We start from the raw sequence: 288,358 nt of genomic DNA, 5'->3' as shown, positions 1-288,358 counted from the left end.
AAATCTGCCAGTGACTTAGTTTTAATCTTGGGAACTTTTACACTATGAAAGATAGAATCACTGAAAGTCCACAAAATGGGTTTAAACTTGCAAAAAATAAGTTCTATAATCTTGAAGTTAATGCTTTGCAACAGGTTTTTGTATCAGAGGCCCTTATGTGCATTGGTGCTAATGTGAAAAGAAAAATGCTAATTGTGCTGTGATGATGATGCTACATATACAGTAGTTATTTCTAATTTGTTTTATGCCATATATTTAGATGTAAAAGTCAAATGTCCCAAAATCAACATTCCAAGGCCAAATTAGGAATTTTTAAACATTAAAACAACTCTATTTCACATGTCAGCATGTATTTTAAAAAGCTGAAGTGTTGTAATCTTTGGGGCCATTAATAGCAATATAAATTATACAATGATAAATAAATCCCCATGACGTTGGATTTTTGAAGCAAGGAAGTCATTGCTCTGATTGCAGAAAAGACAAGTAAGGGAGCATGCATAACACTACCAAGAAGAGTTGTTTAGGATGTTTAAAAATTGATATGTAAGCCCTGACATGCCAACAAGGTATAGGCACAAAAGGCTTTTGACACACCTTTGGGCTCTCTATACAGTATAGCACACTTTTATAGGTAAAAGTAGAACACAATTGAGAACTGTCAGATGTTGACTGCATCCTGATCAGAACGACAACATGAAAGAGCAACAAAAGCTACGCAGATGATGATAATGCCAATTATCACATCTCGCTCAGGGGTCAGAGGAAGCAGCATTGAACCAAGTCACCATTACCCGATAAATGGCCGAACAAAACTCTTTTCTCTCCTGTGAAATTGTTTGGCAGCCATTAGCAATGCAGTGTAATGCCAATGATTGACGTTGCCGTCTACTTAGCAGTGACATGGGATGTGTGTGTACTGGGAGGGGTCGGCAGCCTGCAGAGGGGGGCAGTGCAGGGGATTGATCGGGGTCTGCGTTGTTGCCAAACGGGGGGTGAGGGTGTATTGGCGCGTAGACAATGAGCCTCGGCCAGTGCTGAAAGGCCCATTCTGCGTATCCCTGTTAGCTGTCTATTATCCGCAGTCTCCAGGGGGCTACTAAATAGAGGGCATGTGTTAGGCAGACATTTATCATGTAATTACAGCACTAGGATCCGTTTCTGATGGTGTGTGATGATTACTAATAATTACTGTGCATTTCACGCCTCCAAAGGGCCCAGATGGGGTCCCAGGGCGTCAATACAAAGAAAGGGGAGGGGGGGGAGGGGGGCAGGGGAAAAAAACAGGATTGAGGGAGGTAAATGTGAAGAAATGGAAAGACAGATGAAGAGAAAGTGAGGAGGGATAGTGTCTAGCCTTAACCATTTATAGGTGCTCATTAGCTAAATGAATTGAACCATATGTGTCCAATTCCTAATTAACTGGAGGAAAGGAAAGGAAAGGGAAGGGGGGGGAAGGAAAGGAAAGGAAAGGAAAGGAAAAAGAAAAACAGAGGAAACAAAAAACAGGACACATTTTAAGTATCCATGTTTGTTTGCACAGGAATCTCAGTCTACAATCATCTACAATCCAAAGGCTTTTTTTTTAGTTTCTTTTGAGTTCACAGGGGCATTTATATTTGTTTCATTAAGCAATGATAACACCAAAAATCTAAATATACAACACTTACAATCATCATTAATAATAATAGAGGGACCCTGGTTAATACATGATTTTCTGTAGGCACCTAGCATACACATTTACACTATAAAAACTAGTTGCAAGGTATACTGTAGCTTGATTTGTGATAGCTTGACTGATATACAGTCATCCTCAAAAGGTTTCATATCTTTAAACGAATGGGCTGAGACTAAGGTTTAAATAAAAACGAGAGACAGTCTCTTATGAAAGCAGCCATCTTGGCTCTGTCAAGGCAGGGGAAAGGGGTCTGTGTGGTACGGGAACCAATGTGGGTGAAATACAGTGATTCACAGTTGTAATTCTGCCCTCTACAGGAATCTGGATAAATCAAAGAGGTCAAGCTGCCACTGATATGATGTAGTAAGGAAGCATTAGAGATGGGTTATGCTGCAGAGTGTATGTGTGTGCGCTAGTATGTGTGTTACTGAGACCTGCAGCTATGAAATGGAAAGGACAGCTCAACAGCAGTGCAACCATTCTCTGAATATTACAGGCAAGTTTTCATTGTCCCTCAACCTTTAGCATTCAGTGAACCTGAAGCCCCCCCATGTGTCCCCTATAAATACTCACATTAACCTGCACAGGAAATGTAGTGGGGGCCTCTTTTTGCAGCTTTAAGGGGTCCCGTAGTAAAGACTACAAGGTCTCCACCTGGTCAAGGTGAGCTTGAATGAAACCAACCAATTGTCAGCACAAAAGCCACCCAGATCAATATGGTTGGAGGAGGAGGGGGTTCGTTGGGAAAGATGAGGACCGTCCTGTTTAATAGAAACAAATTGCTCTCCACTTCCCGGTGACACAGATAGCGGACCATTTGTACCTGCTGGCCTTTGTTGGGAACAACAGAAAGGAAATGTACTCATCCTGGCCAGGGATAAAGTTCGGGGGCTTTTTGTTACACGCCAGTCACCTTAGCCTCCATGCCCACCCCCTCGAACAAGCACAGCGGTTAAGTAGTTCAGGTGCCTGCTACATTCTGTTAGATTAAAGGTCCCTGCTTCTGGTCTGAGTTGAATTGCCTCAGCTGCAGTTGAAGGGAGAGGAGGGGGAGGGGGTAGGTGGGGAGGGGCGAAGTTGTAGGACCATGGGGCATGAATGGACGTCTTGTGCATGCTCACAGAGGCGAATCGCTTTTGGACAGCGGAGCGGCATCTCTCTACACCGAGAACCTGAAAGAAAGTCTGTCTGGTGGGTTAGTGAGTTGGAGTGTGTGCAGGGAGAGGGGGGGGGTTACCCCATCCCCTATTCAACCTGTCTTCTTTTGCTCCCTCTATATGTTCGCCGACATTTCCCCCAGGTTAGTGGAAAGCTGTACATTTGTCTGCACCAAGGACTTGTGCAGGTGGGTAGTGGGTAGGATCTCAAAGGCCCTTTTGAAACACGCTGTTGCCCCAATGGAACATAGCCCTAAAGAAAATGGACACAATGCACATACAGGACATGAGGGAGGGGGTCTATGTAACTGTGCGCCAATGTGCACCTGTGCAACCCTTTCACTTAGACAGAGCAGCAGTGGGTGCAGGGGTCTTAGAGGAGAGGGTAAAAAACCCTGAGGACAAAGAACAAAGGGTGATTGACATCTGACACATAGCAAGTGTAACTTACTCGCCAATTATTGATTGACAGTTGTGTGTTTGATTACTTTAAATTCAGCTGTGTTTAGAGACTGTGTTTGGAGATGAATGTTCCACTATCAATTGCAGAATCATATCTGCTGTGGACTGACTCAATCATATAATGTGTGCTGTTAGGGTGTGTTCCCTATTGTCAGTTATTAAATCTATATCACTCCATCACGCACTTCTACTACCATCTCTCTCCAGCCAGGTCCAACAGATCAACCTGAGACCGGTCAAGCAGAGAGGCATAACAGAGGTTGAGCATGTCTGACTTCGACAAGCTCATTCCCAAGGTATGGGGTCAAGTACAAGAGTCAAAGGTGAAGGATTGGGTTACAGTCTGTTGAGAAGTACATCGGCAGAAGAAGGATTAATCCCACCGGTCCGAGGTTCTATGTCGAGATGTAGAGTACAAGCTTACAAGTTGGTAAACTAGTAAATTGTTTGATTTATAGACATTGTCATAGTCATTGATAAATATGTAATGCTTTCTCAACTAATTGGTGAAGCGCTGCACCAAGAAATTCTGCATCCAATACAGATCTAAAAAGACAATAACATCCCAATCAAAAGAATGACAAGTGCATCCCTTCCCTTTGGAGAGTTCTATCGTGTGTCTGGGCTAAAAGAAGATCAGGGTGCTGTATCACTTAATAGAACAAACCACATGCCTCCATCTGTGTGACATGAAGTAAATGTTCAGTAATCCACATCGTAATCTTGTGCCGTGCTCAGCGCAGCTTAAAGAAACCGATACTCCTGTGACTACTTTAGCGGCTGATTGTGTTACCTTTACAATTCGGCTTCTTCTCCTTCCTGTTTTGTACCCTTGGAATGCCCGATAAAAGTATCCCCACTGTGGCTTTCCACCTGCACAAGAGAGGATATGCCAATGGTCTGGGGTCAGAATTAATATGCAGCCCCATGGGGAATCTGCACAGTTTTACCCTCAAACGAGGATTGGAGTACTTGTCATTGAAGCTTTGGGTAGACTGTAACATTAAATAGGTTGGACAGATATAATTCAAACTAAAATATATGTGACTGGCATAAACAAGTATGATGAAAAATAATGCTCCATTATAAGTGGTCCTATGTATATGTGGACTTCAGATTTATAAATATATCATTTTAAATAAATCAAACAAAACAAGTGTTGTGGCATCTGACACATTTTGTACACAATTCTAGAAAACATAAATCGAGGAAACATTAAAAACAAATCACTTTTTTGTTGTGATGTGCAGTACATGTCTTGTGTTACTTTCTATACAATGACAAGTATTCATATGCAAAGACTGTGGTTGTGGTTGTCAGCAGACGGTAACATATTTCTTTTCTTCCTCTAAATTCTGTTTCATTCTGTGCAGGGGGGAGGCAATTTATCTGTCATGGCTTCCAAAAGAGGCAGATCACTTAGCCCCCCTCCTCCCATTTATACTGACAGCAGTCTTATTAGCCACAAGGGAAACCGGCCGCCACATGAATTCAGCCACTGTTCACCTCAGGGGCCAGGGCAAGCCTCTTTTTACAATAGTGCCAATGACGCTGAGATTTTCTTTTCAGTTATTAATTTGATAAATATATTAATTATGACCTGGGGATGACAGTCCAATCAGATCGTCGGGCGCCCAGTGGTGACCCCCACCCCCCACTTTGGTGATAAGTTCTCTCAGGTTTCTAGAGCTGTCATCCACTGGGCTTGGACTTCTTATCAGCACTGGGCCCATTCTAGGGATAATTTCCTGTGTCATAATTAAATGGTGGGTCTTTGATGGCCAGGGGCGCCACTTTTAAAGAAGGAAACCTCTTAACTTTTGTTTCTGTGGGGATGAGTAAGGATCGGGCAAACCTTTGATGGGGTCAACATGATGAAAGTTTTATGTGTGAACAAACCCCTAAAAGATTGAGAATCAGTCCTTTGTGAGATATGTGCCTTTGAAATCTGTTTGGTAGTATTTTATTGGTATTATTATTATTATTGGTTTAGAATTGTTCTTCCAAATAAGACTACTGTTGTATCTATTGATAAAGAAGCTGTTTGTCTACTGTTGGACATTGACAGGCGGTAATGCAATTGTAACTTTTCAAAGGGAGTTTGCAAACATGTCCTCACACAGAATAACATAAAAGCAACAGAGTATTGGCATCACTAATAGGAAAAATCCCTGCAGAGAGGTGTGCAAGTCAGTGTGACTAAACATTAACAGGCAGAAAAACCTAGGAGAGTGTTTAAGAAGGCTGAACATATTTATTGAGGGCTCCAAAAATGGGTGGGACATTTACCCTTTAAGATGATAACCCAAAGTGACTTGGTGACAAGCCATTAAAGCTTTCCCAACAGATTCACTGGGGGTGTGGAGGTCAAGTCATTGTTTAGATACCAAGGAATAGGAATCAAGAATCTAAATTGAATCTGGATGCAAGACTGCATGCAACTCTGGTTAGCGGTCCAGAGAGAAGCTTGAGGGGATGCTACTAATAAGCTCTAGTAGGAGCATGACAGCAAGAAATGAAGAGGGATCCGACAAAGCCAATGTTTGAAAAGAGACATCTTATTGCAGGATACAGTCTCTGTAAGGTCTATCATTGTACTATCAGTTACCAAGAACAGAGAGCAGGACCCAAATGCAGACTCACAATGGTAATAACTAAATCCCTTTTCACACAGGCAAAACAACTGGAAAATGTCCCTAACATTTTTGGGATTGGGATTCATACAATATATACTAAAATTACCACATTTTTATCACAACGTATTCAGAATTTTTCCCCCAACCCCAATGTAAAATGCTGCAAGTAGTTGGGGGAAGTCGATGACGACCGGTGTAATTGTGGTGAAACTGCTGCATTCTCTGCTATTCTGCAGGCCAGTATGTTCTTTTCCACTCATTTCTTGATACTAGGTCCAATTACATGTAGTATTAATATAAAGGCAAAAACTGTCATGATAGCGTCGGGCTCTGTTGCTTCATCCCCCCCCCTCCCGTCCAATCAGACAGGGAATATGGCTGGCCCGCTGCAAGGAGGAACGTGTGTAAAAAAGCAACTAAGGAAGATTTCAGGATGAGGCTCCATGAAACTGAGTCCTTTTTTTACTTTTTCAGTACATGTATAAAAAAGGCTAAACAGAGAAACACTTGACAAGGGTGACAAGAAGGCAGTTCAGAAACACTCCAAAGTACACTAGAAAAAAAGAAAGGAAAGTGAAAATGATGTGTTGTAGGCATAACCATGCCATAAACCAGACTTTGAATTGCCTTTTTGCTTAAATGTGCTTTATAAATAAACTCGACTTGCCGTGCCTGGTGACCAGATATTCTGGTTGTCCAAAAAATTAGTTAGGTTAATGCAAAGCATCAGTCAAATATAAAACATTCCTGATGCAGGTAGCAGGTTTGTGATGCTGTGCAGTACTGGGGAAGATGTGAGACTGAGCTTTTCATATTTAGTAGCCCCTTGCTGGAACCATCACATCTTCCCTGTGCTACTGGACCTTGTCTGACAGCCGTCTGGACTTTAAAAAGGGGTGATAACTTAATTTCTACTCATGTCAACACTACCTCAGGGGCCAAGGGGAAACTGTGGGCCTATTGTGTGTCAGTCATATCATCCTGCATTTTGTGGCCCCAAGAATGAAAAATATTTAAGTGGCTTTGATGTTCTGTACGTATCTTGTTGAACTGCTCTGATGGTTTGAAAGCATTGGGGTCCTGTTTTCCTTGGTGCTCGTCTCCCTTGTATCTTATCATTTATTCACAAAATTATCAAAAATGTTTGTGGTCACTCTTTGCATGTTGTTTATGCAACTTCAGCTGAGTGTGGAGATATTCGCACACAGCCAGCAATACTTCCATGTAGCCTCGCTGAGGCTAACACAAGTGCAGGGCTTATACTGGAACAACCCTGAGCTTAAGGGCGTTGACAGCAGTGTCTATCTGCCAATCTCCCTGTGGATATTGTTGCAGTACTGGCAGACAGACAGCCAGGGCTTGTGGGCAGACAGATCCCCTCTGTCAGCAGGTTATCATTTCCAATTAAACCCTTTCATCTAAACGTACAGTCAACTCCTTGGCAAGCCAAAAAATGACCCGAATAAGACATTATTAGTCTATTTCATCAGGTACTCTTTTTTTTTTCAACCTCCGCCCTGTAACAGGAGGGGGTTGGGCAATCTTTTAAAGCATTACGGTTCTAGATTCTTCAGCTATCTTGATCCAAATAGCTCTGAACTTCAGCCGTCTGCGGTGGTCACTTTGTGTTAAGAGATAAACTTTCAAAATTGCATTGGATTGACACACCGGCATGTCCTCTCTAACATGTGTACCAGCACAAGGGCCTTTTTGTTTAGCTTTGCTCTGTGGGGACCCACTGTGGACAGCGCTGTCCACCATGCAGGATACACAAAGGAATGCATGCAGAGCTCAGTGACTGTCTGTTGAAAAAGGCCTCACAACGTCTCATTTCCTTTAATAAGATGGCCTCTAAGGCATCCGGATGGGCCGACTAAATACAGATTAACCTTCAGCATCATCAGCAGTTACTCAATCAACATGACCGACTCACTCATGCCTGTGTGTGTAAAACATGCACACAACATACACTCATATATACATTCAATAAGAGATTTCCTATTTGGTGTACTTTAAAACACACCCTATGCTTTTTCAGAGTGTCCCAAAGTACACATTATGTTAATTACTCAACAGTAAGTTGGATGTTTTATAAAAACTCTTGAGACATCTAATATTCTTCACCTGAAGAGTGTAGTTTAGGTGAGATGCATGTTTCACCCATTATTTGCAAGTCTTTTAAGTATTCCTACCGCCCAATAAAGCCACACTGTGAAAAAGAAGATTCTCAACATCGAGAGTTCAACGAACAAATAACATGATGATTTTTTTTAAAACCAATGCCACTGTTTATAAAGTTCTAGCTTTGTACAATGAGGGTGTATAAGGTTAGAGGCAGATCATGGTTAATGCTAATAATCATCATACCTGTCTGTACAAGTCTTGAGGTCTCACACTCTACAAGGGAAGTGTGTAAATAGCAGACTAAATGATTAAACATAATCAACCTTGCTAGTCGGCACCAGAATTAATAGTTGGATAAACTAATGATTTATAATTGTATCAATTCAGACCCGCAATCAAGGTTAAATGTTGTGTGTAAGCAGCTGCCAGCCCGGGGCAGTAGTTCCTGTTAATGGCTCACACAAGACTGCCGTAATGCTCTACTACCTGGATGTAAACCAGCACAGTGGATGGATGGCATATCGCAGAGCAGTTTGGTATTATTTTGATTTTTTTTGTAAAACTGAGATAAAAATGCATGTAGGCTGTGTCAGGTTAAACTAGTGTATAACCACTCGATGGGAGCATGACCTAGTCAGCACAGGCATGTTGACGTCAATTTGCAAGGAGGACCGAATACTGGCTGTGCTAGCACTGCTAACGTTAGCCACACTCGACAAACCAATTTGTCATTGTTTACCCACAGTCGCTGTGATCCGCTGTTTTGAATAAATTGTTTTTAATTTTGAGTGTTTTCTTACCTTTAGATCAGTTCACTAGTCATAATTTGAATTTGTGTTTAATCAGCAGTGAAATTAGTCTTTAGGAACATCCCTACGCTCTACACTTGCATTCCCTCACTCCAACCTCCTGCTTATTAATTCCTGCTACTATATATCATAGCTTTGCCATGTGTTGTATTCTAGTGTGATGCAAATACAACAAATATGGATGTTATTCCTAGAGCAATAAAAAGGCTGTTTATATATACACAGTACCGTTACCATTCACACCCCCTTGTGAAAAATGTAAATATCCATTAACACAATTTCAACCGATTCTCACAAGCAGAATTGGCTGATTTTGACCTTTAAGATTTGACCCCTTTTGGTTTGCTGATTTAAGCAAGTAAAAAATGTGCCATCCTAAAGCTTCAGGGCAAAACAAGCTTCAGTACAGCTTTGTTGTAACCCCTACACCTACCTGTAGATCCTAGCCAAGTCTGCTGGCATGAGGGTCTGCTTTGCGCTTCGTCTAGTTTTACAAAGAGGGGTTTTAAGTGCAATTCAATTCACAATTTCCTCTTTTTAGCTCTATAGTAAGGTACACTTACAATGCGAAATGTAGCCCCTCTAACCCACACCAACTTCCTGCTCAGAGACACAGAAGTGTACACTTTGACCGCAGTCAAGAATTCAGATAAGTGCCGAATTAAACTCAATTTCAGATTGACTCCCTTTCCATCTGCTTAAGCTGCTTTAATCGGACAATAATACTTTATTTATCCAGAGTGGGAGATAGAGTTGTCCATTTGAGAGGTGGAGTGGTTTCAATTTTAAGAATTAAGATAACATAGAAAGTAATCCTTGAAGAGACACAAGGTTGAGGAAGGGGAATATACTGTTGAGAAAATAGGATAAAGAAAGTGAAAAAGCCAATGGGGAAAGACAGAGAAGAGAAGAAGGGGGAGAGAAAGAGAGCGGGGAAAAGAGGTAGAGTGTTATCAGGGCACCTGTATCTGAGGTAAAGAAACACTCTCAGAAATACTAGGATAATCCTCTTGGTTTTAATGGTTTTGAAATGCTATGAAAGATTAGGTAAACAGTGCATTTCATTAATGGGAAAAGAAGTCAATTGGCCATGGAGCGTGAAGCTGCACACAAAGCTCCTTTTATATCCCCGGTGCTTCAGAGAGCAGAGATGGTCACAGGGCTGTCTTGGCATGGACATGATTTTGTAAATACCTTTCCTGGAAAGACTACAGTCTCACACGTTTTCAAGTTTTGGAAACTTGAGTGAGCATGAGGAAGGAGTGATGTTTAACACACACAAACGGAGAAGTTTAAGTGGATAAGGAAATGAACCTGGAGTGATTAGGGATGATACCATTCCGGTTCTGATGACAGGATTTCATGCAATGCTAAATGATTCACTTACTGATCCCTGAAGTTTTGAAACAGACTCCTGACAAACTGGATCTCTGTGCCCCCCCCCCCCCCCCCCCCCCCCCCCCCAAAAAAAAAAACCTCACCCCCACCGCCCCTGATCCCTCTCCGTTTCCTCTCTCCAGGTAAAGGTCAGCTACCCCAGGTGCTTGCCCTCCACTTGACTCCTTTCCAGCAGACTGTGGCTAAAGCAGATTCTGCAGTGACCCATTCCAACTCAATGTCATCTATGCATGATCAAATCCCCCCAAAACAGCTTAGCTGGGCCCAGCCTACGCCTCGGGTCGGGGGCATTAGTCATATGGTAGTTCAAACTGATCAGGAGGGGAAGATAGAGGAACATGTAAGTGTAGTTATATAAAAGACTTTGTTTAAATCTTAAAATGAATACAAAGAAACAGATATTTTTGTACGGAAGCCTTAAGCAGACGTGCATCAAAACATTTTATTTTCTCTTTTTTCCACGTGATAACATGAAATAAATTACTCGTTATCACAGGAAAATGGAGTGAATTAAAGGTATGGATGTATTTTTGCCTATGGGCTTCCGTATTCTGCAAGTAAGGGGTGGGATGAAAATTAACAAGCACAGTTATCAAAGTCAGCCAGACACCAGAAAAAGACAAAATAATTTATTTTCTTCACCAACACTTTTGTCCGCTGTTGCTGTTTTTAAATGTGCTTACAGAGAAGCTAAGTGACCTGTTGGTCTTTGTATTATTTCATCTTTACCCTCTTCTCTCTTTCCTTTTGTCTGTGTTACCTTCTTCATAATTTCTATATCACATTCACTCACTTCCTAAATTCCCTTTAGTGAAGCTTAGGGACGCCACGCTTTAATGTCACTTAAAGTGCCTGTTTAAAATGTTTTAGAGATAATTGCTGCAAACAGTAAACAGTTAGACTTGTTTGGTTTGTTAGGACTCTTGACCTTAACCTGGGGCACATTCTTCACTGATGAGCTCTGAAGGAGGAAAAAGCTGCTGATGCATTAACCATTAAATGACCTTGACCACTTGTTTTTTTAAGTTTGTACATTTAGAAGACAGGAGGGCTCCATATTATGGGACAAACAACCTCATCATAGCTCATTTTAGAGGCTAAGTTTGTTTTTTTTAACACATATTTTGATATGAAAAGAGTTAAACAGCTATGACACAACATGCTTTTGGATACCAGAGAGGCCAATAGCCACTAATCCTCTCATCCATAGCCAGAGGCAGCACAAGGCAGCATAAGCTCTCCTGTCTTCCCTGCTATCACCTGCCTATTTTACTGCCATGCCATCCCTACGGCGCTTTCAGCCACTCTCCTTCTCTTTCTCCTTTCCTCTATTTCCACACGCTAATCCTCTTTAAGGACATTACCTGCTAATATATCCAGTCACAAGGTATAAAAGCCCCGGCTATCTCTTTACTGCCATCGGCGGTACGCTAAATAGGCCATTAATGGAGGGAGGCAAATGGGGGATATTGTGGTTTTGACCCCAAATACCATTCAGATCCTGGTCTATCTGAGTGGCTGTCTGTGGTGCAGCATGTGTTGGGTCATAAGGAGCTCAGGGAGAGGAAGGGACAGTGGTATAAAAGCTAAAGTGATGTTGGCCTTCAGTATTTGAGACATTTCAGACATTTAAAGGTTTTCTGTGTCAAACATGGGGGTTATTTAAAAGCACTCGGAATCTATAATAACTAGCCATAACAGCATTTTGTGTTATATATATATATAGATGTATTTTTTTTTTTACCAATGCTTACATATTATATGTTTGAGCCACATCTTGCGTCATTACACACTTGTGCCCCCAGATGGCAGACAGAGGTAACTGCTTGAGATAGATTTCATGTAAACTAACTAATGTGAGTAAGTTGCACACAGCACCAATTCATTTGTAGTTCATCCTTGTCCTAACTAAAAAGGGGCTTATTCAGTTCAAATATTTGTGATATCATCGCTTTCCTAATCAAATACTGTATATTTTGTGTTCTTTGCCCAAATAATACCATTCATAAAAGTAATTAAAACTTGCAACATGGAATCAAATTGATCTTTAATCTTTTTTGTCTTTTTAATCTTACCTTTGCCTGGTTTGATACTTTAATTGCTGTCTTGTATCCGTCTGTATAATACATCATCCTGCTTGAACACTTGAAACAAGAACACAAAAGGTGTTTTACTGTTTGCTGTGATATTCGAGCAAAAGTAGAGGGACAGCATGAGTCTCAAAAGTCTAACTTTACTAAATCTTTGATCTTGGTGCCCCCTGTGGACAAAGTGGGGCCTCTTTGCTGATCCTGTCTTGTACATGCATAAGTAGTGATTTCTAATTATAATGTTACTCTGTTGTCTGTTCTTTACATTTTGCAACACGTTTCTCCTGAATCCTGAATAACTAAACTAAATTGGCACCAATTAATTTGAGGGTAGCTGATAGACAGCTTCAGCTTCACCTGACTGCATCAACATGCTGTGAAAACACGGCCATTGTACCCAGCCCTCCTTCCTGCTGATGAAATGAATGCATGCTGATGGAAAAAGCATTGCTCGTTTATGTGAAATATGTTGTTGTTTTTTTATCGGGATGAATTACAGATGGTAGCCAATGCTCATATTTCAATGACAATGGAATTGTGATTTTTCTTTTGGTCAGAAGTATTCTGAGTCTTAGTCAGGGTAAATGTAAACAAAGGTTGTTTTGTGAGTCACTGATAATCATCCTGGCCTATGGCCCAAACCTGGTGGAGCATGCACAATTATTTAATAGAAATAGTCTTGTAGCTGATGGTCTGATTTTTAAAGGTTGTTGTACAGAAACATCAGTATCATTTTTAGTCTGTTTCATAAACTCCTCACATGGCCTTGAAGTAAAATGACCTAAATTTGAGTTTATTCCTTATTAAAGTCATGATTTAAGAGTTTGATTTGACCTACAGTTAAACAGCTTTGCAGACCATTTGATAGAAAATAAAAATTAAGAGTATTCTTATTTTTCTGACAGCAGTCTAACCTGCACACCTCCCTCACTAACAAACTAACAAAGTTCACTTGTTGACTCGGCCTCCGGGCACAGCAGCTGCTGATTTTACTGCTAATGCCTCGCCACTGACATCTCTTTAATGAAACGGCACTAATGAGTGTTGACAGCTCTCACCACACCGCACCAGCTCACCTCCTCCAGGTTCAGCAGGGAGAGTGATCAGAGAGCACAGAGCGCCCTCTTTTGGCCAGATCAGGAAATGACAACCACGAAGGCCAGAGGTGCTCTAACAAATAGGTCCCCTTGTCATTTCCCGTCTCTGTCACCTGTTGATGTGAAAACCAGAAAATGTGTTACTCGATGTATGTAGCCTAGTCCGTAATATTAAGAACTATCGAACATGGAAACCGATCTGTTTAATGACTAAAACAAAAACCAATCAAGTGACTATAACCTTACAGATAAATACAATCATTAGCTCACATCTACAATAACAAATAACCCTAAAGAATTGTATGAATTAAATGATTATAATGAAAGGTCTCAAATAATAACAACAGCAAGGCCCCTTTAGAAACAATATGTTTTTTTTATGATTTAATGATTTCCTGACCACTAGAGGGAGGCACTGTATCAGTGTTCATAAAGGAGGCGAAATACTTTGCAAGGTCATTTTTTTCAGTAACTATCTAATATTCAAATTAAATCAATTACTTCAGTTTATGATCTTGTCATTTTTCTTCTGAAAAGTGACTCCTAAATTACCTTATTATATTTACAAACATGTCAAAAACCCAGCTGTGTGCTCAAACAGCTGTACTGTATGTGAGTGTAGTGATTTGTAGCAGAAGCAGTCAGGGAGGAGCAGTGGACAAACACATGAGCAACATCCATCCACCCACCCGTCCAACCACCCACACCACAGACAGGACGGTGGTAATGATCGCTGCCACTGCTTCATGACAACAGAGGCTTCTTATCAAAGCGAGAACGCAAAGAAACACGACAGATCCCACTTTCATCTTTACCCACAAAGGATCTCAGTATCTTCCTCTGAACACCACACTGAGGCTTTTTTAACTTTTTTGTTACTGAGCTGATGCATAGCAGCATCATTCAGACAGCCTTATCATGTTCAGTGTTACGCTCCCTTTACTCCTCTTCACTAAAGCTTTTAAGGTCAGACGAAAAGATAATGAATTATATATCAATGTATCAATGTTTCCACAGCCTGCAAAAGAAACGTAACCAAGGTTCAGATTTGTATTCCTTGATTTTTTTTATTTGTCAATCTACCTGTATACAGCTAAATTAACATTCTGTATATAAATAATTTTCTTTCCCATTTTCATCAATTACTTCTAATGCTGTGTACACTGCATATATTAAGTAGAGAACATATATTATTATTTAGCATCAGCTCAAACAAAGATCTAACTCAGAATATATGCCTCTCAAAAGACTTGCCCTGTCATGTGAGAAAGAGAAATATCCTTTCACTTTAGGGCTAAAAACTAACATTTTATCTCATCTTCCTCAAATTTGTTGGTTGTTTTATTGATTAACCGATAAGTTCCTTTGTGTATAAATTGTACAAATGTCTTACTTGGTCAGTTTTTTTCAGTGTGGAATGAAAAAAAAACAGGAGAATATTAACTTGATAAAGGCTAGAACAGACACATTTTTACTTAAAGGCTTTATATGCGATTTTTTGATCCAGCAGATGTCGCCCTTGAGCACCAGCATGAAACCAAAACAACTCGCGCTGCATTGTTGTGTTAGCATGCTAATGCTAGCGATCTTTATTATGCTCGTATCTTCACACTTCATGTAAATTTACCCGAAATTACCGTGATTTAGAAACGCTTACATGACATTCAATTAAGCAGTGAGTACAGTATGTTATTCTTCTTTGTTCTAGTCCCTCAATTAAACAACTTTTATATGCGAGGGGATGAGCCGGCTGGCAGTCCCGACGATGTAAACAAACTGAAGATAGGACTCGGAAAACTCGGAAAACATCAGAGACAGTGGGACTCGGGTGTTACACCCATTGTAGACAGTCATACTGTCAGAGGATATACTTGTTTCTATTACATTTAAGTGTGAAAAATTGAAAATAAAAAGCCTTTAAATTGACATTTAAAAAAAAGTTCTAGATATTTGTGCAGTTCTTGCATGTAAGATACTACATAACAGACCCTGCATATAGCCCTTCATTTTTTTTTTTTTTTTTAATTACTCAGCACATCCAATTAATCAAAATATTTGCGACCGGTTATTAGAAATACTTTGCTTGCTAACTCAAGTTTTTGACCTTCATGGATTGTGCATGTACAACCGAAGCATCCCCTCCAGAGAACACACATTCACAAACATACTTGCACACTTATGATTTAGCTGTTGCTCTTCTGAGTCACCAAACCGGCGTATGATTATGATAGTATGAATCATGACAGGGACAAGCAGTCTGGCCGTGCATGTGGATGTGAATCGCACTCCACAGAAGTGAGACAGCTGTCCAAGCACAAACAAACAGAATAATATGAAAAGACAGCTTCGGATATTTCTGCACGAGCCAGTTGGGGCTGCAGCCAGGCGTGTGTTTATTCTGCCACAGGCATTGTCATCTACTGCTCTGCATCATGCATACTGTAAGGTGTTTTTCTGCTTATGCTTATGAGGACATTTCAATATCTAACTTGTTAGCCGATGGGCATCTTTGAAGAAATTATTAATATGTCTATCCTGGAAACTTGTAATTCCCACAATAATTGAAGGTGAGGCGCACTCACACATTTACACAGATCTGTAGCTAGCAGCAGCGGACAGAAAAGACTGGAATACAGCGCAAAGAAAAATGTCTCACACACACAATTAAAGATGAACCACGCACCTAGTGCATGATTTTTTTTTTTTAACTGGGTGCTGAATCCTGTCATGCTCGCATGCAGCAATGTCACACTCATTACCAGAGAAAAGACATCAAAGCAGATGGGCGAGCACGATTAACTGAGCCTGGAAAGGCTGTGAGAATGTATGTACAGCCAAGATACAACCCGCCAACTGAGGTTCAGTTAGAAGAAAAAAACAGAACACAGCTTTCAGAGCGACAGGAAATTCAAAATAAACATGGTTTTAGATCCAATAGGAGGAGAGCACTGAGTGTATACAGGAAGCTCTGTTTACAGTGACTCTCTTAAATGCCAATGAGAGATACAAACTGTAGACTCGAGCACCTTTCACATGTGAACTTCACTCCTGAAGTTTTGCCGAGATTGTCTGGCTGGGGTGCATGTCAGAAACCATTGGACTAAATCTGCTCACCCAACTAAATGCAAACTTTTTCCCTTCCTGGCCGCCAGTGTAATGTCAGCACAAAGTCAGGATGAGCTGGTGTGTGAATGCAGCAGGTAATGGTCTAAAACATTCACAACAAGTGAGTGAAATGGGTGATTCATTCATGTTGAGTGGAGTTTAACTGCTTTATATTTGTTACTGCTCACGTCAGTTGTCCATATTATGTTTTCTATTATTATGTTTGTATTGCGGAAATTGACTTTAACTTGTTGTAGTCCTATTAACCCAGAAACAGTTCCCATTATGGAAGACTGCTCCAACTTCTGCCTGAGTTTCACAGGCATGTTAGTCAGCCAGAGTATTTTGTGATGTGGGAGAGAATCTGAGAAATCCCTTGCTGTGAGGAACATGTGTGAAAGTTGGTTCCAGAAAATCTAGAAAATATTAAGAGTTGAGTTTTCCCCACAGAATGACTGTATACCTGTTGCAGGGATGGTTGTGTTAGGCGACATAGGACATACCATCAGGCATCTCTCTGCGCCTTTGATACCTGTAGAGCATGTGTCACTCGAGCAGCTTCTGAAACGTCTATAAAAGAGGAGAGATCATTTGCTAGTTTACAGATGGTGATCATATATGGATAAAAATAGGAAAAATGCTAAGACAGTCAGCAGATATACCTGGACAGCCTGCTCTGGTAAAGTCTATCTGAGGAAAACACTGTAGTGCATGTATGAAATACATCATACATACAGTATAAAATACATACTGGGCTCAGTTGGTAGAGTTGTCGTCTCTCAACCGGAAGGTCGAGGGTCAATCCCCGGCTCCTGCAGCCACATGACCGATGTGTCCTTGGGCAAGACACTTAACCCTAAGTTGCTCCCGCTGCTTTGCTGGCGGTGTATGAATACCTATGAATGGATTAGTTACTTCTGATGGTCTCACTACACAGCAACCTCTATCATCAGTGTGTGAATGTTTGTGAATGGGTAGGTGTGACATGTGGTGTAAAAGCGCTTTGAGTAGTCAACGACAATGGCGAAGGAGACACTAGTCTGACTCGTCTTTTCAAAACGAACAGTTTCAAGGTCTTGAGGTGCTGCTCAAGACACATGACACATTTTCACATGACTCCTTTACATTGTTTTCATTTTTGCTTGGCGATATTCCCTTTAATTAAATCGGACATTAAGCACACAGAGCCTCCTGAAACCCACCTAACTGACATTACAGAGGAAGTGTACTTTCATAACCTATCAACAATAAGCGCTGGTGAGAAGTGTTCTGTAACGGAGGTTGTGTGCGCTGTCAGTGTAAAAAGTGCTGTCTGTGGACACAGGCCCTAATACTGCTTTATTTTTATTTTTTAACAATTGCATCTTTCAAATTACATTTTGATTGTAAATCAAATTTATTTATTTAGTAAATTTGTGAAATTCAAGTGTTACTTTGAGACCATTAGTTGGTGTTAACTAGGCTCATCACTTGTGCTACAGACAGAGTCTTTCTGATCTGTATGTTGTACATGATATAACTTTAAGATCACACACACAGACTTTAACAGCAACAACAAAAAAATGAAATGAAAACAAGAATGGAAATTACTTTTGCCTTGCAGAAGCAATGTTCTTCTTTAGTTATGATACTGATGTGCCATGAAGAAGAGTTTTGAGAAATAGGATGTTGGATATTCATTTTCAGTTACTGCTGGGTTTGATCATTTCAAATATATGATATATTTGTAAAATGTGGAGAAAAAAAATACAACGGTCTGCAGAAATGTATCGAGAATTCTGTTAATGGCCTGGTGTAGCAGTTACCTTTCACCTCATTTACTCATACACTGAGGAAAGTGAGAATGACTTTAGGGGAGCACTGCAGAGACTTGATTCAGTGACAAACCAGCCAATGTAGTTTCACCATCTGTTCCTTCACTAGGTGGAAATTGCAGGAGTGAAAAACTTCTCTCTCCGTGGAATTAATTAGAAACTCTGCACAGACACTTTTGTCAATTTGTCATTACAGATTATTTATGGGATGGCTGGACAGCTGCACGTGTGTGTGAGCTGTTATAATACATAGACGAGATTCTCTTATCCTTGTATCCAGATACAAGAGAAATCTCTTTCAATTAAACACTATAGATCACTTTCATGCTTTAAATTCTGCTCCTGGAACTAATATGTGGAAATAATTTTCTGTTAATGAGTAATTTGAACTTTCATCATTACTAAGGCTGCCTCAGTGAGCTTGTTAATTTAGATTTTCAACAGGCTCAGATGTATGGTGGTCTGTGACAGATGTAAATGAAGAAGAGTTGAAAAGTATAAACTGCTGTATGATTCATTTAATATTATATAATTTATCATTATCATTTATCATCTCATTCTATTGGTTCTGTTTAGTTTACATTGTATATCCCAGAATGAACTACCATAAAACTTAACAGTGACAACAGAATGACGGGGGTCAGTACAACCCTTGTTGTCTCGCCTTTCTGCTACTAAATCAAAGTTTGTCCTGATCTAGTTGTGGTTCAATACAGTTAAAATATTCAGATTACGGCATTGAAATAAAATCCTACTACAGCATCAAATGCTTTCTTTACAATGTAGAAACTTTCTGGCAGAATCTGTAAGTCTCACACTGCTTGCATACTTGTTTACAGGCTATTAAATTCCCTTGAGAAACTTTGGCTTGAGACTGCTTGTACACACCCCTAAATCTGTCTGGTCCCTCGTGGAATGAGACTGAAATCCATTATCTGGAGGACAATTGGCAAAAGGAGGGGACAACAAATCTCCTCCAAAACACACTTTGGGGGAAAAAGTTGAAAAACTCTATGGAACAATGCTCTTGTTCTGTTGTTAAAAGAATTTCCCCCCAAACGTGTTATTTACAGAAGCCCTATACAGATAAGTAACCATCAACATCTTCCCTTACATATCTTGTTTCCCCAGAGCTGCAAACACAAATGTAGAATTAGGCTTATCTTACCTCATCAGTGTGGGCAATGTCAGCATGGCATGTCGGGGTCTGGCCGTGTTTTGTTTTCTAGATCCCCAGAAAATGATCCTGTCATCAAAAACTTGTGAAATGGAGATAATGACATACATTAATCCTTCATAATGAGAGAATCCCTCTGCACCTTTAAGAAAAAGCTAAAGACCCATCTCTTTCATGAATACCTACTAACTTAATGATGATGGTCTCGATGTTATTGATGATGATGATGGTAATGACGATGGTTTTTGTTTGATAGCGACAACTTATAAGATGGTTTCTATACTGATTAGAGCTCTCAAGAACTGCCGTCAATGTTGTGCTTTGCCTCTGTGCAATGCCTGTCAGCACCTGTGTGTCCAATCGAACTCAAAGCTGATCATTTGCTCTTACTGACATTGTTCCCTTTTTTCTAGATCCTTGCTTGTGTTGTACTTACTCTCTGATGTACGTCGCTTTGGATAAAAGCGTCTGCTAAGTGAATTGTAGATTGTAGAATAAGCTAAGTCAAGATAATGAGGAAATAACTTAAATGAACAGACTATCACAGGAAAACAAGCGTTGTTATTTCGAGACATTAAGATAAGTATGCGGAGGTCTCCAGAAAAGAACTGGAAATGACTCGTTATCGCAGGACAGTATAGTCAATCAAATGTTTGGGCACATATCAACTCAGTTCTTCTATAGTTATTAATAATATGTTGAGAAAAGTATTTTCTACAGGTATTCACTGCTAGGGTTAGCAATAGCATTGTCTATTACAAGATGTAGAGACTCCAGCTGAACATCACCTCTGGCTGTTTGCACTTTTGTAATTTGTACTAAACAGAATTTTCTCATTACAGGACACAATTAAAAAATCTTTCATCTTAAAGCTCCTGTGAGGAGTTTAAAACTGGTTATGGAAAAGACTGAAAATCATTCTGATAACACTTTATGTCCTACAAAAGCAAGAGCTCATCAGGGACAAAAGTGATTATTGCTATTTAGCTTCTTTAAATATCATTAACTGCTGCCATGGGGTAGGTGCGGGCAAAATGCTACAGCTTTTATTTACACTATTCACAGAAAGTATGCACAATGTAAGAAATATTTTAATGGTAAAAGGAATGAAGGCAAGATGTTTCTTCAGGAATCATATCTTTAACAATTGCACAGAGCTGAGTTCTCTTTGTAAAGCAGATCAGTATGAAGTGTGTTAAAAGCATCCTGTACCACATCTGACTTATCAGCAAAATTACACTGAAGGGTATGAAACACTGAAGTTCAATTAAAGCCACTCTTGTTGATGGATGTAAAATTTAAAAAACTTAAAAAAGGATATATTTCCTCTTTTCCTCCTACCTGCGTTTTCAACCCTGATTTAAAAAAAAAAGGCACAACTCTCAAACCGGCATGTTTACATTAAACTCCAAGTTTGTTCCCTCAAAAGGTGTGGGTGTAAACCAGGTATAGAGTCTCATCAGGTAAAGAGATCCAGTGGACAGGCAGAGAATCATCAGTCTGTGGTTCAGGCAGAGGGTCAGCCAGGCAGAATGAAAGCTTGAGAGCCCAATGGATGCACACATTGTAGCACGAAGGGCGAGTCATCACTAGATTTTGTGATTTTTGATTTTATTCACCTATCCTTAAACAGTACTCAGCATCACCTGTTGAATGATGGTAAATCGTTTTAAGTGCACTTTGTGTTCTCCAGGTGAAGTACATAAATCGGGCCGGACAGGAGACGCATCGCCTGAGGTTGATTTTTAAGGTCATCCACGACAACACTGCCTTCCTGATATTCTCTGCTTTTAATCAGTTCACATAAGGAGAAGTCAAGTTTTAGGCATTATCCTCCTGAAGGAAAAGGACTCCAACGTCCTTACTGATGTTGATAGACAAACAAATACAATTCACACTAATGTCAACCTCACATTTGTAAGTAGTGATACTTTCATTTTAATAGTGAGTCATGATTTGTCTGTAAATGCATCAGGATTGTCTGCATGCTGATAATCTGCTTTGTGTAGCTGATGGTATGTTTTTGTCCCTGCCTGATCTGAGTGAATTTTACAATATAGAATACAATAGATGACAGGATGATCAAATATTTTCCTCAACTTCATTGACGTTAACAATTTGCACTTATCCGTTTATTGATACTATTCTAGTTTGTTGAGTGCAGATATTCATGCAGTCCAGTCCAGACAACTTAGAAATGATGCCACGTCAAGTGTAATCAATATTTCTAAGTATTGTTGAAGTAAAAACTAATTCCTGGCTAAATCACATAATAATCTCTCTGCAAAGTTGGAGACTTTGGAGGCTCATCATGTCCCAAAAAATGTGCTACTGCTGTACTATGGAATAATTCTCTGTACATATTATGTAGTTATAAACTGCATATAAATAGACATAAAGCGCCATACGTTAAGCATTGAACTGATGATCTGGGTTTTCATCTATGTTGATGATGTCTGGAGATGTGCTAAACTGTTTGCTGCTGAGAAATCTTTAATGAGTTACTATGGTGATGTGATTCAATTTTGCCAGACACTGACTTAGAATAAAAACGTATAACATAATTTCTATTTTGATATTCACGAACTGGATCGACGTCTGTTTGCACAGCACATCTCATTAGCGGGACTGCTGTGGTCAACGTGATGCTCATGACATCAGCCTCACCAACAGCCACGCAATCGTGCGTCGTGCTTCTATTTTTACACCTGAAAGCTATTTATGAACAGGGGGTGTACACGTGCTTTCGAGATGGATGAGAATTCAATATAAGAAGCTGCAGAGATCGACAACTTGAATTATTTTAATGTCCTTCTCAACGCTGACAGCATGTCAGCGCGCAATTGCGCAGCCAGGAAAGCCTGAGCGGAGACCTACTGGGCTGCTTGAAAACTACCGCAGCGCGTCACCAGAAGAAACCTCCTGTTGTCACTACATTCCCATGAAACGGAATCCCAAATGTACGCATGCTTATCTGGGGAAGGTTCTCTCTATGATTTCGCTTTGACCTAATCGAGGACGCCGTTTGGAGCTAGGTTCACGGAAAACATTTGATTCTCGGAGAAAGTGTGCGTTGCAGTATATGGGAATGTACTGGCTGCAACTCACGATGACAGTTTGCATCAGGACTGCGGATGCACTCGTCAAAAGTGTGGATATTTAAGAGGGGGCACCATGGACGCAGCAGACGTAGCCGCTTCCGTATTGGTTTTGGGAATTATAATCGTGTCGCTGCTGTCCAACGTTGTGGTGCTGATCTGCTTTCTGTACAACCCGGAGATCCGCAAACAGGTACCCGGTCTTTTCATCCTCAACTTGACATTTTGCAACTTGTTGCTAAGCGTGTCCAACATGCCTCTAACTCTTGTCGGGCTCATCACCACGGGCCACCCTGGAGGCAGCGTCTTTTGTCAGATAGTGGGATTCCTCGACACTTTTCTCACCACAAACTCAATGCTCAGCATGGCAGCTCTCAGCATCGATAGGTGGGTGGCGGTGGTGTTCCCGCTGAGCTACCACTCCAGGATCCGGCACCGGGATGCAGTGATCGCGCTCGGATACACGTGGCTGCACTCTCTTTGCTTCTCAGTGGTGGCCACCTGCCGCTCCTGGGTCGGGTACCACCACCTTTACGCATCGTGCACCCTCTGCAATGTGAGGGCGAAGGGAGCAGGGATGCAGTTTATCCTTTTCACCGTGGCTCTGCACTCTCTCACTTTCCTCCTCACGCTCATCGTGTTGTGTGTAACCTATCTAAAAGTGTTGAAAGTTGCGAGGTTTCACTGTAAACGCATCGACGTGATCACGATGCAGACGTTGGTGCTGCTTGTGGATATTCACCCCAGGTAAACAACCATTACAGATAGCTTACGTTTATTTCGAGCCATTTGTCCTTAATTGCAATTTTCGTGTCTGTTCCGTTTGTTTTTTTCTCTTAAAGTAGTTTAGTGGGAGCATTTTGATCATTTGCATTTGATCAAAGCATTGAAGGTTAAAACGTTCTGTGTGGAAAAATGATATAATACCTGCTCATCATATCTCATTTATAGAGGATCAACAGGAGATTATGGGGGATTTTCTGTTCTTTGCATTGCCCAAACAGTGCTGAATCAATGAGATGATGTCAAACCATTTTCTGGCATTTGCTGCTGTTATTTGTTTTGTGTCATTTAACATTTACTATTTGAGGATAGGATTGAACAAGTACAACAATATAAAACATTTGAAAACACTTTAAAAAACTTGGATAATGGCCTATGATTCATATTTTTTACAATTCATTTTCAAGTTATTTAGTCAATTGAGGAAAAAGGGATTTTAAGATCAAATGGAAGTTGTTAGAAGCATGTTAAACTTTAATTTAAAAACATACAAAACACAAAGTTTTGGGGCATCCCTCTAAATGATTACAGGTGACTGGGAAGTAATAATGTTTGATCTCGCATCAGGGCAAGAGAGGCCTTTTAAAAATGCTTCTTTAAATTAGTTTTCTGTCTTCATTGAGCCAAATAATAAGCCCTAACTTTCAATTTCTGTCAATTTACAATACTAACATTTGTTCACGAAAAAACCTGCATATTAATCCTCAGAGTTTTGGCGCACAGTTCACTGCTTCCTCTACATCCAATCCACATGTTTTCTCTGTGGACCACTCCATATTGTCTGCGTGCCTGTGATGCTGCCTCCAGGGTAGATAACGCTACCTGTGTGCTTTGGCAGTGTGCGGCAGAAATGCTTGGATGAACAGAAGCGGAGGAGGCTGAGGGCCACCAAGAAGATCAGCACGTTCATCGGCACATTTGTGGTGTGCTTCAGCCCTTATGTCATTACAAGGTGAGAAGACGATAATGGTAATGTATATAGTTTTGTTTGTGTGGGTGGGGGTGGGGGGGGATATTTGTGAAATATTTAACAACATATATTATCAAAACGTGAAAAATGGGTGCTTTTTTTGAATCCTACAGCGATATTTCAGTTTAATTCTGCACATCTTGTCTCTGCCATGCACAAAAAAGGTGACATCTTCCTCGTTCAAATGAACAGAGCTGCTCTGCCAACACTATTTGACAGAGTTATTCTGGGCTTTCACTTACCTTCCTGTGGCTGCTCATGCGGTTTGTCTTAGCTTATCGCCCTCATATCGATGATGATCTTTTTTTTCTCTAATGCTGCTTTGGCAGGCTACACATTCATACTGTAGATGTTTAACTGCTCCCTTCTCCTGTGTCATAACTAATTGTTTCTACACACAGCTGTAATCCTTGTCACTGAGCCTCAACGACGCGGGTGAAGAGAGTGAGAGGGACAGAGACGGAGGGAGATAACAAATGAGTCAGTGATGCTATCACTGGCTCTCATTAGTATAAGCCCCAGTATTAATGGTGGCATCCTGTCAGAAGCTGTTAGAATAGGGGGTTTGGAAATGGAAAGAAAGCACAGTAGGAGCTGTGTGGTGTGGAGACCTGTTGGAATTAAGGATTTCACATTCATTATATCATGAGATTAACAGCAAAAGAATGCTGTCTCTTTGTCTTTGATTCAATTTGATGTAAAGAAAAATGATTTGTCTTAAAACTAAAAAAAGGCCTGAAGCAAAAAAAAATGCCACCCATCAGTTCACATTCAGCAGCACAGTGGTGACATTTCAGTGAAGTGAAATGATGACATTTTTACAGTATAACAGCACTGGGGGAGGGCCGTTTGCTTTACATTTCTTCTACTCTAATTACAACGATCTAAGAATTGGCTCTTTTTCTTTTTTTTTCATGCAATGTGTGTGACTTTTTGTTCTCCTTTTTGCTTTATTTGAGGTAGAATCGTCGAGCTCTTTGCTCCAGGGCCCATAAGCCCTCACTGGTGCGTGCTGTCCAAATGCTTGGCCTACAGCAAGGCAGCAAGCGACCCATTTGTCTACTCGCTGCTCCGTCACCAGTACAGGAAGACGTGCAGCCTGCTGGCTAACAAAGTCCTCAAGAGGAGTCAGCTCAACTCATCCTCCCTCAGGATTGAGAGCAACGCAGGGAGGAGCAGCAACAACGCAAACACAACCAACAACATCCAACCGCCCACCAACAAGCCAGCCGGACAGTGAAGGATGCTTTAAGAGACAAACAGGGTAATTTCTCTGCTGAAAGTTCTGATTTTACATCTGACACTCATGAGAAAAGGGGTGTGCTATACGTAAACTCTGTTTGATGGCGTAACATCAGGGTGAACAAGCCTAATTGTTGAAGGACAAGACTGGCAATATCCTGTATTTTTTTACTGTAAAAAAAAAAAAATCCATGAAAGACCAAAACCAAAATCCTAATATATTCCCTTCCTGCCCGTGGTACTCATGCCCAAGATTAGCTGATCCTACTGTGGGGACATAGGGAACAAGAAGAACAAATATCAACACTCATTAAAAATAGGTTAAAAAAATGTTATAACAGCTGGGTCCTGTAGTTTATTTCCAAATGTTTCTTACAAAGTAGAAAAGGTGAATTTTTCAGCTGCAGATCTGGTACATCAGGGTTCATGGGATTAGCTTAAAAAAAACATGGCCATGTTCATAGTGATAAAGGAACATGTCACCCAGTCAAACAGTGTGTGACTTATAGATGTCATTTTCATCTTTTACGATGAACACTGAGGAATATCATACATTCAGTTGGATACATTCATTGAGAGATAGACTATCAACAGCCTTATTTTAAATAGAATTGTATAGGTTTTGTGTGTATTTTGAAGTGTGCTACAGTTTTTTTTATCTGTAAAGACAGATATGCTCTAATGAAGGTTTTTGTAGCAGACTGGTTTGGTTCAATTTGGTTCAATTGGGTTCAATTGTTTCACCAGTGTCTGAAATTCCAATGAAGACTAAAACAATGTATTAAAACAATGTAATAAAACAAACCCCTGCTCCAAAAATGAGAACCCAGGATCCTTTTATGACGGCACTCTCTGCACCGAATATGCGACCACACAGCTCGGCTGTGCATTGATTTATTATGACCCCTAATTTAGAGTTACGTGCCATCTTATGTGGGCCATAATAGTTAAGACGTGAGAAAAATCCAAAGTAAATGGGTTTAGCTTGTATAGCGCTTTTCTAGTCTACTACTAGACTACTCCAGCCCTTTTTACACCACAGATCACACTTAGCCACAGATCACACTTACCCATTAACACCACATTCACACACTGAAGGCAGAGGCTGCTGTGGAAGTCAGGTGACATTTAGAAGTGATACAAGTCCATCAGATTCAGCGGCCAGAGGAATGGAAGTGTAATCAAACACAAGACTTACACCCAAGGGTCCAGTTACATATCTTTTTTCTGTGTGACAGTTTGCCCAAAACTTGCCTAACAAAATGTAAGGTAGACTGGACTCTCTTTATATTTGTACAGTGCATCCCGATAGACAGACACACTACTTTGTTTTCACTGAGACTCTGCAGGGTTATTTTTAAATAACTGCCAAGAATTTAAATTGTGCCACTAAACCATTCACTGAAATGTCCCACCAGAACCAAACAATTATAATTCTATATCAACATTCAATCATAACTTCTGACCTCAATATTAATGTGTTGGCCTTTAAAAAACAGTATAAGTGTTATGTAGGGAAATAAATGATTTGGATAGTCATATTGTATCAAGAGAAGTGCACTGCACTGATGGTCTAATTTACATTACTGTATGTTGTAGCTATGAGGCCAGAGTTCTTAAGTGCCTTTTTACACTTTGAGCTCTCTGATTCAATCAACACTCATCAGAGGAAACGACTGACATCGTGTTCATTTCTTGGTAATCTGTGTTGTGGTTGAGCGTGACGATAGAGCCTTTTCATGCAGTGAGGTAAAACTTAGGAGTAGTGTTTATTGTGTGATATTACAGAGTATTGTTGCATAGGGAAAAACAGGTTGAACTATAATTTGAATGTGGTAGCAACTGTTCTATGATGTGTTGTTAACACTCCAGCTCAGGCCATGTGAGCACGGCTGTGTGTTTTATGAGTTGTACAACTTATTCATTTGGGAATCTTTTCTATTTACTTTATTGTGAAAGTATGCAGCCTTTAAAAGGCATACAAAGTATTTATTTTTGTCAGAACTGTATTTGATTTTTGCTAACAACGTTTGTGATTTTATTGCAATAAATGCTGTGCATTTTGACATTTTAAGAACTTACAAGGTATCTTCTCAAACACTTTTTAATGTCTGCATGCATTGTTATATCACTTTAAAGGATACATGGATAGCAAATTTATGCCTGAACAATCTTCTACCAAAAGACAAGCCTGCCAAATCTTAACACCTTTATTCTCCCACGCTAATTAAGTCAAAGAGAAGGAATAATTAATTTGAGAAATCATTTTAGATGTGATCCACCCACCACTGCTGCTGTTGTTGTGGCAGCAGAACAAAGAATTTTTACAAAAGCATCAGGGCTGAGAGTTAAAGGCTTACTTAATTGCAGAGCTTCTAGAAGGAGTGGGAAAAGAAGAAGAGGAGGTAAGAAACAGAGAAGGAAGTAGGCACTAAGTCACCAAGTTGAGGTAGCTGTGGCAGTGCAGGAGATTCTGCAAAACTGCACCCTCCATCCTCCTAACCCTATCAAACCTGGCAAACTCTGTGTGCTAAAAACAATACCATTCTGTCTCTGATAAAAATAATTGTGCCTTCAATGGGTTTTATTTCTCCAATCATCACAATGCCAAAATCTCCTTTTATTGGATCCATGCATTCACAGCTCACCAACCAATTAGTTAAATCTATTCTGAAAGTTTGGAAGAATCCCCAGTCTTGAGGTGTGTGTAATCTCCCTGGGAGACTCAGTGAGTGGGTGAGAGGCAGACACAATTCTGCCATAAACGAAACCCTATGTGCAGACCTTGTGATTATGCCTCAGCATGTAGGAAGTACAAGAGAATGAAGCAGGAAGGCAGGGGAGATGAGCGCGGTGGCTGACCTCAAACAAACCTGAAGACAAGAGTTGTTCTCCCAGTCTTACAAAGCAGAAGTCGTCTGCATAAAATATGATCAAACACCGTTTAAGGTAAAATTTCTCATTGGAAATGCATTTTTTGACGCCTCAAAATAAAATAAAGATACACAAGGTACCCTTGAGCGTCCTTCTGGGAAACACCGGGCTCTATACAAACTGTAATGTAACCATTTCATGAAAATATTAGACACTCAAACTGCTAATAGAAATGAAGTAGAAATACAGGAAAAACCATCTCACTGCAGAGGAGATGGACAATGGACGGGCCAAACAATACTGAGCTTCTGACCAGAAATAGAGATCAAGTCCTGTCTGAAATGTTGTTTTTTTAAACACATTTCAAAATGTTTGCCCTAACCTTAACTGTGTTTTTTTTTTTTTAAACGTTACCAAACAGAACATTTGTTGTTGACCTACTGATGGGAGACATCAGATGCACTTTGGTTATGTATGGAAATTGACAGACCCTTCCTTCAGAGTCCGTAGGTGCTGCAAAACGATACATGGTACATCTGCTACACCAAAGGCTTTGATATTTGACGACCTGGCAATCGAGCGTATTTGACCAATGAATAGACAGTGGTGAATTTTCCCTTGTTTTAAACAAATTTTTTAAAGCATGTGCCTAATAAATCAGGACCAATCATTTATGAAGCAAAGAGAAATGGAGAGCTAGCTGTGTATATGTGTGTTTTTAATTGGCAATTTACTGAAGTAAAGAAACAACTGCCATATTGTCCTGATAGTCAACAATTTCTGATGTCACCCATCCATAATTGCTTCATATGGTCAGCAGCAGAAACACTAAGCTACATAAGAAATGAATGATTTATCACACTGAGAAAGCTTAACTGAGTGTCTAATTTTCCATTTGCCATCAAGAGAGCAAAAAGTGTTTACTGAATCACCCTTGTTAGCTCATTAATCATAATTATGGATAGTAGGTGAATCTTGATCACAGGCAAAAACATGACAGACCTCAATACTCATGTACTGCATAGTAGGCTTAATATTGTTTTTTTATCGTCTCATTTAATCTCAACCCGTTTCTTTAACAGCAGCCAGACAGGCTTGTTCCAGCTTTTCAACACAGGGAGCACAGTAAAGAACTGTCTACTGGTATTGATGTTCTGTGAATCATGGGAAAGTTTGGACTACATGTCATGGTATTCCCCATGCCCTCAAGCAAACAGCCTACACTGGGCAGGGGGGGGGGGGGGGGGGATGAAAAAAGACCATCTATTTCTGTCCAGGAATGCTGTGTTTTTTAAACTCTGAACTAAAAATTGTTTTACAGCACAGTCTTAAGAAAGGAAATCTTGTCCCTCTAATAGAGAGGTTAGAGGACCTTTAAGGACTTGAGTCTGGACTAAAGTATTTTAAATGCATACAATGGTTTCAAGGGCAAAAATACTAATGAAGATTACAGTCAGCAGTCCAATTCTCACCGAATGTCCAGACAGTCAGGTCCTGTTATTTTTTAGACTTCCCATTTAACTTTATGTCCCCCTAGAGATTGGTGTTGGACATGTAACTATTGGAAATACTCAGTTTAGGCTGGGAGAGGCTTGGAGGAGCTTAAAGGAGGAGGAGGAGGAGTCTCTCATGATGGTCGCTCTTTCTGGGTCAATATCAATGTGATATGTGAAAGGACAGCAATACAAACCCACAGCAGTAAACATTACACAGACAGTAAACAGTATAAAGCCGAGAAACTACACTTTTTGTGAACAACATTATCAACACACCGAGCTTGATGTGAAAGAAGTACCTGCTGAGTTCTCACACCCGCTAACCCAGACTTAATGTGAACTTGTACTAGTGTGCTGGCAGGAAAAGTCCAGAGAAACAATTTGTCGTTTTGTTTTGTGACATGCAGCCCGCCATCGCAATGTCAGAAGATATTCAAGAATGCATTGTGTATGAGAAAGTAGCTTCTGACCTTTTTCACTACCAATATCTTGGGGAGGAAAAACAACGTGTAACCATAAAAACTTATGAAAAGCTCAATGTCTATAAAGAAGGAGTCAGTAGCTTTCTCCTCAAAGATAAAATATAGACTTCTACAAAATGAAAGCCGCTCAATCATCACTTATGAGCCTCCATACTTTTGTGCTGTTGACTTGGTCTGCACAGACCCTTTCCTCTGCCTGTATCATTATTGATTTTTTGGGGGGCATTTTGGGCCTTTATTAGAGAGATAGGACAGTGGATATAGTCGGAAATCAGGGAGAAAGCGAGTAGGGAATGACATGCGGGAAGGGGGGCCACAGGTCGGATTCGAACCCCGCTTGGAGGACTTCATCCTCCATACATGGGACGTGCGCCCTAACCAATGCGCCACCAGCGCCCCTGTCTCATTATTGATTTAGATTTTTTGTTTGACTCCGCTACTCAAGCTGACAAATATAATGTATGTGGACCTAGCGGCAAAGAAGAGAAAATATCATCATAGTGAGGCAAAACGCCATGCAGATAAAGCACGTTCCAAAAAAGGGTGGACCTTGGGTTGGCTTTCACCCAAGGAGCTGGCCTTCCTTCTGTTGGACAGGCAGGTGCTAAACACCAGCAGATAGCTTGCTAAACTATCAGCATTTCCATTACAACAAATGTAACAACCTCAGGTAGCTTGCAGTGTAGGTACAGTCAATGTACATGCTAAGAGGGCGATTAAACAAACGTTAAGGCTGGGCTGCACATTTCGGATTATCGCATGTTCTATTGTGTTGCAGATGAGTAAAGCAGGTGTCAATCCAAATGTGATCAGCCATGCCTCCACAGTCTTGAGAAAAGGTTTAAGAAGCAAAAGTAGCTCTTTTTGGACCGGTTATTCTCCTTGTTATAAATGACTTGGATCATCTTTTTGTAAATGTTTGATAGGACTTTCAGCTTGGACATCATATAAGCCTCTGCATTTTACATATCCTTAAAGTCTGCAGTTAAAAAATGTACCTTTTGTAATATGTTGCATTTTATGTATGGTACTATGCGAAGGTTGTTTTTTTCAATTCCACTTTTGGCAATCCATTAATTTGAATCTATTCATATGCCATTTAGAGACGAAATGATGATACTCTTGGGAGACTCATGCATTTAATAATACACTAATGATCAGATTCCTCCCATTCTCCATCCACGCACCAATCATCACGTGCTGGTTTTCACCTCGGCAAAAATAGATAATCACCTGGCTGCACCTCTGCGCATGTCATTGTTCACCGCTCAAAGCAATAAAAGGTACTTATTACTTAACCCAATCTGACCTTTACCTGAATAGATTACACAGATGTCCAGCTATACGATCTGAAGAGACACCACTCCAGCATTAGCTGCAGAATAATAAGCAGATGGGTTTAAATATATGTATGTGAAATGACATGTTCTGTCATGATGACACCTTTCACACATTTCACATTGTGCCTCCATGTTAAAGATTGTCTTCTTCATATTTAGGCACTTTTCTGTACATGTCTGATATATTATGCATGAATGCGGTATAAAGAGAAAAAAAGACAGATATTTTAATAGTAAAGAAAAGATCAGGCTTGTTTGGGAGATATAAAAAAATGAATCTTGCATTACTCCTGCAGCTGCATCATATCTTTCAGTAAGCAGAAACCCAGGCTTCTCCTTGCTGCGTGTGTGAGTCACATCCACAGCTGAGTAATGCTGCCCTGAATCAAACAACAGCATAACTTCAGGGCAGGGAATGCTGCTTCACTTTGTGGTTAAAAATAGATCAGAGGATCATCAAAATTCAGGAAAAGAAAGCAGGCACATTAAGGTGTAACCGCAAGGCTTTTATTAGCATTTGAATACAAAGTAAATGGTTTTGCACTTAAAGGCGTTTTAGCATCAGGAATCAGAGGAGTATTTTCAAAAGTGTTGTCAATAGTATCCTCCATTGCCTCACTTACTATGCCTGGTGTGGATGCAGCAATGTTTTGGTGACTTGGCTCCTGAAGCTGCTCTGCATGCTGACAGTGAGTGTGACACGTGAGTGGCTTCAGTCTTCAGAGTGCGTCATTCAACCTGCAGCTGTGCAATGATCAGATTACTACAGCTGGAGATAGTGTGGAATTTAAGGTGAGATGGTTCAAAGGGAAACTCTTAGTTGATTTTTAAATGATTAAAACACCATGAGAGAAAGTCAGAATTTTTTAAAAGAAATATTTATTCCACTGTGTTTTTCAGTGACTATGATGGGTTTCAAGAACAGAGTAAACAATAGACTGCTGAAGTGAAATTTAGATCCCATGTAGAAAATAGGCCGTAGGATTTGATTTATCGAAGTTGATTTTGCTGGGCTTGTGTGGGAGGCAGTGAGATGAATATTCTGCTGCAGCATATCATATACAGGGAGACAAATAACTGTACTTTAGATTCAAATATGGTTTGGTAAAGTGTGAGAAATGCCTGTTCAAACAAGATCTGTTTGTGTAAGACCAGTTCTTAAAAAAACAACTAAAACCAAACAGGAAATGCAGCCCAGAAATCTAATGAGAACTGGGCTAAAGAGTCCTGATATATCACCAATAAGGCCAAACAGATATTTGCAATTGAAGTGCACCAAATGATGTCTGGTCTTGTCAGAGTCTTTTTCTACCTCCTTGTCTCCAGTTAGCATGCAGTCCATGTTTAAGAGTGCTGCACGGTATACAAGGCACATATTCACACAGCTGCCTCCCACTTCATTGATGGAGCCATGCACGCAGAATACCAACTTAAAGAAAAAAATCGATGAGCTGGACTCGACAGTGTTTCAATTGAAATGAATCACTGCTGAGTCATTTCTTTCGCCTTGTTTGAGCATACAAATGTGTTTGTTCTATAAGAATTGTTTTTTGATCTCCAATCCATTTACAGCTACTTTGCTTAGTTCCCCAATATCAAGCGAACACTGTGCGCCTTTGCCTTGGGTCATTTTGCAATCAAACCCTGAGATGAACCTCAGGCTATAGTGCTGATGCTTTGAAATACATCTGACAGGTGATTCCACCTTTTTCATTACCCTGCTGTCAGCCACAGTGAAGGCCATGTGTGATAAAGAAAAAGTGTGCCAAAAAGATCCACTCTGACATGAGATACCATTAGAAATCCCATCTGACAATAATTGAGAACGGTCACATCTAAACTGACACTTTCTTTTTAAAGGTGTGTTTGAGTTTAGAGAAGAGGAAAGGTAAAGACTCCTCTCAGGGTTGTGTTTTATTCTAAAGGATATCGTGCAGAGTTTAGTGACCAGGGAGAAAAACACAGAATATCTGCTAATGCTGAGCGGCACAATGTGTCGAGGAAAGGATGCACCAGGATGTGACAGATTATGTTCAACTCATTCAATACTTTCAGCCACAGAGGAAATCTAACAGAGAAATGCAGGGTGATTGTCATTATAGAACAGGGAGAAAATCCAATGGGAGGGATTGGGAATCTATCAAAAGGATAGAGAACACAAATGATCCTCGCAATTATTGTTTCAGCCAGATAAGAGCCTGTGGCTTAGGCAAAAAAAAAAAATCCATCAAGTTATTTCATTGGAAGAGAAAAGAGTTGCAGACAAAGGAGCCACTTTTCTGGAGAACGGTGGTTACACGTGAATAAGTCGCTCTTACAGAGGTCAAATGAGCAAGACAGCTCCTGTCCTGTGAAAATAATTACTGTCAAAAGAAAACACAGATAACAATTACAAAGAGGGACCTATTATTGCAGATTCCTCTCTTGTAATATCACTGATGTAAGAGCTTTAAGAAAAATATCAAACCAAAAAGAGAGAGGACCTGAATTTTAGACAACTCAGTTTAAAAGACACTATTTTAGAATACATTATAGTCATGTTTTTATTGCTTAAGAAATGATGCAAAGAGCCTGTTGATGTAGCTGCTGAGTGCAACTTTTAAAGTTGTCAACACTGGTGGAGTGTTGCAGTAATAAGCAATGTCACTGCCCCCTGAGTGTCTGCATGCTTCTGTCTGAGTGCCCCGGCTTCACAGCTCAAACACGTGTGGGTCAGAAGAACTGAAAACGGCGGGTGATTGCGTTGTCTATGTGTCACACTTATTAGACTGCTGACAAGTTAAGAGTAAACGCTGCCTCGACCCTGACCAGGGTAAGTGGGCACAGATAATAGGAAAATGGAACCACTTCAGAGTTTGAAAATGTCACCCTTTGCCAAACAAAACGGGTATTTTTGAAAACATCGCTTTATCTGTGTGTTCTGGCCTTTCATACACACCCAAAACTGCATTTGAGGTCACGATGCTGTCACTTTTTGTTTACTTGAGATTAAGGTATTTGCAGACGCAACCTAATGTGACCATTGCTAACTGGACTTTTTACAAGCCTATGAATACATGACACAGATGCTCTCCAGCTGTGTTGACAAGCAGAGGCGCCTGAATGGACTACTTTGTAAAAAAAAAAAAAGGTCATCGCAGAGGAACAGTGAGAAAATGTTTGCGTGTCATCGTTTTTGACTTGGCATTTTTATGACTGCTGTAACAGTGGGTTTTGTGTTTTCATGTGGGCAAAGATGTTTTTGAGATCTTTTTAAACGGAGGAAAAATACCTGCCTTCATGTGGACTAGGTGTAAGAGAAGGAGGATAACCTTAATTCTTCTGGAGTTCCATACAAAATTGTACATATTTAGAAAATGACATTGGCATCTATTGTATTTGGTAACAAATATTCATCGTCATCAGAGGAGCAATTTGGACAGCATTGATGGTCAGTTTTACTTTAGTGCCACGGGTAGATAAAATCATCCTGCATGGTTTCTAGACTGTTTATCCCCTCACGTTGTCTCCAGTATCACTACAAGGCTGACACTGGTTTTGAAAATAATGTTTCAACAACTTTGGGATGACTTGTCATAAAATATCATATGTATATGATTTTCGGAAATTCAGAGTTGCCAGTCAGATACGTCATCACAAACAAACCCCTGATTCGGAATTCTGGCTCCAAAACTCAGAGGAACTTCAGTTCAAATTCAACATGGCTGCTACGTGTATCCACAGTAAAGTTTGGGATAGTCTACACTAGTGTTAATTGGCAACTTAGTCTTACTTTAGTGTAATTAAATTGATCACACCGTTGTGAAAGTTTTATCTGTGGACATGTTTTAATGTGACTTTCGACCACCAACTATCATATGTGTGATGTTAAAACAGATACTCCTGGAGGCGCTCATGGATTCAATTTATTAAGTAAAACACAAAATACTGCATGTATGTCTTCACAAGATTTTTTTGGAGTACTAGATCTTTAAAGTCCTGCAGCATTTTAATCCACATTGTTTTAAAGTCAGAAGTCAGGTAGCTTTGCAAGAACAAAATGTAAAAATCTGAATGAAACAGTGACTTAATAAAAACATCTATTAAAAAATGAATTATTTCACACAACTTTTACAAAAAATGATCAATATTATTGCAGCTTACATAATCCACTTTTATTGCATTATAAGTTTGATTTAATTATAATTTGGGACAATTTAAATGATTGAGTCAGAGATGATAAAAGCAGATACGATCCTTACACACACACAGTGCTATGGTGAAAAGGCTGACTGTGGCTCAGGAGGTAGAGCGAGTCTTCCTCTGCTCTCACAGAAAGTAGTTTGATCCGGTTTCCTCATGTGCACGAGAGAAAGTGCAAAACAAAGAACCCCAATAGCTGCTCACCGTTGATACCAATGTCTGTTTGCAAAATGTGTAACAAATACGTATTTGGCCTTTTACACGAAGGTAAAGTGTGCTGTCCTGCACAACCTAAGAATAAAACATAACCTGAGTTGCCATGGTTACCCATGGTGACATGTAGGTGTACCAAAGGAGAGGTGTAAATTTGAATAACTACTGTTGTATTAGAAATCAGAGTAAAAAAAAAAAAAACGAAGCCAAATCTTTAAAGAAAATGTGAGAAGCAGCCAGGCAACTGTATGAGTTTGAGATATGATTCATATTGTTCGGTATTTTTTAACCGAGAAATCATTTTTAGAAAGGACAGCAAGGATTCAGAGCTTGTTACCTGGTGTACTTCTTATGCGTAGCACATTGATGAACAAGAGTGACTATGAGGAAAGTGAAAGTGACAAATCAAAAGTTAATCACACTGACATTAAAACTCAAACACCCAGACACATATTACAAAACTTAATTCCACATAGTTGTGATTTTAGGATTTCTTAATGAAAATGTTCCATTCCCTTAGTGTGCAACATTGTGGATATTGTGTTGCTCACTATATGGTGGACACATGTAGCTTTTAGCACATCAGTATTTACATAGAGGAGGAGGTATTTCTTTATAACACTGAAAGGGAAAATGTTCCTACACAAGAAGTAGAACAGTGTTTCTCTCGATTGTGCATTCAAATTAGGGCAGCAGGATGAGTTTCCTCTTGGTAAAATTGAAGCACATTTGAACCATGACTGATTGTGTTTGCTCATGCCCAGTTGTACACCGACATCACATTATCTCCATCACACTTTAACTCTGTGTGTCCCTGCTGGTTTAGAACCAGACATGTCACCTCTTGGTGTTGCTAATTGTTGCTGCTGAGAGGAGGAGATGTGGAAAGACATCCAAGTAGAGTCAGGCCTCTGCAAAACAAAAAGAAAAAAGGCTGCTTCAACCGAGCACTAGATGTTTGTGTTTTTTTCGGAGTCAAAAAAAACAAACAAATTGACATGTTATAAGTATAGCATGATTTTTAATTTTCAAACTCATGATAATCTCTTATTATGAAGAACAGAGAGAAACGATGTATGAATCATTTTTCTGAATCAGGTTTAATCACTCCTTCACACTTTGACAGCACCATTATGGGATTTTCACTTAATCAACTGTAAATGTTAAATGTAATACTGGAATTAGTGTAAATTATATGTATCTCTTTACAGACAGTCCTTTCCTTTACTCCCCTTTTATGTGGACTAAGATGTTAAAATCATCTATTTCTTCACTCAGACATTTCAGATACATTATGCATCAATGTTTTCAAATTCAAGACGTGTGTATTTGATGTTCTGGCTATACAATCAAAATTAAATATATAGAAGTTCAATCTGGCTGGATGGCTTTAATGAGTATTCACTAGCAGGCTGCTGCTTGTTCAGTCAAAGAAAATAAAATGGATTTTAGTTAGCCTCTGGAGTCAGTTTTTAATGAAGAATTAACTAACAAAGGCTAAAATACATGCAGCATGAACATCATCATTTTATGTCTTATAGGAATAACTAAAAGTATTAGATAAGTATAATGATAAGATTAAATCTCCACAAAACTTTCAATCAATCCTGTAACAAACAAAGAGGTGCAGTTTCTGCAAGCCCTTAGCCTCCTGGCAACCAGCTCACCTGTCAGTTAACTCAGCCACGCCCCCCTTGTTATTTAAATGTATGTGTAAATCCTAGCATTATTATAATCAAAACATGTGAGTAATAAAAGTGTACAGTTAAACCAATAAAGAAGTTAGCTATATGGACTAAAACAGTTGTTGTACCAGACTGTGAACAGCTTCCTTTTTTTTTTTTTTTGTAAAAATTTTGATATGGCTCTATAATTAGAGATCCCTTGAGTGGAGGTACAGAAGCATTTGGCACTCATGCTTCTTTTTTCAATACAAGAGGTTTCTGCTTTTCTCTACATATGTTATTCTGAAAAACATTTTTTTTTGAGAGTTATGTCAGTTGAGCTAACCTGTCAAATAGATGAAGGACCAATCTATGACACAATTAGGCAGAACATGAACTTGAAACAAACTTTACTTCAAATTTAAATTGAATAAATAACCCTTCAAAACTCTCTCTTGAGAATTATATACTATTGTGTGAACCATGGACCCATCCTTTCAAAAAAAAACTCAGAGTGTTTGTGGCATAAAAATAATGAGAGTGATTCAGAATCAGGGCTAATTCTGTCTGGTTAGAGTACAGGTGAATAGTCATATAATTGATTAATTGGCATGAGCACTGAATCATAATTCCAGATGTCTGCAATTTACTTTTCCCAGTAGAGCTTCTGTTGTTGTGAAATTGCAGATGCTGCATGCGGGACATAAAGTGCTTGCTAAAATATGACCTTATTGCACATCATAATTGTGGTTAGAAACGTCTTAATTACTTTCTATTTTTATCATAATCCACATCGTTATTGTTCCCTTGCTGAAACAAGACTTGTTTTTCTTGGTATTTTGTGCACGCCAACAGCTGCTGCAGTAAACTTGTAAAAATGGCGTAACAATTTTTCAGTGAAGAGCAAACAACATTGTAGCTTGCAGCAGCAACACATCACATAAAAACATAACAGAGTAAGACATGACAATAGTTAGGATGGTTTCCTGTGTGCGTGCGTGTGTGTGTGTGTGTGTGTGTGTGTGTGTGTGTGTGTGTGTGTGTGTGTGTGTGTGTGTGTGTGTGTGTGAAATTTTTCCCTTTTCATTTCTATTACAGTTTGCTCTTGTCATACCCTCAAGGCCAGCCAGTTTTAATTAATCTTTGCTCTTATTTTGACCATGTGTCGTCGGTGTACTTCCGAGGAGAATCCTTGGAAATAACGTTAATTGGCATTAAATTAATATCAACACTGAAGCTCACTGAAGTAATTCAAAACTGCTTTAATGTCCGGGCATTGAAACTTTCAAATCACTCGTCTAGCTGAACCTTGTGACAGTGCAACCCCTTGCTTCAAGAATTTACATTTATAGCCAACACTTTTTCACAACACTTAAGTCTGGAAGGGAACTAATTGTGAATTATGTTTACAATGAATACAGTGATTTAATTTTCTAGATATGTGTCTGGCAAGTTCAAAAAATGTCAGGCCAGTTCAAAAAACGACTTATTTGTGAAGTGTTAAATCCTTGTTTAATAATAAACAAACATCATGCTGGGAAATCTGTGCGCCTCAAGTTGTTGCATGAAGACAATGTTCAACATGACTGTGAGAGAAAGCATCAACTTTTCCTATAATATCTTCAAGGATGCTCCTTCTCCCTCGTCTTCCATTATGTCTTTGTCTCTGTCTGTAGCTTTAAGCTTCTGGGGGCCAAAGTTAACGATTTTGACTCATTGTGTTCTGTATTGATTCACTAATCAGTGAGCTTAAGATGCTCCGAAGCTTCAATTGCTTTTTATTTTCCAACAATTTCACAAAGATAATCTCATGAGCCACACAGAATGCTAAACACAATCCAGTAGGGAAATTCTCAAATAGTCACATAATTCCCGGGAAATGTCAATTTCCACCTTTCAAAGTTCCTATAAATTTCCCCCCAAAAAACCCTAATTTAAAAATTCAAACAATTTTAAAAGACTTTCCCTAAAAGAGTGATAAAAGCTACTTAAAACGCTTTGAGAAACACTAAAAGAGTTTAGCCTCCGAATCAAATGAATTCTCTGTTGACACCTTTTCAGTATTTACTCAGTGTTTTCAGAAAATTTGAGTTCAGAATCGAACACTGTTCCCATGTATTTATATGAGATGATGATGATGATGATGATGATGGTGATGGTGAAGTTGATGATGCTGATTGCAAAGATTATGATGATAGTTCCCAGGTGTTAGTTAAAACTGTGAGACAGTGTGTGAAGAGGAATGATGCTGCTCAAAGGAATGTGTGGGTGCTCAGTTAACTGATCAGTCAAGCTTCTTTTACCCATCCCCACACACATGCACATTCACACACTCTTATACACGCACAATATGACCTTGCCAATCAGAGGAATGTCAACCTGTAAAACCTGCACAAGATTACAGGATTACCATTGATATCACATGAAGAGGGCAATCAGCTCATCCTCACTACCTTTCTATTACAGCCTGCTGCTCATGGAGCTTTGTCAAGAGACCGATCACATTGTAAATGAATATAATCAAAACAGCTAAACGAGGAGATATCTGTCACAAGCCCTCTATGATCTCCTGTCTCTGATTGTTTGTTGACAATAAATCTGTGCATGTGTAATGGCAAAGGAAAAATGTCACCTGTTTGAACTGGATCAAAAAGAATCAGTAGCCATGAAATCGTGCACGGTGAGCACTTTATTTGATTTAAAATAAATACATGATTGAAGAAAATATTTTCTGTGCGAAACACACCATGTAAGGTTTCAGTTTAGGCACAACGTCTGATGAGGTTTCCTACGCTTAGTGGAACAAAATGAAATATCACCTTTGTTACAAATTAAAGGCAAAGAAGTCCCTGAATCAATTTAATGTAGATTAATATAAACCATTATATTTTATTTTTCTGATTTAAACTGATGGGGATCACAAAAAGATTAACCTAAACGTTTCCATTTCTCCCCTTTTTTCAACACTTCTTTGTATCTTCTTTGCAACTCTCTAACTCTTTGTGACATTTTCAACCCAGTCTGTAGATATTTGAATCAACGTGTTTTTTTATGCAGGGCCTGGGGCCGGTACTCAGAGAAGATATAAAAGTCCCAGAATTCACTCCTCCTCTTCTCAGCCTGCAACGGCGACCTCTCTTTATCTTTGTTAAGCTTTTCCTTTACACTTCACACATCCACACTTACTGTATTGATGCTACTTAGAACATAGTTCTGCAAACTTATTCATTAGTTTATTTTTCTTTGTTTTAAGAAACTATTAGAGATTTTGAGCTTTTGTAGTTCCTGATATTTTTACCAAAGGGTACGTTTTAGTTTCTATTTATTACAAATCTCAGTTTAATGTGATTCATCTTATATAATACAAACATATATCATCACATCATGTTTGATAAAAAAAAATGTTTTTTTATATTTCACCAGTTAGTTAAAACACTTAAACATATCCACAAGGGAAATCCCTTAACAAGAGAAAATCAGCTTAATTCAAGGGATCCCACACATACAAATAACAAATGGTTATTCAGTGCACATTTATACCCTCATCTGATACAGGCTCATGTTGTAGTGGACATACTGTTGTTTTACTGTTCAACCTCATCCAGAAGGATTTTTAATTTCTCAGTTTGGTGAATTGAAAATGTAGACAGTAGACATCATTTTATTCAAAGATATGAAGGGAGCGCTGATTACTCAGAGGTTAGTTTGTAATTTATATTTGTGTTATTTTCCATGTTAATACTTGCGACTGATTAGAGAAACATATCTCGATCACTGAGAGGAATGTGATTGTGGGGGTTAGAGACAGGTCAGCAGGGATTTCATCATCTGGTCTGATTGTAACCTTTTAGAGTTATGATGTCACCATTAGGGTTTGGTTTTACAGTTCTTGTTATGTTGAACCATAAATGCATTCTAAGTTTTATTTTTGCAATGATTGAGAATTTTAAAGACAGTATGTGTCCCAATCAGCCTTTAATCACAGCCATATGATTCAGTACAGGATGCTTTAAAATACAATGCTAATCTATCTAATCTATCTGTGACCGCACTGTATCCCTTTAATATTAATGTTAATTTATCACAGAAACAGCAGCTGGAGTGGGTGGTTAGATGCTGAGTTAGTTAGGATGGGTTCTGGTGCCCTCTTGTGGTTTACTCTCCACATGAGCATGGCGTCACTCAAACTCCTGAGACTTTTACAAAATCCTCTTTTATGTCTTAGTTTTATTTATTTTGTATTCATCTCCTGATCATCCAGTTTCTTCTACAGTTTCCACTCATGTATCTTTAACTATTTTGTCATCTTGATTCCACGGCAAAGCAAAATCATGAACTTTGTATTCTTTATATTTCCAGAATCAGTTGAAGCTATTAGTAAATATTTACTCTTTTCACTAAAAGCATGGCTATACTTTAAATCTACGTGTAACTGTGGCCCCTTAACCTTCTAACTGTGCATGACATTACTGGGATCATTTAGAACCTTTGACGCAGAACTTTTTTTAACTAACAATAATTTGGATTGCTTTTATTTTGAGGTGTTTTACTTTTCCTGCAAACATTTTGATTTTAATTTAATTTTACATAATGTTTTAATCCCTGAGGGATATTCTGGTTTACACTATTCTGGTTATTGAGAGACATGCTTCTCACAGGCCCGAAATACACACATGCACAAACGGGACCTGTGGACATGTTGAGAGATTTCAGAACGGGGCTGCTTCACAGGGAGCGCACCAGAGCTGTTGGGGGTTCAGTGCCTTGCTCAAGGGCACCTCGACAGTACCGAGGGAGTGCCCTGGCATCTCTCCAGCTACCAGGCCAACTTCCATATTTTGGTCCGCAACCGGACTTAAACCAGAGACTCTCCAATTCCCAGCTACTGCCACTTTTGTGGACAAAGTAAGATTTTCATAACTCAAAAATTGGCATAAATATATATGAAATATTTTACTGTACAAATGGGATGTTTGTGCTTACAAACCAAGTTCATATTGTATTACTACCACAAGAAATTCAAGCCAGCCGTGTGAGACATGAAGCAAATGAAAATGTATGAAGAAATGTAGTTCTGAAGTTGTGTGGTCCATAATACAGCAGCACAGGAATCACTTTAGAACACTGGAGAAGCATCAGAAACATAAACTCAGTATATTTTAATATCATCTCAACTTGATCATTCTTCCACATCACTGTAAAAGCAAATAAATATCACAGTCGAACCCAAAAATGTCCTCAGAGCTTCATATAATGCCACAGTTTATATACATCTGGAAATAAGTTCTCCCACTGTAAATGAATGATATCAGTAGGCATTCCTGCTTTAGCTTCCTGCTCTGGTTGTTCATCCACATTGTGTCCATGCTCATGTCCCATCAGGAGCTGCTCCAGAGAAAGGCCTTGTTGTCCAGCACACTGGCCAGTTTCTGGTTTAAAGGCTGGTGAAATTCCCTGAGGAGGTCTCTGGTTGCTGGACGCATCGGGCCCAGGTTTCTGTCGGCCGCCCGCCGGGTGTTAGACATGGCCCGTTTGGTCAGTGCTGCCTCCAGCTGCTCCGACAGAGGACCTGCAGGAGGGGGAGGGGTTGATTTTACCTTTAATACTGACGTGAAGGCCGAAGAAAGAAATAACCACACAAAGACACAGCCAAACAGATATCAATAGCGTTTTTAGATACGTACCTAAACTGAGAAAATCAAAGACTTGCTTTATTGTCACTTTCAGGTTAGCTGCGTAGTCCTCAAGTCGGAGAACAAGAATCTGCTCCCTTTGGAAAACTGTCAGCCAGTCCAGTAAGAAGATGATGTACATCCCCAAGTTTAGCCTTACCTGTGTGGAAAAATAATTAAACACGCACAAGACGTCCTGATAGTGAGTGAGTGAATATATTTTTTAAAAGGATAATAATGGCCTCACAAACATATTAACCAAAAGAAAGGAAGGTATTGCACAATAATTGTCTGTAAATGCAAATCCTGCTGACCCACATTGTTGCCCAGGGTGATACTTGAGTTCATTTGCAGTCAACACTCTAATGTTGAGGTATAAGAGATGCTAAAAAAAAACATGTGTGTGCTCTCCTTCAGTGTACTGGCAGAGGTGTGGGAAGCCCAAAACAAATATTTATAGAAGCTCACAAAAAAAGTTGTGCTTGTTTGTTTAAGCAAGTGCACGGTCTAAAGTGTTAAAAAAAAACATAACTAATAAAATTAATAGAATAATTGCTTAGATTTATATGGCGCCTTTCAAGGGAACCCTGTACACTTTACATGAGAACAAAACGATGAACATACAAAGAGAAGATACAACAATGGTAAATAGATCGAAGAAATAAAGAGTGGTAGTGATGTTTGCTGGGGACAACTGTCAGCCATACTGGGTGTTTTTTTTTCAATAACGTAAATCATAAGTTAAGACAAAACAACAAGAAACATTTGTGTGAAGAAAAAGTTATGTAACCGTGATTCTATAGCCATTTGGGGACGTTTGTGTTTGAATCCATCATGAGCAAAGTGTTTCAATTGCCGTTTCCTTAATGGTGAAATAATTATCAGTTTTAATCCTGATGCACTGGCATGTTATGTCCTCAGGGGGGCAGCAATGTCTAACACCACCAGTTAACACTAATCTATTGAACCTGTGCTCACAAGCTCCTCAAACTTCAACAGACTTCAAAGTGAAAACCTTCATCACATCTATAATCACACATCACATCTGTTATTTGATGAGATTAAGATGGGTTGTGTTCAATCAATCAATCAATCAATCCATTTTTATTTGTATAGCGTCAACTCATAACAAGTGTTATCTCGAGACACTTTACAAAAAGCAGGTAAAAGACCTTTCTCTTTGTCTTTTAACATTACAAAAGAGCAGGTAAAAAGACCTGTTCCTGTTCCAGTTGCTCATTACTTTTGACACTTGAGGTTTTGCTGTTGTACTGAATATCAGCACAGCTGTGATTATATTCAGCACTCTAAGACCGAATCAAAGCCGTGCTCATATTAAAGTACAACAGTGAATACAACAGCACTGCCACCTCCTATGTGTTATTGCTTTGACAACCCCTTCAAAGGTAGGAGGAAGTTCTAAAAGAAGAAATTAGATATCTGTTGTTACATTTACTCATTTGAACTAATAATCCTTCAAATGTAAGACGACCATGTCAGCCTACCGGCATTGCGTTGGACAGGCTGGTGTTGTAGACGCAGGACCGAAGCGTCCCCTCAGACAGACAGGACTGAAATAAGTGAACAGAGTCGATGACCTTCTGATGGAAGTCTTCTGCTGATTTGTTGGCCATTTTAAAGTACAGGTAGTCAGAATAGAGCCTGGGAAGAGACAGAAACAGTCAGTTGGAACTATTACAAGGTATGTTGCTGGATGTTATATCAAGTCAATCCATGATTTAATTTACTACCGTACCTCTCTACTGGATCTCTCAGCATGATGATGATTTTGGCACCAGGCTGAACTGTGTGGATGAAATCCTGGACCAAGAACGGAGGCTCTGCCACCTCCTTCTCTCCGTCAAGATAGCTCCACGCTTGGTTGTCCCACATGGTCGATGCACTGGCTTCACCTGTCAAGACATTCACAATCACAGCGACACCATTGAATTTGAATTTATTTATTTAATAGGGACAATGCAATTTAACATAATTTCAATACAAAGCATGAAACTGATGTGCTGCATAAAGAGTATATAGCTATTGCTAATTTCCAACTCGTGTCCCCAGTTGGGCCTTTGTGTAAACAAACAGATTAAAATGTACAACATTCAGTTACATAAAACCCCATAACACGATATGAGGATACATTAAAATACATGTACAACAATACAAATGTTATAAACCAGTTTAAAATGAAGTTTGAAGATATTAATTAAAAGTGGGTACAGCTCTGGCTTGCTTTGAGCATTTCACCTGTTTTGTAAAAGATTTTAAGTCCGACATTAATTTTATTTCAGGTGGTAATGTGTTTCAGAGTTTACAGCCTTTGATGGAGAAGGCTGATTGACCAAACGTAGATCTACGATGTTGTACGCCACAGTCTCCATTCACAGTGCTTCTCGTTACCCTGTTTCCGTCCTGTTTTCGAACATATCTGGAGAGAGGTTCAGGGGCCAGATTGTTGATACATTTAAAAACAAGTTTGAGGAAACATAAGTGCATGAAGCTCTCAAAACTGAGTAGATTGTGTTTTTTCAGTATGTGACAGTGATGCCACCGGACAGGTTTTTTGTCCATTATTTTCAGGGCCTGGTTGTATAGTGATGAGAGGTTTCTGATTGTAGAGGGTGAAGCTTGTGACCAAACTGTCATACAGTATGAGAAATGAGAGAAAATCATTGAATGCATGAACACCTGTGCTGCTTGAGTTGGTATGTAGTGTCTTATTAATTTAAAGCAGTTCAGGTTGTTCTTGATTGTTTTTGTGATTTTATTTACCTGTTTATCAAACTTGAGTTGTGGATCTAAAATGATTCCTAAGAACTTAAACTCACTAACTTCCTCTATTTCTCTATTCTGTATCTTAACGTTAAAACTTCCAGGGGAGCACTTTTTCCTAATGGAGAAACACATTGAAACTGTTTTACTCTGATTCAATACAAGATGGTTGCATTCCAGCCACCATGGGTGACTACTTTAATGGAGGGAGTCGTGCAGAAAGTTAGGAAAAATTAGCCACAATACGAACACCTTTATGAACTTTATACATAATGCCTCTCCGGAAATTGTTTGCCTGCACAGCTGCAAAATATTTTGATTAGAAAATGAACTTTTACATTTTATTGGTGACCATGCAAAATTCAAATACGTGAGGTTACTTTTGTCTCCATAAAAGCAGCAAAGTAAGCTTCATCGTCCTGTCCAGACATTAAAGCTAACTTACAAGACCAGGATACTTTTAATACATAAGATTCATACACAAATGTTTCTTTAATTCATCATTTATTGCAGGATGATTTGCTTTCATAGGGCGGCAAGGTTTCGGTCAACTTTGTTTTTAACCTCAGAGATACACACACAGAACAAGAAAAGTCAGATGTGATGGCAAACAGAGGCATTTGAGGTTCCTTGTTTACTTTTAAATGCCGCTGTAGTTGTCCTGAGGTCAGAGCCACTTGACTAACAGCATAACAATAAAGGATAAAAGAGAGCTGGATTTTGAATCATAGTCAGGATTCCATTGTCCAGCTGTTCACAGGAACCTCACAAAACACTACGCATAAAAGCAAAAGGAAGAGAGATTCTTCCACGTGACGCACAATGGACGCTAACAATACCAAATCCTTTACGCAGCCACATCACACAAACACTTTCACATGTGCTCACCTGTTATGAGCTGGAGTGCTCGGTGGTCTCCAGATGAATTTCCACTGATTACTTCTTGGAGTTTGTGGGCTGCCAAGTCAAACAGATCCAGGTAATCTTCCACAGGAAAATTTTCCTGGAAGCCATCTTTGAAACGTATATAACCTGCACCCGGAGGAACACCCAAAGACAACTCATTATTAACTCTTCTATCGACTTCTGCACCATTAAAGTCATTTGTTGGGTTTCTAAGCATGAATCTGGATGAGCTGTTACACAAAAAAAATATTGCAGTCTTTTGCAGGCAAACATGCGGACAACAAACACATGGTACAAGATAGCACAATACATCATTTTTCTTTTTGGACAACAACTACTGGTGCTGTTGATTAAAGCACTTCCTGCAAGAGGATGAGAATTAATAAAGCATTTGATTATCATGTACTGCTGTAGTTTGTCTCCAGATTTGGACATTCCCATAAAATGTGCTAAAAATTGAAAGAGAAGTCTAGCAGGGGAAAAAACTGACCCAGAGACAAATGAAATATGGACATATCAATATAAGACTTTTCACTGTCTGGAGATTTCACATCCCCAAAACCCTAAAGATCCCTGTTAACAGACACTTGAATTCTTTCAATTAAATTGTCCAGGATTGTTTTAGCTTGAAGTAAAACTTAAAAAAATGATGAGAAACAGAGATGCTGAGATTAGTTTTCCTTTGTTTGAGTAATTAGTTAATAAATAAATAGAAGGGGCTCTTTTCAATATCAGAGTATGTTCAGCCACCTGTTCATTTTCTTTGGATTGAGAAACTCATTTATATCTGTCAATCATCAAGTTTCCCCAGACTTTTTCCTCAACCATTACAAACGTTTAGAAACACCATCCAACTCCTGGTGACTCACCAAAGCGTTTCCTGGTCCACCAGTGAGGCTCCTTCATGGTGTTGAACTTGACCTCTGGATGCAGCAGCAGCCTGTGGAACAAGTCGGTCGTTCCGCACTTTGGTTGGCCGATGATGTAGAAGAACGGCAGGCAACGTAGACGAAACATTTTGCCGTCTCTGCGGTGTAAGTGCTGTTGAAAGTTTGTCCCCAGGTGGTCGCAGATGGTTTTGAAGCTCTTTGAGCGCAGGGTGAAGAGGTTCCTCCTGTATGGATCAGAGCTGAGTTCACCCGAAAACTCCTCGTACCAGCAAGGGCTTTTCATGTTGGGAAGGAAATGGCGAGGAATCACAGAGAACAGCTGCAACAAAAAAAAAGAACACAGACAACATGAAGCAATATAGAGGGGGGACAGAATGACAGAAAAAGCTATATAGGGCAGCACAGGCCTCTGGAACGTTGTGATGACAATGACAAATTATCTTTTTTTTTGTTAGTTTGTGATGTGAGTACAGCGGAAGTCCTTCTGCAATGTGCACTGTGAACATACAGCATCTGGAGCTGGAAATAGAGTGAAAGAATATGCAAGGTTCTACTTTCACAGAGAACAGCTGCAACTTTGACCTTGAATTTATGTTATTTACATGATACATACTAGATGGTCGCAAATTCTAATGCCATAAAAATGATCTCAAGATCTATTTTTGGGGCTTCTTATGCCTTTTATTTTAGAGATAGGACAGTGGATTGAGTCAGAAACAGGGGAGAAAGAGAGAGTGGGGAATACGTGCTGGACAGGAGATACAGGTGAGATTCGAACCCGGGATGCCCGCCCTTGAGGACTTGAGCCTCTGTACATGGGGGGCGCGCACAGTTAAGCTACTGACCCGGTGCCCCAACATGAAAAGTATTAAAACATCTATGCTGGGGCACATGACATTATTTTTTAGCTTAGCAACTAATACATCCCCACATACAATTTGTCAGTGGAATGATGTTGCTTAACAACCTGCATGTCTGCAGCTCAGAGAAAGAAATGGTTATCTATTAGAAGAGATTGGTGGTGTAGCTTCTGTGTATGCATCTGCATGAATTTTAACTGAAATATGACCCTTATTTTTTTTTGCTGGAGCCTGACTGATTAATCGGCCAGCTGATAATGTCTTTGGTGCAGCAGTGTAGGAATGTGTGAAAGGCTGAATGCTTTCTGGAACCCATCACCTAAAGTCTGACAACAGTTTGACCTCTGGGACCCACGGCAAACTTCTTAGGGCTTCCGTAGTATCGAACAGTTAGATAAATGACTTCCTACCAAGACTTCCTTTTCTCAGAATTTGTAAATCCAGATAAGCGTGAGTGTGACATGTAGTGTACAGCTCTTTGAATGGTTTTGAAGACTACATCTGTCCAAATGTTCAATACAAATGCATCCTTTTTACCATTCATATTTTTAACACACACCACTAATGGATATTCACCTTACTGAGCTCATGATGCTGCTTCTGTAATTATAGGATTTAAAGTAAAACTGTCAGAACCATCGGGTGTGTAACTCTTCAAAATGACATTGGGTAAGGTAAAGATGACAACAAACACCAACCACAAGAATATTTAGTACATTATCAAATTGTAAGAGCAGTCAGTAGGGCCTTAACAACATTTAGCAAGACATGTAACCTGCTATTAACTGAACAGCCTTATTAACATGGTGTTGAATCATCACCTCTGTCTGCCTCTATACAAACACCAGTTATTATGAGCTCCAGTGAACAGGCATTTACGGTAGCTATGCCAGTAATGTGTTTGTTGTTTGTCAGCTTCTACAAAGCCCTTTTGTCATAAAAAAAATATATAGGAACCATAGTGGTCATTTGCAACTCTGTTTTTCTTATTGCTGGGTCAAAACATTGCATTATTGCAGCCTGAAAGTGTAACAGCAACAACCTATATCTTTGCTGGTCTATTGATGTACATAAAAAACGAGTCAGACTGTCTTTGTTTTTTTCAAAGACTTACATGGGAGTCTCTTTCAATGACATCCTTTTCATCCGGCACCTTCCTGGGTGTGTATTCCAGTTTGGAGCGGATGCTCTTCACCAGCAGTTTTATGTCCTTTGAGGTCTTTTCAGAGGAAACGTCAGCGACTGCCGTGCATGTCGGAACAAACACAGGTCTCATCTGATCGGGTGAGGGGGTCAACAGAAGTCCTTTCTTGTCCCATGTCAGGGTGTAGGAAGCCATGATGAGGAACATCAGCGTCAGGCCCATCAGGAAGCTCACCACTTTGACTTTTGAGATGCTCCGCAGGTTAGTCAGCAACACCAGAGGAGACCACTTTGTATCCAGATTTTCAGGCGGGTTAGTGTGCCGAAAGTCAAAAAAAGTTCTGACAGGTCTTTTCCCATAGTTCTCACCGATGAGCAAGGTGTGAATGTAATTATAGTCCGTTTGTGTGATGTTCCTATATTTGTAGTCTGATAGTGACATACTGGAGGCATGTAGAAAAAGGACGCAGGAAACTATTTTTCTTTCAAAGCAGCACCCATAGGAGTGTGTGTGTCCTGATGTGTCCATCCATCATAGTTTTTCAAACTGCAAGTCATCATTTGTCTTCAGGTGGTTGCCTTGTCTTCAGCAGGGCCTCCTGTGAATGAGAAACAGTTGTTAAAACACGTTACATGTTTTTCTTGTCACCAAAAAAAGAAGTTTTTCTCGCCTCTTTGAAGTATTTCAGCCCCATGATTCCAAGAGAGGTGCTGAGAACACTTTTAATACCAGGGTCTTTTAGGAAGCTTTATTCCCCATCTGGGGCTTCACTACATGAATTTTAACTCTACAACCCTTAATAGCACATTTCACCTCTAAAATGTCTGAGGTCAGCTGCAGAGTGTGTGTGGCCTGCTCGGTGGAGATCCTTACTTTATGATGAGGGCCTTAAAGCACACGCAAAGACAAGCTCCCCCAAGAGACTCTCAAGGTCAGAATAATAGTTACTCTGTAATTCAAAACCAAAAACACACCATTAACCCCCGTTTGAGAAAAGTCCGCTGAGAGCTCTGTTTTGTTAACCTGGAAATAGTATTTTCAAGTTCAAGTTTTCACTGAGAGAACCAAGTTAGGTATTGATACAGGTGGACACTCAGTGTGGCGAGAGCACGCATTTTGTTTTCTTTCTCCGCCACATGTATAATAGAAGTCATTATTATTTCAGGTCCAGTGATCAGAATTTCCAGCTTTGTAACTGTGAAATGTTCTATAAACACTCTGACACTTCCTCAGCCAGTAGTGTATTTCTTACCGTTTGTTGCAGAGTGTTTGATTTAAAGTCCCACTGGAGCAGGAAATGAAATCCTGCACCAGTCTTTTAGGGAACTACATGAAGCACTCTCTTATTTTACAGCGTTTAATGCACAACAGGGGCCTGTTAGAGAACAAGCACAAAACAAGATGTGTCTCCACATGCGCCCACTTAAATCTTTAGAGGTGCAATTTACAGAATATGATATCAATTAATTCCTCTTAAGCTCAGATATGTTAGGCTGCATTACTTGATTTTGTTCCATGAAAAAAAATAAACAAATTCTTCAAAAGACATAAAAAAAACAGATTTCAAAAACCATGCAGCCACCCACAGAAGTAATTGGCAGGATGCCATCATAACTCAAAGACAAACCTATCCTACTGCAGCTTTAACTGAGAGCACATTCTTATTTTATTGGACAATGCTGTGAACTAGAGAGGTTTTTTTAAGAATACTGGATGAGTTGATGGAGAGCATCTCTTGGATAGCGTGGCCCAAACTCAAATTTATTATGGTACCTAACTGTCTCTTTTTTTAAAGTACAAGAAGAGTAATTAAATGTGTGCAATAGAGCACAAGAAGAAAACAATGAAATGTTGTCCAGTCAGATTAAAGGGGCCCTGCAGAGATTTTATACATCAAGTTTTGTTATTATAAGGATTGAACCTGGCTTCAAAAATTAAAACATTTTACCAAAAATCGAGCGTTTACACAGAGTTTGAAACACATGTTCCTTCGATAAGGTGTCAAATAAAAAAAAAGACTCCACTATAGTTGAATTATGGGAAATGTTGGAAGGTTTCTTTTAAGCTCTACACAAAGGACTTCCAGTCTGAGATATCTGAGATTCTGCTGCTTCAGTTTTAGTTACTGTGCTTTAATCCCATCTCTTGTAAGTGAAGAGCGCTTGTGTGTTATTTTCCCTCACGCTTCACGCATCTGTTGTTTCGTTTGTAGACTACACCTAATCTCTGCAGTAATGTTGTAACAGGTGTGTACATTTTGGGTTATTCAAACAAAGTTTTCATCAGTATGGACTTGCTGAATGTATCAGGCTGGCCTCAGCAAGTCCAAGAAAAAAACACTCAAACAAACGTATAAAGATTGCATTTATTGACACTGTCTCCTTTTAGAGGAGTTACTGGCCTCATATAGTAAATATCAGTATACATACTTTGTTTTTTAAATGCTAATGATGCATATTGTTAAATGAAATCCATCCACAGAAGTTGAAGTTGATAGAAGTTTGGGTTAAAGGGATTTGTTTTTCCTGCTTCTGCAAGAAATCCTTCTCCTCGCCTCACCTCTAAATGTCTTAAACGTCTGTGTTTATAACCCTTTTAATGATGTGAATCTTTGAATCCCTTTCAAGCTCTGTTTTGGAAAAAGCATATCAATGAACCCTACTGTTATCCAGTCTTATTTTATTCATGCCTCTGCATATCTATATTTCGACAAATCTCTGTAATTGCTATCCCCTCTGATCTCTGTAACTTGCCATTTTTTTCTCCCCTTTAAAGATTCATGTGTGGTTCGTGCAAAATTCAAAATGTGGCAGAAAAGAGATCCAGAATGTGACAGAGTACAAAGAGGACAGTGAGAGAGTCAAGGGTAAAGTACAGAGTGGAGAGGTAAAGCAGCAAAGATGAGCAACAGCAGCGTGAGGAAGAGCAGGAGAGACAGCCTTTAGACCCCTTCGGTGTAAAAATCGATCCGTGGCAGAAAGCAAACAGCAGGTGGGTTCGACTGAGGTGAAAACACATCATCGAAATCCTGCTGACTCAAAAGAAAAGGCAGAATCAATCTTAACATCAGATGCTTTTGTTGTGAAAAGAGCACAAATGTCAAGTCTGATCTGTTATGAAAGCCCAAATAGTGCAGGGTTGTTTACACCATGAATCTGTGTATTTAAAATCGGGTAGACTTAAGATTGCATTCTGACGTCATTTTCACCCAAGAGAGCTTACACAGTACAGTAAATACAAGCAACATATATCTGATATATTACAGGTTCTGCATATGATTATCTGTGCAGCTGTTCAGGAGACAGTAATCATATGGTATCGTGGGACAGCCCACGAGTCCCAGCCCTAATTGAGACGCTTAACCCAGATACCAAAATGTTCATTCTTTTAGGGATCTAGAGAGTAAAGGTCAGGGGATTGTGGTGTTATTAATATTTATACAAAAGATCATAAAAATAATATTTGCCATTCATAATACAGCTGTTGTGATACTTCAGTTTGGACCCACTGACAGACTGGTAATACCATCAGTGCAACCAACAAGTCTTAAACCCCACAAAGTTATCCTCATATGCACGCACATTTGTTTTTCTTTTCTGCAGTAACATGAGATCCAGCTGATAGTGGGGTGTAATGATGCTGATGTTGTTGAGACAGTTGTTCAGTCCGTCAACACAGATCGATATCTGCAAGCTGGATTTTAGATGAATTGGTCTCCAGAGAATAAGTTCTGATCTCTTTGCTAAGCCCCTGACCTTTGCATTAGTGTGCCATGATCAGGCCAAGATTCCCTATTTGTAGAGAAATGTAGAAATTAAATGGCAGACAGCCATGGAATTCAGAGAGCATAGCTATGCTCTCACGGGATTTTCAACAGAGTATTCCTCTTTCCTCATCTGCAAGGTCAAAATATCAACTTGAAATAATTTGCAGCCTACCATGAGATGTGGTGAATCGAACCAGGCTGTGTGAGTAAAACCATTTGGTTAAAACCAACTATCGGGTCAAGAATGCAAGCGAGCTGCAATTATTTTAAACTAACGTCTCAACTCTCTAAAAAACAACAACTAATATGCTATTTCATCCCAATCTGCTTTTGTTTACATAAACTGTCGAGCCCTGATTTTCTTTTAACCAAAGAACTCCAACTGAACATCAAACCCAGTCTCTCTGGACACCTCTACAGACTAAACCTCTGAGCTCCAGATAAATGGATAAAATACAAGTTTAAGTAAGATGTTATCGAAACGTTATACTCTTCAGGGAGTAAAATACTTTTCAAAAATCAGTGATAAGAACAAAAAAATACAACAACTATGAGAACGTCATAAGTTTTGCAGTTCCGGCACCTGATGAAGGCACTAAGTGAAAGACAAGGCAGTTGAAGAGACGATGATGTTTCTCCTCAAGTCAACCAATAGTTGTCACGATATTTTACAGTATAAATGTAAATGTATGTGAATGTATGTGTGTGGAAATCACTTTGATCAACCACTATTCATTGCGTTAGGGACTCTGTATATATGAAAGTGTTAAAAATAGATTCTCGAGGGACTTTCATTATCTCAAAGCAACAATATGTAACTTTTCAACCTTAAAATATTTGCTTGTAAGTCCGTCTAACAGCGTAATCACGTTCAACAGGAATAATGATGTCTCTCCGACGTCCGCACAGCGGCTCGCTGCCTCAATACTCCACGATGTAACTTTCTGACCGAGGCTCGCGCTCATCTCACGAGAGGTACGTACTGCTTTACAGAACTAGTTTACAAGTCCTCGGAGTTAGCCGAGACTTTAAATATTAGGAGTAAGCCCCTCTCTGTACTGTAAAGACAGAGTGACCGAACAAGAGACCGGACTACAGTAAATATTGAAGAGGCTTTTACACGTTGGAGAGAGCTTCGGGGAACGGTGGGCTGTAAGTCCGATACCGAGCTGGCACTGCTGCTGTTGAACTGGTGAGTACTATGGTCATTAATTATAAAAGTTGTGTCTTATTTCTTTGCATCATAGTTATCAGTTGCTTCAACACAAACCCATTCAGTCTATATCATATAACGACCAGAATGTCAGAATAACGTTACTGTCCCCTGATGATGAGTTAGCGACGCATGCTAACCTTATATGTCAGACTTCGACTGATGCACGGCGAGAAAAGTTGTCGACACATTAGCGGGTGGTTGAAAGCCAAGTCAGCGCATTTCTGCAGAAGTTTAGCCCGTAGCATGATAATATAGACAGCATATTGTCCCGGGTTCAGGTTGCGATAGCTCCGGCTGCTAATTATCTGAGCAGCGCGTATGCAAAGTTTCTCATGTGTTGAAACTAACGTTACTGTACATACTCTGCACAGTTGTATCAAGCAGCATAATGACTTCAAACTTTATTCCAGCTTTCTAAAAAGGCGATCAGTATCATCTCCAGCAACAAATGCAGCCTACAACCCTGCCAGAGTCTAGCAGTCAGGGAGTAACGTTATCTAAAAAAATACTGTCATTGAATGGTAAGATGTAATATTCTACTTGTCTTTTGATTCGGGAATGATGTGTTTGCTGTCAAAGGTGTTAAGCTACTGAATGAGGAAGAGGAGGAGGCTGATGTCTTGTAATCCAGGTAAATTTGACTTACATCTCAAACACACACATATATTTCGCAGATCACCTTCCAGTAATGCCTTCCCAACTTGTATCTAAGAAAGGCTGAGCCCCCCCCCTCCCAAGGACCCACACAATAATATCAATACATATAATCACAACAATCAAACTATTGGCCCGTGTGCTTAACCTTCCAGTCCTACCTGATTCAGACAAAAGACATGGTGAGAATATATTAAAACTTGATTGCATTTCAGTGTTCAAATTAGCATGTATTCATCTCCTTGATTCGTTCACTGACATTCCTTTTAGGGTTTTAAAGACTTGATCCTTACACACCATCTTCCTGTCTAACACCCTCTATTTTTTCCCTCACTACTTATTTGTGAGATAATGATGCCAATCAGCCTCAACCAAATCTGTGCCTCGTGTGCGAGGATATCAACTAAACAGCGAATGAACATCTGCCTCCCTGCAAAGCTCTTCCAGAAAGGGAATAATACATGTTGTATGCACAGCTCTGTTCAGTGCCAAAATTATAAAATATTAGCATGAAATAGCTAAGATCACCTTGAAATTAGTCAGTTCAGTTCTAAGAACCAGTACTTGGTACACACACATGTTCTTGCCTCTCCTGTAACATTTTTAATCATGTCTTCATGTTTAGTACTGTGTAAACACATCCTGACCTTGTACAGAGCACTTTGTGACTGGGACTTGGCTTAATCCCAGTGCTGAGAAATGGGAGGCACAAAACAAACCAACACCACAAAAGGAAATAGGAAAGCCTCCCTGTTGATGGGAGAGTCAAGCAAAGACAGATGAGATACCAAACTGAAGAAATAATGACACTTTCTCTACCTAAATGAAAAAGAAATCAGAAGTCGGAGCAATTTGAAGGACAGAAAACGACAAATACGCCCTACTAGGAGAAACTAAGAGATATATATTTTTTTTTCCCCTGGCTATTTTCACAGTCAGATAAAACCCTGGCAGGAAATCCAACAGCTCCCAGAGTGCACAAATGTCTCAGGAAGGGGACTTCATCGCTCTCTTAATCATGAATTAGTCTTCCCTTTTCTTTTCACTTTCCGCTAAGAGAAGAGATGAACTGGCTGATTTGCTGTCACTGAAGAACGATGTTTGCCTTCACAGGAATCTGAATCCTTAATCTGTTAAACAAGCAGGCTGCTGAAGAAATAGTACAGTCTAAACAAAGCAAGCGCCTGAAGAAAAGCACGTCAAATGTTAAACCTCTTGTTTAACAGTGTCTGACTTGATCAGCCAGTTCACCACAGTCCACCTTGACATCTGGAGTGCAGATGTGGTCCTCAGCTAAACTAAGTGTTTGCCCATGCATGCAAGTGTATATATTAGCATGCATATGTTTTTTTTTCTAAAAGCAGCAGGCTGTTTTCTTAAGCAGCACATTCAAACCAATGTGACGTTAATAAGCAGAGAACACCTGAAACATCTGTCCTACTGTTTATTGAGTTTTGAGGAAGGAGTGGGGAGACCCAAAGACAAAAGGTAGATCTAAGGTCAACCTATACGTAGATGGGCAGTGCAGCCTTTGTCACTTGGAAGGTTATTTATTGTGAGATTTGGGACTTATTTTCAGAGCTACGCCCACTGTTTTTTCCTGTGTGCTTAATTAGAACGATTGATTGGATCAGGAGTCCTTGAAAGTGGACAGGTCAAGAAACAGATTTTCTGACCATTGAACAACGCTTTTGTAATCTCACTTAAAGCATTTCTCTATTTGGTTGGGATTGAACCCAAAATGCTGTAATGTATACTTGAACAGGACATCTGACATAGCAATATTAAGAGAACTTGACATAACCATCCATTTCAATGAATGTGCCCAGGCAAAAAATGTAACCTGTAACCTGTATAAAACTATAACCTGTATATAAATATGGACAACTTGTCTCCATCTCCTTCTTTTGTACATAATTGAAGCCAAAATACCCACCCGCGCGATGGTTACTGACACAATGCGCTGGAGATGTCTTTTGAGATAAGACATGCACAGAAAGGATCTCGCAGGGGAGGAAGTGACGGCAAAGATCCCTGAGATCAGCACACGCTAACAGCAGAACATTTTCTTGTGTCTGTTTGAAGCACACACTCATGGCTATAGAAAGTTCAATGACTCTTGGGTTGTGGGATTACATTTCCTCTCATTCTTTCTTTTCTCCGCTAATTTGGTAGAGAACGCTGCAGGATTGGCGTTTGGCAACAGAGTTGTAAGTCATGTCATTACAGCCACTGTTTTTCACATCAAATAACTCATTCAAACTAAACTTCTCAGACAAGTGAAAACTTGGACATTTATTAGCATGTTAAGAACTATTATGACACCATGTCAAAGAAAAAATTATTGGACATGTGTTTTAATTTTAAAATACACGTCAAATGTGTTGACATGGACAAGGTGGGGTTTATGACCTATACTGCAGCCAGACAGCAGGTGGTGCTCCAATGTTTTTTGGCTTCACTTCTGCCCTGCTGTTATGCTGTCCATTCTTTATACAGTCTATGTTTTTAACTCACAGAGTTTGCACATCAAAGATCTGAGCTGAGTCACTTCACTGTACGTACACATATTAATCCCACTTTGGAATAATTGACGTGTATCGGTATTCAAGACTTGGAACTAATTGTGATAAAATAAGGAATCCCTTCCAACTTTCTGATGAATAGTCTTTTTTTAGACAGATGGGTTGTGCTTGGCAATAAAACAATCTCCATCCAAGATTGTGATCAAATGAATGTCTTTAACGATGAAAAACTCTGGAGTTTTGTAATGTAGTGTAGCAGTAGGCCTACTAACATACAATACATATATTTCTGGTTCCATATAACATGCCATGACCCATAGCAGATATTCAGAAGCAAACACTTAACCTTTGTTGGCAAGTTAAACTACCAATGACTTTATTTTATACTGATGCAATAGCTGAAACAGAAGATTCAACTTCTGCAATAATCTTGGTTGTTACTCAATATTCCAACATGACGTCCCTCTGTCAATTTTTAGTAGACTTTCCCAAATGAGATTTAAAGTTGTACTTGGCCTGATCAGGTCATATTGAACTGAGTCTGACTGTAAGAGGGGCTGAGATGTATCTGCCAAAGAAAATAAAAGATAACAGATTTGTTCCAATACAACAAGAAACCAAGTCCAAAATACTAAACAATAACTCCTACCTGACACTTGTATCTTCTTTTATTGGAACCAGGAGTGCTTTGGGCTGCCAATTACACTGATGGAAAACGCTTTAAGACAGATCCTGTCAGTACTGTTCAACTGCCGCAGCTTTTGATTTTGTGTGCGACTACCCAGTATAGTAAATCCTATTTGCACATACAAAACATTGCCACACGACATGTAGCAGCTTGATCGTGCTCATTATAGCTCTTGCGAGCCCAAAGCTTCTCACACTTTCAATGTGCATTTCAAAGGTTGGGAGTGGTGAAACTAGACTTGCACCTGTGAAATAAATCATTCCAGATCCAACTTATGAAACTCTTCTTGATTTTGCATGTACATATTCATTAACTTAATAATCACTAATTACTTCTATACCTTTCACTTTGAGTACTGCCCAGATTATAATGCTTTATTCATTCAGGGAAAATATTTGTCTTGGCTGGTGACCAAGGCTGGATCTGATTCAGGGCTACAGCATGTAAGCAGCTTAATAAAGCCATTTCTGGTCTGTTGCATTTCATGAACTTTTACTGTTGATTTTAGCTATTTGAAGATGGAAGGCGGTTGGTGGGTTTAAAATTAAATACATTATGGGTTTATGTATTTTTATATTGTATGGCCTTAGATTTTGACATTGAACATAAAACAGTGCATGTTATAGCTTGAAGAAAAGAACCAGTAAGGAGTCTTGAAGTCTGCCAGGAAGTGACCAGTCAACACTATTTAATGCCCTCCCAATTAAAGCAGTGAACCGTGCCTGATGTACAATATGACCATGGACATCGGAATGGATCCATTTATTCATTATTTCATGCTGAAAGAAAGTTTCTGTTGCTGTGTGAATGTAAATTCAATCAAAATCTTTATCGTCAAAGAGAAAGCTTTCTGGCACAACTGTGAAAAGGGGATGTTGAAACAACACTTTATCGGAAAGGAAAGAGAAACAAAAGAAGAAAAGTTCCAGTGAATAACGTCATTTATCTTGAAAATTACTCAGCAGCAGGACAGCTCAAGCAGAAAAACAAGGGAGTGACAGATGCAGATCAGAGTTTGACTACATTGACTCATCCTTTCTCCTCCAACTGAATTCATGTTTGATATAATACAAAACCAATCGTGCATTACTGAGAATTGTTGTCATCTCGAGCTTAAAACTACCAGCGCCTGAAATAGAAAGTGGGAGCTGTTGCCAGAGCACTTAAGGATCATGCAATCCTCCCACATTCCTAATGTGATCTGTTACAGAATCGTTTTCTTCCATTTGTGTTGGACCCCCAGAGTCCAGTCTAAACAATCTGATACAGTGCAACTCTCTCCCTCTCCCCTCTCATACTTGTAGCATTACCTAAGACGTTCAACGTTAGTCCTTGCCAAAAGAGACATGGCTCTGACATCTTGGAGGCTACACACATTTGTTCCACAAACTCGGGGGGGCAACCTAAAACCTTCCTGTGCAGTTGACCTGACAGACAGCAGGGCTGGGAGCAGCAACCAGTGAGGTTTAGTTTGAGTGTGTGCAGAATTATGGGGCGTGAAGAGGTGCTTCAACCAACTTTATCCTCCTTCGGTCACACTCAACTCCCACTTCTTCAGCCTAATTAACAACAAAATACAACTGCAGTGATTTAGAACTGCTCTGTCCACTGAGGCGGGTTTGTCCAAAGGTCATCTGCCTACCTGTCAGGACCTCCGCTCTGCACTCTGAGCAGAGCAGCAGCCCTTTCAATACACCAGAATGGAGAAAATGTCAAGCAGCTGGAAGTAGTTTATATATTTTACATTTCATTTTAATAGAGATATTTTTCTAGCCTGCTGCCAAATCTGATACTTATAGAGTTGATTATAGCCTATATCCCTATAATACCACGTGATAGCCTAAATACCTTTTTTAAATGTAGGACTATATTACTTTTTAACAGCTTTGTCAAACTTACTCTGTTTAAATGATGGAATTGCTATCAATTTTGTTTTGCCTGGCCCAGTATATTGAAGGAATAATAGTCTAAAAACAATGTGGCAATCTACAAACCAGCTTGTGGCCACTCGGCTAGCAGCATCTAATGACTTCATGTGTCTGATAAAGAGTGTCAAAGTAACCCCATTTTAAAAGCTAAAACTGTTGTCTTTTGTTTTTAAAATCGAATAATTTTCGTACTTTTAATTTAAAAAAAAAAAAAAACTTAAAATGCATTCGTGGGAAACATTGCTAATAAATTTCTAGCTAACGCAAAATTTCACAAAATACAGCTAATACTTTCAATGTTGTATAATGTTAGGCTAACATTTTATGTATCGTATTTAAGCGGCAACCTCCGGTGTTGAAAATGAAGCCGGTGCGGAAGTGCAAAAGCCTGAGCAACGGAAGTCATGAAGTAGAGATGAACAAGTGTAGGTTACAGCCTGGTTTGAAAATTTTCGGGAGCTGGTTTCCTTGAATGTTTTTAAAGGTCGTCTTAATGATCTGGAGGCAGAAATATCTGACTGTAGATGTTTTAGCTAACTCGTATTGCCCTTTTTGATCGCTTTGTTGCTGATGACTTATGACAGATTCTGATGAATGGTTCTTTTTGTGATTCCTGTATTTATGTTCATTGTTGTTAAGTGTCTTTATGTCTGAAACCCTGTAATTGTGCTGCTGCCTGTCTTGGCCAGGACGCTCTTGTAAAAGAGATTTTTAATCTCAATGAGACTTTTTCCTGGTTAAATAAAGGTTAAATAAATGTTTTTTTAAAAAACGAAACAGGTCTGATTAGCTCATGTCTCGATCGGCACACACTGTACGAGGGTGAATTTTTTGATAACATCTGTTTTGATTTTATGAAGCATAAGCGTTATTCAGAATAAGATGCGTAGCTGACCCGATTTTGAAGAGGGCTTAAAATCCGCAAACATTTCCTGCATGGAGACCGCCATCGATGGGACTCCATAGACCCCTGCAGTAACAGATGGTTGACGCATCTCAGGCTTCTTCCATTATTATTTACAGTCTATGATTGTATTTTATGTTATAATGCTGCATTGAGTGGAGTATACTACTTGCCAAAAGTTTTTTTATTTTATTTTTTATTTTTTGCGGGGGGGGGCTGCATTCTTTACTCATGTCAGAAAAAAATCTTTCCAACACATCACCACCTAGCACTATAATCAAAGACAATAATGAACTTGAGTCATGTCATAGTTTGTTTGTCATGATGCGTGAGAGAAACCATTGAAGCATGATGAAAGGAATTAATCAGGAGAAAACTGACAAACAACTTGATGCAGGCAGAACGCTCCAGTTTGTTATGTTACAGTAAACACAGACAAATAATTACAAGGCAAGTGAACATCGTGGGGAGCATGTGTACAAATGTTTTACTGCAGTTTATCTTTGCCTCATAACGCTTTTCTGTCTGTGGTTCAGACTCAAAAAAAAAAAAAGGACCAGTCTATAACCCCCCAGTGACATGACACTGAGATGTTCTGCAGCTGTTCAGCAAAGGAGAAAATAGAACCAGGAGGATAATAGTTTGAAGTTTAACAAAGCCTGTGGGGGACTTTTTTTTAATTTAAGTTCATTTTGGGATATTTTTTTGTTTTAAAGTAGCTTTTATTTCCCAGCCCCATATTTAAGATACATTTCGTCTCCTACTAATGTTACTTCCGTCCATTTAAAGACACATCTATAGTACTGTGAGCTACTCGGCTCTAAAATAACCAAAACGTTTCCTTTAACATTGATAGGTCATGCTGAGGGGAACTTTTGCAACATTTGTAGTATCAGGAGATTGAAGTAAACATGGGCCTATTTTAAATGAAGAAAAATCTCTATTTTGCCCTTCCCCTTTCCTAAATCAGAATCTGATCATCCAATATACTCACACTGGAGTTGAGTCGTTTTAATCCACGCGCCTCTCGTGAAGCCGCTCACGAGCCATGACGACCACCAATCAAGCTGATGAATCGAACGAGTTGACAGGTGTCTGTGGGGGTCTTTTGGTGAAATAAGTGCGTGTGTATCCTCAGCATCTCTCGTGCTCATGTTGACAGACACCGGCTGGGTTTTGTCGAGGAAATGAGCGACTTTCCGGAGTCTCCATCTGACTGAGCTCCCCCGCGCGCAACAGCGAGTGAAGAGGAGGGAGAGGAGAGGAGGGGAGGGAGTGAAGAGGAGGGAGAGGAGAGGGGAGGGGAGGGGAGGGGAGGGGAGAGGAGAGGAGAAGAGAAGAGAGGAGAGGAGGGGAGGGGAGGGGAGAGGACGGAGGGGATGGGAGGGGAGGGGAGGGAGAGGAGGGAGTGAAGAGGAGAGGAGGGGAGGGGAGACGAGGGAGAGGAGGGAGTGAAGAGGAGAGGAGGGGAACTGCGCGCAGGAAGCAGCAGCAGAACCAATCAAATCTATATTTTCAATCTGCAATTTCTTTCATCGATTAACTTTTACATTACATTGTGATGAATGAATTACAATTTAAAAAGCAGATCACAGTAAGTTTCTCCTGCAAATGTACCCGATTGTTGATGCGCCGAGGGGAAAAGAGTTCACCTGTTACCTTATTAAAAGTTATTCTTATCAGAGAACAGGCTTACACACTCATCTGTAAAATGAGCCGTATTAACTAAGCTATTATTTCACGCACTGATTTATTGTTAAAGGACATTAGCTCAATACATTGTTTTCGATTGGGCCTGATTTTAATTAAAATAACTAATTATATGATCATGTTTTATATCCACGTAATGACGTTCCAGTGACGTAACGGTAATAATCCAGAAGTTTAACTCGTGCAGCTTGATTAGTTGGTTGAACTCTTTCAAGTAGGCTCGCCTATTGATGAATGTTTGGGACAACAGGCTAACTGTAGTGACTTTCTAGTGTCACGTTTATTACACAAGTGGAATCTAATCATTTTAATACAATCGATTTGGGCTAATCAGCTAATTGTGGATTCTCTTATGTTTGTTAATGATTTTAAAAATACTTATTCCAGCAATGAGGATTTTGGGGGTAGCCTGGAGCCACCGTTTTGCCACAAATGAAGGATACTTCTGAAACACTTCTGTTGTTTTATGTTGTGCTGGCTATAGTTAGCTTTAGCTGGCTGCCAGCTGTTAGCTAGCAGGAGTTTGCTCTTTTCCCGTAGCAATGTAAAATGATTTTGCTTTACCGTACAGTTTTTGCTTTTAGTCCAAGTGTTTTGTGCATCAGCAGGTGATTTTGGTTGTCCTTAGCATTTTGAATGTTACTTTCTTGGCGCCTTTGTTTTGTTCAGTATTAATGTGTTGAGGTAGGCCTACTTGTGCCTGCTTTGTATGTTATGTAAAGAACATGTTAGTTTTAAACACAAGATAATTGAAGTACCTGCTACAAACAATTCCCAATCCTCATTTCTCCCCAAGAAACATTTTAAGCACCTCATTGCCCCTGGCTGAAGTTTTCTGCTTTTTTAAAATTGTAAAGCCCTTTCAGCTACATTTTATGTAAGAATGTGCTATGAAGGACATTAATAGAGTCAAAATTCTGTTCACAATGCCCCAGTGAGCTCATGAAATCGGTAGCATACAATAAGATGTGCACAATCTTCTTCAAACGGTGCCTTTTATTTATTTTGGCTAAAATATAAAAGGTTCATTTCTATGAACAAACCAGACTGTTTGAATGCAGCGTAGCACTTCAAGCCTTGAAATAATCCCCACTTCATTATTTAATCTCTGTGTGGATGTTCAGCCTTTGTCCACCTGTAAAAAGAGATGAAAAGGTATTGAAGCAAAGCACAGTATGGCCTTGGGCTAAATAGTGAATAGGTGTCTTTGAAGCTAACTCTCTATATTCCTTATGATACTTTAATTCTTTAAAGGTCCCATATTATGCTTTTTCTGGTTTTATATGCCCTGTAGTGTGTTTTCCAAGTGTCCTGTGCATGTTTAGGCACATCTATGTGCAAAAATTCAAAGTCTGCGGAAACGCGGCTTCTCCTACGTCCTCCTGTTAGCTGTAGCATTAGCTGCATGTAACGCTCGGTTCTAGCCCCCCCTCGATAAAAATGTGTCAGTGCGGCGTCATTGTCAGTGTGAGATCACTGATCTAAGCCCGTTGGCTCGTTGTGGCAAGCCCTGCAGCTCATGTTGAAATTTCCGAGAAGTGAGCTGAGCAACTGACCAATAACGACAGAGCGGATCGGCAGACCAATCAGAGCAGACTTGGCCCACGTGGGGCTAACAGTGTGGGCTCAACAGAGCGTAGCTGACGGACTCAGAGCGGAGAGGGGGCAAGGAGGAGCTGTACATGAAAACAGACACTTTTTTATAACTTTAGCTATTGTGAACGTACAAAAGTAGGTACATAGATTAAATATACGAACCCCAAAAAGGGCATAATATGGGCTCTTTAAAACATTGTGTTTGGTAGCTGACAAATGCAGGTGTTTTTTTAAACAATATAATGTAATCAAGGTTATGCAATGTTTACAGTTAGTATGACTGTAATAGCTGTGCACGCACATGCAGGTGAATATCACTAACTTTTGATTGAGGTTGTGTTGTTTCAAACTAATGGAGAATGTTTTCATCATTAGTTGTTATGACTCATTCAGTGAGTGGGAGTCAGCAGGGGTGTTTCACAACCTCATGCTAAGAGTAACGATAACAAACTACAAGCTCTGCTGAGCAAAGACTTTTTTTTTTTCAACTAAATTAATTATGCACACCTGTGACAGTTAATGTTTTTCTATCTCAGGAAGAGGACTCAGAGCAAATGTATGTGGTGCTCAGAATAACCTGGAAGTTATCAGGTTATTCTTGACCATCTATTATCAGTTAAGATGTGCAAGCAGCAAGCTAACCAACCATATTCTACACTGGATGGTGTCAGTCTGGAATCACCTCATTGTGCATAAACATAATATACATGTCTCATATGTTATTATCATTTGAAACACTTTTTGTTAAAAGGACCAATATCGACACTGGCAACAGGTTTATTTTTCCTCTCCAGTTGATGCCTGTGACTCACGCCAGGTTCACAGTGTCTTGTCTTGTCAGCAGTCAGACATTTATTGAATGATTTTTATATACTTGAAATGTTTTTACTCATTTAAACTGCATGGAAAAAGCTCTGTAAATTTGAAATGTGACATCACATATATATACCTATTTCGCAAACGCTGCTGTATAGGATTGCTGCAAACAAAGTTTTGTTGTGTTCTTTTTACAGTGACGATAATGAGTCTGTCTATCTATCACTTTGGGAAAATTGTTATTAAATTCAAACAAAACAAGACAGCCCAACACCATGTCCAAAAACGTAAAGTTTATTGACAGTAACAGTCCAAATTGACATGGATGGGTTCACCATGATGAATCATGAAGTAATAATATACAGTACTTAGAGCATATACAGTAAATAATAGAGCATTCTCTATAAACCCTGCCCCCCGACACATTTCCTCCTCCTTACAAGAAGGACTTTAACTATGTTGTTGAGAGCGATCTCCCTCGACATTCGTCATGACATCTGTTTCTTGCAGGAAATAAACACACAAAGAGTAAGAGAAATGAAATAAAATGTTGAGGGCTGCCATGATGTTCATCTTTGGGGCTCCCACCGGTAGCAACTTATACAACGTGAGATGGTTCATTTCTGACAAGTGAAAGAGGCAGCCTGTGGAAACTGACGCTGCTCTATAAAGATAAAGTCTCATTTGGAATAAACTGCCTTCCCTTCAGAGCATTTCCATATGCATGAGACTCTGAGTCTAATTGCGTATAATTCCTGTTAAATTGTTTGTGATTTATTCACATCTCTCAGAGAAGCACGAGCTGTGTGTATGAAGAGAGTCTAACAGAATGATTTCCCCACTGAGTCACCTGAACCAGTTCTCATCAGTTCAAGTATAACAACTGTGGTGCATGTTAATCAATGTACTCGCGTTCATAAAACTAACTTTTAAAAACTTTAGGTCATTTTCTCATGCCTGCATAATTACCAACCAAATACCTGCATAAGATATCCACTACATCCTCAGCTTTACTTGTTGAGTGCTGACTGACACTAACGGGTCACTTCCAGCAGTGAACAAGGGGAATATTACAGTACACCATCACAGTACAGTAATGTTGTTATTTTGACCATGTTAGCATAATCATGTTTGACAATAGTTTTGTTAAATGCACAAAATATCACTTGTTTTAGAGAATTCACACAATATTTCCTCTACTGCACTAACACTGGTTTAGCAGAGGAAAGTTTCCTTTTAGTTTCTTTATTTAGATTATTCACAATGACACTGTTTCGACTTAAATGTCAACGTGAAAGGAGTAGTATTCTCTAATATGAAGCTCATCATAGCCAAGGAGAGCTTAATTAAGGTGATAATATTTCCAGCTCAACCTGTTTTTTAACAGATTTGTCTGCCAGGCCACTGCAGCTAGTGTCTGCCCCCCCCCCCCCCCCCCCCCCCCCAGCACCTCTCTTCACACCCCCACCTCCCCTGACAACACCACCCATACTGCCACCAGGACAAAGACAACACCTCCCCCTCCCTCCACACTCATGGACTGTTCACCCCGTTTAACCCCCCCCCCCCCTCTCCACAGACAATTCAACCCCCCTCCCTCCCACCATTACCAAGGAGCAGGTGAGCAGAGAGCTGAAAAGACTCCGTCCCAGGAAGGCAGCAGGCCCGGACAGGGTGTGTCCAAGGATGCTCAAGGCTTGTTCTGCCGAACTGGGGGAGCCGCTTCAGCATGTCTTCAACATGAGCTTGAGGCTTGGGAAGGTCCCTGTGCTCTGGAAGACTTTGTGCCTCACCCGGGTCCCCAAGAAAAAAAAACCCAGTGAGCCAGGTGACTTCAGGCCAATTGCACTGACATCCCACGTCATGAAGACCTTTGAGCGGCTGCTGCTCCATCTCCCCAGACCCCAGGTCCACCATGCCCAGGATCCACTGCAGTTTGCTTACCAGGCGAAGGTAGGCGTGGACGATGCCATCCTCTATCTACTACACAGGGCTTACTCTCATCTGGACAAAGGGAGCAGCGTGATGAGAATCATGTTCTTTGATTTCTCAAGCGACTTTAACACCATACACCCCCTCCTACTGAGAGACAAGCTGACCGAGATGAGGGTGGACTCGCACCTGGTGAGATGGATCACGGACTACCTCACAGAGAGACCACAGTACGTCAGACTGAAGGACTGCACATCTGACACTGTGGTCAGCAGCATCGGAGCACCACAGGGGACTGTACTCTCTCCTGTCTTGTTCACCCTGTATACCTCTGACTTCCAGTATAACTCCAGGATGACACTGTGATAGTTGGTTGTGTCAGGGATGGACAGGAGGAGGAGTACAGGAGCCTGGTAGGGGACTTTGTGACGTGGTGCAGTTCAAACCATCTGCAGCTGAACACCTCCAAGACCAAGGAGATGGCGGTGGACTTCCGAAGGTACAAGCCACATCCCCTACCTGTTTCCATCGGGGGGGGGGGGGGGGTTGACGTGGAGGTGGTCAAGACCTACAGGTACCTGGGGCTGCAGTTGGACGACAGGCTGGACTGGTCATCAAACATGGACACTATCTGCAGGAAGGGACAGAGCCGTCTGTACTTCGTGAGAAGGCTGGGGTCCTTCAACATCTGTAAAAAGCTGCTGCAGATGTTTTACTAATTACAGATTTTTCCTCAACCGTTTATAGGTTCTTGTTTAAATTGCACATATATTTTTATCCCTGCACAGGTTATGTACATTTCTTGTATAATCTATTTTTAATTGCACAGTTTAAGTTTGTTTCATCTAGGGGGATTCTTTAAATCTTTTTTCAGGTTAATATATATGTATGGGAGGGGGGCATCGGTTTTGCGGTTTAATTTGTAACAAATGTTCATGTACGTCTTTGTAACCTGCTACTGGATGCTTTGAAATTCCCTCGGGATCAATAAAGTATCTATCTATCTCTATCTATTTGGTAGGTTTATCAATACACTCTAAAAGTTTAGTGGGACTGGAAGAAAGCTTCTGCCAAGATGTCCCCCAAAAAAGAAAATGAAATGTTATTGGCTTTCTGCCTGCTCAGTTGGGACCTCAATTCACTTTAACCTTTTTAAAAGTTGTTAATAAACATGAAACTATAGTACATGGTACCTAACTTAAATTATACCTCTTTAAATGATCTCTCTTAAAAGGCCATGTTTGACTACAGGAAGTTTTTTCTTACCACTTTAACTTTGCTAAATGTTACCAAGTGCTATGATGGATTGATGTTGGGTCTTTGTAATATAACAATGAGTAAGGTCTTTTACCTGTTCTTTGGTAAACTGTCTTGAAATAACACTTGAATTGGCGCTATACAAATACAGATTGATTGGTTGATTGATTGATTGATTGATTGATTGATTGATTGATTGATTGATTGATTGATTGATTGATTGATTGATTGATTGATTGATTGATTGATTGATTGACTACAGTCAACACATTAGAAAAAACTGGACACATCACTGCACAGGTCTTTAGCAACAACAAAAAAAGAGCTCTAAAATGCCCCCTGTACACGTCTTGTTAAGCACCAAACAGCTAAACTAGCTGGAACACAGTGGAGTATTTATTGTGTCTGTTAAAAAGCCAGATATGATATTCTGGGGTTGGTAGCAAAAAAGAGCTAATAAAGTAAATATTTGATGAAATGTTCACAGAGTGAACACAAACAGGACTCCAAATGAACTCCAAATTCTTATTTATCTTTCTCTGTAACTGCTGTTTGTGTAAATGTACTGTTCAACCATTTCTCCATCTTACCTCAAAAAGAGACATGTCAGTGAGATATGTCAAACTTGTTTCTCTAAAGGAACACAGCATTCAGTTATTGAAGCATCAACTTTCACATTTTAAACTATAAATCATGACTTGAAACCTTTTTGTTGTTGCTTTAAGTGTTTTACATGTGGCTGTTTTTACAGTCTATGGTTTAAACTAAGACTCATTCTGTGCTTGTTCTTAGGCCCACTTGAGGACAAATACTCCTCAGCTGTTTATGAAGCACATGCAAAGACATGCATTTCCTTATCTTGTGGACTACAACCAAACAACAAAGGCCCGGAAGCCTCCTCTGTCATCCCTGGAAAATGACACTCTCCTGAAAAGCCTAAAGAAGTAATCCACAAGGTAAAATATTGTTTCTAATACTGTAATTGTCATTGGAGATGCTTGAGGGAAACATGGCTCGTTAAGAAATCAGATGTTTTGCTCTCTGCACACTCCACCTCCACTTCTCAAGCATTACGTTTCGGATGTCAGCTCACCGAGATATCCAGGTCTCAACACTTAACCTCTGGTAAGAAGTTGTGCTTTTCAGTATGAGTGCATGCATGAGAGGTATAAGAGGCGGACAATCTGTTGGAACTCTTTTCAAAATCTAACAGCAACAACATAGTGCAGTCGGTAGTTCACTCTGCAGCCATACAGAGATAATACCTTCTAATGAGCTGTGTTTGTGTGTGTGTTTGTTTGTGTGTGTCTGTGTGTTTTGTGTGAGGGAGGATGAGCTCTCTTGCAGCACTGCGGTCTTTGACTTTGAGACAGACTGTAATTAACAGCGCGCTTCACTCCTCTGTGTTATTAGCACTGCTGACCTTTGAATGCATCAGATGAGTGAAACCACACATCTGGTAAAGCCGCAGTGTTTGGGGAGCAGAGAGGTGAAGAGAATTTTAAACAGAGATCTTCAATGAAAACAAGTTTTAGAAATGATTTCAGCACAAAATATTGTTACTCCTTCTTTTCAGGTCTCATCAGTACCCAGAGTTTGCTCGAGCATCATTTTTTTTTTTAGAATCTTCATCATTAATCCTCATTGAAATCCATTATATAAGACCTCATACACAATTTATCACAGAACTTTTTTTATACAGCGCGGATTCACCAGAGGATTTACTTAATGATGTCTCTGTCACAGGCCCAAGCTGATCACACAGTAGGATGGTTTTGTACTAAAAGGCAATCGTTATGAAGAGCAGCCTGTTTTAGGAGTGACAATTGGAAACACACTCCTGTCCGAACTGCTTGGGATCAGCCCAGAGTTCGAGTTGATTCAAGGGTCTGGAATCCCCCCTCATTTTGACTCGTGATTAAATCACATTACACTCATTTCCCAAGCCACAAATCCTTGTCCTTGGAAAATCTTTTTTCCTCCAGCCCTTGGCTTCCGTGCCAATGGTCTTGTAATCACATCAGCGGCCCAGTGTTAGCTGCATGTGCGCAAAGATTAGAACTTGTAGTGAGAAGATTTTTTTAAGGGGGGAGGAAAAGATGGTCCAGATGAGATTCATCGACGTACCCCTGCCAGAGATTTAGCCAAGACATCGCTCACACACTGGCATGCCATTTCCGGACTGTCTCGAGCAAAAATCCAAACTGGGAAGTTCTCCAGAAGTCAGGTCTGAAGTCTTGCTCTAAATCATGATTGCTGTTGTTTTAGCTCAGTGGGGTTGCGTTCATTGTTTCGCCACACACAGCTTTTTCTGTTTTCCGAAGTCCTCCTGTATAGAAATTCCTTTATCAAAACCAGCGTCTTCATCATAGCAAGGACAAATCAATGAGCATGAGGGGAAAAACAATCTGCAGGAGACAAAATACTGACTTTCTCTGAAAATCTGAACACACCATACTTCCTCCGACTATCCCAAAGACAACAAAAGGAAACTCTGATTTAATGTCGAATATGGAAAAGAGACTACTTACTGGCTCTAAACACTTGGAAATTTCTTTTCATCACAATATTTCCTTCTGGTGGTTAACAGCTGGAGAAAGCAGCATTAATGACCTCAGACTTGAAGCAGACAGAAGGAAGTGTTTGGATTGTCAAGCATTTGGCTGTTTCTCTTTCAAACAGAAGCTGTCTGACGTCTGGGTATTTTGTGTCGAGGATTTAGACAGACATACAGCTGGTGTGACAAACAGAATGTAAATATTCTGGCATGTGGTGTAAAATCGTTTTGCAAAGAAGTTTTAACGGGATTTATTCTTGGTAATGGTGCTGTTTAAGTTTTTATGACTTTCAAGGTTAGGTATTGAAATCCAAAGAAGGTAGCAAGCCCTCAACCCCCCCCCCCCCCCCCCCCCCCCCCCCCCCTTATTTAAACCTTCACCTGACTTTCACTTGCTACAGCTGATTAAAAGACCATTATTAAAAGTTGGCTGCTTTTGCCACCCGACTGCCGCTCGGTGCTGAAGAAATCAGTTTTTATCTCTTTCTGCCTTTGCCCGTGTCCCTGCTGTGCTGAATGATGCAGCTGAAATACAAAATAATATCTCTGAGAGATGTCGAGCAGAACTCTTCCAACTCAAGCACAACTCTCCAGGACCGGCTTATTTTTCTGCTTATCCTCATTATTTCTTGGCCTGCATAATACGCACTGCTAAGCAGTAATGCTCCCATCAGGTTGAGAGATAGTTACAGTTTGTAAAGGTACTTGATTCTACTCTATGACACCCCTCGATACATAATGTTGGTGAAGTTGTTTTTTAAATTAATTTGACAAAAGCCAGAGCTCAGAGAGACAGTTAAATATTGATCGTTAAATAGCATAACAAAAAACAAGGGCAGTGTTCAAAAGTTGATTCTAACTCTGATTCTTGAAAGTTTATTTTTTTACAGGCACACTCCTCAGATTTTACAGAAATGAGCTCGGATCAGGTTTGATCAGATTTTCTATCTGTTGAATTGACTTCCCTACTTTATTCTGAGGCACATTGAGGAAAATACTTTAAAAAATATATTCTCAGAGCAGTATACGGCCCACATGCTTTCCTCAGAACACCCCGCTGTAATAAAAATGTAAGATGTTCAGAGAAGAAGAAGCAGAGTTTTGAAAATGTGGTGTTTTTATGTGTAGGTTGCAAATTTGATCTGCTGCCATATTGGCTTATAAATAAACCAGCTTTCTCACTACCACTGAAGAAGCTGCTCTGCATATTGACAGAAAGATAGCCTACAAGAATACACTGTTGTGTTGCTTAAATGATGCCAAGCATTTGTAATGCTCTGAATGTACAGCGTAGGTTTGTCATACTATTTTGATTTTGTTTTACTTTCTTTGTTAAACAGTAAACCATCTTCAATGTTAAAAAAAAATGTACTAAGAGGGATGTAAGTCGTTTCTATGACAACCTAGTAAAAATGAATCTGCTCCATTAAAACACCAGAAAAAAGCTGGTCAGAGGACAAGGAGGTTTATCTTTAAGTGGGTTTGTGTGTGTGTGTGTGTGTGTGCTTGGTGGGGGGGGGGGGGGGTAGTTAATCCTACATCTTTTGATGTCTAGTTTTTGAGTATTTTAATGTTTTTCAGCATATTTTGTTTTGGTTTCACTGCCAGGGACTTAAATATACTGTAAGATTTAGTCTCACTGCTATTATGAGGATTGTTTTTTTGTAAGAAGTTTTCAGTGAAAAACTCTAATAAAACCTCTAAACCTACCCAGCTAGTGGACAAAGTTGAGCATTTAACTATCATGCACTACTTTGTGGAGGCCAAAAACACAAAACTCAAACTTTAACCAAGATCTTGCTCTTTGTTTGGTGGATGGATAAATAGGCAGCTCTTTGCGCAATAGTTCACCATATTGACTTTTAATCTAGATAAGCTTGTGTTAATGCTGATTTAAGATTTGAAATGCAAATAAGCAATCAAGGCATATTGCTAATGAACATCTAATATAAGTAAGCAATTATTAATAAATGTAACTTTAAAAAAGTTCCTACTTGAATCCTCTTCTTTCTGTGTCGCTGTATCTCTTTTTACCACTCAGCCCACAGCCTGCTCATCCCATCTGACCTGTGAACCTCAGTGGGAACGATACTAGTCCCTGTGGGCCACCATACCTGAAGATAACACACACACACACTTTCTCTCTCTCTCACACACACACACACACACACACACACACACACACACACACACATACCAGGAAATCCTCAGCAGCGTTTTATTTATTCAAGCCTCCTACTCCTTTCTCTGCAAAAGATAAGTAGAGCGAACAGGGGCTGTAGATGGAATTTTCTCCCCATATCACACCTCACGCGCACACACACACACTTGCACACACGTGCACACACATGCACACACATGCACACATGCATACAGACATGAAAGCAATGCTGTTACTATTAACATCTGACCTTGCCCCAAAGCATTTCCTAACATGAATTTTAAACATGCGTCCTCTTTCCCTGGACATAAATGACCCGCTCAGATACCTTGCAAAATTATTCATCACATTGTCATATAACTTTTGCCTCGAGCCAAAATACGGAATGAGCTCCTTATGCCGGATTTTCCTGAGTATTGATCAAAACTGTCAAATTCTTCAGCTGCATGCTAGGCCTTGTTGGAATGAAAAATATCTCTGAACCAAAGTGCGGGACATTCATATACGCCAGTCAGAACAAACAAATCCAAAAGCACATATTCCAGCATGTGCATAGGTGGGGGGTAAAAGGGGGTAGAATGCTAAAAACAACAGTTGCAGCTACACAAGCACTGCAGCGACAGGTTGGCATTAGCTGGGTTTTGACAGCAGCAAGAAAATTCCATCTAATTGAAGGATGCTTGTCAGCCCTCGAGCCGTCAAACTTATGTCAGGAGAAAATTGCCAACCAGTCATTCTCAGTCTGCTCCTCTCCTGTCTCTTCCTACAGCTGCACACTGTCTGCAGATATACAGACGGAAGTTGCTTATATACCTGGATATTGTACGACAAAGTAAAACATAACACGCTCCTGTGAGATGTCAATTAATGACATTGGCTTAACAGTGTTTGAATGACTTCAATTCCAGTATTCTGGTGTTGTACCAAATCTCTATTTTGTCTTCTTCTTTCTGCTGGCTGGTTACTACTTTGGCTTTGATTAGCTAGCGTAGCATGACACTTCTAATCAGTCATGCACACCTGATGCACATGGAGGCAGAAATTGATGTTAATGAAGAAGAATGGAAGAATGTATTCTCCATCCTACAGTAGTCACGACAATGGTGCATTGATTTGACAGCAGGACTGCAATGAACTGTGACTGTACTTTCATGTTGGTATAAGTTCTCTCTGTACGTTTTGTCTCTGCACAAAATGTCTAACTAATTTTAATATATTTGCCATTTCTTCTTCATATAATTAGCTTACTTTACATGCAGAAATTAAAGAATATTTTATATTTTACCCCATTTTGGACAGGCCTCACCAATCAAATATTTGGAGAATTATTTTAATAAAGCAAAAACAGTTGAGTCAGTTTTAAAACAGGTGACATTATTATGTGCCTCAGACAGTAAGTGTGCAATACAAATCCTCGAAGATCTTTCTGCATGTAAACTTAGAGTATGTCGAAATAAAGGAAACAGTGACACTTAGTGGATGTCTTGTGTAAGTGAAGATAAAGACAGAATAACCATGCTGGAGGAAGCACTGCTTATTGAGTGTTGAGCACTCCATTTAAGTCTTTTATTTAAACGTTTACTCAAGTTTAGAAAATACATTTAAAGTGAATTTTCATGAAGACTCTTTATACTAATACATTGATTTGTTCCATTTTGAATACGATACTTAAATACCTTACTTAACCTTGTAAAATATTCATGAATTGATGACTAATGCCTAATACAACTATTATTAACCATCAGTTGGTCAAACTTTTGGCTGCCAGCTTGTGAATCATCCTGCAGCCAGAAACGTTTTGTGAACTTTTGATTTTCACTTTTTCTTAAGTTCAGTTACAAAAGTTTTTAAGTCATTAGTACATGTTGTCTCAATTTCTCAGACACAAGTGGAAGTTAGTAGGTGCCCTACAATCAAGTCTACATTTTTAAATATGTTAATAAATCACTGGTTTACTTCTTCTCCATGCAAAATGTTGTTGAACGGGTTGTCCTTGGGTCACCCCTCCAGCCCCACCCACACCCCAAGACAAAGTAATAAACTAGCTGTGAATATGTGTGCTACTTAAGTAACTAGGAGATAGCAGAGACAAAAAGAGAATGTGTATTGGACTCATCCGATGTACACAGTCACAACCGGTAATGAAGTGAATGTTCTTTGTCTGCTTGATAAATTCATCAGCGGCTCATAACTGATCTATTAACTTTGGGTAATTGCTTTATTACCCATTGTCAGATGTATTTTTTTTAAAGCTTACAAACCTTAAAAACAGTGTATGTATTATAAAGTGCCATGGTTAGTGTAACACAGTGCATTGTACAAAATCAAAGTGTAAAGTAACTTCAGTTGGAAATACTTTTCAAGCTGCTCAAACTTCAAATTTCAATCGCTAACTGAATGTGTTGCTGTGCAAAAGCTGAATAATATATACTTGTTGTCTTGTGTCTCTTTGCGCTATAAGCTCAGCTTTGTTGCCAGAAGTTAATGGCACTTGAGTCTCATTTACTGGTCCCATTAACAGGAAGGTGATCTATCACGATTACAAACCTATTACTGATGTCACCATTAGCCACGTTAATGTTAAGAGGAATGCAAAGTGTCTCGCAATCCATCCTCATTGAAGTGCTTTTGCTTTATAATACAGGAGCCACACACAGATGTTTTATGTTTTTTTAATTAACTTACACTGGTAATATTGTATAAATGGCAACAGACATAAGCTGTGCAGAAGCACAGTTGGCTGCTGGATGGTTGCACACAGTTTGAGGTGTAGAATCCATACACAGAGGCAGATAATGATACAGTATGAGCTGTCAAACACACAATGTGAGCAGGTGTTTCAACCAACATGATGATCAGTGCATAGGGGTGCAGTCTTTGACAAATTGTAAATAGTTATTTGGCTCGGTCACATTTGGCCTTTAGTTACGGGGTTCAAGTTTTGGATGATTTGGTTCCATGACAAAACATTGAACACTGACAACCTCCAACCTGGAAGTTTTAAACTCCTTTATTGTACTGCCATCTTTTCTTCTCAGTTTGAAGAACATGATGTATCGTTAAAGCAACAGTTACAATAAATCTGGATCGTAAAGTTTTAATTGTTTGTTTGCCGTAAAGTACTGTCCAGATGTATCACCAGCTGCACAATTCAGTCTTGGCTTCTTTCATAGATGTGGATTAAAATAAGATGGCTGGATGAAACCACTGGATATAAAGGGATGCAGGAGCCCTCCGGTGGATGAAAGTGGAACTGCACCGGCTGTGTGGAAGATCACATTCCCAGAACTGAAGTTGGGGAAAGTTTGATGATAGCTGGATGAGCTTGACACACATGTGGGCGGGTTTGGACTGAGGTTGACCAGAGGGTTGGATCCGCCGGGCTGCAAGGTGCTGTCCGCCCCGGGGTTCTGTTTTTTCCATTTTGTTCTCCTGTTCTGAAACCAAATTTTCACCTGCGTCTCGGTCAGACTCAGAGACAGCGCCAGGTTGAGTCTCTCGCACACGGACAGGTACCGAGTTGTGCGGAATTTGTTTTCCAGGGCAACAAGTTGCTCGTAGGTGAAGGCGGTTCTGGCGCGCCTGGGTTTGGCACAGGCCTGGTCCTGTCGCCGTCGTTTGTGTGCGGGAGGGTCCTGCAGGGTGACCACTGACTCCTCATCGTCCTGATCCCCCGGGAGACAGGACTCTGGTTCAGCTTGTGTTGAGAGCAGAAGGGGGTTGGTGACAACAGCATGATGCCTGGAGGCTGGAGAGGGTTCATCTCCTTGTTCTTCCCCTGTGAAGAAAAAATAAGAATTAGGTCAGATCCTGCAAAACTCTTCAGCAAACCCAGCTCCAAGGGGAAATTTTAGGGAATCTCTAGGTTTGGATAAAATTAATGTTTCATTCGAGCACTGACTATTAAGTTGCTAAGACACTTATGAGCTATTTAGAGTGAGATTCAAAGCAACATCAACACGATCCTTCTTGGATCTCAAATTGTAAATGAAAAATTAACTGAATATCCAATAGACTGAAGTGTAAATACAGGCTACATAACAACTACTGTATACAATGGAAGGGGGAGCTTTTGACATTGATGTGTCTGTGTTTTCACTATTAAGCAAAAGGCCTCAAAACTCCTGACTGAGTTTCTGTGGTGCTGAAAAGACAGCTCCTGACAAGACAAGTCAATATCATCTTTCAAATCTGAAAGCGCACACCTGTCTAAGAAATGCATCTTCATTGTTCAGGGTTGTTTCTCTTTGTCCTGTTGTGGCTGCAGTTTAAATAGCAAACACAGGAGGCCTGAAGTTGACATCTGTAAAGTGTTTGATTAGGATCCTGAGGTCGCTCGAGCGGATCGGAGCGTAGATTCAGAGCAGAGAGGGGAGACTCGGTCACTAAGCCTTAAATAATTTATAAAGCACACAGCGCCTCAAATGTCATGTTGCGGAAAAGAAATCCCGTTTAAATCCAGCTCCGCCACCTCAGCCGTGACGTGCTAATGGAGTTTCATATTTGCGGGCGGGTCGATAAATGTCATCTATTTAAAGGGAAGTTTTAATCGAACGATATTTAGGATCAGACATGGATGGGGTGTGAAGTTTGTACCTGCAAGGTGCTGGAGGGAGATATGCAGGATGCAGTAATGGGATATCGATCAAAGCGCGCGGAGGCATCCTCAATGGGACGATTTAAACAATTATCTGGCCTGCCTGTCCCAGTGCCAATCACACACCGGGGCTCTGGGAGCACAAGCCTTTGTGGCTTTCTTGAAAGGAAACGCAGCCTTGGAAATTAAAGGAAGGTCATACAGAGATGACAATAACTATGATAGGAAATCGCGTCCTACTTGCTTTTTTTTTTTTTTTTTTCAACTAAAAGAAGAAAGTTGCATTTAATATTATAATAAATACTTTTACTCTTGATTCATGTTCTATGTTTACAACATTTTGATGTGGCAGCAGACTAGGATATATGGGTACACATTTGTTAATGACTCCGCATGTTTAAAAAAAAAAAAACATTGCAGGATATATTTTACGTAAATGTTTCATCCATTGTCTGAATAATACACAAACATTGTCTGATTTCTTTACCTGCTTTCGTGCGCTCAGCTCTGAAGTCTCCGCCTGCTCCGCTGTTGTCCGACTCCACACTCGCTCCCTCTATATTTTGCGCAGGAAACTTCTCCTCCACGAGGGAAAGTTCGTTTACTCGTCTGCTGTTGAATTTGTTCGGATCCAATATATCGATAATAGAAAAGGAAATCTTATGAGTGGACGTCATTGTCACTCCACAGTCCTTGGGGTCCAGCATCCTTTTACAGAGCTTTAGAGATGAAACAGGGACGTGCGTAATTACGCGCGTGGAGAGGAACTTCTCATCGTTAAACCTACTTCTTGTTTTCAAGCCTCATCTAACCGGATAAGCGGTGCAGATCCCTCCGAGTGTAGACTCTGCTCCTCTGCTCCTCTGCTTCAGTCTGTTTGTCGGCGTGAATGAGATGACCAGCGCGCGCTCTTTAAATCGTCTGTCCGCCCCGTCTCTCAACCCAGACACGTGACACAAACACTATTAGTGTTTCACACGACCACCTAATGGGCTCAAAGCATTCGTCGATAATCACCCATATCATTAAATTCAATAATCCAAAGAGCTGAAAGGAAATTGGGCACAGATGGCACTTGGTCTGTATCAGAGATCACCCTGTCTCCCCAAATCGGACTCTTTTAAAAGAGTTACAGTGGAGAGCTGCAGGAAAACTTTTTCTTTGTCTCAACCAAACTAACTTAGTGTTTAAACTGCCGCCTTTTCATAAATGTTTGCATTCCAACTCATTATGGTGCATTAATCAGAAGAAAAAGTGCCTTTTGTAATAAATTGTTAAAATATGAACACACCTAAATTTGACTTTCTCTTTCACTAACGAAGGCAACAGTGATCATTGGGCCGATATTAGCAGTACAAATCTGATATTTACTTGTTTTCTTAAATATTTAAGAGCACACATATTGTCATTACTTCAGGTATTTTTGATATCTAGCATTTGATTAATCTTTAGACTTAGTGACAACTCAAACTTTAATCAAATAAAGACTAAACTGCTAATGCAACTCCTAGAATCACTCGTATTTATAGGACAGAGGACTCCATTCTTTTATTGAAGAGAATTATTGTATATTCATAATTTCAGGCACCTTGTGTTATGATTTTATATGGTAGCAAACCACTAAAAACAGGCTTAAATTCTTAAAAGCATGTCAAGCAGCCTTTGTTTTACCTCCCTTTACTCTGCAGGGATGAGCATGCACTTTAATGACAGAAAATACTCCTTGAATAAAACGCTTTGTTTTGTAGAAAATGGCTTATGCCCTATTCGCTTGTATTTGTATGTTAAGAATCTATACCAAATGACACACTCTAAAATAACACTAAATGAGAATGTGTGTTTAGTACAGACTCTAAGAATCCATTTAGAATCACTATTTCTCCTCTTTAAAGCTTTTAAAACTAAATTGCAGTCCTACAATGAACACGGCTGATTGTTTTCTCACCTAAGCTGATAGATTTATATTCACAATCAGTCGTCTCCCTGGTCTTGGCTATTAGTATTCAATATATAGTGACATGAGGTTGTTTAAAGCTTGATGCCGGCTGATGGCTAAAATGGTGAAACCAGCACCGGATCAATATTCTCAGCAGGTGTCCAATACAGATAAAACCTGATGGCTACAGACAGTCGGTTTGGATACTGGAAGGCCAAACCAGTAACTGAAGCAGCTCACGGGGGCTTCTTTGAGTTTCTTTTAAGCCTTCAGTCCTTGAATGACCTAAATGTTTCCTCTTAAAGTTACTTCTCCCGTTTTATTTCTTCAAATGAATCTTTTTACAGAATCAGAATTTGCGTTAAAAGCGGCATTTTCTCCTTCACCTTTGCTGAAGTATCTGTTTTTATGTTTTCTTCTTGTTTGCTCCATACGTTTTTTTGCATTAACATATTTTCACATGTAAGCCTGTGAGGTCTGCATTGTGTGCAGATGAGACAGAAGGCACAAGGGCCGGACCTCTGTCTGTACTTCAGTCTGGTGTGAGTGACGTGGGGGATCTGGTCATGTTTACACACTGTTTCCTCTCTACACAATTTCCTGTGTTACTCCTGCAGTTCAGGGTGATTACTTGGCTACATGGAGGTTTCATTGCTGCCTCTGTCATAGTCTGGCAGACTGACATGGTCCACAGAAGTTACATAGTCAAACATTTGTTAAAGCCGCCCCTACAGGGTGTCTGCGTGTCTGCATTTGCATGTGTATAGCACTTGCACGGCCATTACTGTAGTCCCTCCATATGAATGGAGCCCGCTGCACACTGGAGGTTTACAACTTCCTACGAGAAGGCCCAGTGGCCGCACATCTGTTTGTGTGTGACAGCAGGACAAAAGGGACAAGCCCTGAGGACAAAGACGGCCTCAGGTGGATCTTAGAGAGCGGGAAGAGTCTGTACGGAACCAGAGCAAGGACTCAGAGAGGAGGAGAGTTCCCTGTTAGACACAGCAGGGGGGCCAGAGAGACACACTTCCATCCAAGACCCCCCTCCAGGGTCAATAAAGTCATCACTTCACGGGGAGGCTGCCCCCAGTCTGCTAAGCGTCAGATAATTTGTCTAATGGCAGGAGCAGCATTATGAGCTGCAGCTCCACTCAAAGACTGTAGTGTCTATTGTTTTCTCTAAAGTCCTCCACTGCCTCCCAAACGCTCCTGTAAAGACACACTCATACAAAAGAACAGCAAGTGTCCGGTGAACCATTAAGTGAGGCCGTTAGATCCTCTGTGACAGATTCCTCAACTGTTTAGTTCGCTTGGTTTCTAAGATACAGAAAAACTAAGTCACAAAGCAGCAGCAGTGAAACAGTCTGAAAATTTGACCCACACAAACAGATTGTGTACAAACACGAGTTCTCCATTTTTGTTCCTGGAAGTTGCACGAATCCTTCAGGGTGTTTTTTTTTCAGAAGGTTCTCCCTTTCTCACATTAGACCATTTTTTTTGTCTTCCGTGAACCAGAAGTCAACTTTGAAACATTATTTTGGCTCAAACTAGATTGTTTCCCCACAAACTGAACCGAGGAGTTTTTGGGCCTGTTACGTTTTCTTTTCACGACTTTGACTTCACATATGCACTTCTGAAAATGTCTAGAGGATTTCAGGAGCACCAGAAAATATATATTTATTAAGAGATCCCAAAAGTCCCATGCATACAGTTTATGACTAAACTCATTGTTTAGGTTTAGAGAAAGATCAGGGTTTCAGTTGAAATAAGCTACTGTAAAGTGAAGTCAAGCTCTGTTTAAGTGGTTATTGCTGATTTTAAAAAGTCTACTTTGACTTATGTTGTCACACAGGACACGGGTACTGGTCACCTGGTTTCTGTCTGCCTTTATGGTTTGACTTTCAGAAGGAAAACTTGATGCAGGCACGGAATAAACTCTTAATGAAACTACTACCTACCTTATGACTATTTTACAAATTTGTGAGACTTCGTTTTACAGATACATCTAGATCTCTGAAGGACACACTGATGGTTCTCCTGTTTTAGCCCTTTTCTGTTTGTTGGTTCATAATAGAACTCTCGACTTAACCAGACTTATTGTTTGCCTCTATTCATTTCAGTGTGTGATGAGTATCACACTACAGTATTGTAAAAAATAACCCATCTCCAGTTTGAATATTTATTGATTCCTGTTTCTGACACCTCACCCTCCATGTTTTTATTGTAGTAGTTTTGTACTCTTTATAACCTGCCGTTGATTAGGATGCTGCGCATGATTGACAGCTGATTTGCGATTCCTGGGCATTGCACTTTGCAACTAATCAATGTTCTTTACCAAAACAGAGACCACTAAATGAAGTTAATATGATTCCTACAAAGTTTTGGTCCCTGGTTGATTTCCTGTGTTGATATGTAATCAATCGTTTTAAACTACAGTTTATGTTTGTTTTCAGAATTTGTCAGCAGTAACACGTATGAAACTTGTACTCAATGGTTTCATCACCTCCAGTTTAGACATCTGTATGCTGTGTTTAACAAGTAAGGCTATTTTTTTTGTATACTAAGCAGAACTATATGCCTTCTAATTTTGCGCTCAGATGCAATTTGAATTGATGTTTGCTGGTTTAGATTAATACAGAACGATCTTACTTCAAGATTCCCTCGTTTTGCCAAGACTCCGGTCTACAATGCACGGCTGTGGGTTCAGCTTCCAGGCCGCTTTTCAGTCAGACCTGTGTGTTTGTTTGACTCTCTCTAACAACAAGGTCAGTGGCATTGCCCAGTAATTGTCCTAACGGCCTGTATACCTGTTGGGTGGAGGCGAGTAATGAGAGTTTTTCATTATGGGCGGGACGGGTGAGTGCGCCTGGCAGATGCTGACAGGCAGCAGATGTGTAAAGTTGGGGGGTGATTTGTAAAGGGGTCAACTGCAGCACAGAGGAGATGCGGGGCGATGTGGTGCGGATGTGGGGGGGGGGGGTAAATTATGCTGAGGGACGTTGTCTGTCATACTGAGCCCCTGTCACAACAAGGTAAAGGTCAGTTCATACGTTGATGTCGTCAACTCACAGCAAAGTGTGGTCATGTCTGCAAACTTTCTACCACCGTTCTGACCAGGGATGTTTCACTTGGTTGTTGAATTTTTAAAGCCTTTGTTTTGCAATTTCTGTGAATAATAATCCTCCTTTTAGCATGATGAACGTGTTAAAAACTTTAGCGTTCAATTTTATTTATACATTAAAAAGTAAAAGCAAGTTACTTTTGCAGCCCCTGTGGACAAAACAGCACATCCTATCTCTGTGTGATCATTTCCTTTACATGCATGTATACAATTATCTGGCTAAAAATATCCTCCTACTCTCTCTAAAGCTAATGTATTATTCACTGTGTAATCGTGACAAATATAAAGACAATTGATTTGACGGACCACAACATGGACAACAAAAGTCTTGATCCCCGGGTGTGGGTGACGGAGCGAGAATCAGAAATTGTAAATTTCCTTTCTAAAAGGCCCTCTCTTTTGAATGTATACCAGCACAGATCAACGATTCAAAGCAAGTCAAACCATAAATAGTAATAGTTCAGATCACTCTTTCCTACACAGTCACGTGACGCAGCATCATTTTGTCTTCCAGGAGAAGCAAGCTAAGCTACCTTGGCCAAGCACCCTGGTTAAGCCTTCCAGATTTACAATCTGTAATTTCAGCTACACAGACGTCTTGGCTGGCTTTTTCCTCTCCACACAAAACTGCAATAGCAGCCAGAGTGTTGTGGTGTCTTAAGGAGAGTGTACAAATTGCGAAACACCAAGAGAAAACAGACTGAAGTGCTGTAGATTTCCATTTTCTGCTGCCACGAGGCCTGATGGTAATGGCTCGGTGGTCCCTGGCATGTGCACGGAGCGCACTGTCACTCAACGTGAGCATTGATTAGCTATTGTTCTGAGAAGGTCACATCATAATTCATTAACAATAATTAGTCCCGCAATGCCACCTGCACTCCTTCTCCGGATTGGCCTGTTAAATTACGAGCGGCCATCACTGTTCACACGTGGAACAATGAAGATGTATCCACAACGTAAAGGCAAGAGCTATTAGTTACATTATTTAAATGGACCCGTTTAAACCTGGGAGCTGTCTTTATGAAGGGCAATTAGGCTCTAACCGTAATTGATAATTCGTGCTAATTACGATTAGGAAATATAAATAGTGGGTGTGGGATTTATCATCATTGGCGTCGCGGTGCAGGCGGCAGGGTAGGTGTGATGGAAGGCAATGGATTATGCCCCATTCATCTCCATCTAGTGCAGAAACAGCTTGTGTTTGTCCCTTTATATTTCTCCATTGACCATTATCTCCTTTTTGTTTCTGTGCCCTTGCCAAATAGTCCATGAGGCAGTGAGAGTGCGAGGCTGTAGTTAGTGGGAAGCAGAGTGAGAGCGCAGTGGGTCTGGAACAGTAGATGTTACTGGGAGTGCTGGTGTCTTTTCATGCATCCCCAGCCTGAAAATAATGACAGTAAAGGCAAACACAGGAGCTCGGCTAGATAATGAGAAAGAGCCTTGCAGAATTGTTTTTCCAAATTTGAAATATGGTATATTCTTTATTTTCGTCCTATGTTTTTTCGTCATGTTTATAAGTTCAGTATGCATTTGGCTGTTTTGATTGAACACAAATTCTATTTTTTTCTTTTGTACTTCACACATTTGATTAAGGAATAGATTCTGATAACATTTTGTATAATTGACCCTAAATATCCCAAATTGGAAATGTTGTTGTAAATATGATAGTGGCTCTTGAGTTGCTCTCCGTTTGGACGGGAGTGAGTGGTGATCATACAAGGCACAAACGTACCGAGAGAAAAGAGCCAGAATGTCTTCTCCCAATTATTTGATATTTGAAAAGTAGAAATAAGAAGAATTAACTTTTTTCACTTTTTTTTTTTTTTTTTTTTGCCTTTATTAATTAGGACAACTGAAGAGAGACAGAAAATATTTGGAGGAGAGAGAGTGGGGAATGACATGCAGCAAAGGGCCGAGGTCACTGTGACAAGGACTATAGCCTCTGTACATGGGATGTGTGACATAACCACTATAGGCTGTCTGGCGCTCCAATTTTTTTATATATATATATATGTGTATATATATATATATATATATATATATATGACTCTTTATTTTTAATTGTTTTGATTCCGTAATGATTTGTGTTTTATCTATTTCAACTCATTGCAATGAAATAATGTGCATCTTTGTTTTTGTTGAGTTCCTTGTTTTCGGCGCAGTCTAATAACAGATTCAGACAATACTTCTCAGATGAAATCTCTGACCTTCACCTCTTAGATGAAGGTTTTCCCAAGGTCACCTCATACGACCTTTCCCTTTGATATTTCAACCACAGGGATGAAAATGTACTCTAATCCAGAGTATTCACTCCCAATGCCTGACGTGATGAGAGGTTACCATTTATCTCTCCTTAAGACTTTCAGGTTACATTTTGTATTTTTGGTATGCAGCTGTTACATTTAAACCACATACAATGTATCACCATAGAGCATGTAAAGGCATCCACGCATGTGACAGTCTACTGCATTGATCAATCAACCTACATATCAGTTGCCTTACAGCGTCTTTGGTCTGAGCAGAGACAGCAGTGTGATTTAAATATAAATACTGAGCTGTCTTAGCTGAGCAAACAGACCAATGGAACAATCAAACCAGCCTCTGTGGTAGGTGTGTGTGTGGGCATGTTGACTCAGATGTGCCCCCATTAGACTTTATTGCTTTATTCACCAGGGATTTGAATTAATCATTGTCATGTGTGTGTGTGTGTGTGTGTGTGTGTGTGTGTGTGTGTGTGTGTGTGTGTGTGTGTGTGTGTGTGTGTGTGTTTGCCATTGACAAAAAGAGAAAGATTTCTTTTTATCCTACACAGTCACATGCGGATCCCAGGGTGCTTTGCTGCATGTTTAGCTGTGAGGCCAGAAGTTTTCTAGTGAAACAAATGAAATAGATGTATACGAGCAAATCCAACCCAAATTAGTGATGTTCTTATGCTTCATTTTAATATAAAAATAGCCAAAGGCTAACACTCTTGCTTGTTCATTTGTCAAATAAAGTGCTGAAATGTTTCCCGAGCTCCCGTCTTTCACACTGAGGTCTTCAAACCGAGAAGCCCCCACCGGCTGGAGGTAATTGCTACAGTGAGGGTTTGATCGCTGGAGCTGCTCTAATCAATAAAGTCTTCATCAGCCATTTCCCCTGATGATTCTCCCTCATTTCTCCCTTAATTGTTCTTTTTCATCAAACAACGTCTGTGCCGTGACTGTGTGTGTTTGTGTGTGTGTGTCTTTGTATGTTTGTCTGCTCCCGGGAGCTAGAGCTATCTCTCGATGGACTGCAGCTAACAGATTGCTAATGGAAGTTTTGCTGAAAACATGCAGGGGGGAACCTTTGCCTTCTTTAACTAGACTGTGACCTCCATGGGAGGAGGATTACTGTTGATCCAGGCTCAGGCTTCCCCAGAGCAGCTCCAGGCCTGACACTGAGCAGGACCACTGACTGAAATAAAGATCTCAGTATGCTGAGGCTACAGCTCAGCTTGATTGTCACCACATATAGATTTGAACTTCTTTCTGAACAACACAGAGCCTCTCACGTGTTATTTCTTGATTTTTAAAATAGAATTTCATTTTTTTTTTTTAACTTTATTCTATTATTATAAAAGAAAAACTCTGAGTTTATGTCCTGTCTTTTATTTGGCTCCCTTTATGATGCACTGTGAAAGTCAGACTTTAAAAGGTTAATGTTTTAATCATATTATATTTATAAATATACACTGGCATAAGTGTTATCTGATGTTGATTACTATTAACCTCAAAATGTAAAGGGCCTGTTCATTTTTCTTTTCTTTTTTTTGCAAACAAAAAGTGATTTCTTTGTTTTATTTTGTGGTAAATTCAGTAAAATTAATCCCTTAAAGAAGCACATTTAAGAATGGGGTTGTACTTAAAAACTGCAACAAAGAACTAAAAAAGAGATTAAAATTAACAAGACATGTGATTAGCCGTTTTCACATATGCACTCCGGATAATATCTAGATAATTACAGGGGGACCGCTCCGGAGATTCTCCCGAACTAGCCGTTCACATATGCTCCTCACAGTGGGGGACCTTCCCTGTCAGAGGGGAGGGGGGGTCGGGGGAATTTCCCGACACAAGACGGGAAAAAACGGGAAAAAGACGTAAAAAAACAACGCGGAAGTAGCGGCGGAAGCAACAGAGTCCGCTACACGACGCTCTAATGAGAATATTTGCCTTTATATCAATGCTATGTGTAATCCAATGGAATGTCAACATCCACAAAAGAGAGGAGAACAACATACTGACAAACAGAAAACATAATGCAGACGTTTAATTACGTGCACGGAGATCGTAGTGGTCGCGTGCAGACACTTTAGACAGTCACTGTATATAAACGTCATTCTCTTTCCATTGGCTCAAACTGAAAATCTCCGGAGTATATTCGGCCGCGTTCAGACATCAGCTCCTCCGGATTATCTGCGGAAAAAATACTAGGGGTCTGGCCGGATAAACTCCGGGTAATATCGGAGTAAAAAATTCGGCTGTTGCGTTCACACATACAGCTCCTCCTGGAAATCTCCGGAGTTTTTCAGGAGATTTCCGTATGTGTGAAAAGGGTTTATGAAACGTCCTCAATGCGTCTGCTGCCCTGTAACCTTCATCCTTCTCTCTTTTTCTCCCCCCATGACTGCCAAAGAATCAGGGAAAGATTGGGGTATAATTGTTGTCCTTTAGCATTTATTGCCCTTCTGTGCCATAACCATGCAGGTCCTCTCCAACCCCGGGGGGAGGAGTCGGTGTCTTTCATTAGGCGTCCTTCCATCCCGAATATCAGGCTGTGCAGGCTTTGCTGCCCATGTGGTGCATCGAGCCGTTAAAGCACTGACCCTGGTTCAGAAGAGAGGGGGGGGGGGGGTTCTCAGTTGAAATGGCACTTGTGTGTCTTTCAGGTAAATGAAGATAATTGCAGTGACACTGACTTCTTACATTATGAAACCTTTTTTTTTTTTTTTTTTTGCTGTATTGTAAAAACTTTAATCCAGATTCCAACAGTACAATTTGTCCTTTATGTTATTACTAAATTGAACCGAGAAGCTGATGAGCTACTAGAAGAGAGTAAGGAGTTTTAAAGTCAATTCTCATTAAGAATTCCTCACTAAATATTCAAATTAGCTGTCACAGATAAACAAGTCTTGCGAGTTGAAATGGGAATCAGCATCTGCAGGGGAGAGGGGGAGGGGGAGGCTGCAGGTCATTAAGTGCTCATTATAAGATCAAATCAGACATTTTCTCAAAATTAAATCCAACTGCCATCTCTTTAACCTTATTGATTTCACATTTTCAGCAAAGAAAATAGAATAAAGCTTCAAGTTCACAAGTCTCTTTTTGTGTGTCATTTTATGCAATAGATTCTGAATCATTATTAATTCCACATATTTACCCTCAAAGATCAGTCCCTGAGTTGTTTTTTTTTAATATTGTGTTATTGTTGCAGTTCTTATAAATCTGACACGTATCCACTCAACACATCAGCTAATTAAGGGATCAGGTTTTTTTTTTTTAAAAACACTTTAAATACAAATGGATTCCCTATATTTTTTAACATCAATTATTTTCCTGTCAGTTTTTTTTATCAGTTTTCTCTTTTACAGTAAAAAAACAACAATTTTAAGTAAAACTACCCAAGCCTTCATTAATCATAATTTATTGGACTTTAAATTAACTGTGACACTGTTTTCAAATTAAAAATGTGAATAGAAATGGACATCTTGGGGTGCCCGATAGCCTAGTGGTTATGTCATGCGCCAAATGTACGGAGGTTGTGGTCCTTGTTGCAGTGGTTGTGGGTTCAAATCCAACCTTGTCTCTTTGCTGCATGTCATCCCCCACTTTCTCTTCCCAACTATTCATCGCTTCAGCTGTCCTATCTAATAAAGGCAAAAGGATCAAAAATATAACTTTAAAAAAAAGAAACTTGAGGTCTTAATTAAGTGCAGAGTTAGAATATCTTAATATGTGATTGAGATGATGTACATGACTTGAGGAAACAGCTTATTTGCTCATTAGAACAAACATAGTGAAAGAATTAGTGCTCTCTTGGCGCTCTGCCGTAGCAATAAATACAGTCCTGATGAATCTGTCTGTATTATGACTTATGGAGCCTTTAGGGTCGTTGACTTACAGGCCTTTATGTAGAAAATTAGATTTGAGTTGTCTAACAGCCGGGCCACTCATCTCCTCAGTAAACTGCTGTAGATTGTGCCGCCGAGGGTTTTATCGACATTTCCCATTACTGAACTCTTCACGTTTTATCACCATTTCCATAAATCCAGCCTGGGACAATCTCCGCTCTCGGTGGGGCTGATGGAAAGACCATCTCAGGGGCTGTCGTTTGACGCTTCAGCACCCTCGCATACACACACTCACACACTGGTTTATATGTAATATGAGCTGTGGGTCTCTATCTCAAGATCAGAGATGCCCCTCTCGCTCTGTGATGGAAATCATTCAGACTCTCCCAGACATCAGGGCAGAGGACGCACCGAGTGTTGAATGAGTTTACAGATGATGAGAGTCTAAGTTCAGGTCAATCTGTATTTACAGCTCAATCACTTAACAGAGCGGGCCTCTCTATTAGACCTCTATCTATCTGCCAGGGTGACACTCAGCAGTGAACAGGGCAGTAAAAGGACCAGGAGGGCAACTGATAAGACCTCAGGGAGTCAGAGAGCACTCTCAGGGGGGTTTCACTCCGCTCTCCTCCCATCCCCACTCCACTGTTAATCCATTTATGGCCAACATTAGGTTGATGATCAATTATAGGCAATGCCTTTAATTAAAAAGGATGGCTTGGTATGGCTCAATTGTCCTTTTAGCCAAAAAAGTTTAGAAAAAACGGCCAAATTATATCCCGGCTGGGTCCAGTAATCTCTGTTAATTCAACACAATAAAATATTGACTCATACATATGGACTTTTATGGTATAATGTTTGTTCACTTGAAAGAAACCTTGTAAATCAGTACAGCGTTTTTTTAAAGAGAAAATTAAAAACATGTCTAAAATATACACATGGAAACTACAAAAAATAAATCGGTCCAGATCCTTTGTTAGGGTTTGAATCAGCCCCCTGATCCGAACATCAAACATTTTATTTCCTTCTTGTTCTCTGTTTCTAATGGTTTCTATGCAGATTGTTGGCTCCACCGTGGAGGTCCCGTTTGCTATGACATTTGTTTGTTTGGATAGCAGAACAACTACATGCCTGAATTTCATAAAAATGTGTTGGAGAATGTATCATGGGAAGAATAGGCAAGCTCTAAACAGACTTATACTGTGAATTGAAATACAGTTTTTTTTGTATTTCCTACACAAGAATAGAAACTACTTCTAATTTGGAATTCCTTGATAGATTGATAGAAAAGATGCTGATGCCTCAGAAAGAGATATAAATATTCATATAATCTTAAGGTGCATGACAGGTAACTAGAAGCTTCTTCTAATTTGGTCATTATTATTGTGGTAAATCATTAATTTAGTTGCTTTGCAATGAAAATAATTGTTAAAAATGACGCCATATTGAGCTACGGTTATCTCCAAGAAAACAGATCTTAGACCCTGAGTAAAAAAAAAAAAACAGTTTCAAAACTATCTGGGAGGCTAGATACATCGAGATGTCATTGGGAAGAGGTATCAGTGGATGAAAAATTGAACTCTTAAGGTCATATATCTCCTTTCTTCAGATGATCGATTTGTTTGAATCCTGAAGTGTTGAGGCTCCACTGCAGAAAATAACAGAATGTAAAGACACTAGTTATGCTAATGCTAATGCTTCACTGTCCTGCACAGTCCTAGTATTGATAAATGTGAGCATATTGTTTGGTTAAAATCTGAATTGCTCTGCTTTTGTTAAAGGCATACAGCAGAGTAAAATCACACTCATATCAAATATTTTATTTCTGACCCTACTCTCAACATTGCTCTTATTGACTTGAATTCTCAACTTTTATTTTTATCCCAGCCAATTTGATATATATTTCTTACAAAAAAGGCACATCCTCCGTGTCACATTACTAACTTCTGCATCAGTGCGAGTGAACTGCAATATGTTCTGTGTCAGAAGAGGGAGCAGTGAACTCAGAGAACGGCACCATGAGCTTTCGTCACAGGATGTTTCTCTGGAAGTCTGCATGCATGTGTTTAATGAGGAATAAGGAACAGGATTGATTCATTAATACATTATGGTGACATTATGTTTATGATTGTAACATTAAGCAAGCCAAGATTAAATTCTATTCAAAACAACAACAAAACTCTCACTTTTAAGATAGCTGTATAAAGTCACTAATTTCAGACACAGTCACTCTGCTAAATAATCTTACTAGGAATCTGTTTTTCCATGAAACTGCAGAATCGAATTGTTTATTTAATTTAAATTCTTTGGACTGAACCATGAATCCAATATCTCTGCACATGTTATAGTGAAATGGTGCCACCTGCTGGCTATGCACTATAATGACATGCAGGTGTGTTGGCTGATGTTTGTTCCAGCCAACAGGTTCACGTGATTTTTGTGATTGCCTTTAATTATTCTGGTCATTGGATTTAGTCTGAACATGTTCTGTGTTACTCACTCTCTTTAAACTATCCAAGCCCTAAAAATGCCAGAACACGAAGTGGTTTGTACACTCATGTTTGCGTGTGTCTGTGTGTGTGTGTGTGTGTGTGTGTGTGTGTGTGTGTGTGCGTGCGTGCGTGCGTGCGTGCGTGTGTGTGTGTGTGTGTGTGTGTGTGTGTGTGTGTGTGTGTGTGCGTTTGTGTGTGTGTGTGTGTGCGTTTGTGTGTGTGCATCTTTCTAGCCCTTGATAACCTCATCCTGACCTTTCTATCAGAGGCTCATCTTCTAATAGTCCTTGTCAGGGGCCGGTAATCATTTCACACATTGTTACTTTCACACACACACACACACACACACACACACACATACACACACACACACACACACACACACACACACACACACACACACACACACACACACACACACACAGACACATACACACATACACACCCTATCAACTGTGTTTGTTTACATCTGCAGCATTATTCTGGGTCATTTAGAATTCACACACATACCTTCCTACATCACCAACAGAGGACAATCACTTGACCAGGGAGCTGTATTGAAGGCCATTTTGTTTAAACAAAAGGAGAATAGAAACATTTCTTGTCTTTTTTCATCATTCTACTGCAAGACTTCATTGTTTATCCCATAAAAAGGATCATTTAGCATTAACGATATAAACATATAATCACATTGAATGATAAATATTAATACACTTCACTTTTTCTGTAAATCAGCAGGAGCATTTATTTCATATTTCCTTTAGTTGTACCACAATATATTTTTCTTTCTTCTGTGTTGTTGGTGGTAACTTTAAGGATAACACACACACACACACACACACACACACACACACACACACACACACACACACACACACACAGCTGCCATGATGAAGTCGGAGCCATGTTGCTCCATCTATTTGCTCCCACGAAGGCCCCGCTCAGGTTCAAAGCCACAAGGATCGTTCCACTGCATATCCCTGACAGCTGCCTCTCGCCCGGCGTGTTGAATAATCATCTCTGGGCTTATTGGTTTGGTTATGGCTTCTCAAATTTCCTGTCCTTCTGCTTGATAGGCATCTAGTCTAGATGGCTTTCCCTGGAGCACAGTGTAATAGAGTGACATTCCAGGTAGGGCTTTTATATTAGCTGTGAATATGGTGTGCCTCTCTATTGCATTAACATTGTACTAGGGGTGAGTTTTTTTTGTTGGTTAAAGGCCAGATTCAAAAGCTTTGGTGTACAGCATGATTAGTTTTGTGCTGCCTAACCCAAACCTGTTTTTGCCCCGTTGTAGTTTTCCAGCTGTGAACTGCTCTCTCAATTACCATCAGTGTGTGTGTGTACCAAACCTGCAGGGTCAGAGCCATTCATTAGTGTGCAGTATTTCACTAAATCAGGAATTTAAAAGCAACTTCAGTTTTCTCCCTATTTGCAGAATGTATTTGCTTGTTTTAGGGTATCAAATGGTGTAACCACTTTCAAAAGGGAAAGCAAATCTTGGGGGATTATGAGGGAGGTCTTAAGGTGGACAAATTTGCTGAACCATCTCTGTATTTGATTACCTGATGATCGGGGGGCTTTGGGATGGACTGACCTCAATCTTTTAGTTGTTCTGAGTTAAAGCCTTGTCCATATGTGAATTTCAGGGGCAAACAGTTCATTTTGGGGGTGTTGCTGCTCCAGTATTGTTTGACATGTGTGACCTGTTAACTCTCTCGCTCTCAATATTTTTCTTATTTGTGCTTGAACATCAGCCATACTGGGACCTTGTGATTTGTAACTCTTTGGCTCAGTAAGTGAAACTGGAAATATAAGGAATTGTTGGATTGACAGTTGTACACAGAGATGAAATCCAAAAGTTAAAAGAGAATACAACTTCCAAAATATGTCACAAGGATCATCAGCATGACTGTTTTTCCCATTGGAGTGACTTCAAGTTTATCCATCTGTCGCTGGATGTTTACCAGAGTTTTTTTTTTTTTTGAAAGTTGCAAAAGACGAATCAAATTTAACAGATTGTATTATCCCAGAGGAGCTCAGATGGAGTTCAGATTTATTCAAGATTTCCTAAGGAGGTTTTCTGAGCAAGATAAACAGCATGAAACATTTTTGTTTTCACTTCAATTTCTCAGTTTTTATTTGACAGCATTAAAAATGTTGTTTCTTATACCCAAACTTGAGTTTCATACAAATTGCTTTAACAATCAAGCATAATATCTGTCTGATGTGTGCCCTAATTTATCATTGCAGTATGATTCTACAATTCTAAAATTCACTTAGTAGACGCTTTTATCCAAAGCGACGTACATCAGAGAGTAAATGCAACACAAGCAAGAATCTAGAAAGGAGACAACAACGTTAGTAAATGCAAAGGAAAAGCTTTAAGTCTGATCGGACACACAGGTGCTGAGAGGCAGTGCACAGAGGCAAAGCACAACTGTTCTTGAGATTTCCAATCAAATTATCAAACAAAACCATCATCAAAATCATCACCATCAATATCATTAAGTGCGTAGGTGTTCATAAAAGAGTTGGGTCTTCAGCTTTTTCTTAAAGGCGCGAAGGGACTGCAGATCGGGACTGTTTGGTAGTTTGTGTCACCACCAGGGGGCGACAGAGGAGAAGAGTCCAGTTAGAGACTTTGGGCCCTGTTGTGAAGGTTGGATCAGACTCCTTTTGCAGTAATGATTGTTATAGTCTAGCTTAATCCTCTTCACATAACTTCATCAGCATTACATTACCAGAATTATTAACGACAGAGGAGTTACACTTATTTTAACAAACCAGCAGACTTCAAGTTTTTATTTTTGCGACTGTCTCTCTGTCGGGAAAATGTAATCTGTTATAAAACTTCATATTTAGATGCAATCCATAAACAGTGGAAAACTACTGCTACTGCTTAAATGTGTTACTTTCACAATATGTGGATGTTTATGTGTAACCTCAGGGTTAATTTAACATGAAAAATTCTGTGGTGAAGCATTTGTGTGTTTTGTTACAGGAAAGGCAGATACTGAAGCACGAATTACAGTAAACTTGTGTTGTGGTTTTTTTTTCCAGTTGTCTCATTAGATTTAGCTGTACTCTGGATGATACTCATCAGCAACCCCTCTTGCATGTCATCATCAGGAAAACACACAAGTCAGCCAACCAACGGTCAGTATAAACGCCAACATCCTCTGGACCTTGACACCCTCACCCTGCAGACTGCATCCATCACAGTTTCCCACACGTCCTGCACCAAGACTGTTTTCAGTTCTTTTGATTTGTAATTGCACAATGATGACATTTATTTGAAAAGTTTTATGAAAAAAACCTGCATGGTTCTGAACTCTGTGCCCTTGTCCTCCTCCTCAGATACATGCTGGCTTCCTATATTGTTTTGCCTGCCTTCCAGGGTCACTCCGTCAATTAGACCGCACACAAGGAACCACATGAACACAGAAACACAGAGTGAGGGATGTTGAGAAGAGCCACACAGTAAAAATATGAAAGTATGTTTTTGTATTCTTCCAACAACATCATCACCAAAAAAAAAGATTTAAACCTTTGCCTTAGGTGTGGGACAAAATATCACTGTAACAACATATCGTCATCCTTAATCTTTTGATACAATTATTGAGTTGCTTTTTGATTTTTGATATTATCATTAAAAAAAACAAAAAACACTGTGCTCAACAGATTTCTCTGCCAATTTAACTCACCACGTCATCACATGATGACTCCTCACAGAGGAACTTATGAAATTAATGAGGCAAATGTGAATGGAAGTTAACTGCCCACAGAAGAACTTGATAGCAGGATAAAAGAAGAAGAAGACAGCGGGATAATGTCAGATGGCAGTAAAAATAACTTAAAGGAAGAAGAGTGATAAGAGGTGAAACTGACACCGACTGACCAGGGATTTTTTTTTTTATTATTTAGTAAGTCAGATATCATGATGCATCATGATATGATTTTCATACAATATAAATATCATCGCAGATCTACTGTAATATCATTACGGGGGGGGGCAGTAATTTCATATATTGTACTGGCTGCGTTTCAGGTATCGTATGGTATTGTAGCGCCACTTCAGCCCGCTCCCTAAGATCCTCCTCCTCCATCCACCTCACCGTGCCCTCTGCCCGCCTCAGCACCATGGGGGGCAGAGCTTTCAGCTGCTCTGCTCCCCAGCTCTGGAACTCTCTGCCACCTGACATTCGCAACATTGACTCTCTCCCCATCTTCAAATCCAGACTCAAAACCCATCTGTTCAAGATCTCCTACTCACTCTAACATTTTAAACTGCAATTACACTGTCCTATATTTCATTTCTTTATTGTATGCTGTTTTTTGGGGGGGGTTTTGGGTTTCTTTATCCATCGCTGTTTTTAAAATGTTGATTGTTGTACAGTGTCCTTGTGTGTCTTGAAAGGCGCTTATAAATAAAATGTATTATTATTATTATTATTATTATTATTATTATTATTATTATTATTATTATTATTATTATTATTATTATTATATCGTATCAAGTTCTTTGTATAGTATTGTAATGTATCGTATTGTAGCCGTTTTATCGTATTCTCAGCTTGATCCAAAGGCAACCGGACTGGTTGAAGATCTTAAAGACGTTTCACCTCTCCTCAGAAAGGCTTCTTCAGTTCTAAACTATGGAACCTACAAATATAAGCCTCTGTGTATCATTAGCATGCTAATGATTAAGGATAACTCACATCATTCAAGATCTTCAACCAGTCCAGTTGCCTTTGGATCAAACTTCAAATTTACCATGACCTGGATGACTGAGAACCTACACAGACATTTGTATCGTGTTGTATTGTTTGCATGGTATCATATCGCATTGCGTTGCATCACATCGCTTCCCATCACAATGCATCACATCGCAACGCAACGTATCATTTCTTAAGCTGCAATCACCAGCCTTACTTTGCATGCCATGAATTATTTCAATACACATAATCAGGGAAGATTATACACACAGTGTGTCTACAACAGTAACTCTGAAGGTAAGCTTGAGAGTGAAAATGTTGTTTTGTATCCATTTAGATGGAAACTTTCTGTGCCATTCTTTTATTCATTCTCTATCTGAACTGTTTTTTTTTATGTTTTCATATATGTGTCAATCTGCCTCATTATGCACCCATCAGCTCACAATCAGTCTATGAAAAGAAAAGTTGCCTGCATACACATGCTGTCATCAGTCGCCTATTATGACAGGGGTTTGTCTGGTTGATAATGACAGCCCTGTGGCTGCAGGGAACACAGACAGCCAGACAAACAGTGGCAGAACTAGATTCTGTGGCGTTGTTTCTCAATGGCCGTTATGGGCGCCTGCCAAAAGTGGAGCATGTGAACACAAAGTGATGGAAAAAACACAATCTCAGGCTAACACGACCTTAGCTGTGTGTAATATCACAGCACATGATATACACACAGTAAACATTCTCAGGCGAAGGTCATACATATGCACACACGCACGTATACGCACACATCTACTGTACACAAAGATGTGCAGTGAACATGATGTTACCACAGGGATTTACATGTCATGTGTCGTCTCTGTCAGTCTTTGTTTTGTTAGCAGAGGCCAAGATATTCCCTTCAGGGAACAGGACGTGAGTTCAGTTTGTCAAAGCATGAAAACCTGACTTTAGGAAGCTTCACCTTTGAACACAACTTACATCAGTGCCGAGCTAGACTTTCTTCATTCCTTAAAACTCCCTTATGTTCAGCAGAATTATACCGAGGTTTCATCCTTTGTATCGACTCGTTCTCATGGCGTAACTCATCCCTGTGACCCCTTCAAGTCTCGCCTATAACCCCTTTTCCCCTTTCTTCACCCCTCCTCCCACAGTCAGACCTTGACTCATGCATCCCAGGGGCCACCCAATGCCAAAAGGCAGACGGCCCATCCCCACATCTACTCGCTCATGACCCCCTAAGACCACAACAGGAACCACATTCTTTCCTTTGTGGCTGGTCTTTCATCCTTCTCCACCACCGGAGCACCAGAAATAAACTGCAAGGAGCATTGTATGGTCAAAAAACGGGAACCTTTTGTTCAGGCCGCGCCACAACATGCTGATAGAGTAAACACACCACGCTCCTGCTTTCTTTGTGTGTCTCTAAATACATAAGTGTGTTTGCTAAAATGCCTTTTATTGCTCATGTGTGGGAGTGACAGCTGAAGCTGGAATACTTTAGCCAAGGATATGTCCTTTAAGAAATGTTATACTGATTTATAGGTATGTGTGCGTAGGGAGTGTCAGTGTGTCTTTCTGTTACCTTGAAACGAAGATAATTGTGTGTATTAAGCACACATAGTCTCATAGTTTCTCTGCAGTTTGCATGTGGCTCAAACATGAAAGAGTGCTGCAACAGATTGGATTCTTTCAAGACAATTAAAGCTGATCCTGTTAGCGATTTAAAAAGTCAGGTATGCCTCTCCTGTTGATCCAGAGGCAGCAGCAGCAGCAGTCAGGCAGAGTGAGACAGGATCTGACAGGAGAAGACAGTACGAGGTGTGGTGTGTTTATCTTTTAGTTAGGCTTCCTTCATTACGCACGCACTTCCTGCATTACAGATAATGGAAGTGTGGTAAACAGAGTCCTATTTTTGCACTGTGGTTTGTATCACGATGTACCCTTTAAAGTTGCCATTTGAACAGATACAAAGTTTGACATTTAGAAAAATTATTCTTTGCTTTCCGGCAAATTGATAGATGAAAAGATCAATGCCACACTCATATTGGTCTATTGAGTATGGCTACATCCCAATCTCCACTCTAACGACTTTAATGACGTCATGCATGCAGTCAGTGAGGAATTGGGATGGGGTTAAATGGGACACACTATCAATACATCGTACATGCCCACGTCCAGCATTTATGTTTCTTCCAAATTTGTTGAAAACCATCAAAGGTCAGAAAATCATCAACCACAAAAGTGATCCATTACATGCCACCATCATTTGAACTTATTTTCAGTTTTCCCTTCATATCCATGCCTTTTCTGGTTGTATGTATTTTTTTTAATAGTACTGCAATACACAAAACTCTGTTTACATTTATTGGGGAAGCTGAACAATGATATCATTCACTTCATAGAGCTCACAATTAATTCTGAATTAGTCTCAAAGGAAAGTGGAAAGTCTACAAAAATGCAGACTCATGAAAAGTGGGCAATTTGGTGATGTGAAGTCTGCATCAGCACCCTCACACACTTGATGATTTGACAATTGGATAGCCCTAAATACTCGCAAAATTACCTGGAACCTGAGTCCCTGAGTCCTTCAGATCTGACTTTTGGATTGGGCCTGTGAGGCTACAGCTAGAGGGCAGTTAGCTTAGCTTAGCAGAAAGACTTGACACAGTGAAACGGCTTGCTAGAGATCACAAAATCCCTCAGCCTCCTGCGCTTTATAGAGCACATTCTTTTGGTTAAATCTATACAAAACATACTTATTTATTTATTCAAAAATGACCTTTTGCCAATTTATAATGTTGTATATGCTAACATATGTCATGTAGTTACGATACATACTTAACCTATTTGTGCAATTTTTGAAGTATTTGTTTAAAACGCACAATATATGAACTGACCAGAACAGAGCAGGCCACCAGAAACAAAGATTATTCAATTATTTCTAATATATTCCAAACAGTACATCTCAGAATTGGAAAGTCAGACGTAATTGTGCTTGTCATTATAACGTTTGGGCTTTATTCTAACAGAATTATGACCTTTTGCATTTACATTACATTAAATAACTGAGACTCCTCTAAAAATCTTGTATTTAATGCAAATCATCATTTAAAATAATAGGAGATTAGAGTCATGCATTCCAGCAGAGGGATGGCAGAAACTTAACTCCAGTCTGAAAACAAGTACAAGAAGAGTAGAATTCATCCGACCAATTTGATCCAGCATGTTACTTTTAATCTGTCCTCATCAGCTCTGAATTCATGAGGAAGATGATTGCCTTGCTGCAATCTTTCACCGACACATGACGGTTGAAAGTTATGCAGAGGGAACCCTCCCCTCAGGATTTCACAAATGAAGGAAGACTGATGTTTGTTTTGCATGTCAGATCACTCCCTCTTTCATAAACCCACAATTTCCATGTAAGCCCTGAGTGTCTTTCTCTGTCTGACACTCTCTGTTGGACAAACACTTTGAGTAATCCAGCAGGCTTGGTGCCAGTACTAAACAGTGTTCAGGTTATTCCAAGTAAAACATACAGCACAGGGTTAGCAGCAGGCCTACAAGGAAAGTATCCATGTAGTAACAAAAAACTGTGTCACAAGCCTGGTGTCCATCTAGTCCGGGAATCATTGACAAAATCCGACAAATCCAATCATAAAAACAGATTTTTTTTTTTCAATAATTTAATCAAGATGAAATTCAGCTCTGGATTTATTTTGTTAGCTTTAAAGCAGAGAGTAGTGTGCGCCATACAAACCTTCATTAAATATCCCCCGACACAACAGTGTGAGGCGTCACTAAGTGGTGACACAGTGAGTCAAACTGGTAGGAAAATCTGTTAACAGCGCACTACTTTTAATTTATGGAAATACTGGTACTTGGCACCAGCAATATGAATATTCTATCATACGAGTCAGGACAATAATTTATATAACATTATTGATATTTTGTCCTTTTACCTACTCATAAACTAACCAGCCTGATGAATTTGAAATAAAAGTCATATTGGAGCATTTGGCAGCAAGAGTGGAGACATTTGATTGAAAAATATTACAAAACATCCATGAGATGTATAGACTTGGATCCTTAAACTAATGCTAATGCTGCTACTTGTCTGCTGGGCGTGTAAGTAAGAAACTGTATGCTAACATGTTCTCTAAAACAACCTAAAAAGTTAATAACATATTAACATTGAGTACAGTTTTTTGTCAGCTAATGGCCAAAAAATAAAAATTGCAAATTTAAAGGTCATGTGTTATACTCCTTTTCAACAAGTTTAAATGAGTCTCAGAGCTCCCCAAAACATGTCTGAGAAGTTTATTATTAGAAATCCACTCTGATCCTGTATTTGATCATGCCTATAAACCCCCTTATTTTAAAGAACAGGCTGTTTCTGTGTCTGTAGCTTTAAATGCAAATGAGCTGTGTTTGACCACGCCCTCTCTGGAAGGGGATGTGGCTTGGGCTCTCTCGCTCCATGCCCTATCGTTTTACTGTGGAAAAGAAGACTCAGAGGATAGAACGAACGCCTAGCTGTGGGAGTGTCACTTACATAGTGGAGGGAAATTTGGAAATTTCCAAATGGCCCGTTTGAGAACACGTTTTCTAAAAAGGGGAGCAAGCAAAAGACTGACAGGCTACGAACACAAATTAGTTTTTCGAAAACCATGGTTGAGCGTTTCTAGCATGATGTGTGACCTTTAAAGTTTTTTTCATTCCTTCATAAAAGCTACTGTAAGGAACTTTTATCATTTGCTGATATTGGCATCCCCTGTGGACAAACAGTTTCTTTGATCTCTTTGCTGATCCCATCCTGTACTACATTTTTAAAACAGAAAATGAAATTGTTTCCTCTACAGTCAAAGGTCAGTCATTGTAATTCTTTGCTGTGGAACACATTATATACAACGGTTGTTTCGACAGCACTGTAAATCCCCTCTTCTGTAAAAGCCATTAAAAATTGTTTTATTAGAAATATTCAAGCTTGTCACTTATGGTCTGGTTTACTTTTTAGGTCATATAAGTCGTTTTCACAGAAGCACGCTTGAAAATATCTAGATCATTTCAGGAGGACTGTTCCGGATATTCTTCTGCAAGTTGTTGTGTCCAAAAAACGGTGCAGAAGTAGCAGACGAAGCAACAGAGTCCACTATACGATGCTTTAATGAGAATATTTGCCTTCAGCTCACTCGGAGTTGCTGCAGAAAAAATTAATACTAAGGGTCTGGCAGGAGAATCTCCGGGTGAAGTCCGAGCGATAAATTTCCACTTACAGTTCCTCATTAGAAAACTATAAAACACTATAAAACTCCACACTAGAACTTTAAATAAAATACACAGAATGGTGAACAATAGCATCAACAGCTTGTATCTTAACATCGGCCTAGATGCAGCTTGATGGCTCACATCCTCACAGGATTACCTGCCACAATAATCGTTTCAATGATTGGCCGCCCTCCAAAATATGATGCATGGCCTTCTGTTCTGCCCATGATATCGTCTGAATTGGAGGAAGCTTTTAGTAAATATTTAGACACGGCTAAGTTACAGATATGTTAAGATCAGAAACAGATTAACAGTGTTTATATGTTCATCTGTCAAAAAAAAAAAAAAAGTGCATGCTGTTGAGCATCCAGTGTCATTCTGCCTTCATGTTACTGTGGTCGTAGTTTTTTAAGTGGTGAGACGGACCATATGACACAGATTTTAAAGCACTTTGTGGCCGCTTTGGCAGCTGGAAATGCCACTATAGCTTCCATGGTATGCACCAGGGGAAAGATAAAATGGAAGAAAGACGGAAATTGCTTTAAATGAAACCTCCCTTTTTTTCTGCAGGGAGTCTTTGAGTCCACACAGAGCTGTAGATGACTCCATGCTGGCTTAGATTGGTGAATTTATGTTTGCAATTCTTCCCAAGCGGAGTTAATTAGAGACCTGGAAAACAGAACCAGATAATCTCACTCTACAAAGATAAAGCAGGATCTCTGGGTTGGTGGAGAAGGATGTAAAAACCCAAAATTCTAATGTTGACTAATTTGAGCGCCTTATGAATCTTCAAACAATGTATTTTTCTCTCACTGCTGCACAGATATTACTTATACTCAATCAACACGTGAGGTTTTCCTTTTTTTCTCTCTTAGATTTATAACAAGCGGAAGAAGAGAGGTTAGTGGGAAACAAAAAGAAGTAATAGTGACTAATGCTGAAAAAAGAAAGTGGGGCTCAAAGCTCATAAAGCTCCTTCCTCCCACCCTCCTGACACCCAATCAATTTGCTCCTGACGTCCTGCACTCTGCACAGGTCCACCCATGAATACAAGCCTTTGCACATGGTAACCATTTTGTTCTGTCCAGGTTACGTAACAGTTTGCTATAACACAGGGACTGGATGTCACAAGAACTTTGATGGTTAACATTGTGCACATATAGCAACGTCAGTGTGATTTGACGTCAGTGTAATTAGCTAGTATGGAAGTTTTATCCGAGGCCGTATGACTACTATAATTTAACTGTCAGCATTGGAAAGCTGTTACCCTTTCTTTTATTCCCATTTATGAATATGAGTGGAAAACTCAACGTGAAAAGGCCTTCAGGCTGTAGTTTTATGCCATGTACTACATCAAAAAACATCATGCCAGTGCTTTAAAGTATGTATACTTTACATTCAACAGATATTTACAACAGGACACCTAGAAATTGTAAATTGATTTCCTACCTTACACACAAATGTGACCTATGCTGTATGCCGAAAAATGCACATGAATTGTCTCACATATATTTAGCCTTACACTGAGGTTGGTTAATGATCACAAAAAATGTCTTCTTTGTGTTTATTGTTGTGTTTTCATTGGCTTAAAGTGCGAATTGAAGCAGGGACCACTTTAGGATGTCATCCTTTTTGATGCAAGATACATTATATCCAGGATGTCAGGGAAAGCAAAGTTTGATGCTAAGATGTTAGTTTTTGCCTATTACATGAACGCTACATGTTATTGGAAGTATCAACAGTTAAAACTAAAAAGTGGAGCAGAGTCGAGTATGAAGATGCTGCATTATGTGTACACTGCTTGCACAGGTCACTCGCTGGTTGCATGATGTAAACATCGTCACCCCTCATGCGGTGACATTTCCTGACTTTTACATGCTGCCTTCACACATTGACACAACCTGTCTTCACACGGAAACTGAACCTGGGGGTTGGCAGGAAAAAGTCGAGGTGAAAAGTTTGGTTTGAGTTAACACATGCAGCTCATCCTCAAATGTTTTTGATTTTTTTGACTGACTTCAATAAACCTTCAAAACCATTTTTTTAAGTCAGTCCTAATAAATCACTTAAAATGTCCTTATTTACAAATGAAAGGGTCATAGGTTACTGTAACTGTTCTTCCTGCCCACTCATACAACAAAATGATCCTTTTTTTAGTTCTCATAGTTTTGATGAGATAAACACCAAAGTGTCCACAGTCTTTTTAAAGTTCAATCTGAGTTATTGGCTTCCTGCTCTGTGTAGCTAGTTCTCTGCAGTGGCCCTGCATCGTTTGATCAAAAGTTCAATAATAACAGATAAAAATATCAGAAATAATAAGGCATTTTCTCTTTTTACAGTAGGAAACTGAACAGTACAGTAGTGTTTGTCATGGGATATTAAAATTCAGGTAGAAATCTGTTAAAAGCAGTCATCTTTTTAATACTGAGCATGTTATGATAACCTAATGGGCAGAATAATGCAACTGCATCATTTCCTAAAGTCCTCCTTAACTTGTCTGCTTGCAAGCCCATAAAACAAATGTCCTCCTACTTGTGACATGTCACGACACATACAGGGGCCAATTCAACATAACCCATTTTTCCTTTCAGAGTCGTTTGAATCCTTCTATTTATTTTATTTTTTTTGAGTAAGGTTTTTTGGCACAACTTCATAAACTAGGGTGAATGGAGCGTGAAAGGCTTGAAGAGTTCCAGTAACACTTGTAGCATGGAAATCAACTTTATTATCTTCATTAGACCGACAAGTTTTGGCTTGTGGCCTTCACCGGGGTCTTTCAAATTGTACCTGAACTGGTTAAAATACACATTCACAAGAAAACGTGAAGACTACTGAAGCTGTATTTTGTGCAGCAGAAACTATTTTTGCACGATTTTCTTGGACTGTGACACTGAAGTTTATCTTGTGACTTTTTTTTATTGGGGTCTGACTTACAGGCTTCAAACTCACTGACCTCTAAATTAATCAATTCAGAAATGTCTTCTCTGCAGCTGTCGTGCAGTTTAAATGAATGTGTGCTTAAAGTCAGTCAAAGTCTTAATGCGTGCCCATGTGTCTGGAAACCAGCTTTTGTCGCCTGCATGTGTTTTCTGTCTGCATGTCTGGCAGCAGCACCAATAATCGAGCCCGTGACTTGTCTCTCACGCCTCGTGCCAAGATGTGTTTTGCCTGCTGACTGTTTTCTTCTTCCCTCCTTCGCCTCCTCTATTGCGCCTGTGTTTTTCTTCTTTCATGTCTCTGTTTGTTTACATTTTCAGTGGATGGAAATCACAGACACAGGAAGATGCAGCCAGGAACAAGGCCGCTCTCTCCCTTTCTATGTCCTTTCCTTCCTCTTTTCTTCCTCGCTGAAAACGCAGGCGATTTCAAAACAAGCGTCTGCGTTTGAGGGGGATCCCTGGAGAGGAGCCCCGCTATAATAGCCGGGTGGAGTGGCCTGGTGAGGGCACGGGGAGGGAAAATTAGTGCTACGGGGCTTTCCAAACCCTAAACTCCCTACAAGGCCTTTGTGAATGACACTGTGCTGAATGTATCCGTATTTCACAAACCATGTGATGAAGGAAAAAGGTTGAAAAATGTTTTGTGGCCAGTTTGGCTTTCTCACACTCATGCTTAGAAGAAAAAAGCTGCAGTCAGGCTCGTAACACTGTGAATTTGCAGAAGAGAGCTTGTTTAAATCTGTGCTGTTTGTGCCTCTTCACTATATTTCACAACTCATCCCTGTTTCCTCTTTTCTCACTTTCTGTAAGAACATAAATGCTGACATGATTTGAGCGCCTGTAGTATGTGTGCATGTCATTGCTTATGCGTTTCTGCACGTATGTGTGTGCATCACTCTTCGGAGCAGCCTGTGGATTCGCATGCAGAGGAGTCGACCATGCTGCGGCTGAAAATCTTAAAAGGAAGCAGATAAATTGGAGCCACAGTGACAGCTCTGACTTCCTCCCCTCAGAACCGACTTCGCTCCTTAACCTAGAAGAAGGAACTGCCACGTGCTCCACAGAGGAGGGATCAGACAACTCTGTGATGGAGCACAGTGAAGAAGAAAAAGGAAACGGAGGAAGAAGAAGACCCCCCTGGCTTTTCTCCCTCCTTTGACACTCCTCCCTCCTCTTCATCTCCCTGATTATGAGCGTGTATCAAAGGAAGGGAGGAGTGATAAAAAAAAAGAGCCAAAACAGGAGGAAACTTCCAGATCTCATTCACTGACTCATCCTGTACGGTACACACTAAAACACAGACTGACTTCTATGCAGACAACCGCATTGTTTGATCGCCCAAAGACATACACAGACATGTACACAAACAGGGCAGAAGTAGGGTACACACTGTGCAAACATGGGAAGGCCTTCCTCTTTTGTCACGGACATGCAAGCCTCCAGGGAGACAGAACAACAGACATCAGCCCTGCCTTTGCTTGGAGCATTGTCTCTCTGTCTTTCCCATTTACTCATATCTCTAGAAGTATAAAGACACCAACCGTTTGCACTTGGTCACCCTGCAGGGCTTTTTACACAATGGCTGCTCTAAGACCGGGATTGTAAGGGGAAGTGAAATCACAGGGATGCAGACACAACGGTCGAGTTTCTACAAAGAAAGTCAAAGCCGTCCACAGCAAAAAAGCTTCTTAAGGACGACTGTATACATACAGTAATCCTACCTATCTTGCTCTTTTGTCAAGTACAGGTGTAGCCTTTCATAGATTAAAAGAGCCACTTTCGTTTTATCCTCTGCATCCTGGAAAAAAAGTCAAATGAGCATGATACACGATGTACTTCTTCTGCAGCGATAACACAGAGCTGCTGACGTTTCACCAAGGATTTTTCTCCTGTTCTCTCTCTTCCCTGCTAGATCAAACAGTTCTATCCATGGCCATCCTTGACAGAGACCCACACCACAGCAACAACAACGGAATCGCACAGACTGGTAATCTGTCGGCACTCTGTGGGAACGCTGAAACGCTGAAAGCAGCAGCACCAAGCATCAGCATCAAGCGTATCTTCTCCCACAGGGTTTGATGGCACTCCAAGATCCTGTTTTTGTTCCTCCTCCCTTCAGATTTTAGGGGGGGAAATGAAAACATTAGTCAAATTGAATCCATTCATCCCACAGCAGATACAGTGGCTGAATGAGCAACTTGAACCAAGAATGTCATCCTTAGCTTTTTTTAAAAAGTAGTTAATATAGTGTGTGGCAAAAAAAACCTCTTATTTACTGTTTATTTTGATCTTTGTTTGATTCTCATTTAAGCTTTTTATAAGAGTTCACTGTCTTTGACGGTATGTAACTTTAGTTGTAGGCTAACCATTGTGTGATGTCGATGCATGCATGCCAAATATACAAATGCCATGTTCTAAAAAAAAAATCTATCAAAACAATCAAGTTGAGGGGACCTAAAGAGAAAATGTAGTTCCTGAAATTTTAACATTAGAAATTAAAGAATAAATCTAAGAAATGACACAGAAGAAAGGAGATAAATGTCAGAAGAAGCAGGAGGAACATTCAAGTTTTATTAGCACACTAGCACTAACATGGCTAAAAGAAGGTCCCTTTTGAGTTGTTATCATTAGAGCAAGTGTAGAGTATTTAAGTGCAAAACCATCAAAGTGGATGTTTCCTTTGGCGACTTTAAATTAGAGGATCAAACTCACAGTATCTCTACTTATCTTTAAGTGTCTTCTTGTTGTGTTTCTCGCTCAGCCTGAACCCTACCGACCAGTTTATCTGGGGACTTTTTCTGAAGCTAATTAGCATTTTCATGTTCAGTTGTTTTCTGCCCAGCAGCTAATGTCTGCGGTGATAACATCAGCGACTGCTGCCTACCCGTCTGCCCATGTTTACAGATGTGTGAGGGTGGCAGGCGCCTTTCCGGTGTGCACCCACAGGACCCAGCTGAAGACTGGTGGAGTAGTATCTGATGGACGTCAGACTAATTATTCTCTCTAGTTGTGTAATCAGCAGACAGAGACTTCTGAAACGCTTTAGCCCATGGGTTATTTGTAACAAGTTTATTCCAAGTCGAGTACACAAAAGCTCTTTGAGGCCCTTTTGTTTGTTCTGGACTGTCTGTCTGCAGACAGCAGTTGAATAAACCAACTAAGTAAAGAACTGATATTGTGTTTGTATCTTCTATCTATCTTCTTTTTAAGTTAACATGCAAGCTGTTTTTCTGCAATGTTTTGATGCTGTAAAACGCATGTTTTTAAAGATACATCAAGTAGTTAAAACAGTGTAAAGATGCATTACAGCTTACACCATTCAGAGGTGTTGTGTTGCACGAAGGGCTACATATATATCTAATTTAGATTAAGGACAGTGGATAGAGTCAGAAATCGGAGAGAGAGATTTGAACACAGGCTGTCCGCACTTGAGGAAATTAGCCTCTATACATGGGGGGCGCGCACGAACCACTAGGCTACCAGTACCCTCCTAATAATGTCTCTTGTGTTATTGATTGCAATTTTATGGAAGAATTACTTCATAAAGATTGCATACCAACTCCCCATTATTAATTCAAAGGGGGGCATCATCCTTCGACATAAATATTTATGTTTAGCATTTCAGTACAAGGTGGCATTAATGACATGAACGCAGATATACAAAAGTACAAGCTGTGCTACATCTACATTATCTGTAGTTGTTGATTCTTTATGTGTCTCCTCTCATCTCTCTCTTTCTGTCTTTCCTCTATCCCACTTTCTACGCCCAACACAGTCGCAGCAGACGGCTGGATAAAAGAAAGTAAAAACAACTAAGTGTTCATTATTGTCGGAGAAATTGCAATATGGCACAATCATGGACGAGGTCTTGGTCAAACATAAAGATCATTTGAATGTTGAGTGCTTGTAAACACTATAACATGCACGCTTGGAAAACCATTCGGACATTGACTTTTCAAAAGGATATTTCATAAAAACAGTTTTTAACATACACCCTGTGTGTATACACCCTGATGCCGCCAATGAGATCATCTGCTCTGAAGTTTCTTTTAATAAGAAGTATTGGTAAATGGTGTCTGAAATGAAGAGTCACACCTGACAGAAAACAAACTGTAAGGGTTAATATCGAACAGCCAATCCAATGCACGCAGAAATATATGCAACAATTAAGATTAATGCATTAACATAAAACGTACCAAGGTAGCGTTCCCATGTCATTTTCAGATATGTCTGTGTGTTATATTTTGCTTATCACCTCACTCAGAGTTCAAAGGTCCTCAAGCAGCAGGTGCAGGTTGTTAAGGTCAAAGGTTATTTGTCCCTGTCAGGTCTTAAATTGTGATAATAACCAGGTAACCGTCCTCTTTGAAGCTTGTTACTGATTAACACTGACTTGATCATGGTTCTGTTTTTATTCATTTTGAATCTATTAAAACTGTTTACTATACCTAACAGAAACAACACCATGTTCACCCCATGGTGATCTTGCCTCTACATTTTTAACTTGTCAAACAAATTTAAGTTTCATCTTACAAATGCATGGGAACAATTTATTTTTTAACTAAATGATGATGTTAAAGCAAAGGTCATTTCACATCCATTATCACCCCAGGTGGTTGTCTCACCAATTCAGGCTCTATTAACCATGACCAGGCCAGACTCCCAAAATACCTAACACCCCCTCTCCCTCCCCTAACTACCTTTATACCCGAGGTCAAAGGTAAGCAGGCAGGCTGCAGCTGTGGGGGGCTGTGCTCTCATCCTGAAGCAGTTTCTGATTGTCATCCCTGAGTAATAGCTCCATGTGTCCTGATTCAACCTTGTCTGCTTTGGTCTCATACATCACAGGCTGGAGCTGGAAAATAAACATCAGCAGTTTAAACTGACAGGGCTGCAGACGTAAAGCTGGATTATTAATTTTGCATGAACCAGTGATTGCTCCATCAAGATGAACATGTTGTGTAAGAGCAATTCACCATATTCACAAAGACTTGCGCTCAGGATTGGAAGCTGATAAAGTGCTGTACTGAACTGAGTGTTCCAGGTTTACAAATCAAAATAAATTAACCAATCTGAAAAAGGATAATCAATCTCAGTTTCCCATCTCATTTTAACAGTACTCTGCAATGAACTGAAGAGAGAACGATAAGCTGTATGCCAATTCTGGGACAATAAATCAATGGGTAACATCTTTTTTATTGATTTATAGATAAAATAAAAGGTTTGATAATCCAGTAGATAAAAAACGCTGAGTCATAAAAGCTAGCAAAAGCATTCAACTACTTTCTAGCTAGTACTACTGTTAGCTAGTACTACTGTTAGCTAGCTAACGCTATGTTTAGCTTTCCCATGTTACCTGTAGCTAGTTTCATTTCTGTTTACTAAAATAATACAACTTCCCATTAATATCTAGTGAAACTTTCAGAAATAAATATTTGCTAGGAAGTGGTCAAATGCTAACGTCAGTTTTTGTCTATCGGTTGAAAATGTTCTTTGTTGCTTATTGTTTGTTGCTTATAAATCAACAACTTGTTAGGTTTGTTGTACTTTATATAATTTGTAAATCTGAAATACGACAATAAAATATTATTAAAGCACTTGATCTTCTGACCCTGAGCACGAGGTCAGAGGAAAATAACCGCTGTGAATATGGTGGATTAAGTATTCATTATTTGTTGACATAAAGATGAAAGCCATAATTGTCACACAGACCCTCTGTTTATTCATTATAAGTTTTCCATCAGGAACTGTTCATTATTTCTGCGGATATTCACCATCAACATGGTTACTACTTTGTCTTGATTCTTGAAATACAGCTGAGCCACCTGAATTGGTCAAGCAGCACAGGCAGCACTAGTCGACCCAGATGTGACTGGTGTGATGGATGGATGTGGACCAGCCGTTGCAAAAACATGTCTATTTCGGTCCCCCCATTGTTTGGCTCTCAGTCATCACAGTGTATGTGGCAAGTCAACAACGAGTCTCCTGTGTGAACTACGCTTGAGCTCACAAAAGAAAAGGGATTCATAAAAAAGAGAAGCATGTGTTTCCTCTCTCTCAGCACATGTCCTTCCACTGAGCAAACTCCCACTTTCCTCAAAAACACAGAAGTGGACATGTTTGGGTGGCATGGCAACATATTTCCAAAATGGAATAAATGCTTGGCAGCGTATGTGTTGTCAAACAGCCTGTGCTCCTGTGGCGCTCCTTTCCAGTGTAACAGGAGTGTTTTCAACAGGACTGGCAGCATCAGTCTGTTGAGAAACACTCGATTTGAACGAGTTGCTGCACATCAACACCAAATAATGTTGCCATCTGCTCCCCATAAACAGACCCAGATTTACAAGCAGAGTTACAACGTGACTTTTTTTTTTTTTTTTTCTTCAGGGTTTATCTCGGTCAAGTCAACAACGCGTCGAGCTCAGCTGCCCGTCACTATCTCCCTGACCCTTCCTTTAACTGACAGCTGCAAGGAAAGGCTGTGCTTGTTTTAGATACATTGCATAAGACTGTTAATGTTGATACAAATGGAAAGCAACGCCCCAAATAACACCTCCCCAAAGAAAATGTTTTGACGTGTTTATAGCTTAATTAACAGCATTAATGACTGTTGTAGTTTTTGGCTATTTGTTGGCTGCTTAAGAAAACAAAACATGACTCACAATTATCCTTACCTGTGCAATTAACTAAACCTGTTAACCCTAATGGTATTTTAGTAATAATCCAATTGAAAACTTTTTGTGAGATTTCAACTCATTTAATGATGTCTGATTTCTGCAGGAATATGTCTTTTATAAAGGCTGTTCCTAAATCTGACAGTAGTGGTTTTTACATGTGTGAATCCAGGCACATAATACTGGGAATTCAAGCTTTTCTTGGATGGCTGACACATCACAAAACCAGTCATTACAGCGCATTATGTGGATGTAAATCAACTGTGATGCATAGGAGGAGGGGAGGGCTCAGCATTCATAGGAAAGGTGGTGACAAAGTGTTGGGTTGCACTCCTTCACCTTTAAGGCAAGAAAAAGTCAATCGGTGACATGTGACACTGCCGGCCACCTGTCTAAATATGATAGGTGTCTCCTAACACACGACACACACGCTTACAAGTAAACGTTCACCCAAACACATGCACAGATTACGCTGTCCTGGACAGGAAGATTCATCTGAACATCTAAAGAACATAGTGTACCTTCAGTTAACTGGAGGAGGGATACTCAGCATTTTTGTTTCATCATTCATAAATGAAGAAAAGAAATGTCGAAATGAGAGCATCTTTCATACAACTAGCTGATTCTTCTTAATCGTATTGATCTCAAATGCAGATTATTCTAAAATCTTTGTTTTAAATGTGTTAATTTCTTGATAGATTTGAGCAAATCTGGTTTCCAGACAAGTTACACCAGCTAAAACTATCCAGGCATTCATATATAGGCTGCTTTAGGTTACGTAAATAAATGAGTGGTTTAATGAGTGCATGCATGCACACTTTAGCAGGAGACCAGTAAATATTACATGCACTAAGGAATGTTTCCATGTGGACCAGAGTGCTCTCATAGGAGATAGATCTTTCTTTGGTAAAAAAAAAAGAAAAGCACAGTCAGCTTCTGCTACAGCTACACTACAGCTATTATCTTATGTATAACATGAACTTTTAACTATTTTTTGTCTCTATATTTTCGGTCTTTGTGCTTTTCCTTAGCTTACTTACAGTCTTCAAACCAAATGACACAACTTCATCTAGAAGAGGATATCTAGAATGTATCAATATTTCATAAGAACATATAAAGATCTTCTACTAATACTTTTCTGCAAGCACAATTCCCACTCAGCTGGACATGAACTTCAGATTAGGCCTATAAAAGTGACGTGTTTATCTTGACCCTCCTCTGAAGTTCTCAAAGGATAGCTCAAGCGAATTTGCTGACAGTGTAAAAAACACAGCTCTCTTTGAAAACACAGCCAATGTTTTCTTGCATGTAATCGAGGCGGTGCGGACCAGGGTGCTGTAAATTTGTGTAACGCAGCTTTTCCTGTCTCCCTCTCTCAAGTGTCTACACTCGCCAGCCACAACTACAATGCTCTCTATTTATAGTGCTTTTAGCTCAGATATTAACTCTCTCCCCCGCTTAGCCTGCCACTTCCTGCTGGAGAGGAAACGTGTGTGTGTGCTTATGTGTGTGGGGTTTACTGACCTTTAGTAGCAGCAAGCAAGCAGAATATAGTCGATGGCAACGAGAATTTGCATTTCCAGCCTTTTGTGTCAAGTGAAAGAAGGGAGGTGTGAACAAATGCATGTTTTTTCTGTGTTTCATCCACTTAATCTGCACCCTGTCGTTTTTATCAATTCATTTTGATTTGTGCAACATCTGGAGACAGTCGAACTCTCACCCACTGGGGAATATAAAGTAGGAACATTTACAGCAAATGTATTTTTCCAACCCAGATTTCAAAGCATTTAGGGCATTTATAAAAGCCTGTTTGTGTTTGTGTAAGCCAACACCACCTCAGGGTTCAGATGTCTGAGTTCACCTTTCTTCAAGGCCATGATTGAAGGAAAAAGCTGCAACTGTCTGGAACATCCTGTTATGGACGTAAACACTGTTATGCAGCCAGGGCTTTCCTCCCAGTTTCAGAAAAACAATATGTCCTATCACTTTATTTCATCCCTCAGCCCCCCTGGTCGCTAATAACACTAGAGAGGTTGGCTTTAAATGCAGATTAAAGAGAGAGATCCCTACCAAAGTGAGGATTATAAAAGCAGCAGGTGTTTAGAGGTTGTTTCCAGCCACTTGGACAGACATAAGAGATGCATGATAGGAAATCCCAGGGAGGAACAGACTTGCCTGGCAGACGTGTCTGTCTGTCTGTCTGTCTGCCTCACAGGTCTCTGGACATATTCTCCTGACATCACTTCCTCTGGTCACTGCTGGGTTACCGACCAGGGTTATTCCCTGTCTAGACTTCCTGCCTTTTTTGTTTGGGGCTGGTGGGCAACATGAGGGCATTAGACAGATGATTACTAAACCTGCTGTATTCAAGTAGAGCTGAAAATAAACGTCGGTAGCTACTGTGAAAAGAAAAAAGTTCCATGCCGGGAAATAGTTTTGATTTCTGAATGTAGCTGGAAACTTTGCAGCTTTCCAGAGCTTTGAGGTGTCAGAGTTAAATCAGTCTTAGACATCAATTGTGTATCGAGTGCAAGTCATCAATAAATCGGCTGAAATTAAAGCAGACATACTGTATGAGTGCAGGTTGTACATTTATTTCATGTCCATTCTGTTAGAAGAAAGGCCTTGCATTCTTGCTCCTTCACAAACAGCTCATAAAAAAACAGTTACTTAGAAAAATATACATTGATATTAGGACTGAAAACTTGAGATTCAGTGTTGAATTCAAATATACAATTTGCATATTAAGAAACTACAAAAAGGTCAGAAAAGGGTGGCTTCCATTGAGGCTGGTTTCTTGAAGGACAAGCGAGCATCGAAAAGAAGGCACTGTCATTTTCTGAACACCTTATAAAGCTTATTGAGCCTACATTCAGCATAAAAGTCCGGTTTTTATGTGTGCACAAACAGATGTGGAGGACAGCAAAGGGTGCTGTTATCCATCCCTGGATCAGCGTCTATCCTTGATGCCTCTTTCTCTTAAAAACAAAACAAAAATCAAGCTAAATACAGGAGAGCCCAGCTACTGCTACAGTACTACAAATCTAAGGTTAGCTGGAAAGATCATCAGGTTGACAAGTGAGTGTGGGAGCTGGGTTTTTTTTTTTTAAGACGAAACCCTCACTTTCTTTCTCCTGAGTTAAGCTGAATACCCAATAAAAACAACAACTAAGGTCACTGCTTTTTGATTCAAACAGTGAGAATGTTCAAGGCAAATGTGTCATTAAGAAGCCAGCAGTTAACAACATACTAAATCCTTCTTCATCTCCATCACTTTCCTCATCTTTTCCTTTCAAACTTCAAAAAACACTTCCTCCATTCCTTCAATCAGTCTGTCTTAATAAACATCTCTTGGTACAACCTCAAAGTCCAATTACATTCTACGAAAGCCCGGACATGGTCTTCTTTCAAAGACCTCTATAAAAGTGTTCAGTTTCTTTCAATCTGGTCAAGATCCAACTCTCCTCCAAGCTGGAAAATGTCCCTCTGTGTCCCACAATCACCCTTCCAGAGGGGACGTTTACCGCCCAGTGTGTCTACTGGAGACCCGGGCCGCGAGTCAACGCTACAAGCCGAGTCGCTGTCCAGCTCCTCGTAGGACGAATCCTCCTCGTCGTCGTCTTTGCATTTTTCCTGCCGTGACTCCAGTCCCAGCTCGGAAACAGCAGCGAAGTCTGAGTCTAGATGAGTGAAGGTCTCTGTGGTGGGAGGGGGCAGGTTGGACCTGCAGCTGTCTGTGGCTGACAATCCAGGCCAGCTCAAGCTCTGAAAAGTCTGTAGTTTCTGTAAAGAGGAGACAAAAACAAAAAATAGAAGTTGGTTACTTTGTGCCCGTTGGCGCATTCTGGCTTCATTCAGACTACAGGCTATAAACGTAGACGGGATTGTCAGGGAAGAATCAAGCTCAGGGGTTTTTCCAGAATGTCAGTCCGAGATCAGGTTACAGTCTAGGCAGGCAAAAGCTGGCTTTCCCTTTCATCGACAGCATGTGAGCGTGTAAACACGAGTACAAACACAAGCCATAGAAGAAAAACACAATTTCTAAACCTTCTGGGTTGAAAAAACACTGGGATGGGTTGCAAACCACGAAAGGTATCTTGTTGCACACTATGCTCTGAGCCTATTTATCACCGTGAACAAAACACACCGCATGACTGGAAACCCAAACTTGGAAAGTGAAGGACTTTTATTGTTTAAGCTTTTGTTATTCGCAGTTGTTTTGTACGTCCGCACCAAAAAGGAGAGCCTGGGGGAGAATCCGTATGAGTTTTTTGCTCCCACTGATTGACCTTAAAGAGATTTAATTCACTCAAAAGTTGTCTCCCAGTTTGCTTTCATGCTCTCTCTTTCAATCTGAATTTCTCCCTGCAACAAAGAGAGGCAGCCTTCTAGCGCAGTGAAGGGGTTAATGATCTCGGGAGAGCCCCAGCAGCAGATGTTGTAGCCATGGAGGTGAATAGAGATGAGGTTTTCTCTATAGAGCCTCAGCTTACATGACAGACACCTCCTAATGTTTCCCTCTGTGTTAGGACATTGCTTTTCCTGTTACAATGAGCTGGGAGTCTCCCTTCCTTAACTCTAACATTTGTAGGCTCAATATATTCCCCAACCCTGATTTACCACGGTCCAGAGGAAAACTTAAATGTAGGATTTCGCTGTCTGATTTTTTTTCTTTCGGGATTAACTTAACATGTAAGCTGCTCAAACACAAGACAGTCCATCTGCAAACGCTTTAGGTGATTGTGTGTGGAGTGAGGGGCCTTTGCTGTAGTTACCCCACTGGTGTGGAAAAGGGGATTTCTAAGTCCTCTCTCTCTCTCTCTCTCCCTCAACTCAGAGTATTACCCCCCTACCAACTATCACAGCAGAGGAGGAGGAGGAGACGAAAGAAGGAGACGAAGGAGGTGGAGAGGCAGCTTTTTACTCAATATGCTTCCTATAAAATCTACCAAGTTTGGCTGGGATTTGGATGGGTGTGGTGGTAGGGGTTTGGGTTTTTTTTTTTTTTAATTTTGGGGGGGGGAGCAGGGTAAGATTTCTGCTGTGTACCAAGCTCTGCCTGAGTGTTTTTTTTCCTTTCACTACAGCAAACCCCCACCCAGATGGAAGAAATACAAACCATATTCACACAACACAAATTCATATGTAGGTTCTCTGACCTCATGCTGCCATAAAGCCCTTACAACTAGGTACCTTTCTTAATCCTATTAAAACCAGAACTTTAAGGGAGTCACTTTTTAAGCGGCACTACAGAAACATAGTTATGGGACTCAAATATTTTAATCAGAATAGTCAAAGCAAACAGAGGCAGAGATATCCTGTTGTCAAACGTATCAAGTACTACAGCTGTAATGAAGGCTTTCTGTAAATAAAATGAAAATCTTGGCAACATTAAAATGACTGACAATAACTGATAATGTGTAGATCCTGTGGTTCGGTCCTTTAAGCAAAGAAACAGGATAAATACCAGAGCACAAACTAGAGAAGACTGTGTACCAAGGCGTAGAACCAAATTTAGTCAAAAAGTGGTGTCTGTTAGAGGCACACATTCCTGGAACAAATTACCATCACATGTCAGCGATTGTGAGAACTACTTAACCTTTAAAATAAAACTCAAACTTTGGCTTAAAACAAATCAGTCATGTACTCATATAATATCTGTCCCTCCCTTCTGGTGTCTTTTCCCGGGGGCCTCTGGCTCATGCTGCAAATTTAATGAGCTAATTTTATGTGGGACAGTTATTTTTTTATGTGACAATTGTGTCCAATGTGTTTGTAAAATTGCCTTTTGTGAGTTCTTTTGCATGATGTTCTGTAGACTGTCCTTTGAGGTGTCCTGTTATTGTTCATTTGTTTAGTTTTTTGTTAATAGCTGCCTTTTAGGACTACGGATGGAATTTAGCTTTTGTGCTAATTCCAGTAGATTTACAAAGATGCTTTTTGTTGAGTTGATTAAAGTGCACTGTCCTAAATCAACAAATAAATAAATACATAAAATATAAAAAAGCTCCCACAGCGGAGAGCAAACAGGCCATAAATACAGAAGAAGAGAAACTCTGTAGCTCATTTAAAAACAATAATACAAAACACTGTGGACTGAGACTATTTCAGTAAAAACTAATTAGAAATCAACAAATTCCTCTGACAAGGTCATATTTAACTTATGAATGTATGTTGTCCTTCATATAATTGAAATGCACATCCCATTCAGTATAATTTTCTTGTCCTGGGAATCAGGTAGTAAAAGGTAAAATTAGCATTTAGCCACTTCCTAGCTAACATCACAACGGTTGGTGATAAATTTTTTGCTAACATTAGGTTACAGATAAGATTGGAACATTACCAAATGGTAATATTCGCCTACCACTGATTCCAAGCCGACAGTAGTATTTGAAAGGAAGTGGCTAAATGCTAACATTAGTTGTTGTCTGACAGAAGTTGGTGAGTTATCAAATATGTTGTTTGAACTTGAAGTATGGCCCAATGTCCCTTCATAATTTCCACAACCCATTGTCTTTTCAGATAATGATTAGTTGAGAAGCTGTGAAAATGTATTGTTTTTTTTCCAATCCTCTATTTTTTATAGTGTTTTGTAACTTTCATCATTGATCACAGCAGAATGACAATATAGATTAACAGCATTTCAACTTAGTGTGAAAATGGCCACTGTGTGAAATGGTCAATTAGAGTTAAATAGTATAAAAGACAGAATTTCATATGTTGACAATATTCAGAATTGTAACTATTTCCATAACTGAGATCCACTGCATTTGTAACTAGTCTTTTTTTTTTTTTTTTAGTATTTACTCCAGTAGTATAATCAAACACTACTATACATCATGAACAATAACATTTGTATCAAAACACAGCTGCTGCAGGTGAAGCACAAGCCCATAGGTTAGGCAAATATTCTCCTGATAATTAGACCAAACAATAAACAACAGCCTGCTAACAACTGTGTCAAACGTCCTACTGTGAACTTGACTAGAAACAATGCACACACACACACACACAAAGCAGAACAGAAAGATGTACACACACACAGAAAAAAAAACATGCAGGTACTTTACTGCACATTATGTACAAATTTTAAATTTTTGAGTATAGTTATTTGGCTTTGCTCTGAGCTGAAATGAGGTCAGCAAACAACACTGAGAGGTACACTGCTCTGAGGGAGAGGCAAACAGAACAGTAAACAAGTGAAAAGCAAAAGAGAGGGCAGAGAAGAGCAAGAAAGAACAAGAGAACTTAACTCATTCTTGACAGCTAGACGACATGCTTGCACACCTCCGCAACAGTTATCTTTGTTTCTGTCTGTGTTCAAACACCTTTGCTTTGTTTTCCGTGTGTGTGTGTGTGTGTGTGTGTGTGTGTGTGTTGCTGGTATTCACTGTTCCACAGAGAGAGAGTGCATGGCAGATTTGCATAGAAGAAAGATGAAAAGGATAAATATGTCAAGCTGGAGCAAAGTTTCATCAAGAAAAGGTCACGTGTAAAGGCACATTGGCATTTAGTGATGCTTTACAGAGTACCTTTGGAACAAGTCTCAACATGTCCTTATACACGCAGAGCGCCACACCTCGGACGCCCACCTGGGTGTTCCCAAAGCCCACAAGGCTTGATGCTCAGCTATGATCGCCATGCCTGCCATCCCAGGAATGGAGAGAGATGGGGAGAGGAGGGGAGGAGCAAAGGAGTTTGAACTTGGGGCAGGGAGAAGGTATTAATAGAGAGGAGAGAGGGGTTTGTCTGCCAGCTTTTCTGCAGAAATAATACCCTCCAATCTTCACCCTGCTATTTCTCTTCTGTGTGCACAAGCATTCACTTAGACAGGGTCAAGAATTTGCTTTACGCAACCCTTTTTTGGTCACCTCTACTGCTAACACATCTGAGCAATAGATAGCCTGCGACTTTTCTTCAAACTATTTGGTGGAAAATTACACCACTACTGGGATTGTCAAACATGGCTTGAGAGACAACGCATACATAAAACATCCCAATAAGACCGGGCAGGCTGACAAAGTGTAAAACAAAGTGTATCTCCATTAACAATCATTCAGCAACTGACTCAGAATCAAGAGATAACATTCTTAGTCTGACAGCTCGTTAAACCAGCTAAACAATGAATGGTCTGAGGTGAAAGGGCACACAGGGATAAATATGAAACAGCAGACAGAAGAGGGAACAGATACCCAAGGCTGATAGGGGAGGATATTCAAGGAATTTTGGGGGTAGTCACGTCTTAATCCCTGCAGTGGTCTAGCTATAGCTGATTAGCACGACATGCATCCCCAGAATTCACACCCGCCTTCATTGACGTGGTCGGGGAATCTAGAGGCCAAATCACACCATGTTTCACTGACAACACACACCGGGGACTTGTTAGATGTTGACCCTCACAATCTTTATCCCCCTGCTGACTTTTAAACAACCGTATGTCCAAAAAAATCTAGGAAATACTGTAAAGGGAAGAATGTTGTTGAATGTTGTTTTCCTTTACCTGTTTTTTTTGGACCGTATTACTTCTACACATCTATGAGGGTCGCATTAGCAACGTGGTCGTCCTATCTTTTGTATATGTGTTTTTGACTGATCTTGTGCATTATGAGTAATGTGCAATATGCTGTATGTTGTTTTCAATGGTATGTGCTTCTTTGTTTACATGTGGATTGTTGTTTGCATATAAACTTTATATATATATTAATACTACAGTGAAGACAGCTACATTTATGCAGCACTTGGACTCCAAGCCAAATTACCCCAAGGGGCAGTAAAGTGTGTCATATCGTATTGTTTCGTATCATATAGCATCCTGTCGTATCTTATTGTTCCATATCTTGTTTGATCATAAAATGGAGGAAGCACAGCGATACGTGTGTGTAGGTGTGAGAAGAAGTTTTAACTATAATTACACCCTAAGCCTACACCCTATTCAGATTTGTAAGTGGGAGTTAAAAGAGTGTGCACAGCCAGGAAAGAAAGAACAAAGAGTGTCAAGTCAGCGTGAAGGTTTGACCAAGAACAGCTTTAGTAAAAAAAAAAGTCAAATGCCAGAAATGTGGTGTGATTCTGACATTCATAACCGCAGGTACAAATCACGCACAGAACAAAATTCCCAACAGAGGCGTGAAAATGTCATCTGGTCCCAACCCTGACGTTAATTCCTATGTTCTGTCTTCACCAGAGCAGATGCAGGTTGTAACCAGTTCAGTGTTTCCACATTATCACTTCCTTTTCCAGACAGTTTGCCAGCTTCTAGCTTTCCCTTGGCTCTCACTGAGACAACCACCACTTTAATTTAGCTCGACAGAGTACAACCGGATTGTTTAGGTTCCTGGACACACTAATTGCAGCCTTTGAACAAGAGAAAGAGTAGTTTTGTGTTCTAAATGATACTGTAATTTGCCTCTTTTTACTGCTTTATTCCCTCACTGCCTGCAAGCAAGAGAGGAAAACAATAACAGTAGATCTGAAATGACCCATCTGACCTGCAAAACCTGACTCCTTTTGACATCACTAAGCACATGCAATCATGCAAGTCTATTCAACAACCATAAAAAGCCAATTCAAAATTGAGGTTGGAACTACAAGATCTGCCTGTAAAATGCTGAGAGGTGAGAATCATCTGCAGAGGTGTGGTCCTGCATCCAAGCATAGCTGCAACCAGAGGGAACATAAAACCGACTCCATGTGCGTGTTTGTATATCTGTGTGATCATCATGCTTGATTTTCCCCCATCTTTTTGCTGCTGGCATGACTAGAGGAAACACACTCGCTAGGCTCCATTACCAAAGCCTTGTTTATCCAACCCTGGCTAGGTCCTGAGGGCAACTGGCTGGGAACACAAATCGTTGGGAAAAGGAAGGGAGGGTGGAGGAATAAACTGATGAAGAAGAAGGGAACAGGAAAAAGTACATGACAACCATGACAGGAGGTATGATGAAGGACGATTTTACTGCGTCATTTGAAAATCTTGAGTCATGCCATCATGACTACAGTTTGAGCTTTGGTTGGAGCTTTAGCTTCTCCGCAGAGTTTCCCAGTGAATAATGGAGCAGGATATGATGTGCAGAATCAAACTGGAGCACTGCCAAGCAACAAAAATTACAAGTCATTAAAATACTTCTATGGTTCTATTTTGGGTTTCGGTTTTGTCCGGGGGTCATTTATACTCTCTGGCTGTACCACTCTGTCTGGTCCCACAACAGAATAAACAAACTCTTGTCATGGGGAAAGAAAAAATGATTTCGGTGGATCCACATATTCCATTATTAATCCCCTTTGGTTGCTCAAACTTCCTGATCATAAAGGGGAGAATTGCGCGATGAAGCCATACAGGAAATGAAGGATAGGGTAGAAGTTGCAGAAAGGAAGCAAATGAAAGGTGAGGGGTCAAACCTTTGGACTGGATGTTTACGCAACAGAGTGAATGAATGATAAACCGGAGCTGGGTTTGCTACAGCTTGGCCAAACATGAGGAATGCTTCTTTAGTAAGCCACTCTCTCTGAGCTTTAGGGAGGGAGAGAGGCCTGAGATCACCTGGCCCACGACCCAGAAATCTTGATTAAACCTCAACCCAGAGAGAGTCACGTTTAAGGATCTTTTAAAATGTCCCCTAGGCCTCAGAACGAAAAAGTATTTGTTTTGGTTGAGGATTAAATTAAATGCACTAGAGGACAATTTGTGACATTAAAAGAGGGTTGGGTTTAAAGCCGACGCTGATTAATGTTTGATCATTGAACAACAGTCAAACTAAACTCTGTGAAATGAGTCAATTTATAACACACATCAATAGGAATGTGAGAGTGTGTGCTTGTCTGAGCGTGTAAACATGTGTTGAGTATTTCCAGCTAACCTGAGTCATCTTTGCCAAGTCCAGAGAAGGACGCTGCTCCTGGGCATCTTCTGGCCTCCTGCGCTTCATACCAATCTTTTTGTCGTTTAACACGCAGGGCTGGGACTTGCTCCGAGAAAGACACCCCCTTATTCCAGCTCTCTGGCTCGCCCGCCGCCCAAATTCTGGGGTGGAGTCAGGAGAGCTGGCCTCTGATGCCTCCTCCCCCTGGAGCTCTGGCAAGCTGATCTGCTCATGGGAAAGGGAAAGGAAGTGATGATGATGATGATGCGAGGAAGGAGAGGTAGGGGTGACCGGAGAGGCGGTGAATTGAGGGTGGAGAGGCAGGCGCTGGTTGAAGAACGTCAGATCCAAAGCCCTGTCCGAAGGGATGCTGGGGCGTGAGGGCAAACTGAAGCTGGAGCTTCGCTGCATTGTTGGAAAATTGCTGCTGGAGAAACCCCCTCCTCCTCCTCGTACACTACCTCCACTGTGGCACCTACGTTTCTCCACTGTTGTCCACACTCTGGAGCCTTGGGGCCTCCAAGATGAGCGGGACCCACTGAAATCATCAGAGAAGGACAGGGAGCGACACTGACGTTTGCTCGGGGGTGCCGCAGGAGCTTGGGTAATGGCTGTAGTGGGGTGGTGCGCAGGGGTAGAGGTTGGGAGGGAGAGGGGGCTGCTCGTGCTGCCGTCACCAAGGCTGAGATCTCTTATCAGACTGGTGATTGCTGTGCCTGGCTTCTTGGCCCAGTGCCAGTTCCCCGGCTCAGGCATCACATCCCACAGGCTCTCCAGACTGGCACCAGACTGGCAGGGAGCTCTCTGCTGGATGCCACAGCTCTGCTCCCGGTCCAGCCACCGATCTGCATCTGCAACATTCAAAACACACAAAAAGTATGAAAATGTGTAATCTGCGAATTATGTTGATTACATAGAACTATCAGATAAATGTTGATGAAAAAACACATGATAAGTCTTCAGTTTACTTAAGTTCAAAATGTGGCTTAAATGTGAACCTTAAATTCTTAAATATACTTTTTTAAATAGTAAGATTCTCCCAACACTTAAAGCAAGAGGTTTGGTTGCTGTAAAGAGAAGTAGAAATAACGGACATTACTGTTTTGTAACTGGGATGATACTTCACATTTACCTTAGTGAATTACAAACCACTAAGCACAGACATTGGAAAATCATGAGCTTTGGTGCAAAAACATGTCATCAATCTTAAAGATGGAAGTCAGCCTAAAAGGAAACAACTGCAGCTGCAACTTTCAAACTAGTGCCAACATCAAGATGTAGTTTTATTAAAGTTATAGGTCTCATTTTAAAACTACCCTACAACTCACAGTGCATTATTGTTGTTTGTAAGGCTGTAGAAGATTTTCCTTTTTATGCAGAATTGTATTTTTCTCATAATGACACACTGTCTGGTTTTACTAGATATATGTGCTATATCAATGTATAACATGTTCGAGATAAAAGTACATTTAAATGGTCTGAAGTGGAATTCCTGAATCAACTACTAGTTCTAGTCTACCAAAATGTATGGATGTTTTTACAATTATATAGTATACAGATGAAAAACGAATGACACCCTCATTCCTGACTCTTAAACTGGGAGTGGGCAAGAATACAGAGCCCCAAAGCATGAACCATATTCAGTATATGTTACAATCAGCCAGTGAGAGAGTTAGTAAGTCACTCCCCTTAGTCAAGTGGGTGACAAAATATGCTTAGAAAAGCAGTTTTACTTGCAAGCTGTCTCACACTCTGCACAAAAGAATCCATCCTGCAGCTGGAACATAACTAACCTACAGTAAAGTGACTGAAACTTGCTAAGTTAAGAGGTCAAATTGTAAATCTATTGAAGCTTTTTGGCAGAAAGGGACCACTTGCTGATCCAAGTCCTGTCCTTTTTGGATGCTTTTCTCTAATATTGGCATGCTCGCGCTCAGCCTGCTGGACGGAAATCATTGTTTGGGGCGGACAAACAATGCACGGGGGCTACAGTGATGACCTGACAGGAATGTTAGGAAAACATCTTGACAAAAGGGAGAAAGGGATGAACTTCAAAAGGCCACCCTTTGAAAGCCAGAGACAACGTGCTGGTTAAACTAAAGAGAAAGCTAGACAATGTTTAAGTCAACATTAACAGTGGAAACATTGAGCCGCGCTCCTCCCTGTGACGTCTCTCCATCAGAAGAAAGAGCAGCTACTGACTGATAGTGGAGTCCTGTGTTTATAGCAGCATGTCTTTTAGCACCTGGGACAATTACTGCAACACTTCAACAGAGCTGAAGGGAAATTGTTGACATAGGCAACAGAATATTCAATTACAGTTCATTCCCATGAGAGCCGTGTGCAACGTTGTGTGGAGGCAGGTGCACCCTGATCATGAGAGGGGGATGAGTGACAGATGGGGAAAGGGAGAAGTGAGACAGAGGAGATAAACAATGAGACGGTTATAGTTTGGGTCCCTGACCTTGACTGGTTCAAACTTATCAAGTGTTTAAAGAGAAAAAAAACCATCAGGCTCTCAAATGTGTAAAATGTTTCACGACCAAAGTATCCAACCTAATCTACTGTCCAGATCTGGAGTTAATACAGAAGATATAGGGGAAGAGACAAGAAAAAGCAAAGACACAAAGAGTGGAGATAAAGTGATTACTCGCCAGAGGTTGTGTCATTTTGACGGGGTAACATGTTATTAACCATCATTTTAATTTTATTTTCTTAATCAAATTTGAACTGGGTGCTTGCTTGATCAAGCATAACAGGGGAGACTCTGAAAAGGCGATTTCTTGATGTTTAACATCTTTGCCTCAGACAGATTTCTTCATATGGCTGTTTTTATTTTGTTCTGAAGGCTGAACCTCAGCCTTGCTGCCACACTGGAGACTGGAATTACCAGCGCTTCTTCAAAGAACGTTTTTTTCACTCAAAGTTTGAATGTTTCACCGATCCTGCAAGCCCTCGTTTCAGTGGGAGGAAATAGTGCAGCCAGAAGGGCAGCTTCAGCCCCCTGTGATGGACCGGTAGTGGTCACAGATGCCCTCAGAGGCCTATACTCCAGATGTCAGCACCCAGATAACACTGTAGGCTACTGAACGCGTCTTCTGAGGTGTGATTCTTCTTAGTGATAATGCCCACATACTCTGAGGGGAATCTTTTTATAATAGATGCATTTTTTTAAATTTATTTAGAATTTTTTTTTCTTTTATGTCTTTATTTGAGAGTCTGGAAAGTGGACAGCAGAAAATAAGGGAGAGAGAAAGTGGGAAATGACATGCAGGAAAGAAGAAACAGGTTCGGACTCGAATTAGTCATCTGCTTCGAGGACAAGCCTTTGCACATGGGGCGTGCGACTAGGACACCGGCGCATATTTCTGATAGATTTAATCACCTCTGCAATTTACTTTGTGTGAAAACTGAAAAAGGTCTGAACCCCTGTGTGAGTGTGATGCAACACTGCATAACCATTAATATTCTAATTGGTCAAAATGACAGACAGCCTTCAAAATGTTCTGTCATTGTTCCATTTCTTTGTCTAGGACGGAAAACATTTGATGCAACCTCTGTTACTCACCCACAGTTCCACAGGAGAAGAGGGTGGTCCCTCTACTCATGGTGTGGAGGTCACACTGTGGAAGAGAGGCAAAAAACAAAGCATAATGTGAGACAATGGATACTGGCACACCAGTAAAACCACAACATGTTTTTAACCAGTGATGGAACATAAATAAATTGACTTTGGTGCAATTCAAATACATTCAGAATAAATTAAATAAACTGAAAAATAATTCCCCATCTTGACTCTTGTACCAGAAGTGGCTTAGTTCCAACTTTATCATTTTAGTTTAGCCCCTTGTGATTTCTTTAAGTCCAATTAATATTATCATTGTTTGGGCCCCAGTTTAGCCTTGTGGTTAGGGCATGTGCCACATGTACAGAGGATACAGTCCGAAAAAGAGCGAATCTGTCGTCCCGATTTCACTCTGACCCTTAGCATTTGTCGCATGTCATCTCCCGCTCTCGTCCCTCTCATAACCAAAACCGCCCAAAAATATATATTGGACAAACAAAATGTATATTACAATCATCAATTACAGAGATAGGTAAATGTTTTTAGTAAGAACTTTGGATAAACCCCCAATCCCTGCTCAAAACTAAGCGGCAAATCAATGAAGTTGGAAAATGCTAGCTAAAATAGCAATTTAGCTGTATAAGAGCCATACATTTCCCTAAATAGTTGGAAGCTAGCTAGCTAACTAAGCTAAAAGAGACGGAATACTGGGTCAGTTTTGCTGGCAAGACAACCTAGAATAAAAGCTAACCAAAAGAAATCAGTAATGGTATTTGAGATACAATTATGAACACAAGAATCATGCAGTAATAATTGAGTATCTTTTGGGTTTATTTTGTGTTTTTGCCATTCTTAAGGACACAGTCTTCTGTTTAGCTTGGCCTAGCTTAGCGAAAAGGCTAACAATAAATACAACTTATACAATTTCGCGCTCTTTCAAAAGTCAAATGGTAGTCATATTAAAACTTTAAATACACCTGTTTTACACTGAAGTTTTAGCAGAAAGAACAAATGTAATTATGGGATTATAAAAGCATTTCGTTAACACACACCCATCTTCTAATAAGAGACCTCTCTCTGTGGTCACATCTAAAACAGGGTGGTGGCTGTGTGCACAAAGGACAAACGCACAATGCTTTAATACATTGCAACAACACCAACAAAATGTTTTCTAAGATACCAGGCATTACCAAAATAAAGGCTATTTTGTTGTGAGAGTTATATATGCAACAATTAGTATGGCTAAACCTCAGGCCTTTTATTAAAAAGATTAAATGATAAAGGTAAAAGTTATATAAAGCTGGATAAACAGACAACTGTTTAAATAGCCTTCATACTGTATATTGACAAACGTATAGATACCAGTATAGGGCAGTTGACAAAACCAAATTATTATTTTTAAAGAGACAAAAAGGCACGAGAGAATTCATGAGGACCCATTGACAAAACTCATAAGCCTGCATGGTTGAAACAACCAGCTAATGACTCCTGGACTTTTCACTTGGAAGCATGTTAATGTTAATATACTTTGTTTTTTAATTATTTTACTTCAAATATTTAAAATATGGCTCAAACTGTCACAGTTACATATTTACATAGGCTACTGTTTTCCAACACTGTCAAACCTAGCTTTGTCGCTGGACAAGACTGTGTCAAAATATGCTTTTCAGCTAGCGAAAAACTTTGTGTAAGCTAGCTTCCTGTAAAGCTACAGTATATAACTTGATCTTCAGTTCAACAAATTAAAAACACATCTTAAAAAACTGTTCGAAATGTGTTTGGATTTTTTAAAATCCTTTTTTGTTCATGACCAGCAAGCTAGTTTTTTTCCCTGCATCTTTTGGTCTCTGTTGTAAACTAGGCTAGGCATATCCTGCACCTTCTAAAAACTGGTACGGATCTACTCATCTGGCTGGAGATAAGACAGAAAATAAAGTTTAAAAAGTTAAGTTTTTATTGCACTGCAACATTAGTAAAAGCTTGAAACAGCTAAAGATAATATACTCATTGTTTGCCGTTTACAAACAGGCTACTAAATTGTGGTATGGTATGCTAGCTCGCAATATTTAAGTTAGCTAACATAGCAAGTTGCATCTACGGCATGTGGTCATGCACTGAAATTGTGTAATTCGATTTGTTTAGTTGATTTATTTGTCTCTTAAGAGGTGAGGTCCCTTGTATAAGCCTGTTGGCTTCTTGACCTCTCCTGACACACCTTTTATATTTTGTTAATCCTATTTTGATGTATTCTTATATGTGTGCTAATAAATTAATTAATTAATTAATGTAAAACAATCTCTGAACACTTCATTTTGTTGTCTACTGTGTTAAATATGAAACTCTGAGAACATATTTTCAAACCAGTTTGCTTTGTGTGAAACTCAAAAGGTTTCATTTCTCTCACCAGCCGTCTCTCGGTGCTCGTGGGCCTTACATCATTGACACCCTTCCTCTTTTCCAGTGTTTTCAAGAAAATGATCACCATGGTAGAACACAGCAGTACTCTGGTCTTATCAGGTGCAGAACAAGGCCATAGGCAGCCATCTTAGATGAGGGTTGAAGGCAGACAGTGCATTTGGGCGAAATAGACGAGCGGTTTAGAGACCTCCCATCAGCAGAACAGCCCTCAAGGTGATTTGTTGAGGTAGGAGGGCCAATCCCTGAGGCAGAAATGGGAGACAGAAAAAGGACTGATTATTCATTTGATTCTCATTTAACATGATCAAGACAGAATATAAAAAATACTTCATTTTGCTACACAGGTCCACACAAAAAAAACCCATTAAAAGGACAAACAAATAGCTTTTGTATGAGTGGCTTGCGTATAAGATGATGAAAGACAGGGTCCTAAACACATCTCAAAGTTTTGCACAGCATAGTGCCATTGCCAGAAACTTGTAAAAGGGTGAGCAGCATGTGTAAACCCAAACAACAGAATCTTTCACCCTGACTTCACCTTGACTTTTTTTATCCTGGCAACCCCCTTAAAAAGATCTGCATGAAGTTGGGATCTAAGTGTGAATGCAGCAGGTAAAGTCAGGAAAATTCACTATGGGCCAGCAGTGGCGCTGATGACGTGTATGTCACGTAAGCTGTTTTAACTGTGTTTACAATTTAAAACTTTGTAATTTCAAAGCCAGCCCATTGCTGAATCAACTTGTGGAAACCAATATTTCACCACTGAGTAGGCATAGTTTCACAGCTGATATAGTTGCGAAAAAGGAGTGCTGACTAGTGTTTTTCCATTCACCACCCTGACACTTGTAACAACTAAACCTCTGGGCTCTCCATATAGGTTCAAGCCTATAAAGCTACTGTCTCGGTAAACACAACATGCTGCCATATGCTAAATTGCTTCCTTGTCCCTTTGAATAATGGAACATAATCCACAGACCATATGGGAATGTAAACATGCAGTAATAGAAAGCAAAGTGAAGCTTATCCAGGAAAAGACATCACTCACGTCTCATGACTACAGATGTGGCTAAGAAACCCACATGCCCTGTAAAGCACTGCCAGTAGCTGCTGCAGTAAACACAAACCTCTTTCATATGAAGGAACTTAAAGGAAAGGCAGATGGTCCATATACCTTTTTTTTTTTCCTAACATGCCTTGTCATGTCTGCTCTAGTCAGCGTTTCTTGATGCATGGCAAAGATTAAGGTTAATGGCGGCAGCTTCAGTTATGTTTTCTTTGGTATGGGAAAAAAAAAAAGGAGTAGCTGCAGTGACCTCCGCTCCGTCATTAGCCAAACACAAAACACACGACAGCATCCAATTAGAGAGTACGAGCATGGTTCAGATCCCCCAATCGACTGCAATCTTATAACAGCATTCTGCTTTCTGTGGAGTGACACACGAGGCTAATGGATCTTCCAGGCTTACTATGTTATCCTGCTCGTGTAACATGTGGTTTCAAGTTAAGTAAGGGTTGTTGCACTTACATAACATGCCTCAGAGAGAACGTGAAAGGGCTCACTGAGTATTAAATGAGTTTTGTGGGGCAGTGAGGAAAAAAAAACCTCAGACATCTGAAAGAAAAAGATAAGCAGGTTGTTCACGCAAGGATTATATATAGCAATTTTGATACCAGTCTAGTCATGTCTTGTCATCTCTATCTTTTTCTCTCTTCTTCTTCTTCTTCTTCAGCCCCATGACTACATACAGACTATAAATGTTTCATGTAGGCCTGCCCCAAACCAACTGCTACCATATGACTCCCATTATCTCCATTTATCCCGGAGAGTCAGTGGAGCACAACCGGGCCTCCGGAGGCGAGAGGGGCTGGTGCTGGTGGTGGGAGTCAGACGAGAAGGGAATGTTCTTCTTGATCAGTTTTACAGATTACTTGACTGATTAGGACTGACACTGAGTAATGAGAGCATTGATGTTGCCGGGTTTTGGTGTGATATATTAGATGGAGCAGGAGTTGATGAAGATGACCGTCATGTTGCTACTGCAGTTTGTTACATCAGAGCTGAAACATCACCTGGGACAGTTAAAAAAAATGTGTCTGGACATGCATGTCTGTTTATGCTAACCTGCACTCATGTGTTTGTTTGGTATAGTGATTGGCAAGTGGGGTCATGGGAGAGGGCAGAGAGAGTGTGAATTCAGACCTGGAGCCATGCTTACTTAATGAAGCGACTCCTCATGATGGGGAAACCAGAACATAATGGAGAGAGAACTGTAGAGCACTTGTTGGCAGGTTGCACTGATTAAATAGCATTTTTACTGCTTAAAGTAAGTCTTGGCTGATGTTTCTCTTTTTCACTTTCAAAACGTTGATTGTTTTTGACTTTCTGCCATACTCAAGGAAACACGGAAACAAACCGTTCATTTCTGGCTTGCAATTACAACTGTGTCACAACCCAAATTGCACACCCTTTACAAGCGCTTAAAGCAAGCAAAACAAGTCTGAAGCACTATGGGTGGGAATAATAAAAAATGGTCAGCAATGGCAAATACTAGAAAGTCAATCTAACCAAACCAATGCTAGAAACTACCCAAGAAGATAGCTATGCTCAACTGCTTGTAAGGTAGAAAGTGTAGTGTGTAACTGTAACGTCATTGAAAATAATGATTTCACATTCTTGATAGAACCTCACTTTTTCCCACATTTTTCCCTTCACACTACTGATTGCCATGCCACGACTTTAGTACTGGACGATACAGAGTACCAAAATATCCATATTATTGTTGGAAAAACATCTCTACTTGCGCTAAAGTGTTGTAATTTGTTATAGTCACAACGTTGGAGGAGCTTATATTAGATTGTCATATTTGTCATATTTGATACAGTATCGGGGGCCGATACTGACATTGGTATTGGTAAAGCTGTCATATAGGTAGCCATACAATACTGGTTTCAATAATGGAATCACTCTTAAATTAAGCATAAATCAACAGTTGGATGAGCTAGATTTCCCTTCACATTTGTTTAATTGGAGGTCATTTGCATTTTTAGCAAAACGGCTATTCAAGCGACCCTAGTTGTGATCAGAAGTAAGATGATCTCTTATAGTCTTCTACATGGCTGTCATACTTCCTACTTGCAATAAAAGTCTATTGAACCCTACGAGTAAGAGCAAGCCTTTATACTAAATGGACACCACAACTTTTTGGACCTATAAAACATTTTAGGTTCATTTAACAAAATTTGACCTCCACAGTCCGCTAAACTCGATGGTAATTCTAGTCAGATTTGTGTATGCCGGAGTGCAGACAGCAGCTCTTGGCTCACAATAGCCAGTGACTCAGGAGGGCACTAGAAAGGGCAGCTAAGATAATATGGCTCCTTGCCCAGGCTGTGATTTGTACAGGCAGATGAATAGAAGCCTATTTGGGGCCCCCTGAAGTTCTGTGACGGGGTGTTTGGTGTCCATCACCAATTGGCTCTGGTTGCTGCATACTTGTGCGGAGCGCGTCTGGTGTCAAGACTTTGATCGGTGGCTGCAGCTGAAGGAAACCAACTCTTATCAAAATAAATAATGATTTAGACCCAAAAAAACGACACGGTTGACGAGCGCAAAATGCACAACACATTACTTTAAAATGGTTTAATGTCAGCGCAAATTTAACAGTTTTCACTAATCGGATGGCGTTGCTACTACGAAGTTTATGGTGCACAAGGTGGTTGTTGACGTCTGTTTTACGTCGAGGATATAACCATGGCAAACAAATTCAAAACACCAAAAAGAAAGCTTTTGCCCTCTCAGTCTTTCTTGTTGTCTGGGGTGAAAAAAAAAGTAAGAGACAATCTTTTGTGAAAGTCTGCAGTGTGGACTGTTAATTCAGGGTGAACACACAGCCACCCCTCTCTCATATAAAATGGCCAAGGTCGTAAAAATGGTCCTAGGGAGGTCAAGACATACCACTGAATACTCTGGCCATCACCCTAGTACCCACTGGCACAGCAACACGGGCCAAAAACAACAAGCCATCACACAACTAGATCTTAAGAAGTGCATAACAATGAAGAACTCATTCATTCCAACTTTATGCCTCGTCAGTAGTCAGAATCTGGACTCCCTCGGCAGATTTCTTGAATGTTTCTCAAACAAAGGCAACCATCAACCTCTATATAAATAAAGCACTTAAACCCCATTCTAAAAAGGATCATATACTTTCTTGTTACTTTGATAAAGTAACCCACGACTACTGCTCTAAAATAAAAACAAAAGCAGCAATCATAACTCAAAACATTTCTCGAGAATTTCAATTCTCAAAGCACCAGCCTGAAAGTCCAGTTATTGCAGGCATACCTCGTACTGCTTAGTTTGCATAAATATATTACACACATATGCAAGTACACTTCACTTCCCTTTGCAGTACACAGGTTGTGCTTCCCTTGTGATCACATGTTACTGCTACTGCTGAATTGGGTGTGGAACGCAGTGGCTCATTACAAAACAGATGGAAAGACAACAAAAGTAAAAAACCACAGAGCATTGTGACACGGAGTTACACATGCAATGTCCTTATGACTACTACTACTACTACTACTACTACTTTCAAAGAAGAACAGGACCTCCAAACTCCAGGATGGGAAAGTTTTGTTCCTAGCTCCTCATCCTTATTTTCCTCTTTAGTGGTAATTTCTATAATGAATTACTCCCTCCCTTATGTACAATGCCCCTCTGTAAGAGTTATGTGTATAATTTATTTAGCCCAATTTATTATCCTAATTTTGCCCTGAATCTGTTGTGTTTTATACTGTTATTGGAGATGAGCTGCAGCGGGAAGTAGAACTAACATGGAGACTCTGTTTCACAACGTGTTTGTCACAGTATCTTTCCGTCCAACCAGTACAACACAAAAATCAACAGGATGGGTCGTACACTGTGAGCTCTCAGGTCAAGCCAGACAATCGGGTCATACAGCGTGAGCTCGTAAGTCGTGAGCTTTGGTCGTGCGACGTAAACGATACAGTCGTACGGTGTGAGCTGACATTCCACCACAACTTTTCCTACTACAGCACAGTGTATGCCATGCTTAGATATTTCATTTTCCTGGGACTTGAATAGCCATAGCAACCGAACACAAAACAGAGGATAACAGTGACAATCGGTCATGAACATTTAAGAGAAGAAAAAAAAAAGAACAGCTCATCGTTTCTGTATGAGTGATTGTGTTTACTGGAATATTGAAAAGGCCAGAGGCTGCCGCACAGAGATATGCAACCTGCAAACACCACACAACCTTTATATGTAGCCTGAAATGTATTAAGGGTCGACCCCTGTGTCCCAGAGCTAGACTTAGTTAGCTAAAGTCATAAGAAGCTTGACAGGCGTAGGATCAGGTGTTTCAGTTCAAGTAGAGGAAGGTATGGGGCCTCTTGCCCCCTGGAGTGACCCTCGCATGCCTCGACTCTCCATACATCAGGTACCCCACTAATTACACTGCAACCCCCCCCCCTGTCAATCCTTGCCTTTCTGTCTGTGGTTTCTTCCATTATCCATGAGGGCCTGGTCTGCTGTGTGCACACTAACCAGAGTCCTAATCCATCAGGGATACATTACATGGAGCCTCCAGTGCTGCTAGCAATCCCCTGCAATTGCTTCGCTCTATAAGGGCGACCACTCCTATGCTGTACAAGCAAATGATGTTATGCAAAGTGTCACTACCAATCAGCAAAAAAAAAGGTGATATTACTGCAGTTACATAATGCAATAGTCATGTTGTGGGGGTGTATGAAGTGATCTGAGAGTGTGTATTAGGGGGTGAAAGAAAACTATAACTACTAGCATTCCATCGGTCCATTCATTCATCCATTCATGAGGGGGCTCAGGTCACCATATGGACCCTCTGAATGCTCAACAGAGTGAGTTGTAGAGGTTTTAAGACACGATTGACATTTTTAAGATGACTCAATTTGGTTTTTTTTACCACACCCAAAAAAGAAGGTACAGCAAAACATTTTTCACATCAGTCATAAATTGTTACCAGGCTATAAATTACACAACTTCTGTTAGATCTCCACAACCTCCTTCCTTATTTCCTGCAGTGAATCAGCTGCCGGTAAGCTGCTTGCTGGTGTTCAGGCTCATGCTGTTGACTGAAATTACCTGCAGGTGTATATAAAACATGCTGACAAACTCAAACCCAACTAATGACAACCACTTAGAACATACAGTGGAGGCCAACATCCTTGAGTTATGACACTTGTCACCTTAATAATTGGCCTCTTTTTGCAAGCAGGATTGTCAGGTCACATTGGCTCTGTTCGCAATCACAGTCACAATCACTACTTTTGGAGGATGTAACACATTCAGTGTCAGGCTTGCGGATAAGCTGTTGGAGATAACTGTAGAAATTAAACAGGGGGTTGGGTTATGTCACAGCTGCAAAAAAAAAGAAGGAAAAAACAGCTTCTAATAATACATAAATACGGCCGTCTGTGCCAATAACCAAATCTTTCGTTTCTCCTTTTTCAAGAGACGCAAACAAAGTATACAAATGTTTTTTTTAACAGACTAGATCTACAGACAAAGCTATCTCCACGCTGCATGATTCACACAGGAGCTATATGAATATGATACAGAAGCCAATCCAAAGTAGCAGAGGAACATAAACAGAACAATGCCAACCACTGTCACTCATGAAAGCGGTGTTATGATGACACGAGGCAACAGCAGACAAAACATGAGCTCATCCAGACTATAGGTTTGTGCACATGTACACACACACACACACACACACACACACACACACACACACACACACACACACACTGACAATTTCTGTATGCAAAACTTTGATACCAACAGACGCTGGAGATGCAAACTAACTCAGACTTCTATATCAGTAAAGTTCTCTCCAGGGGATGTAAAAATCACTCACTTGAGACAATAAAAAAAACAGAACTTGTTTGGTAAAACTAAAAATATGATTCTTCACTTTTAAAAAGCAGAAACACCAATTGGGTTGTGTTGATTGGAGCATTCCTACTGCATCCCAGAATGCTTTTCATCTCTAAGTAGGGTCTGGTGGCTGTCTTTGGGGGGTTGGGGGAGTGCTTCTCTGGTGTATGTGAGAATGCCTCTTTTCTTTTCTTTTCAGCTGCAGGTCTTTGGCTCTGTGGGCGTCGAGACACCAGACTTACAAATCTATCATGTTAATGAGGAAAGAATATACATAAGAGAAATAAGAGCATTCCCAAAAATATACTGAAGTGAGATATAACCTATGTATATGTTTTTAACTTCTTGAAGCTTAGAGGAACGAGGTTTCTGAAGCGGCAGCAGTTATGACTGCAGGTCAGGGAGAAGAAAGGGAAGCTTCTGAGATGAATAGAGAGTAGCATGGAGGCACAGACAGGCATGGCTAACAATCCTTTTCTGGAAGCTTTGCATAATGCCTCAGGCCAAAGAACAGGAGAAAGAAAGAGAGACAACATTAGAAGACCAGAAAGACAAATAACAGCAAAAACACCACGCAAAGTGCGTTTAATAAAGAGAAAGTTTAAAAGGGAGAATCTGACAGCGGGTTGAAAGTGGCTGAGTGTGTGTCTGTGTGTGCAACGAGAGAGAGTTGTACACACAGAGGGAGAAAGGACCAGTGGCTTGCTCAGCACACAGGCACACAGCTGCCCACTGACAGAATGGGGCTCTAATAGGGCCTTTTGCCTGCAACACAAAGAGGCTGCAAATGTGTGCGTCTTGAGCACACACTGGAGTGCAGAGTGATCCCCTTTAAAACCCACAGGCCTTAATTGCATCCATAAATTATGTCTATAGTGTGTGCAAGACAAGTCCACAGACCCACAATGCCAAAGTTGTTGTCGAGAACAATTGCAGGGCATCAAGTTGTGCTTCACCAAAAATAATAAAAGTGCTTATTAGCAACAGTGATGAGAATGTGTTACTTGCTTCCTCGTCTTTCATCTGCTATTGGGCAGCGTTTCAGACATGCTTTGAGTAAAAACCAAATGTTTGAATGACGCATTCAGGTCCTGGCTTTGTTAAGTAAAAAAAAAAAAAAAAGAGTTTGAAGGCTAAACATGTGTATTTATGTGTGTTTATGTGTTTTTAAGTTTAGGATGAAAAGATAGATTTTTTTTTACACCCCTTAAGAGATAGAAATGGAAAGGTACACCAAGCAACAGATTTGCTGGTTCACATCATGAAAGATTAAAAAAGGGCTTGTTTTAGCTAACATTCCTGCTGTGGTTTATTGCGAAAATCAAAGCAAGGTGTAATCATCGTAATCTCCTCCAAACTGGAAAGGCAGAACTCTCTCAACATGCTTTCTCTGGGCCTAACCAGTATTTTTGGAGTCACACTTATCAGCATCCTTTGTAATTAGACAATAGTGCTGATATATAATTAAATCTTCGCCCAGCTCATTGCTTCACCTGCAACCTGAACTTCAGCTTCAATTTGCGAGAGCACTTTCTGAGCAGGATTCCTGCGAAAAAGATGTCACGTTTAAACTATAGCCAGCCAACCCTGCAATTCAAGGACGAAGACCGCTATGGTGGCAGCATAAAACATTTCCAGGTACTCTCAATTACAGTGCCCTGGTGGCAAACTGGTTCCTCATGGTATTGTGTTTATAGTGTCCACAAAGATAAACCACCTGTCGTGCAATATTAGAGAGGGCAAAACATAAGCAAAACAGTTACTTCCGAACACCCACAGGAAGGAAACAACACTGATGAATAAGCAGGTTAGCGCTTTGGCTGCCACTGCGCTCCATATTCAGATTCAGAGGGTTAATTGTCTTCCATTTTGAGCTAAGGAGGTAATAAAGTAGTTTCAAAATGACTATGAACCCTGTCCTGTGATTAAGAAACAAAGCCACAAACTGATCAACGGTTGAATATATATCATAAAGAGATTTCATTTATTCCTTTATTCCCTTGACAATAACTTTTCAAAGGTTTTCAGGGTGGAACGCTTTACCTTATCAGTTCTTATCACCCAGATTGAGCTCAGTTTCAGTTTCGTTCATGTGTAATAACACAAGTTTAGCAAACGTGCCAGTTGTCGTGACCAATAACTAAGTGTATAGCCAACATTTTGACTGGACCTCAGGGAGGTAGCCTCTAAAAACTAACAAAAGTGGTTTAAAGTTTTGAACTTCGTCAGAATAAAAATGACTCAACTTCAGATGTGAGATACCCTGAAAAGCTCTGAAATTAATGATACCCATATCACTATGCAAACCAAACTAGAGGGGTGGTGGGGGGTTTTGCAACTAGGCCTCATGACTCAAAGCACAGCATTTCTCTCAGTCTCTCCTCACTACCTGTGGTGAGGAGATGTATGTCAATATGAGCAGCACAGTTACCAGAATAATTTATACCTCCTACAGATACTCTAACAGCAGCCTCAGCTTGATTTATTATTATGGCTGATATATGGGAGGGGATTTTCTAGCTTTGTTAATGTGTGCACCTTAACCAAAACAGGTTATTTAGCAATAACTTTTTTAATGCCAGCATCGGGCTGGTCAGGTTAAATAAGCAAACACAGCACAGATTGAATTGTATTAGTCAAAAAAGGTTTTAATAAGAAAGCTGGAGTCAATATTGAAATATAGCTACAAATACCTAACAAGCTAAACTTTTGTTCCTAATGTAGTTCAAAAGTATTGGAGACTAAATGGCATTGTGCCTGTTTAAGTAAATCAACCAAAATGACGAATAACCTTACTATGTTGTCATCTAACGTTTCAGTCAAAGAGGAAACCCAGGAGCACGAGCAGCAGACAAAGTAAACTTCACAGCAGCCAAAAGAAGAAACATTACGCCTTAACATAGTTATAACAATTTTGTATCTAGACAAATAACCCTACTACCTGGCCAGCAGAGGCTCTCTTTCGAAGTTAGGTCATCGTCAACAAAGGGGAAGGCAGAAATTAACAAAAAATAAAAGTTTCTCGCAGTTGCAGCCGCCAGTTCAGCGTTGCCAGCGCAGGACTGAGCAGGACTGCGAGCAGCTGAGAGCTTGCTGCTGCTTTCAGCTTTCAGCAGTGATTGTAACAATATCCGCGTTTGGACGCAACCATGACGACGGGGGGGGGAGACACGGAAAAAATGACAGACAAACAAACTTACGTGTCCGCGAAGGTAGAGGCTCAGCACACAACTAAACCCTCCAAACTAACATTTTTAATAAAAGCGTTGAAATTTCTTCATACGTGCTTATACACAGCTCGAAATTGTATTTCAGTAAAAACCGAACACACCCCTTCAAAGTTGGCATGCTCCTTTGCGGTCCTCCCTCAGGCATTTACGATTCTCATGTGCTACTTTGTGTTACTGTGCTTCATTGATGCTAATCAAGGAAATAAGTGTGTGGCATCTCGATATTATATAACTACAAAACTACATTTAAACTTTGAAAAATGAACTAACCAAAAGAAAGTTACCTTTATTTTAGGTCGTCCTCTGTTCTGTTGTTTGTCTTGCAATAACCCAGACTTGATTCAAAAAGTTAACAATCGATAAAAATGAACTTAAAGGTCTTCGTGAGTCATGTTATACTGTAGCCCTGTTAGGCGTGCCTCAAAGGCGGAGTGTGAAATAGTCAGAAATGCTTTAAAGAGGAATTTTTCCCACTTCCACTTTGGCTCACCTCTCCTGCTATGGAAACTTCTGTGCTACATGGTGGAGTAGCCTAATTCAATCAATCCAAGAAAATCCTATTACCTTCAAACGTGTTTCCATGGAGATGGGGTGAAAAAAACATAAATATTTGCAGCATCACACTTGAGAGGTTAAAATGAAAGCATAGTATTCATGCTGGCAGGAGGGCAGCCAGTGGACTATGGCATCAAGTCTAAACTCTTATAGGTCAGTGTTATGAGTGGAATAAAAGTGTAACTTCACACATGTGCCAATCCAAAAACCATGGAAGTGCTGACAGGGGTACATTTACGGTTTAGCTCATTTGAACACAGCAGGACCTAGAGTTTTATGTTTTTAAATTAGTTCATGATGAATGGTTATAAAATAGTTTGAAAGATGGCGTACAGAAAATGTTCCATCTCTGCATTTGAATGAAAGATTGAGGCCAGTTTCAATTACTAAATGAGTGTTACAAACATATATCTGTCATCACATGGTGTTTGGACTTATTGTGTATAAATATATATACTTAATGACTATTATACACATGCACACACTTTAAAAAAAAATTCTGAAGAATTTTTCTGAATTTACTTCTTTGTACAGTGCAGGATTCACAAACAGGACTTAAAAAGCTAATGACTGTATTCTTCCTGTGACGTAGTGTTTTCTCAGCAACAGGAAATGAGTGAACTACAATTCAATCAAAGAGATACTTAACTTCCAGTAGGTACATATTAAAAATTTAACAACACATTGTGACACACTGAAAAATATTTGAAGACCTGCCTGGCAAGATATTTCAATACAGTGATAGTAAATGTCATGCAAAAGTAGTTAGGCTTTATAGTTAATGCCTTACAGAGGAGGTCTCACTTCATGGGAAAATGTCTGAGAGCGCTGTAACGTGGGCATAATATGCACATCCAGGCAGGATATCCAGAGCCTTGTAAAATTCCAGGCAGTAATTCTTGTAAAGCTTGTGTGTTTACTCAACGGCATGCCTCAACATCCACGCTCCCCGTTGGACAGCTGGCTCAGCTTGCAATTAGCATCCAGAGCTTGGCAGTTATTAATGATGCAATTCAGAAAGGAAATGGCAGAAAGGCCTCTCCTCCAACAGACGCCGCGGCCTCCTGTTTATTCAGTATGTCAGAAATCCTTAATCATGCTCCTCAAGGACCCCAAGCTCTGCTGGTTTCCAGTTTAACCAATTAGGTCCATGCTATTTTTCACATGGCATGAAAGATGGATGCAATTAATGACCATGTTAGACAGAACAGTGGTTTTCAAACTGGGGGTCAAGACTCTCAACAGGGTCCTTACAATGTAATTTGAGGGGCTACGAGATGATTTATGGAATGGGGAGAAAATGTGTACAATTATGGTGTCTCCCCTTTGCTCTTGAAACTCTCTTAAAAGTATACATTTGAACCTCTACAACTTAAAACTATTAAAAACAAAGAGAAAAATAGTCCGGCAGAACTACAACACACCGCCTCTTGAAAAATATGACAGTTTAATAAGTGTATGTGGGTGCATGAGGGTGAAGAGTTCACATATGACAGGCTCTTGAGGCCACAACACATAGGAACCAACATTATATCAAGGGCAAGAGGAAAGTCATGTTATTCAGAGGTAAAAGGTTTCATGTGAAGATATTTAACATTATCTTAAATCTAATTGTTGTTACCTTTCATTGACCAGTTTATGTATTTAATGTTATAACCTAATGCACATTTATAATTTTAAAGAAGTGCAAGATCAATATTATTGTGAAAGATTGGATTTGTTTGGGGGAAAAGATTCGTCTATGTATGCATTGACAGACAGGAAGTCTAATGGAAACAGCTTCAGCATGAAATTTTTATTTTCTTTTTTTTTTTATCATCAAAAACTTGTTGAATTGTCTGGGTAAATGCGTTACAACATTTTAAGATAAAAACCACATATGAACAACAGCAACAAAACAAACACTGATTTATTCGGTTTAAAAGAACTCACAGTAGTTTCACAGTACATGAAATCCATTACACATTGTCTTAAAAATGAATCAGATATTATTTTTTGTTTTGTTTTACAAAATAACTTCTGAGAAAATCACCACAGAAGCGATGGGGCGAGCAAAAGACATCAGATGGAGACATGTGATTTATTGTACTCGCTTGAAGATGAGTGCTGTCACACTGTTTCCTGTCTTGCCTCCAAACTGGAACTTGGGTGTAGGCAACTCCTGAACATACTCAAATCCTGTTAGGCGACACAAAGAAAATGTGCAGGTTGAGAAATCGGCATTATTCAAACTAACAGAACGTCAACATGCTGACTTAAACACAGATGCCAAGAATCCTTTCCTGCTGACAGTGGCTACAGAGAGGTTAGGAGAAGCACTGTGAGTCTAGAACTAGCCATCAACCATCTGTGGTGCTTCCTGGGGCCCGAGTAAAGACAGGCTGTCAGTGTGACAGATGAGCTCTCCAGGACCCTTTGGCCCCCTGCAGGCTCTCCGGAGTGACTACACTGAGAGGAGTGACAGCTTCTGGAGGAGTGCCGAAAGTCTGACTTTACAAGGCTGTTGTTGCCTGCAGCTCTACAACCTGCCAGGTAACTGTCACTGATGTTGAAATAAGCCCATGTTTTGACTGGGGGTCAGACAACAATGCACCCAAATATAGATGATAGAAGACGTAACAAGCCAGGTTGACACAAGTGTAAGTCACACAGATGCACACCTAAAAGATGAACATATTTGATCTCTGAATGAAAATATGCAACATGTACAATGTATCATAGATTTATATATGTTACATATATGAATAATAGTTAACAGTCTTCTTCTTTACTGTCTTTTAAGGAGCAATGGAACTTCTGGTTTAGTACCCCCACCTGCTGATCAGTGAAGCCTTTGGTATAAATCATTATTGTTAGATTATTATAGACCTTCCTTTGTGTTACATTTGAATTCATAGAAATAAATGACAGATTTTTTGGAAAACTTAAAAAAAAAAGAGAGACATTAACTGCTGTAAGCAGCCAGAAAGTAATGCCCTCACAAGCACAATGACCAGGTTACAATTTGCATGAAGAATGACTTAACATCATTTAATGTCTGGTCAAAGTTCCCGTTCACATTATCTGTATGATTTGGATGATTATTGGAGAGAATATCAGCCTGATGTGACTGTTGGAGAGCTGACTTATCTGCTAAGCAAGACTCAAGGAGCTATTTCATGAAGACATGTGAGAGATTCAGCAGACTCCTTCTACTTTAATAATCAAACATGCAATCATTAATTTAAAGGTTTTGCATTACCTTCACTAAATCTGTCCAGCAGCTGCTCCTTTGTCCAGTTACAGGAAGTGACGACAAAGAAACCGTTGTTCTTTAGAGCGTCTTTTAGGGCTTTGACATACAATATTTTGCCCTCCTTAGTGTTGTCTGGGTTCAAGCTTATAGCATCAAATGTTCCTTTGTCGATGCAGACATCAAAGTCCTTTAGCTCCCCTTGGCAGTTTAAGAAGTCCAACTCCTAAAATTACAGAAAAATCGAGAAGTTAGTGTGTTTTTCAACTGTACGGCAAAGGTAAAACAGCAAACCCCTTATGTCTAGTCTTCTGTCACCTGCAGCAGAAATCTGTCAGCATCAAGCAACAAGTGTTTCACCTTAGTGGTTAACTTTCATACTAAATTGCAAATGTTTACTTTTACAGCAAAATGCTGCTGAGGTTACTGAACAACATCAATGAGTAAAAAGGACCCTTTATCTGAACAGCGCACAGAACAATATACCTTATGGGAGAGCTTGACAGCCTCGTAACTATCTTTCTCTCCCTCAAACACACACACACACACAAACACACCAGGGCAGAAAAGTGTGATTCATGAAGGAGGCTAAAATGTCTACATTTTGTTGCAAATGACCTGAGTTCAAATTGAAAGGGAACCTGTTAGATGGAAAAACTGTGATGATGCTGAAGGAATGCATGAAGGTGATGTGTCAAAGCAGCAGCAGACAGTGACTAATGTAAATGGAGACAGGCCTGACATAGATTTGGGGAGCTTTGATGTGAGACTTGACGAGGAAGCTCTATTTCACCGGCTTAAGAACAACTGGAGACTCCACTCAGGTCTACAATTGCACACCAACACAAGCAAACTCGCACAAATTATTCAGGCATTCTGCAGTCCTGAAGCGATGAGCAGGATGCCAACATACCACTTCTCTCACACACACATACACAGCGCTCCCCCTGTCCAGCTACGGTCAATATTGACTCTATTTGAAAGCTTTCTGCCCCTGCAGAGCACACACCATTACAGTGGTGATATACATATGACATATATGCCCCTTTATTGTACACACAGGAAAGGAAAAGTCACTCATCATCACATCACAAATACAGCCGCATATAAAGTGTTTTTTTTCGCAGACACGTGTTAGTAAAAGTGTTAGACCCTGCCAATGCTTTGCGGTTTTAGGCAGTTTCATCTGAATGGTGGGCAGACTTCCATCCCTCTCAGTGCCTCCTTCCGATCCAACTCTCCCACATGGTAAACACAGGAGAGTTACCTCTAATACTCCCAGGCCCAGTTTGACTTACAGTTTGCTGAAAGCTATACTGCACCGGAAATCAGGATTGAATGGGAGTTTCAGTAGGTAATATGTACATAGCATTAGGTCTGACAAATACACCAACATTTTTAAATTTCAGCATATAAGTAGAGTGAATTTAACAAAGATTTTACACTTACTCTATACGAGATAAGTTACCCTTCAAAAGTATAAATTAAATTCAAAAATTACCTTAGCAGTAGCCATTACAGTAACTTTTTGAGCTGCAATGAAAAACGCTACTTTTCCACATAGAGAGCTTTTTTAAGGGCTTTTTATGCTTTCATTTAAAGACCGGACAGTGGATAGAGTCAGAAAACGAGGCGAGAGAGGAAGGGGAATGATGTGCAGGAAAGGAGCCTCAGATTGGATTTGAACCCGGGCCGCCTGCTTGGAGGACTATAGCCACCGTACATGGGGCGTGCGCACTAACCACTAGGCTATCTGCGCTACTCCACATAGATAGTTGCCCAAAATTACACAGATTGACCAGGGATACTCAGAAGGCAGCTTTCTGGAACAAATACTGAAAAATATTGAATATTATTAAACCCTGTTTATCAATTCCAGTGCAGACTGCTGTCTTTGAAGCTGTGACGCTCTGTTACATCTGCTGCAGACAGTGCTCGGAGTTTCGGAGTTGGATCGTGATCAGCTGGACGAAAACTGTGTGATACAATTTTTACTAAATTACTCAAAGCATTATTACTGCATTATATGTTCTTAGGTTCTGTATACAGAAGTTTATATGTGGCGCCATTCAGACAAATTGTACCCTGTTTCCAGTAAAGCTGTGATAGACTTGTATCCGCCTGATAATACATGCCAAACAAAATGTTGGTCAGGCTATAAAAAAAGTGCACAAACGTTCTTTTTAAGTCAGCTGATACGTGAATGCCCCAATGCTAACGTCACATCCTAATAAATCTGCTGTAAACCCCCCAAAACTGGTCAAATATCAATTAGAAACCACATCCATTACAAAAACCTGAGAATTTAGGCAACATGTGGTTCCTTTGGTTGTTTGTGACACCAGCGTATGTTTAAAACATAGATTTTATGTCATACATAGCAAACCCACCTTCACAGGGACATCTGTCAAGTCCTCCGCCTTCAAAACATTTCTGGACAATTCGACAGATGCTGGGGAATAATCCACACCAGTCAGATTCCTATATCCATGTTTAGCCTTTGCATAAAAAAGGGAAAAAAGATAAAGAACAGAGCTCTCAAACATGAGTTACAAGTTCAGCTCAGTAAAACTAGATGTCATTCACTTTCTATCTGTTAAAGGGCCACATCACCTTTGTTATACATTCACCAGGATCTTTACTCACCAGTTCAACTAGAAATGCTCCATTTCCTGTGCCTATGTCCAGAATGGAAGCATCCTCTGGAATCTTAGCTGTTTCCATCCATCGCAGCACTCGGCTCATGCTTTCCTCACCAAACCTTACAAGAAGAAGCAGGGGAAACAGTCAGTAAAACAAGACAAGACAAGGCTGTTACAAGATAAGTTGTAACAATGTCCACTTTGAATTTAAACGATTACCATATCTCACCAACATCCCCAATTTCTCTGAATGTCTCCAGTTCTTGTTGATATGCATCTTCCCAGCTGAGGAAAAAGACATTCTTTTAGCACAGACAGCATTGTGTTTTATTAGCGAACTACACAGTGTACTGCAAAAACACAATTAAAAGAACCGACCCTGGGTATACGAAGCTTTCAATTAAACTCTCTTTATAACATTATATTATATAACTGCACTCTGCATTACTGTGGTACAACACTGCCTCTCTTCTCTGCTGTTTACATTACTTATCATACCAAGTCACTTTAATCATCACTTGTCACTTTATCTTGTCATTCTCTGCAAATACTGTCTCAATTCCCCCCAGTTAACTTCACCATTCATTTTGTACTGTATATACCCCCTGTTTTTATTTTTATTTATCTTAAATATTATGTTTAATGTGTATTTTGAGCTTTCTTGTCTGTGCTGCTGTAACGCCCGAATTTCAATAATAAAGTATTATCCTATTCTATCCTTGTCCAGTATTACAGCTAAAACTACTATAAGACCAAACAGGCTAAGTAACAACATGCCAAACTGTTGTGTTAGTATGAGCTGTTATTGTGGGTACGATAGATAGTGCTGACTTCAAACTTTGCAGAAAAAAACAAAACAAAAATATGTTGACAAGGTTATAGCGTTTAGATAGTGAAATGTTTTGTAGCTGTGATGCTCATAGATGAGACTATGACGGAGTCTGAACCAACCATTCCCAAATTACTGTTAGCATCGGAGCTAATAACATCAAAACACTTACTATTCTTTCGTCCCAAGTTTCGAGGGTCCAAAGTCGCTATCTGAGCATCTGTCGTCCTCTGGGTCCGAGTTATTTCCACCACCACCACAGCAGCCACGTGTGTTTTCAGGGTCTTCTTCCATTCTGGAAGAGAGAAGGTTCTGTCAACTCGCCGCACTACATTTCCCACAATGCCTTTGGGTTAGAGGAGAGCGCGTGCAACCCGCAACCGCAGGGGGCGTCATCGGGATTGATGGGGATGTTTCCATCATGGCGGCATCCATTTCAGGTTACACTTTTAGTTCTGTGTGTTATCACAGCGCAAACAGCAACGCAGATCACGTAAGTAGTTTTAATTATGTTGACAAGGTAGTACGCAATAGGTGTTTAAGTGTCCGCAGTTTGTCAGGTTGTTTATGAACGCCATTAGTTTGTGTTGTTTTCCAGTGTCATCATCCTGTTGCAGGCTAGCTAGTGTTGGTTCCGTCTATTCACCGGCAGGCACTCAGGAGCTAAAAGATAAAAGAGTATATGCCATTTTAAGGTGATTTATTGTATTGTGTGTGCACATGTGTTAAGTACTAAGCTGTGACAACAACTACAGGGAGTAATAAACTTCAAATATAGGACATGTTCTCTGGAAAGTTTCAGTTTCAGGAAATACTCAGTAGTCAGCTTCTTAGCATGTTAGCAAATCCTTCAAAGCAAGTCACTTCCGTGTTTCGGTCCTGCTAAAAAAAAATCTACAGTCACTCCGAGGTGTTATCTCAAAGCAGTGTTATGTGTCATCTAAATATGAAAAAAAATGACTCAGTAACTATCCAACAAGGTGCAATTGGACCTGCTTGTTTTGTTTTTTTCCCCTGATCTGCTATATTAGCTTGTTAGCCTCATGCATTTTCACTCAACACCGTCAAACAAAAAAATCACAAAAAAGCATATTTCTTAGTATTCGCTTTAGCTTGCTCGATGTGGGAAGCAATCAGGGGACACGTGTGTTGTTGTCATCGTGTAGGAAAGACGCAATTTACTTAAATGTTGAGGGAGAAGAAGCTAACACAGGGGAGCTGTTTACATCCCAGTTCCTCCTGTCAGAAGTTTAAGAGTGTGCTGAGCAGGTGGGTCGCTGCTAAATACAAGTTTTCTCGCATTCCTGACATAAGTAGAAGGAACAATCCAGCATTTTAGATTTATAGTAATGCTTGTAGACAGATTTGAGCAGCTCGATTGACTCCCATAACAAAACCTTGATTTGTTATTTTATGTGACTTAAGTATAGTTATGAGTCACTCTGATACTTTCACTTTTTTTTTAAATACATAAAGTTTGCTTGAACATAATATGTCACAATTTGTTCTGTATATTAATTTTAAGATAAGTATTTTTTTATTGTTTCATCAATTAATGTGTAGAATCCTATAAGGAGAGAAAAGTTAGGTTCATCTCTTTCTTCAGCCAATTATATAAAAGCAAGAATATTTTCAATGTATCAGTATAATAAAAAAATCCAATCTTTACATGATGTGTGAGCTGTAACAAGAATATCTGTCTTTTTTTTGTTGTTGTTGCTTTGATTAACAATAAATGGCAAATGGACTTGAACTTATAAATCGCTTTTCTAGTCTTCCGACTACTCGAAGCGCTTTTACGCCACACCAACCCTTTCACACACTGATGGTAGTGGTTACTATGTAGTATCATCCATCAGAAGTAACTAATGCCATTCATACACCGCCACCGAAGCAGCGGGAGCAATTCGGGGGTTAAGTGTCTTGCCCAAGGACACATCGGACATGTTGCCCAGCTGGGGCTCGAACCCTCGACCTTCCGGTTGAGAGGGCGACGACTCAACCAACTGAGCCACAGCTGCCCAAACAGCCATTTATGTTTCATGTCTAAATCCTCTCCCTAACCACAGTTTTTGTGTATTTGCACAGGAGGGCTTCCTATTAGGAGAAGTAAGGCAAGAAGAGACGGTCAGCATCAGTGACACACAGATCAGCACGGCAGAATTGATCCAGGTAGTAGGTAAGGTCTAAATCCCACAAAACAGTAACTTAATGTGACAGGCTAGTTTGCCAGCTACACTTGCGCTTGGTTTAACGACATGGCCCCATAAGTTAAGAGGTATCTACCTTTGCCGATGGCATGCCACCAGGGGGCAAGTGTCACGTACAACTTGTCTGTCACTCCAGAATCACCCATCTTCCAACACCATGATACATTTGAAAATTGTTACCATGGGACTTGCTTTTCGACATTTACTGCGGTAAATGTGTGCTTTTTTTTCATTATTGACAATGTGAGTACAACGTAGTGATGTTATTAAAATATGGTATACCTTTATCTTGTCTTTAACATCTTATTGTTTGGTATCACCGAGATGAGAGTACCGTAGTTTCATATCATTGCATATGATACCAGTAAGCTCGTAGCAGAGCTGATCCCAGGTAACAAGGTTAGCTTTGTCTCTGTAGCCAGTCAGAATAATCAACAGCAGAAAGAGTGGAAGCTGAAAGGGACTCAAATTTTAAGAAGTTTACAAGATCACAGATCACCTTCCTGAAGACAAAATTTCCTATGAAGAAAACCCCAGGTGTAAATGATAAAATTACAGTGCCTTTATTGGAAAGTTGGATATCAGAAAGAGAGAGTGTGGGAAAAGAGCCGCTGGTCGGATTCAAATCAAAGCTGCCCACTTTGAGGACTACAGCCGATGTACATGAGCTGCGCAAAGCCACAAAGTAACCACTCAGCAGCCAGTGCTTCCTCATACGACTCTTCAGAAACTGATGGATGTTTATAGTCTGTTTGAATTTTCATTGTGTCCGTTCAGTGTCTGCTGAAAGTTCTGCCTTTTCTCCATTATTAAACTCTGATGATGGTGATACATTTCATTGAAGTCCGATCCACTGCTGTATCCTATCAACGAGTGAAATCTGATAAGGGGGGGCGGGATGTCTGTCAGTATAGAGACTTCCGTGAAGTCTGTTCCCATGGATCCTGGCTCATTGCTCCTCAGATCAACCTCCTCTCTCCTCTCAGCAGTTTTAGTGGCTTTTGGACGCTCCTGAACATGGCAGGTCCAGAACCACTTCTGAATCGAGAGAGGAACGAGGGGACGGCCTTTAAGAAACATAAGATGCACCTTATATGTACATACATGTTGATGACATTCCCTGTGCAGCATTTTCAAGTGATAACACCTGTGTAGGTTTGCAGAGTCTTTAGTGTCTTGGTGAGATGCTGAACGTACTGTTGCATGTGCAAAAGCTATATGAATTAGGCAGCACAATGAAGCACTGGAAACAATGGGCAAAAAGTACACAAGCTACTTAATTTACATGTTTAGAAAGCTACATATTAACAGAGCCATCAGAAGTACAGGTTTCCTGTTGTCGAGTCGCTTTAAAGGAAGAATGACATTTTTTGGTCTTATTAGTTATTGTAAGGGTTACAGATTAGGCTTCCTCCTTTACTAACTTGTTACTCCTTTAACATGTTGTATAAATAATGCTATCCAAATTAAATATCTGTCCTTGTGTTTTTCCAACAGAAATCCATAACCATGATCCATGTGCACAGTTGTTTAGGTAAGACAAAATGTTTTTCATCACAAACAGTTGCTATCCTTATTAGTTAGCAAAGATGTAATGGTAATGCTAGAATAATCTAAGTTATAGAAAAAAAACTGAAAATCAAGAGATTTGTTGTCCGATTGGGTGTTGAGATCCGGCTGTTATTGAGACAGCCAAGGCAGAGGAGGTGTAGGAATGATGATGAATCCGTTTTGACTAACTGTACTTTTTTGCCCTCTCATCAGCTTTTATGACTACGCAGGCAAAATCAATGAAGAAAGTCTCAACAGTATTCTTAAAGATAGACGGAAAGTAAGTACAATTATTTGCTGCATTTTAAACATAAATCTTTAATGGAGCGCTCTAATCACTTTTAATCAATGGGTACACTGAGATAGTATTTTTTTGGGCTGTACCTATCTCAAAATGAATCGTGAAACATTTTCATAGAAACTTTATAGTATTTAAAGGCTTTATATGCGATTTTTTTTGATCCAGCATGAAACCAAAATAACTTGCGGTGCATTGTGGGTTAGCATGCTAATGCTAGCGATCTTTATTATGCTCGTATCTTCACACTGCATGTAAATTTACCCGAAATAAGCGTGATCTAGAAACACAGTTAAGCAGTGAGTACAGTATGTTATTCTTCTTTTCTCTAGTCCCTCAATTAAACAACTTTTATTTGCAAGGGGAGGAGTCATCCGTCGGGCCGGCGATGTCAACAAACAGAAAAAAAACTCTGAAATCATCACAGACAGTGGGACTCTGGTGTTACACCCATTGTAGACAGTCATGACTCAGAGAGTTATTTTCCGAGGATATACTTGATTTCTATTATATTTAAGTGTGAAAAAATCGCATATAAAGCCTTTAAGTTGAATTAACCACAAGTTCTTGGATAAAACTCCACAATGATTGTCTGTCTGTCTGCGTAGAACGTCATCGGTTGGTACCGGTTCAGGAGGAACACGCAGCAGCAGATGTCGTTCAGGGAACAGATCATCCACAAACAGCTGACTCAGCTGCTTGGTGTACCCGACCTCGTCTTCCTTCTTTTCAGCTTCATCTCAACCGCAAACAGCTCAACACACGCACTGGAGTATGTGCTCTTCAGACCTAACCGCAGGTAATGACAGTATGTAGACTTACAGGAGCAAAAATCCACACACACACTCACACACTTGTGGTATCTTGCCAGACAACAGTCTGATCCATATATATCCACAAACACCAAGTGTTCCAGAACTGTCTGTTTTTCCTCATATCTAAGTTCCTTTGTGCAATCAAAGAAACAGGACTGACAATGTGGGGTACTAGGAGAAAGTTTTAACAATTAAACACATATCTTTACCATTAAAAGCAGGTCATGGGTTACAATCCGTATTTTAAGAATGTCAGTGTTTTCTCCATTAGTAACATCAATTAAGTCCCTTGCCGTATGTCACCACATATAATAATGTAAATGGTAAATGGACATGAGCTGATATAGCGCTTTTCTAGTAAATACGCATTCATACACCACCAATGAAGCAGTGGGAGCAATTCGGGGTTAAGTGTCTTGCCCAAGGACACAACGGACATGTTGCTGCAGGAGCTGGGGATCGAACCCTCGACCTTCTGGTTGGGATGTGCCCCATGCCATGTGGTATACAGATTTAAAGTTTGGAAGAATTTTGGGCCAGAATAGGAACCGGTATTCAATTTGTATTATCAGGAAGGAATAATATAAAATTGTCCTGTTTTTATCTTAATATGTATAAAAGGTTAAACCCAGAATCCTTCATGTTTGTGTTGGTAACAGTTGCATGTGGAATAATTGTATGGCAGCGTTAATTTCCCTGTAAAGTAGGCCATGTTTTCTTATTTGTCATATCTACTCAGTAGGTACAACCAGAGGATCACCCTGACGATCCCAAACCTCGGCAACACGAGCCAGCAGGAATACAAAGTCTCCTCAGTGCCCAACACCTCACTAAACTACACCCAGGTCATTAAAGAGCATGGGTAAGATTTTATTGTTTTTTTACTACTACTACTTATTTTTTTACCGGTTTGAGTTGACAGCCATGTCTTCTCTGATATTCATGGACTTGCAGCAGCCACTTTTTTTTTTACTAGGGCCTGACCGATATGGGACCGATATCAATATTGGGGAGAAAAAAATCCAATACCGATATATCGTCTGATATCTTTCTTAGACCTATGTTTCATCCGTAGATATAGATATAAACATTTATTGCATTGATCCCTCAAATGCAGTTATCAAACACTCATGGAAAAGAGTGTGTGTGTGTGTGTGTGTGTGTGTGTGTGTGTGTGTGTGTGTGTGTGTGTGTGTGTGTGTGTGTGTGTGTGTGTGTGTGTGTGTGTGTGTGTGTGTGTGTGTGTGTGTGTGTGTGTGTGTGTGTGTGTGTGTGTGTGTGTGTGTGTGTGTGTGTGTGTGTGTGTGTGTGTGTGTGTGTGTGTGTGTGTGTGTGACATTACACTGTGTGTAAGTTGTATTGGCATACGTTTGAATTTGTGAGTGACTGAAGTGGGATATGTCATGTGCAACATGTCGTTACTGCGCTGATATCTTGTGATCTTAAATCTTGATTGACAAGAGTGGTGGGTATCTACCATTAAGTCTTAGACATATCTTAAATTATGTTATTTATATACATGATGGTGAATGTATTTTCAGGGCTGAATTCTTTGACAAAGATGGTGTGATGAAGGATATCCGAACAATATTCCAAGTATACAGCGCACTACAAGATAAAGTGCAGGTGAGTAGAATCACAGATAACCTGGAACAAAGAAACATGAAGTCATTTAAAATAACTAAAAGTAAGTTTTCCACTTTATAGTTTTTTTAACTTGTTTTTCTTTCTTCAGGCTGTGTGTGGGGAGGTAGAACAAAGCGAGCGAGTGAGGGAGAAAATCCAAGAGGATGTGAACAAACTCAAACAACAAATTGCTCTCAGGAAACGCAAGACTGCAGAAGAAGAGAGAAGTCAGTACCTGTTCTTATTTTTGGGCTATTTATCACTTTTTATATAGAGATAGGACAGTGGATAGAGTCAGTAATCAGGAAGAGAGAGAGTGGGGAAAACCCAGGCCACCCGCTTGGAGTACTACAGCCTCTGTACATGGGGCAAGAGCACTACCAACTAGGCCACCAGCTCCCCTGTTCTTTATTTAGTACACTGGCATTATGTGACTGATTTGAATTTGTGCAGTGTAAAACAAACTGGCTTCATATCAATCACAAACAGCAAAAAAGATAAATATTAATCTGAGGTTTTATAGCATTTAATTCCTTCGGAGTTGATACTTCCTTCTCCGGCCCATTTTAAATATTCGATCAGTCAACTGATTTTATGTGCTCCTTTTTTAATATATTTTTTCATGTTCCACAGGGCTCCATGAGTCCGAAAATGCAGACTCCCATCCTACTTCAGAGGAGAACACAGACCCGTCTGAGGCTTCTTCTCAGTCCAGGATAAATTTCCACACACCCCCTGCCCCCGAGCGGCCCAGTACCTCACCTAACCCCCCATCTTATGCTGACCTCTTGACCCAGGATGACTCTCTGCTCTCCTCTTCTTCCCCACCCACGAGCGCCGCTCTTCTGCCTCGGCCCCAAGCTGTGGGCTCTCCAGGACACCCCACCCCAGGCCCACTGGGGATTGGCCTTGGCCTGGGCCTCGGCGCCAGCTCTAATCCTGTCACCACTCCCAGCAGCCCGTACCTTGGCAATGGTGATGGATCAAGCTCTGACTCGTTAGACAGACAAGCTGCAGGGCAGGAGGATGATGAAGATGAAGAGGATGACGATGATGAAGAAGATGAGGACAGTAGCGAATACGAGAACTTATTGAGTGAAGCCCCACACCTGCCCCTGGTCTCTGCTAGTGTTTTAGCGCAAGGTCGACCAGCTGCGCTAAGTCCTGATGGGGACGCTCGTGGCTCCCAGACCACATAGAAATATGCCACAGGGTGTGTACAGGACACAAATTAGTGACACACCTTGAGAGGTTGGCATCTCAAGCAATCAAAGATAGACAAATATAGACAAAAGAAGTGCCAGTCCTGAAAGTGAACGGCATGCACAGGTGGTGTCCCGCTGTGAGTATTTCTCCTCGTCTTAGTCTGTTCTCCCTTTCAAGGGGAAACTTTGCTAGGCTTTGCAGGCTCAACTGGTGTGTTTCTCACAAGGGGAAAAGGCATCTGATTTCATTGTTTTCTTTTTGAAATGGGGCCAGTCTTGGTACTCCAGTGTGGATGTGTATGGTTTCAGAAATAGATTTTACAGAGACATTTATGCCAACAGGTTGGCAAGCTGGCTCTCTTAAAGACAGGCCCCACTCCGCTCTCTCTGTATCTTATTATTCTTTTTAGTTTCACATTGGCATCACCAACTCCGAGCACTCAATCTTCTATTACCTCTTGCACATTTATTTTGGCCTTCCTTTAATCAATCTTGGAAAATTAATGGGACAACATTTTGTAGCCTTCACGCAATTTTTAAAATCAAAATAGGCAAATGGTCATTAAGGTTTTATTTTTTTATTTTGAATAAAGAGATATATTTGTAATTAGAATTTATTTTACATGCACATTTTGAAATTTTATGTTGAACTTATGTTCTTTTCAATGTTCCACAGTTTTTCATTAATCATACAGTTGCCTATTTAAATGATAAAGATTAGATTTCAAACTAAATTTACTCTGCCACTTCTTTAATGGGTGCTTTATATATACATATATACTATATATATATATATATATATATTTTGTTGATTAACGGTTAATCAAATTTGATTGACAAGAATGTCAATGTCTTGTTCCTCTTGGATAACACTGAAACTGTATGCGCTTTGCTGCACTTAACAACATTTAAGATTTCTTTATAATCGTGCTTTACCAATGCTGAGATGTTGTGCCACTTGAGTCGTCCTCTTTCACCACCCTGAGCCAAACTGAGCTCAGCTATTTGTGTGTTGTATGGGGTTCACAGGGCAAACACAATGTACTGTAGCTTTACTAACCAGATGCTTAAGGTTCCCTTTCTGCTGCTGCAACCCAGAGAGCTACCACTAAAAAAAAAAAACTGCATCGGTCTGTCTGTTCTTTACATAAAAACTTGGCTGCTACTTCCATTTCACAGTGCTGGTTGTCTCCAAAACTACTGACAGTGACCGTATAACCACTTTAAGTTCATTTCTGACTCTTTCTCTGTTCAAGTCAATAATGGAAGGCTGATAGCAGACCTCATGTATCCTGGTCTGGTCGGGTCATTGTTACGTGCACGGACCTGGATAATGTGACGAAACATTGTAACCTTGCTTCAGTATACAGTGCCTTCCACTCAGGGCAGTTTCTGTCTGCACATGGAACACATTCACAGATCTCTTTTATTTAAGGGTTAAAATTATAACAAATGTGTTGTGTTTGAAATAATCCACTTCTAGCTTTTTTTTTTTTTCACTTGTGTGTCTCCTTTCTCACTTTGTTCTCTTTTGTCTACCTGAAACAATCCTTCCTAAAGCTATTTCTTCCTTTTTTACTTTCACCGATAACTTCTAAGCGGACCTGATTGCAGCTGTGGCTTTGCTTGCTTTATCATTTGAAACTGGAATTTGAACTATAAAGTCAAAAGGAATCTGCTATCAACTGATACTTCCAGCAAGGCAGAGTGGATAATAATGAGCATGACGGACATGCAGATGTTTTTTTTGTTTGTTTGTTTTTTTAATTCTGGCCTGTTTGAAAACGAATGAATTAAAAGATGTTGAGAGATTGAGTGCTGGATGCAGGACGCCCTCCTTGCATGAACTGGTCAGCTCTCTTCACCGATATATTCAGCATGGACAGACATCTGCACTGCACATGCAGGATGTCTCACATCCGCAGGTTTCACTCAGTTTTGGAAAGGAGGGCATTTTTGTGGTGAGAGAAGGTTTTTGCCTTGTGAACAAGCTCTGCTTTATATACACAGTGTGTTTGTATGTAATATTTTCTGCCTTTGGGTCATTAAATTTGCTCTGATGTGTTATGCCAATGCATCACTTCAGGAACTGGCACTCAAAATGTTACTAAATAATCACCAACAGTACCACAATCACACTGTTTAAAGAAATGACTAAATCAGTTTGTTAGGAGTATGGTTTCCTTTGAGTACTGGAATATAATAAGGAAAAGTTTAATGAATGTATATTAGGGGGGCGGGCGGGGGGGGGGGGGGGGTAGCATTTAAACAGCACTTACTGTATACGCTTGTTTCAGGTGTTGTGGTGGTATAGAGCAGAAGTTCTCAATGTTTCTCCTCACTTTTTATCCTGGTCCTCAGTCCCTGGATGTCTTTATTTCTGTTATCCCCAGGTGTAACTCTGAATTTGTGGACGGACTAAAAACCAGCAGAGTTCTGGTACTGAGGACCACTGGCATACGCATGAGAGGATTTACATTGTAAGGATCCTTTACCTTCCAATTTCCAACTTAATAGAAATATACACTCGCGTACTCTCACTGTATGGGTTGACCCTTCCCTTTGTTCCCTTAATGGGCCATTGCAAAATCAACACCTGCCTGAAAGCACAAAGTCCAGTGCACAGCTTAGATCTTGTCAGCTTTTATCTGGATATGTGAACTTGACAAAAGCAGTCCAAGGACTTGCTTGGAAGAGCACAGAGAAATATGGTTATTAAATGGAGGACAATAAATGAGACATGCATATGTGATATATGTGCCTTTGTTTTCTTATTTTAGTGAATGCTGTTACAATTTAAACCTTGTTTTTTTTTTTAACAAAATGTGTTTTGCAGGTCAATTATGTCACTAAAAATCTAAAATAACAAGTTTCTTACATAGACTTGGGCAAAACTTAAACTAACACATTTTGTACTGTATCTGTATTTCTATGCGCAAAACCTACTGGTGCTTGTGTCAATGACATCACATCAGAGTGGGACGGGCTGTGATGTAAACAAGAGTTGCATCCACGCATAAATGTTTTTTTTCTTCCAGTAAACCAGAGACTTTGTAAGATGAGAAGTATAATGCCAATTTAATGTCGTCCTCGAATGGTGTGTAGATGACCGTCAATGACAATAATAATTCAGCGCCGGGAACTGTTGTTCAAGCTGTCATGCATTACTGCAGAGTGCTTGCTGCAGTATTTTTACGATGACATCATCCTCTTATCCCTTTTTGAGGGGATACCACGTGGTTGCTTGCCAGACATGAAACATTATTACGATGCACGAATTAAAACCAAACACGTTTACTTTAAATAACTGAGCCTGTCGTAGAGTAAAATAATACGTGTCTTAGCGGTAAAAATGATTATTACTGTGACAGCCGAGCCTGTTTTGCTTTAACTGAGCCTTTTAACAGTTGGAATGAGAGACGTAGAATCTGATTGGTTATTGCCAAGGGATACACAAACATTGACCAATCAGGTGGCTTGGCATATTCAGGTGGTAAATCCTGATCCTGCCCCCTGACTGTGACACGGCCCAGAGAGCTCTCTCCTCGTAGTGTATTTTTTTTTTTTTTAGCTCTGCCTCGGTTGCTTTCCTTCCCTTGTGCCGCCATTAAAGCCCGTCAGTTTTGTGGTGGGAATCGGGAAGAGGATAAAAAAAATGATTTAAAAGCGTAAAAGCAAACGGCAGAGGGACGGGATTGGGGGGGGGGTTTCTTCTTCAGCGGTATGTATGGACATTCAACTGTCAACTAAACGGGCGCCCCGAAGAAGAAGTAAATATGCGGTTAGTATCGGCCAAGTAACAGCCTGAGTTCGGATTGGAGTTGGGGTTTTTCTGGAGGAAGCTCCATTTGTTTTGGCTCCGAGGAGTGTAAACACAGCAAAGCAAAGGTAAGCGCTTCATCGTTATCTTGTGGAGTTGATAAGGGCCCTCTTAAAAACGGCTACATAATCCCGTAATGTTAGCGAGCAGCCTGCTAGCTTGGCTTTAATTCCTGGCTGGCAACAGAACGAGTGTTGCCTGGTTGTCATGAAGGATAACTACTAGAGAGCTCCCACTGTGGGTCTGTTAACACGATATACACAGTGTTTATAGCTAGCCTGTAAATTAACTGAACTCTTTTCCGACTTCTCATTTGGAAGAAAAACCCAGTTTGTTGTTTATTTACAACTGAATTCCTTTTGTTGTCATTCACTTAACAAGTCGCTAGTCGCTGGTGAACAGGTTGAACCACCTTGTCTAAGTGTTAAACATGAAAACGTTCCTGTTTTTGCTACTCGCAAATAAAATGTTTGTAAACTCGGGAGGCGTGGTGTAAACACAACCCTACTATTTTGCCTTTGCGTTATCTAATTATTGTGATCTCTTTCCGTCTCGTAAATATGGTTTAAAAACAAGGGCACATGTGGTCTTTAATAGTTTTGTTTGCTTTGGGGGCGAATTCAATTTCAGTGCATCTGTAAGTGTCTTAACCAGTCACGCGCTTCCCCTGCTGGGTATCTGGTTTCATTATGTCCTTGTCTCTTGTTACCCAGCTCTGTTAGGGCCCATTTGCCTGGTCCGAGTCATTTACTGTATGTGTCACCTGCATCTTCGCCCTCGGGTGTTTGTCTTGTGGGTCTCTTTAAACGTCACTTACTTTGAATGTTTTGCTGCAGATGAGTGCCAGATGAAGAGCAGACCGCACTGTAGTCTTTTGCAAGTGTTTGACAGTAAATGATCAGGGACACAGGTGTCTGTAATGACAGCAAGAGTTTTACCTATGAATACCTCAGAAGTTGTAACACTTTTTGTATCATTGCAGAAATGTTAATTTAAGTGAATCCATAAACATTTTAACTATTTCAGAGTGTTTGTCTTTGAGTAATGATTTTTTTTTTTTAACTTATGTGGCATTCAGTGTTTTTATTTAGCATTACATCATTTATTTTCTTCTATTTTCTTTTTTATGTCTGTTACACCCCAGTGGACTGCTTGCTGTGTGATCTCCTTAAGAGTGGATCTGCCGAGCTGAGAACCCCTCTGAACGGCAGGAAGCCCCGCTTAGCGGTGGTGCGACGATGACCGAGCCGCTTGCCAAGTGGGCCTGTGAATACTGCACATACGAGAACTGGCCGTCAGCCATAAAGTGCACCATGTGCCGCGCTCAGAGGCCCAGCGGGAGTGCCATCATTACTGAGGAGCCCTTCAAGAGCAGTCCTGCTCTGGATGCCGGTCTGCACCAGTGGGACCCTGCAGGCCTCAGCAACAGCCCGTCCCAAGGGGGCTCCAGCTTACTTATTTGTCCAGACTCGAGCGCTCGACCCCGTGTCCGCATTGCTGACGTACCTGAGACTAGTAGCAAGTGGTCATGCCACATGTGCACCTACCTGAACTGGCCTCGAGCCATCCGTTGCACTCAGTGCCTGTGCCATAGGCAACAGGCTCAACAACAGCAGCATCGACAACATGCAGCCCATCAAGGACTTCATACCCAGCAGCCCCGCAGCTCCTCGGAATCACCCCAGACCTCAAGCTCTGGATGCCGTCCTGCTCCCCCAGCCACAACTACAGACCCATGTGAGGAATACAATGACCGTAACAGGCTCAACACTCACACACAACACTGGACCTGCACTGCCTGCACTTACGAGAACTGGGCCAAGGCACTGAAGTGTGTGGTTTGTGACCACCCGAGGCCGAATAGTCTGCTAGCTGAACCCATCGAACTAGCGTCAGAGCCTGAGAGTCAACAACCTTCCTCCAAACTTAATGAACAGGACAGAGACAACAGGAGGGGTGTTGTTGGACATGTGGTTGGGCAAGGAGTAGGGAGTGTGGTAGGTGGGCTGGGGGGTTGTAGTAGCAGCCAAAGGAGGTCACCCCCGACAACAAAAAAGGAGTCAGAAGTGAACATGGACTTTCAGAGGATTGAAGTGGCATCAGGGGCTGGGATTGGAAGCAGAGAGGCGCTGGAGGTGGATTTCAAAAAACTGAAGCAGATAAAGAACAGGATGAGAAGGACTGATTGGCTATTCCTCAATGCCTGTGTCGGTGAGTTCAAAGAATATGTGCTTCATCAACTTCATTGTTTTTTGTTTAACTGTGTACTGGGTAATGAGTCAACTGAATGATGTAAGGCAGGCTATAAGGGGAAAGGGGGCCATAGAGGGATTTTTCCAAATCATTTGTTTAGAGCATTTGTTTCTAAAACATCTGCAAGGAAATTAATTGCAATCCAGTTATATAGCCCATGAGTCAGATTTCATATTTGCTTAGAAATCCCCTGCATTCAGCTTTTGCAAAACTTCACTACAGAAACTCCATGTATCTGGCCACCCACACTGTAGACTGGTATTGAATGTGGAGTAGGAGGGAGAATGAACATTTAAAGAACAAGTAGTGATTGGTTTTTCCCATCTCTCTCAACACTATCTCACTCTTTCGCCGGCCTCCGCCATTGCCTACATAGTTTGTTCTGCACACCCACACAACCTCCAGTCCTTTCTCAATCTTTTTTGTTGACTGCTGTGTCTGACAGCCAAAAATTGAAAGCCACATTTATTTTTTAAATCCCAGTTAAGCAAGCATGTGGTATGGTAAATTGGTGTATCATTTTCTAAGTGTCCTTAGAGCAAAGGAATCATGTGGTGAAAATGTCACAGAAGCATCAGTGTAGTTTTATTGCTTCTGGTCTGACACTGGGTCTCTAACTGCATGTGACATATTGAATTCCCTCATGTCTGAGCTGTGTGTCCCCTTAGGACTACGTCTCAAGTAGTCTGAAATCCTGACATGAGTGGGTGTGATTTTTATTCTAGCCTATTAAAATTAAAATGCTCTTCATATCTTATCGGAAGTGTCCTTTGCTTTTCAATTGTCCCTTTAAGGAAATCTCTCATACTTTTGGTTGTGCCAAATGTCTAACCCCTCTGCCACCAAATTCCTGTTCTTTGTGGAAAAAATGTATTTCCTTGATTTATCCATTACTCACTTGGTCTTGGGAAAATACCCTCAACTGTTTGTTTCTCAGCGTGCCAGTAGACAAGTATGCATATTGTTTGGTTTGTATTGCCAACAATCCTTAACCCAAAAATATTTACTTAACTACCATAGAACACAAAAAAACAAGCAAGCAAATATTCCCAGTTGAATAGCAGGACTAAAAACTGTATTATGCAGATAAACTACTTGAACAATATGTTAAAACTATTTGAAATTGTTGTCTTTTGACTAACCAAATTTTTTGAAATGTAACTAGTCTGGATTCTTGGCCCCAACACAACAAATGATGGCAATGACTCACTAGTGTTTGATATCAGGGAGCAGTGAGTGAGTGAGTGAGTGAATAAGGTGTGACCCAGCTACAGTCTCAGAGGAGGGAGGGAGAGTATAGCCCAGTTGGGTTGAGTACAGACCAGTGAGCCTGTCCTCTGTTGCCAGGGAGGTTTCCCTGTCATTGACATACAGCCCGGCCGTGGTGTTTGTAAATAGTGGGCTCACAGCTCTGATAGATGCCCTAGTTCCCAAAGGAACCCGCTCAACTAAAAATAGCACAACCATGCAATGAAAGTAAAAAATAAATACGTCTTTGGCTGTTTGAATGAGCCAAGACAAACTCCTTTATCTCAACTCGTACATGTTTGGTTACACCTATGCAGGAAAGCATGATGATGATTAATGATATTTAGTCCATTTGGTTGTCTTCAATAAGAAATGTCAGATAACAAACACAAATACACAACTTGATAACTAAGATAACTAGGGTTTGCATTTGAATAATTTGTGTTCCTGCTATTTTAAGGAACTGCAGGATTGTTTTCCCTGTTTGATTTGCTGTCTATCAGGTCTGGGTTGACGCTGGGTCCAAAACTTTTATCCTCACAACTAATGATGAATCAGATTCAGACAGAATACTTGTTTTCTTTATCAGTTATCCTACTTTACTTCTTTCTGTGCAGGTGAGTCAGTAAAGCCTATTACTACATGTCTTATCTGATGTCTCAAATCACAAGAGCGGAATCTCAAAATGATGAAATTGACCGCATTTTTGGCAGCATGTGGTGTCACATTAAATGGCTAATTCAGATAGCCCAGTGAAAATACATTAAGAATCAAATATTTTGCAGAGCTTGTCGGGGGATAGTGTAACTACCATTAAAATACAGACTTCGAAATAATATTAAAAGTGCAGTATAAGTGCAATTAAACTAAATGGCAGAAAAGCTGCAATTTCTTTGCTCAATTTGAAGTAAGTGACAAAACAATTATTTAATGTTCTTCCATAATGGTTTAGAAATTCCCCACTCTCTATAAATCTTCGCCTCACGATGTAGAAACACAAGTTTGTTTGGTTCTGACTGCAACAAGGACTATATCATCGTGATTTGAATCATTTTCTAACTGAAAATATTTATAGTGATGCAAAAATGAACTCCTTAACTAATGGCAAAATATGTTATAATCATGTGATCTGTATAAATAATAAGGTTTTATTTTTCAATATCCTGAGGCCGTTACCTACCATATGACAGAAAAAAAACTGCTATTGTTGGAACTGTTCAATTAATTTTGCACCTTATTTTGCTTGCTCCAAGATAAAGGTCAAATACCTCATCATTAACGTTTAGTGCAGAGATAAAAAAAAAAAAAAAAGAAGAGAAAGAGGCAGAGGGTTTTTTTCTGAAAAGGATGAAGGAAGCAATGTGGTTAATTTATGCCAATGTTAATCCTTAAATGTGAGTAAGAGAGAACTTCACATGGTGGTGTATAACTCAATGGTGAGTGACTGGTGTAGCAGACTAGAAGTTACCAATCACAAGCCTTAAATAATGAACATTTGTCTGACGACTGTTTCTTCTTTTTTCCACTGAAATGAAAGGACATGTAGTGTGTGGAGGAATACACCAGCCTGATCCGTGCCGTCTCATCAGCCTGTCTTTAAGTGTGAACCTTTTGGCGTATTTGCACCTTTTGTGCTCTCTAAAAGAGTACAGTACTGACTGCAGGGCTGCAGGCACACCCACACTAATGGAGTGTCTTTTTGGAAAGTGATTGTGATCCCTCTCTATCACACTGCGCTGCTATTGTGTATAGTTTCTCTCCTCATCTCGTACAGTGCCAGCCAACTTTACATGGCACAGTGAGTCCTTCCACCCACTCCATGTCTCTCTCGCTCTCGGTCTTACTCACACACAGATTATGCAGCTGAGCATTGTGTGTGGTCCTTTGACGTGAGAACAAAAGCACAGCAGTGTTTTAATGCTGTCAAATGTACGAGAGAATACTGCATAGACAGCTTTCCTGTAAATGCTAGAAATGGACAGAGATTTTGTGTAGAAATAAAATTATTCAAATTTTGAGGTTCGGTCATTTTGATTCTGTCGTTATAGCTCACTTGTCCAAATCGTTTGCTCCCCTTTATCAGAAAATAAAAGTCTCTCACTGAGTTAGTGGTTTGTTCACTTCTTCTCAGTTGACCTTTCTCGGTGTGTTTTTGCTGGTGCCTTGTTGTAGGAGTCTGACTAAAAATATCTTGTCCTCTACCGTTTCATGATTGTTTCATTTTTTTTTTTTTACACATGAATATATTTTCTAACACATCTCCTCACCTTTTCTAATATCAGATTCTATTTAATCTTGGATATGGCTAAAAATTGGTTCATATCAGAGCATCCAATGTGAATGAGTTTACCCCTGAATAAGTAGTTGAATCCCAGTATTCAGTCTGTGTTTAAGGGTAAGGTTTTTTGATGGATCCCTGTGAAAATAACTTACTTAGCATCCTAGCCTCAGAGCAAAAAGACTGTTGAGTGTGTGTCAGCATTATGTTTTCTTCTGCATGCTGGTTAGTTTGATTGTTGATTGTTTTGGGAAATAAGTTAGCAAATTTGGTTTGTGTGCTAGTGGTTGATTTAAAGTGACGCTGTCAGACAGAAAACACTTTTTGAAGTAATCACCTGCATCGGACTGAACAAATAATCCTTCAGACTTCAGCCCTCTTGCTAAGAAATCTTAGACTTAAGATTAATAGGGTAAAAAATAACTGACAGCCTACAATGTGGCCCCCTATTGTCGTCTCCCCCTGACTTCAAAGTCAGTGAAGTCTTGAAGCTGTTACAGCTGTGACATACTGATCTGTATTATTTTATACTGTTTGGTTGAGCACAGAATGTCCTCTGCACAGATTCAGTTTGTTGATAAATATGATTTGTATCTGTTTTATACGGTGAAGTTGATATTTTAACTACTTTTGTGAAGTACCCCATAAACTCTTTTAGTGTTCTTATGAAACACTGTAAAAGTCACACTGTCATGTAAAAGTATAAACAAATAAAGTCTTTAGGCACTATTTTTAAATGTTATTCATACATGTGACCTTTTCTGTGTCTCCATATCTGACTGAAAGGTGTTGTGGAAGGTGACCTGGCAGCTGTGGAGGCCTACAAGTCATCGGGTGGTGACATCGCACGACAGCTTACATCAGACGAGGTGCGTCTATTAAACCGGTCCTCAGCGTTTGACGATGGCTTCACGCTGGTTCACCTCGCCATCCGCTTCCAGAGGCAGGACATGCTGGCTGTGTTACTTACTGAGGTCAGTACAGACAGCCAATAAGATTACATGAATCACCTGTAATCACAGTATTTACTGATGAAGGGAATCTTGTTTACACTGTGACCAGACATTAGGCTTTACCACTTACAACACCGGTTGGTTGATCAAAAGTGCTGGTCCGTATGTCAATCACACATTTTATCACTCACATCTGTTTGTCATGCTTCCACTCCACCTGCATTTTGATGTGATAACTATATGCAGTATATTGCCCCATCACTGTATACAAAGACCCAGTTCAGGGCACTCCTCAGCCATGCTCTTGGACAGGCAGCATTTGAAAGGATAGCAGGTTCAACCTATATTTCTACCAATACATCATCAGTTCAAATGGCAACAACCCCTGATGAACAGGCCTCCTCCTCAGTTTATGAAGACAGTGTTCTTAAAGGGATCAAGCTCAGTCCCCTCAAGAGAGATTTTGAGTCAAAGCTTAAGATAAAAAACAACAACTGCCAAATAAATAATAAAAATTCTGACAAAAATAAAATTATCATAAGAAAAGAAACTGTGACGTGGTACCCTGTTTGACCTTCCTGGACTGTAACAATCCAACCGTACCTGAAGTCTGGTTTAGGTTGGCAGCATTTTTGTTATTGCCATGCTATAAATATTTATGGTCATTGATATGTTACTAATTGATTCTGATCATGAATATGATTATTATAGATAGCCCTCTCCTTTTTTTTCTTTATCTCTCTCAAACCTCAAAATCCTGCTCCTACATAGCCCTCACCACAAGAGCCAATCACAACACTCGCACACACACACACACACACACACACACACACACACACACACACACACACACACACACACACACACACACACACACAGTCAAACGTTCACTTAGTTTTGAAAATTGTTGTCTTCACTGGCCTGTTCTCATTGTAATTGTTTTTTCTGTGTTTTGATTGTTTTCTTGCAATAAAAAAAAAAAACATAATGATATTATCATGGCTAGGTTTGATTTATATTTTAAATATGGGGTTTAAAGCAAATAATAGAAATTTGAGGCTATCTTAAATTATAGTATAATTACAGAAATGTTTGAGAGATGTTTCAGTTTTTTCTTCATCTTGGCATCAGATGAGATCAAGCCAAGTGGCAACCTCAAGTGTGGAAAAAGAAGTCCACTTGGAAGCGCACAAACCTGCAGTGTCCACTTAAGGTTGGCTTCAAAAGCCCAGAAGTCACATACACACCATTGCTAACAAAGCCATGTTTACAACATAAATAAACATGCTTAAAACCTGGTGCAAAAAAAGTTTGCTTCAGCAACCAATGGGTGATGTCACAGAGACTGAGCGTCCATGTTTTATACAGAGTATGAATCAACCAGGAGGAAGAATCACAGGGGCTTACGAGTTTGTGGGAGTAAAGAGGCTGGAATTCAGCTGCACACCGAGAAGAGGCCTCATACAACAAATCACCACCCTGTCTCCATTTGATAGCTGTTCAAATATTTTATGTAGAATCTGTTTTTTTACATCCAGTTTGTTGATATAACACAAAGGCTTACTAAGCTTATACGTGTGTCTTCAGTTTACATGTACATGAGATGTACTGCAGCTTGCTTGCCATCAGCACTATGATGCCAGATTATCTGTACACACACACACACACACGCACCTCACCACCCACTCTCAGTCTCTGTCCTAGTTTCTCTTCCAAGGAGGGTCAGTGAGTAACCACTGGATCATACCCCAAAACGATCCCTATCTGGTTGAACATCTTACACAGGAACATTTCTTAACCTGCACTTATCCTTCAGGTCATTTAAATTAGAGTAATGAAAGTTAATTTATCTTAGGTCACAAAGTCATCTCCCTCCAAGACAAAACATTTGAAGGCCTTTTGAAGTGGTCAGTCTTTAACCATGATAGAGAAATAAATTCACTCAGAAGCCACTATGTTCTCACTGTATGCCTAAAACCCAAATTAATGTTCAGCAGCCATTTCTCGCCTTAAACGGTCCCTTCTGCAACAAAACATTTCCCCGAGAACTTAGTCACTGTTGAAATCTTTTTTTATATGGCATCCGGATTAATTTTCTTGATTTGAGATCTTTTTTTTTAACTGCAGAATATCTGAGATTACGTTGAGATTATGGTCCTTTTCTAACATTTTAAACATTCATTGGTTCAAACTCTGCCTCCTCATCTACCACAGCCTTTTCCATAATGTTTTAGAATAAGAGGGTTCTTCACAGATGCTTTCTGTATCTCAAAGAACATCTTTGATCTGATCTTAGAAACCTACTTTTTTAAAGTGGTAAGTGAAAAGGTCCCAGGCAGCTGAAGCCCTTGGCTGTTTGAATGCATATTTTGCATGTCAACACTTTTATTGTGCAGTTGCCAGTGAAATTCTCAGCTTGTCTCATATGAATTCTGTTTGTTTAGATTATGCTTCCTTCCCATTATCCTCCCGTCTCTGCAGGTTTCTCAGCAGGCAGCCAAGTGTATCCCTGCCATGGTTTGTCCTGAGCTTACAGAGCAGATCCGGCGTGAGGTAGCAGCCTCTCTTCACCAACGCAAGGGAGACTTCACCTGTTATTTCCTCACTGACTTGGTGACCTTCACCCTGCCAGCAGGTCAGCACCTCAATTAACTAATGTGACCGAAACAAGAACCCTTTATGGGCTTGAAAGAACTCCTGTTTCAAGAGTAATGTAAAAATACATTTCAGACGGTGTGTATTTTTTGTGTTTGGTCAGAGAAACAAAAAACTCTGTAGCTGCAGAAGCCAAGTCTAGCCGTCCTCTCTGCTTGCCAAATGTGTGATAGAATGCTTGTTTTGTTTACTTGTGGCATATGAAATTGCTTGTTGTTCGAATACTGAGGGGACATAATGCTACGGTTGTCTGTTTCCAACTGCCAGAAGACGGAGGCCACCTCTGGCTAACTGTTTGAGTATTGTTCATGCATACTGAGTATATCAGCTCGCCAACGATGCATGTCTCCTGTTCATTACCAAGATATATTTTTGATTTTTTTCTGCTCTGTAAAATTACATGCACTTGATGCTTTTTCTGTTGAATTTCTTTGTGTGAAATTGCTTTTGTGGCTTGGTTTGTAGCTTGTAGCTAAGCTAAGGATTTTTGTTAGGCAGTGTTTTCAGGACAATGCAGACATTGGCTTCTGGCCACTATAGAAAGCCATTCTGTTCAGCTCCACAAAGTCAATGCATTCATTTATTTTAGCTAAAGAATAAGCTACTGTGTGGACAAGAGCTCAGAGCATGCAGAGAAAGCCAATGGCCATTGTGGAAAACACAAAACATTATGATGGCTTGGGTCTAGAGAAAACATCTCGTTGGCCTCGTCAGTGGATTCAGCTTTCTGCTGCTGCTTATTTATTCGAGGAGATATCAATGCATCCATTTTATAAGGTGCAAAAAAGTAAGACTGAACTTACCCTGCAACCGAGTCACCTCAAACAACCTCCCTCTTCTGGTGTATATCATTCACCTTTCTTTCTTTTTTTCAGACATAGAGGACTTGCCCCCAGCAGTTCAGGAAAAACTGTTTGATGAGGTGTTGGATCGAGACGTACAAAAAGGTGACTTGTCTACTCTTCATAATTTGCAGTAACACCCATCACATCCTGTGCTTACTTGTTATCTTACTACTGCTATATGCAGTTGCTTTGGGTGAGAGAGAAGACTGATCCAAGATGAAAGATGGATGTTATGAGAAGGCCTTATATTGTTTGTGTTTTGCTGATCTGTGTGACACTCAGCAAGGCAACCTGTCTTTATCTTGTCTAGCAGTTGCTGCTACACTAATCAGCCTAATTGAGTTTAGGGGTTTCTCTGATCTGTATTTGATGATTGTACTTTGTCTCAGCTCAATTATTTGTGTCTATTTGAACCAGCCTTAAGTCAAGTATTTTGCACTGCAGTATAGGTACAGCGAGACAGAGACCCTTGATTTCACCTTCAAGATCCTCTCTAAGTGTGTGGGTGTGTTTGCACTTCATTAATGAGTTTTAGCACAATACCTTACCCTAATATGCCCTACTTAGCCGAAAACCTTTTATCTTTTGTCAGATTTAGGGATTACAAAAGGCCTGTTAACACTGCTTTAAAATCAAATTACCTGGCCCTGTAAACCCTTTCCCCAATTTATGCATAGTGATCGGTGAGTGTGCAATTTCAGGAAAATCCCAAGGCAAGGCAAGTATGACCGGTGAAATTTTGCTCAGTTAAATGAATATTTGTGTGTTTTTTGCTAAGGTTTATTTTTTGGGATTTGTATGCCTTTAATTAGATATTAATCAGAAATCGGGAGAGAGTGGGGAATGACATGAGGGAAAGGAGCCGCAGGTTGAATTCGAACCCGGTGGTGGAGGACTACAGCCTCCTTACATGGGGGGGGCACGCACTTAACCACTACACTACCTGCGAGTGTTTTGTGCATAACTACAAAATAAATCAGTTTACCGTCAAACAAAAGGACGTCTTCAAGTGTCTTCGCTTTGACAATTTTCACACTCTCACTCAACAATCAATTAGATTTTTTAAGCATTCAACCATCACAGACTCTGCTCGAGTGTTGAAAGCAGCATGCTGTTTTTGTCTCATGATGGGCTGTGACTCTGTACTAAAGAGCTGAAAGAGACTGAGCTTCATAAAGCAAATCAGCATGCTAAGTGTTGTGTTTTATGGTTAACCCCATAAACAACAACCACCGTGTATTTAGGCCTTACTTTCTGAAACTTTTTTTTACCCTATGGACACTCAACAACCACGATCCCACACTCTGAAAATCTTAGTACAATGTTTCAATGAGATCTCCCTTCTCTTTTAGAACTTGAGGAGGAGTCTCCCATCATAAACTGGTCCCTGGAGCTTGGAACGAGGTTAGACAGTCGACTGTACGCGCTGTGGAACCGCACGGCCGGGGACTGTCTCCTCGACTCTGTGCTGCAGGCAACGTGGGGCATCTATGACAAGGACTCTGTGCTGCGCAAGACCCTCCACGACAGCCTTCACGACTGTTCTCACTGGTGAGGCCTGCAGACCAGGAACTTGGGGATGCAGATAAATATTTTCGGGAATGTGATTTGAATAGTGCCGTAAATCTTAAATATCTATATTGAAGACGAGTTAATAAACAGATGTGTTTTTCATCAAATTCTTGTTGCATTAGGTTACACCAAACATCCGTTGATACTTGCTTTATCAAAAGTGTTTAGAAGTGAGTATATTAAGTTTTGTCAGGGACACAGAAAAAAGATGAAGCTTTAAATTCACGTTATGTTTTTGCATCACATGCTGATGTTTGAAATAGAGCTCAGGTTAAGAAGTTGGGATAAACTCTTAAATTCCACAGTCTCAAGATTGGAGTTGTCTGGTTTAAGGAGACACATATTAGAGAGATTTAAATAGAACATGAACATAGAAGCTCAATGTGACTTGTGTCTTTTCTAAGATGCTGTTCTCATTTCAGTGAGAAAATTACTATTCAAATATAATGAGTAATCATCATGTTAGCTTAACCACAGCAGTTAAGGAGCAATGCAGTGACTGTCAGTCACCATCCCGTCTTCACAGAGAGGTCAAATCATGTCACAGACCTAATAGCAGGTGTCTTCATGTGTGTGTGGTCGGCAGGTTTTACACACGCTGGAAGGAGTGGGAGTCGTGGTATTCCCAAAGCTTTGGCCTACATTTTTCACTACAGGAGGAACAGTGGCAGGAGGATTGGGCCTTCATCCTCTCCCTGGCCAGTCAGGTACAGTACATGCATGAAAGCACACACACACACATGCACAGAGGCAAGGAGCTGGATGTGCACAAAATGTGACACACTACTGCTGTATGAATTATGCAAGGAGCTTTACTGCTCTTACTGCAGTATACTTAATCTGTAATGCCCTGTGAAAGTGCATCCTGTCTGTCATCAGCACTTCTCTGCCGCTCACTGCTCCGCGTTACCTAATAGACCAAGTATTTGGGAGGGTTGTTATTACATCTGGGCGTGAAGGTGCAGTAATTGTGTGTGTTATAATGTTTTAACACTTGGCAGAGAGAAAGTACAGTGTGCATGACTCCTTTCTTTGTAGTTTCACCGACTCAGTAACGGTTTCCCTCCCCTCTTTGTGTTTTCTTTCACAGCCGGGATCCAGCCTGGAGCAGACCCACATTTTCGTTCTTGCACACATACTTCGTAGGCCCATTATTGTTTACGGTGTGAAGTATTACAAAAGTTTCCGTGGCGAAACGCTTGGATACACCCGATTTCAAGGTGAGAGCAGAGAACCAACTGCGTGTTGTTTTGGTGATAAAATGTTGAGGGCAGAGCTCCAGTCCTGTGGGAGTAGAAGCACTAAACTTCCTCTGTGAAATAGATCCAGCCTACATGTGTCTGCATAGCTAACATAGCTGGAATAACTGCCCCTCTGATCTGTTGGTAATTGCTATTTACATCATGTATCTGTGTTATGTCTGTCGTTTAAGGGGTATTTTTGAACAGTGCTGCTCAAAATAACAGCAGCAACATAACAAAATACACTCGCTGTCATAGGAGCACATTTAGAACTGTTTTGGGATACCATGCAGTGTTACACACACACACACACACACACACATACACACAAAGAGGTACACTTCAACATGTGTAAACCATCAGAACTGCAGTCAAACAATCCTGTGAGGAGATTTTAGAGCCGGGTCGACGTTTATGGCGAGTAGTTAAAACAGCCTGGACTCAGTTTGCTTGCTGAGCGATGCTGTACCGGGGTTGATGAAAGTGCTCTGTAATGGCCATGCTTGTGGTAAAGTCTGATGGATCTGTGATTTACTGTTGCCAGGAGCCAATGGAAAACACGCAGAGGGAGGCGTGCATATGGGCGCCTATAGGGAGGGGAGGGGAGGGCAGTTGAGTGTAAAGTGGGGACCAAGTGAACCCAGTAAAACCACAGTGGTTACTGGGAGAGCAGAGTAGCTAAACACAGGTTTTCTCCCAACTGTGGTTTCAGTTACACAGGTATTCATTCAGAATAAAAATAACACCCTTTGTGTCATCATTTCTGCACTGTTCTGTTTATAACCAGCATGTCAGACTCACCATGGTAGGAAATCTCTGGTGGTGGGTATTCATAGACATATATTTACTGTACTCTGCTACAGTATTCTGCTTTATGCTACAGTACTTTTATTGACTTTATGCTTCTGCTCTATCGCATCACTGCATACTTTTTAAATTAACTTATTTATTAGATTAAGTTCTTGTTCAGGTTTTCACAACAATAGAACTGTTGATAAAATATGACTCATCAATACTTATTCAACTTTTTTTTATTCCTCAAGTAAACTGTTTTCTTTCACTAAAATGTTCAAGGTCCAACATGCAAGATATCGTCTGAATTAAATCATAAATGACCTTATTATATCTTCAGACATTAAGGAAACATGCTTTGTTAAAGGTCTGGCTTTTCTGTGAACAGTGCAGTAGCCAGTATGTCCTCCTTTTAAGTTTTGATTCCAGTGCAGAATGGTTTGTTTTTGACCAGAGAAGCAGGCAGTTTTAAGGCACCCCCACAAACCATTTTGCCCATTGCCCCTTATTTTAATAATAATAATAATAATAATAATAATAATAATAATAATCATAATTCCTTTTATTTGTATCGCACTTTACATTTTTGTAAAAAATCTCAAAGTTTGCCAGGCAAACCATCAAGAGCTGCAGCAATGGAAGCAGCCAATCAAACTGGTTCAGATATAACTAATTGTAAAAGCATCCTAATTTTTCTAATAAGCTCTATGGCCAGAAACGTGGTAAAACTAGGATACATTTTGGAGATGCTTTTGAAAAATGGAGAGAGGTTAGAAAGCAGAAAAGTTTCAAGACAGATGCAGAGCTGGATAAACACTGAAGCTTGAGTGTCTGCGACATGGCAACCTGTACAACCATAGACTGTAAATAATAAGGTACGCACATAGACTCGATGAGGAGGGGGCAGAGGGAGACGGCACTCTGAAATGGTTTAAATTGGACTGCAGTACCTGTTTGAAACGCTAGGTGTCAGAGTTATATATTGCTCCTTGAAGGCAACAAAACCACCAGACCAAGAATAATGAAATGGTATGAAAAGATAAGAGATAATGCGTTACACCAGTGAGGCTCATATTAGACTTCCCACTATGAAAGAGATAAACCCAGATTAATTATTCTTAAATAAACTGAAACACTCATGATGTATGCAGTCATTAAAATGAAGACATCAATCTGCAAAGTCAGAAGACGATAAAAAAAATTACATAGGTTTTTCAAATACAACAGTAATAAATCAAATTGATGTAACTCAATCCTTTTGTACACTTAGAATAGCTTTTCATATTTCAGCACCACACTCCATGCCATTACACCCATTGTGATGGCTCTTAAATTTAAAAGTAATGACACTTAAATTTGTTGTTCAGCAAAGATATTCACAGAGCATTTAACAAAATAAATGTGCACATTATCAGTGGACAAAGTCTCTAATCTTTTCCACCTCTGCTCTTTAGAATATCATGGACAAAGTGTTCTTGTGTAATGATAAAAACAAACTCTCTCCTCTCCTTCCAGGTGTGTACTTGCCCCTTTTGTGGGAACAGAGTTTCTGCTGGAAGAGCCCGATCGCTCTGGGCTACACGCGGGGCCACTTCTCAGCACTGGTGGCCATGGAGAACGACGGCTTTGACAATCGTGGCGCAGGCGCCAACCTCAACACGGACGACGACGTGACAGTCACGTTTCTTCCACTGGTGGACAGCGAGAGGAAGCTGCTTCACATACACTTCCTCTCAGCCCAGGAAGTAAGAAGCCCTCCTTTTGAATTAAAGTTATGATTGATGTTTTGTCAGAAGCTTCACAGGTTTTTAAAAAGAACATTTTGTGGAAAATGTATCTCATTTTAAATGTGGTAAAGGCTTTAGCAGAAATATGTTAGCCTGAATTAAGACAACTGATATGACTCCCTCTGATGGCTGTATTTGTTTCTGCTTGTCCTTCAGATGGGTAATGAAGAGCAGCAGGAGAAGCTTCTGCGAGAGTGGTTGGACTGCTGTGTGACAGAGGGCGGCGTCCTGGTGGCTCTCCAGAAAAGCTCCCGCCGACGCAACCACCCGCTCGTCACCCAGATGGTGGAGAAGTGGCTCGACGGCTACCGGCAGATCCGCCCTTGCGCCTCTTTGTCTGACGGCGAGGAGGACGAAGATGACGATGATGAGTGACGAAACTGAAGTGGAGGGAGGGGCAGGACTCCTCTCCCTCCTCTCTCCTACAGTTTTTTTTTTTTTTTTCCTTTTCCTGACACGGACAAACTGTGAAAGCCTTCAGGAGAGGACCAGGAACCAAAAGCTCCCCCAAACCCCCCTCCACCTCCGACAGAAGTCACTGGCTACTCTTTTAGCACTGACAGGCATAACACTTAATGACAAACATGAAACTGACAGACTCCACTGCTGCACAGCACAGATCTGGGGAGAGAATAAAGGTTCTCAAATGCAAATGACCATTGATTTGTTTTGATTTTCAAATGTAAAGGAAAAAAAGGAATCTTTATCCATAGATGTAAATGCATGTGGTTGTTGAAAAGATTATAAGGAAATATACCAGCAATGATTAAAATCAACACTTTATATCTGTTCAGTGTGGGCACTGACTAAAGCACACTTCCAATTTGATCTTTCTGACGTTTTTTTTCCAGTTGACTAAGAGTTGGCTTCTTTGGCATTTTGTTTTTTTGAATGGGCAGGGACGAAGCCAATAAAAATCATCTTTAGACAACCAGAGATTGTGTAATATTAAATGACTTAAATCCTTATTACTAAGCACTGCACATTTATTAAAACATTTCTATATAAGTACAGTTATTGCTTGAATCAAAGTCGTATATGAAGCTCTTGAAAAGGGAGGTTTTTCTCTTTTACAAGTCAGAACTACACTCATTACAGTTTAGCACACGAACATTCATGTTGGATCTTTGGTTTACCTTTTTTTCAGGCTGATTGAGCTGAGAAGTTTTTTTTTGTGTGTGTTTGTGTGTGTGTTTGGTTTTTCCTCTCTGAACTTACTCGACATATTTATTGTTTGGAGAAATATTTTGAGCTAATAAGAGCTTTCTGTATATTTTTTTTTTCTCCTTTTTGTGGTTTTGTTAATTATTCTCTTGATCTTGATGAAGACATGTTGCACAGAAACACTGTTGCTGTGAGGAAAGAACCAACAATGACCATCAGTGAAAAGTTTACTTACGTTGTTGGGTGCAATTTAGTACCTCATCTGATTGCCTAAAATCTGGTGCTTTTGTTTTTTTGGGCAGACGAGTGTAGGAGTGAGACCAAGAGTACACTTGTCTTCTTTGTCCTGTTTGTTCCTCATAGCATTTGTTGTCAAGGTCACCCTCATGGTACACATCTGTCCACCTCCTCTGTAACCCCTGTTTGTCATCAAGTCAAAGCATCTTTTAAGTTTTTCAATAAGGTCGTTGTGAGACTGCAACATATTAAACCAAAGCTGACAGAAAAAACAAACGAAAAAACATGAGATGTTTCTTTTTTGCTGTGAATGTTTGCATTTAGTTCCCCCCCCCCCCCCCCCCCCCCCCCCGGCCATTGTGTACTGTAACCCTCTTCTGTGTATCATTCAAGTCATACACGTTTCTGCGCGCATCACCTGTATGTTGCTTTGTATTTATGCAATAGTTGCAGTTGTGACCATGATGGTTTGTGGATTTAGGCCTGACTTCACTATACAGAGTGTAACGCAAAGAACAGGCAAAATAAGGAAAAAAAAATAAAGGAAAACCTTTTTGAATGTCCAACTAAAATGTTTACTGTCTTGACATTTTTTTTATTTTCACACTTTCACATCAAATTATTTGCAGTTTGTGGTCTTTTAACTTTATCTGTTATTCTAACCACAAATTCTAATTTTATTGAAGTCAATCCCTTACGTATTTCTCTAGCACCTCCTAGTGGATTACAAATATATTACACGTTCGTACAAGCGAGTCTAATTTTTTATTAATTTTTCTAAATGTAAAGAAAAGGTTTGAGTACTTTTTATGTAGCATGGTGACTTGGGGGATTTTTTACATCGAATTTGCTCGTAAACACAGTAGGCTACTTACTTAAATGCCCTATACCAACACTTCCTTTAAATTGAAAAAGTGAGTTGCTGTTTTCATGTAAACTAGTTAAAAATAGTTGTGGAGCTTCTATTGTAGTATTATCCCAATAGTATCAACGCTTGACTGTGAGCACAAGTCAGTAGCTGTATGTGTTAGCTCAAGGCTAAAATACACGACTTTGGGAGGTAGCTTACCTTTAAGTAGTTTATCTGTTGGGTCAAAGGGCGCCGATAGCCTAATGGTTAAGTCACGCGCCTCGTGCATAGAGGCTATAGTCCACGCAGCCATCGTGGGTTTGAATCTGACCTCGCTTTGCTACCTGCATCCACAACTCTATCTTGCGAAATTGTCTTGTCTCTCTTCAGCTGTGCTATCTAAAAAATGCTAATAGTTATAATAAAATAAAATGACGTGCTTACCTTTCAGATTCACCGATGATTTAGATTAAATTCTTATTTCTGTACTCGAGGGATGTCGCTCTGGAATATGACTGTGGCTTACTGGCAAAAGTCTTGACGTGAAATAAACTTTGATCGATATCCTACAGTCTATAAAAAACCTTCTGTAGAATATGTTCATTATGTGTTCCATCCCATGGTTCCATTCTAAATTCTCCCCTGATTCCAGACCAGTTCATGCTGTTTACTGATGAACAGAGGTGGAAAGGAACTCTATACATAACTTGTGTACTTTGTATTGAGTACTTCTTTACCTCATCAGTAACATAACATTTATTAGATAAGGCATAAAATATGTATAAAAAAGTGTTAGCATTTATAATAAGGTACACATAATTCAAGATATGTTAATCAGCATATTCATTAAAAATATCTCTAGACAGAGTTTGCATGTCTTTCAACTTGAACTGTGTGCTTGCTTCTTTTGGTTGCTTGTCAGACTGTTGACAATGACCAGAACTTGAAAAAGGAAGTCTTGGCTGAATGTCCTTTGTATCCTACTGGCTACAGGAAGCATCCAATATGCCTGTTCCCCCCGGAGACTTTAAAGATGACAGAGATGAAAGTGCATCTATATATAAATTATGGATTGATACCTTATTTGGCATGGATCTTTTGGATCATCCGCTCTAAGTTGTCCTTTAATAAATCTGTAAACTCTCTGACAACTGGCTGCTGTAACACCACAATAGAGTCCGTCCATCTATCCATCCAAAACGTACCTCTATTTACTGCTTTTGGAAAGAAAGAGAGGAAGTTGTTGTAGGTCTGATTGAATTACAAAGTATTATATTACTGACTATGGAGCTAAAAAAAAAAAAAACATTTTTAAAAGGTCTTAAAGCAGTTAGAAATATCACAAACATTTCACAGAGATAGTAACCAATCATCAATCAGAACAGTAAACTTTATTTATTGTTTCCAGCTGCACTGTATGCTATATGTTCACCTTGTACAAGAAACAAATACAAATACTCACACTAAAAACCAAACAATCTGCTAGCAGCCGTCTCTTGCTAACGTCACGGGGCTAAATGGGATGGATGTGGCTGCTGTTGTCCCCAGAGGGTTCGATGCCTCCAAGAGCCACAGCTGGCTTCCATTAGAGCGGAAAAAACAAAAAAGAAACTATGTGGAGGAGAGGGTGGAGTCCTTCACATAAGACTATGGTTTTACGAACTTTGAACGGGGAAAAATACAAATCTAACAGGACTGAAAACCTTGAACATCAAAAACATACATTTGATATAGAAAAAAAAAATCCACAATGGAGAAAGATTAAGGGACATGAAATTCAAAACTCCAGAATTTTCTTCATTGTTCAGTTTTGGACTTATTTGATGGTCATTTTTTTCCTGAGACATTTATAGTTTTTTTAATTTTCCCTACCTCTTTAGCTGGTGCTGTGGGTCCTTTGGGTGCAACAGATATTGTGGACACTTACCAAATACGTTAGGTACCTCAGTTCACCAGAGTTGGAAAAGTTACAACAGCAATATTTCATCTAGGCTCAATGTACATTACCTAACCACAAGTGGTAGATGCTCTTTCTTCTTCTTCTTCTTCTTCTCTTTTTGTTGGTTTAAAATGTAGTGGGGTTTTTTTTTTAAACCACACAAGCCTTAATATTCTTCCTGGAACTGGAAACCACATTTACTGCCCCACATCTTGTCTTTACATTCAGGGGCCACCAGCATGATGATTAGAAAAGAGCTAAGGTGGCGTCCATATATGGGAGGGAGACGGCAGATGTTTACTTTTTCTCGTCTGCATAACATACATGTAAGTGTAAATCCACTCATTTTAACACACTCCAAGAACAGAAAAAAAAAACAGATATTCACTTGAAACAGAAACACATAACATAAGAGAAACAGAAGATAAAAATAGAAAAATAACACAAGACATATTTGCACTGGAATGGGTGACACTGATAAAGAAGGGGAGAGTCGACGGATAGTTAATGAAGTCCTTATCCCTTCAAGTTCTTCCTCTAAACAGGGGAGGGATGGTCAGATTTCCATCCTGCACGTGGAACTGTCAACATGTCCCAGAGGCGAGGAGGAATCTCCCTGAAATATACCCAAAAATAAAGATCAAAACATAAATGAAGAAAAACAGATATGGAGGAGGAAAGGAGTCTGAGTTTGACGGTCAGTCCCATCTCAGTGTGGCAGCTCATGTGTGTGTTTGTGTTAACATCCGCTGTCCTCACTTGGGCTTCATAGTTTCATACAAAAAGAAACTGTGTGAAACGTTGCCCTGCAGGCAGTCTGCTGGTGGGTTCAGATGGCTGAAGTCAAAGTCGGATGCTTTTGATGGTAAAGTTTTCTGAGATTTTTTTTTTGTTGTTGTTGTAGTTTACATTGTTTGAGTCTGTCCCCGCTGCTCGCTCACAGCAGCAGTCCTACGGCTCGCTCATGTGCTCTCTCAACGGGTCGCCATGTTTGGAGGGTTGGTTGGGGGAGATGGCCTGTGACGGATGGGTACCAGGGGGCAGGGTGTGGGCAATGGGCACTCCCCCAGGAACCAATCCCTCCATAGGTCCAGGAATCCCACCGGGGGCGACACCCATCACACCAGGAGGGAATCTGAAGGAGGACAGGAGGTGATGAGCACGCACGACAACTAGCAGAGGAAGATGACTCAACATTCTATACATATCAGAAATTATTTGTTTTTTCTTTTCAAAGCTGAACTTAAATGTGTGTCTCCCATGCACAACTGTCTGGAGAAACTACTACTCAAAAGTTTAAAAAAAATCAGAATTAATACTTGAAATTGAAAAAATCTGAAATTTCAAACAACTTCATATGATAATGTTCTTTTCAACATAGTAATGAATATTTAACATATTAGTGCTGGTGGAATTTTAAAGCATAATGACCTCTATGAAACAACAAGAAATGACGGAGGTTAGCGTGGCGAGCTTTAATGTAATACATGGGAATGGCAGGGTCTTAATTCAGGGAAGGGGACGGACTTTAAAATGTCATACACTCAAATTACCTAAACAAAAGAACATCTCACTTTCCTTTCCATACGTCATTTCTCAACAGATACCCCTCTACTTTTAGCACACTTCATGTAATGTAGATTTAAACTGTAAACATGCAGATACAGCCTCAGTTTGCACCCAATAACCCAAAGTGAGAAAGTAAACACATGTTTACAGACATGTAGTACAAGTAGAAAACAAAAAGGGACTCCTCAATGAATTCTGACGGAACAAGAATTAAAACAATTAAAGTAAGTTAACTAGTAAACTAACTAAGTAACCTAATCCTTTATTAAAGGGAGGCAGAAGGGAAAATGTGTGTGTGTGTGTCTCATTGAAAATAAACAGCTGATAATGAACCAGGTTTGTCTGTAAAGGTCTGACTAGAAGGTCGACCCCATTATGCATCACCACAGAGCAGCTGTGCTTTTCTCCTGGTGACACCACTTTGTGTCCTTTCACGCTACTTCTCACTTAAGAGCTCCTTCACTCAAACATTGCTGCTCTCTTTCATACTCAGCTATTTCATTATTTAAATCCATTGACTTCTTATGAAAGACTACTAATTGTGTATTGATTTCCAATGTGTCAAATGTAACTTTAAATGTAGAAACCAGTCACCACCAGTAGAGTGGTCCTTGGAGTCAGGGGGAGGTTCAGGGAATTGATGACATGAGATTGGCAGAGTTGGTTCAGTTACAGGACAAGGGAGTTAGGAGTGTGTGAAGCAGGAAAAAGCCTCTCAAGATTTCAATGGGATTTGGTTTCATAAATGATGTTCATTTGCTCTGGCCTGTGGGCCAGCAGTGGTAGTATTCATTTACCTGGTTGAGAATTAGGAATATAATTTGTCCTGCATTCCCCCCGATGCTATGGCCTGTACCATGGTTTGGTTCACTCGGCTGTGTGAGAGAAGCAGTTCATTCTGGTTGAGACAAAACTGAGAAATGAAGAGCCTAAGCTTAACATGGGATCAATTCATTTGGGCCAAGTTCTACGTAAATACGCCAGGAAAAAAAAAAAAAAAAAAAAAAATAGGACCCAACCTAATATTCATGTTAACAAAGTCAGAATTTGTGACAAGTATACATTTGAACATCTAAGCTAACCCTCCCCCAGTGTGTTTTCATCCTCATCTCCTGCAGGTGTTGAGATGACACAGGTGTTATCTGTGCAGAGTAGCCTGCAGGGGTCACATAATTCCACCTCCTACCTGTAGGCAGCACCATTCATCTCAGGGTGAACTTGAGGCTGTTGCTGCTCCATCATCCCCCAGGGCGCCGCCGTGATGAAGAACTCTTTGTTGACACAGTTTCGGAGGCTGTCCGGAATACGGCCTGCGTCAGGAGGAAAGAAATTGCACATTGGTGAGATGAGACAAAAAAATACATGTGGTGTGCTTCATCATCCTCAGGTTAGAAACTCAAACGCTGTTTTTATGCCATATTGCTTTGCTTTAGGAATATAGCTGAGGGATTCTGACAAATCATTATCAACTTGATCAGCAACTGAAATGACAATTGAAAAAAACATCTGGCCAAGTGAAATCACATATTTGGTAACCCACTAGCTAACATGCTTCAACATTTTGATAGGGCCACCAATTCAAACAGCTTGTAAGATGTTGGCTACATTTTAGGAACAACAGCTTGTGTCTGCACTCGGCCAATTAGCAGCTAAATTCACCATAAGCAAGGAATGCCTACTATTTGATGATTCAATGTCATTCAAAACTTTCACACGGTTAGCTTGGTAGTGGTTAAATGATGTTAGCTAAAGGAAAGCAGCTAACGGATGATCAAGTGTGCCATTTTCCCTGAAATGTGGCCTGATGTCTCTCCTGATGTTCACTATCGATTGTCTTTTCAGTTGCTGCTATTAATGAGATACTCTACATTTCCATGACCTCCCACCTGGACCTCAGTCGTGTGACATTAAAGTAGCATCAGAGCTTCCCACTATGACCGTAACTTTACGTTGATTAGCTGCCGTGTTCGTGTGGGTATTTAAACATGTCTTTATACCAGTGATGGCTCGGCGTATCTCTGTGGCGGCGGCCTCTCTCATCTCCAGAGAAGCCTGCTCGCTGTACCAGGCTGTGTGGGGGGTGCAGATCAAGTTGGGGGCGTCTTTCAGAGGACCTTGGGAAAAACTGTTCCAACAAACAGAAAGAAAAGAAGACCATGAATTGAAGGGATTTTAACTTCCTCACTTATTCTGTTGCATTAGCAGTTTAAAAATATTTGAGATTCTTTACTGAACCAACAAATAAAACGGTATGGTTAAAATGTCTTTAATAAGAAACTGAAATGTCAACCTGAAAGGCTCCGATTCGTGGACATCCAAGGCGGCTCCCCGTATCCTGCCTTCTTTCAGGGCCTGAGCCAATGCTTTCTCATCAACCAGACCCCCTCGTGCAGAGTTGACCAGGAAAGCACCTTGACGCATCTAAGGACACACACAGCAGCACAGCCATAAAATGTGTATTTTCTCAATATTCTCAGCGATACAACATCGAGATGTGTGTGTTTGAAGTGCTGTCAGAAGTGCTGTCATTGAACCACTGCTGCGTGGGAAGACATTTCTATAAAACCCAAACAAATCCTTTTCAAATCAAGAATGACAAGTAAACAAAAGGCTTTTCAAAGAAAGGGCAACATTCAAACGACACTAATCCCTTCAAATTTTCAGAAGAGAATAAGGCTTTACATAAAACAAGAACGTAGGTGATGATGGAGAAGAACGCGCACTCCATTGGAAGGCTAAAAAGCAGCGCACAATTTCAACAGAAGGAAATAGTTTAAATGTCATCAGCCATTGAATTTAACACAACTTGCAGTTCGTGTCATATCCTGCAGATGGCAGCAGAGACAACGAAGACTAAGTGGAGAACTGAAGTGTTTCTTGTGATAAGCATGTTAGGGGAACAAAAAATCTTCTGACTCAGCGTTATTTCAGGCAGGAAAAAAAGCAGTTTCAAGTTGTGTGAAACCTTAAATGTAAAACTGTTGATGATAAAATACACCCAGGTGTTAGATTAGCGGCTAATTCACTGAGGCTGGTTAACTTGGTTGGCACAGTGAGTTGGCTTGTCAGTGGCATTCCTTTGCTGGTCATTATATATATACACATACTAATATATGAAGTATGATGGATTACATGGCAGAGAAGATTTACATTCATACCATCTGAACCCTAACATGGCTTATATCATAATATACATTTGCCAGAGAACAGGCATGATGTTTCTTTCAACTTCAAAGCCAGCATGCTTGGTTCATATCCAGTGAGGAACATACACAATGTCCCACTTTGACTGCATGTGGTCCTCGGTTGTTACGCAGACACGCATTTGGCATTGCTTGGGTCACAGTGACCTCAGAGTGATGCATATTAATCTTAACCCATAAAGAAAAACAATAATTACAGTAAATAATGCAAATATGTCACGACCACCCCCCATATGTACATCCCTCTTATAATGGATCATAGAGATGCTTTGCATGTTCTTGATTTGAGTATCTTCATACCCTTGAAAAGGTTGTTTAACAGACTGAAAGTAGGAAGTTGCCAAAGGAGTGCTTGCTGCGAAAGAGTGCCAGCAGCTGGCCAAATCAGTAAACAGTCACCGGGTAAAAGCTGTGCTACCAACCTTCAGGGATCATTAGCCTACCCAGAAGAATGTGCAGCCTGCTTTGGAGCAAAACATGAGCTACTTCTAGGCTGATTCTTTTTTTTGAAAGTTAAAGGCACTTTGAGCTTCTCAGATGATCTTGTCCGCCGTACCTGTTTGATGGTGAAGTCGTTGATGAGGTGGTGGTTGTGTTCATTAAGGTTGCAGTGCAGGGACACGCAGTCACTCTGGTAGAGCAGGTCCTGCAGCGTGTAGACTCGCTGAACGCCCAGCGAGCGCTCCAAGCCGTCCTGGAGGTAGGGGTCGTAGAAGATCACGTTAAAGCCGAACGCCTTGGCCCGCATCGCAACCGCCTGGCCGGAGCGACCTGAGGGGGGCATGAGAGGGGAGAAAAAACTCTTTAGAGAGACACTAAGGAGGTCAGCTGGAACATAAATCCAAACCTTCTCTCGAAAGCAAAAACAATATGTTTTGTTTCTGTTTTTTTTTTTTTTTTTTTTACCAAATTCTCTCTTAATGCCGTCATTTTTAACATGCTGAAGTTTCAGTTACTAATGTGTCAAAGAAGCAGCTAACCAAATCCAATGAGGCCCAGCGTCTCTCCTCGGATCCTGGCCGCCCCAGACGCCACCTCTCGGATCTGCTCTACGCTCTGGACCCGCGTGCCCTCCCGGAGAGCCTGGTACAGCCAGGTGTTTCGCCGGTACAGGTTGAGGATGTGACAGATTGTTGAGTCTGCTGTTTCTTCTACAGCCGCTGAGGGGATATTACACACTGCGATGCCTGGAAAAGGTAAGACGGGAGAGACAATTGGAGCTGATATCACAGCGATAACATCAATACTTCAGATGAAAAGTAAAATTAGCATGTCACAGTAGATACAAAAGTTATTAAATAATGAATGCAGCTGTTTTGAAGATATATACGTGCAGTTTTATAAAAAAAAAACAACACAAAGATAATTTATTTCTTTATGATTGTGCCGCGTATAAAACTAAATTTAAAGGGAATACAACGGCTGATCATGAATGAAAAAAGTCCATGTCAGTGAGCTGAAATGTTTTACAGCAAACAACAATAATGAGGATATCACACTAAATCCTGCTTTCAAACCAAACATATGCTGAAGGGGCCAAATGGGAATCTGAGGGAGAGTTTCATATCTGTTGGAGCATCTGCTCTGCATATTATGCAAACAGTTCCATTACTTATTCTGTTTACAGTGGCTCATCATTCCTGTTACATATGTTGTTTATGTTCAGGCAATAGAGTGAGCTGTTTCATGTGGCAGCCTTTCAAACGTACAACATCGTTACACAAAATCAACAACTTCTATTTTCTTCTTCTTTTCTCTCTTGATAGTATTCATGACAGGTACAGCCCCCCTCCTTGCTTATTTTCATTTCCATCCTCGTATGATGAGGGTCTATCCGTCCCTCAGTCTCACCCAGCTCCCCTGCAGCCTTGATGTCGATGTTGTCGTAGCCACTGCCGATGCGGATGATGATGCGCAGCGCCTTGAACTTCTCTAGGTCTTCTCTGGTCAGGGTGATGGTGTGGTACATCATGGCCCCCACGGCTTCATTCAGCACCTAAAGGAGATGAGAAAAAAATACTCAGTATTAACTACCTTAATACATCAGTATTTTACTTGCATCACATTTCTGTGCAACAAATGTTAGACCATATAAATCTGTGTTAATGTAATAAATAAAACAATAGTATTGTTTAATCAATAACATCACTGCATTCATATTGAGACAGTTTTTCCAAGACCGAGCGTTACGTGAGCACCGACTCGGAGCCAGCATGAACGAGAAAGCTTCCAAAAACTTTTTTGAACCTAAGTTATGTCCGCTGCTCTTCATCTAAATGCAAATTGATTGTTTATTTGTTCTCTAAAATATGAGTGGTTGACTGTGTGTTTATAATGAGTGTTTGCCAAAGCTGGTTTCAGTCACACTGTCACTCAAGCTGATTGCAAACAAGGTTGGAGTGATTGCAGGCAAGGCTGTAAAGTAGACTGACAGCTCCCGAGAAGCTCTGCCAGCCACAGCTGCAAAAGAACAGGTTTAAATCCACAACTCCCTAACTGAATTAAAGTAATCCAGCCAGATTAGTATAGCCACGAATTTCCATACACTTTCTTTTTTTTTTTTTTATTGGAGCTAGCTGTAGTAAGAAGTAGAAGAAAGCTAAATCCAAGGTTAGAGCTCTCCTGTTGTGTTAATCTCATTACTTTAGAGAAACAGGCCAGCAGCAGACTTTGCTGGAGAAGATGCTGTAAAGTGACACAGAATGAATCAACAGCAGGCTGTTGATCCGGAGCGGAGAGAAAGTTTACATGAAGCAGAAAAGAGTGAGCAAATTATTTTAATTAGTTAAAAAATGTAAAAATCTCTCTGCAGTGTGCTGGCATGTCACGACGTGTGCACCTCCCAATATGGAATCATGAATATTGCAAAGGTCAAAAAGCCCGTTATGAAAGAAACACACTGCACTTAGTCCACCGAGTGAAATTTACAGACTTTTAAAGAAGTACCGTAAAATAACATGGCCATTCATTTATTATTCAAGAGGGAGTTTCATATGAGGAACTAGTGTTGTAGTGCTCGGAATCTGTCTTGGTCTCAAGACCACTTTTTGAAGGTCTTGGTCTCGTCTTGGAATCAAAAGCATTTTTACTCTGTCCTGTCTCGGTCTCAGACTTGGCAGACTCTGGATTTGAAATCAAGACTGGTCAAGACCACCACTGATAGGCTATTTTCCCACGCCACTACTGTCATTAAAAGGAAAATGCCCCTTTCTAAACAACAAACGACTTCAATTAATTTGTAGTTTTTGTATTTTTTACCCCCGGTTACGGCTGCAACCTTCCCAGTGTTACGGTCTCAGTGAGTGACACACTCTGTGCACACAAGCGGCAATGGATAGAGACTACAGGAGGAGCAACACCTGAAAAATCTTAAATTCACTATTTAATGAAGTCACATGAACCTGACGAATCCAAAGAAACATGTTATTTCTAGATATATACACTCTATATACATGTTTTTTTTATCAGCACTAGTCAGGTTAATGTGGCTTTCAATAAGTTTAATGACATATTATTCACCAGAAGTTAGAGGAACAAACTTGGAGTCTTTTGCATAATAGTGCTTTGAAAACGTAAGTGCAGGGACTTTTAAATGTTCAATCTTGTTGTGATTTTTTTATTGATATTTATGAAATTGGTCTTGACTCTGTCTCGATCCAGTTGGCTAAATGGTGCTGTTAAAGGCTCGGAAAGCCAAACAAAGTGTGGGATCAACATTTTGAAACAGTCACAGGTTTGGTTTGGTTTAGGAAAGATAACTGTTTTGGAAGAAAAAAAAATAACATTGATTTTTACAGTCCACGACTATAAGGCTCATGTTTTCTTAGCTGAAATAAGAGCGTGGCTCTGGAGAGAAATAGCCTCTGAGCTAAAGTCATGAAGTTAAACTCAGAGGAAATGTCTCCTAGCCAATCACAGCATGGGGAAAAAAAACATGACACGGTTGATTACTGACTGTTAAAGGTGTTAGAAGACGTAAATGTTATGAAAATGAATGAGGCAAGCTGTCTGACGCTACTCTCAGTCTTTATGCTAAGCTAATCGCCTCCTGGACTAAGCATGTTTTTAAAGGATAATTATTCTTCCCAACCAACACTCGGTGACCTCTTCAAAAACAGTATCCAGCGATTCCTTTAGATAGATAGATGATCACGAGGGAAATTCAAAATGTAAAATGATTTCAAATATGTGCACATAATATAAAACATCATTTAACAGAGTCCTGTTGAACTTGATGCACCTTTCTGTGTGGGGATCAGTTGATGCCGTGTTGTGCCATGGATTAATCAAGGTTAAGACTTCAATAAAATGGTCTACAGCGGGATATCTGAAAAGTCACGAGGAAACAATGACTGATTCCGGCCTCAGTCATTTGTTAAATATTTCCTGTCAATCACTTTGCCCCCGACTATCAGAAGGAGTCCTGAATGCCTCAATATTCACAACAATGCCTTTCTTCTCTGACAAACATGACATGCTCCATTTGACATCTTGACACCTTCTTTTAGGGAGAAACTGTTTCTTTCCTAAATCATATTCTCAACAGTGTTTGACAATTTTTTTGCTCGTCACTAAAACAGCGGCACTCAAAAGAATTAAACGGTGGATAATGATTTGGCGTTTAAAGACACTTGAAAAACACACCACTTTTTATCGTCCTGCAAATCAACAACGCTTGCATGACTTTCCCATGACTTTCCTTTTTTAGTTAATACACCACAAGTCTTTGAGAGCACGATAAAACACTAATCACAGCAATTTTGCAGGTCCCTACTGGCTCTGAGTTTACAGTGATTCCTTAAATAACGGACCCACATCCACACAGTAAATATAAAAAGACAGCAGAGTGTTTGTGTTTGCTTGTTTGGTGTTTATTGTTTGTTTAGTTATGTGTGTGTACAGTCCTTCACTTCTAAAAACCTGCAGCACGTCGGTTGGGAAGTGTGTAAAGTGTGTGTGTGTGTGTGTGTGCTGTTTGCCCCATCTGTACCCTGTGCTGTGCTCTTATAGTTGTGGGAATGCTGCCAACATCGATCCTCCCAGATGGGTCCTCAGTATGTGTAATGTGTAACTACGAGAGCATCTTTTTGGATGGAGACTGCTTGTGTTGTGTGTGTGTGTGTGTGTGTGTGTGTTTGACATAAATCCATAACTGACAGCGGTTTTCATAATAAGAGGAAAGGGGGATTTTCAATTGTTTCGAGCAGAGCCTTTCCTTTTCTTGATTTGAGTCTTAAGACACCAAACCTCCATCCCCCGATTGTTAAATTGCTGCAGCTTGGCTCTGGCGTAAAAAGGCAGTAAAAGAAGACAAATGTTTCACCCACTCTGGCTGGGAACAATTACACTGCATTTCTATTAGCAGCCTCCTCCTCCTCCTTATTTAACAAAGCAGCACTTCAGCACCCAGCGGGATTAGAGTCAGTGATGAAACCATTAGAGGTGAACTGGGAGACAGTAAGAAGCCAGTGGGCTGAAATATTATTAAAACATCACAGAGGAAGAGACACAGTAAGAGGAAATAGAGGATTCTTTTTCACTCAAGTGAAGGCAAATTATTCCACACACACACACTTTCAAAAAATCATGTTGAGTCAGTATTACAGAGTGTGTGGGCCTGCCATTAAGTGTAGACACTTCCAGTACTTCCACCACAACTATTGTTGCAGCAGACAGACTACAAAACAATGTGCTCTGGCTTTTCTGACCCTTTCTCCATTTGTATGCTGCTTGCACATCAATACAAACTATGATATGTGAGAGTGAACTAGGACTGTAAAACAGCAAAAGCAGTAGTGGCTTATTATTGAAAATGTCTTGTAAAAATGTTTTGGCATCATTTTGGTTCTTTGATGTCAATTCAATTCTCATTTTATTGATTACGTTCACAGTTATACATAGTACAATGCTGTAATGAAATGATCTTGGTACCAGTCCAGCCAAGGAAATATAAACACTCATTCTATTCATTTGTATCTATTTTAGTTGTTTCTTTAACTTATTGTTGTTTTTGTAAAGCACTTTATAACCTGGGTTTATAAAGTTGCTATATATATATATATATATATATATATGAAGTTGTGTTATATTTAACATTATCTATTTTTCTTACTGATACAAACTGGGGCTTCTGAACGGCTGTTTTCATACCTTTTCATGTATCTCCTGTGTGGACTGGGCATCACAGAAAGCCACGGTTGCCAGGTCTTTGAGGATGGGCATCTCCACGGTGCAGTCGCGCCCATCCAGCAGCGCCACCAGGGGGCGCGGGTGCATAGGCCCATTCATAATCTGGGGCCGAATACCTGCAGAGACAGAGAGAGAGAGGAGTGTGAGTTAATTATTTATGTCTGGCACACACACACACACACACACACACACACACAGAGAGTCAAAGTGAGCTGCAGAAGCGGCTCTAACATTGTAAGAAAATTCCTCCCAGCAGCAGGAAGTGTTTACCCAAGCTAAAACTGTGTGTTCTGTTTGTGTGCGACACACACCTATACACACACACACCTGAGGATGTGTAGCTCTCTACTTTTTAGTGCCATCATCATCTCCCTTACCTGGCAACACTGGTCGATACCACACACGCATGCACACTCAAAGACACACCACGATGATATGAATGCCCCCCCTCTTTCTCACTGCTATCCACACTGTTACCAGGCAACAGGTCCTTTCACCCCATGAGGTCATCACCTCCATTATCCTATCATCGTAAAGCTGGCAGGCCTTCAGTGTGTGCCACTGTATCTGTGTAAGTGTGTGTATGCACAGTTTAAAACCCTTAACAGACCCGGCATTGTTCTGACCAATAAATGAGGAGGATCAGCAAGTGACCACATTCAATCACATTTGTCCTTCCGATGTGAGTTTTTATTTATCTTTCTGTCTTTCTCCTCACCTCCTTAATGGGTTGTAATTATTGACTTTTGTGATATAATGACAGCTGGAAACTAGAAATGCTCCAGTATTGATGAGTCCTGAGTGTCATACTTGACTGATTCCTCTGACTCTCCTCAGACTGTGTGAAATGTATTTCCCTAAAATCAATGTGAAGCTCTCATAAAGTTGATGTAAAAAAACCGGCGTGATAGTGAGGGACAAACTCTGACAGCGAGGACCCAAATTCCACTAAAAAAAAAAAAAAAAAAAAAAAAAAGGAAAAAGGAGAGGGAGTAGAAAAGCAGAAAGCGGGGGTCCAGACTCCACCACTCTCTGGCTCCCTGCTGCCTGTTGTCATGGTGATTAGAGGATTTGGGCAGGATTATGAAATATTTTATTTAGTGACATCTGCGCTGCTGGAGAGGACATCCAAAGCCTGCTCGCTCAGTGTCTGTCTTTGAAGTCTTCAGATTTTGGGAAGCAAGGACGGTGTTTGTGACCTACACAGCGACAACATGCTAGCATATGTGGTTTAACAGGATCACAGGCCTTCGACGGAGAAAAACAAATACAAAAGGAGGATGTAAATGTAGCAGAGTTTCCGTTAACTGTACTTCCAATTCCGCAGCTGTAGGCTCTTTATTTTGTCCACTGAGTAAAATCACAAAGGTTGCATTGATTATCCAAGTTTGATTTAAGTTTAAGGTGGTATTTACTGGTACAAGTCTACAAAGAAAAAATAAAAGGAGACTGTTACCATGAGTGAGGGGATTCTACATGGATGCAACAGTTCTGCAAAATGAAAGAGCAGTTTGCCATGACGGTGGCTTTAACAGCATTTGGGAAGAAGGGCAAGGTCAGAAAAAAAGAAGAGCTGAAACAAAAAAATTGCTTTTAACAATCCGAATGAAGAAAAGAGTAGAACTGGAAATTGATGACGGTTTTTAGAAACGGCGTCTGATGTTTCAAGCAGGATGTCAATAAAAAATCTGATCACACCGTGCCCACACAGGCTCAAAGAAGCAAATTGGATTAGATTTTTGATTTTCTAATTCTGAACAAATGACAGGCATGTTGTCTTTTTCATTGAGTAAAAACAAACAGTGCCACTTGTAACAGCACAAGTACTAACTGGGCTATCACATCCTCTCGACATACACAGCGATACATTTAGAAATCATTATCTGTAAAGGATGCCGTTTAATTCTTATTCTTATTAAGTCTTATAGACTTGCACACACACACACACACACACACACACACACACACACACAAGCATCATACATGAATAACTGACTTCCTGCATTAAAGCTGCTAGAGATTGTTGTGTCCGTGTGATTTACACATACAGCTTTGATAATCACACAACCTTTATGACTTATTAGGCATGCATATTGTAATTCACTGCTAATTCATCGCCATCGGGATATGAGCATTTAAGATAACCACATAGTAAAAGTCTGAATTCATCACCTTAAATTAGAGGATTTATGAAACAGAAACAAGTAGCACTCAGCATGGCATCATTGAACCTATTGGATGGAGGCCGGGGTGTAATGATCATGTTTCACACCGTTCTGAAGCAGTCAGATGTTAGCTAGCAGCTACGCTCAGTTGAGTTAAAGCCAGTTTGGATTCAATTTTGAATCGCAAGTCGCATTTATTTTTTTCACACCGTGCAGCCCTACTTCGTTAGCAGCAATCTGGAAAGCTGTGTCAACATCTCTCGTCTTTTTCTCCCGTTTCTTTCGCGCACGGTGAAACCACATTGAGTCATTCTGGACACGAGAGATTGAGACGTGCGGCAAATAATCTCTGCGAGCAGTTTACCAATCAGGGAATGAAAAATGAAGAGCAGGAGAGGAGAGGAGAGGAAAAAGGAAGTGGAGAGAAGAACAGTCTAGTTTCAGTGGTTTGAAAGAAACCTTGAGTGTGTTTGAATCATCACACCTCTGAAGTGGTCTAGTGGAAATAGACATTTCTCATCTTAAAACCTAGATGGGCTTTTGAAGGACCACACAACTGATTTCCCACTCGTCAGGAGAAAGAACTGCTTATGGTACGTCTCATTTGGTCTGAAGTTGGAAATTGCGGGTTGCCAGTCGAATATGTCATCAGGAACAAACTCCCCCCCCCCCCCCCCCCCCCATTGTGTCTTCTTTTTTTTTTGGCTCTGTAGTAATACAGTTCTCCTTATGATGTCATACTGATGTAATCAGCGTTATCTCAGATCACGTTTAAGAATGTATACTGGCAAACAAAAAAAAAAGGATTAAAAAAGAAAAACTGTGGTGTGTGTGATTCAAAAAGTTCTGGACAGTAAGGAGACCGAGGATGAGGATGAGTCACTTTCCAACTGTGATTAAAAAACTCTTTATTATCTCTTTTCTTATCACAGCCGTTAACAGTATTATTATATTGTGGCAGATATCGTAAAAGCACAACTTCATAAAAGCCGAAAACTGCATATTAAAAAGAGAAAAGAAGAAAGGCGCAGAAGAAGAAAAAGGTTAAAAGAAGAAGTGACCTCAATTTTGTCGAGAGTATAAACTGAAATCGTTTATTAGTCTCATTGCGGGGACTCGTGTGTGTGTGAGTGTGTGTGTGTGTGTGTGTGTGTGTGTGTGTGTGTGGGATGTATCTTAAGTGTGTGTGTGTGTGTGTGTGTGTGTGTGTGTGTGGGATGTATCTTAAGTGTGTGTTAGCAATTAAAGGGGGGGAGGGTGGGCTGCTCGCCAAACACACCTGTGGCTCCTCAGCTCTCCTCATCACACTCCTGCAGAGTTCATTATCACAGCTCAGACTAACAGAGGAACAAACTACTTCCATCATCTCCAACAGTCGCACACCGAGGCAATGCATCGCCTCTCAAAACTGACACAGCCTCGTGTGCACACATTTCAACACACACACCAACACACACACACACACACACAAAAACGCACACTCTGAACACAGAATGACTCGCTTGCACTGACCGCACAAAGACGAGATGAAGCTGGTGGAAAAAGCAGCATCACTTGCAGGAAGTAGGTCAAAATGCTGTTGATTAATTATTTCCTGATGGCTAATAGCCTTCCCCGCGCCTAATAAGGCAGAACGTGGCACCGCATTTAACACATGATATATCAGTGGGTAATTAACGCCTAACAAGGCTCTTAATGAGCCTCTTAATGACTGGGATACCTGGACGGTGATTAGTAGGAGCTCGTTGGTTTTGGAGAGAGCGGTCTGAAGCTTTCCTCATTTAAAAAAAAAAAAAAAAAAAACTGAAGTGAGAGCATGTTTGTCTTACATGAGACATCTGTTTGTTTTGTATCTAATCTAAATGGAGTGCATGTTTAAAGCATGAACGAACCACACTGCCTCTGAATAAAGATATAACGCACTGTGTAGAAAAGGTGTTGTTGACTGAGGCTCTGTAATGGCCTAACCCACCACCGCCCCCCCCTCAGGGACCGACTGTCTCATCAAAGTTAATGAGTTTGGGGGCTTTAGTGTCTCGCCTCAGACTTTAAGAAGGACACTTCACTACATTTCTTACTGCCAGAGCAGGTGGAGCAGTTAAGGCGGAAGAGCTGATCCCCAGAGTACTAATAATCATGATACAAATGCTGCGTTCAAGTCAAGGTTGGTCGTAGGAATTTCACAGTTTTTAAATTGACCACAGACAACCGATCAGTTCTGCTATTATTAATATGTAACATGAAGTCTTCCACAATGTATGATGTCAGCGCAGACTTCTTTAACTACGTCGACTGTATTATAAAGTCTACGTCTAATGACCACAGGGTTTATTTATTGATCTGTGTAGAATATTACCGAGAGAATGATCTCGCAGCTGCATCGATTGGTAATTATAAGTCATCTGTTGATGTTATGGCTGGGCACTGACGTAAATTGTTTCGGGTTCCCTTGTGTCCGTCTCTTCCAGTTGATTAACTTAAGGCAAACAAAGCACATTTCACATCCATCATTATCAAATGATGGATGTGAAATGTTCTAAAACTATTATTCACCATTCCAAGAAAAAGTAATAGACTCCAACAGCCTTCAATGAGTCAACGAGTCGGCTGGTAAATTCTGGATTTAGTCACTGAAAAAAGGGGCCCAACAGCTGCATCATAAGTGTGCGTCTTTGATCATATATTTACATTTGGTGTGTCAGTCTATGACGACTCCAGTTGGATGTAGTAGTCTCTCACCAAATCACTCATCCTACCTCATTTAACAATTACTTTAAACCTCTGCTTTTGAAACTCTTTTACGTGTGTTTACGTATTTGAGTTGATAAGAGGACAATAAAGGGTATTAAATCGCATCATATTAGAACGTGTGTCATATCGTATCAGATCAGATTGTGTCATATTGTATCAAATTTATCTCCATCTTAATTGGCTTTAAGACAGTTAAATACAGGATTAAAAACAAAGAAATAATCTAACGTCTATGTATAGAAACAATCACACTTCTTCCTGATGGTCACATCTGAAGATCATATACAGATGTCAGTATTAAATGTGTCACAACCAGTTTAAAATGTACTAAATTCCCAGTACGGTTGACAATAAAAACTGATCATGCATTTTTTCTTTTAATCCACTTTTCTTTTTAGTTCAGTTGTCTTGCGGTTTTTCTTTTTCTCTCCGTTTATATATCCCCCTTTCCTCTCTCCCTGCTCTTGGCTGGTTTGGCACCAGCCCGGAGAGTTTGGCGGCAGCTTGCAAGCCTTCCTGCTCGGCATGCAGACCCACCAAAGCCAGAACTCTCCCTGTCCAAACACAGACCCACCCAACACCAGGCAGAACAACCAGACTCACTTTTAATGCACCACGGAGCCATTTTTCAAGAGCCTCCTTGCTGTTACATAAACCTCTGTGAGCAGTAGAATCAACATGACTAAAGATGGTTTACATTAGGCAGGAAAATACTTTGGCTTCAGTCCTTGGGGTGAAAAAAATGCAAATTGCGTGTGTCAATTTCCTGTTATTGTACCAAAAGTATTTATCAAAGCTCAACTCAGCATTGTCCGCGAGCCAGAAAATAATAAAGAAACAAAGCCAAACAGCTTGAGTCACAAAATCTTATCTGTGCTCAATGTGACAACAGACAGTTTTACCCTCTAAGGGCATGAGCTGTTGCAACCCTGAGGGGAAGTGTGATGGGACGAAAAGTTGATATCATCCTTTAGCCAACGCTAATCGCTAACTTGATCAGTCTACAGGAAGTTTGAAAACTTTTGGCAGAGCTGGCAGGAGCGTACTTTCAACCGCAAATGGATTACAGATGTCCTAAACTGAAAGGACTTTTTGGATTCTGACAATACAAATAGAAGTAATCTTTTAAAACATTCGAGGGAAATAAATAAAAGGAGCACATAGGAAAGAGTCTCTCCTTGGTGAGTATGACCTGGCGTTTAATTCTCCCATTTGGAAGAGGCGATTCTGGAGGAGCGGCACAGAAAAATCGTAATGCCAGAAGCTGTGAGTCAGGATCTTTTTCCTCAATAGAGCCCAAACAATCAATAAAACCAACACAAAAAAAAGAGCCTTAGCTCAAATCTGTGGTTTTGGAGACCTGTCTTTAAATTGGCACAGCTCTGTGTAGGTTATCTTTACTGCTCAGGCACTATTTTCAGTGTTTGTGGGTCTTGTGGTTTCATGGATCTCTGATGTGGCTTGGTTGGTTTACAAAGACTTTCCTTTGAAAGGTAGTACATTCCCTTTAGATTTACTTGTGGTTTGTTTGTGGGGCTTTTACACACTTTGTGTAAAAAGTGAAATGGTCCACTTTGGGACTGCAGAGTCGCATTGACTTACCTGCACTATTGTGATTCCCTGAACAATTTCACTGTGTTCTCAGCCTATCTCTGATCTCTGTTAACAGCCTTCTGAGACACTTTAGATTCCTCAACTCACAGAGGAGTGTCACACTTTACACACTCTTTTATGTCTTTTGTCAACTGACTCTATATTTCACGTGACTTCTTCAACAAAAATCCTCACCACCCACCGGCTCATTCTTTTCCCTCTGCTCATTTCCAGAGGTGATGAAATGCACCTCAATAACTCAAACTGGTGTGATATGTGCCATGGACGCTCCCACGCCGGTCCCTGCATCAGTGGAACAATAAAAATCTGCAAAAACAAAAGGAAGTGAGGAAGATTTTCCATGGCACGATGATGTCAGGGCCACGGCGGCGGTCGCTGAGTTCACAGTGAGCTTTCAGAGAAAGAAAAAAAAAAAAAAAAAAAACTACTCTGCCGTTGACGCGGAGCCAAGATGGGCTCAACGGGGCTTAGGACCAACAGCTGGTTCTGGTTACCTAGCAACTCCCAAGCTGGGGGGCCTCAGCGATGGGATGGTCAGAAAGTGAGAGGAGGAGGGGGGTTGAGGTGATCTTTTTTTTTTTTGCCCAAAGTGAAGCGAGAAAGAGCTTAATTTTGTCCAATCATGCCCCCAAAAGGCAACATACCAAAGGGCTGCCCAACCTGGCAACTGAAACATGGAGTCGAAGCACAAGTGGCACAATCAGTGTTTTTCTGCAGCATTTTCAAGGGAGGCATCAGGACTAGGCTCAGCTGCAAACACACACACACACACACACACACACACACACACACACACACACACACACACACACACACACAGAATTTGGCTGCACTTAGCTTCACACACACCCACAGATGATAGCCAGTAATGATCAGCAATTATTAGGGATGTCACACATTCTGTTGAGTAAAATGTTCAAGGGCATTCACAGCTTTCAATGCCAATGCACCCTTTTCTCACTTCTTTAGCTGCTGGTTGTGTATGTCCACCTGCATGCTACTTACAATATTTAAAAAAAAACAAAAAAAAACTATGTTACAAGCTGAAGACATGTTAACAGAAATTCGGCGCCGTTATTCTTGGGAGTGTCTACTTTCTTGAGTGTGTTTACGATCCCCTGGCATCTGTAGAAAAAAGGGGGAGGTGTAATCTTTTATTTGGCAGACTTGCCTTCTCCGAGCCCCCATCGGACCCTATCAGCGCACGACTACACCGCCGCCTACCCCGGGCCTGTCTCTTGTTCCACTATGTGGACACACAAAGACCTTGTTTGTCCTCCCCCCTGCCTGCCCTCCTCAAAAACTGATCACCACCCAAACGCCAAAGCCAAGAGGGGCGAGGGAGGGGATTAGATAAAAGGTGGGGTTGGAGGATAAGAGACGGGAGAAATTACATGTTGTAGTGTGAGAGAAGAGGAGATGGAGAGAGAGAGAGAGGAAGAAAGAAAGCGGGGGGGGGGGGGAAAAACACACGCTGACATAAAGATATCACAGGTGGTGTCAGCTGTAAATACAACACAAAGTGAATGAGGGGAGCATCCATCCATCACCAGCTCCTCTTTAAACGTTGCCTTTTGTGCTTTGCCAGCACGGCCTAAAAGCAATTGGGGTCCTGAGACAAAAGCAGCTGTCAGAGCTGATGAACAGCGGACCCGGCTTTTACTTTGTGCGCACACACACACACACACACACACACACACACACACACACACACACACACAAGTGCGTGTTTGAGGTCTGTAACATGTATACACACTAACATGGCAGAAAAGGGAGAAAAAGAATCAGTCATTTTCAGTCACAATCATCCACAAAAACTGAGATTATGGACACGACATTTCAGGGGGGGAAAAAAAAAAAAAAAAAAAAAACTTCTTACAAATCAAATCCCACAGACAATATTATGAGAATTTTAGATCTGGCTGGGTGTTTTAAACCATTGTTGTCTGTATATTTCTTTGTCCCAGAGAACATAAAAGTTATATTTTCAGCTCTGAAAGGAAACCACTCGCGATTACAATTATTCTACCGCAAATGCAGTCATTTTGCGATTGCGACAAAAAGTGCAATTAGTTGCTGATTATGATGACAACTCCCACTACAATTAAACTTGACTGTTATATTCCAAATTATATAGTCAAAGCAAATTCCCCCCCCAGTATATTGATGCTTTGTATTATCATTGTTTGTTGCTTTGCATTAAGCTGATAGATCCGAAAAATAACAAACCACAAACCAATCTTTTCTCATTTTAAGGCCGGAAATCACATTCTGTGACAGGCAGCGTTTACACCTGACAACAACCATTAACACTTTCACACACAGCCACTCGATGCCCATTCTTCTGAGACCTTTGACCCTGCAAATGACAACCCTTCCTCTCTCACCCTCCTCTCTGTGCAGCACAGCTCTGTGGCTTCAAACCGCAAAGGAAACACTGACACACACTCACATGGGTGCTCGCCCTCGTGCACACACACACAGTTTTCATGACACACTCCATTGCAAAAACATAAGAGGCTCATTAGCCTTAAAGCCAAATCCAACCCCCCCCCCACCCCCCAACAAACCTCCAACCCTCCTCCTCCACCCTCGACCTCTCGCCATGAAACACACCACAGCTTTTTGTTATTACCCTTGATGAATACATGCAGATAGAAAAACACGGATGCAAAAGACAATGTGAAGCGTGCTCCTTGCCTGGGAAATGCTGTCTCCACATTCTTCAAATCAGGAGCTGCACATGGTGGAGGAAATGTAGTGGAGAGGGATATATAAAAAAAAAATGATATAAGAAGAAGTGGGGTTAAGGATGGGGGAGATTCTCCCTCCCCCCTGTCTTCTCTTACTCTCCCACACTGCTCGTTTCCAAATTTGTCCTCCTTCGTCACCTCACCCCCAAGACCTCCATTTCCCTTTTTTTTTCAGACGACTGGTACTCTTTGAGAGGGGGAGGAAATAAATGGAAGGTGGCACAGGAGGGCAATGGGTGAAGGGGAGGACGGGAGAGCGAGAACTACGATCGTCACTCCCCCCCTCTGCGCAGTGGAAGCGGTGCCTTCAACTACTTTAATCTCCAAAAGAGGGGGGAGGTAAAGAAATCTTTTTTTTTTTTTTTTTGGATCTCTACTCTTCTCGTGTGCGCTCTCCTTTTTCCCGCCTCTCCAGCCAGATCACTTGTATCTCCTCTCCTCAGCCTCTCCTCTTCTTCTTCTTCTCCTTCTTCTTTCCTGCTCCGTCACCCTCTTCTCTCCCTTCACGGCAGGTTTGGGCTATTCATTCAGACGTCAGGCTCACTCCGTCAGCCTTTTGTTGCGAGTCAGAGAAAGACAGAGAGAGAGAGAGAGAGAGAGAGAGAGAGAGAGAGAGAGAGAGAGAGAGAGAGAGAGAGAGAGAGGAAGGGGTGGGGGGAGAAAAACGGGAAAGACTGAAAAAAAAAAAAAGCCGCAAAAGCCACAGCTACGCAGGAGAAAGAAAAAGAGGGAGGCAAATAAAAGAGAAGAAGTAGAGATGGAGGGAAAAAAAAAAAACCTTGAAGAGCAGCAGTCACAGCGAGAGGTGCAGCGCGGCTGGCACACGTTCGACTCCTTCTTCCATTCTCTCCGACCTTCCCCTTCGCTCAACATATTTTCCTCCCTCTTTTTTTTTTTTCCTTCCCCCTCCCTCGCTGCCTTTTTCTGTTTTATTATTTGTGATCTGGCCCTCACGATTCTTTTAGAGTGCCAGCCCCTTTCATTTTCTCTGTCCCCCTCCTCCTCCTCCTCCTCCTCCTCCTCCTTTTCTCAGTCTCACTCTCTCTTGCTCCAAAACTCTCACTGCATGATCCCAGTCTGTGATTTTGATCCGCGCTCTTTATCACAGGCACAAGTTGATCGGTTTATAACGTTCAAGGAGCCATTAGACGCCTCAACCCCAGGCTTTAACAGCGGAATGCTGCTCAGCAGGAAAAACATCAATACTTTTTTTTTTATTTAAGGGTTTTTATTATTTTTTTTCTTCTTCTACTTAGAGATAGGGCAGTGGACAGAACCAGATATTGGGAAAAGAGAGTGGGGAACAACATGCGGGGAAGGAGCCACAGGCCGGATTCGAACCTGGGCCGCCCGCCCGCCCAGTGGACCACATCTTCCGCACATGTACATCAACCACTCACCGAAATGGCGCCCCAAACACATCAATACTTCTTATGCTTGCACAGAAGGACCAAAACTAGGTCATACAGGTGGTGCGACTCAGACCAACAAATATGAAACAGTGTACCTTAGAACTCAGTTCATATCTCCATCTGCTGTTCTTCTAGTTCTACACAATACCTGTATTTCAACCTGTTTCTCCTGAGTCCAAAATAAATCCAGACAGCAGGGTTTTTTCACCTAATTAAAAGCAATTATTATGAGGGTAGTTGAAAGGTACCATGACCTTTCTCTAAATGCATCAAAATGGTCTGAAAGCATGGCCATTACAAAGGCGTCCATCCAACCCTCACTGCTGAGTGAGAAACATTGCTTGCTTATATAACAATATATTTTAAATTAAAAAAAAAAAAAATTCAGTGTGTTGCAAATGTTCATAATGGGTAAGCGATGAATCTGTGATGTTTCAGCCCTAATGCTAATAAGAAAGCAAAGGATTGTGGGGCAGCTGTGGTTCAGTGGTAGAGTAAGTTGTCTTACAATTGGAAGGTATGCTGTTCACACGTCCACACGTCAAATTGTTCTCGGACACTGAACCCCAAAATGGTCCCGGTAGCAGAGCCAGTGGCTTAGATGGAATTAGACAACAGTAATGGGCACTTCACACAGCATCCTCTGCCCTCAGCGTATAAATGGATGTGTGAATGGATGACTGTAACAGTAGTGTGAATGTGCTTTGAGTCGTAAAAGACTAGAAACGTGTTGTATAAGTACAAGTCCATTTACCAGAAACCAAAAAAAAACAAGATAGAAATCTTGCAGTTGCCTGAATAAATCTGTTTTCCCCAGCTTCTAGAGAGAATAACAAACAAAGAGTGTGTTCCTTCTCACGTTCACTTGGAGTAGTTATTCTGTCTGTACTTACTGACACACACATGTTAATTTCCTCCATGTGAACTTATGGTGACACTTGGGAAAATCCACCCAAGGATCTCATCGATCCCGAGAGCTCCGACAGATTAACCTGTGTACTACTGCACCAGTTTGAGAGGGCAGCCCAACGCTGAGCCTCTTTGACTCTGACAGACCCCTTAAAAAGGATTTTCATAAGAAGGTTAAGTCGTCTGCCCGCAAGGCCGCCAGGTCAACACACCCAGACACAACACTGCTACTGCATTCACAGCATATTACCGCATGTCACTATCTGTAAATCTTAGTTACCAACCACATATTTTGCTGGGAGCTCCTGACCTCTCATGTCTCGTAGGTTCCTCGGGATCATTGGTGGGGACAGCCTTCTTGCTATGCCCCCCACCCTGTTTGTCCCTATCCTTCTTCCTGCGTCTTATCCCATCTCCCCCATCTATCCCATTTTTTCAAGCCCGGCGCAGCTTTGGCAGATGGCTGTTCATCATGAGTCTGGTTTAGCCCACGAGCTCTGCCTCTTAAAAGGACGTTTTTTCTTGCCACTGTTACTTTGCTAAATGTTGCTGAGTGACTGTGCTCATTGATTGGTTGAGACTGTATAGGGGAGAATGCATTCTGAATGGGAACAGTGCCGTATTTTTTACTTTATAAAAGTCAAATAAGCAGGATGTTTATTGATTAGTGGATTGACATAATTCATCTGCATCTATTTTAATAATGTTTAATCATATCAAGAAATTTCATACAACATAAAATGAAAAAATGTAAATAAAAAAATATTTGAATTTGTCATGCTTATCAAGTGTGCAGATTTGATTTTGTTCCTTGTCTTGCATCACAGAAAAACTGTGGACAAAAATAAATGATTTTCAAATGTTGAAGCCAAACAATTCATCACTAACCGTGAAAAGATCTATAAATTATTTTTTCTAAAGTTCCATAGGATCATCAACAATAAAACAACATTGTAAGTTGCAGCCCTCGTATTACTTAATAAATAAATGAATGAATAAGTACATGTGTAAGCAAGTAAGTTGTGTTCTACTCAGACCAATTGTGACTGGCCAGAAAGATTTTTGATCTAATAAAGAAATATCCTGGTGTGATGTAGTCTTCTGTTTGTATTTACTGTAGTTCATAGTAGTGCATAGTGAGTTTAAAGAGCTCCATTGAGGATGTTTTGTTACAACATGTAACCGGAGCGCTTACACGAGGCCTGGAGTAAAAAAAAGTCCATCATTAAAAAGAAAGCACGATATGACCTCTTACATTCACCATCCCATCTGTGATCACCATCCCACCTGTGATCTTCCCGACGTGCCGCTGCCAAATGATTGAGGCGCGAACAAGCTTGTTGGGAGCGGGGTGAGTGGAAGAAGAAGAGCAGTGAAACAAATGTGAGAGAAAGAGAGATGGCACAGCTGCAGGTGGATAACAGATGTTGATTTGGGTTTTTTTTTTAGGGAGGAGATTTCTACACATAAATTCTCGTTCTGCCATTCAGAGCCCTTCTGTGCCTCACTACACCTCTCAAACACCATCCCTCTCCCTTCTACACCTTTTTCTTTCACTGTCAATTGAGCCAACTGGCCTGATTAGAGAGAGAGAGAGAGAGAGAGAGAGAGAGAGAGAGAGAGAGACAGACAGAGAGAGAGAGAGAGAGAGACAGAGGTGAAGGGGATGAGAGCAAGCAGGAGCAGGAGGGTGTGTGTATGTGTGTGTGTGAGAGAGAGAGAGAGAGAGAGAGAGAGAGCGAGAGCGAGAGAGAGAGAGAGAGAGAGAGAGAGCGGACGGGGGATGCCAGGGGGAAGGCGTTGCTTATTACACCCCTCATGTATTTTGCAGGCTTAGTCAAATAACATGTGAACAGGCAATCATAAAGACTGAAACAGTGAACTAAATGATGCGTATGCATACACACACACACACACACACACACACACACACACACACACACACACACACACACACACACACACACACACACACACACACACACACACACACACACACACACACACACACACACACACACACACACACACACACACACACACACACACACACACTATAGACTATAATATTAAACTGAACAAATGTGGAGAACTTTTTCAAGTCATTTAAAAAAAATAAAAAGAATAGAACATTTACTTACAGACCATTTATCAGTATTTTTATCAGTATTACTTCAAATGTGTTTCAAGATGTTGCCAAGGAGAGACTTACTGAGAGAGAGAGACTGAAAAGAGGGGACCTTCTCTGTACAGTGCGGCGGGACAGATATTGATTAGAAATAAAACTGCCAACAAACACAAGGACAACTATGCCACTGTAACTTTGATAAATTAATGTTGCTTCATGCTTATAAAGGATTAATGTCTGGTCTTTATATATAATATAACAATGAGTAAGGCAGTGGCTTGGGACTACATTTGTCCTGAATATACAAATAAAGATTGACTGATTGCTAAGACACACTTTTTCCCCTTATTACCAAAAGACTACACAGACCAAGGATCAACATCTTTCTGACAATTTAAGGAACAATAAACGTATAACAAAAAGACTTAAGGTCTGTTACTTTAACATCATTCCAAATGTGTTTTTTAATTATAGTTATTTTTAAGTTAGTTTCCAGGAGGACTATCAGGCTTGAAGGTTGTCTGACTATCAAAGTGGGGACCTTCTTATCATACGGTACTGTAACTGTCCGTACCTGTTCATTCATTCTATGGACAAATTTATACACACACACACACACACACACACACACACACACACACACACACACACACACACACACACACACACACACACACACACACACACACACACACACACACACACACACACACACACACACACACACACACACACACACACACACACACACACACACACACACACACACACACATTATATTAGATATAGTCTTAAACAGTAAAAGGCTACCTTAACTCTAGCCTCCTCACAAAGGTGTTGTTTTTTCAAATATCTACAAAAAAAAAAGTAGAACCACACACAGAGCAACACAAAAATGACTCTCCCAGTGTGACACCCAACACACCGTGAAACACAGTCCATGTGTGATCTTTACAGCCTTGTGTGATCCTGAACACGCCTGACATGCCCACAGAGAAATGTATAATATTTTCCTCGGGTGCAAATGAGATTCATCTGCACCTCTAAACATATCTCCGCAGCGCTTTTATTAAAATACAGCCAGGAAAAGTGTCAAGTTGTGCAACGCCTGGTCACCGACACGTAAAAACACACACATACACCGATTAATTAACACAAGCACACATATTGCATTCAGGGAACATGGTCAGCCCTGCCTCTTCTTCACTCTGGTTTAACACCTGTGAAGATTTCATTTTCACAAAATGAATAATTCAGGGTAACTCCCTGGTTGGCACTGAGAGAAAAGGGGATGAAGGTAGAGGAAAGGAGAAAAAAGGAAAGAAAAGAAACAAAACAAGAGGACAGAAAGGGGAAAGGAGTTCAGAGGAGAGGAGAGGAAAGGAAAGGAAAGGAAGAAAGACAACTAGAAAAGGAAATCAGTTTAAAGAAAAGAAAAGAAAGGCACTGAGAAAATGGTAAAAAGCAAAAAAGGCTATAAAGGAAAAGGGAAAAATGGAGAGAAAGGAAAAGCGAGCTAGCGATTATGAAAGAAATAAAAGGTATGAGGGCTAGAAAGTAGGGGGGAAGAGAGAAAATAAAGGAAATGTAAAAAGAACATAGAGAGAAGATGAGGAAGAAGGAAAATGGACAAGAGAGAGAGAAGAGAGAAAATTAAATGAGAGGAGAAGAGGTACTCTGACTATTCATGAGGTAAGAAAGATTCAGGGTATTTCATCTTCTCATTTAATTGTTTTTCTTTAATTGAGCGTTAAATATTTGAGTGTGTAACTTCTTGTGGGACCTCTTATATGTGTCCATTCCTCACCTCTGCTCTCACCACCAGCAGTAAATCACTGCCAAGTCACTCTGAAAGGATGCAGCACGCTGACCACAAAGAGCTTTTGACCTCAATGCTCATAACCTCATCCCATCATGGTCCAGTTTTTTCCATTTGATGGCACCTGAACTGTATGTTAACAACAGTACTCTGTGGACGACACATCCACCAACACACAGACAAGCCAAAAAAAAACTAAACAAGGAAAAGTTAATTTAAAGACATTTCTTAAATAGCTGCTAGACAAAAAAAGAGATACACAGTGGGCAACACTAGCTGGGAACAAATACTAACTAAATACCATGGATCTGACATTATGTCCATTATTCAACAAGTTGATAAACAGAAAATTAAAAAAAAAGAAAACTGTCAAACATCTTCTTATTCAAGCTCATTAGATGTAAGAATCTGTAGATTTTAACAAAACTCACAAAAACATAATGATTTTTTTCTTTTGCTGGTGGATGTCTCACTGTCCAATAAACTATTCAATCTGACAAATAAATAACAATCCACTGCAGCCCTATTATCAAGGATGGTAAGACTGATGGCTGGCAAGATCCTGACAATTTTTCTCGAGTGTTGTGACAACCACTACATTAAAAGAAGCACAGAAAATTTCATTGTTCAAATGTGAAATGAAACAAACTTTTCTATTTAAGTTCTTATCTATTGTGACAGTTGAGTGCTACACGAACCTCAAGTTGCTACAAGAACCAAAAAGTGGCTGCTATACTTTCCACCAACAGAGCACTTTATTGGATGCGACAGTGCAATTTGTAGCTTTTATTAATAATTCTAACTCAACCTAACTTTTAGTCAACCGCGTAACAGGCAAAGAGGTGGAGCTGAGGCGGGCCTTAAGCCTCCAGCTACAATGTGCCGCTTTTAGTCGGTTGTCTTCACAGTGGCGCAGAGGTTAAGGCTGCAGGCAAGTCCACCTACTCGAAGATACTGGGTTCAATTCCCGAGAAACCCAGAAGCTACTCACTAAAAATACAAACTGCAGTTCATGTGTTTGCGTACCCCTGGAAGAATAGCGTTTCGCTATGCTGAAGCTAATGGGGATCCAAATAAACAAATTAACAAACACGCCCCTAATTTTGCACGACTCTTATTTTTCATGAAAGCAAAACAGATATAAAAAGAGTTGTAAAAAAATAAATCCTCCCCCGTACAGTATGTGTTGATAAAGACATGAACTATTCAGGCTGAATTCTTTCTTGTAACCAGGCTGTAAACATGTTAATTTCTGCTGTCAAAATTGGCATTTTAACTTGGGTGTGTATGTGATTTAAAGGGCTTTTGCAGCCAGCCTCAAGTGGACTCCTGGGGTACTGCAGTTTTTTACACTTCCACATGGGCTTCATTTTCCAGTGGAAGCACTGCAGGCCTTAACGCGGCATAGTGAGTATTAAACCTTGTGAAGTGTGAAGGCAGCCGTAGAGGCATCAGTATAACACAGAAGCATAACCAGTTTCCTAACAGTACCTTTAAGATAGCCAGCAAAAATAACTGGAAAACAATAGCAAATGATTTAATAAGCAGATATCTATAACAGTGTTTCAGAAGGCATTGGTTGATCTCAGCCAGCTTTGACCACCCACTCTTGGAGGAACTTGTTCCTCTCCCTGCTGAGTGGAAACAGGTCTCACAGGGTAAAAAGCTCTACTTGTAAATTTCCCTTTGTAACAAGTATAATTTATGAGCATAGATTGCACAGAACCTTTTCAGCACTTTTCCAAATGGCTTGATACTTTTAACAACCAGATATTTCATGTACTGCTTTGTAATGCCTTCTTAAAGCATTAAGATTACAGTCACATGTTTCCCTTGTATGTTCTGTTTGTGTTTTTGCCCTTTAATGAAGATCAAATTTCCCCAATGGGGCAGTAAAGATATCATATGGACAAGCATTAGGACAGCATTAAAATGACTCAAGTATTCCTTCTGCTATAATCAGCTCCTTCACTTGCTTAAAGATGTTATAACATTATGTAATCTTCTGTCTGGCCTTCTCAAATCTAAAACTATCTTACTGCTTCTACGGCGGTCTATCTAATCAAAAGATCTCTCCGTGCTATCTCTATTTCTTAGTCGGGTTGGTTGGGTTCAATCCCCTCCCATCTTCCCTTATTTTCCTGCAGGCGGGCTCTGTTAGCCACAACCGCGGTCATGAATGAATGTGCTGAGCGGAGTATGACGTTCATTTTGAAACATATTTCTCCCATTACCTCCGACTTCTTCTTCTCCCCCAAACACACACTCTGCTCTCTTGAGTGACGAGAATGTCAAAGCCAAATCATTTCCTAGCAAAAAAGAACGAGAACAACGAGAAACAGAGAAATTGGGATACATTTACTCAAAGAAAAATGAAAAATAAAACGATTAGGAGAAAATAAGGGACTTTTTTTCACTCATGAAGAAAAAGGAAATCGCTGTCTGATACTGAATCTCTGAAATGGGAACCAACCGACGCCACATGTGCCAGAAGAAAATTGCAGCCATACAGACACACAAACACACACTTTAGTAGATTCAGCTCGCTTTGATGTGTTGGGATATGCTGGTTTAAAGTTTTCTTGTCACTATATCCTTAGTACTACTCAACACAGGAACTTGGAAGACTCTTGGATAATTTGGGGAAGAGAGAATCATTCCAATGTTTTAAAACATCTGATCAATCAATGATGCATGTATTTTTTCTTATAGTTGCAATGCTTAACCGTGTCAGTATAGTCATGGCAGCGAAGAAGAAAATGGTCCATAGCATGACAACATTGCAACATGTATGAAAAATATCCTTTTGAGTAAGGGTGGTGACACCGCCTAATACTACAGGCTGAATGCCATAGTATCTCACACTACTTCAAGTGTTACAGCTTCCCAACCATGCACCACAGCTGTTAGCAAGGGTCCATATCCTAATTCATTATAACATTAGCACCACACATGCAGGCTAAGAGGATTATTTTCTTTGACAAGAAAATATGAATGACATAAATGCTGTACAAATATCCCCTCATTAAACCTTTTTTTGATAATGACAGATTGATGCTACAGATAGATCAGGGGCTACTGCAAGCTCAACATGCTCACAAACAAGAAGGCATTTTATGAAGCATCTGACTGATTAGCAAATTATGAATGACGCGTGTATTAATTAAATACCATCAAATAATACCTGACCATATCCATGTGCCCATTGCATACTGCTATAGAGTAGTTGTGCTTAACGGTACACCAAAGGCGGGAATAATAAAGGGTTGTATAAGGCTAAATCAGAGCTGTAGCAAATATCAAATACATGCTACTTATCTTACCTGTTCACAAAATCATCCATACTACTGAAAAGATGTTCAATCCATCCAAAATTGTACAAGGTTTGGAGCTGATTTAAAGCGATGGAAGCTTTACCAGGTCTCTTAAATTGAATATTTTAGCACAGTGACTGAATGGTTTTTTTAATCTCGCAATCAGGTGTCCTTTGTCTGTTTCTAACACAGTTGCTCATCTTTTGCAAAGATGATTCAACAAAAAATGATCCCCCAAGTCTTTGGAAGTCCTCCAAAATGAGAGCCCTGCGGTTATTATCTATGCACAAAATTAACTTCTGCTTCAAGAAGGTGAACAACACAGGATTTCACAGGTTGGAAAAGGAGAGGCTTTAAATGTCAAAGGCGCAATTAATTTGATAATCATGTCTATCCCTTGCTGTTCTGTAAACATCACAGTTGAATCCAATGGCGGTATAACTTTAGGTTGTGACACTGGTTAGCCATCCTATGAAGTCAGAAGGAAATGAGATATGTTTCACTGTGTGAGTGTCGAACAGAGTGACTAGCAGCAGAACAACAAACAACCCTTTTACTGTCATCCCAGATTAAGGCCAAAGTTTGACCGTCAGTCTACGACGCAACACTGACTGCTTGTCTCATCTCCATGGACAGTCCAAGGTTGACAGACAGCTGTATCCACCCTGTTTCCACTCCCCCACCAGGAAAGCAATAATCATCATCCATCAGGAGCAGGAATGTCTCTTTGCCCTATCTCTCTCTCTCTATTCCGTAATCCCTCACTCAGTGTAACAACTGCCTGTAGCTTTGACCTGGTCCCGTTAATACATAATCTGCTATCTCCAGAACTAATATGCCATAACCTTCCCCCATCATCACGCTAGGCCTATAGCAAGGAAGGAAATTGCGGCTAGTGTGTCACGCAGGGTAAAAACTGACCTGAGCTGGCATCTCAAAGCCTGGCCGGAGTCCACGAAAGGGAGCCAACAGCCTCTGCAGGGTGAAGGTAGAATAGTGGAGGTCTAACTGTAACATCTAGAGTGATTATGCTGGTGTGGGGGATGGGGAGTGACTCCTAGTTAGTCATATAGGCGGGGTCTTGCTCAAGGGTATTCCAGCAAGCATCAAATAGTGTGTTGGACTAAGGACTACCATCTAAATTTACTCACTGCTGTAACAAATGAATTATTTGAGGTTGTCAGACTAGGAGGAAGTCGCAAAAGCTCAAAACAAATTGGATTTTAAGTAATGGAAAAGGGGCTTTTGTTGCTTTTACAATTTCATTCTTTCATCTGACAAAACACCAATGTGGAATTTGAATCATATTTTTATGTTTATAAAAGGCCTTGAATATTTTCCTTAGGCAAGAAAAGCCCCCAGATTTGTATTAATCCCATATGAAAATGAGTGAATAATTTATCACTCTGTCTTCCGGATTCATTAGATTTGCTAAACATTTTGTGAAAAAAAAAAAAGAGCTAGCATGTAAATATGCAGGCAGCTTACTCTAACAACAGGCTGACCCTTTAACCAGAAGCAAATCTGCCTACCATCACCAAAAGCCATGTTGCCTAGCAACATACAATTTAGGAATATGCTTTCAGAGCAGCTTTGCGCCTGTGTCCATTAACAGATGAAATTACCTAAGCAACAAATGTCAGCTCCATGCAAATAAGGTCTTCTCTGCTGACTGTGTGTGTTACAACAATGTGATGTGTAAATCTTTTCCAAAGCATGTGTCTGTAAGAGCAGCAGTGTGTTTTGGACAGACAAGCAATGGAGATATTTTAATGTCTTCTTTCTTGGGCTTTAAAATCATAGAGAGGACAACGAAACTATCTCTAAAAATTCGCTTCCGTCTGAATTGCCACCTTTAAAGTCTATTTGAACCTATACTGGCAATTCTCAGAGACTCACAGAGAGAGCTGGTCAGGATGTAATGAGAATATCTGTGGATTAGTGCAGCAGTGGAAATGGAGGATCTGATGGATTAACCCCCCTTCTCATTACAACCTGCACAGAAAATGACACAATCACACATCGGCCATCAGCACAGTAATTCGATTTTATCTGTCCAGTGAGACTGCTAGCCTGTTAGTAAGTCCTGGTGAGCGAGTCTTGATGGAGAAATCTGTTGTTCTTTCCCAAAATGTCTGAGACATGCTTATGTCAGGTTAGTGTTGTAAAAAGGGTTTTAAATACAGTGTATAACATCCACTTACTAAATGCATTTAATTTTAAACAGGAGCTGTAACACAAGTGTAGGACACAATCCAATTCAATTCAGCTTGCAAAATAAAATGTTCTGCAGTCACTAAAACAATACATTCATGTCCTTTAAAAAACAGTTCCAATGAAAGTATAATCCTACTGGGAAAATCTGTTATAGAAAAAACAAGACAATGACAATTGCTATTTGATGCAGGTTAGTGGTCCACCTGGACTGCAGCACTATTGCGTGAAGGATGTGCAGCAGGAGTTGCTGTGATGCCTTTCCAGGCTACTCTGATGCACCCTTATTATCATAATGCAATAAGACATCCATGTTTACAACAACAGGGGCTATGGGGCTTCGGGGAGATGGTGTGTGGCGGAGCAGAAAGGACTTCATCAAAAACAGCTGCAGTTACAGTGACACCACAGCTTAAAAGCTACATACAGCAAATGCTGCAATCACAATTAAGGGACTTAATGCATGCTGGGTTGTTAAGGCAGATTATGACTTTAAGAAGTGTCCAGCACATTATTTACTAAGGGGCATAACAAACAACCAATAAGAACTTAATAGGGAAAAATCTCCTCAGATAATGCAATCATGCATACTGTACACAGATGCACACCATTGTAACATACATTTATGCCTGGACACCTCATGTTCCCAGGCATTACTGCTCACAATGAATTACTTTTCTGATCAAAGATATCTTCATTTGAACTGTCCGCAACATGAATACTGCGACTGGCAGACAGAAACAGGAAGAATGTGCACAGTTGTTTTCATTTAAAAGTGTCTTTAAAAGGGTGCTGACAGCTATTATTCCCAAATCATCCATATTGCACCTCTTCAGTGCCATTTAATGTTGTCTTTAATGGGGTAATGTGTCATTCTGACAAGAGAACAACTTTGATTACTGAAATAATAAAAGACTTCACACAAAGTGTTTGGAAATCTGACAAGTCTGGCTCTCAAAAATAAGCAGACAGGAAAGTGGAATTCAAGTATAATTTAAGGATCGAATGCAGAATCCAAAAGTAGGGCAGGTTTGGAAAGTTATCCTTCACGGTTTAATCATAATCCTAAAAACAGATTTGAAAAAGAGATCTGCTGCAGCATTTGGATTTCATTCAACTGTCCTAGATAAGAGGAAAACAAGCACATCATCTATCTATTGTTGATGTAACAAGATCCAACACAGACCAGCAAACAGCATGACAGCTCTGACCAGGTAAAATGGTTTCACTGAATACTCATAACATAATCATTATGCATGGACTTTCTCTAGGTCAAGTATCATGCATCATACACAAGTGACCACTTTAAGCTAAATATACCTTGAATATCCCTCAGTTTAATGATGTCTGCACCAACCACAACATTACACAACTCTAATCACTTGACAAAGATGCTATGCAAATACCAATCATTCATCACAATTAAAGACAGACATGTTTAGAGTTTTAGTTCAAAGAAATGACTACGATCTCATTGACTAAAAATGTCTCTTTGACAACTTGTGAAAGGATGAAATGATTCTAAAAAAAAACCCAGCAGAACTGCTTTGAGGAGCTTGTCATCAAAATTAAAGAAATGGGAAGTGGTGACTTACATAATGCTTGCCAAAAATGCTCTGGCCCAAATCCTTTTCCTTATCTATTAAAAACATGTGATTTATCCAAGAAAAAGCAAGAGCGAATGTATCAAAAAAATAAGACAAAAAGCAGATGATGGGGATGAAAAGATAACAAAAAAGATTTACTTGTGTCTGGAGATGCCATAGTGGACACAATGACAGGTGGACCCGTGCGACGACTTAGCTTCTGGTTAGCAACCAGGGCACCTTGGCTGGTGCCAGGTGGTCCCATAGGGACAAGGGCGTTGTCAGATGAAGGTCCCCCACCCTTACGTATCATCTGAGGACTTGGGTGAGGGCTGTGCATGGGTGACAACGGCAGTAAGTTCCTGTCCCTCTTCATCATGTCCATGGGCACTGTGTAGTTGGTAGAATATGCTTTTGGTACCTGCTGTGGTGGCTGTGGTAAAGATGGCATTGACACAGGCATCTGCTGCGGCATACCTGGCATGGAGTGCATAGACCCTGGCATTGCAGGCATTGACCCCGTCATCTGCTGTGGCATTATCTGCATCCCCTGCATGGGCATCCCAGACATTGCCATCCCTGAAGAGTAGGCAGACATGGGTCTTTGTTGGATAGGCATAATGGCTCCAGCATATGGCCCTGGGGAGCGAGGCGGTTGGCCTGGGTAGCCACCAGAGGCTTCCAGGAGGTGCTGAGAAGGAGCACTGCTAGGCCTTCTTCCCATTGTCTCTCCCATCCTTGGGGAGATGGTCTGCATGGCCCCAGGGGTCTGCGGGGGCATCAGTTGTGGGTCAACGGTCAAAGCCTGTGAAGGGTGTGTGTGATGGTGTTGCTGCTGCTGGTGATGGTAGACATCTGAGCGATGGCTGAAGCTATTAGAGCGGCCTCGCATGGGTGTTTGAGGTTGGGAGGGTGCTGGTGTAGCTTCAACAGGCCGTTTGCAGTTGTGCACCAAGCGAGACAGCACACGAGCTTGTCCAAGGTTTGGGGCAACAGTGCGAACATCGTTTTCCTCCATTACAGCTAGCATGCTAGTAGAGTCAAACCCTTGGTGGATAACAGAAGAGATGGTGCTCTCAGACAAGCCTTCATTTCGCAGTAGGGCAAGGAATTCTGGATCAACTGTTCTCTTGGGGTCCACAGGCAATGGCGTCTGTGGGGCAGTCGGAGGGAGCGCAGGAAGAGGAGCAGGAAGTGGAGTGACTGGGGGTGGCGGGACTGTAGTTGGGGCTGCCTGCACAGGTAGAGGTGCAGCTGCAGCCACTGCTATAGTCTGCATTGGAGCAGGTGGAGCGGGAAGAGGAGCTACCATAGACAGGTTAGGGTCAGCAACTGGTATGGTGGGTGGAGGTTGCTGTTGCAGTTGAAGTTGCTGTTGCAACTGATCTTGTTGTAGCTGCTGTTGCTGTAGCTGCTGTTGTTGCAGTTGTTGTTGCAGCTGCTGTTGTTGCAGCTGCTGTTGTTGTAATTGTTGCTGTTGAAGTTGCTGCTGTTGTATTTGTTGTTGCTGTAGTTGCTGTTGCTGTATCTGCTGCTGCTGTTGAAGTTGCTGCTGTTGTATTTGTTGCTGATGTTGGGCAGTGTATGGTGAAGCTGCCTCTTGCCTCATTATCATACCTTGACTGGCAGGATCTACTACTAGACAGGTAGCAGCCTGTTGTTGTGGATCCAATGGGCGGCCGTTCACATCAGTATAGACAGACTGACTGGTCAGAGGTGGAGGCTCACTGGCATAGCGAGGAGACGCATGCTCCATACCATAATGAGCAGGAGATGGGTCTCGAGAGGGGATGCGCTGTTGGCCATCTGGTGTCATTTTTGCAGCAGTTACAGCACTAGGTTCCCTATAAGCCCGATTCAACTCATGAGCGGTCGGCGGAGGTGGAGCAGGTAGAGGTGATGAAGGGGGTTGCGGTCCAGCTCTCCCTCCCTGAGTTTGATCCCAAACAGCACGAGTCCCAGGTGTCATCCCAAAACGAGAACCTGACCTGCTGAGTGGATGAGGATGAGTTGGCGCAGGCTGCTGTTCTGGCCGGTAAAAACCGTCAGGTGTCCGGGGAGTCATGGCTGGGTCATGGGAATAGTAGTCCGGGTGAGGAATGGATCCTCTGTGAGCCATGGATGCACGCTCGTAGTGGTTTAGATCAGGGACAGAGCTCTTTCTCAATGCCCGTGGATCGTGTCGCTCTGCGTAAAGAGAATCTTGGTAGGAATATGGGTCACGTTTTAAATCCAGTTCAGGGTGCTGCACTCCTGGTGGAGGCTCGTACCACCCTCCTCCCTCTCCGTATGACAGAGAGCTCCGTCGGCCAGCTACTCTCGCCTGCTGCTCGTAGACACTCTCAGACCTGTCCCACTGCCCCTCATTCCCCCCTAATGTGTCCCAACTGTGGGAGCGACCAAGACTCAACTGTTTGTTGGGGACAAGCATTGGCAAAAAAGGAATACGCCAAAGAAAGTGTTAACAGAAAAAAAGCACAAAACAAAGAAAACGCTCTGCTTGAAGTTTTGTTCTTAAAAGTTCTCTTAAGTCCTTGTGTATTGTAGCTGTGGAACAGAGAGAGGGAGGAGGAGAACAAGCAGAAAAGAAGATGAAGCAGGGTCTACTGTTCACCTGATATCAGGTTGTAATATTGTAAGTCCGTACTATCGGGTGACTCCTCCTTTGGCTTTGGTCCTTGAATAATTAATCTCTGGTCATGCTGGCTTGTTGTGCATGAGGAAAAAGGATACCACACACAAACACGTCACACCAAACTACACCAACACTGGACACAGCAGAGGCAGCACAGCTACTCCATGAAAGACATAGTAACAGGGAGCATGCTTGAGGTTGCCACCAAATGAAAAAAAAAAAAAAAAAAGACAAAAACGAAGGGAGGGGATAGGTTGGGTTGTAGGTTGGGATGGGCCGGGGCTTTTACTAATCCAACAGGGTTTATCTCTCTCCTTCTCCGGGACGTTTTACTCGCTCTGCCGATTGCTATGAAGGATTACAGCCAAATAAAGCCTGTTTAATTCCACTTCCCACTATGACGTCATGTGAACCAGATACGAGCAGATCTGGTGATGATGATGATGATGATTATGTTGCTGATGATGATGCCTACGAATAGAGTCCACCCCCAAACCCCTTACCCTCGCATGCGCATGAAGAGTCACCTACCTGAGGCTGTTGGTGATGTATTGTCGTCAACAGGTTTCAATTTTTAGTTTGCCAGATTCACAGCGCGGGGAGGGGAGGCCAGGCAAGGCAAGGCACAGAGCTTCATTGAATACAAATGAAATACAGTTCTCTCTGCTAAGTCCCATGTGCTGTCAGTAAACATCAAATCCACACTGATTGGACACTAATCCTCCAGGCCCCATGCCTGCAGCAGAGCCACCAAACAACTGCTGCCCAACTCACACTGAAATGCCCTTGATGCGCCCCGCTCTCCTCAATTACAGATCACTACAACCTAACCGGCTGTGTCTATGTTGACTGGAGAACATTGAAAATTACAAGACATGGGTTGCATGGAGATTGCAAAATGCAATCCACCTACAAGTTTGTCCCATTTGCCCTCCCAGTGAAAATCATTTCAAGCTATAATCCACTAAATTTTGATGTTACTGTCTGTCTTGTAGAATAAAAAATACAACAATGTAAAATGCATCACTCAATCTCAATTGTTTGCATCTGTCTCTGTATATTGCGACACGAAGTTTGCATTTCATGAATTTTGCTTTCAGAAAAAATGGTGCACCTCCCCCCCTCTTTTCTAAAGCTCGTCTGATCTCCTTCCCTTAGACAAGTGGCATAATCTTGATTTGCCCCTTTGCAAAGAAAAGTAAAACACAGGGGGAGTTTGTGCATCTGTGTATGTGTGTGGAAAGGGGGGAGGGGTTCATTTTGTGATGACAGTTAATCCAAATCACCTACAACCTTTGCCTTACAACATGCTCGTTGAAAAACACAACACAACAAGAGCTCATTTTACTTTCTTCCACATTTGATAAAAGAAGGTCTGCTTGTATTTAAGATTTCCTTAGTTCACTTGAAGTCATTATTCACAGCCCACGATGCTCATGATAGTATCTTTATATAAATGTCTCAGACAACAGACTAAAACAACCAATAACAACTTTGTAAGACTGAATTAACTTCAACTTGTTCAGCTGTCAGGGGGCCATCGTGGGGGAAAGAAACTTTTGATATAATTCTACATTATTATATTAACATTGAACCATGAATATGTAAATTTACCATCAGTTATTTAGTTTAACCAAGGTAATGTTCAACATATGCCTCTAAGGGTTAACTTAACTATGTAGCTGACTGCATGTCTCATTTCATGTTACTCTGAAACCTGATCCCTTCTGCAGAGGATCTCTGATTATTAATGCATGAAAACAGCTGTAAGGTGAGGAAGTGTCCAAAATCTAATCTCTGAGCTAACCATAGTCGGGGTCAGTAGTACGCATTTCACTAGACTATGAAGCAATTCTTGTTAATATCAGCATATTAAAGTTCCTGTTTTCTAACAGGAGGGCCTGTTGATACTGTGGGGGCATGACGCTGTCTGCACTATCTTGTTTAATCACAGTTGTGTAATTAGAGTGAGAAGAGATCAGAGAGGGAGAATAGTACTCTGCTGTTTTCACAAGATGACAGGGAAGAGCTGATGATGGTGGCTCCAAAAACCAATTTTCAGATGACTGAGAACTTTTTTTTCGCTTTGAGTAAGGTCAGAGGAACATTTAGTCAGCTATATGTAAAACGGAAATTAAAAAATGGGAAGGAGAGGAGGCAAGTGCGAGCACTCGAAGTGATCTAATTCACCGTAAAAGATGAATTATTAAATCAAAGCTGCGTATTGAAAAAAAACCAAAAACATTTTTGTAGCCAAATTCAATTTTATTTTAAATGTTGCTTTTACAAAGTCAATCTAGTTTTACAGTCAATCCAAGTTTAGATGTCATTCATCACCTGGAGGCATATAGTAGCGCCTGTTTTTATATTCTGAGTTTATGCATAAACCAACACTCCATACAGAAATGTATACCATTCATAATTAAAAGGATCGGCAAATCAATGTAATTCCAAGGTTAACTGTCTCTTTTTGAGACTTCAGAGTGACCACTTGGAGTTAGGAGAAACTGTTCAGAGCCAACATACACACACACACACATATCTATGTCGAGAGCAACGGCCTGTAGAGTATATGTGATCCTCTGGCTTTTTTCCCCACATCCTCATCCACTCCTCTCATTACTACTTCTAGCCCAGCTCTCGAGAGACTCCGGCTCTCGCTGCAGCAGATCACTCATCCCCATGAAGTCAACTTCAAACACAGTGTCGGGGGCAGAGGTGTGTACTCAGAGTTTGCCGCTCTAATCCTGACAGGAAAGTAAATCGCAGAGTTCTGTTTGTCTCCAACTAAACAATGTTTGACTTTCAAATTCTAATGTTCCTCCATTTGCCATACTTGCCAGACTGTGCACACAACTCCAGCTTCACTGTAACAGAGGGATTTAGGGAATTAAGCTGGGGATTTTGGAACAAATATAATACCACCCCAGCAGAGGCTTATAAAGACCTTACATTGAATAAGTCTTGACTGGTGGAAATTTCAAAATGGGGAAAGTATAGAAACCCCGATTTAGGATGCGATTGTGTAATTCACACAGTAACACAAGAAGCTCGCGGCTGTACATTCTACATTGACTTTTCTCTCAGAGTTCTTTGCCGCCACATTGAAGGGATAGTTGTGTCAGTCAGCATGTCCTTATGTGTAGAAACTGGCTGAGAAACAAACACAGAAGCTAGGTAATTTAGTCGTGTAAAGTTCAACAAAAAATAAGGGTTGTGCAATTAACGGCAATTAACCGTTACCGCAATATATGCATTGTCAATAAACATATTGCAAAAGTCCAAATTTATTGCAACAGATAAGGAGTTTCATGTAATCAAGCTATACTTTATTAATCAGCATGCTTTTATTTGACCAAATACATGACGGCCTCTGTATAATGGAAATGCTTTCAAACCATTTTTATGCAGTCAGATGAAGATAGCTATAAGCTATCCACCAATGTAGTTGTTACTATGCCTTGATCTCTCTTTTTTATGAATGTAAAGTGTCTTTGAGTTCTGTTTAAGTGCTTTATAAATATAACGTTTTTTTATTGTTATAAAAAAAAAAAGAGATTCAGGGTGGCTCAATAGCGGTGTATGCAGTATGCTGCACCACCCCTTTTTTATTTATTGAGTAAATTATTGGTAAAGCAGGGGTCGGTAACTTGCTCGCCAGCAATAACATCTGGCCCGCAAGATTATTTTTGATTGTGAATTTTATTTATCTTATTATTGTTTTTAACAACAACGCCATGACAATCAGTGACAGACACAAACATTGAAAGCAGCGCTGCAGACGGTAGACAGTGCCTGGTGCTGAAGCAGAGCACTGCCACTCTAAACTCTGCTCAGCTCTGTTGACAAACGCAGCTCCCGGGGTGCTGCGTTTGTCAGCGGGTAAGCAGAGTAGAGAGGGAACAGCGAGAAACGAAAACTAACACAAGGGTCATTGAACTTTCCATAACCACAAACTTCTGCTTCCAACCAACACGATAATCTGTTCGGCTGTGGACTGTTCCCACTTGAGTGATCTTTGCAGGATCATCACATAGTTAAATGTGTGTTTTGGTTAGCGCCAGGGGCGGGACTTAAATACCACAGCTTCACCAGCCAATCTCGGGAAGACTCTGGCTCCAAACTACCAATGCAGTATGTCAGATGTCATCACAGGGGGGTTGTTTTGGTTTCAACTTTGTACAACAAGAGGAGGTGAAGACGTATTGATAAGTACATCATTGATCTATGTCAGAAAATACAAACTATCCCTTTAATATATTAAGCCAGCAAGAGAACAAGAGGTGTGTAACTTCATTTTTAAGTGTGTGCATGTTTTAAACTAAATGTTTGCAGGCTTAGCCAAATGTCAGAATCAGAGGAGTTCACATGCAACAAGCCCATTAAGAAAATGATCTGTCACTCACACTCACTTCCCCATCCACCCGCCCACTCAGCCACTCACACGTACACACACACACAGAGCACACACACTCTTTCCTCGCATGTTCCCGACATCCCCACCAAGCCTCCTGACCCCGCTCTGCTCGTCTTCTTACGTGCAACAGAGACAGCAGCGGCCATGGAGCTTCGTTAATGTCCCTTTTCATTCACGCACGCAAACCGCTGCTAAAGCCTTGGCCTCGCTCTGACGTGCATACATGAATATGAAATTGCACGCTAACTCAAAGTGAATGCTGCACTGCAACAGAAATAAAAACAACTGTCTCCTACAGTGTGACACGGCACGTACTTAAGGCATGAGTTGAATGTTAAACGCACATTGACTTATGCATGAGCGAGGGGCAGGAGACACTAACTGGAGATGGGATTACAATGCTGAGAAGAACAATGCTGTCAGATGAATTGTAATGCACACTTAACAGACATTATGTACATGGCTGCCTTGAAGGGGATTCCAGTGGGATTATTTGTTTCTGAAAGCAGCTCCATGGGGACTAAATGGACTGTAAAATGGAGGTCGATGGCAATGAAGCTGGCACTTATCTTAATAACATCATACTTGGTTAGTGTAACATTCTGAATTGACACACAGCTTTTATTTTCCAGTTTCCCAAGCATGCATAGAAGAAGGAAAAAGCTATTTTTTTCCTTTTTTTACACCCCCCCCCCCCCCATCAGTTGTGTTTCAGAGACATCCCTCTACCCGTGATGATCCATCTCTTTTGGGTGCATCCCGTCACCCCGCGTCTCTGACCCGTCTTCCATATCGACGTCATTATGATACTTTCTGCCACGGCTCAGGAGTTTAATTCTAAATTAGAATTTTCCAGAACTCCTACTCAACCTTCAACAGCCGACTAAGCTTCATGCCAGCTCACACAAAGACAAATAAAGACATTAACAGTAAAAGCAAACCAGGTCATTTAAGGGTGCACAAAAAAAAACGTCCCCACCATAATGATAATAATAACACATAATAGCTTCTTCTCTATACAAATGACCAAAAGAATGTCCTTCTAAAAACAACACTTTGTACCATTCTTTTTTTTTTTGTATCTGCTCTTTACCTCTATCCTCCCCCCCTTCAAGTTCTCCCAGCCCCTCCCTGCCTCCCCACAAAGCCTATAAAGGGGTCGTGGGTTTTGGTGAGGAGCCTGGAACAAGCCTGAGGGGGGGTCAGACCCAGAGACCGCACGATGACTTCATACTGGAGCTGGATGCCAGAGGGTGAGGAGAGGAGAGGAGAGGAGAGGGATGAAAGCAAAGGAGGTGGAAGCAGCCGAATTCTAAGTCTGTGCAACAAAAAAAAAAAGCTCAGGATACAAAGCCCCCACTTCCCCACCCTGCAGGGTAGGATGACATCAGGACTCACCCCCACCCCACCCCCTCCCTTTCCTTGTCATTCTTCTCTCTCTCTGTTAATATGAAGGATTTTGCTATAAAGAAAATAAAAAAAGCTCCAAGGTCCATTAAATGTGAGAATATGAATAATTCACACGGTAAGTTTTGTGCTATTTTAGCTTGACTGGCCACATTATTTACTGCTCAATGTTTAAACATTTCCTTATGTTTAACACATGACAAGACAAGATGCATTATCAAGCATTAACATATTTAGGGAACTGCCAACCACAACACTTGGAATGGCCATGACAAATTACACTACCCCACCTTGTGGTGTTTGCATCCAAGCACAGATTTACAACTTGTAAATCAACATTCAGGAACATGCTGTCGCCGCGACCTAGTTCAAGTCGCAGTGCCGCTCACATCCCATCTCTGCCCAGATCAGTCAGTTAGCTCTGGCTAAACGGCAATGGCAGCGACTGACGCTGCCGCCCAAGCCAATGCATGCTGGGTACACAGATGGAGCGGACAGAAGGAGAGAAGGAGAGGGAGAGTAAGAGAGTGAGGAAAGAGAGAGAGAGAGAGAGAGAGAGAGAGAGAGAGAGAGAGAGAGAGAGAGAAAGGGGGTGAGAGTAGGATGGAGTATGGGAACTGATGCTCACAACAGATGTTTGCCACAGTTCCCGTATTGCAGTAACACTCTTCTTGGCACTTTATCAAGCCCACAACAGAAGGAGCAGTTGTAGCATGCACGTCCTGAAAGCTGATATCTATACTAAACAATGCGGTTAGAGTCCATGGGGAAATAAGTGTAGCAGTTTGTATCAATTAAAGCAGACTTTATGTGTTTTTACAGTTCATTTAAAATCTTTATTAGTGTTGACAAGTTTGAAATCTAGTAGTTTATTTATCATAAAGCACAAATAAACTAAAATACAATAAATGAGACCTTTTTATTCTAACATACAGTAAGTCAGTTGTTAAAATAGAAGCATCTTAATGGGAAAATGTGTATATAAGTTAAAAGTACTTACACGTTTATAGGGCTGCCTTACATAGGTTGATTTCTTCACTCATAGTATGTGTATATAAAGTTTTTAAAAAAGAGTAAAACATAGTACAATTTAATTTAGCAGAGACACCATCCCTAAGACCCAAAGAAGAAGAGTTTAATATAACATGTAAAATAATAAAATCCTCACATCTTACAAGCTAGATACCAGCTAATTCATTCTGTGTTGATTCATTAATTTTTTCTATGAGTCACTTCTATAAAATATCCATCACTCAATCATATAATCAAAAATAACTCAATCATTCTGCACATGTTTCTCAACAAAGCCCAACAGAAGTTACCTCAAAATGCTTAACACACGAAGCAGGACTAAACTTTACTCTTCATCATCGTATATAAAGAGACCCGACATTTATCCACCAATGAGAGAGCACTTTGCAACAGTGGTAAGAAAAACCTTCCTTTAAACAGCAGAACCAGACTCACTGGTTGACAGCCATCTACCCAGCCTGGCAGTAAAACATATTAACTTTTAAAGGGAAACAGCAGTTGATAGAAGAAGCAGTCCTTAAAGACATGCTGTGCCAACAAAATGAGCACAAGACATGATGAGTCCAGATCCGAGTGGTTTACAAGGTCGGCCAAAAGGAAGATCTGAAAAAAAAAAACCCTGATTCTCTGTTTCAAGCCTCCTTAAGCAGAGGATTCACTGCTGTTCTCTATTTCATGTCATTGTTATTCAGTATTCTTTGTGTGTTTTCTTTGACAGTAACTTGGACAATGTCAGGATGTCGCCGCAGACTCCAAGAATCTGTGATAAGGGAGTGTCAACATTTTCTCCTGGAAGATCGAAAAGCGAATGAAATTAGTTACAGCTATAGTTTTAACTTGCGTGTCTAATATGAAAACCACAACAAAAAAAAAAAAAAAAGAAGAGGATAAAAGCAGAGACTGTGACTCGGATCAGGAATCCTGAATGGTGAAACATGCAGCGTTCAAAGTGCGATCTACATTCCAGCACCGTGACTACTTTGGATGGGAGTAAAACAGCAACACTCGATCAGCCATTTCCAATTCAATTTGGGCCACGGGCGCAGCTCAGTTAGCCACTCATCACAATGAGCAAAGATGCAATCAATGCACGCCGCTGTGAAACAAGTATTGGATTGACACAGTTATCCCCAGAAGATAAATGGAGATTAGGGACGCTCCTCTCGCAGTCTCGCCAAAGTGCAACCCACGACGGCAACGCAATCACAGCCACTCCATAACGTTCTTGTTTTAGTCGATACTCATGATTCAAACTTTGATTTCTATTTCACGCCTCGGTCCAAACACTCTGTTTATAGATAATAGTGGGTGGCTCTGACATTATGGTGCAGAACACGGCATGCCTCTGGTTTTTTTGAAATACCATTTTTATACGGTTGAGCAGATTTAACGCTACCGTGAAAACAACATGATTCACCACCCTTTGATCTTTTAACTTCCTCGATGTGAATCATCCTCTTCTACACGTTTTTAAGAGCAGCTGCGATGACTAAATGCATCAGGGGGAAAAAAAAAAAAACTCCCCTTTCGTCTTCTTTTTGCAGAATGACTTCATTGTTGATAAGCAGAGGAGACGGAGACGCTGTTTAACTCTGTGGGACTAATGGGGCTGCACCAGAAAAGATTGTGATTTGATGTTGAACACTTTGCCTCTTCAGAGAGTGCGCAGTCGTTTTTTTTTTTTTATTGTTAAATAAAAGGGAAAGGAAAAGTGTTTCCAAGAGAGCAGGACTGGTGGTTTTGGAGGAGTTTGAGATTCCACATGTGGCTCTCATTGGGAGTGTGGAAACACACAGCATCATGACTTCATTTAGAAAGCTGTTATATTGTCTTTCTAAATCTCAATGGGATTTTTCCTTAGACTTGAACGGAGAGGAATTTGGATACTTGATCGAGTTCTGCTTTGTAGAGTTTGAATGTGATATATCTAAATATGGCTTAGACAGTCTTCTGGTAACGTTTATACAGTTGAGGTGAAACTGGAACGTCTATTTTCTTTTACAGAAGTTGGAATTTAAAACCCCACTGACATTTGATTTAACGCAAAGTACTACAAATAAAACCCTGCAATATGAACTTCTTCGCACAATTCCATCAATTTGGGATGTGAAATATTTTGGGATGTATATACTATTATTCACACAACTTACCGTAAGCAGTAGAAATGGTGAAACTTGTTTAGTTTGACAGTGAGAGAGAGGCCGGGTGAAAGTCCTTGACAACAGACGGAGAGGGCTGAATCGGTGTTAACACTTTTTTTTAGAAAATACAGACAGTGTTTGGTATGATCACAACAGAAAAGAGTGACCGTAGATATCATGGACATAAAGAAGAAACAGTTCAAGAAAAGGCTGACTTGTAAAGACAGGTTAAACTATTAAGACAGTAAAGAAAAGTCTGCTATCAAACAAGACAATATTTCAGAAATGTTCAAAATGTGGAAAATGGTGCACTCATATCAGTCTACAGAGGTCTATACCAGAAGGCTTTCATTGTGTCACACAATTTTAACGCAAATATCAACCAAAGTAGTTGTTGAGTTAAAAAGAAAAAATGTATTTGGTTATATGATTGTATATCGAGGAGACACTGTGACTGTCTGCGTCACAGTTGGTGCTGATTGTGGTGCTACTTGTATTGTTGTGTATCTGACAAAAGCAAGTTCTCCCATTTTATGTGTAATTATTTTTTTTTTTTAAAACAGTTTCCATAAAAGAGGATTTTGATATTCAAGAAAATCTGTAATGTTCCTTGAAGAACACACTTTTCCTGAGATGTTTTCTCTCTTAGATCTTATAGATAACCTGAGAGTGGTTTCACCCAAATGTCCACCATTATAATCTCAGAGGATAACTCAGTGATGATGTCATTAAGGGACCGTTTACATTTAGTAAAACTCTCAGTTTTTTTCTGGTAATGCACTTCCCTCTAATTGCTCTGTAAACGTTCTTTTCTTAACCCACGATGACCCCCGTGTGTGTTGTTGTTGTCGTCTCGCCACACATCTGTCAAAGTGCAGTGTTTAGGAGAGTGAAAAGAAAACGTTGAATTCAGACGCTGTTCCAACACGTGTGGAGCATCCTGACTAACCCTCATCCTCTACAATTACATATAACTGATTCAACTTTGTTGGAGTTGGGATATCTTCAAAAGTCGTTTTGTTTTAGGTTTTTTTTTTTTTGTAAATGTGCTAGCTTATTTTCTAGAACAGGCAGTAAACCCTTGAACACATTTCACTTGTATTAATAAATCTTCACACTGAATAAACATTCAGACTTTTAGTAGCTGTCAGTGCTGATGTTAAAAATTAGACAGGAAAAAGAGATGGAACAAATAAAAAAATTGCTTTGTCCTCCTCTTAAACACACACACACACACACACACACACACACACACACACACACACACACACACACACACACACACACACACACACACACACACACACACACACACACACACACACACACACACACACACACACACACACACACACACACACACACACACACACACACACACACACACACACACACACACACACACCCACACACACCCACAAATCAACCCCAGCTATCATCAATCCCAGGGCTCTGAGGAGTGCTTGACTTTTATACAAACTCCTTATTTCATCTCTCCAGCAATCTGGAAACATCGAACTCAAGTCTCATTCAGACAACTAACACTTCTCTTCAACACACAAAGCACCCCCCCCCCCCCCCCACCCGCAACACACACACAGACACACACACACACAAACCCCCACACATACCATTTCTCCCTCCCAGACAGCCTTCAAAGCCGGAGTTTGGAGTCTCTGCTGGTCCCAAGGCTCCTTTTTGACACTCACAAACACACTTATGCAAACGATCCCACTGGCTTTTCAATGAATTTGTAGCAGCAGCAGGCTGAAAGGCTTAAGTACTGGTGGAAACTTCATTTCCATAAAACAGTGCAGGGAATCTTTTTCTTACAGCTACAGCATAAACCTACTTAAAAGAATGCACACATTAACAGTGACATGCACACACAACGCCCAGAGAATCTCACAACCTAAATCACAGCCCCCAGTGGCCTGCAAATGTACAACTCAAATATTAAATCCACATGTACATAGAAAAGCAGAAAAGAAAGCGAGGAGAAGAGGAGTGTATCCCACCTTCACAGATCTTGTCCAGCCGCTGACGTTTCACTTTATGTTTGTCAACCAGAGCCATCCCCTCACAGCTTGAAATGCCCTCTCCTCTCTCGATTTCGGTGTCCCCCTCTCCCCCTAAACGTCTTAAAGGCTGAAGTCCTCCAGAGGTTAGCTAGCCGGTGTGTTATACCTGAAATACAAGAAAGCAGAAAAAAGGGGCGTTTCTTAATGTGAGACTGACAGTGACAACTTCAGAACTTTTTTTTTATTTCTTGGTTTTGTGTCTTTGACACTTTTGTAAGGGATCGGTTTTTTTTAAGATTTATGACAATGAAAGTTTAGTATTAGGACTATCTTAAAGCTCAAACAGTCCCTTTGGTAGGTCACAATTAAAAGACTCTGTACACACTAAATGACAAAAAAAAAAAAAAAGATTAGGCACCAGAAAGTGATGCATGTAGAGTAAACTGATGGAAAGAGAATGTGTGCACACTTGTAAAATAATCAAAAGGCATTGATTGCATGGATGGGGGTCATGTTTCACTAAATCTTTAATTTGGATAGAGATGTTACAATTTTCTAGCTTTATAATAATAATAATGTTAAGTAACTTTCCCCCCCAAATCGTTATCTTAATACCCTGTATAAGTGACAGTGCATCACAAACAAATAGAGGAATGTTATGACACCGATCACGCACGGTCATTTTTGTCTCGATATCTTACCAGGACCATAGTTTCCCTTGCAAAGACAGTTGTTCTACTACAGACACTTAACTCTCCACTAGAGGGAGCTTATCCTCACTCAGCAACCATTTATTTAAAGTATTGAAGAGACTTCTGTGACCAGAGCCTCTCAAACTGAGTGTAACCCAGCAGAAGCAGACAAACACAACACACAGTGAGTAAATGAGGCGTTTTTACCCCGACTATTTGCGTTCAGTGACTGATGCCCCTCTAAAGAGCAATCGTCTAATTGGTTCCTGCTGGAGCCTGAGGGACACACGGTTCTTGGTAGGGATAGGCACAAGCAGAGATAGACTCACACACACATACACGCACGCGCACACACACACACACACACACACACACACACACACACACACACACACACACACACACAAACACACGTCAAGCTGAAGTGTAGGCTCGAGTGCACACAGACACACACATGCCGGCTCTAAGGGCAGCGAGTCACAGTGAGGAATTTGGGTCAGTTAGTCAGCAGACGGGAGGAGGTTGTATCAGCAAAAAAAAAAAAAAAGACATGAAAGAGGGTTGTGGGAGGGTGAGAGAGGAAAGTACTAGAAAAACATTGTCTGACAGGATGAGTACAGTGTGACACCATCCTCCCCCAACATGTTTAATGTATCTCATTCAGCACTTTTGGCGTTTAGAACTCTGCTTCTGTTTCTTTCTATATCCGCCTCTGGGCCCCGATCCTTGAGTGCTGCTTTTTGAGAATGGCTTCCACTCGCCTATTTATTCAAAGCCGTGTTTTTTTGTTAACGTAGGATCAGGCTAAACAACAATACAGTTGGATAGGATGGATTGATTTTGCGGGACAAGAGGAAGGGGGTTGTTTACTGCAGCTATAGGTGAATTTAGAAGAAATACAAATCTCTCCTGCATTCAGGGCACTATAATCTCCCGTCTCTACTGCAGGCCTTTCTTAAACCAAACAAATCGTGGGCTTCGCCTCACCAGCTCTCCTCCTCCACAAGGTAAGCTTTCCTGCCAAAGAGCTCGAGACCCACATGTGAGGAGTCAGAGAAGTAATTGAGCAAGAAGGGAAAAGCAGGAAACAGCCAGTCAGAGGCAGGAGAGTCACATCACCTCGGCTATGAATAGACCGGAGGAGAGGAGACATGCACGGGCATCTTCTGCTCTGCGCTCCATGAGGTCAGGAGTGGATGTGGTCATGTTAGTCATAATAAACTCTGCTGATGTAGACTGCACTTCACTGACAGCTGCATCAGCGGGACAACTGTAACGCAGAGAGTGCTGAGAGAACAGGTGTCTGCAAATCATTTCTCAAAGTCATAAAGTGAAAGACCATGAGGTGGTTATACAAAATCATTACAATACAACACAGTGAACCTGAAGCAGTACAACCAGCTTCCTCAAGTAAACGACTGTTGTAGTTTCTGCGTCTGAGATCAGTTCTCTGGCCATTCTTATAGTTCAAATTTTAAATTCATCGACAGGTTTTGCAAATAACATTATTTTAGTGGAACTTTAATGTGAAGAACTGATCAAAGCATCTTCAACGTTGTTAAAAAAAATTGATTTATAGCCACAAAAAAAGTCACTCAAACACAAACAAGATTACAAACACATTTACTATTAAGTATTGCTCATTTCACTGTTTATGAAATGTTTTCAGAAATTCTTTCCTGTAGCTCTTGATGTTCAAGCACTCTGTTTCTGAGACTTTCAGGATCTGATTTGTTTAATGTGTTTTTAACAAGGAAACATGTAAAGCTATTTTATTCAAATATCTCTCAATTTCATATCAAATATTCTAATTGACACATTTAAATAGTTAATGAATATATTATCATAGAGTCTAATTAATGAAATGTTGCACATTTAATCATTCTACCATATGATGGAAGACACATTTTGAGTCTTGGTTGATGTCAAATCACTGACTAAGCATACTGAATTATTCACAGAAATATTCAGCAATGCATTATTCAAAAAAATATTTTTGATCCAGAAAAATATACTTTTCCTTTAATTAATACAAGCCTAAGCTTTAAGCTGTACATGCCTTCATTTCCATAAATTAATTCCAGAGATTTGACTCTTAGGATCCACTCCTTTTCCAGAAAAAAAAAAAAAACCCCACTACTCCACCAGCCAGGTTGAAAAGTCAACAACAACTTAGAGAAGAGCTCTCAGCCAGAGGAGTACTGGAGAGGAGGGGCAGTTCTCCTGCTCTGAGCCCCGTCACTACTGGATTGTTACGTGTTAAGTGTTGTTATCCAACTAAACAACCTGAGAGAAAATACACTCTGGAGGACAGAGATGGAAAGTAACACTGTACATGTAAAGGACAGGATACACAACTCCAGGGCTTTTCTGATTGGACACAAGTCTATGGGTGTAACTAAGTCAGGTCTTGATCATTGCAATCTTGTAAAGACTCTGACTTAACTTTTGCAAACATCAACTTATTTACTGCAAGACATATTGCCATTGCAATATTGGACAATGTCATTATAACTGAATACTCATGGCAGATTTTTCTCACAACATGCATGCCAACCGCTGCTGTCATAAATAGTTAATGAAGAATTTTCATGGCATGCAAAAAGTGGCAAACTCGCTAAAGCACAGCACTCAGTAAGAACGCTCAACTTGCCAGCTATGATTGAAACTGAACAAAAACATTTTCCCCACCACCACCACCACCAACAACAACAACATGTTCTATCGACGATTAAAAAAAATCAATCATGTCAAGGAGTGTGACAGATATTCATGTCGTGTTGCAAGACTTTTCTGAGAAATGAAGGCTGTTAAAGTTGTTACAAATTCACAGTTTTCACACAGTTTGCATTCTGGTGCTGCAAATGTTGCAATGTATAGCATCAACGTCTGTGTTCATCTCAACAGAAAAACTAATTCCCACTGACAGGGTGGACCCAGTAAATAAAGCTATAACAACATGGATAAATTACTGACACAGAATTCAAAGCTTAGGCTTTATAAGGCCTGTGAATTGCGTGCAGATGTGCATCCCACATGTGCAGCCACAGCTTCTCTATCTTACAGATGCACAAAAACAGAAGCTACATTTCATCCAGATACCATAAAAATTTGAGGGCCAACTTCCGGGCTTTACATTGCATTGCTGCAGCTGTTGCATCACTCAAGAGAGGTTATGAATTTTTACAGTGCTTCTCCATCTGACACCTTCTGCAGTGGAAAATAAAAAAAGCATGAACAGAGAGAGCCAGTGTTACACTTGAGAAGCTCATCTTTCTTTCATCTTTTTCTACTACATCTCGTTCTTTTCTGTTCCTTTTTCAGATGACGAGTGCATATCGAGGCAGGCGGCCCAGGAGATCTTGTTTAGGTTGGTAATAGCACAGAAGACACAGAGGGAAGGGAGAGAAAGTGAAACCAAGAAAGAAAGAGAGAGAGAGGTCTTTTTCTGACTGAGGCCATCTCTCGGAGGAGCCATCGTACCAGATTAAGAAACCTGTGGGTTTGAGGGTGAAAAAGAAGCGCAGAATGAAGTAAAAGCCTGCTTTGACTTTGTCAGAACACGTGTTTCACTGAAATATCTGTGGAGGCGTTTACTACAAAGGGGGGAGGTTTTATCTTGACAAATGGCACGTCTGACTCTTTCTTCTTTTAGATCATCAACTGAGCTTCCAGCTCTTGACCTCAGTGAACTACTTTAACTATGTGAACTCTCTGACCACCAGCATACACACCCCTGCACACACACACACACAGACATACTAAGAGACTGAGCTATGCAAGTATGAGTCGGTAGTCAAAGATTCAAGCAAAAGGGAAACCCAGTGCCCTTTAGATAAACTGGAAATAACTTTTTTATACTTGAGAAGTGCAAATGAAAAATTCCAATTTCCCCCCTCTGGCACTAATCTAAAAATCTCTCAGTTTCTTTCTATTCCATCTTTTACTTTGAAATATCTTCTTTTTAAGTGCAGCCTTTTCTCCACATGTGACAGCCCTGCACTTCACAAATCATCCTTTTGAGGAAATAGTTTTGACATTTTGGGAAATACACTTATTCAATATCTTTCTGGGAGTTAGATAAGAAGACTGAAACGACTCTCATGTCTTTACAGTCTGTATGATGATACAACCAGTAACCAGTTAACGTAGCCTGGCTGGTTCTAAAAATACAGCCTGCGCTGATATTGGGTTTTTTCCCTAGACTGATTCAGAAACTGATCAACTGATATGGCAGCAGAAAAGGTTCACTCTTGAGCTAGCATGAAAAAAAAAAATCTGAAGGTTTTCCTTCTTAAACAAATACCTTTATCAAAGAACAAGTTACTTCAATATATGGACGACCAATACAAGCAAGTTTACACAGCTGTGAAGGTCGAATTAATCTGCTGCAGACAGTGCTAAGAGTATTACAAATAGTGTTAGACCATTGAGTGCATAAACCATGGACGTAGCCTCAGTGACGTCACCTACTGCTTTCTGGAGAGGCGCTTTCAAGCCGAACAATGGCGGTTACCATATAAGTTGCTATCTCCAGACAACTTTTAATCACTAACAGGAAAAAAGGTGAACCTGAGACAAACTTAGGCCTCCTGGCAAACTGCTACAGCATCCTTCAGTCAACTCTGAGATACAGGGTCCCACGTTTTAATAAAGTCAGACTGAAGCACTCTTTTATACAACAGTACATCCTGAAGATGTAATATGGAGCTGAGTCCAAAATCAAAGGACATTGAAGGCTTTGGAACATTTGTTTGGCGTTTTAATATTGCGTCAAATCTTTGTATCTTGTCGTTAATTTCTATCTTGCAAATGGAGCGATGTGATGCAGGACAAATTTCAGACTTTATCTGACAATGAAGTTCTATCAATCAATCAATCAACTCAACCACGCCTCTAATTGTTCAAAAACAAGCATTACTCTTAGCCCTAATATCATCAGAATTGAGATGCAATAAAAAAAAATATGAATCCCTGTTTGTACAAATAAAGAAATTAACTATAGAGTCCAAACCAGTTTTGAACCAGGCTGTAAATGTTTTAAACATTTTAACATGGGCTCTAATGGAGTTTCTTTTGAGTGGACACTCACAAAATGTGCAGTTTTTTGCACTTCCACATCAGATCCATTTAAAACACTGGAGGCTGCCGCTTGATAATGACATTTCTAAATGATCCCAAGCACCTTGGGGGAACTTTCTTTGCAAACATGTTTTGCAACTGATATATCTGTTAATCTTGAAAGTAACCATATCTGTCTACCAGCACCTCTAAACCTCAATAATTAACACATTATATTGTTTGTGTAACTTGTACAAAACTGAAGTGTGAACACAATCAAGAAGAACAAAATGCAGACAATGTGTCTAGCCAAGAAATTGTCTGGCATACTACTTCCTGTTAAACTATAATCTAATTTTTTTAAATTTATTTAATTACTTTTTAAAATAAAAAACATATGACATGTTTATTGGCAAATTTAAAGTTGCTGATTGGTAGATGTCTTCCTCTACATCCCCTCCAGTTTTTTTATGCTAAGCTAACCAGCTGCTGGTTGTAGGTGTAATTAATGCAGTCCAACGGACACTTGGTGAAATCTTGTTAAGGCAGCGTGTCATAGGACAGAGAAACACCTCAGTCAACATTTTGAGAAAGAATTGTGTAGCTGCTACCTAAAGTGGCTGCTTAAGAGTCTATGATTTATGTCCGTTAAAGTGCAAGATAGCAGAAACAGCAGAGGCAGCGAGGGAGAGGTGGTTAAGGTTTCCCTTCTCTCATTAATCGGATAGTTGGGGCTCCGAGGGCCACGTAAAGCTGTCGCTCAGACCGATGATTTACACCTTCCTCCTCCCTGCCAGCCTCTTTCTTTCTCCAACCCTCCCTGTCTAAATACACCAGTTACTGACAATTACAGCTCTGCTCTTTTTACCTCTCCATCATCATCGCAATCCCCCAACTCTGCCAGTCCATCTGCCCCTCACTGTGTATCCTTTTCCCTCCTTCTGGATGTCCTGTTAGCCTCTGGCAAACAGCATCCTTTTATCTCTCCTCTATGTCGCCTTTTCTCTGAACAATCCTCCCCTACCCTCCCTCCCTCCCTCCCTCCTCCTCCTCCTCCTCTCACATTCTCACCATCTTGCTCTCTTAACTCTAAACGAAATGAGACTGCAGCAGCTCTAACTGCTGACTTGGGCTAATGCACAATTTTTGTAATAACGCCTATTCGTTTAAGTCACCCAGGAAACGCATTATGGTGACATTATTGTGCACGGCAGCCTCTTAGCCTTACCCATTGAGGCTGTTGACATGGCCTGCATTCCTCTTCTCAGCTGCTTCCTACATCTAATGAACTGAAACAAAGTCTGGCATAAAATCTACACTTAAATAATTGGCAATTACGTTCACAACACAACACATCACAGATAACTAACAGAGCCCACATTTGACTCGATAAAAACCTTTGTAATTCTCATTAAATATTATGCTGGTACAGAGCACACATGCACGTAAAAGCAACATATGCACACACAGATACAAGCAATCACACCAAAACCTGTGGTACTTCTTCAGCTGACAGGTAAAAGGCTGTGTCCAAGATGCTTTTATGTGGTAATAAATCTGTCCTTTTCACTTTCCTGATGACATCCAACATGCCAGAATTGACCTCAGACCTTTTTTTCTTTTCTTCTTTCTCTGAGTGACAAAGAACAGCACTAAAGGCTTGAACACAAAGCCAAACACCAATGACAGCTAGACCAGCTTTGCCTCAGGGCACTCTGAAAATGTGGGATCATACTAAATTCCTGGGTGATAAAAGCTGGGCACAAATGAAAGAAAATTAAAAAGGTACATAATGATGATTACTGCTAATTAGGACGTACACTTGAAATGACATTTTGTAGCGGACATCACAAGAAAGGAGTAAACACCAACTGAACCCAATGGTCTCTTACCCTGAACTTAACATCCATTTGTCCTTCTTTGAGATAAGGAAATTAACATAACATAAATTGAACGTGTTGCAGAAACTCAATTCTACACAAAATCAAATTGATTCTATCCAATAATGAACTGCAACAACTACCATTTTTTGACTTGTGCTATTTGAGTATCATTAATGTAGGAGTACTGTAGTTTACTATCTTTTTCCATATAAAAAAAACAAGACAAATTGTGTATGTTGGCAATAAACCTGAATCTGAATATCAAGACAGGCTGAAAAGATTCATCTCATCCAATTTCAACTGACCTTGTTCGATTACTTTTTCCTTTCTTTTTTTAAGACAGTAGAGATGTGTTTTTAGCATGAATTGAAAAGCTTAAAGATTACCAAGACCTGACAAACATTGGTTGAGACTAGTGACCTATACTGTTTTTTGTCAGTTTGAAAGGCATAATTAGAGATTTAGGAACTCATCCTAAGCCCAACAAAAGGTTGAATGGCCAATTTGAAGCTAAAGGAATACATAACTATCCATAAAGTCATTGTAAGATGATAATGAAATAACTAGATCTCTGCTTCTGACAAATCCATCGCTTGCCATCAATTATCAACCTATTCTAAATAAGCTATATTTATGCTAACCATGAGAATGTAAATCCACTTGTGAGATGATGAAATAGATAGCTTAACCAAATTCTTGGTGACAGCTCCTTTGGGGAAATAAATCACAACTTTAATCACAATATGATTTTATATTAATTCATCAGACATTGATATGACATTTGCTGCCGTCACAAAGTCTGCTCTGAAACTATTTTGATAATTGATTTCATTTTAAGTGGAATCAGATCAGTATCACATGTAATCTGGGCCCATTTGACTAACTAGTTATATTTATATTAACGTACTAAATATTGCTAAAAAAAAATCCATTAACACATTTCTAAGGAACTCTTTCTGGTGTTTGAGTAAAGATAAATTAGATATTAATTGGTTAAAGATGACAATATGGATAGATGATTTTTCTTAGTATTGACAATAGAACATTTTTGACAATCCAAACATGAGAATCCACACTGATGTATTGTTACGCCCTAAGCTTTGGTTTGTTGGTAAAAGCCAATGTGAAAGCTTCATCTCTGTAAATCTTAAAAAGATATGCAGGTGACTTATTTTAATCTTTATTAATGGGAAACACCATTGATTCATATCGTATCAGTCTTCTAGTCTACAGCCTGTTTGACAGTGTAATCACCTGGTGTCTTCTCCATCTCACCTTGTCTTTCTCAGCTCTTTGGCACCATTCCATTCCTGCAGCTAACAGTTTATTAACATCATGCCAGAAGAAAAAAAAAAAAAAAAACCCCGACACCACGTCATTTTAGCATGTCTAAACACTTTAGTTCCATTTACTCAAAATATCTAACCTTATGCTCGACGATTTCTTACACCTCTCCGGAGAGAAACGCTGGAAATCATTTAACTGTAACGTGATCGAAACCCCAAGGAGAGAGCAAAGATGAGCGACAAAAATGCAATTATATTTTAGGGCGCTGGAATAATTATGCATCGGGGAGATGGACCTTAAAAAGAAATGAAATTAATGTGTTGGAACAGAGCCAATCTCTTAAAAAGTCCCTCAACCAATGCCTGATGGAGGAATGACAAAGCTATAGTACCATTTTCAGAGTCAATTCAGGATTCATAGAGAAACTCAGAGCATGACAAATGAGGAGAGAGAGAGAGAGAACATAAAAGACTGATTTTGGATCTCAAGAGGAAAATGAGGGTTTAGAAAGGCAAACACATAAAAAAATACCTTCTTTTTCATGTCATTGTGATCCCTGTCAACAGTTAACTGTAATATCTATTTAAATATGAAAATGTAGCCGCCGCTAATACTTTTCATTTTGAATCATTTCCACATTATCCCCTCAGAGTAGTGTTGGTCTAATTACATACACATTTTTGTGTGTTGAGGTTGGCGGGTGTCGCTGTTAATTGTTGAACTTGATGATCTGTCTTTTCCTCCCAATTAACTACCGAGCACCTGATGCATATGCAACAACTTTTAAAGCAATTAAACGGCAAATTAACTGTGGAGATGAGTTCAAGATGTGAGTGCAAACGTGCAGGTTTTCAATGAGCTTTGGTTCACTGTTTTACATGTGGAGATGATCCTCCAGTGTGATCCTTACTATTAGAGAGCTTCCTGAACCCTCGTTCATTTGAAGTACCTCTTACTTATTACTATTTAAGATAATGTAGCTCTGTTAAAACATTAAAACAGAAAATGTGTTTATGTGTGTTCATTTACAGCAAAACTGATTTTTAAGTGGAATTTGTCCCTGTTTCATAAAGAATGACTATTTCTTTAACATGTTAAATGAAATACTTATTCTAGTACTGAGTTCTACTGTGAATGAAGGACACTGTGCTTCATTAAGATAGAAGCATCTCTGGATGCAATGACATTTTGGTTTTATTGTCCATAGGAGTCTAACAAGTCAACACATTTTTTTCCCCTGCAAATACATGCTTTAAATAAATGATTAAGATTAACTTTATTGTCCCAGTGGGAAATTTGTCTTGGACTTGACAGAGCTCTGATGCAGTAGCAAAAAATAACAAAATACATTCATTCGTCGGTAAAACATGTCAGTTAAATAATCATTAAATTCCATACAAGTGAATTACTAAAACCATAGATATGTAATAGTTATGAAAAGTGATAAACAGTGCAGGTACGTCTACACATCTTCACACACACACTCACACCACCTCATACATGCACACATATACACACACATTACAGCTTAGGTACTGAACCCCTAAAGGTTCATGGATAAAAACCTTTTTTTGATTCAACTTTTGAAAATACTTTCACAGGATCTCAAAAAAATCTCTATTTCAAGTGACTTCCTACTTTAGTTCAGCACAGTGGACCATACATCAACAATGGAAGAAGACACACATCATTGTAACATCAACTGAAGTAAGCCTAGAATATACAGAAAGTAAATCAGTGTTTACCAGTCAGCACAGTTTTTATACAAGTGACAGACTTCATGGGTCAATTATTCATCAGTCGAACTGGTTTTTACGAAGCCCTCTTTTCAATCACTGTAGACAGAGCTCCAACCTGATTTCCATCAGTATGAGTCGTAATCTGTGCCGCACAACACACATCTTGGGAATGCTACAGCCGACTGAGCTTTGAGTAAACATCTTGAGGTGTGTTATATAGGTGTATGTCAGGCTCTCTAACAATAGGTGAGTAGTGGAGTGAGTGAAGTTAGTGGAGTAAACGAGGTTGAGAAAAGGCCAAGCCGGCCCCAGAGGCCCACTCCCCTGGAGCTAAACGCCACTGACCTAGATTAATACCAACCGCAGCAGCGCCAGGACTATTAAACACACCCTGGTTTTCTGTATCCTGCCTTTCTGTCTGTGTGTGAAATGATTCCATCTGTCAGTCTCAGCTGGACTGTGCGAACATCACTGAACACTGCTGCCCACACACGCACAAACACTCACACATGCACATATATATGCCAACAGACACCAAAAAAAGAAAAAAACCACAGACATGACGGCTGAGAACAGGGGCCGAGGTGGGTGTCTGGCTGCATCCAGCCTCCAGGGAGGGTCTGAAAGAGTCTGCCCAGCATGAAAGCCTCAAAGACGGGGGAGCGAGACAGGAGGTAGTGACTGTGGCCACGATGATGCAAAGCTAAACATCACATAAAAGCAGCATTCATTTACCAGGCTTTGAAAACCAGAGAACTAATTACACAGAACATTTTGTAACAATGAAACTTTAAAATACCTCTATTCAATGACAGCAAGTTCTGTCTCTTACTCCACCTCTGATGAGCCCTGTAGTCTCTTTCAGCCTCTTTAATGAATTAATAGCTTGCTTATAATACACATTTACCACAGTGTGCATATCTCTGTGCCATTTTTGTCCATGTGCAGTAATGTGTGTTTTTGCCTGCTTTTATGCATATGTACATGTCTATCTGGGCGGTTTTATTAGACTGGCATGCTTCCCTGACCAAGGACAGCGGCTAGTATTCAAAAGACACCAAACAGGAGAAACACAGACAGCCGGCAAAAAAAAGGAGCTAGCACATCCTTCAGCCACCTGTGAGCGAGAACACAGAGATGAAGCTGTAGGAGAGAGAGAGAGAGAGAGAGAGAGAGAGAAAAGAGACAAGATCAGGGCACACACAGATTAGGAGGCACTACAGATATTCAGAGGAAAAATAAGTGAAGAAGAGCTTAGCGGCAGAAAAATATGGAGAGAAAAGAAAGGTCAGGGATGAGGTTTAACCATGGGAGGAAAGACATGGACAAGACGGTGTAACGTGGAACAAAAGATGTTCTTTGAGTTGAGTGAAAATATTCAGTAGTTCAAACTTTCCCCGAGGCTCAAAGACAGGAGAGTATATAACCTCTGTTCAGGTTTATCATCATCATCATTTCAGCTTTCTGTGTACGGTGAAATGAAAGCACTTTTCTCATGGCATATTCTAGACTTGATTAAAACAAAGAGAAAAAACCCATAAAAAAGGGGGGGGGGGGAATGGAGCAGAAAGCCTATACAAAAAATGGGGAATGAAGTGACTGGTGCATGGGATTCATACACTTCCCTTGGTGCATCATTTTTCAGACTGTTCCAGGAGTGCTGAAATGTCTGAACGAGATAATAGGACTTCTCAATTTCTTCATTTTCAAAGTTGGCAGTGCTACTTTTTTTTTTTTTTTTTTTTTATAAAATGACTTCAGTATGGCTGTAGGTAAAACACAAGAAGCTCAGGCATCAGCAAAATCCCTGACAAGGCAATACCAATGAACTGTGGCGCTGTCTCCGGATGGCACAAAACTTCATTACACAAAAAAATGTTCACCTTAGGTCAAAAGATGTTGGAAGCTATAAATAAAAAGCAGCATGCACTTTTAGTCTGCAAAAGAAATCCTGTTAAGTAAATTGTACACATTTATTATAGAGTAATGTCTTTGCTGTCAGTGTATGTGGTGTAAAGAATAAGACGGTGTTGAATTATTGCAGCATGTATAATCATTTCCACATATTTCATTTGCCAAAGCTGTCTGAAAACCCCAGAGACACTAATTTCTAACCTCACACAGAGTCCCGAGGGGAGTATTCACAGAGGACTGAGTGGGAGGGACTGAGAGTCTGTGGCTTCTCTCTGGCTCAGTGAAACATTAACCCACAGTAAATCCTTTTTGTTCAGGATCAGGAATCAAACATCTTTGTGTGGCTGAAAATCAAACACGTCTTTGTGTGAACAAGATGACAAGGTAAAAAAAAAAAAAAAAGCCAACCATCCCACTGAGCTCCTCAGCAGCCGAGAATCAAAGAATTAGCCTCGGGCTCACAAAACATCGTTTCTATCCATATTCATAATAGAGATAGCTAAGGTGATAAAGACTCGATCGCTCAGCTCCATCACTCACTTTTGTCAACACGTTCCATAACTGCTAGCGACGAGCAGACGCCACCTTCAAGCACAGATGAGTGACGAGCAAGCAAGATGACAGCTCTTCTCGTTGAGCTCCCTGTACAGCAACAAGTACATAACTGCTTTTGTGTGACATTGTGCAAGCAAGTGCGAGTGTGTGCGCGCGCAGAAACCATGTCGATGTCCACTGCTCATTCAAATCAATGTGAAGTGCAGCCTCTCACTTAACAGCGTGGTTTAAGAGTCAAATGGTTTCATGGACATCTGCCAGGTTTCCCTGTTTGGACTCCTGCCAGTATTTATGCAAGCAAAGAGGCTGTTAGCTGCATGAAAGCGCTGTATGTAGGCAGTTTAAACCAGGACTGCGAGAATAAACCAAAGACATTAAAAAGAAACAATGGAAGGCTTTGCTTATTGGTAAGCATACGCATGCAAATTCACAATAGAAAGCCATGCTATCAGTGCTGATTTTTGATGTAACTGTGGCTAGTCCAAAATCCCTTGAACCTGAACAAACTTCCCCAATCAAGTGTATGGTATAGTATGGTATGGTATGGTATGTTATGGTATGGCATCATATCAGAGAAAATCATCTTCTTCCAGCCTCTTATATTGGAATAGAAACTCATCGGGGGCAAGCAGGACTGAGACCAAATCCTCAACAAGCAGGTCAAAGTCCAGGGAGATCCAGGGCACTTGTGGTCGGCTGCTGCTAACAAAACAGCTCAAAACACACACGCCTCACTACAGGGCTGCCCACCCAGAACCCCAGGGGCCAAGTCTGAGCCTGCAAGCCCTACTTTGCCAACAGCATCACAAAGCTTGTAAAACAAGCTGTTAAACTTTATCTGCATCATAACCCTTGTGATAAAACACCACAGATGTCAAGAGTTTCAAAAAAAGATTTCCACGAGGATTGTTTTTCAGAATTAAAAACCTGTTCTTCTTGATATGTGGCGAGACAATCTCAGCGCTGCCATATAAAGAAAGTGATCATTTATATAGAAAGAAACTTCAGACTCCACATAATCAGCTCATAAATTGAGCTGATGCACCTTCCAGAGCTATTAGAAGTAGCACTCAGACAGCGTGCCTGCATCCTGAAAGTGTACATACTGCACTACCCCAGACAGAAACATCCTATTAGCCTGCACATTCACAGGGCCATTAGCATTTAAATATGCAGGAGCTGTGCGCCTTTCAAAATGCCATTTTTACTCTGCTGCAAGGAGAGTTCTTCAGTTTTCATAAACAACTTCTTTTTTTTTTTTTTTATTCAAGGACCTTTTCAAATGTCAGGGCCAATCAAACACAACACGACAGGTCTCTGGGTGGGAAAAAAAAAACAGCTCAGAGGGAAGACAAGAAGAACGGACTAATGTTGGATATTCATGTGGTTGAAAGGTTCAATGCTATCTCAGAGAATTGTGAAGTACAAAACAATAATAGCTAATAGACAGTTGACTGTCCTGATAACAAACAAAGTTCGTAGTGTGGAAAGGCAATCTAAACTGAAAGTCCGAGGCACTCCGATGCAGTATAAAAATCATTTATTTAACAGGGATGTAAAAAGATAATAATAATAATTTCCTAATCTTTTATTGACAGAGATAAACGGTATTTTATGGGGCTTTCATGAAACGTGGATTTTGTGAAAACGGTTGTCTTTTTTTTTTTCTGAAAGCAGGCAAAACAGATTGTGTCATAAAAGAGACGCCTAAAAAAAAAAAAAAAAGGTACGCTCTAAACTCTATTCTCCCCCTCCAAACCATTTCTGAATGTCAATGTCACAGACCAACAATGGGCAAAGCTCTGTGTGCCCACAAGTGACTCCAAAAAAAAAAAACCCAACTCCAACTCTTTTTTTTCCCACCCTCTTTCTCTCCGTCAGCACATTTGGAGAGAAAAGTTTTCTCTGCAAAGTGGTGCTCAGCAGAATGGCAAACAAACAGAGCCATCTCTCCACTGGCCAGGGCACACTTCAGCATTTTAGACATCTCTTTCACTTTACAGCTTGCCTAACATCAGCAGGATGGATCCTCCTGACACAAGTCTATGTCAGCTGGACTGGAAAAGGGGCTCTGCCGACACACAATGGAACCCTTTCCTCCTCCTCCTCCTCCTCCTCCTCCTCCTTCTCCTTTTGCCACCTCCCTCCTGAGACAGGAGAGAGTGAGCAGGAAGGAAGGAACAAAAAAAAAAGAAAGAGGAAATTAAACACAATACATATGCCTGTACTTTTAAGTTGTGTGTAATTCCTTTTTCTGGAAACTTCACCAGCCGCATGAGAGAAAACTTCACGCCCTACTGCTATCTCTGTCTCTATTTGTCTCTCTCTTTCTCCTTCACTTTCTTCCTCGTTTCATTTATCTGTCTCTCTCTCTCTCTCTCTCTCTCTCTCCGACTACAGCAAAGCACAGTCATCCAGGGGGACATTATTAGCTGTCAGCATTAACAACCAGCGTAGTAGCAACAGCAGCAGCAGTGTCTGTTTCATAACAATGTTCACAGAAAGCCTCTTCTCTGGCCCAGCGAGAGGAGCAGGCAGTCAGGACAGCCTGCTGCGTGCAGATGGTGCTTTGTCTCTGCTAGTTCCTGCAAAAAGTGACACGCAGACACAAGCGCGAGCACACATGATGTACATGCACACAAAGTTGGAAGACGGAGCCACTATTCATTCCTTAATCCTCTGTGGTTTGCATGAAAGTTAATGGCAGCCCTGGCTATGCCAAGCGAAGAAACAGGGAGGTGAGAGGGAGAGGATCAATGCTTTTTTTTTTTCATGCTGGCAAACACACACACACACACACACACACACACACACACACACACACACACACTTTTCCATGGAAGAGAGACAATGTTTAACATCCTTTTAGATCTCTAAACTAAGCATCTTCATCCACCCTCGTCCTCACTCTCACACATCCATCTCTGGCATCAGGGCCATGCATGCAGTTGAGAGCAATTAAGACTTCTTTGGATGAAAATGGTCGGTCATTAAGGAGGAGCAGGGACTCCAAGTGTGATGCTTTACACCAGGTGGGAGGCTATTAGACAGCCAACTCCACTGGTCATAAATACTATGAACAGTAAACATCCTCCCCTGGCCCCCCACTGCTGCTCCTGCAATCATATGAGTTAATAATTTAGAGAAATCCTCATTATTGTATCCACCACATACTGCACACACACTTACCATATGAAGGCTATAGTCATTTAAATGATTGGCCTTGTTTACACTGGTGTACTAATTACATTAACAATGCTCCTAATTCAAGAGTCCCAGTAAGACCCTGATTCACTTGGTTTTTATAAAGTGTTTAAAGCGATTAGAAAACCAGTGACACAAGACACAAAGCCACAAACATTTGCATATGTTTCTATGGTGCACTGTATCTTTAAGATGTCGAGGCCGAGCTCTTCTTCTGACCATTCTTCATTTTAACCACCTTATTATCTAGAAAGCTGCAAAAATCGTTAACTGCTCTGTACGGCTGCAGCATTGATTATTACCATAAATAAATAAATAAATCGACTATTCGGATAGTGAAATGCACAATTGCTTAATGGGTCTTATTTAGCTATCAGCTTTTAAATGTAAAGTTACTCGTGCCATTCAACATGCCTTCTCTTGATAGGCATGTTCAACTACTTTCTACCCAAAAAATGATTGAATAATCCAAAAAATACTGGATGTTTTTTTTTTTTTTTTTTAAATGAATATTAAAGTAATATCTTAAAGGTTATTTTTTTAAATTTTCTATGTCTTTATTATTTAGAGAGAGGACAGCGGATAGAGTCAGTAATCCCGTAGGCGAGAGAGAGTAGGGAATGACAGGCGGGAAAGGAGCCACAGGTTGGATTAAAACCCAGCCCACCTGCTTGGAGGACCACGGTCTCCTGACATGGGCCACGTGCACTAACCACCAGGTCACAGTCGCCCCCCTATTCAAGATTTAGCTCTAGTTGTCATTAGATATCTCTGAGTATGAACTCAAAGAGAAAAATCTCCTAAGACCACAAGACCTTGAAGAATTGATATCAAAGCTTGATCTTAATTTATCTATCATGCTGCAAAAACATCTAGGAGACTGCGTGTCATTTAACAAGTAAAGAAATATTCAGAGAGACTGTAAGCAGGGAAAGGATGCAGCAGCAGCAGCAGCAGTAGTGATAATGTCATTTTTTTTATTTTTTTAAGGAAAACTTCATTTGTTATCACTATGGATATGATGATATAGATTTGGCAACTTTTGTGGTGGTTTGATTGACTCAATTAAAACCCTTGGACTATAATTTGCTTGTCTGGTCGGCATGCCAACATAACCTCTTAAATACATAATTCAGGATTGACAAAGCTCACAAACAAGCTTGCCAAAGTGGAAGGCTACATGACTTTGACAGCTCTTAAGAAACAACTAAGGCAGTATCTCTCTATATCTCCAAACTGTTTCCCTGTATATTATATCAAAGCAGACGGAGGAGTGGGAAGAAACAAGACACTTTATTGCGTCCTGTGTCTTTTAGTGCAAACACGCCTTATCAGTGAAGACAATCAGACACCTGCCGCTGCACACATCCACTCTCCCAAAACTACCCTTCACAGCCACAGACACAAAAAGACGACAGACTCAGACGCAACCGAGACAAAACAAAGCAAGTCTGAACGAGCAAGAAACAGGTGCAGGGAACTTGTAAAGTGCTACAATTACACAAAACACTCGGTGGAGTTTAAAATGTCTGTTCTATTGAGACAAAACTATTACCAGCAAGAAAGAGATACACTCAAACAGATCTCAAAGAATAAGTGAAGTACAAGTTTTCCTCCCATGTTGACATGCTCTGATGCACACATCTCTCTGTTTGCAGATTGCTATCAAATTCTAAATGCATTTTTTGTTTGAAACATCAAAACTTATTCTATCAATAAACTACAACAAAACTCCAAGTGAAGAGAAGTAAATAACTAAGAATTACTCAACAGAATATGATTTGCAGCCAGACCCGTGGTATCAATCCTTAATCCTCCTCCATGTAAATTCCCAAACCAGTATGTTTAAGTGACATCAGGCTGTGCGTTTCAGCCTCTTGCAGATGGCACTGTGTAATTTCACACCCATTACCCCCTCTCCACAATGCATAGCACAATCACATGACAGTAAATTCCTCTCAAACCGACTCCTATGGGAACTCTTAGGAGACGTTAGCGGCCTGGCCATTATGGGAATTCTCAGAAGAGTTCATAAGAGCTATTTCAGCAGCATCCAAATTACTGTGTTAAATGGAGTATTAGCTCTGAGAATATGATTAACCAAGTGTAATTACTTTGCTTCTCTGACTTCAAAACAGGCTGGCAGTGCTCAACTAAGGGTTTCTTTTTTTTAGTTGTTCTGCGTCTTGTGAATCGTGTAAACAAGAACACACACGGCAGAAATAGAAGAAAGTAGACCCCGAGAATAAGACCAACAAGTATTCTCTGGCTGAAGCAAAAACCACAGCGAGAGATGGCACCTGAGCTTTCAAAACCAATCTTCTCTTCCTGCATCAGTGCACTCGCTCCCCGGCTCGCTTCTCGCAACTATCCAGCGTGTCACAAGACAGCAGAAACACACAAGCGAGTCCCTTACAACAAGCATGTTGCACAGCAGATCAGCCACGTACAGCAGTGCTTCCTACAAGAACAAATCATGTTCGTAATCACAGCACAAGGACTCCGCCAGTCACCAGGGAGTATCTGTTGAGGAAAATGAGACCCCTGATTTCCAATACAAACACGTGCATCGACACTGATAACGACCACCATCAAGCACAAAACATATGCACGATATCATAAATATTAAAGCGTCTGGTTTTTGCGTTTTTCCTAGGCATTTTTTTCCTCCTCAGCGATAAATAAAAAAAGGCCTGATAGGAGCTGTCATGTACTTTGTGGAGCCTCCTGCGACGCATTTGCCTTTGGAGGCTGGCTTTCATATCCAAACACATACGGGCCACAAAGACGTGAGGAGAAGTTCAACCCCCCGGGGGAGTTGGAGGCAGGAGATGAGAGAGAGTAAGAAGCAAACAGGGAGGGTGGTGTTGCAGATGGGCAAAAGGGAATCTAAGTAAGAAATGACAAACTAATAAGGAATGTATCAGTTGCATGATCAGGTACTTTTTTAGTGTGTGGTGTGTGTAAAGGGGGGGGGGCTTCATAATCTCAGTCTCAAAGCAAAACCTCTTGAGATGATCAGATATCCTAATAAACATGGCGTTTCAGGGTGAGGGCCAGGGCCTCCATGTCCTTCACAAAAGGCCTTTTCTCTGCGGGCAAGCTCCACTCTAAGTTCCCCTGCCTGTTGTGACAATGCCCACGGGGGGAGAGCAGATGTCCGTTGCCAGCAGCACATCTGCATACAGCCTCAATCTCCACCCCTTCACTGGCCAGACAATGGAGCCGCCCTCCTCCTCCTCCTCCTCCTCCTCCTCCTCCTCCACTTGAAGCTTTTCCTCCAAATGCAGAAAGAAGAAAAAAAAAGAAAGAGGGGAGAGGGATAGAATTGCATTTTTGATAAGCAATGCCCCCTTCTGCCTGTCAAATCTGTGAATTAAAAGGATTATGTGCAGGTGTTCATAAGGAGGCCTGATTAGATCACTAATTAAACACTCATTAATTAGTAGGCTGCAGATGACAAGTGAAGTTCAAACTGGATGTGTTTGGTTGCACACATGCTAGCAAAAAAAAAATGTTGCAGCTGCACACAAAAAAAAAAAAACACGTGTGCCAAACTTTTGATCAAACTCTTTCAAGTGTGTCCCACTTGGCTTTATGCTTTTCAATGCATTCATTACAATGACTCTTATCAATATTTACAGAACAACACCCATTGTTGATCTTAACTGCACCTTTAAGATTTTCACCACTATCTTGTGACTCTAATCATTACTTGATAAAAACGTATTCCAGCATCACTAATATGAAGTGAAGTATCGGCTGATGTCTACACCCATCGCCCCTTGTCCCTCCTTGCTGATGGCGCAGGGGACACATGGACAGCGACGCGAGCAGAGCTTTCAAAACTACACCCCGACGGAGCACACACTGAAACATTTTTTCACCACCTTTTTCAATAATCTTGTATCCTACCTCGACTGGATGTTTATAGAGAGTTCAAACGTCGGCTTTAGGGGCTCCAGACTTAGCGTCGCAGGCTACGCATTTCAAATTCGCTTGTTATCTCGGATTTAGATAATGATCCACCTTTGGATGACATAAAAAAAAACTTAATCCTGAACGCAACGGGACAATCTCCGGCGCTGGGAAACGGTGCCTGCTGCTGTCGGTTTTTTAAAAAGGGGGAAGTAGCCGCAGCTCTCGGTGTGCCTGGTTATCCTGCTGTTTACTTATACGCTTCATAAACACTCCTATTCTTTTCCTCCTGCCAGAATTGAGAGGTGTGTATCAGTTTGCGTTCCCTTTTTTTTCTCTCGCTTTTTGAGTGAGGCGGAGCCTTTGCCCACTTCTCCCTCACTCACACGCACGCACACACACGCGCGCGCGCGCACACACACACACACACACACACACACACACACACACACACACACACACGTAGCAAAGATGAGAGACACTTTGAAGATGGGACAGTCAGAGGGAAATCTGAAGAAAAGCGAGTTGCGTTAGTAATATCTTTTGTTAAGGCTAGATTGTGTGAACCCTCTTCAATTTGAAGTGTTGCACACAAACACAAACACACATATATATAGCCTATACAGTGTGTGTCAATGAGAATAGGTTATAAGCACACTTCTTGTTGGTGTTGCCTTTAATCTGAACATTTCAAAGGGTCATTTTTATTTTACATTAGCCCTATTATTGCTTTCTATTCAAAGCACTCTGCTTTGCTAACTTTATGCAACTCAAGCTGAACCCCCCTTATTATTTTTTAATGACAGTTAACTACCATTCAACCTACTCTGTGTATAGGCCTATTATGTTTAATTGTTACAAAATAGCCTAGCATATATTTTTCACTGGCCTTTAATTTTGCTAACATAAACAGAAAACACACTGGTCATTTGAAAACAGCATTTTAGGGAAACTTTTTTCTTCAATCCTGTTAATATTTACAGTCTATGGTTACTTCGCCAAAAAAAAAAAAAAAAAACAGTTTGCACCATTTATTTTAAGTTTAGTTAAGATTTGATTAATTATTCTAACCATCTGAAATGTCATCAGGACAAAACACAAAGAGAAGCTGAGATAAGCCTATTGAGTGAGCTCATTTCTAAGACAGATCAACCAACATACTAAGCAAGAACCTCCTTATTTAGGCTAGTCATTTTATTACATTGAACCTTCAGTTCTTTGTAAAAGAATAAAATACTACACAGTCTGGATTAATACTGGAGTATGCTATTGCTAACCCCAAAATGTCACTATTTTTAACACTAGCTACATGACACAGGTCTATTATGGACCAGTTACAATTCTACAAATGTATTGTCGAAACAATAGACAACTAAAAGACAGTGAACTAGGAGTGCTACGCCACTTACTGATTGCAATTCTGCAGTGCCGTAATTAAGTTCTACCGTCAATACGCCTCTGTACTTAGGCTATTGCATTTGCAACAGTGACAGTGTAATATTGGCATCAAGTGTGGATTGCTTACAGTTTGCAGAAGTGCAGGATGCACAATGTGTAAACACAGAGAAAACTTCACACACACTCAGGCATGTGCACACACACACATGCCCCCCCCCCCCATTATGCCTCTGTTAATACTAACAATGGCAGATCAGGGGCGGAACGACACCCCACCATTTCACTGTAGCGGTTACACACTGCAGACAAGGCATAACAGGGTTGTATGTTTCTCATCTTGAACTGGCAATCTGAAAGCTCCATTGCTGCTACTGTGTACAGTATATAATTTGTATATAACTTGTGTTTTTTATTTGACTTTTTGTATCTGTGTGCTGTTCTATCCTTTGGTGTTACCTGCTGCTGGAATCTGAATTTCCTGAGGGAACCTTCCCAAGGGATTAATAAAGTTCCTATCTATCTATCTATCTATCTAGCTATCTAGCTATCTAGCTATCTAGCGAAAAAACTATTCCTGGATCAATTACTCAGCATATTTCTGTAGAATTCTACAGGTGAATAACTTTCTGTTTAGAAGTTCAGGTAAATCCATATATGCAAATCACACTTTAAAGATTTTTTTTTTACACATCTCTGAATCTCTGCTGTCTCACTGTGTACTACATTTACTTTTACTGTATTTTTCGACACATATCAAGCTAACTTTTCAACATACTATTGAGAGAGAAGACCTATATTATTTGTTAAAGATGAAAGGTTCTCTTGGATCTGAAAACTGGAAATTCCTTTATCTGAAGTAGGCTTTTGCTACCATCTTTAGGGGGATCTCTACTTTTGAAATTGGGCTAATTCATCCTGTGTTTTTGCAAATTAATTCCTGTACTTGTAGGCTGCAGTTTAATTTGGTTACCTTTAGGCAAACAACTAAATGAATAAATGGTTGAATGATCTACTGATTTGGTCCTTGTTATGCTTGCAGTGCTGAAGAGACAAAAATAATGAGACCTTCAGGGAAGTATAATTGTATACTCAAACAGTAAACTGAATAAATAAGTTATTTTTAAAGTTCCAACAAATGCACAGTGCAAAGACTTTCTTTTTGTTGTTTTGTCAAGCTTTGTAATGGTGTTATGATTGTGTTTTGGACTCTGGAGGCAACCTCTGCTTTTCTCAAATTCTGCCTATATGGCCCTGGCAGCAATATATCTTTAGAAACATGGAAGAAATAGATAGATAGAAATGTTAGATGGGGTTTGAGCGCAACTGCATGTTTACTCGCTCGAAAGCCACAGGTGCACATCGCAGCAACTGCAGCTGTGCCCTGGTGTCATGCTTAAAGCATGCATCTATATTCTCCCCTTTTAATTCACACAGTCGTGCTGGCCAGATGGCAGAAAGCATCTTTGGATTTTCCGGTCACTTGAGTCTCTGCATACTTTTCTAGCAATTCCGGCAAATTATAGTCTTTGAATAGAGCTTTCCACGAGGAAAAAATAAATCAATGTAAAGGATAGAAGAATCATTTACATGTCTTCTATACTGAGAGTCATGATGGCTCCTGTACATGTTCCCTGTGTGTGTGTGGTCCCATGCCTGGAGGGGCTCTTGGCCCTGTCCACTGCGTCTTCCCCTGTGGTCATTTTGTCATCAGCACAATGTAACTACCGGGCATGAACCCAAACCCTCCAAAGACCAACACCAGGCAACAGGGGATACCAACTGAAGCATATGTTTGCAGTGGCAGCAGAGGGGACGGATGGCGGGAGGAGGGAAAGACACAAGACTTACTGCTGTGAGGTTGAAGCTCAAAACTTGATTTGAAAGAAAGCATTCCAGTCTTCCAAATGAATTAAACATAACACACAGGCACTGACGTTACTCCCAAACAAATCCATCTAAATCTATAATGAGGAATCAAGTCAATGTTGCAGTTTAGTGATGAAAAATGACAGGTATGAGGAAGTATGTAACTTAGTTTATTAACCATTTGAGATAAAACTTAATTTTTTGTTTAAACCCTGCATTATAAATAGAGGTGTAATCACACAGAAGGCTGTTTTGAGTAATTATAAGATCATCCTCATCCGTGTTTACATTGAGTCAATTATGAAAGCACCTTAGTAAGCATTATTTGCTCGAAAAAGCATCATGTTATTTGACTAACGCTGTGTTCTTTTTTTCTTTATACCAAACCAACTACAAAAGGAATACTGCACTAAATCAATTTAAGACTGAAACAGTTTCAAGTATTCACTCCTTTAGGAAGTGAATACCTTAACCCCTTGTTTTTGTTTACACACTCGCTGTTGGAGGATGACGGTAAACGCACACACACACCTCTAATCTGTTCACTGTACACTGGGTATTTGAGAGGATCAGTAGTGTGCAACCGCATATTCCTGCAGAGACACATTATTTCTTCCCTCTATTCCTCCTGGCAGAGATCTGAGTGTTTGACCTTTTTAAAATGCAAAGCGATTCTTCTACTCCAGAGAGTGAACGGCGGGCTCATGATTGTGCCACTAAATTTGAGGGACTTAATGCAGTAACTCACAGAGAGGGAGAGCTGTTCCGCACCTGCTGAAGTCGAGACTTGGTTACGGGGATACAATAACATCTCTGAGGGTTATGTTAATCTTTAAAGACGGGTTATTCTTATGCTGCTACACCCTCTTTTTTTTCCCCTGCCTCATTTGAATGAATATTTCACTGCAACCTTGAATCATTCTCAAGCTTAAATTACCTTATTGCAAACATTTCCTTTCACTTCATCCTGAATGTGTGCCTTTAAGTCTTTCATTAAAATAAACCATTTATCTAACCATTTATCTTTTCTTATTCCAACAAAAAATCCATTTACATTCAAAATAACCTCAGATAAATCACAGTGGTTTGCCCACCTTCCTCTAATGTGACCTCACTTATGATTTCAGAATTACATTACACATCACTTCAATTATTTCCTTATTGGTGAGATAAGGAAATGCAGGGGATGTTACTCACTTATGATCAGCAGTGGTTAAAAAAACTGCGATCCTGTTAAATTGAGAATTTAACAAGTTACGACACACAGTACATGTGGGATATTGTAATGAGCAGCTCTTGGGAGTGTAATTTACATTTGATAATAATGTCAGACTGTTAACAGTGTTTTCTATTGTACTGCATGTACCTCCTCCACTCGGTGCCTACAGTACAGCAGCAGAATTTCTTTCAACTTTGCATTTGAAACTGCATATTATGATCCAAACAAAAGCCACACAATAATACCACTCTGACCACTCTCGCATCTAATTATACTCCGCCACATAAAGGGCTGTGACACATCCATAGCAGCTTTTAAAAAAAAACATTCACTGGCTTGTATTTGTGCCTCCAATAGAATGCAAATGAGGCAGATTTACCCCCTTTGACTGGAGAATAAGTGTGAAAACAGTTAATTAGACTTGTTGTGAGGTCCCTGGATGTTTTTGCTTTCCCCTGTAGCTGGGAAATATAAAAAAAAAGAGAGTTTTTATTGCAGATGTACAGTTTTCAAGGCTGACAACGACAAAAGCTGTATACGGTAATGGAGCTGAAATCGGGAAGTTCTGCCGTTACATCTGAAAACAAGAGCAGTTTCTACTCTCTACACTGTGTGGGCACAGAACATACAAACAGAGGGAAATCAAATTAAGCAAAAGTGTCACTTTGTTTTAGCTGCACTTGTCTTTTCCAATTAGGGGGCCATGTCAAATGCAACTAACTTCACTTGTAGGCATATTTTTGCATCAGCCTCCTCCAGAAATAACAAACTCCTTTAGGTCAAGTTAAAAAGTGTGGAAAGAAGGAATTCTATTGAGATGTGTGGTCCAACTCCTGATGCATAAATCAGAATAGATTGATCTCTTTTACCTAATTAGATTAAGACGCTGCAAAGCTCCGGTTATGAAGGATGAGGCTACATGAAACTAAAGAGGTGGAGCTGCTTAAGTAGTGATGAAATGTCTGGTAATCATGTGCAAATGTGGCAAGCCAAACCGAGCCACAGTCTGAGAGCTGAACTAAGAAAGTGTGTTGCCGATAGGAGACTTGAAGTGACCGGTCTTGTTTGTTCACAAACTAATTGTTGCTCTTTTAAAAGTGCACACACACACACACACACACACACACAAAAACACAATGTAAGGAAATAAAACCGGAGTAAAAATGACATTAAGCAAATATCTAATACCAGAAACGAATACATTTCTAAGCCATTTAATCACATCTATAATAGCTTTGCTTGTGAACTAACACAGTCTGGAACACAATTATCTTTTTGGTAACTATGCATGATAAATCTATCCATCCTTGTTTAAACTATTTTGTGGTTCTCTCGGGTGGGATACTTGAACAGACTGCTGCTTGTAGGTCTTTGTTTAGAACCAGCCTAATGTAATTATACTCACCACCTACACACAAATTAGCATGCAAACTGTGTCGGAGGTTTGAAAAACACTGGGAGGAATGTGATTTAGTGGGTCTGATCTTCTGAGGCAGTGTTTCTGCAGTATCCTGCACTCTCAATGCCATGATGCCAGGCTGACATAATGAAGCACGCAGACATCAGCAGGACTCCATTTCAACACACATGTGCTGTGCAAAGACACCCAAATACACCCCCCCCCCCCCCCCCCCCCAAAAAAAAACAAAAAAAAAAAGCTCCGTGTAGCTGAGCTTTAGCATGGGAGCTCTTATCTCCTCTGAACAAACTCCTCAAGTGATGGGGAATGTTCTCAGGATGTTATCTTGTCCCCTGTGGAAATGAGATAGCCAGCCACCTTTATCACCACGCTCAGACTCCGGAGGGGCCCTGACCATTACTGGAACAAGGACCACTCGGCTGCCAGGGGACATGAACCAACTGGCTGCCTGAAAGAAGAGAGACTTTCAGGGAATTAGAAGTACAGCATGACTGACAGGAGATTTGGAGGGGTCTCACAGTTGGGTAGTTTTAACCCAGGTACGCCTTCAAGGCAGTATTGGACACCACAGTTGTTATTTGGATGCAGAATATGTTAACTTAACGAAATACTCAAGAGTTTAAAAAAAAGTCATGCTGTGAGCCTTGACAGCGTACGAGAAAGCATTTAAGAAGAGAGTGGGGAGAAAAAAAAAACAGAAACGAGGGATTCAGTTTTAATTGTCAAAAGAAAAATCAGAAAGAAAAAAATGCTCAGATGTATATTTTAACTAAAGCATCACCATGGCAACTCTCTTTTCAAGTCACATCTTTAATGAATAGGTAATGGGCAAATTGCAAGATGCACAACTTCATAACATCAGAACAAATGCCAAAAACTGACATGAGGCGGGAAAAAAGAACTGGTTGATTTGGTTTGACTAAAAGGGTGTTTTTGTGTTCACACAACAGAGTGTGTCATAAAAACACAGCAGCCCTTTGAAAGGAGAGCACACGAACGCACACAAAACCAGGTAAATTCAATGTCGTACGGCAACACAAATCTTCCTTCTGCTGCTGTCATTTTGACTGTCTGGCAAATCCACCTCTTGTTTTCAAAGCATTTTTTCCCCCTCTAACAGGTGCAAAAAACCTCTCAACATAACACATCAAAGAGACATGTGCACCTGCGAATAAATCACAGCAAACGGTAAGAATCCAGACTGGGGCCCCCTAACACCAAAGAGGTAGGATTCAAAGTGTCTGATTTAATATTCATGAAGTGCAGGGCTTTGGTGGTTGAACGCTTGTTTACTGAGATGTGTCTTTTGTCCTTGGGAGAAGGTTTGATATTCCACCAAGTGACTCCATTTACATATGCTTGTGGTTTTACCCCTACATGATATAACATAGGTATCTCGCTTCACATAAAGTACACACACACACAAACTGGGGGATGATTGATGCAATATTATGTCAAATATCAAAAGCTGCATCGGATCTAACCGGAGTCGCTCTTTGTGAAGTGTTGTTGCAGAGGAACATTTCAAGTTGAGTCAAGTCTTAAAGACAGCCTGCAAACTGCACCCACAGAGACAGAGGTGGCAGACAAACAGTCCAGACCGGACAGAACCAACTGTCAAACACAATCAGAGGTGTTTTTCCACTAATGAAAACCACCTCTCCACTCGTCAACACCCATGCACCTCTCTAAAAAAGTGTTTTGGGTTCATTTTGGTAGAAAAAAACGCATAAAAAAAACAACATTTTTGTCAATAAAGGCGTCTTTTTCAATGACCAGGCAAAGACAGGGTTAAAAACACCTGTTTTTTTTTTTTCTCTTTTTTTTTTTTAATCAAAGCTATGGTTGTTGTTACAAATGCCCTCCCCCTGCAGCCTGGGGTCAGCCGTGCACCTGCAGGCAGCAATGTGTGAGACAAGTGAAATCACAAAGGGCAGCCGCTCCAGATGCGTGTCTCACAGCTTTCTCATCTTCCCATATATAAAAAAAAAATAAAAAATGGTGAGATGTACATCACCTTTTCAAAAGTGAAACAAACTCCTACAAGGTTAGCGCTGTATGTGGATCAGCTAATTACTTCAGCTGGAAGTAAAGCTTGTGAGAAAAAAACCTGTCTCTCCAGTGGGTACTTAAAGGAAGAAAGCAGCTGGTCAGAACATTCTCTTGAGAAATCATCAGCTATTGGAGAGAGTGGTTGGGGATACTCCTCTCCTAAGTGCCTTTTCTTTGAGCAGTGTTCTCTATGATTCGCTCCCACGCTTTTTTCCTTCTCTTGTACAGACAGCACACACAACATACACGCGCGCGCACACACGCACGCACACACACACACACACACACACACACACACACACACACACACACACACACTCACATCTATCCCTTTCATCCCCAGGAGTAAAACAAATTCCCATGCTCTGACTCAGATTTTGCTTAATTTATTTATCATGCTCTAGTTTAATGTCTTGGTGTTGATATGCACTTCATAAAAATAGCTTAATTCATTTTCTAATTATTTCACCCTTTTTTTTTTTGTCTAAACATGCGCATAACAAACTGATATTATATTATTATATTCTTTTTTTTTATTTCTCACACAACTTGGCTGTTGAGTAACTCACTGTATCTTTAGCTGACTTCTAACTCATGCAGACCTGCTGCCCTCTGCTGGAAAAACACTATGAACTACTGTAGTCCCAACAGGGCTCATAAGCGTTTGACATAAATTCAAGTTTTGCATTTTGATGATTCTATTATCGACCATTTTATTTGGATAATTTCACAACCTAAAAATATGCGACCCTGTGTAGGCTACACTTGTAAAAAGGCCTCTTCTATGTAACCAACGACTTCATTGCACTCATTGTTAATGTGCTTTTAAAACATGTATTTTTGAATGTTCAAACATTAAAATTCAAAATTCCCAACACTACAGTACAGACAGTCAGTATTATTATTAACTCATTAGCCCATCTTAGGAGCACTTACAGTTTTTTGGGTGTAAAAACACCTTTCCTAAATCCATTTAAAGTATTTTCAGTTACAATTAATTGTCGTGTCACTTTAGTCCTTGTAGTTTGGTTCTTAACACGAGAAGTTTGAAAATGACGCCTTTGGCAATAATTTAGTCAGAAGTAATCCTACCTGACTTTTGTGTCCCGCACTTCATCTCAATTTGCCAAACTAGCATCACAACTACTAGTATTTCAGCCACTAGCATCAGTATCCATCTGAACTTTACCCAGTCGTGTTGCATTATGGGATTTGGGTTTTGAAAATAAGTTAGGACGAATTGTGTTGGCCTGGCAAGATGGGCCTGACCGTTTTTCAGACATTTTCATTTCTAATATTACAGTTTTCAGAAGTGCAGCAGGCTACTTAATCAATGTTCATGTAGTCTTTAAGTTTATTCAAGAACCCATTTACAATTGCACTTAGTGTGGATTTACATCACACGTAGCCTATTTATTTAATACAGTATTAATGCTCTTTGATTGACTTTTGAAGTTGTACACATTGTAAGTTATAAGGCTCTAAGGGGGGGGATTCTGAAGTTTGAATAATAGAGCATTTAAAGGCATATTGTAGCCTTATACTGCTTACCCAAGTGTCAAAATTGCATCCTATAGTGTTCTTTTCTGTGGTAAAATAACAAATCATAATAACCTGATAAAATAAGATTTTCTAATTTAATATGGATGAATTAAAAGAATTGTAAATAGTACAATTCACAGTCTATTGAGTCTATTATTCCTGTCTGGATACTCCTCTCAAAACTAGACAAAATTCTAACTGATGTTTCCAATTCAGTTTTTTATTTCCCTAAAGAAGGTTCTCCTGAACCATGTGGTTAGCCGTCCTAACAAATCCATCTAAAAGGTTGTGAATGAAGGAGTATCTTAAAGCTTCAAAGGTGCTCCGCAGGTGGCCTCTCCCAGCACTCAAGGGGTCTCGGGGGGACTACAGTCATGCCTCCCGAACCACATGTAATGTTCCCCTGCCTGTGCCAAAGACTTCTGCTTGTGGTTTCTTGGGAACCTTCTGTTGGTCGTTGGACCATTAGCCGCCTGCTTCAACAAAAAGTCAGTCTTGTAGACAGTATTGGTGTTCCTCCAAGTCTCTTCAGTGCTGCGGTCACCTCCATCATGGCACAGGCAGAAGTTGGAGTTGTACTGTCTTTCATTGTCAGGACACTTCCTGCGTCCCACACCCTGGAATATACCAAGACAACATGGACAAGTAATGATTTTGTTCAAGATGTGGTGATTGATCTGATTTAATAAAGCACTGAATATGTTTACATTCTCACTTGATTGAAAACAGAGATGTCGTCTTTTAACGCATGCTTGTTGTCATGGTCTGAGTGCGGAAACTCTCTTAAATCCTGTAAAGAAACTCATATTGTGGGACAGTACAGTCTGAAACTGCTAAAGACAGTGGTGTGAGAGACAATGCACTTACAAGTCGTGCTTTGATTAGAAGTTAAATTCGATATCACAGCCCTGGATCATGACTACACAGTGAAATAAAGGTAATTCCAAACACTGGATTATCTACTGTGCATACTCACCTGCCGAGTTTTCCATTTAGGAAAGCGCTCCAAGTTCAAAGCCTGAGGTAAAGCTGATTTGACCTGACTCAGCATGATCCCCGTACTTGTGCAAGTCTCACGATTCCCTGGCCCACTTTCTGGTAGAGCTGGATGAGCAAACTAAGAAGAAAATGAAAACCAAAAAAAGCTGACGACTCTGCAAGATTTGAATGCTGTGATATTTAAAATCTGAGATTATGAAAAATGTATGACTTACCCATTTGCCATCATTGCTCATTGAAGAATATCGCTTTCCACCTTTAACCATAATGATACACCTTTGGGAAGTTCACCGAGTTGTTTCACAAGTACACAACACACACTGTCAAAACCTAACAACTGAAACAAGGGTCACTATGGAAACTGTGCAACAAACAAAACAACTTGAAGTGTGACCTCAATGTGGTTAGGAGGTGAGGAACTGGAATTCTTAAAGTTAAAGAAAAATATATTTTTAGTTACAAACACTAATCAAACAAAAGCAAAGTCAATCAAAAAATGCACATTTTGTTTCTAGTATTGTATTCTTAAATGCAGAAGACCACGAGGAAATGTGTTTTCAAACAAAATTAGCTTATGAGGGACTTTATTTTTCAGGGCAATACAGAAAAACATCAATACTATACTATACAATAACATATATATCCATCTGACATATAGCTTTTTCCATTTTCAAAAGACATGTTAATTATCAAAGATTATTTAAAATGTGTTTTACAATAATTTTAACATAAATTCTGATTATTCATTATTCAGTTTCTCCACAAAACAACAATTAAAGTTAAAAAAAAACACCAACTTATCAAATGTAAGTGATAAGCGGGAAAGAAAAAACATTTGGAAGGATTATTAAAAAAATATATTTTGCTTTTTGTCAATCAGGGCAAAGTCCAGTGAGTAAGTAAGATGGAGTGTAATTGACCGTACATGGGACAAAGGAGGCTCAAATTCAGTTCAAGCTCAAGCAAGTGTAAAATTAGGCATGTAAAGTAAACAATACATAGACAGTATATAGTGGTAGATCCATAAAAAAAATCAGGTTAAGATAATAAAAAAAACATTTGTTACAACACTTCAAGTTAACAGGTTTGCTATATTGGTCATCATTCTGTCATCCCATCGAGCAATTTGTTGTTCTTCTACCTACAAGTACCAGGGAAACGGTTAGAGAGGTAATCCTTGTGCTAAACGCTGACGTTTCCAGAATCCCATGAGAGTATCAGACTTGTGTTACAGTTGAGACGCGCTCACGGTCTGAATGTGTCAGCCGGATCTCTGATGTATTGTTGATCCCTGGAGGACAAGACGATCATGCAAAAAGGGTGAACAACATGTTTTAAGTTTCATTGTACACACAGCTGAAGGGTTACATCTTATTCCTTCTATAAAAAAAAAATACTAGTTTGAGCATCTCCATTTGTTTTTGACAGAGGAACTAGTCAAGATCTAAGAAATAGTGAGGTTAAAACCTTACACAAACTGAGAAGTGAACTACTGAAATGGATCCATAGGTAAGGTAAGTTAAGGTAAGGCAAGGTAAGGTGAGGTAAGGTGAGGTAAATGAATCAGTAAAAACATAGTAGCATACAGTAGCAACAAGTCTCAAATATTTGGCACAAAATCATCTTGAACTTCAGGATGAATTACCAATATTTATTTGTTCAAAGGTCAAACTCACACACTGCATAAAACTGGACGTAGGATTAACCACTGGAGTATTAGATGCCTTTTCTCAGGAGTTTGTCGTGTTTGTTTATTTTCGAGCCAGACCTGACCATAACTTGACAAGAGGCAAACACCAAGTAATCAGAGCTTTAAAGTTTAAAGGCCCATTAGCTTGTGAATGAGCTACTTTATCTACTTTTTTGGAGTAGAGTGTGTGACAAACGTAGCTAACTAGCCTATTTCTTTCCCCACATCTCCTTAGTGAGAGTGAGCATCAAGTGGACAAACACATTAACATAAGCAACTGGTCCACTCATTACTATGATCTACTTCTCTGTTTGGGAAATCCGACAACAACTTTAAGACAAACACCGTGTCACCCTGCTTATTACTGCTAACGTATCATTTCACTAGTGGAAAAAAATGGAGCACAGAGTTTTTGATCCGCCTGTCAGAATGTTCTGATGTATGAAAAATCTCCTAAAGAAACCAACAACACAAACAGGCCGAGAGGTTGAGTTCAGTGACTGAATAAGCTGAGGTGATGTCTGAGCAGCTTACACATCCAAGCTGATGCTCAAGCAGCCTCTACTGCATTACTTTTAGCTTTCATATGAATTAGAGGGGTATGTTTGATTAAATTCATAGTGTAAAGATAAATTGGCTTCAGAGACCAAAAAACTCCTCAAGTAAATATTTGAGTAGCTGCACATTTTAAAACTTCTTCTTTAGCTTAATTTCTCAGGCCTGGAGGTTACCACTGGGTCAAAAGTCAAGGATGTTGTGAACACAATCCATCAGCAACGCCTGGAAAGGCTTCTTTTTATTTGTTCACAATTGCACTGATGAATGGAAATTGTAACTTCACTGATTGTCGGGGGCATAAACTGCCTCGTGGTAATTCTTTGGTATGAAGGCTAAATTGGCCATGATCAGTGCAATCAGTGCCTGGCTGATTATAATAACAATTCAGAAGACCTTTTGTCTCATAAACACAACTCTTTTTGGATTAAGGATGGTGTTGTTGAAGGCTACTGATGCCCACAAGGGTCAGTGGGTGCAGCATCAAAGGGAAGTAATAATGTTAAATGAAGAAGCAGCCATTCTGGATTCATATTTTGAAGAGATGCTTACAGTGAATGGCCGTAGGAAGCATTTCGGACTGACCGTTCCAAGAGTTCGTCACTATGGGAGCATACTCCTTTCCAATTTCGATGCGGAGTTGCTTCTTCAGCTGTTTCGCCAAACGCTGCCACCTGGTGAATCACATTAATCACCAGAAACTTTAATTATGAGGACATCGTTGTGTCTTAGCTTTTGTAAGTCACACTTTCACTTCTCTCACCTCTCCTGCGTGTCGTTGTACTTATTCAGTCGGTCTGCCTCCACCCTCTTCTCCTCCATCCAACGTTGTAAGAGTTCTTCATTCTCTTGCCGCGCCTGTGCCAGCGCTTTTTTAAGTCCTCTCACCTCTTCATGCAGATCTGCCAACTCTTTGGATTGGCACTCCAGGGTGTGCTCTAAATCTGAAAGGGACGCCCTTTGGGTGTTGCTTCTTCTAGCCAGAGAAAGAGCCTCTTGGCGGAAGAGGGACACGCTGAAAAAAGTCAAGTGTAAAAGCGTGTTGATAGTACATGTTACTGTTAGATGTTGGACTGTGTCAAGCTACTCATGTTCTGTTTATTATCTGAGAAGGTAGAACTACTGCGTCACACTATACAGAGTCATTTTGTTTCTTATAAGCCCAGAGCTGCAACATTATGATACTAAAATTTGAGCCAATTTATAACATACATGGATATTGTGTGATGGCTTTTCAGGTAAATAATGAAAAATACAGGCTAACATAAATGTCTCAGAATTGGGTTTATGTGATTAATTGTAAGACAATTGGTGGATTGGCAACAGAGGCAGAATCTTATACATAATATTTGTGGCAAAATAAAACAATGGTATCCGATAAAATATGTTTTCATTTAAATACAGCCAACTCAGATTTTTTAAATAAATAAATAAAGCCCTGATTATTTTCATAAATAGGTCTTTCACACATTGTTGATTCCGTCCTCAGGCTCATATCCAGCTTTGTAGGATGAAGCAGAGAGTATTACTCAGAGGGCTATATTTGAACTTAATTTACCGTGCCTGCCTGTACTGCAGTTCAGCTTCTTTCAGATACAGGACGGTGGTCAGGTCAGAGACAGTCTGAGAGAGCTGGGGAGAAAAGAAAACACAAGATAAGTGTTTGATATAGAGGACAGTGGGAGGAGCTCACAAGATGCTGCCAAATAGTTTTGATATCTTAAGAGGGTAACAGAGACCCAAAGCTTCATAATAATACAGAAGTGTTCATTATAAGCTCCAAAAAAAACATCAGGGGAGGCTCAAAGAATGGATGTGAGAAAAATATTGTTTAAGTTTGAGGTTTTTGTTGTGAAAATGAGGCAGATTGGGGGTAATTTTACAGTTTCTCCCACTTTTCCAGAGTTGATAACTTCCCAATGCCTACAAACCGTTTATTTTCTGGGTGTTTTGTACAGACTGAAGTTCTGGAAAAATTACAGTGTAGGCCTTTTTTGGTTCAATTTTTTGAGAATTAAGAGCCTCAGATAACATAATCATAATCCTTTGAGCATGCAAGAACTGGATATAAACCAATCAAGTGAACTTTGAGGCATCTAAGTCCAAGAACTGTCAGAGGAAAAGCCAATAGTCTCGACCTTTGAAAACCCCTGTATCAACAAATGTACTTATTATCAGGTTGTTTGTGCAAATGCTGCTACTTCTAATTCAATGACAGCCTTTGTCTTCCAAAAAGTCGGAGCTTGATACTGTAATGTTTATCAAGGGATTTGTCCTGTAGCCTATTAACCCACCTTTTCTTGCACGTGTTCACTCTCTCTCAGTTGGAGTTGAAGGAGTCTTGAGTCTTTTCCCACGTCAACATCACCTCGCCCTAAACTATTAATTAAAAACCAGTGTAAAGTTTTTTTTTTTTAGAAAAACAATGTCTAGTGTGCACGTTTAGTGAATTTCAGCATGTCTGACCTCTTACACAGAACATCGTCCAAAATGTGCGTGCGAATTTCATAACGCTCCTCCAGCTGAGACACTGAAAGCAAGCAGACAAGACCTTTTACCTGGTGCATTCAAACTTCACCACTGCAAATTGTTAATACATAGAAGAAAAAAAAGCATTTATCTTACAGCACGTGAAAACGCCGGCGTATGGGATTTTCTCTTTTCTGTCTCTCTGTTGCAGGCTTGTGCACACGTGATTCCTCCAGCTTGACATTGTAGTAAACACTGACTCGTCTCGCGTTAATGGTTTCCAAAATGTCCCCAAGTCAACGCGTAGAAGCTTTTCTGCTCGCACTTGTTTGTTTACGCGTGGTCGAAGACGAAACAGTGAGAATGTTAACATGAGCAAAAGAACCAGCCTGTTAGAAAGTTTCACAGCTCCTCCCTGTTCAGTCAGCTGCTGCAGTCTCACAGCTGAACAATAATACCTCAAAGAGTGATCCGATCCCCCGCATAGTGCCAGCGCCCAACATAATACAATACAATACAAAACAATACAATACAATACAATACAATACAATACAATACAATACAATATAACATGATATAATATAGGCCTAACATAATATTAGTCAATATAATATTATATTATAATATGATATTTCCGTTTAATGTTAATTTAATAATGGTATTTTGAAATAATTTATGATTTATTTAATTTATGGTATTATTCTATTATTGTATTTTTTCTCTGCCGTTGTTTTACTGATGTACATATGTTTTATTTTTATTTTTATTTTTAATAATTGTATCCCTTTTTCCTGTTTTCTTGAGCTGCTGTAATACAAAAATTTCCCCCATGGGAGATCAATAAAGTTTATCTTTATCTTTTAAATATTTGCAGGCCTTTAGATAATAACCATAGACTGTAAATATAAACTGTAATAACCGACCAGTTTTTACCATAAATAGTCAGTATCTTTATAATTTTCAAAAATACTATGATAAGTTGCTAAATTTCAGAATAAAATACCCTGGAACAGAACAGAACCTTAGAGAACCTACCAAATGTTTCTAGAAAGTTTATCTGCGTTCCTCTGAAAGTACTTCCGGTTTAAAGAAAATTTCCTAAAAGTAGGTTTATCTGAAATCTTTTGTGTTTTTAAATTAGTTTATATTTGTGTAAGAAAAATATTAATGCTCCGCAATTTGTAGTAATTCTGAAGGACGAAAAAAAAAAAAAATAAGACCAGTTTTGGAACTGGTTTTACCGTGAACCCGGAAGTTGTTGTACGTTTACTGCACGGACTAACGTGTGCTCTGACAACAACATACAGGCTTTCTGCTGATGTGAAGAGACGAAGGTGCATGCTATTTTACTACCTAAGTATTGACTTGACATTATTTTATACTTATATAAAAGGCATGACCCTTAAAGTGAGTTTTAGATTTAATTAAAAAACGTCTTCCTGTTATATATTATTTTTTTTAACTCTACGAATAAGCGCTGAATTCCTGAAGTGTTAGCCAGTCAAGCTAGCAAACTAAATATATCTCTAACTTTATTGATGTAAACGACTTGCCTAGCAGATATATAGACTGATCCAATGAGTTGTGGGTCATGGATTGGTAGTCTGGTTGTCAGGAAATTGTCAGTTCTAGTGGGTTGAAGGGTCTTGTGTCCAGTATGAGCGCATCAGCTGGGGACAGAGAGTCTGGGACCCTCTTGGATAATGCAGTGGAGGATACCATTGGCCCTACCTGCACAGGAGAGAACAGCAAACATGTAAGTAATTAGACTGTTCAGAAACAACAGAGTAACTATTACACCTGCATGCATTGTTATTTACAATATTTGTTGTTAGTTTCTTAGTTGTAGATAAAAACTTAACATGACAGCTGCTGACTTAACTTCTCTAGAAGTAACAGTCCATAAAACAACTCCAAACCAAGCCACTGGTTCCTTGTCACGATGACTTAAAAATATGTTGCTTTAAATTGGTATATTCTTGCAGGACTCTGCAGTCTGCTCGGGAAACACTGAGATAAAGAGTCGTGCTGTAGTCAAGTACTCAGCCGCTCCACCACCTACCAGCTATGCCCTGCTGCAGGAGAAGACAGACCTGAAGCTGCCGCCTGCAAACTGGCTGAGAGAAAACCCCCAGCTGGGCAGCGCTGGAACCACCGTGTTAGGGTCCAGCAGCAAGAGCAAACCTTTTTCCAGGTATAACATTATGAGAACTATAATTATTCCCATCTTTCCCATCTTGTGGGCGGCAGTAGCTCAGTCTGTGTGGGCGGCAGTAGCTCAGTCTGTAGGGACTTGGGTTGGGAATCGGAAGGTCGCCGGTTCAAGTCCCGGCACGGACCAAGTCCGGAAATTGGTCTGGTAGCTGGAGAGGTGCCAGGCCACTTCCTGAGCACTGCCGAGGTGCCCTTGAGCAAGGCACCCACAAGCTCAGGAGCGCCCGCCGTAGGGCAGCCCCCTCACTCTGAGACCTCTCCATTAGTGCATGTCCACAGGATCCTGTTTGTGCATGTGTGTGTATTTCAGTTCATGTTTGTGTAGCATGTTTACTAGACAGAGTGTAAAAAACGAATTTCCCCTCGCGGGATCAATAAAGTATAAATTCATTCATTTCCCGGCTCATAGTGGTGGGAAAAAATCATGAACTATAAAACTACAGATCACCGTATTTTGTGAGTTTGATGACACCTTGTGCAATCTGTTACCAAATATAATTGGCAAAATGTTGTCAACCGTATTGCGTTGTAAATGGTAATGTGCACACTCAGGGTTTGGTAGAATATAAAAAGACAAACTGTCTTCAGATTTTGTTAATTTGCACAACTCCTTAAAGTGCCTTGATTTAAAGGAGCTTAATGGGTACAACAACCGAAAAGAATTGCTCTCTAATCAGAGTTTTAATATGAACCATTTAGTTACTCTTTAATATTACAATCACCAAGCCATCAAGCTTTTTCCTACACTTCCACATTGTTCTAATTCCTTCATGCTAGCAAAAGGCTCCTGCTCTTGAACTTCTCAAGCAGGGAAATAGCCTGAGATATTAAAAACACTTCTTCAGTAATTGGACACTGCTTACGTTTGTTCTGTTGATTTTTGATTGGAAGGGAAAACAATTCAATATTTTTTCTGACCACTGGTAATATTTCACTACTGGTTACTCTGAGAGAGAGAGAGAGAGACTGTGAACTCTGAGATCAAGAGACAATGTAGGTGTCTTGATGGAGTTCCTTTACCTTTTTCTGCAGTTTTGGGATGGCGTATGACTTCATCGACTGCATCGGGGATGATGTTGACGTGGTGTCAGACTCAGAGGTTTGTTGAGCTCTTCTAAAGCTTCAAAACTTGTTTTTTTCTTTATCTCTGATATTATGTGCACTACAAAACTGACATAAACATCTTTTTTTGTCACATTCAGAACATCAAGAAGCTTCTGAAAATACCCTACAGCAAGTCACACGTCAGTATGGCTGTTCACCGTGTGGGGAGGACTCTGCTTTTGGATGAGCTGGACATTCAAGAGCTCTTCATGAGATCCTCTCAGGTACAGGAGGACTTTTACCCAGACTTTAATCATTACAGTAACTTTCATGCATTATAAGTGTTACATTCTCTGTGCTGTTTTTGTGCATTCTAGACAGGAGATTGGACTTGGCTAAAAGAGTTTTACCAGCGGCTAATCGATCAGAAGTGGCAGAGGAAAAAGAAGAGTAAAGAGCACTGGTATCAGAAAGCAATCTTGTCGAAATTTCTCTACTACAGGTGAGTGCTTAGTGTGGACCCTTCATGGGAGTTAAGATGCGTCTTTTCTCACTTAACATCTTCTGTGTCGTTTCCAGTATTAATGGTGACGGAGCTGCGGAGCCTGTATCAGACAACCTGAATGAAGGGGAGGAGGAGAACAGGGCAGCGGAGTTCAGTTCTTCATGGCCGACTGCCTTCACCAGTACATCGTCTGATACCGAAGAATCGGACGCTCCGAAACAGGTGCAGCATTTCCTGAGACAATCACACAGTTTGGTGTAATAGAATAAAAAGACAGGTTGAGAGTTGCTTCTTATCTGAAATGTAGGAGGATGTTGGTTTGCACTGCATGCACTGACTGCTTCCGTTACCCCCCCCCCGCAGGAAAGTGTTCCCATGGAAAGCAAGTTCGCTCTTGGCCAGGTGACATCTGTGCCCAAAGAGCAAAACCTGCCTATGCTCTTCAATGAAGGGGAGAATAGTCAGGTAAGACAACACTTCCTAAAAGGTGAGATGTTGACTTGGATGCACATTTTTACAAGATATCATGTATCTGACAGGGTTTAAGGAACGACTTTGTGCGAAACATCATGTGGACATTCGAGGATATCCACATGTTGGTTGGGTCCAACATGCCTATCTTTGGAGGAGGTCGCTATCCTGCCGTCAGTCTGAGACTCAGGTTGGAATTTTAAACCATTTGGTCCTATCCGGTACATGTGAAGAGAACAGTTGCTTGGAGAGAAAACTGTACTGTAAACCTGTGATTTAATTATAGTTGCCTTCTTTGTCTTCTTCTCATATTCATATATGTCTGACAGATAATTCTACTTCATCTATGTAATGTAATGACACGTGTAGTGACATAGACTGTGTGCTTGGACTACTCAAAGTTATAACCGGTTGTTTTAAAAACACCCTCTGCAGCTCAGCTCTAAGTGAAGTTTAAGACCTCAGAATGTGAACCTCAGGTCTGACTTTCGCTGCTGCAACCTCATCAGTCAGACGCTGTTTCAGCTCCATTCTTCTGTTTCCTCGAACGCCTAACTTTTTTTTCTGTTCTGTACATTTTCAGGGACAACAACAAACCAATCAACATTCTGACGGGTATCGATTACTGGCTCGACAATCTCATGTGCAACGTCCCAGAGCTCGTCATGTGCTTTCACGTCAATGGTATAGTCCAGGTAAAGTAAATCACCTTTGTACTTTATTATAATAATTATTATAATCTGTTAACAATCATCTTAACAGGTTTCCATATTCCATGATTACTTTACATAGACGACGTATTTGATTCTGTTTTTCAGTTGATGCATGTTTTGCTTCTTTGCAGAAATATGAGATGATAAAAACGGAGGACATCCCTCATCTAGAGAACTCCACGTTCTCAACGAGGGTGGTGAAAGACATCGCTCAAAATATCCTCTCCTTCCTAAAGTCAAACTGCACCAAAGAGGGTCACACCTACTGGCTGTTCAAAGGTGGGAGATGAGTCAACAGGTGTTAAGTATTCTTTTTATTATGTCCGTTGATACCTGTTCTGTGAACTATGAGCTTGTCTACATTTATAATGGTGTTTTTTTCCCCCCCACAGCTAGTGGGAGTGACATTGTGAAGCTTTATGATCTTACTACTCTGTGTGAAGAGGCTGAAGAAGAGAAATGCCAGAATCCCTTTACTCTTCCTGTGGCTGTGTTACTGTACAAGTGAGTATCTGGGAAATATTCATGAGAGCGGCCTGTTTGAGCTTTAACAATGATGTGACCGATGTAAGGATGCCAATGTGCTACATTTAAGGATTTAAGTGCCAGGGCTACATTTAGATTTAGTAAGATCCCTTTAAAATGTAAAAAAAAACGTATCAAAGTAAATCCAAGTAGTTCTTTAAAATGTACTATGTTTTCAAATGTTCCATAATGACATTTATTTTTTATGGTCAGCCATGTTCAACTTGGCGTTATCCTTTTCTTCTCTGAGTATTGTTGCTTACTTCAGACATTATGACAAAAGAAGAGCAACTTGTAACATCTTTTTGTCTCCTTTTTGTCTTATGGTGCAGAGTTGCCAGCAACTTGATGCTGAAAGCGAGACAGAACCAAAAGCACTACGGCACAATCAGAACTCTGCTTTTAAACTGTGTCAAACTTCTGGACCAAGAGAGGCATCCCCAGGTAGGTCCAACTTACAGTTACATCATAGAGTAAGGGGGGACTTTAAAGAAAGGAGATGAAGACTGACGAACAGATTGAATCCACCCTGACTCCCGTCATTCTCCCCTCTGTTCAGATCATCGCCTCGGCCCACTACATGCTCTCAGAGCTGTTCCAGCTTGATGAGCCTCCTGAAGAGGACGGAGGGGAGTCACTTCGGGCCGGGGGCTCCGAGGACAGCTACAGTGATGAAGACGGGGAGGAGGAGGGGGAGGCGGAGCTGACGGAGGACAGCGACGAGAACAGCTCCTACAGCTCTTGCTCCAGATCACAGGATGACAGTAAAGCTGTGGCAGTGATTCGCTCTGTCGGGGAGCTGTCGGTCCCAGAGAAATATAAATCTACTCACCAGATCAGAGTGAGTGCCTTGCTAGAAATGCTCCTCCTTTACACAGACTTCAAGGCAAAATGTGGAAAATAAAGACACAAATGTGGTACGTGATCATGAAATAATCTTTTTTTTATTTTCTGTGTCCCTGCAGCCAAGTGGCCCTTTCCCTGTTTCTCAAAACAAGGAGGAGAGATGCAGACACGTCTTGAGCTACGTACTTAAGGTGAGTCCATGCGGAATGTTTTTTTAAGAGCAAAAAGAATGCATTTTATTCATTGTCATCTACGGTATTAACAATAGCTGTAATACACTACACAGGGGATCAAAGCAGTAGATGGCAGCATTAAGAAGGAGAGTGATCTCCCAGCTGCAGACCCAAACACACCCATTCCACTTAAATATGAGGACAGAAGTGCAGCCGGAGCCTGCGCTGCCGAAACAGGCATCTCCCTGCTTCTTGAAAGAGGTCAGTCTGCAGTCCTTAATATGAAGGATGGACTATATAATAGCACATATTAAGTGTACTTCCACCAACAAACATTCGCCGTCTGTTAACTCTGCCCGTGTCTCTCTTTGGTGGTCGTGCATGTCTGTCACCAGCCGGGCCGTTGCAGGCGGACCAGAAGCACCCGACACGCTCAGGGATGATCCCCGGCTCGTGGCAGCACCGTATGAAGCTCCAGCTCTTCCTCAAAGCCTCCAAGGCCTACTATGTCCTGTCTGATGCAGCCACTAACCTGCTCAAGTACGGGCGGGCCCTGCGCTACATCAAGTTATCTCTGCAAAGTTATGGTAAGTTTTTTCAACCCTGTTATACACCAGGAATATAGAGCTAGTGTCAATTTTTTTTTTGAAATTGTTTTTATGCCATAAAGTACTGTTTTTTTTTAAATTAATCTATATCCTATTAAACTTGAAACTTTATTTTATACTTAATATAATTAGAACTAACAATTATAATATTTGGAATTATTACAATTACATCACTTTATGTAATAATAACAGTTTACGTTGATACAAATTACAAGTGTATAAAGCAACACAATAACTCAACTCTTATTTTTCTTCACCTTTCTTTACCCCCCCTCCCACCTTCAATTGTCTCTGCCAGATGCCTATTGTTCAGTGAGCGGAACGCTGCACCCACAGGTGCTACAGTTTCACAGCCAGTGCCTGTCTCTGTGTGGGGACATCCAGCTGATGTTGGCCCAGAATGCTAACAACAGAGCTGCCTACCAGGAGGAGTACAGCTACCAGACCAAAGAGGACCAGGAGATCCTGCACAGCCTGCACAGAGAGAGCAGCTGCCAGGGTCAGTCAGTAAAGAAAAACAATCATCCAAATCTCAAACACACAATGATGCTTTCTTGTCTGATATACAGAAATTAAGGGTGTTACAACTAATCCATAAAGGTGGCTTTTAATGTCACCCCTTGAAAGGCTGGTAAAGAAACTAAAAGGTGTTCTGCTTTACCTCTCCACCCACTAGCCTTCAACATGGCGACAGACCTGGCCATGGACCCGGAGTACCAGCTGTTTGTTAGCAGTAAATGCTATGAGGCGGCGTATGAACTGCTCGTCTCTGAGGCTTTGACAGATCACGACTCTGATCAGCTTGCTCCGGTGCTCAAAAGGCTGGGAAACATCCGCAATGAGATGGGAGTCTTCTACATGAACCAGGCTGCAGCCATGCAGACTGAGAAAGAAGGTATGCTCAAATATTAAACAGATAGCCAGCCTTCTTTTGAACACCATCTTTTTAATGAAGAGATACAGCCTGATGTGCGTATTTATTTATGTGTTCAAAGACATGTAAGACATGAAATCTTGATGTTTTACAGTGAAATAGTCAGAACAATATAACTGTCTCTTTGCAAATATAAAGTGAAAAACACTGCATTTTATTTAATTTAAATTCCCACTCTCTTCTTTCCTTCTAGTGAAAAAGTCTGTGTCAGTAGTGGAGCAGGAGATGTGGAAAAAGAGTTTTGCTTTCTTTGAGAAAGGCATGAAGGACTTTGAAGCCATTAGGGACAGAACCAACACGGCCTTGTTGCTGTGTAACACCGGCAGGCTGATGAGAATCTGTGCTCAGGCCCACTGTGCTGTCTCTGCCGACCAGAGCAGAGGAGAGTTCTCACCAGAGGAGGCGCTCTACTACAACAAGGTGACATGTCAAACTCTGTAGGCCTTTTCAGAAATACACTAAAGTGCACAAAGAAGTTCGATCATTCCCTAAATGTTCATCTCATTACATGAGCATGAATATTTTTTTACAAATAAACAATGTATGCAGTTACCTTAGATGGCATATAAGTTGAGGGGGAAGAAAGTAAGAACATTTTTATATGAATAGTAGTTTCATAAAAAAATTGATTTTGAGTTACATTGCACTCTTACTAAAATCCCCATTATAGGTTTCATGTATTTATTTATGTATGTGTGTATTTATTGTGTGTATTATACTTAATCTAAATCTTGAATACTCAGTCTCTATAGTCTTTGAGGGAAAATGACAACATTTCCATAAAAATTAAAACACCCTGTCATCCACTTTTGCCCCCAGGCCATAGACTACTATTTGAGAGCCATAAAGGCCCTGGCAAGCCGAGAGAGCCACCCAGCGGTGTGGGACAGCGTGAACTGGGAACTCTCTACCACTTACTTCACCCTGGCGACTCTCCTGCAGGACTACGCCCCGCTGTCCAGGAAGGCCCAGGAGCAGGTGAGTTTCACCAAATAATTAACTTATTAGCATGTTTGCTATATTTCTGTCTCCACTGGTTGGCATATTTTTAGTTTAAAAGCGACCTTAATTTATTTGATACTAACAATACCATTGACGTTTTGAACATTTCAGCCAAAAGATAAACATGTTGTCTGTACATGGACACATTATCAGTTTTTTTGTGTCAGATAAGCTCAAAACTGCTCAAAACTTGCAAACGGACAGACTTTTCACTTCACGTTTACCTGGAAGAAAAATATTGTATGCCTCTATATTTTCTGTCTGCTAAGCGAGCAGCCCGGGTTCGAATCCAACCTCTGGCTCCTCCCCACATGTCATTCCACAGTCTCTCATCCTGATTTCTGACTCTATCCAATTTCCTGTCTCAAAGTAATGCAATTAAGCCTTTAAAATAAACCTATAAAAAAACTTCATCATAGCATCAGAATCTGTATCCACCATTCCTGCAACCCCCCCCCATTAATCAATCAATCAATCAATCAAACTTTATTTATATAGCACCTTTCAGACAAATTAAATTGCAGTTCAAAGTGCTTAACAAGAGTGCAGAAAAGTTATTGACAAAAAGTAGTTTATAAAATCATTGATAAAATCATTGAGAGACTAATGCACACCAATAAGAATTAAAAAAATATGTATACAAATAAAATACAATAAAATACGACACATAAAAGCAACAAGATATTAAAATAAATACATAAGAGGAAAATATTTAAAATTGTAGTAGGATAAAAACGACAATACAGTAATGTTAAGATTTGAATTGATATAAAACACTATATATAAGCCAGACTGAATAAATGAGTTTTAAGACTGCGTTTAAAAATCTCGATATTCTGGGCTCCTCTCAGACCCTCAGGAAGGTTGTTCCACAGTCTCGGAGCGTAACAGCTGAAAGCAGCATCGCCAAAGGTTTTTGTCCTGCTCTGTGGAACAACTAAGAGAGAGGAACTGGAGGATCTGAGGGGCCGTACTGGTTCATAAACTAAAATCATATCTGATAGGTAGTCTGGTGCAAGGCCATGTAATGCTTTATAAACTAATAAAATAATTTTAAAATCAACGCGAAAACTAACAGGCAGCAAGTGTAAAGATTTTAAAACAGGTGTGATGTGTGCTCTCCTTCTGGTCTTTGTCAGTACTCGTGCGGCAGGGTTTTGAAGTAGCTGTAGCCGATTTGTTGTGTTTTTAGGAAGACCGGAAAGGAGAGCGTTACAATAGTCCAGCCTGCTAGTAATAAAAGCGTGCATTAGTCTCTCTGTTCTCTAGTCTCTTAAGGTGCAGCCTGCCAGAGATTTTCTGGAAGTTTTCAGGAGTGCATATCTAATAACCGCTTGTAACTCTTAAAAATGTCATCCATCTTTTAAACCATCCCTGTGTCTGTTTTCCCCAGATTGAGCGTGAGGTTACCGAGGCGATGATGAAGTCCCTGAGATACTGTGACCTGCAGACTGAGTCAGCTCGTCAGCCACTCTACCAGTACAGAGCTGCCACCATCCACCACCGCCTGGCCTCCATGTATCACAGCTGCTTCCGCAACCAGGTACTAAACTATGTCCAAGTATATTATAATAATTATAATAATAATAATAATAGAAAAATGTTTATATGTTACATGAAAAACGTATTTCTTAGCTCAAACTTTTGACAAAAACATTCCTTTGGTTTTATTTGCTGTGAGAAGGGTGTCTGCATTTCATACTTACAGCATTATGTGTGTGTGTCTGTGGCTCTGATTGTGTGACAGGTGGGGGATGAACACTTGAGGAAGCAGCATCGCAGTCAGGCAGAGCTTCACTACAGTAAGGCCGTCTGTCTGTTCCTCAGCCTTAAAGACGCTCCCTGTGAGCTGCTCCGCACGCTGCTGGAGCGGGTGGCTTTTGCTGAGTTTACCATGGCAGGTGAGAAACAGTTTGTCAGGGTGAATAATGTGATGGTGTTGTCTTTAGTGAAAGACATGCAATGATTCATGTTGTCTCTCCACAGGTCAGAGCAGCAGCACAGCAAAGCTGAAGAGCCTTACCGGAGCGATGGAGATCATGACAGAAACTCGCTTTGCCTTCCAGATGATTCATAAAGAGCTGCTGGAGGAACAGATAGAGGTGAGCTTTAGAAGAGCACAAGGCAACAATCTCTATGCCTCTTCAGATTTTCTCCATCTCCTTTTACACTTGAACAACTTTTACTTGTTGTCCTGCAGTTGAGTGAACCACAACCTGCTGAATCAGCAGACTCTATCGATGTGACCAGCGGCCCGTCCTCTGGACTGAACCTCCAGGAAGTGATGAAGTTGATAGGCGTGTTTGAGCCGAGTTTCTCCTTCCTGCTGCTGCAGCTGATCAAACTGATGACAACAATGAAACGGAAACCAAGGTGAGCAAGAATCTTCAACCTTTATTGCAGACTTTTCTAACTGGTGGCTGGAGTGTGGCCTTTTTAGTGACCTCAATCTGGCACTTTTGTCTACATGTAAGATGTTTGCCCCTTTGGCACTTCACCTTTGTCAACTCTGACCCTTCTAAAATAGTGATTCAATTGGCCTGCTTTATGGTCAAATCCAATGAAACAGTATGGGCCAGATTTACTAAAGGTTTGCGTGTCTTAAAACGTGTGCAAACTTGATACCACCAGCAAAAAAAAGTGCTATCTGATCTACTAACAGCGCGCAGTGAGGATTGCGTCTTTCATATGAGCAAAACAACACGCATTGACCATTTAGTACGTTTGACTTAATGAATATGCTCTATGGGGCGTTTCTGCCCTAACGTGCAAAACACTGGGAGGAGAAAATGCAAACAAGTTAAATTAGTACACGCATTGCGATTTATCAAACCTGGCAAAAATTGCAGTGATTGTGACGGTGTCTGAATTTAACACCTTTGAAAGGAACGTGCTAACCCAGGAGACCAGCGTTACGCACAACAGCCTGCTGTTATTGTATTTAGGAGGAGACATAGGCACAACAAAAGAAGGCATAAAGGTCGCGTTTTTCCCCACATGTGTTTACATGTTTCAAATGACAGAAAAATAAATGGCATGCATTTATTTTTTAATTTGATTCAATATTCTAATCGTTGAGGAAGAGGAACACCATGATTAAACTACAGGCTATTGTTGCCAAAGCCTACAGCCAAAGAAAACTGAACATCCAAAGCCTCTGCATTCTATAGAATTTCAACATTGACATTTATAGATGGTGGGCGGCAGTAGCTCAGTCTGTAGGGACTTGGGTTGGGAATCGGAAGGTCGCCGGTTCAAGTCCCGGCACGGACCAAGTCCGGAAATTGGTCTGGTAGCTGGAGAGGTGCCAGGCCACTTCCTGAGCACTGCCGAGGTGCCCTTGAGCAAGGCACCTAACCCCCCCCCCCCACAAGCTCAGGAGCGCCCGCCGTAGGGCAGCCCCCTCACTCTGAGACCTCTCCATTAGTGCATGTCCACAGGATCCTGTTTGTGCATGTGTGTGTATTTCAGTTCATGTTTGTGTAGCATGTTTACTAGACAGAGTGTAAAAACGAATTTCCCCTCGCGGGATCAATAAAGTATAAATTCTTCTTCTTCTTATTTCTTCCTATTTCCCTCTTTTCGCCAACATTATATTTTAAACATGGATTTCCTTTTTCTCGGGTTGCGCGTCTCTCCCCCAGCTCGCCCACTCCGGTGCGCTCCTCTCCATAATGCGCGCGTCACCTCCCTCTAAAGCCCGCTGCTGCTACTCTGTAGGACGCTTGGATTGGGGGACCTCACCACTGTTTGTACCCCCGTCTTCGATACCTTTTTCCAGGGCATTTACGTCCGATCAGACACAGCGCTGGCCAGCTGTCTGGTGCGCAACAACGGCGAGTGTATTGCGCAATGTATGACACTTCATTCTTAAGATTAAGGGAAGAAAAGAGAGGCCCTGTTTAATGCCGATGTTTTCTTATAACCAAAATTTTCTTTGTAATATTAAGATTTATCTCCTATAACTCGAAAGTATTGTGCGTTTATTTGCCTCTCTCACTGATACCTATTTTGCGCTTGCAGTCATCCTGCTTTCTGTCCAAACTCTCCGTGATGTAAACCAGTAGAACACGCGAAAGCCTAACTTAAATAGTACCGCCTCCACAAGGTTTGCACCTGGTGTCATTCACGCAAATTTTCTTAGCAGATCACCCACAAAACGCCCACCAACCAAATGTGCAAACTTTTGGAGTGAACACGCAATTTAGTACTCTTTAATTGGGAGCTTAGTAAATCTGGCCCTCTGTGTCCATAACTATAATAATTCTCTCTCCTGATCAACTTATTTGTATTATTACAGCAATAAGGACGAGGAGCTGTTGAAGACCTTTAAGAATGTGTACTCCAAGCTGCTGCGAGCTGAGAAAACTGCCCCTCTCCTGAGTCATGTCTCGCTCTACATCGAGCTCCTGCAGCAGCTGACTCCACAAACCGAAAGTGACGACAGGGGGGCACATTCATGATGATATCATTAAACAATAGCAAGGAATACACGAAAGAACTTTTAACTCAGCTCTCTGCACCCGCTCTTGGAAACACTTGGACGCCATCATTTCTGACAGGCACATGCTCAGGCGACACTCTGAATTACAGTTTCAAAGCTAATTCACCTCCTGCGCCTTTAAATAAACCAATCATTTTCTAACATTTTCATCACAGGTTTTCAATTGTACATTTTTGTTAAAAGACTTTTAAATTTAGAAAATGTTATTTAATTTTCAGTATTTCTTAAAAAAGTTCTTTGTCATGTGTAAAGCTCCTATGTGTAGGATTTGTTGTTTACCGTTCCGAACATCACCTGGGTTGCCTCACTTTTCTACAAACAGAAACACACGACAAACGCAAACGAGTACAATCACATTCAACTTCTACTCATAGGGGCTTTTTGAGAGATACAACATTTAGAAAATCATTTGACAAATGATTTAGTTGAGTTTTTTCTGATTGGTGGTTTTTGATATTCAATAACACCAATGATGCCGTGGATTGAACTGAAGTTTTGGGCTGACGAGTCAAAATGAGCTTGAACACCGTATTTGCTTTCCAAAACAGAAATGTGCAATAGTTCGGCAACATTCAATGCAAACTCTGAGGTTTGTGTGTCCACAATGCTGTTTATGTTGATGTGAGCTTATGTCAGCATGGTTTGCTGTGACATGAAAATAAAAGGTTTTTTACATTTTTGTGCTTTCTGGATGTTTCAGCATCACATTGATACACACTTCAGTTATACTTTGAGTTGAAAGTTATTTTAAAAACACTAATATTTGAATAACATGCTGTATGATGAAACACACTGGATTTATATTTTGTTATTATTCTCGACTATAAAGTTCTGTTTCCTCACAGCAAGAAGGTTTCTAGTTCAAATCACTTCAGACTTTTGCCTGTGTGGGTTTGCATGTTGTAATTCATATGTGGCTTCTCTCCAGGTACTCCGGTTTCCTCCCACACTGCAAAGACATGCTCATTAGGCTAATTGGTGACTCTAAATTTACCTTAGGTAGGCGTGTGAATACTTGTCTGTCTCTAAATGTCAGCCCTGTGATTGACAGGCGACCAGTCCGGGGTGTACCCCGACTCCTAATGACAGTTTTCAGCTCCAGCCCTCCAGTGACCCTGAAGGGGATAAGCGGTAGAGACAATGGATGGAGGGTTCTCCCTAAATGTCAATTCAAAGTAAAAGACTTGAAGTGTATAAACTGTTTGTTCCTGGAAGTGTACAAACCTGACCCTCTGGAAAGGATAGATACTTTAATAAATCTTTATAATGGAAAAATGACATTCTCTCTAAAACTTCATGGAGCAACCTTTTCCATTTAATGTGACAAAGGCCCACCCTCAATACAGTTAATCAACTACCTTCTAATGAAGCTTTTTGTCTCTGGAAGACAAAAAGGACACCATGTGGAGGTATATAAGCTTAAAACAGCATTATGAATGTCTCTCTTTTATACAGTTTTGACAAGAAGACAATAAAAAATATATCAACTTTGAATCTAGAAAACCTTGATATGAAATGTCAAAGGTCTTTTTTTTTACTTTGATTGACATGAAAATTTAGATAAAAGTACAAAAAGACAGAGTCAGGCAACTCTTCGCCGTGTATCCTGAAATATGATCTTACTGCACTGTTCTGGTTGGTCACTGCAGAGGGAACACGATGTTTTCAACGTGGTGTCAGTGAAGTGGGTCAGCCAACTGTTACTGAACTGTATCCACGCCAGATGGAGCTGCAAGCAGCACAAACTGCACCTCATTAATCAGGCCGGACCTTCTGTGCTGCTGTGGGTGAGTGACTGTTCGACTGAGGTTAAGATGTGGGGAAAAAAAGAGGAGCAGAAGCCGCACATTTATTAAAATAGTCAGTGGAAAAAGTGACACTAAATAATACACTTAGTAGAATTCAAAGAGAGTATCTTTTTTTTTTCTCCAGATTTTAGTTTTTCTCTCAGAATTCTTAAAAAAAAATAGTTTTTGTCCTCATCCTTTTCTGTAAAAAGAGTGCTTTGTAGACTTCAATGTGCTTTTTGGATCTCTACATCACAAGAAAAACTCCAAGTCACTCTGTTTTTCTCTACATTGTCACATTATCTTTAGGAAGAATTGGCATTTTAAGCGGTAAAAGAGAGAATTGGACTTTTCTAAACCATGCCTCTTTGTTGAGGAGGATTCAGTACAATCATAAATAATTGGACACTGAGAATCAACATTAGAACAACAATTCTTGTTTTTATTTTATACAGTAGTGCACTTTAATCAAATATAAATACAAGTTATATTGAGATTAATAAACGAGAAAAGACGGCCACAAATGAAAGAATAAAAAAAAAAAACATGAAATGATATAATCAGTCACACAACTATTCTGACAGTGTGCTGTGATGACATTTTGTGCAACGACGGGGATCAGTGACTCAGTGAGTCATTGTACAACGCAGCGGTCATACGTCTCCTCCCGCGCTTCTTCTTTAGAGGTTTGATGTTTCTCCTCTGGGTACCCAGCTGCTCCGTGGTTCAAAATATTTTGCAGGATGTCTTTGCTCTCACTTGTTGGTAGATTGTAGAAGAAATACTGAGGAGCCATCTCGATGAACCTAGCAAGAGAACGGCCAATATAGTTGGTTATAAGCAGGCGTGGGAAAACAAGGAATTCATCTTGGAAGTAACTGATGCAAATCTAATATCCATTTGCGATCTCGTTTTCAATTTGGGTTGCTTTTGAGTGGCGGCCATTGTTGTTGAAAGAAGATTTACAGTATTTAAAAGGGGCTTACAGTATCTGCTGCTGACATTATTTGAGCTGTAATAAATGGAGTCTCACAGTTTAGCATGTGGAACCTAAGAGAGCATGACAAAGTCTGCAGAGCTTTCTCTTTCTCATTAATCTGCAGCTCCCACATTCCCAGGGATCTATGCAATCCATAATCCCCTTTCCAACCAGCTGATACTCGCAGACAGGATTATGATACCTCCCCTCACAACCGGCATGAACTCTGAATTTCCACATGGTCCAAATGGGAGATGGAATGTGTCTGTCTCATTACTTTTGATCTCAGTCTGGATGAAAAGACTGTGTATGGTCTGTTGTGTGAATACAAAACACCTGAACAATTTAGGAGGTAAATGTTAACAAGGCTTATTAGACTTACTGTTCGGGTGTTATGTGGGATACAGTGCGGAGACAGTTGTCCTCAGAGAACGAGTGCTCGTGGTACAGCACCCACTCCGGCAGGCCCAGTTTGGGACTCTTTGCTCCGTAGCCGGACAGAGGATGCATCTGTGCCACATGCTTGTGGGTCAGAATGAAGTAGTTCCCTGATCCATCAACGTCCCGAGCCACCTGAAAAATATCAGAGTCAGCTGTGTTAGCTTAAAACAAATCAAATAACAACCCGACCTAAACTTGTAACTTGTAGTTAGTAAAATAACTCATTTGGCTTAAAAATGATTTAAAACACCAACAAACACTAACAGACTAGGGGGCACCGGTGGCTTAGTGGTTATTGCGCACGCTCCAGGTACAGAGGATTTAGTCCCCTAAGTGGGCAGCCCAGGTTCAAATCCAATCCATTTCTCCTTTCCCACATGTCATTCCCCACTCTCTCTCTCTCTCTCTCCCCAATTTCCGACTCTATCCACTCTAATTCTAATTAAAGGCATACATCCTCAGATGAAAGTTTACTTCTGTTGTTCATCTGCAAACTTTTGGTTAAAACATTTGAAATAGTTAAAGGACAGAAACAGTTGCAAATGAAACAAGAGTCAAAACAAAAATCCTGAGGAGCTGATAATGTTTTAATCAATGTTAACCAAATCAAAGTTAACTGATTGTTAACTGGGGAAACTAATATCAGAATGAAATTACACAGCACATCCCACATTACTGCATTGGTGCTTCTGCTGGTGTTTGCTGCTATTATTTAAAAAAAGTATTTTCCTTTTCCTTTACTTTTTGGTTGTCTTATAGAGTTATGGTTACTGACCTGCATGAAGAAACCTGCCAGCAGAGCTCTCTTAATGTTCAGGGTGTTGCTACGGGAACCAAAGGCCGGCACTGAGACGGGCAGCTCGATCCTCTTCAGAGTGTCTGAGAACTCAGTGCGAAGAGCGTCGGCCATCAGCAGAGCGGAGTGGTCCAGGTAGAAATCCTGACACCACTTTTCCACATCACAGTCTGACGAAGAGAGGATTATTAGAGGACAAAATCATCAGTGATGAAGACAGAGACGTCCATAGCATCTATGTGTGTGTGTGTGTGCAAATGTGTTTGTTTCATTGTACATGATTCTCTCTAAACTCACATGGATCCTCCTGGAACTGTTTGAAGGCCTTGTAGATATTGATCAGGGTGAAGTGGTCTCCTTCTGGGTGCTGGAACTTCATGTGACACTGGGTCGCCTCTGGCCTCAGGTCCACAGAGGGAACCAGGAAGCAAGTGGGTGCTAAAATATCCACAACAAAAATACTGTCAACCCAATGAAAATCTGTTTTATTGGGAGAGGTTCACAGAGGGCTCATATGAACACATTTTCTGTAGACAGATTGACAAATGGCAAAATAGTAAAAAAAAAAAATATATACATATATCTTCCTTTCTGTAGATGAATAGTGCTGTACTCAGTAAATCTTGTGCAATCATGAGTGTAAATGTTGTTTTCATATGTTTAACCATCCTTTTTTTTCCCTTTCCTTTTTAAGTCTTATATTTTTCTCTATCAAATTATTGTATCTGCTCTAACCTATCTGTGTGTATTGTTGTAGTGTTGTACACACGTTACCTGTTAGCATGGCAGCTATGATGACCACCTCGCTGACACAGTCAAACTCACAGGACGCGAGCAGAGTTTTGGCCATCTGGGGCTCCAGAGGAAACTCGGACATGATGATGCCCATCTCGGACAGGTTCCCGTCATTATCCAGAGCTGCCAGGTAGTCCATCTCCTCCAGAGCCTGCATGAGGCCTTCAGGGTCTGACGGACAAAGGTTTTTAGATTTTCTACATTTTGAATAATAACCCTGGTTGTTAATTTGCGTGCAAAATTCAACATCAGTCTAGTATTTTTCCTCGACTATTAATTACATACATATACACTTTGACTAATCTATTTTGGACTATTCATAATCCCAAATGTTGACCCACTGGGACAATCCCTCCTACAGTATACTGGCACCCTGGTGGGCACGCTTTGAGTAAAAAGGCAGCAGAAGATTAGGATTAAAATCCTAACCAACATCTGCCATGCATCACTATGCTAAATGAAGAGCCGCTCGTGGTACAAATGACATTTTCTGTTCTGTCCTTTCAGCAAACACGTTTGTTTTTTTGTTGATGAACACAACAGGAAAACAAAGCCGAATGGACACCCCCACATGCCGACACTATGTCTACGCTCTGATCAACTAATGGGAGGCTCAGAATGTGTGAGTGTGTGTGTGTGTGTGTTTGGAAGTGGGGGTGAATAAATCCGGGGAAACAAAAGCACACGGAAGCAGGTCAGCCCTAAAAGGATGCTGGCAGAAGAGGAGCTGTCAGTTTAGCTGAGGCACGGCTCACTACCCTCCAATAAAAAAAATAAAAAAAACTCCTGTCTTTCTGAACACAAATGAATGGACTGAATGAACCATGAATTTATCTCATTATCACAGAGGACATGGCAAGTACAGACTGCCTGGGAACTATAGCCTTTGTTTATTTTGTCACTTTTTGTTAATCTCACCTGGTCTGTCGATGAAGTCACACTGACGCAGTCCAGCGATCTCCATCCTCTTTAAGAAAAGTACGGTGGAGGTGATATCAGACTCCACAATATGAGGGCGGATCTCAGCAGGAAGCTGTCTGTCCTCCGGGTACAGACAAAAACACTTCCCTATCAAACAGAAAGATCGTTTTTGTTAGTATGGACGGCACAGAGGCAGGGATTTGTCAGCCTGGACATTTCCTTTAAACTATTTTTTTTTTTTTTTTTTTTTATCTTCTCACCTGTTGGACCTGCCAGCTGTCTGCGACTCAGGGCTTGACCTGTGCTGATTGGCTGAATGATGACAGAGTTTGTTCTGATTCTGGGGTTGTAAACCTGAAACAAAATCACAGTTACTTTGCACAGAAGGTTGAGCAGAACTCCAGCTGAACTAGCTTAATTAGAATGCAGATTACATATTCATACATCAAAAAGGTTAATAATGCATGAAATATGAGCTACTTTTCTGCTTATTGCAGAGTACTTTTTTTTAAATATCAAGCCCTTTCAGTAAACCACCTGAATATATATCTCTCCCTAGTTGTTGTTTATTATGATGATATTCTCTATTCTGCAATACAATACATTCCATAAAAAGTGAATTAAAGGAAACTAACTGATACTGATATTATAATAAAGACGACTTTACATGGCTTTGCTGTTCTGTCATTTTAAATTTGAAGAAGACCATCAAGTCAACATTTCCACTTCGTCATGGGCATCTAGATGAGCAGCAACACTTACATATCTCTTCTCCAGCCCTGCATCAATGACGAAGCTTAATGAGTTAACAGCCCAGAAGAAGTCCTCGTTTGGACTGGACGTGAGGAACACTTGACGACCCCGTCTGGCACCCGCCTCCCCCGGGTTAGGTAGACTGCCGGGCTGACGGGGGTGCACAGCAACGGGCAGGAGCTCCCCCAGGTCAGGGGCTAAAGCGTGCGCCTCGTGACACAGAATATCGTGGGCCAGATTTATCTCCTGACGAAAGGGCAAGAAGAGAGTTCAGATGTGTGCGATACAATACGATGCCTTGCTGTACACTACAATACGGTTTGATACAGTTGTAAATATTTCAGAAAAAAATCAGAAATTATTTTATATGATACTAAACGATTTGATCAAATTCGATATATGAGGCTTCAATAGGATAAGAGAAAATATTGAATTATTTTAGACTGTTTGTTTCATCGGTCATGTGATTCTTCTTTTACCTGCGTTGTCACCAGAAACACAACCACATCTCCGTCCTCTTCAGAGCGGTGGATCTCCAGCACCAGACGGAGCGCGGCGCAGAAGTATCCGTCACTGGTGCTGTTGTAAACCACCTCCCCAGCACCCGGGCTCTCCAGGCGGATCAGAGGCACCGCAGACCCGGTGAAGTGTTTCATCTGCTTTGGCACTGGTTCGACAGCTGTGAGGAGGACGACGCGGAGGTCCACTCTCTGCAGGGCGATGTCTTTCAGGAGACCCTGGAGAACATCAGTGGCCACAGTCCTCTGGTGGGCCTGGTCCACGACCACGACGCCGTACCGCTCGAGCAAAGGGTCCGACATTATCTCTCTCAGGAGCATGTCGTCTGTGCAGAACCTACAGATGGGGAAAAAAAACATCCTTTAAAAGGTGATTCCCCTCCCACCACTTCACCTTCTCATCATCTGTAGTAGAGTTACAGCCTTAAAAACCAACTGGGGTTCCCAAATGCCCAACCTGACCCCAACTCGACCACCTCCTCACCAGTCTCCTTTCAGTGTTTTTGGCCCATTGATTTTTTTCTAAAACTTTCTGTTTGACCAATTTTTGTCAAATAATTTTTCTCTGCTTTGACCAGTTCCTCTTCGTTTTCTCTCCTTAGTTTTTGTGTTCTTTTATTTAATCTGTTAAGTTTCAAGTTTTTCATTTTCTACTTTTTGTTTTGAACATTTTTTTGCTTGTGTTTTGTATTTAATTGCACCTCCGATGTTTCCTCCCCATCTTTTATTTCCTCTCTATCCCTCCAATTTTATTTAATTTTTATCAGCCTTTACTTCGCTTATTTTTCTGTTCGTTTGATGCTTTGTCAGTGCTGAGGTTGTCAAAAGTAGTAAAAGTTGCGGGGCGCCGGTAAGCATAGTGGTTAAGTGTGCGCGCCTCATGTACAGAGGCTGTAGTCCTCCAAGCGGGCGGCCCAGGCTCAAATCTGACCTGTGGCTCCTTTCCTGCATGTCGTTCCCCACTCTCTCTCTCTCCCTGATTTCCAAATCTATCCACTGTCCTTTCTCTACAACAAAGGCTTTAAAAGCCTAAAAATAAATCTAAAAAAAATAGTAGCATTGCACTAAAACCCTGATAACACACTTACTGGATAGTAAGTAACATACCAATATTTGAAAACCAGCTTCTGTCATCAAATTCACAATAGCCTGAAATAAATTCTCAGATTTCTTTCACAGTAAACCTCCGGGCTGAAAGAGTGGCACCTTAATGAAAAACACTTTGTCCACACATCAGTTGTGTCCCCATTAGAGTAATTTACTCTAATAATTAGTGTGGGGAGTGGATCCTTGCCTACTTGCTGACTGCAGTTCATCTTATCTGCCTGCCCTCTGCATGCTGAGTTGTCTTTGTTCCCCAGCTGACTTATGAGGCACCCACATGAGGGAAGGAGACATATGGGCAGACAGGGAGCCGGGCAGCTGTGGAGGAGCCCCCTGAAAAGACCCTCCAGCCTATTGTTCACTTCTCTCTTGAGAGTGAATAAAGGCGGGGTGATTTAGTATTGTGTGCCTTGGTGGTGCTTTATTAAAACCCCGTAGAAGTGACCAGCAGTTAGAGAAACACTCGTTTTAGCCACAGTAGAAGTAGGAAGAAGTGCTTTGGTTTACCTGAGGACTGTATCGTTAGCGCAGCAGGTCTCCAAAGGGATGTTGTACCCAACTTCATGGCCGATGTTGACATCCATCTCATCAGACACCCTTAAGGCGAGATCTACCGCCTGCTGCGAGTGAGTCTGGGTACAAACCACCATGCCGTGCTGGAACTGGACTGACAGGCAGAATTCGGCACACCACTGAGGAATCTGTTTAGAAATAAGAGCGGGATACGTTGTTTTATATCACAGATGTTGAAGAGAAGAGGGCTAACTGTGTGAAACCCAAGTAAGCAGACAATGATGCCTCTTGTACCTTCCATAACACAAGACAGAAAAAGGTGGTAGAGTTCCAGTCACACTTTTTTTTTTTTTTCAAAGTTACCAGCTTTGTTTATGTGTTCCTTTTGAGCAGAATATTAACTTTTATGACAAGAAAAGAAGGTAAGGTCTTCAAACTCTGATTTTCTTCGTTATTCTGGAAGCAAAGTTTTTGATTCAAGAACACAAATACTCAAAATAACCTCAAACTTAAATCTCTCAGTTTAGTAAACAACAAAAAAGTGTGACACTGCCAGACAGAACATGAGTCAATGAAACCTCTCACTGACGTCATTATTTTTTAATCTTGTTTTAACCAAATGTTCTTGTATCAGTTATAATCAACTTGTATTTGCTGTCTTTGTTTACTTTTCTTGAATGTTAAATACTCCTTTGTCCTTTGGGTTTATGTCTAAATGAACAGTTAAACATGTGATATTTCAAATGGTAGTGCAATGCTAATTGTCAAATCCCTCTCTGTACTCACCTGAGAACTTCTCCCAGTTTGTGCAGAGCCACTGACAACCACAAACTGTCCTTTGGCCAAAGTATCCATGAACTCACATTTAGCTCTCCACACAGGCAGCTCTTTCCTTTCTCTTAGCAACTTGTAAAACCTGGAGGAATACGGCAGTCCATCGAACTGGTTAAGCTCCAAAATATCCTCATATTCTTTGTCTCCCTGGGTCAAAGCTTCCGAATCTGAACAGCAGGCTGCTGTCCCCTCAAAAAAGTCCTCTTCCGCTATGCTGGTAATGTCCTGCGCCATCTCAATTGAGCTTCCAGGCTCTCTGGTTTAGACTTCATTTACAGATCCACAAAAATGAAGTGTGCAAATCTCCAGCTCTCAGTAAACTGTTGGACAGCACACACACACAGTGCCTCTGCAAGGGAAGCCAAATGAAAGGCTCACTCGCCAGGCAGCCAGCCCAGTGTTGTCATGTGGCCACTAATCCCATAGAAGTGCAGTCATCAACAGATGACTCACACAGAAACACACACACACACACACACACACACACACACACACACACACACAACCCCCCCAACCACACTCAATCATGCTGATGTAAGAACAGAGATAGATGGGCAGACACTCAGAGGGGTCTGGTGTTTACTACAGAAACTGGTTCACACAAGCTGCACAAAATGTCAAATTCATTTTTCACCAACTGTTTTTTTTTTTTTTTTTAAATGAAATTATGGAAACTGATTGACTATACTGATAAACTGACTCATTTATTTCTACCACCAAAAAACAACCACGGTGCCAGAAACAATCATATTGGGGTTTGCATTAAAGTGTTGCGTGATCTTCAGAGATAGGTACACCTGGACAAGCAAACATAGAGCGTTCAATAATAATATGGTCAGACGCCATTAAGTAGCCTACATAATTAACACAAACACATGTGTTAAAACTTACCGGATTCATATGCTACAACTTTAAGTCAGGTTGCCTGGCAACAGGGCCCGGCACAAGCTACTTCCTCCCATTTGCCATTTCATCCTCATGCTTAGATAATTTAACAGAAGCTAAATTACTCGTGACAAGTCACGACGCTGGTGTAGCAGTACAGGTAAGAAAGCAAAAACGAGTGAAACATATTTCAGAATAAAGGGGGGAGTGAGGGAGTTTTTGTGATGACCGGAGTTGTCCGCCAGGTGGCAGTGTTGAACAACCTTGAGAGGTGGCTGTGACGTTTTTTTCAACAGAAGAGCACACGCACATAAGAAGATTTTAGGATCGGAATGGACATCATTTACATACCCTATACATCCCACCTCACAATTTATTTGTGAAAAAAATGTTATCAACCAGTTGTTGTTTTTGAGTAAAGTATGAGCCTTTTACTTTGATGTTTTTGACCCTGGTTTTCTTAACTTTCCTGCTTTCATCACACTTCTCATTATTACACATTTGTTTGTTATTTGACTGCAGTAGGATGATGATAAAAGCTGTTTCCAAATTAGAATATTTTAAATGATCAAAGTCCTTGTTTGGTGTCTCTGTTACAGGCGGAGTTATGTTTTGCAGATTGAGCTTTAGGCACACTCATATCAAAGGCCAGAAAACAACAAAGTGATTTATTTATTCAAATACATCACACAGCTCAAAATGTGTATACTTGTGAACTCTTATTGACCTCTTTAACACCATGTGTTTTGATATTTTTTGTTCTGTTTTTGAAACTTTAGAAACTCAAAGTGAAACTGAAATGAAAACAACTTGTTATTAACAGTCATAAAGGATCTTTTATTTGGCTCTGATGTCTTCCACAAAATCTCAGATTTAAATATTTCCCACAAACATTTGTCTCTGAATGTTTTAACCTACATGTTATGACAAGTTAACTTCCCCAACTAGTTTATTTGGGTTTTTACCGTCAAAGCCATTCTAATGAGTTCTTACTGTGCTTGTAAAAAAGGACAAAACATGAGAAATCATGACTGACATACAATATTTACACTCGACAATGGCTTTAAACATGTTACAATAACGTAAATAAACACAGTACATTTTGGGTTTACAAATGGCATAAACATTGAACAACAAATTGACACAGAACTGACAAATATTTTCATCAGAGAGCGGTCAGTCAAACTGACGGACACATCCGACCACTTCCAAAACACATCCAAAAATTACTCACTCACTCTTGTACTTGAATGCAACGCAGAAGAGTAGAATCTCTCTGACTTCAGTCATTCTGCAGATGTGAGAGGACAACGGCTGCATTGGGAATCACTTTATAAAATACATTGTGACATTGTGAACAAAATGAAAACTGGCATGGGGGAAAAAGAACTCTGCCTTAAAGTTGTCAACAGTTGAACCCCTCCTTGTATGACAGAAAGTCAACCACCATTAAATCAAAGGAACTGAAATTTAACTGAGGATGCAACTCTGGATCTACAGAAACACCATCAATGTATAAAAAAATGTGAGTTAAAACAATAAAAAAGCAATACAAAATCCCAATGGAATGTTATGAAGGCAAAAAAACCAAAGAGGACAGGAAAGATATGGTAAAACATCTTGTTAGACACACAGTCGAGGTGGAGCTTGGCAAAGCTCGCAGCGCTGAAGTCATTTCACTTGGCTTGCACAGTCAAGGGCAAAGTGAGCGTAATTGTAAAACATACAAACATCAGAGTTATTGTTGAATCATTTGGTGTTGATGTCATTCTCTGGAACACAATCAGTCTGTCAAAAATGTGGAGACTGCAGCGTCTGCCAGTTATCAGAGGCGCATGTTGAGCGTCCAACACGTGCCCAGAGCCTCAGAGGCTGTGTGTGTCAGAGCCAGGCTGACGTGTGAAAAGAACTTTTCCTTTTTGTGCAAAAGTGAACTTATAAGGAAATAAAAGAGCCTGAGCGTGAGACTGTAAAATGAGCTGATCAGATGAATCCAGCAATAAAGACGTAGTCAAAGACTTTCATATAAGTCCACTGTCTTTAAACAACAATAAAAAGCTCTAAATATATTTAATTTGTAGAACCTTGGCAGCATGGATAGAAAATAAGTATTTGGTATTGAATATCTACATGATACCAAGCCTCATTAACTCTCCTCTAAAGCCAATAAGCTACACTGACAACTTGATGAGTTGTGCTGCACTTCCCTTTATCATAACCTTAGTCCAAAAACAAACTTTTGGTGCTTCAATGATTCAAGCAACTTGACCGGCTTTAAAAAAACGTACATTTCAGCATTTCATTTGAGTAAAGAAAAAGGTATAAAAATCACAAGAAATGCAAAAGAAATATTCTAAAACACAATGATTCCTTCTTTTTCTCACTCGATCAGAGTGCTCTGTGCACAGATCGTCAGTATTGAAGTTAAATACTTAAATAGATAAATAGTTCATTGGTACCTGAGTGAGGACATCAAAGCACCTTTTAGAGGTGTAGCACCGAGGTGTGACGTTAGCCCCCTTCATTAGAGACTCTGTTCATCTTCTAACTGTCCAGAATGTCTTACAGAGTCTCAGTAATTAGTGCAAATCAAAAAGTCTCCGTCTGTTGGCAGGAGATCTACTCGTCCATGACGTCAGGAGCTCAGCAGTCCCTCTGAATCTTTGGTGGTCTGTAGGGCAACACCGGCACTGGTCTGAAATGGAAACAAAAGCATGAGTTCTCATTAGCTGTCATGTGAATTACGAAGTGTAAAAGATGTATCCTGTTACTATGGAAACTTAGTATGTCAATCATAACATGAATTTGATATGGAGTTCCGCAAGGTTTGGTGCTAGGACTGTTTCAATTCAACTCAAATGCACTTCCTCTCAGAAACATTTCATGATATTGAATTGTGCTTGGTCAACGAGAAACAAAACATGAACCAAACTCAAAGCACGCCTTTAATGACATGAAGACCTGCCAATTGTGCTACTTGACTCGGATTAAGCTAAATGTCATCATTGTAGCATCCACCAGCACAGTTAGGAGTGTTGGAGTTATAAATACAACTCACAAATAAAACAAATGTCACCGTCAAAAAGAAAAAAGAAACACATCCTACCTCAAAACGTCAAAAACATGATTGAATTAATTAATTAAACTTTCATCTCTCGTGCATGAATTAAATAACAGCAGTTTAGATAACAGAGTAATACAGAGAATCACCCATTTATGTTGCTACAGGGGTTTTCTTTTAGCAGTCTAAAATAGATATATCCTGAAATTGGTTAAAAATAACTTAAATATTGAGATGGGAAAATGTATTTGTAGGATTCCCCAAAGAGAAGAGGGTGAAAGTGACCCTCAGGCTCACGATGACCATTAGTCAAGACTTCACCAGAAAAATAACTTGACATTAAAAGAAAGCGCTAGATTCTCTTCACAAGGTGCCAAACACGGTGAAGGACTGATCAGCTCTTTCCAACAACAATACTTAGAAAAGGGTTTAGAAGACATGTGATTCCTGTCACGTTGACCTACCTGCTGGGTAAAGGGATGGTGGGTGGGGGTCTGGGCACTGTGGGGATAGGTATGGGGAGGGGTCCATTTCCCGGAAAATGGACTCCTGCAGCTGAAGCACGGTAACCCAGCCGAGAGCTCCTCCCCAGTGGGTCTGCAGGTAAGGGTTTCTGGGGTGGACTGGGTTTCTCGAAGTCCTTAAGAAGAATAAAGGAAAGTCACTTCAAATGTGCACATTTGGATGTGTATATAAAGTGAGGTTTAGGCACTGTTGTTGTGTCATTCAGCCCTACATTTCAAGTATTTTCTTTAAGGACATACACAAATCTCGAGAATAATCTGTCTTTAATCTCTTTTAGCATAAGATAACTACCTGAAATTATTTTTTTAAATGCCACACAGGACATTACTCTTATCTCAAGACACCTTGTACAGAAACGAGACCTTCTACATCGTTTTAAATATGCATCAGCTGTTTTTAAATATCTGTAGACGTTTCACTAGAGGGCACTGTCTTATCAGTTTCTCCTCTGAATTCCCACAGCTGACATGAGATGAATCCCAAACCTCCTCCTCTTCCTCAGTGTCTCCATCATCTCTGCGGTAGAGCTGTGTGTGTGTGTGTGTGTGTGTGTGTGTGTGTGTGTGTGTGTGTGTAGAAGGTTATCTGAATGGAGGTGCCATCATGTGTTACTAATCTACAGTGAGAAGGAGGCAAGCAGTGATAAACATCTACTACCAGGAGCACTGCTACCACCACACACACACACACACACACACACACACACACACACACATACACACACACACACACACACACACACACGCGCGCACACACACAAACACCCACACACACAAGCTCAAAAACCTACCCACACACACACACACACACACACACACATGTTAAGACCACAACAAACACTCAAGAGGTACATTTGGACAAACGAAGTGCACTCA

At 40.5% G+C, this 288,358-nt stretch overlaps 13 protein-coding genes across 19 annotated transcripts in view; 4 read left to right on the top strand and 9 right to left on the bottom strand.

The window, feature by feature from the left end:
• Positions 1–22,247: 22,247 nt before the first annotated feature.
• On the top strand, positions 22,248–25,917 carry LOC132975434 (G-protein coupled receptor 26-like). Its single transcript, XM_061039969.1, has 3 exons — positions 22,248–23,389; positions 24,264–24,377; positions 25,359–25,917. The coding sequence occupies exons 1-3, from the start codon at positions 22,719–22,721 to the stop codon at positions 25,633–25,635; spliced, it is 1,062 nt and encodes a 353-aa protein (XP_060895952.1). The 5' UTR covers positions 22,248–22,718; the 3' UTR covers positions 25,636–25,917.
• A 17,106-nt stretch (positions 25,918–43,023) lies between these two features.
• Positions 43,024–63,075, bottom strand: LOC132975448 (carbohydrate sulfotransferase 15-like). Its single transcript, XM_061039989.1, has 8 exons — positions 62,817–63,075; positions 50,112–50,739; positions 48,117–48,456; positions 47,230–47,373; positions 45,317–45,473; positions 45,066–45,222; positions 43,573–43,720; positions 43,024–43,457 (listed from the first exon to the last, which is right to left on the bottom strand). The coding sequence occupies exons 2-8, from the start codon at positions 50,667–50,669 to the stop codon at positions 43,267–43,269; spliced, it is 1,695 nt and encodes a 564-aa protein (XP_060895972.1). The 5' UTR covers positions 50,670–50,739; positions 62,817–63,075; the 3' UTR covers positions 43,024–43,266.
• Positions 63,076–76,308: 13,233 nt separating this feature from the next.
• On the bottom strand, positions 76,309–79,302 carry nkx1.2la (NK1 transcription factor related 2-like,a). Its single transcript, XM_061040979.1, has 2 exons — positions 78,936–79,302; positions 76,309–77,629 (listed from the first exon to the last, which is right to left on the bottom strand). Exons 1-2 carry the CDS (start codon positions 79,153–79,155, stop codon positions 77,019–77,021), a joined length of 831 nt encoding a protein of 276 aa, XP_060896962.1. The 5' UTR covers positions 79,156–79,302; the 3' UTR covers positions 76,309–77,018.
• A 34,954-nt stretch (positions 79,303–114,256) lies between these two features.
• Positions 114,257–138,563, bottom strand: LOC132975433 (protein FAM53B-like). Of its 2 annotated transcripts, XM_061039966.1 has the most exons (5): positions 138,405–138,563; positions 128,507–128,762; positions 126,106–126,160; positions 122,535–123,388; positions 114,257–115,461 (listed from the first exon to the last, which is right to left on the bottom strand). In XM_061039966.1, the coding sequence occupies exons 2-5, from the start codon at positions 128,585–128,587 to the stop codon at positions 115,108–115,110; spliced, it is 1,344 nt and encodes a 447-aa protein (XP_060895949.1). In that variant the 5' UTR covers positions 128,588–128,762; positions 138,405–138,563; the 3' UTR covers positions 114,257–115,107. The 2 variants fall into 2 exon arrangements, with proteins under 2 accessions (XP_060895949.1, XP_060895950.1); XM_061039967.1 differs by lacking the exon at positions 126,106–126,160.
• A 2,576-nt stretch (positions 138,564–141,139) lies between these two features.
• On the bottom strand, positions 141,140–146,291 carry eef1akmt2 (EEF1A lysine methyltransferase 2). Its single transcript, XM_061039965.1, has 6 exons — positions 146,124–146,291; positions 145,342–145,407; positions 145,127–145,241; positions 144,871–144,978; positions 142,490–142,706; positions 141,140–141,426 (listed from the first exon to the last, which is right to left on the bottom strand). The coding sequence occupies exons 1-6, from the start codon at positions 146,243–146,245 to the stop codon at positions 141,329–141,331; spliced, it is 726 nt and encodes a 241-aa protein (XP_060895948.1). The 5' UTR covers positions 146,246–146,291; the 3' UTR covers positions 141,140–141,328.
• An 18-nt stretch (positions 146,292–146,309) lies between these two features.
• Positions 146,310–156,408, top strand: abraxas2 (abraxas 2, BRISC complex subunit). Its single transcript, XM_061039964.1, has 9 exons — positions 146,310–146,444; positions 148,040–148,130; positions 149,659–149,695; positions 149,926–149,992; positions 150,619–150,809; positions 151,565–151,687; positions 152,367–152,451; positions 152,561–152,678; positions 153,085–156,408. The coding sequence occupies exons 1-9, from the start codon at positions 146,373–146,375 to the stop codon at positions 153,648–153,650; spliced, it is 1,350 nt and encodes a 449-aa protein (XP_060895947.1). The 5' UTR covers positions 146,310–146,372; the 3' UTR covers positions 153,651–156,408.
• An 833-nt stretch (positions 156,409–157,241) lies between these two features.
• On the top strand, positions 157,242–175,073 carry zranb1b (zinc finger, RAN-binding domain containing 1b). The gene is made up of 10 exons (XM_061039962.1): positions 157,242–157,544; positions 158,621–159,687; positions 164,042–164,229; positions 166,690–166,843; positions 167,739–167,810; positions 169,061–169,259; positions 169,867–169,987; positions 170,371–170,500; positions 172,829–173,058; positions 173,257–175,073. Exons 2-10 carry the CDS (start codon positions 158,715–158,717, stop codon positions 173,473–173,475), a joined length of 2,286 nt encoding a protein of 761 aa, XP_060895945.1. The 5' UTR covers positions 157,242–157,544; positions 158,621–158,714; the 3' UTR covers positions 173,476–175,073.
• A 1,649-nt stretch (positions 175,074–176,722) lies between these two features.
• Positions 176,723–245,146, bottom strand: ctbp2a (C-terminal binding protein 2a). Of its 5 annotated transcripts, none has more exons than XM_061039980.1 (10): positions 244,820–245,146; positions 224,567–224,735; positions 188,213–188,367; positions 183,914–184,058; positions 183,043–183,249; positions 182,619–182,833; positions 181,150–181,280; positions 180,857–180,984; positions 180,046–180,169; positions 176,723–178,425 (listed from the first exon to the last, which is right to left on the bottom strand). In XM_061039980.1, exons 2-10 carry the CDS (start codon positions 224,622–224,624, stop codon positions 178,242–178,244), a joined length of 1,347 nt encoding a protein of 448 aa, XP_060895963.1. In that variant the 5' UTR covers positions 224,625–224,735; positions 244,820–245,146; the 3' UTR covers positions 176,723–178,241. The 5 variants fall into 5 exon arrangements, 3 of the variants coding, with proteins under 3 accessions (XP_060895963.1, XP_060895960.1, XP_060895961.1); XM_061039978.1 differs by lacking the exons at positions 224,567–224,735; positions 244,820–245,146 and adding exons at positions 179,657–179,734; positions 211,076–213,707 and having other exon boundaries at positions 178,288–178,425; XR_009673269.1 differs by lacking the exons at positions 224,567–224,735; positions 244,820–245,146 and adding exons at positions 179,657–179,772; positions 211,076–213,709 and having other exon boundaries at positions 178,354–178,425.
• Positions 245,147–254,513: 9,367 nt separating this feature from the next.
• On the bottom strand, positions 254,514–255,796 carry tex36 (testis expressed 36). Its single transcript, XM_061039961.1, has 4 exons — positions 255,534–255,796; positions 255,296–255,436; positions 255,035–255,109; positions 254,514–254,936 (listed from the first exon to the last, which is right to left on the bottom strand). The coding sequence occupies exons 1-4, from the start codon at positions 255,582–255,584 to the stop codon at positions 254,667–254,669; spliced, it is 537 nt and encodes a 178-aa protein (XP_060895944.1). The 5' UTR covers positions 255,585–255,796; the 3' UTR covers positions 254,514–254,666.
• Positions 255,797–255,872: 76 nt separating this feature from the next.
• si:ch1073-143l10.2 (uncharacterized protein LOC565165 homolog) lies at positions 255,873–260,489 on the bottom strand. Of its 2 annotated transcripts, none has more exons than XM_061039958.1 (7): positions 260,189–260,489; positions 260,030–260,093; positions 259,858–259,942; positions 259,122–259,195; positions 258,327–258,578; positions 258,116–258,237; positions 255,873–256,609 (listed from the first exon to the last, which is right to left on the bottom strand). In XM_061039958.1, exons 1-7 carry the CDS (start codon positions 260,403–260,405, stop codon positions 256,536–256,538), a joined length of 888 nt encoding a protein of 295 aa, XP_060895941.1. In that variant the 5' UTR covers positions 260,406–260,489; the 3' UTR covers positions 255,873–256,535. The 2 variants fall into 2 exon arrangements, with proteins under 2 accessions (XP_060895941.1, XP_060895943.1); XM_061039960.1 differs by having other exon boundaries at positions 258,149–258,237; positions 260,189–260,488.
• An 819-nt stretch (positions 260,490–261,308) lies between these two features.
• Positions 261,309–274,243, top strand: edrf1 (erythroid differentiation regulatory factor 1). Its single transcript, XM_061039957.1, has 25 exons — positions 261,309–261,788; positions 262,018–262,226; positions 263,279–263,345; positions 263,449–263,574; positions 263,668–263,792; positions 263,870–264,017; positions 264,159–264,260; positions 264,335–264,456; positions 264,850–264,961; positions 265,111–265,258; positions 265,372–265,483; positions 265,837–265,948; positions 266,064–266,345; positions 266,470–266,541; positions 266,637–266,784; positions 266,919–267,110; positions 267,430–267,630; positions 267,808–268,026; positions 268,259–268,485; positions 268,885–269,043; positions 270,461–270,610; positions 270,815–270,968; positions 271,054–271,169; positions 271,268–271,440; positions 273,368–274,243. Exons 1-25 carry the CDS (start codon positions 261,690–261,692, stop codon positions 273,528–273,530), a joined length of 3,738 nt encoding a protein of 1,245 aa, XP_060895940.1. The 5' UTR covers positions 261,309–261,689; the 3' UTR covers positions 273,531–274,243.
• Positions 274,244–275,780: 1,537 nt separating this feature from the next.
• Positions 275,781–283,423, bottom strand: dhx32b (DEAH (Asp-Glu-Ala-His) box polypeptide 32b). Its single transcript, XM_061039956.1, has 11 exons — positions 282,965–283,423; positions 282,173–282,366; positions 280,523–280,898; positions 280,053–280,289; positions 279,551–279,644; positions 279,288–279,437; positions 278,349–278,540; positions 277,872–278,012; positions 277,554–277,744; positions 276,720–276,910; positions 275,781–276,164 (listed from the first exon to the last, which is right to left on the bottom strand). The coding sequence occupies exons 1-11, from the start codon at positions 283,244–283,246 to the stop codon at positions 275,993–275,995; spliced, it is 2,220 nt and encodes a 739-aa protein (XP_060895939.1). The 5' UTR covers positions 283,247–283,423; the 3' UTR covers positions 275,781–275,992.
• A 934-nt stretch (positions 283,424–284,357) lies between these two features.
• Positions 284,358–288,358, bottom strand: part of adam12b (ADAM metallopeptidase domain 12b) — a 76,118-nt gene continuing 72,117 nt past the window's right edge. The window contains exons 22-23 of the mRNA XM_061039955.1: positions 287,423–287,598; positions 284,358–286,592 (exon numbers count right to left, since the gene is read on the bottom strand). Coding sequence (XP_060895938.1) covers positions 286,541–286,592; positions 287,423–287,598 — 228 coding nt within the window. The 3' untranslated portion in view covers positions 284,358–286,540. The remainder of the gene's footprint in view (positions 286,593–287,422; positions 287,599–288,358) is intronic.

The sequence above is a fragment of the Labrus mixtus genome, chromosome 6 (assembly GCF_963584025.1).
Source record: "Labrus mixtus chromosome 6, fLabMix1.1, whole genome shotgun sequence".
NCBI classification, from domain to species: Eukaryota; Metazoa; Chordata; class Actinopteri; order Labriformes; family Labridae; genus Labrus; species Labrus mixtus.
Note: the sequence above shows the minus strand (reverse complement) of the source record. Positions and strands in the feature narration are given on the sequence as shown.

Bases quoted from the DNA above. Each gene is read 5' to 3' on its own strand.
- eef1akmt2 (XM_061039965.1), bottom strand. From the start codon at position 146,245: ATGGAAGAAGACCCTGAAAACACACGTGGCTGCTGTGGTGGTGGTGGA. The intron at 144,979-145,126 runs GTGAGTAAAGAT...TTTTATGCAAAG, and splicing joins GAGCATTTCTAGTTGAACTG to GCTAAACATGGATATAGGAA. The intron at 141,427-142,489 runs GTAATGCAAAAC...GTCGCCTAACAG, and splicing joins GCTGGACAGATTTAGTGAAG to GATTTGAGTATGTTCAGGAG.
- zranb1b (XM_061039962.1), top strand. From the start codon at position 158,715: ATGACCGAGCCGCTTGCCAAGTGGGCCTGTGAATACTGCACATACGAG. The intron at 169,988-170,370 runs GTACAGTACATG...TTTCTTTCACAG, and splicing joins TCCTCTCCCTGGCCAGTCAG to CCGGGATCCAGCCTGGAGCA. The intron at 170,501-172,828 runs GTGAGAGCAGAG...CTCTCCTTCCAG, and splicing joins TGGATACACCCGATTTCAAG to GTGTGTACTTGCCCCTTTTG.
- tex36 (XM_061039961.1), bottom strand. From the start codon at position 255,584: ATGGTTAAAGGTGGAAAGCGATATTCTTCAATGAGCAATGATGGCAAA. The intron at 255,437-255,533 runs GTAAGTCATACA...TTTTCTTCTTAG, and splicing joins TGAGCAATGATGGCAAATGG to TTTGCTCATCCAGCTCTACC. The intron at 254,937-255,034 runs GTGAGAATGTAA...GGTATATTCCAG, and splicing joins ACATCTCTGTTTTCAATCAA to GGTGTGGGACGCAGGAAGTG.
- abraxas2 (XM_061039964.1), top strand. From the start codon at position 146,373: ATGGCGGCATCCATTTCAGGTTACACTTTTAGTTCTGTGTGTTATCAC. The intron at 149,993-150,618 runs GTAAGTACAATT...CTGTCTGCGTAG, and splicing joins TTCTTAAAGATAGACGGAAA to AACGTCATCGGTTGGTACCG. The intron at 152,679-153,084 runs GTCAGTACCTGT...CATGTTCCACAG, and splicing joins GACTGCAGAAGAAGAGAGAA to GGCTCCATGAGTCCGAAAAT.
- edrf1 (XM_061039957.1), top strand. From the start codon at position 261,690: ATGAGCGCATCAGCTGGGGACAGAGAGTCTGGGACCCTCTTGGATAAT. The intron at 266,346-266,469 runs GTGAGTGCCTTG...GTGTCCCTGCAG, and splicing joins AATCTACTCACCAGATCAGA to CCAAGTGGCCCTTTCCCTGT. The intron at 270,611-270,814 runs GTACTAAACTAT...ATTGTGTGACAG, and splicing joins ACAGCTGCTTCCGCAACCAG to GTGGGGGATGAACACTTGAG.
- ctbp2a (XM_061039977.1), bottom strand. From the start codon at position 213,347: ATGCTTGTCCCCAACAAACAGTTGAGTCTTGGTCGCTCCCACAGTTGG. The intron at 188,368-211,075 runs GTAAATCTTTTT...CTGTCTCTGCAG, and splicing joins TATGGCATCTCCAGACACAA to GTATTCGGCCCCAGATTATG. The intron at 181,281-182,618 runs GTACGGCGGACA...GTGTGTCCTTAG, and splicing joins ACGACTTCACCATCAAACAG to ATGCGTCAAGGTGCTTTCCT.
- LOC132975433 (XM_061039966.1), bottom strand. From the start codon at position 128,587: ATGGTGATCATTTTCTTGAAAACACTGGAAAAGAGGAAGGGTGTCAAT. The intron at 126,161-128,506 runs GTGAGAGAAATG...TCTCTTCCACAG, and splicing joins CGAGCACCGAGAGACGGCTG to TGTGACCTCCACACCATGAG. The intron at 115,462-122,534 runs GTTAGCTGGAAA...TCCTCTTTACAG, and splicing joins ACTTGGCAAAGATGACTCAG to AAACTACAGACTTTTCAGAG.
- nkx1.2la (XM_061040979.1), bottom strand. From the start codon at position 79,155: ATGCTGGACCCCAAGGACTGTGGAGTGACAATGACGTCCACTCATAAG. The intron at 77,630-78,935 runs GTAAAGAAATCA...TTTTCTTCACAG, and splicing joins AGCTGAGCGCACGAAAGCAG to GGGAAGAACAAGGAGATGAA.
- LOC132975434 (XM_061039969.1), top strand. From the start codon at position 22,719: ATGGACGCAGCAGACGTAGCCGCTTCCGTATTGGTTTTGGGAATTATA. The intron at 23,390-24,263 runs GTAAACAACCAT...GTGCTTTGGCAG, and splicing joins CTTGTGGATATTCACCCCAG to TGTGCGGCAGAAATGCTTGG. The intron at 24,378-25,358 runs GTGAGAAGACGA...TATTTGAGGTAG, and splicing joins AGCCCTTATGTCATTACAAG to AATCGTCGAGCTCTTTGCTC.
- dhx32b (XM_061039956.1), bottom strand. From the start codon at position 283,246: ATGGCGCAGGACATTACCAGCATAGCGGAAGAGGACTTTTTTGAGGGG. The intron at 282,367-282,964 runs GTGAGTACAGAG...ATTTCTAAACAG, and splicing joins AAACTGGGAGAAGTTCTCAG to ATTCCTCAGTGGTGTGCCGA. The intron at 280,290-280,522 runs GTAAAAGAAGAA...CCCTTTCGTCAG, and splicing joins TGTTTCTGGTGACAACGCAG to GAGATAAATCTGGCCCACGA.
- si:ch1073-143l10.2 (XM_061039958.1), bottom strand. From the start codon at position 260,405: ATGTTAACATTCTCACTGTTTCGTCTTCGACCACGCGTAAACAAACAA. The intron at 258,238-258,326 runs GTGAGAGAAGTG...GTGATTCACCAG, and splicing joins TACAACGACACGCAGGAGAG to GTGGCAGCGTTTGGCGAAAC. The intron at 256,610-258,115 runs GTAAGCATCTCT...CTTGTCCTCCAG, and splicing joins GCTTCCTACGGCCATTCACT to GGATCAACAATACATCAGAG.
- LOC132975448 (XM_061039989.1), bottom strand. From the start codon at position 50,669: ATGGACACATCAGGACACACACACTCCTATGGGTGCTGCTTTGAAAGA. The intron at 45,474-47,229 runs GTGAGCACATGT...ATGTCTTGACAG, and splicing joins AGCACTCCAGCTCATAACAG to GTGAAGCCAGTGCATCGACC. The intron at 45,223-45,316 runs GTACGGTAGTAA...GTCTCTTCCCAG, and splicing joins CTGAGAGATCCAGTAGAGAG to GCTCTATTCTGACTACCTGT.